Source organism: Microcebus murinus, chromosome 1 (assembly GCF_040939455.1).
Source record: "Microcebus murinus isolate Inina chromosome 1, M.murinus_Inina_mat1.0, whole genome shotgun sequence".
In the NCBI taxonomy this organism is placed as follows: domain Eukaryota; kingdom Metazoa; phylum Chordata; class Mammalia; order Primates; family Cheirogaleidae; genus Microcebus; species Microcebus murinus.
Window position 1 is genome coordinate 64,664,131 of NC_134104.1, and position 207,132 is coordinate 64,871,262.

A 207,132-nucleotide genomic window follows, 5' to 3' on the forward strand; every position below is an offset into this window, starting at 1 on the left:
CTTGTTCCTTCTAACACTTCAAAGCTTTCTTTTAAAAAGCAAAGAACAATAAAAATTTAAAATCCAGACATTAGTTGATCTTCCATTATATATGAGTTTCACATCTACCATAACATTAAATCATATTTTGCTTAAAAAGCTTTAGGGTCATTTTACCTTTCAATTATAAAATTTTAAATAGCCCTTGAACTTGGCCTGAGAGGGTAAATCTCTGTTTTAGTCAGGGTTCTCTGGAGAAACAGAAGTAACAGGATGTGTAGGTAAACAGAGAGATTTATTTTAAGGAACAGGCTTCTGTGGTTGTGGAGGTTTGGCAAGTCCAGAATCTAATGGAGTAGGTTGGCAAGCCGGAGACTCAGGGAAGACTTACAGTTCAAGTCCAAAAGGAGTCTGCTGGCAGAACTCCTTATTGCTTGGGGGAGGTCAGTTTTTGTTTTATTAAGACCTTCAACTTATTGGACAAGGCCCTCCCACATTATGGAGGGCAATCTATTTTACTCAAAGTCCACTGATTTAAATGTTAATCTCATCCAAAAAGTACCCTCTCAGAAATATCCAAACTAATGTTTGACCAAATATCTTGGCACCATGGTCCAGCCAAGCTGACAGATAAAATTAACCACCACAATAACCAAAATGTAAAAGGTAAACAAGGTATAGAAATCAAAGGAATTATATGTTTAGGTCAAAAAGCAGTAAACTCAATCTTTGATGATCACTAAATTTACAGTGCAAAGAAAATACTGAAAATGGTTTGAATTTATAAAAACAAACAACGCAAGGTGATAAAAATAGAAGAAACAACCCCAAAATGCATGAAGAAATTGAAAGAAGCACAATTATGTTTTTAAATGATCTGAATCCTTAATTCATTCAACAAATAACGTTTATTCATTTATTCAACTGTTACTGACTGTGTATATGTCTAAGATCACCTTAGGTGCTAGAGATGTAGCAAAAACATGATAGATAAAGTTCCTGCCCTCAGGGTACACGTAATCTAGCACTGGAGAGAGACAGTAAACAAATAAATTATAGAATTAAGTAATCAAAATTGCAATGAATATTAAAAGAAAGGTAGAGGATGCTATAAGATGTACTACTTAACTGAATCTGGGAGGTTAGGGTAGGCTTGCCTGAGGAATATGTCAAACAGAAATAACATTTTTGGTTTTAAAATATAAGAAGGTAGAATAACAACGTTTAATGTGAAATAAAACTGTTTCCAAATGGGATGACTCAACTAGTGACAGGCAGTGTTCCCTTCTAAAACAAGCAGAAATTGGAACAAAATAAAGAAAGCATCTCTTTTAAGGCAGAGGGGAGCACCTGAGTCAATGAGAACTGGAGGAGCTAAGACTCCAGGGAGGGAGAACTGAGTTCTGCAGCCGCTGTACCCAGGAGTCATTTGCTGAGTCTGTGAGCAGGTCAAAGGCTGAATGACCTCAGGCCTTGCACCCATGACAGACCACTGTAGGGAGACAGAGACCAGCAGGGTTCTTTTTTTTTTTTTGAGACAGAGTCTCGCTTTGTTGCCCAGGCTAGAGTGCTGTGGCGTCAGCCTAGCTCACAGTAACCTCAAACTCCTGGGCTCAAGCGATCCTTCTGCCTCAGCCTCCCAAGTAGCTGGGACTACAAGCATGTGCCACCATGTTGTAGCCCGTTTACACGACAGAGGATGAACACAGAACATAAAACACAAACGCAGAACACAAAGAAAAACGCAGACACACAGACAGACGGTTGACTCGAGTAATAATACACCGGGTCTGTTTTATTTTTATACTCTAAAAGATTAAAGTTAGTTCCTTGTACGTAACCGCCCAGGCATTGCAGCAATGGCCATAAATTCCGGAATACATAGCCTTAGGGAAGCAGATATCCCCTGGCTCAAGGTTTCCAGGTGGTTGCTCAGGCGATATGCATAGATCGTGGCCTGAGATTAGCAAGGATGGGCAAGGCAAGTCACAGGGGGCAGCTTCTCTTAGCATTTCTCATCCCCAGCTTCTCAGACCCCCTAAGATCTTCAGCTGAACCCCGGCGGCTGTGCATGGCTTAGGTTGCCCCTCCCTTAAGGGCTCTTTCCCGTCATTGACTAACCAGCCATCTTATGGGGTGTATGCAGCAATCACAGGAACAATATGTTTATCATGTGGCCTCCAGACCCCCAATGCTGTGGGGTGGGGTAGCTCTTGCTTACTTACAGCTCAGGTCCTTTGTTATGCCTCTAGGCAACATCCTTGTTTATCACAAGGACCTTGTCTGGAACAAATTACTTTCAAACACTCTGGGCAGAACATGTACATTACTCACTAACTTTAATTCTTAAACTAGGAAAATATATGTCAGTCCCTACACCACCATGCCTGGCTGATTTTTTTTCTATATATGTATATATTAGTTGGCCAATTAATTTCTTTCTATTTATAGTAGATATGGGATCTCACTCTTGCTCAGGCTGGTTTTGAACTCCTGACCTCGAGCAATCTGCCTGCCTTGGCCTCCCAGAGTGCTAGGATTACAGGCTTGAGCCACCGTGCCCGACCCAGCAGGGTTCTTAGAGGAGATTTGCAAGGTCCTTACAGAACATCGGTCAAATTCTGGGGATGCATAAGGGTGAAGTCTAAAAATAGAAGCAGAAAGTATCTGAAAGCAGAATAGAACCTTCAGAATCGTGAAAACAAAGATTAGAATTTTGGACTCACTAGGGGAAGGGGCGTGGAGAATATACCAGGATTTCTGCTGAAAATCCTGAAGAGACAGGAATGAATGAAGGCAAACTGACATTACCAGGGCTGCAACTCAGCCTCAACTCAGCACACTCCATATGGGATTCAAGTGATCAGCCGCCAATTAGAAATTAGATGTTTCATAAAATTAATATAATGTTTATTTTGTATGGAAAAATAAATTGGCAAGAACATCAAAGAGTATTCCAAATTCACAAAGAGTCACGGGAAAAATTTGTTCTAGCAGACATTAAAGGTACTTGTAACCAATTTGAGATCCTTGGTATATAGGAAAATCAATAATGAGAATATTAAAAAGATCTATTCTTTCCACCACACTACAAAATAATTCCAGGTGGATTGAGAGTTAAGTACTTTAAAAATAAAAGCAAATAAACCCATACACTTACATAAAAGACTAGCACTAGGGGAAATCACTTTTTGACTGTTGATAGAATAGAAATTTAAAAAAAATAGACAGGTTCATTACTTAGATAAGCTTTGATGGAATGAATACCAATAAAGCTAAAATTTTAAATTCAGAAGAATGGAAAAAGTGTTTGCACATAAAGACAAAAGTTCAATAACTAAAGGATATAAAGAGTGCATATAAATAGGTAAAAATACAAATTGTCCATTAAACAAATGATTCAAAGACAGTTCATACAAGAAGAAATCATGTAAATCATGATTTAAAAAAATTCAGTCAACCTTTTTGCTAAAATAACTGCAAATGGAACCTACTGTGCCATTTCATTTCGTACCTAAAAAAGAATCAGAAAACTTTTAAAAAGTTATAAAAGCCAAAGGCTACAAGGCTTCAGGAGAATAGATATGCTCATGCATTAATGATAGCAATGCAAATAGATCCAGTCTCCCTGAAGGGCAAAATGGTACTTTATTGAAAGAATCATAAATATGCCTAACCCCTGACCAAGTAACAGAATGTTTCCTGAGGAAAAAATGTTTAATAAAAAACAAAAGTATACATACATAATGTTTATTTTATGATAGTAAAACACTGGAAGAAAGCTAAGATCCCCAAAATACAGATATATAGAAGCTAACTATGGCATATCAAAATAATTTACTAAATATGATGAATATGAAGATGATATAGGAAATAGAAAATATTTGGTTAAATCACGTTCCAAAAAAGGAAGAAACAAAATTGAACGTATATACCCAGTGTAACTATAAAAAAAACCCATGAATATATATAGATAAAGGTAGGAAAAGGATAGGCATGGGAATGTTTGTAGTTGGGTTAAGACCAACAGACTTACAGTGAATTATTCTGTAAAGTTGTTAAAACATTAGAGTTTTTAAAACTTTCATATTGCCATACTGAGATTTTATTTGCAGGACATTGAATTGGCTCATGGAAAAAGTTATTTTCTGTCTTCCTAAACTGGACAGATGACGGTGTTTCCTTTTAGTAATGTGAACTTTATTGAAACTATATTTTGATAGAAAGATAAAAGGCTAGAAACAATTGATGATCAAAGTTATCCACCCCATTCCAAGGGAGCGTTCCAACCAAAAGTATTGGCAAAAAAGAACGTTTCCTAGTTAGTGAGCAGAAAGGAATTGTGAGGTTCTAGCCACACGTCAGAAAGTAATTTGAGAAGTAGGACTACAGTGGGTAGAATTGTGTCCCCCAGAAAGATATGTTGAAGTCCTAACCCCCGGGACTTGTAAATATGACTTTTCTCGGAAATAGGGTCTTTGCAGATATATTCGAGTAAAGATGAGGTTACACTGGATTAAGGTGAGCCCTCATCCAATGACTGGAGTCCTAATAAGAGGAGGAAAATTTGTACACAGGCAGACACTGGGAAAATGCCACGTGATGACAGAGGCGGAGATTGGGGTGACGCACCTGTGAGCCACAGAATACCAAGGCAACCGCCAGAAGCTAGTAGAGGCCTGGGAAAGTTCCTCCCTCGGAGCCTGCAGTAGGAACCAACCCTGCCAACACCCTGGTTTTGGACTTTCAGCCTCCAGAACTGTGAGAGAATAAATTTCTGTTGTTTTGAACCATCCAGTTTGTGGTAGTTTGTTACAGCAACCCTAAGAAATTAATAAAAGACCTCAATGTGTATAGTCTGGTAAAATATCAATTAAAATAAAAACTGGCTGCTGGCTTCCAAGCAGTGGCAAAATGCATGGTTCACTGTTTGCAAAAAGTGCTTACACGGAGCCCCTACGTCTAGGTCAGGGGTCACCAAATCAAACCCACTGCCTGTTTTTTGTACCCTCACAGGCTATTTTTAAACTCTGTAATAATAATAATAATAAAGGTCTCTTGCCTGGAATGTTTTCTCAAAAACCTGGGAACCATCTCTTTGAAAAGAAATCATCAAAAAAAGATGGCACCTTATCCCGCAGTGTCCCTGACTTCAGCTGGCATCTGGCTCCAAATCTTAACTACCTACCTGTCGCAGAGATATGAGAACATTTTATTATTTTTTCAGATAAAGACAATTAGCTAACACAGATGGCCACCCCAATTACCAGATAAATTCAAGATGAATTATGTGTGACGAATGGTGTTGTCAAGTCCTCTTACTTGAGGACTAGTTATCTCTGCTCTTAAGAACATGTGTGTAACGGGTTGCATCTGCCAGGCTGTGTAAAAGGGTGGGATTTCTTTCTGCCTTTGCAATCCCTTTAGTGGATTGCCTGTGATAAGCATCACATTGCGGCTTAATGCTTATTCAATACTAAAACTATTTTCTTCCTCTCCTGCCTTGTGGAGAGGCTTTCTGGGTTGGCAGGAGATTTGGTTTTTAATTATATTTCCCTAACAGCTGCTTCTGGTCTAGGATGGCAGAATGGAGAAGTTGCAACACAGACCATATGGTCTGCATAGCCTACCCGTTTACTGTCTGGCTCTTTCTAGTCCCCTGGGCTAGAGGACTAGATGTGTAAGCAACATACCTAGACAGGCTGCGTTATTCAGTATAATCAAGTGAGAGGAATTTCGACTTTGTGTGGGTGGCCTGGCTCCACTGACGGCTGACATGTGAGGAAGCGAAGCCGGTGCTGGCAAGCCATACGATTTTTTTCCCAAGAGAAGCTGTAAATCTGAGGTTTAATATGAAAACTCACATTTTTAAAATGTTAGCATCTAATCTGAATTTCTCAAAGCAGGTCTCAGGCAGTCTTCACTTTGGTGGCCATCAACTTTTAACTTCTGATCTAGAGAGTGGAGGAGGAACTCTCCACATTAACAGTGACTCAGGAAATGGTTTAGGCAGGAAATGGCCTGCCTAATGATACATTAATTTCTAGAGATACTTATGTGCGAACTTTGACCTGGGAGTTGATTCCTATGTTGACATGCAATTAGTCTAAACTTTCAGTAAATATGTTAGTGATGGTTTAGGGGAAAGGAAAAAGGTAGGGTTTCTAGCATAGGAGCACAGAGGTAGGAGCCAAGGAGCAGATTTCAGTTGTTGACTTTCTCTGGAAAAATGTGGCCCCCTGAAAACATGTATGGGAGAGGGCTCTGGGCCTTCCACAGTGCATTAGATGGGGATGTGAGACATTTTATTTGTATATTAAGTGAAACATAATTCAGAGAGGGAGAGAACTTACTTAGAATAATGACCGACATTTAGTAAGCCCTCAATAAATGTTGGGTCTTGTAATTAGCTGTTGTTTTGGGGAATAACATATGGAAACACAGTTCCACAAGTACCTTTGAGTAAGTAGCCTTTGCGATATCTCCAGCTTCAGCTACACTTTGACTACAAACACATGAGAGATCTTGAAGGAAGGCTTGCCTCGCTTAGCCTAAACAACTTCCAGAATCTTGAGGGATAATATTAATAAATGACTGTTGTTGATTTATGCCTTTAAATTCTGCAGAAGGTTGTTAAGCAGCAAAAGATAACTGGAGTGATCTATTCAGCTCCCACTGTTTCAAACAAATTTTTTTTAAGTTAGCTTCATTGTCCAGTATAAAAAGGGAATCTTTTATACTGAAATTTCTTCATATGGGTACCTTTAAATCACTGACAGATTATGAGATTTGGGTAAGAAGTTGATATGTAGGATGGCGATGTAATTTATTTTAACGTAGGCATATGGATGATGACTTTTGGAAACAAACGCTTTTCCAAATCTCTTCCATAGAACAAAGATTTTTAAAATGTAGAGCCTTTGAGTATCTACCTTATCATACGTAGAATAACTCACAAGATTGCGCTTTCTGACTGATGACAGATATAGCACACAAATATCCTGAATTTGAAACTGCGAAGAGAAAAGACACTATCGATGTCTTCCAGACCATGCTCATGGTCGGGCTATGGAAGACACACAGATTGCGCAGATGACACTAGTTCCCAGTCACTGACCTGCCCTCATTCAGTGGAATTAAAAGATGTGTTAAAATGTCAGACCCAAGTCCATTGCAGGTTGGCTTCTCCAAGGATCAGACTCTGAAATGAAGTGTCATGTGCAGGATGCTTATTTGGGAGGGACTTGGAGTCAACACCTAGGGAAGGGAGATGAAGGCAGTGGAATTGGGCAAAGAGCCCACGCTGCAATATGGGCCTGACAACAGCTTCAGTCTTCCTGACGAGGTGCTCCCATGCTTAAATGGCCCATCAGACACCCCGTGTGGAGCTGGGCCACTCCAGGAAGGCTGCAACCTGGGGCAAGGCAGCTCTGCGGCTGAGGCAATCCCTGAAGACACTGAGAGCTGAAGGCCATTGGGCAGTAGCACTCCTGGTGGCTGAGTCAACACGTCTCTCCCCTCCTTAAAGGGGACTCCACCGGCTGTATCACTGTGACCCAAAAGAGATGAAAACTTTTCGCTGAGTGTGGATTATCCATTTTGCTTCTAAGGATGATTTTGGAGCACAGATCTCAGGACTGCAAGCAGGGGGATGAGTTTCAAGTAGAACTGACTGAACTATGAGGAAAGGAGACTCAAAAAAATGACAGTCTTCCTGGAGCTTTAGAGATGATTGTATTTAAGCCCCTGAAATATTCTGAAATGTCTGGCTATGTGGCTGAACTCTGGACAAAGTTTTAGTCAACCCAAGTCTATGAATGAATTTTAGTTTGTGGCTATCAGCCACATTTCTTTGACTCTTTTTTTTTTTTGCTCAGTTTGGATTTGGCCACATCTCTCACTTCTCATGGGACTTGGAAAGATTCTTTTTAAGTAAAATTAAATAGTAAAGACACAGGACTTAATAAAGACAGATTTGGATGTTGCATTATTAAAAGCTACTTTTCTTATTTAATTACAGAAAGCTTGTGATCCCAGGTGACCACATTACATTTCAAGTTACTTACTTTGCAGAATATAATGTGATCCAATTGATTTGACAGGAACATGCTGTGCAGAAATGAGAGTTAATATCATGGGCCTCAGACAGTTATACTTAGAAAGGCTGCTGCAAGGTTTGCCCTTGGCTGGCATTTGAATTTAGATTTTGGAAGGGTTCCTTCAATTCACAAATTGTTAAGAAGAGTACTCACAGAGTGTCTAAACTGCACAAACAATATGGTTTGTGGGGAACACCTGCTTTCCTTCGAGGAGTCTGGAATTTTGGCACATGCTAGGCAGAAAGTACTTACATGAGCAGCCTTTTTCCTGGAATAAATCATAGCCATGAGTGTGACTATATGCTGAGTCCTGTGAGTCCTCCTAGAGAATTACTGTACCTGGGGCTGGTCTTGGGCGCTTCCCAACACAATATTATTATTGTATGTGTAATTAAATCATGTTTTCCTGTCTGAAAGTCCACACATGTGAACTGTATTCCTCAATTACGCTTTTTCCTTAATTAAAGCCAGAATTTCCTTAATTGATATTTACTCACAAAATTAAGTAAATACAGTCTTATGGTTAATATAGAAAACCAGAATAGATTGTATTAGCCATTTACACAGAACTGACGCAATCTAGGGCCAAGAACCTATAACTAAGAATTCCATTACATTTTCTGAGAAGACCCAGAAAGAAGCTTTCAGCTCATCACCTCCTCCTTGTGTTTCCCCCGACCTCAAACTGAGTTTACTCAACATGAACATAGCAAATTTGTGAGATGCAACTCAAGCAGTACTTAGTGGGAAAATTATAGCATTACATGCTTATATTTTTTAAAAGTCTCAAGTTAGTAATGTAAACTTCTATTTTAAGAAACTAGAAAAAAGAAGAGTAAGTTAAACCCAAAGCAAGCCAAAGAAAGGAAATAATAAAGATAAAAGCAAAAATCAGTGCAATAGGAAACAAAAAAAGAGAGGAGAAAAATCAATAAGTCTGAAAGCTGGTTCTTTAAACATATCAATAAATTAATATTCCTTTAGCCAGACTAATAAAATGACAGCTACCATGTATTAAAACCTATGAGTCAGGCACTATATAATGCTTTTTTATATACTTATATTTTTATCTTTCATAATCCCCAAAACAACCATGTGTGGTAAGTAATATTATATATTTCACTTAGGAGGATGGTCTCCAGTTCCATCCATATTGTTGCAAAAGGTATTAATTCACTTTTTTTTGTTTTTTGTTTTTTGAGACAGAGTCTTGCTTTGTTGCTCAGGCTAGAGTGAGTGCCGTGGCATCAGGCTAGCTCACAGCAACCTCAAACTCCTGGTCTCAAGCAATCCTACCGCCTCAGCCTTCCAAGTAGCTGGGACTATAGGCATGCACCATCATGCCCGGCTAATTTTATATATATATTAGTTGGCCAATTAATTTCTTTCTATTTATAGTAGAGACGGGGTCTCGCTCTTGCTCAGGCTGGTTTCGAACTCCTGACCTCGAGCAATCCTCTCGCCTTGGCCTCCCAGAGTGCTAGGATTACAGGCGTGAGCCACCGGCGCCTGGCCTTAATTCACTTTTTATGGCTGAGCAGTACTCCATGATGTACATATACCACAGTTTATTAATCCACTCACGAATTGATGAGCACTTGGATTGATCCCACATCTTTGTGATTGTGAATTGTGCTGCAATAAACATGCAGGTGTCTTTTTGATAAAATGACTTTTTTTTCCTTTGGGTAAATACCCAGCAGTGGGATTGCTGGATCAAATGGTAGGTCTACTTTTAGTTCTTTGAGGAATCTCCATATTATTTTCCATAGAGGTTGCACTAGTGTGCAGTCCCACCAACAGTGTATAAGTGTTCCTTCCTCTCCACATGCATGCCAACATCTATTGTTTTGGGACTTTTTGATAAAAGCCATTCTCACTGGGGTTAGGTGATATCTTATTGTGGTTTTGATTTGCATTTTTCTGATGATTAGAGATGTTGAGCATTTTTTCATATGTTTCTTGGCCATTAGTCTATCTTCTTTTGAAAAGCTGCCGTTCACATCTTTTGCCCACTTTTTAATGGGGCTGTTTGTCTTTTTCTTGCTTATTTGCTTGAGTTATTTGTAGACACTGGTTATTAGCCCTTTATTCGATGTACAGCATGCAAATATTTTCTTCCATTCTATAGGTTATTTGCTCTATTGATTGTTTCCTTAGCGGTACAGAAGCATTTTGATTTAATCAAGTCTCATTTATTTATTTTTGTTGTTGCTGTGATTGCCCTTGGGCTCTTCATAAATTCTTTGCCTACGCTGATATTTAGAAAAGTTTTTCCAACATTTTCTTCTGGAATTCTTATGGTTTCATGTCTTAGATTTAAGTTTGTTATCCATCTTGAATTAATTTTTGTGAGTGGTGAGAGATTGGATTCTGTTTCGATCTTTACATGTGGCTACACAATTTTCCCAACATCTTTATAGAATAGGGCTTCTTTCTCCCAGTGTGTATTGTTGTCTACTTTGTCAAAGATCAGATGGCAATATGTAATTAGTTTTGTATCTGTATTCTCTGTTCTATTCCATTGGCCTATGTCTCTATTTTTTATTACTTGTAAAAAATAGGTCCACTGGTCTATGTCTCCATTTTTTACTGCTTGTTTACTGCTTTACTACATGACCATGCTGTTTTGGTTACTATAGCCTTGTAGTATAGTTTAAAGTCTGGTAAAGTGATGCTGCCAGATTTTTTCCTTTTGCTTAAGGTTGCTCTTTGGCTATTTAGGCTCTTTTCTGGTTCCAAACAAAGCATAGAATTATTTTTTTTCTAGATCTACAAAAATGCATTACTTCCTAATTATTTGAATACATTCTGCTATTATCTGTGCTCTTGAGTTATTTATGTCTCTTGTATCTGCATAGCAGACATGTCATATAATAGTGTGCTACTGTTTATCTCTTCCCAACTCTGTGGTCACTGATATCACACTGAGAATGTAGTCAGCTATAGTGGGAATATTTACACCATGGAATTGGCAAACACTACAAATCAGGGCTTGATTTATTGTTTTATTGATTATCTGGACTTAAGAAAGAAATGGAGAAGATGTTAATAAGGCAGATTATTTAAAAGTGGGTCAGTCTGTAGCCAAAACATTGTAAAAAGAACAAACGATTAAGGAAATAAATTCTTCCAGTATTTGTAAACAATCACTCAATTCAGTAAAGAAGTAATCACGTCATTGAAAAAGAAGAGTTCTGATAAATGTCTTCCTTGTTTCATTTCCATCTTACTTATTAATGTAAACAAGTGTCAACCAACATTTATGTCAGAACAATACTCGCTCATCAATTGCAATCATATGTTGGCTACAGATATAAGTTTAGAAAAAAATCTTTGAAATGTTCTTTGAGAATCAACTGGATATTTAGAAACTACAATAGAGTATTGTATATTTTATTATTATTTGCAAATTTTGTGCTACATACAACCATTTATCAGTAAAATTTATAATAAATGTACACATATATGCAAACTTTTTTTCCCAGAGAGTTGGTTGTTCAATATTTAACGGCATATCACTGGTGGAGATCATGCATGTTATGGCGTGGTAATAAAACATTATATGTTTCTCTTTTTGTTTTTAATATGCTCTAGATTGTACTCTCTGAGAGTGAATGCTTGTCTTGAGACATGTGCATGTGTGTCAGATTCAATAGTTACCTAATGGAAATGGCCAGAAAGGGTCTTTACACACATTTTGGAAGTTCAAGTCTCCTCTGGGATCTTCTGGGAAGCCACCTCCACCTCCCGCCCAACTGAAATATTAGTGACCCTAAATTACTCCTATTTGGGAAAATGCACCATTATGGATTACTGTCCTGGAAGATTGAGGAATATGGGAGACTTTCCCTACAGAGGTTTAAAGAAGGTAAAACTTCTAAAAGCGACCTGAGCATAGGGAGTAAGGCCAAAACTGGATGTGTCCACTAGGTGACTCTCTTCGAGGATTGAACTTCTTGGAGTGCTTCTTCCTATGCTACATCCTATTTGGGGGGATTCGTGCCAGAAGTTCAGGAGCAAAGTGAGGTGGAGGGGTGGGCATGAGATCCTCACGACACACTGACTCAGGACAGAAGGGAAAGCAGCCCTTTCCTCAATTTATACTTCAGTGGAAGAAATGGGGCACCTGATGCTAGTTTGTAGAGAAGTTCAAAGGAGCCTGATCTAGGCTACAGAAGTTGGGAGAGAAGCCAAAATGGGGAGTTTAGATGAAGCAGGGAAAGCGAAGTTCAGCTCCAAAATATAGATATGGGCTGTTACATTAAGATCAGCCATGGCTGTGAGGTAGCAGGATGTGAACATGACTGCTTCTATGTTGTAAGGCAACCTACTCTCCTAGGATCTGAAAGGACACTTGCCTCTTAGGAAGGAAGGGAGTGTCAGAAGGCAGATGTCCCCAAGAGATGAAGAATTGAGAGAGGATAAGCATGCTGTGGGAGGGGAGGGTTCAAGCGAACAGGGTGCAAATAACTTAGGAGAGAACACAAACTAGTACAAGAACTAATAATGTTCAACAATTTGCTCTTTCCAGAACTTTCTTTCCTTGGCTTTCAAAACCTGCCATACTGATCCTCTGATAGCCCCTACCTCGTCCACCTATCAGGGTTGGCTTTATGAGAGAGAGCTGTCCTGGTCCTTTGGCTCCTGGCTTGGAAGAATCTCAAGCCAGCCCAGTGGGACAGAGTGATGACAGACACAAACAACTCACACAAGCATCTTTATTGCGGGAGACAGGAAGCTTACAAAGTGAAAGTTAAGCGAGACCACATTCCGGAAAGAGGAACTGTCTATCTCTGTGAGTGGAGAAGACTGAATGAAAGGGGCGTCCTTGTAAAAATAAGAGGAAAATACCTAATCCCAAGTTTCCCTAGTAACAGTTAAAGATCAATCCTACGAGTTCCTTCACTAACAGGTACCCTGCAGGAGTTGTATTTTGCACAATTTCTGAAAAGAGCTGAATGGATGGAAAAGAGATGTAAATCTCTCTCTTTCAGAATTGTTTTGTGAGAATCTGCTTTTACAGAGTTCCTGAGTGACCAGCAGGAGAATGAGCTGCAGCTTCAACCATATCTCAGGGACAGAGTCACATCTCCTGTGATGAGCCCTTCTTCACAGGAGGCAGGAAACCAACTCTTGGACTTTGATATTCTGCTACCGCTTTTGTTATCAACCAATAGCCATCACTATTTTTTTTTTCTCTTTGTCCCCCTTAAAATCAGGGAACCACTTGGCCTTGCTGCTGGCATTTCCCTTCTCTTTCTTTGGGATGCCATGCCATCTCCCTGTTCTCCCCCTTCTCCCTCATTCTCTCTGTCCTTCTATAGTATAAAAGAAATTTTTTTACATTTATATATCATAATCTCTGCATGAGAAATCTTTCTCCACCTGGACCTTGAGCACTTAGTAGGTTTTCTACCCTAACACCGAGTTTAACAAGATTTCCCCTTTTATGTGGGTTTCCTAATAACTATGTTAAGCAAGGCATGGAATAGTGACAATTTCTCTGAAAAAGGGGTGGCAAATTCCTAGCATTGGTACCCTCCCACTTTCTGTCCTTCTATGCCTGGCTCCAGAACTGTGATGGCACTAGGGGGTGTGATTTTTACCATGTTAAAGCGGCCTTGCCACTTGCACCCCCTTATCCCTTCCTAACACACAGGAGTGATAAGCAGAGCTCCAGTGGCAAAGGCTCATTGTCGATAATTAAGTCCTTGAAAGAAGTGCAGAAACAGTCCCAACTTTATTCTTATAAAATGATGATGTGAATTTTTTGCCCAGTTCTGGACGTCCGGCTCTGGGGAGAGTGGGAGAGGGACCTGCTGATCGTGGTTTGGGGTGAGATGGAAACGCCTTGGAGGAAAAACAGTCATCACTGTTTGGCTGAGGGGCTGGGACAGGCCCTTCTGCGTCCTCCCCACTTCAGCTGGGGCCCAGGGCAGTTTAGATCAGATGATGAGCGCCATCTGCAGGTAGAAAGCTGCAGGCAGGAGAAAATATCCAAATGTTGTTTAGAATTATTATAGACTGGGAATAAAAGCCTAGTAAACTCTTTGGCCCATCTCTAGTTTATTCTGAAATTCAGCTGCATTGTGATTGGGACAATATGCAAGGTCCAGCCCTGCAGGGGAAAGCAATTGTAAGCTTGGCAGAGTCCTCATCACCTCCTTCATAGAGAAACAAAATGCATCAGGGGAGAACTGCCGTGCTTTTCCACCGGCACTCATTCAGAATGACCTGCTTCTGTGCTCCCTCTCCGCCTTGCTGCTGGTGCCCTGGGCAGTGTCCCACTCCACAGGCTCATGCCACCGGGAATCCCACCACCTTCTCCTACTGCCAGGATCTTCAGCCTTCACTTATTTTTATCAACATTTAAACATATCTTCACCAGAAAATTGGTATTAACTGATCAACACCTAAGTGGACATATAGGAATAACATTTACTGGGTGTCGGGGCAGGTGGAAGAGGAGGGGACGAGTATATACAAACATAATGAATGTTATGTGCACCAACTGGGGGATGGACACGCTTGAAGCTCTGACTTGAGGGGGACATGGGGGGCAAGGGCAATATACGTAACCTTAACATTTGTACCCCCACAATATGCTGGAAAAAATAAAAAAATAAAAAAATAAATAAATAAAATTTTCAATTATAAATAAAAAACAAAAACAAACATATCTAAAGACTCTTTTATCTTTAAAATATTGTAAAAGCCAGGAAACAAAAACAACTCCCTCATGCTGTAACCCCACAAGCTGAAACCTAATCCTTCTTCCCTTTCGCAGTCATACTGTGGGAAATAGCTCGCTACCGGCTGCCTCCACCTCCTTCCTCCCTTTCAGTTCTCTCTCTCTCCTCCTCCTCCTCCCTGTCACCTCCCTCTCCTCCCTCCTCCCCAGGAGACAGTGCTTGCCCGGTCCCAGCAGCCCCACAGCCACTTCTCTGACGCTTGGTACTGCAGCACTGGAATGATTTGGCCACTCCCTGGGGCCATCTGTGGCTCACCATGGAGTCATCCTCCAGCTTTGCCTTATCTCATGGCTCCCTGGCATCCTTCAGCAAGTCCTGCTTTCAGTATCAGTCTCGACTCCACCCTTTCTCGGTCCTCCTCTGCCAGCACTCTGGTCGCAGCCACAGTCCTCTCCAACCTGGGACCCCAGGGTAGCCACTCGGCCGAGCTCCCTGCCTCCACTCTAGCCACCGAGCAGCAGCCAGGCTGCTCCTGAAAATGTAAACCACATCATGGAGCTGTTGCCCTTTCCAACCTTCCAAGGCCATTCCCTGATTACCCCTAGGCCCCAGGTTACATGTCACCTCCCCCTAAACCCTCCCCGACACCTGGGCCAGGAGCCCCTCCTGTCTGGTCCAGAAACACCTGCATTTCCTTCCCAGAGCACTCATTCCACTGGGTCCTAACTCCTGTGCCCCGACCGCTCCTTGAGCTCAGTGAGGACAGAGACTGTGTCTGTCTTTTGACGTAACCCAAGTGCGTGGCACCTAGTAAATATTTCACAAAAAACTGTGAGTGTGTTGTTTCTCCCACGTTTCTAGGCATGTAGTAGTAACAGATCAGGGAACAAAAAGCAAAACAAGGAAAATAAGGTAAAATTCTGGTAATTACATTGATTGTTGAAAGAAGTCCCCAAATGGGCAGCAAACATTCCAGAAGGGTCACGGTTTGCGAGCCATTTTATTCTTTTGTAAAATGTCGGCTTGTGGCAAAAGTGAAACTATCCTGAGTTTGCTCAAAGCTGCTGGTTTTAGCTGTGGTTTGGGTGAGTGACAGGCAGTGCGGGGAGCATAGGGGACCGCTGTGCGCAGGTGGAGGGATGGCCAGCCCCAGGGTTAATTCTCCTTGGCTGAGGGCTGGCGACAAAGGTGGGAATGGGGTGGCCAGCCCAGTCCTGGCAGCTGTTTACAGCTCCAGAGAGAACGAAAGGCCGGGAGGGGTTTTCCAGGAAACGAAAGCGAAAGAGGCAAAGTTAACTGCGCAGAGTTGGGGCGGCCCCGGCAGTCGGGGTGGACCAGCCGGGCTGAGGATGGCTGAGTCCCGCTCCTTCCCGCTGCTGGTCGAGGGGTCTTGGGGCCCCGACCCCCCAAGGAACTTGAGCTTCAAGTTGCAGATGTACTTTCAGAGCCCGAAGAGATCCGGGGGCGGAGAGTGTGAGGTCGTCCAGGATCCCGGGAGCCCGTCTCGCTTCCTGGTGCTCTTCCACCCGGAGGACGGTGAGGGGCGCGGGTTCGGGGTAGGGGGCGGACGCGACGAGGGGGCAACCCAGCTCTTACTCCGGGGGCTGGGGGCTGGGGGCTGGGGGCAGGGGCTCGCAGCGGAAGGATCCCCGGCTCCAGCAGCAGCCCTAGGGAAGTCGTGGCGGGTGGCGGGGTGGGGAGGGGGCAGGACCGACTGGGACTCCGAGTGCATCTGGGGCGCTGCGCTTCCAGGCTCTTTTTGGCGCAGCCTGGGTGTGGCAGCACAAGCGAGTGCCCCTTTGTTGCCGTCCTTTTCTGTCTTTCCCTGTTGTGTTGGTGGTGGTTCTTTCAGGCGGGGAAGGAAAGTGACTAAGAAACCCAAGGAGTCACAGAGATTCCTCCTGGGTCTTGGAGATTCCCGGGGTCCTGGGGTCACTTGGGAGAGGGCACAGCACGGTCTGGTGTAAGTGTAGAGCCTTCTATATCTAGGCCCACACTGGAAGAAGAGGGCAGCAAGCTGTAGATCGGCACACAGTACCCTGGTCTAGGGCCTGCGGGTGCTGCTTCCCTCCCTCTCAGGGTGGCCCTCAGATTGGGAGCAGGGATAACATTCTGAAGTGATTGTGGGGTGCCAGGTTTGACCTTTTGGGGGAGAGTTGGGAAAGTTCCTTCCTCACAGACTGTTGAGGGGCTGAGTTCTCCCCACTGCTGTACCTGTTTGAGGAGGAGGCCAAGAGCCCACCAATTAGCTGCTTGCTCAAGGTGCCCACCTGGTCTGCACCTGCAGCTCCGAGACCTCGCTCCTTTTCCGCTGTGATTTTATAGATGGACGGTGATCCGTCAGGATCTAGACAACTCACACCTGATCCTGCCTTCCTGCGGCTGGATTTGGAGAAGCACTGGGGCCAGACAAGAGGCAAGGAGGCATAGGAGGCCATGCAACTGGAATGCCCCAGCAGGGATCCAAAAAGAGAAAAATGAATCAGAAAGAGGAGATGGTGCATAGATAAGTTGGAAGGAGGGGACGGGAGACCTGCTTGGCTCAGGCCCCTGACGAAAATAAAGTGCAATGTTTTCCAAAGATTGATTTCACTGAGGAGTGCCCAGAAGGGCAGCTGTGATGTAAGTCATTTCCCTTCTGGGTTTCACTTTTCCTTGAGGGCTTTTTCCCACTTTGATTCCAAAGGTCAACATCACCATGGACCTGGCCTTCAGCAACACTTCCTTCTTCAGAATCCCATTATCCTTAGGAGTAGGTCTCAAATTGGGGGCACAGACCACCTGCATCTGAATTACCTGGAGGGCAGGTTAAGCAGAGAGGCAGGTACAGTGAGTGTGGGGTGGGTGAGAAGCTGCGTGGTTAACCAGCACCCCACGTGACCTTGATGCATTCAAGTTTCAGAATCTCTGTTGTTTGTTGACTACCGCAAAGGAACAAAAAGGGAAATAATTGTACAAAATATAAAATATTTGTAAAAATACAAACAGCACAGATATACTTTTGTAATGATAAAACAATTTGGTTCTAGTTCTCAAAGTAGACACAATTTCAGTCTCCCTGCTGGCCTTTCTTCTTTGACAGCTGCCAGCCCACTCCTCTTCTTCCACTTAGGTTGCTCCAGTGGCCCCTCTAGTCTTAACCCCCAGCACAGAAAACTAAAACTTTTTATAGTCAAAGTTCCTAGGGGGGGAAAACGCCTATGCAGTTTCAGTTTCCCACTTGAGGAACCACTTTCTCAGTGGCAGGAACTTGGCAGGAACTTGCTAACAATGAATCCTTCAAGTCCCAGGAAATGCATTCTTCTATACAGGCTGTCCTCCACCCTCCAGTCCAGGAAGTGGCCTCAACAGGTGCAGACCCACAGTAGAACATGACTTTATTCATATAAATTTGTAAAAGACAAATAAGAAAAATGAGCTCTCCAGCACTTTTCTGTAGAAATTAGTGTATAGCAAATAGGAACAAATGGGGGCTCATTTTCATTCAGTATCTCACTTTTATTTAGTTCCCTGGACTTCTGCTAAGTTGAGTGTAAATTGACTTATAATATTTTACACTCTGTTTCATATGTGCATATTTTATCATACTTTCTGGTTATAATTTGACTCCCGATCATTATCAGACTCTGTGGGGTAAGGGAACCCATCTTCTTAAATAAAAGAGAATGGAGGCCAGGCGTGGTGGCTCACGCAAATCCTAGCACTCTAGGGGGCTGAGGCAGGAGGATTGCTCAAGGTCAGGAGTTCAAGACCAGCCTGAGCAAGAGCGAGACCCCGTCTCTACTATAAATAGAAAGAAATTAATTGGCCAACTAATATATATATAAAATTAGCCGGGCATGGTGGCGCATGCCTGTAGTCCCAGCTACTCGGGAAGCTGAGGCAGAAGGATTGCTTGAGCCCAGGAGTTTGAGGTTGCTGTGAGCTAGCCTGATGCCACGGCACTCATTCTAGCCTGGGCAATGGAGCAAGACTCTGTCTCAAAAAAAAAAAGAGAATGGAGATGGTCTAAGGTTGGTGTAGGAGAGACTTTCCTCTCTCTACACCACTAAGGTGGTGTAGAGAGAGGAAAGTCTAGGGAATAATAAAAGGAATGCAACACGGAGGTCCACAATTCTAGATAACTTGGCTTAAAAAACTTAGCTTGTTCTCAGGCTTTAGGGAACCTGTCCTGTCCTCAGTCCTCACTCTGGCTTAGCAGAACTCCTCAGGGGTTCGTGTGAAAACATCTGCCCTCCTCATAAAGAATGAAATTAGAAACTGGCTCTGATCTCAATTCTTGGCCTTACCAGGCCCAGCACATAAGAATGCAACATGGTGACCCAACATTCATGTGGGAGCTACACCCAGGAGCAGCAGGGCCCTCTCAGAAGTTCCCTTTCTTCTCAACCTCTTTGCACTACCTGACTTCATGGGCCATGCCTCCTTTTTTAAACTCACTTACTCTCAGTTCTCAAAGGTCTGAGATACACTGGTTTTCTCTCTATCCCTCTGGCTGCTCCTTCTTATAATTTATGTTTTAACAGCTCTGCAGGGTGTTAGCAAGTGCATTTACAGACATCACTTCACATGAGGAAACTGAGACTCATGGCAGAGTTGGGATTTGAATCTAGGTCTTTGGACTCTTATGCCCACTGTTCAGTTGTTTCACTATAGTCCAATCTCTTCCATTTTCTTTTCTACTCCCTTTACTATCAGATGTGAGACCCTGCTCACCACAAGCTTAGGAATTGATTGAAACAGCTTTTTAATTAGGCTCTCCTGGTCATTCTGCTCGTGGCATCCTGAGTCACCTTTTTAAAACATGGCTTTCACCATGCCATGCCCCAGCACCCAGTCCTCTCAGGCTCTCCGTGGGATGCTTTAGTTCACTTCAGTGTAGAATAAATAACGCTACCTTTCTGAGTGCCTATTGAGTGGCAAGTTCTTTATGATGTTTCCTCAACTTAATATTATACATGTAACACGTGTGCAGAACAATCCCCATTAACCTTATCAATAGACAAGAAGACTGAGGCTTCGTAAGGCTTATTAAGGAATATGCTCGATATTAAAAGGGAAGTTTGAAGATGGAATTCAAATCCATGTCTGCTTGCTAAACTTCTCCTCTTTTCACTACACACAGCCTCTCTTGAGAAACTGACCAAGCTATTGATCGACGATAATGAAATCTATAGAAATCATGAAATGATTTTGTAAATAAAGACTGCTTGTCATTTGGCTTTTTCTTTTTTTGTTTTTGAACATTTCAGTTCGGCAGAGGGTTCTGGAGAAAAAGAATCACGAGTTAGTATGTCCAGGAAAAGGAACATTCACGTTAACTCTGCAGTTGCCCACAGCCCCAGATGAAGTCCATGATGTCTCAGAGGAAAAAATTCTAGCAACGGTAAATAAACTGAGGCATGCTTAAGGGGAATTATGATGTTCTTCTAAGGTGTGTGAGATGGGAAGAGGGAAATATAGTGGAACAAGAAGTATAAATCAGACTGGGGTGAGAGAAGCAGATTGTAAGTGTAGGGGGAATGAGGGAAGTGATAGGGTTGTGTGGAATAATGAAGGAGATGGTGCTTTTGTTTGATTTTAGACACATTTGCAACAGTTTAGATTTGGGGGTTATAATGGTGGCTTGGGATATAAAATTTGGGGTCTGTTTCTCCTAGGTTCTTTATAACCTGGAACTTGCTATATTTGTCTTATTTTTACATCATTTTGAGGAAACAGCAATCCATACTACTAATACATGTATTAAGTATTTCTTCAATTGTAAAATGGAATAGTAATAGTATCTACCTCATTGAATTGTTGGATTATTGTGAGAATGAAACGAGATGGCCTGAACAAAGCACATGGCACGGTGCTTGTTATAAACACTCAGTAGATGTTAAGTAGGGGAAAGTCATGAGCTAAGCTGTCTTCTGATTTAGATCTTACCCCATTCCCCAAACCCTTGGTGTTTTTGAGGTTTCTGTTATTTGTGTATTATTTTCATCAACAATTTTTGTGACCATTAAGTGGATATGCTACAACAAGTAGGCCCAGAGATATTCAAGAGTACCCATTATCCGGATTTTTTTTTTTTTTTTTTTTTTTTTTGAGGCAGAGTCTCATTCTACTGCCTGGGCTAGAGTGCCGTGGCGTCAGCCTAGCTCACAGCAACCTCAAACTCCTAGGCTCAAGTGATCCTCCTGCCTCAGCCTCCCGAGTAGCTGGGACTATAGGCATGCGCCACCATGCCCAGCTAATTTTTTCTATATACTTTTAGTTGGCCAATTAATTTCTTTCTATTTTTGGTAGAGACGGGGTCTCGCTCTTGCTCAGGCTGGTCTTGAACTCCTGACCTTGAGCGATTCTTCTGCCTCAGCCTCCCAGAGTGCTAGGATTACAGGCGTGAGCCACTGAGCCCAGGTTGTCAGAACTTTTCATTATAGTTTCTATTTACTCTACCTCTGCGGGCTGGGACATTTTCTCAATGTAAAGAAATTATTAGTAATGTATTAATGCTACTTTATTGTTTGGGTTTCAGGAATCCAAGACTAAAGAAGATGTCAAAGAACCAGGTAAAGTCTCAGTTGAGATCACTGTGACATTCACCAAGCAGTTTTGCTTTTATTAAAGAAAGCACTTGAGGGAGTCATCCTTGTCTTCTTGACTTACACGATGCAGGGTTTGCTCTGCTTGGAGCTGCCTTGGGCTGCATCATCTACATTCATCTACATTCTCTGAGCCTGCTGTGCAGAGGGCGGATACAGGGCTTTTCAGCTCTTAGGTCTCAGGTCAGAACGATGGGAACAACTCTCTGTGGAGTGGAAGATGTCTTGCAACTGAGAGAAGGGCAAAGAAGTTCCTGGGAGGTGGGGATGAACTGACTTTAAGGGCCCACTTGTGCCTAGTGGCCATTGACAAGCAAGGACGTGACATGTCCATGGGTGCCATGTGGGTAAGTCAGTCGGCACAGCTTCCCCGGCACTTCCTGAGCACAGGGTGCTGTTTTCTGGAGCCACAACAGAGAGGTGTGACTCCTTTGCAGACACACACTTCTGAGCGCTGGTGCAGGACTGGCTGCAGTCCTCCAGAAGGCAGCAGCTGCTCTTATTTCATCTGCTGTAGGAGACAGCCAGAGACCAAGTAGCTACTGTGGACTCCACTGCCTAACTAGCATCTAGGCACTGGCCTGTCGTGCCACCTGACATTTACTAAAGAAGCAACTAGTTTTCACAGCTCAGCATTCTGTTATTAAGGGGAGGACAGAGACTGCTGAATGAGTCCAGCAAGAGAGATAAAGTGATACACATACCCAAATCTTAGGGGAAAGGAATTTGAAATAATGTATAAACGTTGTCCTCCAAAATTGAAATTGTCTTAAGAACATAGAGTTTTCTGCAGCTTTCTCTTTTTGAAAACAGCACTAGAATGAGAGCTGTTTTTACTCTGGAGAGGGACGAATGGATTGTTTTTACCTAATATGCACGCACTATTAAACTGTATAATCTAGTGCGCATGGCTTTCTTAAGAAGCTCAGGATTCTTATGAGATAGGAATTTTTGTCTCTTTAGAATAATTCCTGCTTCCCACCCTGTAGATTTGGAATTGGCCCACCCAGCTCCCCAGGTTTATTGTCATCCCCTGAATCCTTAACTTTTTCTTGGAAGATGTCTAAGTTCTGTATTCTCAAGCTCAATTTTAGACCAGGAAGTGGTTTTATGTTTGTATGTTTATGCTTGTGCTGTATTTCTGGAAAGACTCTTACCATTCACTTAGTCCAATACTCTCATTTTTATAATTAAGAGATTTAACCAAGGTCACATGGCTAAATAGTGGCAGTCAGGGTTTGAACACATAGAGCTTCCTCCAGTAGTCATTTCGATTTGTCCTGCCTGTCTCATTTAATGCTAATTGATATTGTTATTTTATTTTTTTAAATTTTTTTTTATTTTTCTATTTTAAAAGTCTGACTCTAGGAGAGGTGTTGTTATTTTATCTTTAAGCTATTTTTTCTTCAGCATGAGTGTGTGTGCATGGTGTCATATCCAGCACACAACAGGGTGATCTAACCATTGTAACAAATGACTCCCAAATCAGTAGCCTGATGCAAATGCAAGTTTATTTCTCCTTCACTTCACAGTTCAATGTAGTCAGCAGTGGGGGCAGTGGGGGAAGTATGGACTGCTTGGCTGTCGTTTGGGGACCCAGGCTCCTTCCATCTTTTCACACCATTGTCTTTAATATGTGACCCCCAAGGTCACTGCAAGGGAGAAGAGGAATTCGTATCAAAGAGATTTATATTGGCCAGGCCTAGAAGTGGAATTCACCACTTCCACAATATTCCATTAGCTATATGAAGACTACTCTAGCAATGGGAATGTAGAAAAGTTGGGAAATGTTGCCCAGGAAGAAAAGAAAACAGATTTGGTGAGCACAGGTATTTTACTGCCACAGTAGATATTTACACATGTCAGTTCCATGCCTCATATACCTCCATTAGAAAATCTGTAAGTTCCTTATCTAATGTTTTTTGTATTTGCACCTCTCTGTACATCCAGTGCTTTTTTTTTTTTTTTTTGAGACAGAGTCTCACTTTGTTGTCCAGGCTAGAGTGAGTGCCGTGGCGTCAGCCTAGCTCACAGCAACCTCAAACTCCTGGGCTTGAGTGATCCTTCTGCCTCAGCCCCCCGAGTAGCTGGGACTACAGGCATGTGCCACCATGCCCGGCTAATTTTTTATATATATATCAGTTGGCCAATTAATTTCTTTCTATTTATAGTAGAGACGGGGTCTCGCTCTTGCTCAGGCTGGTTTTGAACTCCTGACCTCGAGCAATCTGCCCGCCTCGGCCTCCCAAGAGCTAGGATTACAGGCGTGAGCCACAGCGCCCGGCCCATCCAGTGCTTTGAACATGATAAGGGCCCCCATTGACTAGTTCACAGAATGTATAAAGGTCATATCATACGCCCTATGCTTCCCTGGACAAGCATAGAGTGAGGCTGACCTTGTGTGTATGTGTAAGTCACTTATGGTCAGCAGTGGAGAGGGACAGCCAGCTGAGGTGGTTGCTGCTCAGTGAGCTTGGTGTATGCAACAGCTCTCTCGGCCGTTTTACCTTCCATGTGTATTCCTTACTCCTTCATTGCAAGTGTCTTTTTTCCACTTCAGCGATGGGAACTTACTCCTTCTTGGAATATGATATATTAGAAGATGCCCACGTTTGAGTATCATCAGATATTCTTGCTTTGCTCGGGTGACCCATGCAGTAAATCTCTATCTAATTCAGCAAACATTTACTGAGCCTCAATTATATACCGTCTGGCAGTAATACCAGGATAAATAAACGTGTGCCTTGCTTTTGAGAAGCCTAGCTCAATAATTATACCATGCTGCCATGCTAGAAAGGTATGTCAAGTGCTAGGAAGTGTAAGGCAAGTTCCTCAGAGAGACAAGCCAGAAAAGGGTATAATAAAATTGAACTTCAATTGTGTATAATTTTCATATAAAATTCATATATAAAAAAGTCTTACAATGTAAATCATTTTATAAGTGACTATTTCTTTACTTAGGTGAGTAAAAGGAATATTTTTTCTTATCACTAATAATTATGGACAAATTTTGACAATTGATCTCCATAAGGGTTAATTTATATATCCACCAAGCGATAAATGAAAATCTTTTTTCTCCCATAATGGCAATGATCTTAACAATAAAGACCTACTTTGTCAACATGAAATTGAAAAAAACTGAACTTAAATAATAATAATGACGATTAAATGCTACATTTTGTTTTTAATTAAATAAAGCAAAAAGCCATCCAAGATTTGTTTTTATGTGCGTTAGCCAAGAGTTTGGGAAGGAAACAGGGCAGTGTGGTATGACAACTTACTTTGCCGAGACCATGATAGGTAACTATAATATCTTGTGCTTCCTTTGTCTCCCTAAAATCAGATGTGTCAGAAGAACTGGAAACAAAACTCTCTCTCAATGAAGGATTGGAAGAAATGGAAGCTATCCCAAAAGAAAGTGAAAATATTTCCTCTTTGGTGGCATTTGAAAATGTTAAGGAAAAGGTGACTGAAACAATGTTAATCTTGTTAGTGGAGAACATAAGTGGCCTGTCCAGCGATGACTTTGAAGTGGAACTAATACAAGATTTTGATGTCGCTGTAGTTACCTTTAAAAAACATATAGGTAAGATCAATTTGCTGGTGAGTACATGTGCTGCTTGTTTTTCCATTCTTGAGTTACTTCACTTAGTAGAATGGGTTCCCCCCCCCAAAAAAAAAACATTCAAAAGGAAAATAAAATCAGCATATAGGTAAGATCAAGTGATGCTTCACATGCCAGTATTCTTGGCACCACACCTTGGGACTTGGGACACCTCATTAATGGAACATCTCTGAAAGTGTGACTCTTTCTGTGGGAAATCTCTGAGATTAGGAAGAGCCATGACCACCTAAAACAAGGAAATTTTCTAATTCTAAGCCATCATTACTCCATGGCCATGGCAGTGGAATGGTTAATTAAGAGCACAAGTCATAGAGTCCAAACTGTAGCTCTGCCATTTAACTAGTAATAGGAGGCTGGCCAAGTTACTCTCCTTCCTGTGCCTCACTTTCCTCATCTATAGAATGGGGATGATAATACCTACCTGATATAGTTTCTGTAAAGATTAAATGAGATAATGTTTGAAAAGCACTTAGCAGAGTATTTGAGACAAGGTAAGGACTCAAGGGAGCTATTCTTATTTCAAATTTATTACTATTTCTTATAAAGAAAAAACTAAATGGATTTGCTTTTATTCACTGATCATAAATCATGAACACCTACTGTGTGCCAGGCAGTGGTCAAGTTGCTGTTGGTACAAAGGTGAATAAAATCATGGCTCCTGCTCTTGAGGAACTCGTAGTCTGGGATCAGGGAGGAACCCATATGTAAATGAATAGGGAAGGTGCAAGAGGAGAAGCTGTCTCTCTTAGCCTGAACAACAAGCTGTGGGAAATGGGAGGAAGGGGGACCCAAATGAGGGGGCTTATTCTTGCTCCTGTGAAGTTTATACTCCAACAGTACCAGTCAATCATATCCAGCCTATGTTCCCTCTGCTTTGACATGTCTCTTTTCCTTATGCATTTGGTAAACTCCTCTTCATCCTTCAAAACCCGGATCAGAGACTACTTACTCTGGAAATCCTTGTCTAATTTCCAGTATTAGGGTTCCCACCTCATTTGATCCCACAGTAGACAATTTATTTGCTCTCAAGACTTCTTCCCTCCTGCATGATGAACTGGCAAAAGCTCGTTATGTTTATTTGGTATCCCTAGATCCTAGTACAGTGCCTGGCCTATTGTGGGCACACTATCGATATTGATTTGAAAGAGACAGTTGTGCTGCATCCTGAAGGATGAATTGGGCTGCGCTAAAAATTTGGAGAAGGGCATTTTAGACACAGGGAATTGTATATACAAAGGCAAAAAAAAGGGGGGGAGGGTTTTCAAAATAATGACTAATTTTTGTGCCAGCATGGAAAAGAAAATGAATGAGGGAATAACCAAAGGTGAGGCTTGGAAATTAGTTTGGAGTCCAATAGCCAGAGGCATCGTAAGTGTGAACGAATATCTGCGGTAATGGGGAGCCATTGAAGAAAGGAGGAAGAGGAGGAGATTTCTAGAGAAAGCACTCAGAAAGGTTGGTGAGGGCTGTGACAGGAGGTGGGGACACAGCTCAGTGGCTTTAATCCAGGTAAGACATTCACATGTGCATCATTCAGAGACTGGCAATTTTAGACAAGAATTTTCATGTAGGTATTAAAATCTTGTGTCTAAAAATGGAGTGCTCAGCTTTCCCCTTTATCTCAATTACTAGCCAGACAGCTAGATACAATCATAATTTACTGATTTTCTTTTCTTTTTTCTTTTTTTTGTTTGTAGATACCATGAAATTTGTTGATGATTGCATCCGGCACCATTCAACTAAACAACTTCAGCTTTCTCCAAGACTTCTGGAAGTGACAAAAACAATCAGGGTTGAAAACCTGCCGCCTGGTGCTGATGACTACAATTTAAAACTTTTCTTTGAAAACCCTTTTAATGGAGGGGGAAGAGTTGCCAGTGTTGAATGTTTTCCTGAAGAGAGTTCAGCTCTGATTGAATTTTTTGACAGAAAAGGTAATATTTATTATCCTATCATACTCGGCATAATCCAGGCCATTTTTAGCTTGAGAGTTTGACAGCCATCAGTTTAATTCTGATATATTTTATTTATTCATATATTTCATTGGAAGTTGAATGAATACTCCTGTTCATCTGGGATATGATGGTTAATGAGGCCAGTGTTTCAAACTTTAGAGAAGCAAAATCAAATTTTTGAAAGATGTAAGGAGATTCTCTTGTGATCTTCACCTATGATGGACTGAAAACTATATCGTTCTTGGAATCTTTGAAATACTATATTTTCAAGAAATGATCTCTGTTTTAGCCACATACTTAATAGAGACTGTCAAATTAATTTCAATAAAGTTAGGTAAAGAAATACTCAGGAACACATACAGTTCCTACAAAAGTGTCACTACTTCACCTTTCACCTATCATTGTCATCATTCAGAAATTAATAGGGTTAGTTTAACATGATCGGTGGATACCTGCAGGACTATTGTTTGGAGTGACCTTGTGAAAACCACATCCAGCTAAACTTTACTGAAACACTTCTGAGGGTTTTGTAGACATAGACTGTCAGTTCTCTGAGGCATATGCAAAGTCAGCTTGGAGGGGCCGGGCGTGGTGGCTCACGCCTGTAATCCTAGCACTTTGGGAGGCCGAGGCGGGCGGATTGCTCAAGGTCAGGAGTTCGAAACCAGCCTGAGCAAGACCCCATCTCTACCAAAAATAGAAATAAATTAATTGACCAACTAAAAATATATATACAAAAAATTAGCTGGGCATGGTGGCGCATGCCTGTAGTTCCAGCTACTCAGGAGGCTGAGGCAGTAGGATCGCTAAGCCCCGGAGATTGAGGTTGCTGTGAGCCAGGCTGACGCCACGTCACTCACTCTAGCCTGGGCAACAAAGTGAGACTCTGTCTCAAAAAAAAAAAAAAAAGTCAGCTTGGAGATTCCACTCATGTGCAGAGGTCAAGACTGAGCAGTAGGAATTAAGGGGCCAGACTTCTTTGGAAGGAAGAAACACCTGGGATTAATTGGGGTAGGGCATGCAAATTGTTTCAACAGGGTACTTGGTAGGAACCTCCCTTTTCCTAACTCAGTTTTTATGAGTTAGGAAAATGAGGGTGAAGGTGGTTTGGATTAAAATGGAATGAAAGACCTAGTATTCCTTGGGCAGAGGGACAAAGAGAAGCTTCTGTCACATATTCAAATCTCCAGCAGCCTGGTCTTGTGCCCAGGGAGAGAGGTATATAAAATTGTCTGCCGTAGAAATTAACTTGCCAGCTAATGGTGGGAGTTGACAATTTCAGGGATTTCAAACATCTTGAGGGCATGGGGCTGCTGGGTGTGTCCTTGGGATACCTGTGTTGTGTGTGTACAGCTAGTAATAAGTACTACTGAATGAAGGTTTATTTTATGCCAGAGCTAGTCATGTCAACTGTACGGGGCACTCTCAAAGGGTCCCTTTCTCCCTGTCCTCTTTGCACCACCTGACTATGTGATAACACCTCCTCCTCTAATCTCACTCATTTCCTGTTCTCCACGTCTGAGATACGCTGATTTTCTTTCTCACTCTCTGGCTTCTCCTTGTTGGAATTACAACTTACGCTTGCATAGGGTGTTAGTAAGTACATTTGTGGACACTGTCTTGATTATGATAATCCCTGCTTTACAAATTCAGAGGAAATTGAAGCACAGACAGGTCAAATAACTTGTCCAAGATTACTGGTGAGTGACAGAGCCAGGATTTTAACCTGGGCAGTCTGGTCTCATAACCCTGTGGTCCCCAACCATTGTGCGGCCCAGCGGTGATTGTCAGGCAAGCAGGCAAACTTCATCCATATTTATAGCTCCTCCCCATCACTGGCATCACCGCCTGAGCTCTGTACCTGCCCCCTCCCTCCACCCCAGTCCATGGAAAAATTGTCTTCCATGAAACTGGTACCTGGTACGGAAAATGCAGGGGGCCGCTGCCAGTATCTATACCCTTAACTTCTCTCCTTTTCCCAAATCTCCTGTTCACCTATAACATTCATTTTTTTTTTTTTGTAGAATATTTCACCACTCAAAATGGATTCCCAATAATGAGGCAAACTGTACATAAAGCTTCAGTAAAAAGAGAATTTATTTAGTGATATTGTGTCTTATGTAGATTACTTGAGAGGAGTAAATTGGGCACTTCACTCTGAAATTATTTAGTTCAACTTCACAAAATCTGATTTATTTCTTAAGGAACAGCACTCTTACTGAACACCTATTGTCTGTGAGATCTTTTGCTCTGTCTTCTGCCACAGCATCTCACAATCCTCTCAATAACCTGCTCAGTTAGACATAGTTACTTTATCTTTACAGACAAAACAGGATGGGGACTTTAAGACATGTTAAGGTGATATCCGTGATGGTTCTTAGGGCAGACAAACCTGAAATAGAGTCCTGGCTTTGGTGCTTACTAGCTTTGGATCTTGGGCAAGTTACTTTAACCCACAGAAACTTCTGTTTCCTCATCTGTAAAATGGGGTTCCTATTACTACCATGTTTCCCCAAAAATAAGATAGGGTCTTATATTGATTTGTCTTCAAGAAGACACCCTAGGGGAGGGTTTTCAGGGGATTTTTTTCAAGTACAATACAACATTCTACATTTATTTAAATATAGTTAAGTCATCTTCTTCTGGAATATCATCATAACTCTCCAAACCCTGAATTCTATCCTAAATTTATTATGACTCTATTTCCTTTAGAACCATTGGCCCCAATCTCTCATGTTGAGCAATAGAGCTCTCATGGGGCAGATGAGAAGGGCTGCTCGTCTTCTTTACCACCCCACAACGAAATGCATGAGTTGTGCAGATACACTGCATAGCCACACCCATCACTAGGTCTTATTTTTGGGATAGGGCTTATATGTGCAAATGCTTCGAAATCCTGCTAGGGCTTATTTTATGGGTAGGTCTTATTCTCAGGGAAATACAGTACTTACCTTAGAGGAATGTTGCGAGGGTGAAATGAAATAGTACCTGCAAAGTGCGTGGCACATGGTGGCTCTTGGGACATGTTAGTGGTGCCTGGTACTGCCCAGGCTTGGAGCCTCCACAGAGCCCTGTGGGGAAGTTGAAGCTCTATGTTTGGTCCTCTGGCCGCCATGTTCTTCCCATTATGCCTTACACCAGCCCTAGCACCCAATCTCACACAAGGCGAAATTATTTCTTAACATCTTTCTGTGAAGGATACTCTTTTAATCCAGCTCATTATTAGAGCTTATTCTACTAATAATTCCCTTTCTGCTGATACCCCTTGTACCTGCCTAACAACTTACACAAAATGAGGGGGAGAAGAACATGCACACACACACACACACACACACACACACACACACACACACGAGAGACTGTTGTCCTGGTAAAAGTGGCAGGAGAGAGACTGTAGCAGCAGCAGGAGGAGCAGGAGGAGGTATAGGTCTTACTGAATTATAGTCTCTGGGGCTGGGCTCTCAGAGGACTGTGAGGATGATTTGGGTTTGGTAGAGGGGCAAGAGGATGGTTTTTAGGGTTAGACAGATGCTGAATTTAGCTCAGATATTTGCAGTTTGTGTAATGCTGTTCAAATTTTCTAGCTTTTCCTAGCCTCAGTTTTATCACTTATTCCTGGGGGTACAAATAATAATAATAATAGATAATAGATAGATAATAATAGTATCTATCTATTATCTATCTAATGATAATAGTATCTCTACCTCAAAGGGTTGTTGTGGAGATGAAATTAATTAAATATATGTAAAGCACTTAGAATAGTGTCTGGCACTTGGTAAGCTATAATAATTTATCATTATTCTCCTCCTCTGAGTGGTATTAGTGGAATCTCAGTCAACTTTGAAGCATAAAATTGTAGGACTTTACAAAAATGAACAAATAGCATAAACTTAGATGAGCTTTACTTTGAGCACCAAAATATTTTTTTAAACTGGGGCAAACATTATCTCCACGCTTGTGACCAAACTCATCTATTTCTTACCATGGTGGTGATATGTCAGTAACATCAGAAAAACAGAAAATAGAATTTAATTAACAGGATTTCAACATAGAGTGATTTTGCCTAGAAAGTAATTATTCCATTCAATAAGGGAGACCTGTGCACTGTTAGCACAGATCAATTTATATTTGAGCACTTTGAGAGTAGTGCTGCTTCTTAATATATTGTAACATCAACATTCTACAAACGTTAGGGTTTTTTCCCTCTGGAATAGGAGAGTTTTGTTTTGTTCTCATTTGAAACATATCACACTGTGATTACTTTACTTTCATTTCTTTCCTTTTAAGTGTTAGACAGCGTCATGGCCAAGAAACTTGACTTCAATAAAATGCCACTTTCTGTGTTCCCATACTATGCCTCGTTGGGCACAGCCTTGTATGGAAAAGAGAAGCCTCTGATCAAGCTTCCAGCACCATTTGAAGAATCATTAGATCTCCCCTTATGGAAGTTCTTACAGAAAAATAATCACCTGATTGATGAGATAAATGATGAAATGAGACATCGTCACTGTGAACTAGCATGGTCCCAACTCAGTGGTAAAGTGACCATCAGACCAGCAGCCACCTTAGTCAGTCAAGGAAGACCAAGAATCAAGACCTGGCAGGAAGACACTTCCACAGCACTTTCTGGCATCAGGTCTAAATATAAAGTTACCCCACTTAAAGCAGATCCAGTAGTGTGGGACATTATAAAAAATAACTTAGAAGATGATAGGATTTTGATTGAGTTTGATACACTTAAGGAGATAATAACCTTAGCAGGGAAATCAGAGGATGTCCAAAACATTGAGCTACAAATCAAGGAATTAATAGAAAGCACCACACAAAAAATTAAAAGGGAAGAGCAAAGTGTGAAGGAAAAAGTGGCCATGCCTCCAAGCAAGTATTCTCTTTTGCACCAGAGCGGTATACTGGACCGTCTAGGCACCGAGTGCCCAGAGGTGGAGATTAGTTATGATCCAGTCACTCAATACATGTGCTTGAAAGGACTCTGCGCAGATGTGTATAAAATAAAGTGTGAAATCCAGGAAAAGGTGTTCACCATGGCTCAGAAAAACATTCAGGTTTCTCCTGAGGTTTTCCAGTTTTTGCAACAGGTAGACTGTAAAGAATTCTCTAAACGTCTTTTTATAGCACAGAAAATTCTTGTGATTTATGAGCTAAAAGATAAAACTGTTCTGTTAACCGGCTGTTCTTCTGAAGTCTTATTAGAAGCTGAAAAGCAAATGCTCAGTGCCTTAAATTATAAGCACATTGAAATTGAGAGCAGAGAAGTTCTCAGTGACAGGAACTGGAAAAATCTCACTTGCAGTTTGCGTAAGAAACATAATTCCTCCTCAAACACTGTGGTGATCAATGAGTTAACTTCAAAACCCACAGCTGAGGTCCTCATTGCAGGCTGTGTGAGACAAGTAGATGATATCTATAAGGTGCTTTTTGAGTTTTTGGAAAAACACATGAAAGTAGAGAGATTGATTGAAATAAATTCTTCCTTAGTTATAGAGTATTTAAGGGCAGAAAGGAAGGTATTCTGGCCAAAGATAAAGAAGGCAAATGTGCAGTTAGTTTTCAATCATAAGAACAAACAAAAAGGCATTTTACTAACTGGCTCGAAGAAGGACGTCCTGGAGGTAATGAACTCCCTCCGGCAAATCCGAGATTCGATCTATGTGCAGAACGTCTGCATCGATAAGCCGGGAGCCAGGCAGTTTTTCCAGGATAAAGAGCGGTTTTATAAAAGTGAGGCTAGACGGCTGTTTGGTTGCTTCGTTGAACTGCAGGCCAGGAGAGAGGAAAAGTGCCTCTCTCAGAGGAGCTTGGCCCCTGGCGTGGTGCTGGCTGTGCAGCAGGGCGACCTGACACGGCTCCCCGTGGACGTGGTGGTGAATTCCGCCAACGAGGACCTCAGGCATTCCGGTGGCCTTGCCGCTGCGCTGTCACAAGCAGCTGGCCCTGAGCTCCAGGCCCACTGTGACCAGATAGTGAAGAAGAACGGCAGGGTCCTACCCGGCAATGCCATCATCTCGAAAGCAGGAAAGCTCCCGTATCGCTACATGATCCACGCAGTGGGGCCCCGATGGGACAGCAGCGAGGCCCCGAGGTGTGTGCACCTGTTAAGGAGAGTTGTGACACTAAGTCTGGATTTAGCTGAGAAACACAAGTGCCAATCCATAGCCATCCCAGCCATTAGTTCGGGAATCTTTGGCTTTCCCCTACACCGGTGTGTGGAGACCATTGTTTCAACTGTCAAGGAAAACTTCGAGGGTAACCAGGATGGACGCTTCTTGAAAGAGATTTACCTTGTGGATGTGTCTGAGAAGACTACCGAGGCCTTTGCTGAAGCTATGAAAAGGATATTTAAAGACACCCTGCCTGATACAGCTGCCGGGCCCAGTTCGCCAGCAGCAGCCGGGCTTGGGGAAACACCGCAAATACAGGGGACTCTGGTGTCCCCCAGAGGCCTTCGGATGCTGCTGGTGAGAGGAAGTGTGCAGGATGCTAAGGTGAGTGTCCCTCTTTATGGAGCACCACCGGGGGGCCGTGACTCCACCTGGCCTGTCACTCTCTCATGGGGGGCCCAAGGAGGAAAAGGATCCAAGGGAGAATCAGGGGAGAGAATCCCATGCCCTCTATCCCTACCTTGAAACGGGTTTCCTTAGACCACACGTCCTCAAACTACGGCCCCGCAGGCCACATGCAGCCCACCCAGGACATTTATCTATCCAGCTCGTGGGGTGTTTTTGCCCACCGCTGCCTGTCCTGCTTAGCGGCCGACTCATCCCGGGCACACAGTGCGCACTCTCCAACAGTCTGAGGGACAGTGAACTGGCCCCGTTTAAAAAGTTTGAGGACCCCTGGCATAGGGTATGCAGAGGGCAGGAATCTTATCATGGTGTGTGCTAAGCGAGAGTGAACTTGGGGGCCAGAGTCAAGGGGCCATCAGTGCCCAACTCCAGTGAGGAAATGTGGGGTGGGAAAGTGGAAAGTGGATCTGGGAAAGTTCCCGGTGTCAGGTATTATGTGGGGGCAATTCTTGTAGGCTCCAGGGCTGGCTGTGTGTGTGTGATGGGGGAAGGGATTAATATGTTTTTTAAAAGGTATTTAACAACCTTTTCAACATAGGCTCTAACTAATCACAGCAGCAGCCATCCACGGCAGGGTCTGGAAACCTCCTGCTGTGCTAGGCATTGCTTCTTTCTCTCTCTCTTTTTTTTATTTCAGGGTATTATAGGGGTACAAACATTTTGGTTACATGTCATGATCTTGCCATACAAAAACCATGATTTGAGGTGTGCCCTTACCCCCTACAATGCTCATAGTGTCCATTAGTGGTGAATTTTCCCACTCCTAAGCCCCCAACCCCCCAAAGAATATTACTACCGTGTGAGCACCTTAGCGTTGATCAGTCAGTGCCAGTTTGATGGCGAGTACATGTGGTGCCTATTCTTCCATTCTTGTGATACCTCACTTCAGAGAATGGGCTGAATGAAGCTCTATCCAGGAAAACAAAAGAGATGCTAGATCACCGTAGTTTTTTATAATTGAGTAGTATTCCACTGTATACATATACCATATTTTATTAATCCACTCATGGATTGATGGGCACTTAGGTTATTTCCACTTCCTTGCAATAGTGAATTGTGCTGCCGTAAACATTCAAGTGCAGATGTCTTTATTATAGAATGATTTTTGTTCCTTTGAGTAGATGCCTAGTAGTGCTATTGCTGGATCAAATGGTATTTCTATTTTTTAGCTCTTTGAGGTATCTCCAAATTCTTTTCCATAGAGTTTGCACTAATGTGCAGTCCCACCAGCAGTGTTAGAGCGTTCCTGTCTCTTCACATCCTCACCAGCATTTGTTGCTTTGGGATTTTTTGATAAAGGCCAATCTCACTGGGTAATTTCTCATTGTGGTTTTGATTTGCATTTCCCTAATGATTAGAGATGTTGAGCATTTTTTTATATGTTTGCTGGCCATTATTCTGTCTTCTTTTGAAAAGTTTCTGTTCATGTCCTTTGCCCATTTATTGATGGGGTTGTTTGACTTTTTTCTTGTTGATTTTTTTGAGTTCTAGATAGAGTCTTGTTATCAGCCCTTTATCAGATGTGTAGAGAGCAAATACTTTCTCCCATTCTGTGGGCTGTCTATTCGCTCTAATGACAGTTTCCTTGGCTGTGCAAAAGCTTTTTAGTTTGATCAGGTCCCACCTCTCACCTCTTACAAAAGTCAATTCATGATGGATAACAGACTTAAACCTAAGGCATGAAACCTTAAGAATCCTAGAAGAAAATGTAGGAAAGACTCCTTCAGACATTGGCCTAGGCAAAGAATTCATGAAGAAGACCCCCAAAGCAATCACAGCAGCGGCATTGCTTCTTTAATTGTAGGATTTGGGGGAGTCCTGGGAGAGAGATTCCTGGCAGGGAGTGGGGAAGGTGGTAAGAGCACTGGGGACAGAGGCAGGGCAGCACATATTTACCAACCAATAGAAACATTTTTGTGTGTTGTAATAACTGGCATGGCCATAGCTGTGTTTTCTGATGAATATTAACCACAACCTTTCTCTGCTGGCCTGGAGGGGACACACTCTGGGCTGCTGGAGGGAGGCTGGGACAGAGAGCTGTGGAACACCCTGCCTGCCCCCCAGACCACTGCTGGGCTCTCTCTTTTTTGCGCCACTTTTTGCAGGAAGATTGATTCGTACAATACACCTAAAAGAAAACAAACATCACAATACAGTGACAGTGTAATCAAGCCTGAATGTTTTATTCAAAGACCAAGACCAAAATCCTAAGTTACCAGCACCAGGTGTCATTTGTTCTCATTATCTTTAAACAAAACACAGTTGGATATGCTTTACGTAATACTAAATGAAATGAACTAGATTTAACCACTTCGGTACCAGCGTTGACTGTAGTCGATAGCCACAGATGAACGCACGCAGCCGTGGACTTTAGCCGACAGCCATGATATGAAGGCACACAGCCGAGCGTCGACTTTAGTCTATAATTTTGAATTGAATTTTCTAATTTTTCATTTGTCCAAATAAAATTGTGAACATTTAAAAATAACGTAATAAAAACATATATGTATATGTTACCTATTCTGATGTACATTACAAGTAAAGCTGCCTGTAAAATAAGACAAGCTTTCAGTGTTTTAAAGCTTTCCTCAACACACAAGAGCAAAATGGATTCATGAGTGCTGGCTGTGGGCAAGGTTTTGCGGCCAGTGAGCGCTGTACTGAAGTGGTTAATAAACCTGCCAAATGTTTTGCTCTGAATTGTTTTATAAAAAGAGTATCTCTAAACATCCCCCCATCGTCTGATGTAATGTGATAAAAGGTGATACAATCGAAACTGTTTTAAGCATATGCCCATGAATATACTGTGAATATACTTGAGTACCCTTACTGTTTTAGCATATTCCTGTGGCACAACTATCTTGAGAGAAGCTGAAAATTGTTTAACAGGCATGAGCAATCATCCCCCTTTATGTTTAAACAGCTTTATTGAAATATAATTCACATACCATATCCATTTGAAGTATACAATTCAATGGTTTTTAGTATATTCACAGAGGTGTGCAACCATCACCATGATCTAATCTTAGAACATTTTTGTCACTCCAGAAAGAAACCCTGAGCCACCCTCATTCCATCCAACCACCCCACATCCCCAGCCCTAGGTAACCACTAATCTACTTTCTGTTTCTATAGATTCATTTATTCTGAAATTTTCATATAAACAGAATCATAAAATTAGTGGTTGGCTATACCTCACTTCTTTCACTTATCAGAATGTTTTTGAGGTTCAACCATGTTGTAGCATGTTTCAGAACTTCATTCTTTTATGGCTGAATAATAATCCATTGTACAAATATACCATATTTTATTTATCCATTCATCAGTTGAACATTAGGAGTGTTTTCACTCTTTGACTTTAATGAGTAATGCTGCTATGAACACTTGTGTACAAGTCTTTGGGGAACATATATTTTCAGTCTTCTTGGGTTTATACCTAGAAGTGGAATGGCTGGGTCACATGGTAACTCTATGTTTGACCATTCGAGGAACTGCTAGACTTTTTCCCAAAGTGGCTGCACCATTTTACATTCCTGTTAGCAATATTGACAGTTGCAATGTCTTCACGTCCTTGCCAACACTTCCTATTATCTTTCTTTTTTATTATAGCCATCCAAGTGAGTATGAAGTGGCATCTACCTCACTGTGGTTTTAACTTGCATTTTCATAATTACTAATGATGTTGAACATCTTTTCATGTGCTTTTTGGCTATTTGTATATCTTCTTTGGAGAAATGTTCATTTAGATCCTTTGCCCATTTTTAAATTGGGTTATTTGTCTTGTTATTACTGAGTTTTAAGTGTTTTACCTAGTTTGGATACAGGTCCCTTAGCAGATATATGATTTGCAAATATTTTCTTCTATTCTGTGAGCTATCTTCCTTCTCTGTTCAAGTTGTTACTTTGTTTAAAATATTTAAAAAATACTGAACGAGGAGATTAAAAAATTAGATTTCTTCTTACAGTAAGCTTCAGTGATAGTTATAAGAACTGTAGTTGGTTGAGTGTTTCTGTGTGTCCGGCACTGTGCTAAGTGTTTGATATGCATTTTCCCATTCAGTGCTCTGAGGTAGATTCTAGGATTATTATTCTTCTCACTTCATAGATAAGGCAATGAGATTTAGAGGGGTTAAGTATTTTGCTTAAGTCCCACAGCTAACAAATAAGTAGAGCCAGGATTAGAATTTTTTCAGGCTCTTAACCATTGTACTATATCAAAATGTTAAAAATAATTTTGCTTCTCATTTTAAAAATTCAAATAAATAAGCAAAAAACCTCTTTTGAGCAAGAGTCAGTATTGACACTGACTATTAAGATGCTCTTTCTGGTCCTTTCACCCCCTTAGATGTGTAGCTTCCCCTGCCATGGAAACTGCTATGTGTTACTCCTCAGTAACCCAGGCAGGGCCACGTTGAAAATCAGTTGGTCACATTCCCTCTCCTTTCTTCTCTTGGCCTCTCTAATCCAGTCTGATTAATCTGCTCACATTCACGGTCTGGGGAAACAGCTTCCGTGTCTGCTCACTTTCACAGAGGCCAGGTGGCTTGGCACAGGAGGTGACCTTCTGCAGTCTACCCCCACTGTAACTTTTCTAGCCCAGCTTGTGCCATTTTGCAGCAGAAGCTCGCTATCGGATCAAATTAATCTGCTCTCAGCTCACAGCACACCGCGTTTGTGTTCATGCTGTTCCCTATCTCTCTCTGCCTGCTGCAATTATTCCCACTTCTCAGAGCCCACATTACTCATGGCATTTTCACTAGCTACGTAAGGGGCTTCCTGTGGACTCCTTCAGTGATCCTATACCACTTGTATACTGCTTTTTGACTGCTCTCTGTTGTCCTGGAGTGTCACTTCAATAAGTATTTAATAATACTTTGTCTTGGGGTGGTATTTCAATCTCTGAAACCGTAATCATTTTAGTTGTCTCCCATTGTGCCAAGCCCAGTGTCTCAAATACAGCAATCACTGATGAATGCTTTCTAGAATTTGAAACAAATTTTTGCTTTTCTCTTTAAGACCGATGTTGTTGTCAACTCCATTCCCTCGAGTCTTGCACTTAATAGAGGGCCCCTTTCCCAAGCCCTCTTGGAAAAAGCTGGGCCAGAGCTCCAGAAAGAATTGAACACAGCCGGACAAGGGGCATCTATCAGCACGGGCACAGTTCTGCAAACCAGTGGTTGCAATCTGCACTGCCAGCGGGTGCTTCACGTCGTGGCTCCGGATTGGGGAAGTAGTGACACATCTTCACACAAGGTTGGGCCAGGTTTTAAGTTCTCTAGGAAATTTGGTATCTCTTTGGACTTTCCTTGCAGTGTCATAGATTGGAGCTTTTCTGTTTCTCTTCCATAATAATGTCATATTTTTGGCAGGTTCCATCATTGAGGCCATTCTTTAAGCTATAGCTGACTTCTCCGGAGGACTAGTTAATAATATGAATTGGTTACTGTGCTCAGTAATTATTGGAGCTCAGAGAAGGGTTACTGAGGATAGTAATTCCTATGCGGAAAGCCAGATGAGGGCCTGAAGAATGGAAGAGAGCAGTAGTTGCTTTGCTTCTTTCCTTCATCGCTGAGTTTAAATCACTTTTAGAGGGTTTTTTACATTCCCTTTTCCTTTATTTTTCCTTCCTTTTCTGACTGCCCTTAATCTCTGTTGAAAGCAAACAGAAGTAGACGGAGATCACAGTCAAAGTTGCTAAATTGGTGTTCTTTTTGTTCTAGCTCCCATTTCTAGGCAAGGTACATAAGGATGTGCTTTGTGCTTTTCAGATCATGGAAGACATAATCAGAAAATGTTTGGAGATCACTGAGAGCTTGTCCTTAAAATCGATTGCATTTCCAGCTATAGGAACAGGAAACTTGGGATTTCCTAAAACCGTGTTTGCTGAATTAATCATTTCAGAGGTGCTCAAATTTAGTAGCAAGAATCAACTGACAACTTTACAAGAGGTTCAATTTCTACTGCACCCGAGTGATCAGGGAAATATTCAGGTATGGTATCATTCATTATATTGACAACTGAAACCCAATGTTCTCAAATTCCTTCTTGCTCTAAAAGGATGTTCTTTGATATATATTCCATACAGGAAAATAAGGAAGTAGTGTAGACTAGTTGTAGCATGATATAGTTCAAGAAAAATTATGGATATAGAAAAAATTTAACTTCTTATTTAGGAAAATTTCAAACATATACAAAAGTTGACAAAATAGTATAATGAAGTCCCTTGTACCCATTACTAGGTTTCAACAATTATCACCCTATTCCCAATTGGCCAATATGTTTCATCCATGTATTTCCCTTCTTCCCATATTATTTTGAAGCAACTCTGAGACCTATTTTATCCATAAACAATTCAGCATTTAAACTATAACAATTGTTTCTTAAAAAGTAACATAACCACAATATTAAATCACACCTAAAAGAAATTGGCAATAATTCCTTGATTTTATTAATTATCAAGTCAATGCTCTGATGTCCGGCTATCTCTTAAATATTTTATTTTGTTTTTACAACTTTGAGTTTGAATCAGAATCCAAATAAGGCCCACATATTGCAGTAGAGTTGACTCTATAGGATTCCCTTCCATATGGGACATAGAAATTTTAATACGTATTAAAATATTTAATACATATTGGATATGGGCATGAGTCCTGTGACATAGACCTCAACCTTCAAGTCTCACTATTTTCGTGCAACCCTAGCCTTCATTTTCTTTAGATTTAGATTCTTTAGATTTATAAAAGCATAGTTGTAGCCCAACCAGTAGGAAAATGTCAGGATGGGCTCCAAGTGAAGGGTGTAGTTAGAATGAATCAGCACATCCCCATGTGAGCAGGAGAGTTGGGACCAGAAACACCAGAGCCATCTTTAGTCACAGGGAGCCCATCAGTCAGCCCACATTTACTGAGCATCAGCTGTGGGGAGCCGCTGGACTCAGCATTATGGAAGCACAAGAGTCATTTAAACCATTAACTCTGCACTCCAAGTCTTTATTTAATCCAATAGAGTAGATGACATTAAATGTTTGAAAAGTTCCATGATATTGCAAAAATTTAACAAACAGATTAAAGTCAGCAACCCAAGAGATCTTCATGGATCATTAGACCATCTAAATTTTTAGGTCATACTTTATTTTTTCCTGGAACTAGACACTGCCTGTAAGTTCTTTGGAAGCTAGCAAATCTAACTTAAATTCTACTCAGGCTGCCAAGCCACCTGAGTGAAATATGTGATCCATTTACTATCCTCTATAATTAGTTACTTCTATTCAATGAAAACTTTTTAAATAACCTCCCAATGACTTGCATTGTGCAAAGCGATGTGGATCATGGAACAGTAGTAACACATGGAAAGTAGCATGTACTTTCCGTCTTATAAACTATAATTACTTTGGAGCTAAGATTTATACAGACAAAACAAACTAAAGGAGAGATACAAAGTGCTGAATGTTTTTGGATGAATGGCTGATTGGATATGGGCATGAGTCCTGTGACATAGACCTCAACCTTCAAGTCTCACTATTTTTGTGCAACCCTAGCCTTCATTTTCTTTAGATTTAGAGTACCCTGCAAGTATTCTGTAAAAAAAGTTAGTGTGTACAGACACATTTAATGCCATTTGAAATAACACTAATTCTCTACACATGGCTGTTATGCTTTTTCTCTTAAGATTTTAAAGACAGTTAAACTTTGGTTACATTTTCACAAAAAATCAGCAAAACTTATTGAGATGTTTATTAGTAGAGACTGTAACAGAAGTAGCTACACAGCAGCCCATGGTTTGAATATGACCTCTAAATATGCTTTATTTGGGCTATTTTAAAAACATTTTAATATGTTGCTAACATTTAAAAATAAAAAATTTTACATACAACTCCAGATGTCCACTATGACCTAAAATTTCAACACTCCTGGCTCGCTGGACATGGATTCCGGCTAGGCACAATTTGCTACGGCTGAGTAGCAGATGCTCTCTAGTTCTCCAGAGTCAGCTCAGTCCACCTTGACACCGTGCCTGGTGACCTGCCTGGCCCCTGGGGGCTCTGAGTCTGAGACCCTCGCTCTTCTCTCTGTCTGGGTCCTTCTCCCATCACTGCATCAGTCTTTAGTCACTTGCTTTTTTCCCCCCCTCAAAATTCTCTTAAAACTAGATTTTCCAATTGGCAAGTTATTTGCTTTTACTGATTATGAAGGTAATACATGTTCATTGTAAAACTTCGAATAATACAAAATGCATAAATTCTTCAGTTGTATTTTATGCCAGTCTTCTTTTCTACATGTGTACTTTTTAAAGTCAGGTTATGTATTATATAATTTAATATCCTTCTTTTTTCATTTAATAGTATAAAATGACCATTTCTCTATTTCACTAAATATTCTTTGAGAATATGATTTTTAATGGCTGCTAAATATTGCAACATATGGGTATACCAAATAGTTTATGTAACTATTTCCCTATTGAATTTTTAAGTTTTACTTTTTTCTTTATTATGGATAGCACTCTAATGAATATCCTTGTATTTCTTTGTTCACATCTTTGGTAATTTTCATAAGACACATTTGTAGAAATAGAAATAAATGTATTGTTTTTATAACTTGAAAAATCTGTAATGAAATTAATACTGTTTGAGAATTGTTCTCTCCCATGTATATATGCATGTAGAATCAAAAGCCCTTATGAATCAAATTTATTTGGGAGTATGATGGTCAAAACTATGTTTATATTTTCAGGCATTTTCAGATGAATTTGCCAGGAGGGCTAATGGAAATCTCATCAGTGATAAAACTCCCAAGGCTGAAGGTACACAAGGTTCAGTAAAGCTTTTAAATTGAGAAATGATATCTAGTTGGTAATTAACTATTCAGCGACAGGTAAAAGATGATAGTGATGATTTTTATGAAGAAAATCCAATGAGTGATAAGATACTGAATTGTGTTCCATATACCTGAGCATGCAAGGCACTGGCCATGTTTATATATTCTGGAGCAAAAGAGAAGGGGGCCAACTTACATAATCTAATTGGTTTTCCAAATGACTATTTCCTAAGGATAATGTGACATGTATTTTAAAAAATAGACAAATTTAGAGAGACAATACTAATTAATGCTTTACCTCTGTCAAATTTGTTGTTGCTACATTTGCATTTATCCTGTTTGGGGTAACTGAAGCTTCTTGAATATACAAATGTATGCCTTCCATCAAATTTGGAAATTTTGAAGTTATTATTTCTTTAAATATTTTTGTCTGCACTGGTCTCTTCCATGTTTCCTTCTGATACTCCAATAATGTGAATATTAATAAGCCTTTCGCTAGTGTCCCATAGGTCTGTGAGGAGCAGTTCTTCCCACGCCCAATCTTTTTTCTCTCTGTTCCACTATGCTATTGAGCCCATCCAGTGAATTTTTACTTTAGATACTGTGTTTTTAAGTTCTAAAATGTCCATTTGGTTCTTTGTAAAATAGTTTTTATTTCTCTGCTCCTATTTTTCCATGCATTCCACATCATTTCCATTCATTCACATGTTTACTTTGGTTTCATAGATCATAGGTCTAGTAGATACCTTTAAAGTCTTTGATAATTTCAACATCTGGATCACTTTGAGATTGGCATCTACTGATTGTCTTTATCCTTGAGAGTTGGCCATATTTTCCTGGTCCTTTGTATGACAAGCAATTTTGGAATATAGGCTAGACACTTTAAATAGCATGCTGTGAGACTTGGGTCTTGTTAAAGTGTTCTGGAAAATAGCGATTGTTTGTTTAATTGTTGAACAGCCAGGCAGTCCATTAGGTTCATTCTGCAAGTTCTGTCTCATTTCTTCAGGCAGTGGCTCCAGGGTCAGTTCATTTCTCAAAGCTTTTGCTATGCTGTTTTGGGTCTGCCCCACTCGGCTCTAGGCTGAGCTCAGTTGGTATACAGGGTTAGGGGATCCCTGTCTCTAGCTGTCACCTTTCTAGGGTTCCTCTCCCACTCCCTGGCTTGCATTTTCCAGGTCCTCTGGCCAGAAAGACAGGGTTCCCTCAGAGTTAAGTCTGCCTGTTGTCTTGCCTCATGGTTTTGCATCACCAGGGTTGCCCTTAGGCAAAGTGAAGAGACAAAAGAAAGTGAGGGAAAAAAATAACACACACACATCCACTTTTCAGACCACAGAGGTGCTTATCCCTGAATATTCTGGCCAGAAACACAGGCCGTCTCTCAGAGTTTGAGCTCCCTGTGGTGTCAGCGTAGAGTTCTGCAACTGAGAGCATCTTGGGCAAGGGCCTGGGTTAAAAAAGAAGAAAGTCCAGACTCAGTAACTCACACCTATAATCCTAGCACATTGAGAGGCCAAGGTGGGAGGATTGCTTGAGCCCAGGAGTTTGAGGTTGCAGTGAGCTATGATGACACCACTGCACCCTAGCCTGGACAACAGAAAGAGACACAATCTGGAAAAAAAAAAAAAAAAAAGGTGGCAGGGGGCGAGGGGAATGAGGATTCCCTCCCAAACTATTCAGCTCGCAGGGACATTTTTTCCAAAGCTCTGGCCACAAAGATAAGAATTCTCTGAGTGTTTTTTTGCCTGCTCCCATTGTGCAGTCCTGCAGCTAGGACCACCCTTGGGTCAAAGCTGGGAGAGAAAAGAGGAAAAATTATAAAACAGAACAAACTGAGAACTCCCCTCCCCGCACCCCAGACAGGTTGCTTCTGCAAGTGTTGGCTCCCTTCCTCAATCTGCCTGCTGCCATTGTTACTTTTCAGAGTTCTCAAGTAGTGACTTTTTGTGTCTGTCCTTTGTTTTTGTTGTAATAAATGGGGGAGAGAGTCTTTAGTGGGCTAACTTCACCTTGGCCAGCACCAGAGTCCACGTTTGACGTATATTGTATTTTCTAATTCTTTCTCAGAATCAGATCTTCACTGGGGCTCAGGGTCAGGGCCACATTAGGCTAGAGGTCACAGAGAGAGGGAAGACGTATGAGAGGGGCACAGGGGAGGAGCACCCGACCCAAATTCTTGCTGTTGCTGACTTGGTTACTGACTCCACTTGTTTTCTTTTCAGGTCTTTATGGGACTATTTCTAGCCCCAGTTTAGATGTGCATGAAATGAAGATTGGCCCCATCACCTTCCAGGTGGCTTCTGGAGATATCACCAAGGAGGATGCAGATGTGATTGTGAATTCAACATCAAAAACATTTAATCTGAAAGCAGGTACCTTACTTGTACAATTTTGATGAGTGTATTAGCTAACAGTAGATGCCATGAAAAGGAGTTTTCTATAGCCAAACTGTTTTTTATATCTTTTTTATGTTTATATGTATTATGTTTATCTTTGTATGTTTTTTATATCTTGGCTTATCACTATTAATTAAAAATGTTTTTGAGACAGGGTCTTACTCTGTCACCCTGGCTAGAGTACAGTGGTATCATCATAGCTCCCTGAAACCTCAAACTGCTGGGCTCAAGCAATTTCTTCTGCCTCAACCTCCTGAGTACCTGGGACTATAGGCACATGCCACCACGTCCATTAATTTAAAAAAAAAATATTTTTGTAGAGACAAAGTCTTGAACTCCTGGCTTCAAGCAGTTCTCCTGCTTCAACCTCCCAAAGTGTTGGCATTACAGGCATGAGCCATTACACCCAGCCAATAATTAAAAAAAAAAAAATTGTGTTTTTTTTTTTTTTGAGATAGGGTCTCACTCTGTTGTCCAGGTTAGAGTGCAGTGGCATGATCACAGTTTACTGCAACCTCAAAATCCTGAGCTCAAGAAATCCTCCTAACTCAGCCTCCCTAGTAGCTGGGAATACAGGTGTGCATCACCATGTCTGGATAAGTTTTAAAAATATTTTGTAGAGACAGGGTCTTGCTGTATTGTCCAGGCTGGCCTCAAACTGCTAGCCTCACACAGTCCTCCCACCTTAGCCTCCCAAAGTGCTGGGATTACAGGCATGAGCCATGGCACCCAGCCTTTTAAATTATTTTGGCAGGGTTTCTCATGATTAGTAACAAGTTATTTTATGAATTTTTTTTCTTTGTCATCAGCAATACCCAGGTTATAGGATTCCTTCAATGAGGGAGAATGGACTTAAATGAGGAACTCTTTCTGATCCAAATGTACCATAATGAATTTTTTATTCATGTTTGTTATCATCTTGATTTTTATCATGTAGGGGTCTCCAAAGCAATTTTAGAAAGTGCTGGACAAAGTGTAGAAGTGGAGTGTTCTCTCCAAGGTAAGGCATAGTGCTATTTTTGTCCAAAATTGTAACTGGAAGGGTGGCTGTGGAGAGGCCAAGGGAGTCTTGGGACCGGGGAGCCAACAACACATCACTTTAAAAAATCATGCATTTTACTAAAGAATCCCAATCACAGAGAATTAGATGTGAGAAGTAATCTCACAGTTTAAAAAGAGAATTTAAGCCATACACTTTCGTCAAAGATATTATGTTGGGAATTTTTTATCCATAAATTCCTTACTTGCCAAATCAGACATTTTGCTTTCTAAACACAGGGTGGGTTCAACATCTAATTTTGCATTTTTTTGGTCTGTTTTCCAGCTCAACAGAGCAAGCATGATTACATAATTACTGAAGGTGGATTACTGAGGTGCAAGAAAATCATTCATGTTGTTGGTGGAAATGATGTCAAGAGATCAGTGTCCTGTGTTTTGCAGGAGTGTGAAAAACGGAATTACTCATCCATTTGCCTCCCAGCCATTGGGACAGGTTTGTGGCCTCTGGCTGTCAAGGCTAAATCCTGAAGCATCCACTTTCCCTTAGGTTTGGTGCTGAGTGTCCACACGGTCAGTGCCGGGGTGGCGACAGTTAATCCAGGGGCCCACGGCTTCCTCTCCCCAAGGCGGCCTCCTCCCCCCGCCTCCGAGGGAAGGAGCAAAAAGCCTGTGGACCATTTAAGTAAAAGAGAAAAAAGTGAAGAAAACTGAAGAGAATGTTGGGATGTTAGAGAGACAGAAAGAAGGGAAGGGAGAGAATGAAAAGAAAGGCCATTCCTCATTCTCCACTCATGAGTTCCTTCCTCTATTTTCACTTCCCTGCACAATCTACATTATTTAGTCCCTAACTTTCTCTGCTGTCCCGTCCCCATGGAGAACTTAAGTGCATCAACTTCCACCTCACCCTCACTGACTCCCAGATGAGCATTTGCAGCCTGCAGCTCAGGAGCTGGTGTGTTGGTGGGCATAAGGGCATCTCTATGTGGAAGTTTCCCAGTCACCGGATCCTAGTGCTTCATAAACTCAACTCTCCACTTTCCTTTTTTGAGCCTACTTACCTCTTTGAGTTTCTCATTTTCTTCAAACTATGTAATGATAGAGTCATTCTTCCTGGGTTAATCTTGAGTTAGGTGATGCTCTCTGAGCTGTTTCCCCAGGAATCAGAGTCATGTGCATTGATTAGGAATTCCTGCTCAGTCTCCTTGAAGAGAGCTCTTCAGAGACTGGCATGCACTCTTAGGCCTGAAATGAATGGAGCTTCCTGGTCCCAGTGGGAAAACACTCAGCATTGGATCTGTCATTCCGTTGTTCAGGAATCTAAGTTTAAATGTCTTAGGCTGACATTCTAGGCTCACCAAACATTTAGCCTCAATAAACGTAACCATCCTGGAATGGTATAGAATTACAGAAAGCAAGATATGAATCAGAGAATCAGAAGAATGTCCCCCCAAAACAAAGAAGAATGGCCAGAAAGTGACAAGGATGGTTGAGTTTATTGAAGCTATACTCTTCCAAATACCATGGGAAAACCACAGTTTTGCAAACGAGAACTTCCCTCTTTCCCTGATCATCTAATTAAAAAACTGAACAATCCTCTTGGTTAATTTTATATGGGGTTTGTCTACATTCGTACAATTGTCGACCCTCCTTTTCTACAATTGTGGTGGTATCATCCAAGTATGCTCTTACCAGTGTGGCCATGACACTTTTACATTGCCCGTCATGTGACTTTGCCAGCTGCCATTCACATGGCATCGTTTCCATGGCTGAAAGGGAGTTTTGTGATCTCACCTAGGCAGTGGCTTTCATGGCTTAAGAAAAAGGCCATGGAATATGCTGCTCAGGGTAGCTGCCTGGAACCCTGCTGGTCAGCTAGAATCTCACAGAATGCGGGAGGAAAGACCTCCTAGAAGCTCATGGATAACTTGTGTGCAAAGAATTATACATTATAACAAATAGCTCATAGCTACAGGTATCTTACAAAATTAGCTTAGTTTAAATCAGTTTCCCAAAGAGATCTCAGAGAATAAGGATACATGCATAAAATCAAGCGATGACTCAGCCAAAAAAACATTTTTTCCTCTTTAAAGAGCATGTTGTTTCAACATATATTAGCATCTTCTGCTTTATATGGATTTTTTGAGAGCACTAGTGAGCCAAGAAGAAAAGTTACCTGTGCTCTGTAATAGGAGGGGGAAGAAGACGGTGAGCTAAAATAAGCTGAATACAGCAGGTATGGACTTCAGACACCCAGAAGTTAGGTTCTGGGACCTTTGTTCATGGCTGGGCTGTTGGCTTCCTGATCCTAGAACAAAAACTCCTCATTGCATGTAGGATCTCAAAAGTGTTTGCTGATGCATTGTGAGAAAATTTCACAGTGATGAAAGGATTGGGAAGTGGGCATTTATTCTGTGAGCACCTAATTTATTCCTCAGCCTTTCTCAGTGGGGTCTTTATTTTCTTCAGTCATTTTTATTGTTTGCTTTTCCAGGAAGTGCCAAACAAGACCCAAATAAGGTTGCTGAAGCCATAATTGACGCTATTGAAGACTTTGTCCAGAAAGGATCAGCACAGTCTGTGAAAAAAGTTAAAGTTGTTATCTTTCTGCCTCAAGTGCTGGATGTGTTTTATGCCAACATGAAGAAAAGAGAAGGGTCTCAACCTTCTCCCCAACAGTCTGTGATATCTAAACTTGCATGTGAGTTGTTTGTTTTTATGAAATACATGTTCCTAATATTGCTGTCACATGGGAAATATCTAATCTTCCTTTTCTTTTTAGCATATTTGGGCTTTTCAAGAAAATCTCCCCCCAAAAAGACTCCTTTGGTTTTGGAAAAGAAAACAGAATCAGCAATTTTTCAGGTGTGTGGTGAAAATAAAAACTGTGTGGAAAATACTATCTCCTGGATTCAAGAACTGATTAAAAAGGAACAGGCACCTTACATCAGTGAAGACGAGTATATAAAATACTTTGATGAAAAGGAATACCAGGAATTGAATGAGCTGCAGAAGAAGTTAAATATTAACATTTCCCTGGACCATAAGAGATCTTTGATTGAGGTTTTGGGAATTAGCAGAGATGTGATGCAGGCTAGAGATGAAATTGAGAAAATGATCAAGAGAGTTCGACTGGCCAAAGAACAGGAGTCCCGGGCAGATTGTGTCAGTGAATTTATAGAATGGCAATATAATGACAATAACACATTTCGTTGTTTTGACAAAATAACCAACCTGCAATTGGAGGATGCAAAGAGAGCAAAGACAAAAACAACTGTTGTCAAAATTAACAGTGACAGCTACACAGTGAACTTGGACACATACACTGCCACAGATGTCAACGGACACAGTTTACGTATTCAGCGCATCACAAAATCTGAAGGTAAGTTAAACTTCCCTGCCTGTCATCCATTATTTTACACCTTCTTTGAGCTTAACACTATTCTGTACAAACATCAAAATTTCAAATAGGAGGGGGGCATGGGCAATATATGTAACCTTAACATTCATACCCCCATAATATGCTGAAATTAAAAAAAAAATTTAAAATAGAAAAGATTCAAGTAACCCTAATGGAATAAACTAGAAAATATGGTCTCTGAGCTTAAAGAGCTTACATTATGGCTGGGAAAACACAACATGGACACACGCAAACAACCTGAAGATGACCACCTTAATGGTAACAGTGGCCAAACCTTGCATTTGTTTCCGTCTCTGCAGTTTGTCAGCGTCCCAGAGCTAGTTCTGCAGGGGAGGTCATGACCACATCTGTCAGGAGAGGGAAAACTGGAGGCTTAACAGAAAAGAGGCCCAAGGTTTCTAGAAAACAGGGGTACAGGGGAGGAAACAGAGAAGACAGCCGGGTCAGAGAGCAGGCCTTCTCTGTATCTGTGGCTGACCACCTAGGGAGGATCGGGAGTCGGTAGGAACTTCTCCCAGAAGTCATCTCTGTTCTGAGTAGAAGCTTCCTCGACACAACAGGAAGCAGCTTTGGATTCTCTTGGGATCTGCTCCCCAAAAAGGGAATGACAGTCTTGTGTAGACGGCCATGCCTACCTTCAAACCACATAAGTCCTCCACTGCACATGATTTAATTGGTACACTATATTCCTCTCTTGTGAGATCAGTGTGAACGCATTCCTCAGACCCCGAGCAACCCCGGGGGAACAACAAATTGTGCATAGCATTCCACTTAGCAGAGGAGGAGACAGAGCTGCCACCGCAACCTGTCACATAGCAAAACCTACCACCCAACCACCCACAGTGCCTCTTAAGGGCACTGTGAAGAATAACGAAAAAACAGGCCAGATGCGGTGGCTCATTCCTGTAATCCTAGCACTCTGGGAAGCCGAGGCAGGCAGATTGCTCAAGGCCAGGAGTTCAAAACCAGCCTGAGCAAGAGCGAGACCCCGTCTCTACTGAAAGATAGAAAGAAATTAACTGCCCAACTAAAAATATATAGAAAAAATTAGCCAGGCATGGTAGCACATGCCTGTAGTCCCAGCTACTCGGGAGGCTGAAGCAGGATGGCTTGAGCCCAGGAGTTTGAGGTTGCTGTGAGCTAGGCTGATGTCATGGCTCTCTAGCCCAGGCAACAGAGTGAGACTCTGTCTCAAAAAAAAAAAAAAGGAATAATGAAAAAACAGATGTAGAGTACCTTGTGGTGGTGATGGTGAGCAGTCCTGGCAAAAATCCATGCATACACGTTACAATAGCAACTAAAACAGTGTAGGGAAATAATTTATTGTGAAGTTATGACAGATTAGAGACTGAACAGAACATGCAGATGTGTCATACTGTACCAACAGATCTTGAATCTTAGCATGATCAAAACTTCAGATGCAGACATACAGGCTCCACCCTTCAGAGATGGACTCGTAGACCTGTGGCTTTTTTGTCTTTAAAACAAGCATTTCGGTTGGTTCTGATGTAGGTTGTCTGTTGTTTACACTTTGAAAAACATTCTGCTGAAAAGATAAGAAAGTTCTTTAATGCTGAGACTTATGAGACTGTGAAACAAGAACACAGATGATATTCACTTTTTCAATGCATACTGGAAATGTGTGTGGGAGTCCTCAAAACATCTCCTTTGCAGTTGACATCCCTGAACACTGGAGTGATATGAAGCAGCAGAATTTCTGTGTGGTGGAGCTGCCGCCTGGCCACCCAGAATACACCACTGTGGCAAACAGGTTCAGTCAGACCTGCTCACACTTCGTAATAGAGAAGGTAAGCCGGCTGCCAAAATGGGCCTTCTGAATGGTGGAGATAAGTGGGCATGGTCCTATGTAAATACATTTTCATCCACTTCCTTTCACATTTTTTAAAGCCCAGCATTAGAATTTTTATGATAATTAGATTTTAGATTCTAGATTCCACTCATCTGATCATAATTACTGAGACATTACGATTCTTGTGTCAATTATTAGATTGCAATAGAATACTAAAGACATACTTGCTTTGTGAAGCAAGCCAATACAAGTTCAAAGCTACAGCATCGCAGTTGGATGTGATAACTAGCAAACACCATGAAGAGCCGTACGGGCCAGGCCCATGGTCTTCCGCCTCACCATTCACAGGTCAACGGTGCTCCCTTCGTGCATTCCACAGCCTTCCTGTTTGTCTCAATTATCTTATCATTTTATTCCACTTGTAAACATTGTTGATGTTGCTTTTGGAGATTATGTTCTTTCTTAACTTCTGTGGCAATATTATTTTGATTCTTTTTTTCTCCTTCTTGAATTTTCTTTTTGTTATCACTGGTATCTGTTTCTCCTCCAAACCCCTAATTCTAGCTTTATCCACAGCTCTTATACTTTGGTCTTCTGTCTCTGCATCTCACTAGAGAATGTTTTTACCCTTCCTGGCTTCAGCTATTAGTTCAACGTTGATAGCTACCAAATCAACATTACCAACCTGGATTTTTTACTCAAGTTCTAGAATGTACTTCCCAGTGGCCTAAACAAATCTCCACTTAAATAGCTAACTACTAAACCAACTTCTGTAAAACCTAACTCATCATCTATAAGTAATTCTATTTCCCCTTCCTTCCTCATTTCTGTTGTTGGTTACCACTTTCTGAGTAAAGCTAAAGACCTTTGATCCATAATGCTAATAAGGACTGCGTTTTCTTTCTTTGTAAATTTTCTCATACTTTTAACCTTTTAATAACTGTTATGTAAGATATGTTTCTTGGTAGCAGCATACACTTGAGTATTGTTTTTCTTCATCCTGCCTAACAATATTTCTTTATTTGAGACAGAATCTCACTCTGCTGCCCAGGTTAGAGTGCCATGGCATCAGCCTAGCTCACAGCAATCTCAAACTCTTCAGCTCAAGCAGTCCTACTGCCTCAGTCTCCCGAGTAGCTGGGACTACAGGCATGCGCCACCATGCCCAGATAATTTTTTTATATATATATATATTTTTTTAGTTGTCCAGCTAATTTCTTTCTATTTTTTTAATAGAGACGGGGTCTCACTCTTGCTCAGGCAGGAAATCCTGAGCTCAAACAATCCGCCTGACTTGGCCTCCCAGAGTGCAATGATTAGATAATATTTATTTTTAAATTCAAGTATTTAATCTGTTTACTGTATTTACTGATGTGTTTGGGTCTAAATATACTGCATTCATTTTTGTTTCTTATTTATCTATTTGTTCTTTCTCTTTTTCTGCCTTCTTTTGTATTAAATATTTCTATTATTCGATTTTTACCTCTTAATAGAATGTTGGTTATACATTCTATTATAATTCTTTCATTGTTTATTGTATAAATTACAACATGCATCCTTGACTAAACTCTAATGTAAATTAGTTTATGTATCATTTCCCAGAAAATTCAATGACCTTTGAACAATTTAAGCCCCATTTATCCCTCTCCTGCCTATTGTGCTACTTTTAACATGTATTTTAATTCTATGTATACTTGAAATCCTATAAAACATTTTAATTTGTTTCTATAGTATTTATTTACATTTACCAACATCGTTACCCTTTCCTCCCACTGTTCTTTAATCCTTCCTATATTTCCATGCTTCCATCTCGGATTGTTTTTCATCTGGATTTAATATTTCTTTTAATGTAAATATGGTAGTGAAGAATTCTCTTAGTTTTTGTCTGAAAATGTCTTTGTTTAATTTTTATTCTTTGAAGGGTATTTTTGCTGGGCATAGAATTCTGGATTGGCAGTTATTTTCTTTAAGTGCTTTGAAGAAGTTATTCCATTTTCTTCTGACTTTACTTTTTCACTATATTTCCCTTCTCTCTGGAATCTTAGCTCATCGAATCCTTGTTGCCTTTAAATAGACTTTTTTTGTCTGCTAGCTCTTCTAGTAGTTGTCAGTGAGAGGTTGGTCTGATACAAGTAATCTATGCTAGCCAGAAACCTGCTGCTAATAATAAACCTAGTGAATAAAGTTCAAGATTTATTTGCAATGTTTTTAACCTTAGAACTTATCCCATGAGAAATACATTAGTAGAATCAGATTCTACTGATTCTACTGAATACAGATTACTGTATTCAGAAATTACTAGAAATAATTCTTTTGTGTAGTTATTACATTTTAAAAGGGTAAAAAGCCAGAATTTTTAAAATTTAAGAATTGAAAGACTGAGAAATTGAGGATTATCTCAAAACTCTAAGAAAAAGTTTTGAAGGCTTTAAAAATGGGTAAAATAAACAAAATTTAAGGTAACTAGAAACAATGAACATAAGCATTTTGAAGATTAGAAACTTAGCTGTAGGTAAAGAACAAAAAGGGAAAATAATTTTAAAATCAGATCAACAAAATATTTGATAATGCTGAGACTTTGAACTGGAAGGCAAATTATACCTTAGTTAAAAATAAAAAAACCCAAAACTAGAGAGAGAGAAAATAACTGGATGAATACAGGTATTAGGCCTGAGAGTTCTCTAGAATAGAAAAAGATTCTAACAACATGGAACCTTTACCTTGTACCTTTGCATAAGGGACCCTAGCCACCTTCACCCACCCATCACTCCTCCCAGGACAGCTTTATGAAACTGCCACTACTTGGAGATAAGGTGACTTTAGAAGCTGATCTGCAACCCAGGACCCAGGCATGATCCACCACAGCCTGGAGAGCACTGCCCAGAGACTGTGGTCAAAGCATGGCCACTCTGGTCTGTAGCCAGATCCTTTCCCATCAGGACTCATGCCCTACTCTTCCAACTGGACCAGAGATTGATGTTCAGTAGTTAATTTCCTTCTTGCCTAGACACTATGGTGCTTCTCCTACTTTTAGAATATGGCTAGGTCAACCAATATCTTAGAAGGACTGAGGCAGTGAAAGGCAAAGTGACAAAGGGAGGTAGCAGTTATCAGAGTGCACATAAAAAAAGCAGGAGTTGCAGAGGCTGGGTCAGCAGAATTCATACAGGTACGTAAGATCATAAACATTGTTTGCTCTCATGTGGTACATAAAATGTATTAAAAATTAAGCCAACATTGTTCCCATTGCCTATGTTCATGAGACACTGTAACTAAAAAGATTCTGAATGTAGAAAGATGCCATCTGGCATTGAATTTGCTGTTTAGTATACTTTTTATTTATGAAACATAGTGATCATGCTTCATTTGCTGTATGTATCTTGGCAAGTGCTCTTGGCACTGACAAAATATTTTTCTTTAATTTTCAGATTGAAAGGATCCAGAATCCAGATCTCTGGAATAGCTACCAGGCAAAGAAAAAAACCATGGATGCCAAGAATGGCCAGACAGCAAATGAGAAGCAACTCTTCCATGGGACAGATGTGGGCTCAGTGCCACATGTCAATAGCAACGGCTTTAACCGCAGCTATGCTGGGAAGAATGGTAAGGAAGCAAGTAATCTGGCTGCTCTGAACCAGGCATCAGCCATGAGAACTCAAGCAGGCTGGTGACCGTGTGGGTTCATTGTGTTCCCCCGTAGTTGGTGGCCACGTTGCAGCCCAAGTTTCAGGGTAGGATTCATTGTATTTCATCCCAAAGAGGACTGATTGGCCCTGTCAAGTGGGAAAATTGATGATTAAAAATGGAATGCACATACCAAACATTTAAAAAGAGGCTTTAGAGAAAATAACTGAACATTATTTTAACATTATTTGACATATTGGGCCAACATGTCAAATCATACACTAAGTTGAAATTCTTAAACATGGTTTGTTTATCTTTTCACAGCTACGGCACTTGGAAAGGGAACCTATTTTGCTGTCAATGCCAGTTATTCTGCCAATGATACATACTCCAAACCAGATGGAAATGGGAAAAAGCATATGTATTATGTGCGAGTACTTACTGGAGTCTATACATGTGGACATCAGTCACTAATTGTGCCTCCTTCAAAGGACCCCCAAAATCCAACGGACCTATTTGACACTGTCACAGATAATGTGCAAAATCCACAAATATTTGTGGTCTTTTATGACTACCAAGCATACCCAGAGTACCTCATTACTTTTAGAAAATAACATTTTGGTATCCTTCCCCCAAACCATTATCCATCTGTACATGTCTAGTTGTAGTTTTAGTTTTCTTCTTTTCCCCTTTCTTAACAACTTTTTCTAAGACTAAAGGATCCTTCTTTGTCACTGAAATCAGACTTTCTTCAGGTTCTCTTTTGTAATGGAAATGAACATATCTTGACAGCAAATAAATGTGAGATTTAAATCAGATGATGTAGTTACAATTGTTTGCCCACAACTGTGGACATGATCTCTGCGGGGAAAGAATAGGTTTATATTTTCAGAAAAGAGAGAATAGCAATCTTATAAACAGAGGGCATAGCCATGCATTGTAGCAGCCACTGGAGGACACAGCTGGTGTGACATCAGGACGCTGTGGGGAGCGCAGTATTGCTAAGTGGGTAGGGTTTCTGTCTTCCCTTCGGGACGAGGATGGTATCCTATTCACACGTTTTCCTTGGGCTGAGGTCTGTGCCTGATGTTCAATGGATGCTCCATACATTTTTGATAAACCAATTAAGAATGAAAAAGCCTGGTCAGACTCCTATCCAGAGTAGGAACCATCCTTGACTTACTGTCATTTTGCTTCAGACTGAACAGATTCCATGACAGGGAACTTCCTTCTTCACCAACCAGCCCATGATATGTGGGGCAGCTCTGGCCAGGGCTGTGGGGCTGCAGTGACTTGTGCCCTGCACACTCAGGGTGCTGTGACTTAGCTGTGGTCTGGGTTAATTATGTCCTATGGAGTTGTGCAGCACAGCGGCCCTGGCTCCAATTGCCAGAAGGTCCTTGGTAATACTGAACTACAATCTGCCTTCATATAACTTCTGCTAACTGGTGTTCATTCTGCCCAGTGAAAACAATAGGATAATGCCTGCTACATCTTCAGTGTGAAACCCTTCTACTGTGCTGAGATTAAATGAACTCTAAGATTATTAAAGAGCATATTTTCCTTGGCAGCCCAGCTTTTGATGATTTTAAAGGCTTGTATATAAACCACAGGAATTAAACAGTCATATTAATTTACTAATCCAGTATCTATTGGATGGTAAAGGAAAATTTTTTAAAAAAATTTTCTCAGGCAAATGTCATATTCACACATCATTTAATGAGCACTGATTGTAGCAGGTAGTGTAATAGGTGCTTTCACATACATTATTTATTTTGTTCCCCAAACAACCCTGTGATATAAGAATTATATCCACATTTTAAACTTGAGGAAACATGCTCAGAGTGCAACAGCTTCCTTGCCTGAGGCCACCTAGGCAGGAACCCTGGGAGCCAGCAACTGAATCTTGGTCCTTGTGATGTCAAACCCTTTGTTCTTCCCACTACAGACCACGGCCTCTGGATTAATGTCACTGACGCAGGAACATCTTGGACAATCTGTGAAATATCCCCATCTTTCCTTGTTTTTTTTTATTTTCCTTCTGGCGTTGGTTTCCACAATGGTCTCTAATTTGAAGCTCTGTAGCCCAACAGGCCAGAGCTGACACTGACGCAGAGTCCATGCAGATGGCACAGTCTGATGCTAGGGGTCGCTGGGAGGATAAAGGCACCCGCCCTAGCCACTGGGAACACCTGTGCTTAAAGTGGAGGGTGACACCCCCCCCACCCCCCCCCACCCCCCGCTTGCTGCTTCATTAACACAGAGGTCTCAGATTTTTTCCTACAGGGAAGCTTCCCGTACTCTGAGCATGTTTCCTCAAGCTTGTTTATTTAAGTGGATTTGCAAAGACTCCTCATTGCTTAGGAGTGGCTTCCTAGCTACTGGCTTCCTAACTCAGCATTGACAATGAATGTAAGAAATTGGAATTAAAAAAGAGATCTGCTTTCATTTGCTTTTGTTCTCCAGTGATTTAGTTAACTCAGGGCAAGGCTGGATGTCACGGTGGACTGCACTGAAGAATAATGATCCATTCAGTAAATGTTGTACTCATCCTCAATTTCAGTATGTCAAATATGTCATTTTCCTCCTTTTGAATAAAATACTTGAAAATCGTCATTTGGTGGCAAACATTTTTTACCCTACAGGGCAAATAAAGGGGAGCTTAATGAAAACACAGGCGATTGCTGATTACAAATAACACTACAGCTAAACATTACAGCGTGAAAGGATCCTCACAGAATTAATATTTGGTTGCAAATTATAGGGAGGGGCACAGTACAGGTATAGTTTAGTAAATCTGAAGGGCAAATTGACCCCAGCAAGTAGCCACTGCCACTTTGTATCTTTGACAGATCTTGGGTTTACTCTAGGGCCAGAGATGCTTAAACTTTTTTGGTATTTGGATCACCTGAGGCATTTGCTGAAATTGCAGGTTCTCACTCCATCCCAAAGGAGTTAGATTCTGTAGCACTGGAGTGGTGCCCAGAAATCTGTTTTCAGCAAGCACCTCAAATGATTCTGATATCCCTGACACCCAGAGCTGTATTAGGACCTTCATTGGCCTCAGGCACTTTTGCCTTGGTGGGCACCCTTGCATAAAAAATATTAAAAAGCATAATTTGCAACTGTACTGATATAAACATCAATGTAATTGAGGCTAGATTCTATATATTTTTTTTTCTGATTTTAAAAGAAACTAAAACATCTGTGTGGACCCCTAAAAGCGTACAGGCCTTTGCCATTGTGCCTACTGCACCTAATGGATAAGTCACCCTTGCTGATACCTTAATAATGTGACATTAGGCATAAGGCTGAGATTGTGCCTTTTTTTTTTTTTTAGAGGTGCTGTCTCACTATGTTTCCCAGGCTAGGCTGGCCTTTAAACCCCTGGGCTCAAATGGTTCTTCTGCCTCAGCCTCCAGAGCAGGCGTCCTCAAACTACAGCCCGAGGGGCCACATGCAACCCGCAGAGGACATTTATCAGGCTTGCCGGGTGTTGTTGCCACCACTGCCTGTCCTGCTTAGCAGCCGACTCCTCCCGGGCCCATAGTGTCCATGTGTGGAGTGTGTGCCGCACTCTCCAACGGCCCTCTAGCGGTCTGAGGGACAGAGAACTGGCCCCCTGTTTAAAAAAAGTTTGAGGACCCCTGCTCCAGAGCAGCTGGGATTACAGGCATGAGCCTCTGCATCCAGCTGGGCTTGTATTCTTTAGCTCCCTTGGCCTCTGGAGGGTCAAGGTATTGAATTAATGGTTTCATACACTCAGGCAGGCTCACCTGTGAAACGCAGGCTGAAATGGGATCCAGCTACTTTGGTGGCTGACAGCCTCCTCTTTCACTGTCTTTTTTCACTCACAAACTTTGCACATAGCCAGGATCTCTTGCTGCCTCATAAGCTCTATCACTGTAAAATCAGGAAATTATCCCCCACAATCCATTTACTCTTAGAAATCCATTCATACCAACGACTTAACTCTCTCCCCAGGTCTCTGCATGCCAACGACTATTACCTCTAACTGAATTAAATGTTTTGTTTCAGAACAGCTTTTAAACTTTTCTGACCCCAACCTACACTAAAAAATACTTTATTAAAAAAATTCTATCAAGCCCAATACATACAGATATAACTGAAAAGTTCTATGAAATGTACTTACCGTGTAATACTTTTTCTGAAAAGTTTCATAAAATAATACACTATTCCAATTCACTGAAATTACCTTTTCTATTCCATTAAAAAAAAAAAAAAGCTGGTCTCACCCATTAAATTGATTTTATGACTCACTAATGGACCACAATCTGCAGTTTGAAAAAGTGGTCAAAGGAGTATAGCAAGCCTAAAAAATATCTGAAGTAAAAGATGTCTATTTCTGAATAGGAATATACCTACTAAGAACAACAGATATCTTACCCTTGGTCACAACATTCTCTGCTCCAATGTGTTGATGAAGTATTGCCAACAATGTATCATTTATTATTTTCTCAAATATTTAATGAGCACCTGCTTTGTGCTGGACACTGACTGAGACACTCTGAATACAGCAACAATCAAAACAAAGTCCCTGCCCTCTTCAAGTTACATTCTGGCCGATAGTGACAGATGATAATGAAATACACAGGTAAATATGTAAGTGATCAGAAGGTGATAAATGCCACAGAAGGGCTCTTTTCAGACCCTACTTTCCCTGGGCATGCTCACATAACAACACTGTCCCTCTTGCCCAGAAGGCACATGCTTTCTTTGGATTTACTGACACCCTCAGCCTGAGGACAGTAGGACAGAGCCAGTAATCAATTTATCTCAAAGGTGACTTTGCTTATCTTTTCTGTTGTGTATTTGTTTCATGCATGGTTACTCAGAGATCAATATAGTTTCCTAACCTCTCAATTCTTTCTTAGACAGGAATGATAATTATCCCCAAATCTTCCTGCAAATGTAATGAGAATGGGATCAATTTCACTGAACTAAGCTTTTAGTCAGTGTTTCAGGAGCCAATATCATCCTGTCCTTCTTATTGCCAGGACTGGTGATCCCAGATGTCCCAGTTTCTTCCATAAGGAAGCTTCAGGCCGGGCGAGGTGGCTCACGCCTGTAATCCTAGCACTCTGGGAGGCCGAGGCGGGCGGATTGCTCGAGCTCAGGAGTTCAAAACCAGCCTGAGCAAGAGCGAGACCCCGTCTCTACTATAAATAGAAAGAAATTAATTGGCCAACTAATATATACATACAAAAAATTAGCCGGGCATGGTGGCGCATGCCTATAGTCCCAGCTACTTGGGAGGCTGAGGCAGCAGGATTGCTTGAGCCCAGGAGTTTGAGGTTGCTGTGAGCTAGGCTGATGCCACAGCACTCACTCTAGCCCGGGCAACAAAGAGAGACTCTGTCTCAAAAAAAAAAAAAAAAAAGGAGGCTTCAAATTGCACCCCAAACTACTTTTCTCCTAATTGGTATCTTGCTCTGGATGACAGGAGTTAACCAATTAGAATTCTGCAGGTGTTACAAGTGAGATCACCTCAGAGTGAGGCTAGAATCCACCCAATGGATTGATTAGACCAGGAGTTGGCAAAATTTTTCTGTAAAGGGACAGTTAATATTGTTGGCTTTCTGGGTGATATAGTCTCTGTCCCTAGTCAACTCTGTCATTGTATTCCTAAAACCACCACAAACAATATGTAAACTAATCATGTGGCTGTGTTCCAATAAAACTTTATAAAAATAAGCATCAGGCTGGGTACGGTGGCTCACATCTGTAATCCTAGCTCTCTGGGAGGCTGAGGCAGGTGGATTGCTTGAGGTCAGGAGTTCAAAACCACCCTGAGCAAGAGCGAGACCCCCGTCTCTACTATAAATAGAAATTAATTGGCCAACTAATATATATAGAAAAAATTAGCCGGGCATGGTGGCACATGCCTGTAGTCCCAGCTACTCAGGAGGCTGAGGCAGCAGGATTGCTTGAGTCCAGGAGTTTGAGGTTGCTGTGAGCTAGGCTGACACACTCACTCTAGCCTGGGCAACAAAGCAAGACTCTGTCTCAAAAAAAAAAAAAAAAAAGCATCAGGCTGACTCTCAGCTGAGGCTGATGGAGACATTACTTACTGCTGGGGATACCTGGACTTACATTTGAGATAGGCTGAAAGGATGAGATCAGGGAGGAAAAGCAAACACAGAGGAAAAAAGGCCTACAAATAAAAAGGAGCTAGTTTGGTCAAAGAGGAATATGCATGAAAGAAGGTGGCAATAGACTGAAAGTTAATTAGATAAGAGTAAGTACATTTATAAACATGTGCAAGTTGACCTTCTGCTGTTCCATCTTTTATTTCACAATTATACTATTTAAAAATATTATTTAAAAAGTCATCTTCTATTAGAATCACAAACTTCTTCCTTGTATCAAAAGTTGTGCCACCATCCTGGTTACCTGTGGATTCACCAAGCAGTCCAGCAAGTCATCTGTAGAAATAAATGTTTGAGGAGGGGCCACAGTACTATTTGAAGCAATTTGTTCCACAGCTGCATTCTCGCTGTGCAATTGCATTTGCTGCCTCTTGGCACAATGCGATTTTCCAAAGTGTTCTCCGTCTTTGTCAACAACGTCTTTACCATCACTTTCAAATATGCCTTCTCTTTCTGAAGGTGGTTCTTCAGACCTCTGTGTTACAGGGACCAGATCAGGGCCAAAGGTACTTGTTGCCTCCTGTTTTACTGCTCCCATGGTTAAATTCTGGCTACATATTTGGCCCATGTAGTTGTACACATTTAATTCTTCCTCTTTTGTGTGCTCTCTGTTTGTTCTCAGTGCTTGGATTTCTACTACCTTAGATGTTCTGTAATGATCAAAAAAGGCAGAAACAGCTCCATTTAAGTAGTGACAATTCACTTCATGGGATATTTCCTCAACCTAAGGAAAAAGAAAAACTCTTTAGAATGGTTATGTACATTTAGTTAAATTTGAAAACAAATGTTTCAGCCAGGGTTGGTTTACCACAGGAAACTAACTGCTATAATGAAAACCAAAAACGCCTACCTCAGTAGGATTTAGCCAAGCTCTGGTATTGTGGGGGTCCTCTGCAGTTTTCAGGGCACACACAAGCATGCGGGTGATTGCCTCTTCTACCCGGGCTAGATGATCCTCTTCCTAAGTCCAGATAGAAAAAACACATTTTTATTATCATTTGTGTCTCATGGCTTAAAAGAGAGAATAGAGTCTCATTTTCACTCACTTATTTAGAGACAGAGTCTCGTCATGTTGCCCAGGCTGGTTTCAAACTCCTGGCCTTAAGTGATCCTCCTTGACTCAGTCTCCCAAGTAGCTGGGATTATAGGGGTGTACCACCACGCCCAGCAAAATCACTTTTAATTGTGTGTTCTGTTCTCTCATTAACATAAGCTGTGTTACAGAAGGAATGAATACACTATTGGTAAAACCACAAATTTTATGTATTCACTATCATCTGTCACCTAGAAGAGTTATAAATTATTTCACCGGCCAAATTTAAGTATATATTCTGTATTTAAGACATAGGCCTTAAGTATGAAGTAACTTATGATGTTTTCTTCATTTTTTCCCCATTCTTTGACATGTTTAAAGTCTAAAAGAAAAAGTACTACATACAGAGGAATAATCCCTATAGAGTTTGAGGGATAGGAGATGAATTACAATAAACATGCTTGGCTACAAAAACGAGGTGGCTAACCAACTAAACATGGCTTTCGTAAGACAGAATAAGTGTAAATCATGGCATCAATGATAAACTGCATTAAAATCAGGATGGACACAGTGGCTCATGCCTGTAATCCCATCACTTTGGGATGCTGACGTGGGAGTATAGCTTGAGGTCACCTGGGCAACACAGCAAGACCCTGTTTCTAAAAAAATAAAAATAAAAATTAGCTGGGCATGGTGGTGTTGGCCGGTGGCATGGGCCACTTGATGAGGTGGGAAGATTGCTTGAGCCCAGGAGTTTGAGGCTACAATGAGCTATGATCATGCCACTGCACTCTAGCCTGGGTGACAGAGCAAAGAAAAAAAAAAAGCAATCATATGACTAATAAACATATGACAATATGTTTAACCTCCAGGGAAATGCAAATTGAGAAACCCATGAAACTGGCAAAAAGGGGTCTGATAATTCCAAGTGGTGGATAAATGTACATTGAGAGACAGAAATCTTATACACTAATAGGAGTGCAAACTGATAGAGATGTTTGGAAAACATGGGTGGTATTATCTTATAAACTTGAGAATTGTATACCCTACCTAGATCTATACATAGTCCCTAGAGAAACTCTTGCACATGTGTGCTGGGAAACATGCATGAGAATAGTGTGTTCATAAAAGCAAAAAATTGGAAATAACTAAATCAACAGAACAATGAATAAATTATTATAACAAATATAATAAATTAATATATCATCAATATACAACCACTAATATATCACTGATGTATTAATGTATCAATATTAATGTAATAAAATAATTAAAATAAAACATCACTAATGAATAATTATAAATAAAATATTATAAATTATGTGGTACCTTAATACAAGAGAATATTATACCACAGTGAAAAAGAATAAACAGCTACATGTGACAACACAGATGAATCTCAGAAACATAATATTGAATTAAAATAAACAAATCCCTATGATGAGACACCACTTTACACTAGGATCAAACTCAAAACAACATCTGTGTCTTAACAAGGGCTGGCAAGCCACAGAGAAGTAAGAATCTTCATATACTGCTGGTGGTAATGTAAAATGGTTCAGGTGCTTTGAAAAACAGTCTGGGAGTTTTTCAGAAGGTTAAACGTGGAGTTACCATATGCGATGGTTAATTCTGAGTCAAGTTATGTAGGCTATAGTGCCCAGTTGTTTGGTCAAATGCTAATCTAGATGTTGCTGTGAAGATACCTTGAAGAGGTTATTAGCATTTATAATCAATTGACTTTAAGTAAAGGAGATTACCCTCAGTGATGTGGGTGATTCTCATCTGGTTAGTTGAAAGGCCATAAGAGCAAAAACTGAGGTTTCTCAGAAAAGAAATTCTGCCTCAAGACTGTAACAGAAATCCTGAGTCAGTTTCCAGCCCATCAGAGTGCCCTGGAGATTTTGGACTCCAGATTACAAGTTCCACTCTTGTCTGACTTTCCAGCCTGCCAACCTATCCTACAAATTGCAGACTTGCCAGCCCCTACAACCAAGTGAGCCAATTCCTTAAAGTAAATCTCAATCTCTCTCTCTCTCTATATAAATATTTCAATATATATATACTGTATAGATATCTACATTTATGTGCATATGGATATCACATAAAGATATCTCTACCTATATATACATAAGAATGGAATTGCTGCATCATATGGTTTATCAGTTAGGGTTCCTCAGAGAAATAGAACCAATAGAAGATATAGCTAGTTAGCTATAGATACGCCATCTTCCATTAGATTCATCATACACCATAAGATTCAGCCATGTTGTAGCATGCATCAGTAGTACTTCATTCTATTTGATGGTTGAAAAATATTCCACTGTATACATATACCACATATTGTTTATCCAATCACCAAATGATTAACATTTGGGTTGTATCTACTTTTGGCTGTTATGAATAATGCTACTGTGAACATTCATGTACAAGTTTTTGTGTGGACATATATTCATTTATCTTGGGTATATGGCTAGGAATCTAACTGCTGGGTTATATGGTATATCAGTCAAGGCTCTCCAAAGAAAGAGAACCAACAGAGAAAATGTGCGTGTGTATAAACAAATAGATGGATAGATAATGTCACAAAACTTTTTTTTGTTTGTTTAAGCAAGAGAATGAGCATAATGAACAGAGAATAGACAGGATAGGATGGGGAAGAACACAAGACCATGCAAGTTGTTGATGAAATTCTAGCTTTTGGGCTAGGTGATGAGTTCACTGGTATTCATTATACTATTATCCTTTATATCTTACACATGTTACATGTATTCTCTCTCTCTCTCTGTCTCTCTCTCTATATATATATAAACATAAGAAAAGATGTAGTAAAGGAAAATTCTAAGAATGAGAAGAAAACCTTTAAAAATTAACAAAATATGTTCTAACAAAGTTTGGAAAAAATACTGTTAAATAAGTTTCAATACTCAAAGAATGAGGAGGTAAAAAGGATGAAAAGGCACCAACTGAGAATATATTTTATTCCCAGAACACATTAGAACAGAATCTGCATTTTTTTAGCAGAGAAACTGAGAAGAGATGAATGTTGCACCACCTAAACAGAACTAGAATCTTTACTCTTCCAAATCTATGTGATTCTTCCAAATCTATGTGATTCATGACAGCAATGTCAGAACCTGGAGTTATCTTGAGTTGTTTGAGTATGGTAGGCTTTAAAATCTAAGAGCTTTCTGTAGCTTAATTTGGCAACGAGAAGGAATTACGGTTCAATGTTGAAGAGACAACTAGAAAAGCAACACATGACAAAGGAAAACATGATTATTTAATCTTATTTTGCATTCCACATTTTCAATGAAGAATGAATGTTCTTCAAACTGAAGTATGCAGAAAGATGTTAAAAATAAGGAAGTGGAGTTCTAGTTTGGTGAAGAACAGAAATCACTCACTTTAAATCAAGTCCTTAAGTTACTAAACTTATAAAGTACCACCTTGGAGTCTATTTATATTCAATAATACCAGTCCTTTGGAAAATTCTAGAAGCAACAACTAAATAGACAGTATATAACAAGCTTTTAAAAAGACCATGGTAAAATCTTTCAAGCTACTGAAGCTGTGTAAATTCACAGTATCACACAGGATATTAAGAAACAGTATATCATAACCAAGTAGAATTTGCTCCAGACATTAAAGATGAATCAATACTAAGAAATCTAATGATATAATTTATTGCAATGCCAAATATTTACTAAAGAGGAATATTATCTGATCATCTACATCAACAAAATTCAACAACCTTTCTCAATTTTAAAAAACAAGAAAAGTAATGAAATAGGAACTGACGGATACTTAACATGATAAAACATAAATACAACTCAGCCTGAAATCTAGTATTTCACTTAAAGTAAAATCACTGGAGGAATTATCCCTAAAGTCAGGAACAAGACAAGTATGCCCACTATCTCCTCTATTGTTTATTATTGAATTATAAATAGATTTTAAAAAAACCAAACAAAACCCCCACAACAGTTATAGACAAACAAACTGGAAAGGAAGAAGTAAAGCTATCTTAACTTTCAGGTAATCTGAGAGATTCCTGAAAAGCCAAGAAAGTCAATAAAAATTTACTACAAAATAAAATAATTCAAATTAACACAAAAATCAATAGTTATCACGTATACTAACAATATCCAGTAAGAAGATGTAATGGAAGAGAAGACCTTATCATAGTAGGGAAAAAAGATGAAATGTAGTAGTGCCCCCTTATCCAGTTTCACTTTCTGTGGTTTCAGTTACCCATGGTCAACCTCAGTTTGAAAATATTAAATGGAAAATTCCAGAAATAAACAATTTGCAAATTTAAACTGCGTGCCATTCTGAGTAACATGATGAAATCTCTCACTGTCCTGCTCTGTCCCACCCAGGACATGAATCCTCCCTTTGTCCAGTGTATCCACACTGCACACACTACCTGACCCTGAGTCACTTAGCATCTCAGCGATCAGATCCACTGTTGCAGTGCTTGTGTTCAAGGAACACTGACATTACTTAAGATTGGCTTCCAGGTACAACAGTAGTGATGCTGGCAATTTGCATATGCCAAAGACAAGCTGTAAAGTGTTCCTTTTTAAGTGAAAAGGTAGAAATTCTTGACTTAGTAAGAAAAGAAAAAATAGTATGCTGAAGTTACTAACATCTATGATAAGAACAAGTCTCCTATCCATGAAATTGTGAGGAAAGAAAACAAAATTCATGCTAGTTTTTCTGTCACATCTTAAACTACAAAATTTGCAGCCACACTGCATGTTAAGTGCTTAGTTAAGATGGAAAAGGCATTACATTTGTGGGTGGAAGACATGAACAGAAAAGTGTTCCAATTGATCTCAATCGGGTTTAGTACTATCCTTGGTTTCAGATATCCACCAGAGGGGTCTTGGAACATATCCCCTGAAGATAAGAAGGGACTACTGTATTTAGGATTAAACTTTAAAATGTGCAAAGCTCATGTGAGAAAAACTTTAAACACTTCTGTAATAATAATAATAATAATAAAAACAAAACACTTGGACAAACTTGGACAAATGGAAAAGCACCTTGTTCTTGGATAAGACAATCCAATATCATAAATCTCATATAAAATCTAATATGGATTGAATAAAAATATCAATAAGTCCTTTCCCTAAAGCTAGATAAACTTATTTTAAAGATCACATGAAAAAATAAATGTAAGAATAGCCAGGGAAACACTGCAAAAGAAGAGCAATGACAAAAGTTAGCCCTACTGATATTAAAAACATACTATAATACCTCTCTAAATAAATAAGCAGAAAGACCAACCAACAAAATAGATTCACACGTATACAAATATCTAGTATATGATTAAGTAGACATTTCAAATCACTGGGGAAAAAACAGACTGTCAAATAAACGATGTTCCTGGCAATGCTATTACCATATGGGAAAAGATAAAATTAGATCTCAACCTTCCACCATATACTAGTAAAAATCTCCAAATGGATAAGAGATCTAAATGCAAAAAACATGAAACAATCTAAATTTCTAAAAGGACACACTGGTGAATTCCTTTATAATGTGGAAAAGGTCAAATGACCTTGGTTTTCTAATTAAGATTCAAAAACCAAAAACAATGAAGTTCAACAATACACTCACTCTTGGTGGGGCTGTGAAAGAAACAAGCGCTCTCATACTACAGATGGAAATGTAAAACAGCATGACTACAATGAAATGGAATTTGGCAAACCTAACAAAATTAAAGATGCATTTCCCCTACAACTTGGCAGACCTACTTTTAAGAATCTCCCCTAAAGACACATTTCAACAAATATAAAACAACATACGCAAAAGGTTATTCACTGGCATTATTTATAATTACAAAAGACTGGAAACAACCCCAACATCCATCCATCCATGGGGGATCTACTGAGTAAGAGTGGAGCACCCATATAATGGGATACTATATATTCGTTGAAGAAAAAATGATTTTTCTGTGCTATTATGTGGTGAAATTCATTTAACAATTTATTGTTAAATGACACAAGCATGGTGCAGAACACTATAGTTTATTACTCTCTGTGGAATAAAAGAGAGGAAATAAAATATATATATTTATTTACATATATAAATATATGTATTCATTTACTTATTTATATATTAATATATGATTACAAAAAAGATATACTAGAATGATAAACCAGAAATGAATAACACTGGATCCCTACAGAGGCTCGAAAAAATGGAGTGGATGGAACAGGGATGACAGGGAGACTTCTGTGAGCATACCTTTTAATATAGTTTTTTTTTTTTTTTTTTGAGACAGAGTCTCGCTTTGTTGCCTAGGCTAGAGTGAGTGCCATGGCGTCAGCCTAGCTCACAGCAACCTCAAACTCCTGGGCTCAAGCAATCCTTCTGTCTCAGCCTCCCAAGTAGCTGGGACTACAGGCATGCGCCACCATGCCCGGCTAATTTTTTTATATATATTAGTTGGCCAATTAGTTTCTTTCTATTTATAGTAGAGACGGGGTCTCGCTCTTGCTCAGGCTGGTTTCAAACTCCCGACCTCGAGCAATCCACCCGCCTCAGCCTCCCAGAGAGCTAGGATTACAGGCGTGAGCCACCGCGCCCGGCCTTTAATATAGTTTTGACAAGTTAAATGCCTTCAAAACAAACTGAAACAAATGAACTTAACTGAATATCAGATTAGTAACACAACCACAAATGAAAAGAATTCCTACACAAGGAATTCTGAACAAAGTACTTTGTACCCCCTTAGTGAGACATAGTCTAATAATAAAAAGAATTGCAAAGAAATCTTAAATTTTACTTGTAAGCTTTTAATGGTTAGTAGTATTAGTATTGGAATTTTGGAACTGTAAACTTGACATCTTAAAAAATGTATTGCTGGATAAGCAAATAAGTTAATATGTTACTGTCATTAAGGACCCAGATTTTCAACTTAAGAGATAAAAATACAGAAACAAATAAGAAACAAATCCTATAATGCTAACCTTGAATTAGAAATGCACTAATATTTGTTTATATCACAGTCTAGATGCATCACTCAAAGAGCTTAGAAACAAAGACACCCCAATGGCAATGAACAGCCTTAGAGCCCAGATCTCAGTTTCTAAATACCATTCCCCACTAAAAGTAGCCATGGCTACCTTGAGAAATGACTGGCTTCTAGGTTTGGAGCAGGAAAAGTATAAAGGGATCCTGGGATATCTTCTTGTGTCAGAAAGCAAGGATATACTCAAAGACTCACTAATGGGGACATATCAAAAGGGCACAGGCCCGCTCGAAGGAGTTTCACTAAAAGCACAGACAAGACTCTAATTCAAAATCATCTTGGCAAGCGGGACTGCTCAACCAAACCAACATGTTGAAAATTAATAGGGATGACTATGAAGTATTGGATTTAGACTTAAAATCAGCTTTACAGGATAGTATAGGATAGGGGACAACCTGACATGACAGCAGATCATGTGAAAAGTATCATGGGCATTTTATAGCTGAATATGAAACTAAAGTGAGATAAGATTACTAAAAAAGCTAATGCAATATTACTAGTAGCACTGAAAAACTTTAGGATCTAAGTCATGTGAGGTAGAAGTCTTATACTCTCTTACATAAATGAAGCCCACTGGTATTCAGTTTTAGGAACTAGCTATTGAGTGCTATTCTTGACATAACAGCTCTCTTCCTCCTCCTCATAGCAATTTCTACTTTTTAAACACTTCTCATATGTCAAGCACTAATATTTAACATTAATACATACTTTTATATGTGTTGCCACATTTAAGCTTCATAATACCCTACTGGGATGGATTCAATTATAATCCTCAGGCCGGACATGGTGGCTCACGCCTATAATCCTAGTACTCTGGGAGGCCCAGGAGGACTGCTTGAAGCCAGGAGTTCAAGAGCAGCCCAAGCAACATACCAACACCCTTTCTCTATAAAAATATTAATAGAAAAATTAGCTGGGCATGGTGGCTCACACCTGTAGTCCCAGCTACTCAGGAGGCTGAAGCAGGCAGATCACTGGAGCCCAGGTGTTTGAGATTGCTGTGAGCTTTGATGATACCACTGTACTCTATCCCAGGCAACTGAACGTCTCAAAAAAAATAATTTAATATAATCCTCATTTTACAAGTGAGGAAACTGAGGCTTGAAGAGGTTAAATAACCATCTAGGTTAGACAGCTAACAAAGGTAACCTGTAACTTAAAGCTGCCCGATTCCAATGTCTATGACCAGAATGTTAATGACTTCTGGGAAAAAAAAAAAAAGTCATATAAAAAAACATCATTAAAGAAAGCAGAGGTTTTGAGCTTGGAAGAAGAAAAGATTATGGAAACACCTGGAGGGTAAATTCAAATATTTTATTAATAAAAAGATGACAGCTCCACTGTTTGATAATGAATGAGCTTCTTTGGGAGGTGAAACATATGACAGCACTATTGTAGATGTGATTTTGGCATTGGGAGTGGAAGTGGACTCCACGGTCTCTACCTTGACATCTGTTTCAACTCTAGTTCAGCATGCTACCAGCACAATTTCTCACTGTGAGGGTCCTGCTCTCTTGCCATCTTTCTCACCTAAGCCTGAAGGGCTATACTTATTCGCTTCTCTAAGCCAAAGCAATACAGCTTCCTGTTACCATATTCCTTATGTTCCACTGATTCCAAAGCCCTTCCCATTACCAAAGGATAGAAAAACCAGCCTGAGGGTAGGGTGCGACTGCCAAAGAGAGTAGAGAGATGCAACCTAGGCTGGATCAGGGAGAGCAGAGATGCAGTCAGGGCTTCTAGTTAGAGAGAGCATAGATGCAATTAAGGCCTCTAGTTGAAGAAACAGACTTGAGCACAATGAGAAGCCATTGTAATTGTCAAATAGAGCAGGAACCAGGATTAAGCACAGCATATTGGAGGGAAAAGGCCTCTGGCAGAAATGAAATGATAAAAGCACTGAAAGACTCTGCTTTGAGAAAATGTAGAAGCCAAGACTGAGAATTCTGCAATTAGTAATGACTCTGAACCAAGAAGTGGATATTTCTAACTGCCCAGATGGTGTGGGATGGGACTAGCAATGTGGGCAAGACAATTTTTCTGGAAAACACTGTTCAAGGGAGAGGACCCTGCACTCCAACATCAGTGCCCGCTGTGTGTCCTTAAAAGAGAGAGAGCGGCACATCACTAAAATTCCTATTTTCAACCTAAGCATCCATCAACAGAGGAGATAGAATACATAAATTATAGCACACTGCAACAAGAAATGCTGGAGTGTTGCTTAAAAAAATTACTCACCAAGTTGTATGGACTAGCTTTTATATCTTTTAAAAGCAGGGATTACACTCATATAAAAAAAAATTAAAAAGTACCAGCTCAATCCATGAGTTTATACTGACAGTGACAGGATCAATGGATTCCACGTAATGCCACCAGTGTCTGGGAACAAACAGAACCTGAAAACCAAAGAAAAAATGGTTAGCAGAAGAACAGGACATTTCATTTTTATGTCAGAATCAGACCCTAACTGAGGTTGCTAGGAAAAAGGAATACAAACAAATTCACAATAATATTGCCGAAGGAAGGGGAAAGAGGAAAAAAAAAACACCCCACAATCCTTTTTTCTTTTTGTTCCTTTTTTTTTATTGACAAGTTTGCATGTTCTACAAAGGATACTGCCAGCTCCTCAACTCTCCTTAATTCTGGGCCTTCTCTATCCACATATAAATCTTAGTAGTTGATTCTGAGATTCTGACTTTTCCTCCTTTCCATCACAAAACAGTTGCATGTGTTCTGAGAAAGGGCATAGATATAGGATATAGTTTCTGTCCTCTCACAGTCCAAAATCTAGCCAATGAGAAGATAATGTGTAGAAAGGTGGTGGCATTATATAGGTGGTAAATTAGAGGACATCTGGTGCTTCTTTGAGAACTTCTGTGGGAGAAGCAGGCATGGACTAGGAAGGCCAAGGGCAGCTGGCATGGAGGAAGTATGGTTTGACCCAGGGCTGGGAGAGAATTTAGACAGAAAAGAATAAGGATATGCCAGGCAGGAGAAGTGGCACATGCAGAGGAGGTAGGACTATTGAGGGAGAGCAAGTAGGTCAGTCTTACTACTGCAGAGGGAGTAACAAGAGATAAAGTGGGAGAGTTAGGTTAGGGCCCATGGAGGACGACCCTGAATTCAGAATAAGAATCTGGATTTTATCTTGTAGGCATTAGGAGTTGCTGAGAAATTTTGAGTAGGGGGATGGTTAAAATAGTGATATTAAGAGAGAGTCTGGGATGGACAGGAGATTTTTGTAATGGGTCACTTACTAAATGTCAAGATCTGAACAGGAAGGTATACTAAACAAAAATAATAGCCAGAGTCAAGAAGGATACATCCAGACTTAGTATGAGATTTCCCGTAGAAAGCTGAGGAGAGCAAATGGAGCTGATCTGAAGCTTATGGGCTTTAGATTTAGGAAACTAGTGGCACTTGCTATGAACAAGGCAGGACTGGGAGATGGAAAGAGAGTTCCTTTTATGACAACTGGGAACTAACAGGCCACTGGATTTAGTCATTAGGAGGTCATGAATGTCCTATCATATAGTATAGTTGCAGTAATGTGGTGAGAAAGAGCTGGGTTATGATTAAGTAAGGAACAGATAAGATGTAAGGAAAATGGATGCAATAGACAAAACTACGTATTCAAATTTGGATATTAAAGACAATAGAAAATGAACTGGCAACCACTACACACCCACTAGAATGGCTGTAAGTATAATGACAAAAAAGGAAAATAAGTTGTTGTGGAGTATGTGAAGAAATTGGAACTCTCATACAATGCTGATGGGAATGTAAATGGTATAGGTGCTATGGAAACAGTTTGGCAGTTCCTCAAAAGGTTAAACACAGAGTTACTATATGACGCAGCAATTCCATTCCTAGGTTTATACCCAAGAAAACTGAAAACATATGTTCATATAAAACTTGTATATGAATTTCATAGCAGCGTTATTCATAATAGCCAAAAAGTGGTCACCCAAATGTCCATCAGCTGATGAATGGATAAACAAAATGCAGTATTCCATACAATGGAACATTATTCAGCCATAAAAAGATATGCGTAACATTCTATAACAAGGATGACCCTTGAAAACATTATGTTATGTGAAAGAAATCAGACATAAAAGGCGGCACACTGTAATGGGGCACTTATGTCCAGAATAGGCAAATCTATAGAGATAGAAGATGGAATAGTGGTTGTCGGGGCTTGGGGGAAAGGTAAATGCGGAATGACTGCTAATGGGTTAAGGCAACTTGGTCAAGTGAAATTATTTGAGTTGGCAGTACTTGAGTGTGAAGAAAGGAAAAGAGCCAGTGAGAAAGACAAAATGGGAGGAAGACAGGCAGAGGAGAGGGATAATCTAGGGAATAAAGTCTACTTAAGGGACCAAGAAAACCTTTCAAATTGTTAATAAATTATCAGACAGCAAGTGCTAATGTTATAAAAAGGAATTTTCCCCACTAAGTATAACACCTTTGAAAATGTTTCACAATAAGTTATTTAAGAAAGCAAAATCCATTCTTGTTTAAAAGCAATAATTCTCAGCTCCTTCTGCCTCTGTTGGCCTGAACGCATTCTGACCTACGTTTATGTATATGGGTTTGGTTCCCTCATAGTTGAACAGGTATTAACTATAAATATACATTCTAGAGATGCTCAAGTACTCATGCCTTGAACATTTTCTCAACCTGCATAAAAAATGCCTTTGTAGGCTTGTCTTCCTCCAAAGTCCATTCTCCTCTTTACCAGTAGGAGGAGCTGTGTTCCCTCCTCCCATCTCCTTTCCAGGACCTGTGAAGCACAGAAGTGTACAACTGAAGCCTATAGCTGGGGAAGCTACCTTTCAATAGCAAAGCAGAGGGGAAAAAACATTCTCATTTGTTTTGGGGGACGAGCACACAGGGGAGGGGGAGCACACAGCATAAGGACTTGACAGAGTTACAGCGGTGGTATCCACTGACAGGTTATTAATGTTTTAAAGCCCCATTACCTGTCCTGGACTCAGCGTAACCACATGTCTTTGAGCTTTCTGGAACTGAGGAAAACGCTTTAAATCAGGATTGACAACATTGATTTTACTGAACACACTGGATTCTTCATAAGGGATTCTAGTTGGATAAAGGAAAGGAGTATTTTCTGGAGGAAAGAGATGCCATCTTTTCCTAATTTAAAAAAATAAGATGTAAGTTAGTACTCTGAACTTGAGACAAAACATATAAGAAAGCAGTCACTAAAGTGTTCATTTTTACTAATTTAAATTCAACCCTAAAGGAATACAGGTACGATCTCAAGGGTCACCTGGCCTGTCACTCAAGGTTAGAATCCCCTCTGCAGACACCTAGTGGAAGGCAGAGCAGTGACTAGTGAATATCTCATGACCTCCTGTGGCAGCCCCTTTTCTTGCTAAGACATGATCTAGTTTGTAAGATCATTCTTTCTCATCACAAATCAAAGTCTGTCTCCTCATAAATCATTTCTATCCCTGATCTAGAGCCACCCAGAATAACCCCCACTTTCAAATATCTGTTTTCTTATCTTATCCAGAGCAAATACCCATAGTTCCACCCACCAAATGTTTCCAGATTTCTCTTGGTTTTGGCTTACTAATTCCTTAAGTTAAACATTTGTTAAGTTAACCCCTTAAGGAAGAAACATATACAAATAATGCTACATAACTAAAAAGTAGTATAATATAGGAATTTTCAAAAGGAGAAAACTGTAAAATGTTTCGCTTAAAACATTTTTGAAAAATGGAGGTAATAAATCTTAACTCACAAACACTAGACACACCCATACTTTATGCCAATAGAGGGAGGACATCTGAGGCAAAAAGGGGAGAAGTGTGAGAAAATTAGAAAGAGATAAAAAGACAAAAATACATAGATGGGGAAGCAGAGAGAAAAAGAAGGAAAATCTGGTTCTGAGAAAATAAGCTCTGAAGTCCTCTAGTGACCCCTTGCTATTGTTAGACTGGGGCTATGAAGACCAAACTGCTGTTTTCAAACTAAGAAGTGTATACTATAGTCTTATTTGGCTTTGGAAATTTGAAGGTTTTACAGGTATAATGAAATGCTTTACTTTTCAGAAAGTCATTTGGGAGCCATAAAGGCAGCTTATCCATTTCCATAGCCATCAGCTTAAAAACCATTGAAGTTCAAAACCTGTTTGCTTCATCTGAAAGCTTTGAGATAAAACTGCTCCATTCCACTCTATCTATGCTAAGTGTGGAAGGCGTTTTTGATATTGAATACGCTTAGAATGTTACAGCTGGAAGGGCTCTGAAGAGATCATCAATCTATTATAATTTCATTTTCAAAGTAGTTGCAGAGAGACCTGGTGCTTTGCTCTGTGTCACTCACTGGGCTAGTGGTTAGTGGCAGAACCAGAACTAGGTCGCAGATCTTCTGGATTCTCCAGATCTCAAATCCTTCCTGTGCATCATAGCAGTATTTCCCAAGGGAATCACCATAATGATAACCATCTATCCAATCTGCTTTGCTTGGCTTAAAATGTAATATATACATCCTTCTTTCAGAAAAGGTACTCAATCATCATGTCATCCCCTGCTCAGAAAACCTCTCATGGTTCCGCATGCTGAAGAAACAGAGACTAAGCAGTGCTTGCCTGGGAGGTCAGACACTCAGGCTCTAACCTGCCTTGCTAGCCCAATCACTCTGTCTCCAGTGCAAAATATACCAGACAGCTCATAGGGTCCTATCTACACTCCATACTTTCCCAGGGTTCCTCTGCCCCTCCCACCTGTGTCTTTGAACACTTAGCCATCCTTCAAAGCCCACCACAAATGGCAGCTCCTCTATGAAATCTTCCCTAATCTTTCCAACAGGAATACCATCTTCTGCTTTTTAGTTCCAGAGCTCTGTGAAACATTCATTCCTCTAGACTACAGCAAGTGCATTCTGCCTTATATCACAGCTATCTGTGGCCTTGCCTGCACTTTAGCTGTAAGATCTCTCAGGGTAGACAAAGTGTTTTACTCATTCATCCCTTTACCTATTATAACACATGGTACCTACACAGGATATTCAGTGGACAATTATTTACTGAAGTTATTTATTACTTGAGAGCTATACGAGGGCAGAAAATATGTTCTATTACAAAGTTAAAAACTATATTAACTTTATATCATAGAAAGAACTTGGGGTTGTTTTTTTTTAATGTTTTTCCAACATGAATTTCTTTGGCTTATTCCCCAATCCAGAACACATAAAAGGCAGCTACTGAAAAAGATACCTCTCTTAGCAAGGTGAAATTATCACACTATCAACTCCACAAGGGCAGAGACCAAGCACATCTGGTTCGCTGTTACATTCACAGGATGTTGCAATGTACCTGAGACATTCTAAGGCCCTTAATAAAGACTGGATGAATAAAAGAGTAGACTATCTTTTACCATTCTGTAATTTTCAGAATTCTTTACATGTGAAATGTATTCACAGACACAGTGATTGTTTCTCTTGAATCCATTCATAATCCTTTTCGTGTTTAATGGGTCTGAGAACTTGCACAATGCCATTTCTGTTTTTCCATCTGTACTGCCCTATAAATGTTCCAAACTGCCAGGAGAGAAGACTGGGACATGATGAATTAGGGAAAATAAGCCTGCACATACATCTGAGTACATCCTCCAAGTGGCACAACACTTAGACTCTCTCACATGACTCTAGAAACCAGGTATATCAAAAGCATTACCTGATTTAGCCCTTATATCTCTTATGGTCCACAGGTAGATGGACATATTAATAAAAATTAGCCTAAGGTAACAATATACTGTATTGTGTCTACAGGTAGGCATAAACTAAAATTTAGAGTTGAAAGTGTCCAGTATTTTTCAAACCAGGCTCCCTGCCATCCCTTCAGGGGATTGAGGATAATAACAAAGCCTCTTCCTTTCAACACACTGCTCTGCTCTTACTCACTTATATTTGAAGAAAGGGTGTTCCTGCTTTTGAATAAAAGTTTGGCAACTACAAATGTAAACAAACAAACAAAAAACTAAACAGAGTGCTGTCTATCTAAACTGGGAGTGGAATCCCAGAGTTCTTGGATCAGCTCTCCGAAGACAATCCTGATCATGGCTGAGAGACACACATGGAAACCACCATTTCAACTGTTCTCACTTCACAAAGGAGGAACCAGAACTAGAGGTTAAGTGGTCTGCTCTGGTCATGAGGCAGGCTGACAGAATGGGGCTGGGACCAAGTCCTGGGGTCCTACTGCCTTCCCAGCGCTCATTCCTCTTCCTATTCTCTCCACTCCCACCCCACGCATATTACCTTCCTTGTACCTGGAATACTAAGTTGCAACCATAGGAGTCCAGATGACAGGGTGTATGGGATCCCAGGGAGCCAATCCACAATGTACTTTCTTGTCCATTTCTTCCAGGAAACCCAAAGTCTGACCATTTCACATCCTGTTTTGAAATAAAGTTACAGTCCATCAAGAACCAGCCAACTCCTCTGCACAATAGTGCTGCACATTTTCACCTGTACATCTGTTTTCTGGCACTTGCAATATTCTCTTATTAAAAAATGCTACAGATGAAGAGGTTAGGTTTCCAGTGCAGTTGGAGAAATCTTTTTAGCCAATTATGTATCTGAGTAACCTCACTAATAGTACTCATTCAACAAATATTTACTGACTACAACATGCCAAGCACTGTTCTGGTAGCTTGTGATGAATCTATGAAAAAAACAGACAAAAATGCCCACCCAGATCAAGCTTACAGTTTAAAGGCTGGATAAAGATAAACAAAAGACATAATTATGCAAATACCTAGAGGAAGACTTGTTTCAGGCAGTGGTAACACTGAATACAATGGAAATAGCATTATTTCCAATATCTCTGAAACTCAACTTAGGAAGTCAGAAGGCCATATTCCCTCTGCAGTGTAGATATTTGTGGGCACAAGCAACTTACTAACTTTTTATACTTCAATGACTAAATAAAAGAAGCTTTCTCCTTGGTTAGTGGAGTTATTTAAAACTATTAGTGCTGGAGCCTTAGCTTATGCCTACTAAATCAGAGTCTCCAGGTGGGGGGTGTCACAACATATCTTTTGAAATACATATCCATAGATGAACTTTGCTATTACTTACCAAAGTCATAAATTCCTTAAATTCAATGAATTTTAGAACAGAGACAGCATAGTGCTCTGGACTTGGACTCTCCTTATGCCTGCTTCTGGCGACAGACCCTGCCTAAGTTAACTACTAGGAAAAGCCTGTATGAATAAGCCAGTAGTGTACTTGCAGCACAGAAAAACAGGGAGGGTCAGACATAAACCCAAATCCATGGGATTAAAAATATTTATAAACTAGAAAAGAAAAAGAATATACTTGTGAAACAGCCATGAAACATTTATTATTAATCATGAATTTTTCCTTTGAGTTTTAAAAAACAAAACCAAAAAATCCCACTTCTACGTGCAGACCATGGTCTTAAATGCTGACACTGCTTTTATCAGTATCTGCAATCTAAATTTTCTATTTTTAGAGGTAAACCATTAACAGCTGTATTCAAAAAGAAAGAGGACTTTAAAAAGACATTTAATGGATGGTTTTGAGGAAGACTAGAAAGCATTTTCATTTTTGTTTTGAGTGATGAAAATAGCTGAATACGTGCACATAATTAACGTCTGTCATAGAAGAGGGAGTTTTTGCAGAGTCAGCACCATTGTAAATGCATATGGCTCACACGCAGCAGTTCCAGAGGGTGGCAAAAATCACGTTTCCTCTGGACATAGCCCATAAGCTCCATGCACGGAGCTTACCTCTGTATTCTCAATACCTAACATAGTATTTGGCTCAGGGCCAGAGCTTGGAAATATTTTGTCTGCTTGGGAGGGAAGGAAGAATCTGTTCACCTATCACAGGTAATTAGTTCAGGCCATTTATGAGCATCTCCTATTTACTTGGTATGATGCTGGGTGTTAGAAATACAATTTACCACACCTTAGTCTGAAGAATTTAACTAAAGGTAACTCAAAGACATTCAGTACTCAAAGGAAAAAAGGAAGATTTGCCTTAGCTATGAAGAAAAGGGTTTAAACGATTCTTAATCTTAAAGATACATCCCTTTGGGAATCTAATAAATGCCAATGCCCCTCTCCTCAGGGAAATGCACACACACACAAAATTTCACATATACTTTCAAGGAGCTGATAGACTGACCCCAGGTGAAAAACTCCATTCTAGAGCCTGTTTCAGAAAGAATCCCAGCAGGAAGATTTTTCTACAGGGGTTGGAGGTAGAAGGGTGTTACTGTATAAGAAACTGAGAAGAGGCTTCCCTGACCTCTTGTCTGGCACAGTAATGACTTAAAAAGCAAAATGATTAATATGTTAGAGATGATGTGGTGATATAAACTACCTAAACTTCAGCTGCAAATTGGCTGGGAACCCCAAGAACAGCCTACACAGAACCTTGTATCCATGGAATGGCAACATTCCGTGACTGGGACATCATACTAATGTACTGTCAGACAGCACTTTATTTTTAAGCAACTGAATTATACGAAGGCTAATATTAGGGCTCCCTGTCTTTTTCTTACAGACTGTTGCCTAGCATGTCTCTTCAGCCTTGCTCTGTAAGCAGGTTTTAGGAAACAGCCCTGGGCCCTTACATTCATCCCTCTTCAATTTAATCTTGTTGGGTTTTGTCTGATGGTTCACAATGTTTACATGACTCCCAAGCCTTCATCTCCAGCCCTAACTTCTCTCCTATTCATGACTAAATGTGTATTTTCAACTGCTAACAAGTTATCTCTACCTAGTTATTGAATCCTTACAGTTGACCAGGCCCTGACCCTAACATTTTATATGTAGCATCTCATTTAATTCTTATGAGATTGAAGGTAGTTATGTCCATTTTACATATGCAGAAACTAAGGGATAATAATCTCCTCTCCATAGCGCTATAAAAAAATGTAGAGGCATTTTGGTTGTCATGAATAATAGGCAGATATGCTACAGGTATTACGTGGATGGAGGTCAGGGATGCAGCTCAACACAACAAAGAAAGGTCTTGAATCTTGCACAGTTTTCACAATGCTGAAAAATCTGTTCTTAGTTATCTGAGACTAGAACTCTATTTCACATATCATCAAAGGAGTTTTTGCATGGTTCTAATATATATTAAAATATCTAGAAACATAATTACTAAGTAAGTCAAGGGAGGATTGTAGTTTGTGTTTTTGCAGCTTTCCCAAGACATGTCTTGCAGCTTTACCAAAATGTCCACCATTTGGAAAAATTAAGTCACCGACCGCACTGAAACTCATGACATTTGGGTCAGCAATATACACACCAGTGTCAGCCTGGACCTATATTGGCATTAGGTGACTCTACATTAATATGTATATAAATATACTTATTTAGCCCTTATCTCCAAATGTTAAATATGTTAGAAAGATTAATGGACTTTTGTCTTAATTCTTTTAAATTGAACCTTTTCCTACAGATGCAAGCATCTGACCAGTTGTGTCTTCTCATGTAGTTGTGCTTGAATATTTACATATTAAAATACATAATTATTTAAATTCTCCCATATTTTAAAGTTTGGGCATTTTAGCAGTTAAAAACAATGAATTACCTTACCTGTGAAGGTAATTATATCACCTACAAACTGCATTTCAGAACAAGTAAAGGGGATGCAGGATCTGATATGAGAACCACTGCTATACCATTTCTGTAGCCCTGTGTGGGCCACATACCTCCTACCTTTGTTCCTGCCATTGCCTCTGTCTGGCTGGTCTTCTCATTGCCTCAATTCATATTTCTCACACCCCAATTCATATTTCTCATTTTAAATTTGAACATCACTTCTTTGAACCCTTCTATTCCCTCCAATGCAAAGTTGGACATTCTCTCTACCACATTGCCAAAGCACTCTGCATTCTTCCCCTCTAACCCATTCTCCTCCCAGCAGCAACAGTGATCTTCCTAAAAATATAACTTATGTCTTTCCCTCGCTTTGCATGTATAATTAAATCTAAACACCCTCTACCATGGCCTCCAGGGCCAGACTCTCTCACCCCTCTAACACTTCTTACTCTCTCCGTCTCACTGGGTGGGCTCCAGTCACAATGACCTTCTTTCTCTTTTTCCAAAAAAGGAAACTTTTCCCTTCTACAAGGCCTTTGGACATGCTATTCATTCTGCTTAGGAAGCTCTTAAACCCTCTCTTCACATGGCTGGCTTCTCATATTTTAGGTATTAGCTTTAATATCACCTTTCTCAGAAAAGGCTTCCCAATTCACCCTATCTAAAGTAAGCCCCTCTCCGGTTACTCTTGATTTGGGTCCATTTTTGTTTACTTCATAACAGTATGACAACTGACCTTTACTTGTCTGATTCACTTTGTCTGTCTTCTCCACTTGAATATCTGATCCCTGAAGAGAAGAGAGCATGGCTGTCTGTGACTCTCTAACCCTAGCAAAATGCCTGAAAAACAGGTGCTCAATCAATGACTGTAGAATGAATAACTACTCACACTGTACAGTTATATTTTCTGTCTTTTTGGGTTTTTTTTTTTAGAGATAGAGTCTTGCTCTGTTGCCCAGGCTGGAGTACAGTGCCGTGCTCAGGGCTCACAGCAACCTCAAACTCCTGGGCTCAAGCAATCTTCCTGCCTCAGCCTCCCGGGTAGCTGGGACTACAGGTGCACACCACTGTGCCCAGATGATTTTTCTTTTCTTTTTATTTTAGTACAGACAGGGCTCGGGCTGGGCTCAAACTCCTAATCTCAAGCGATCCTCCTGCCTCAGCCTCCCAGAGTGCTAGGATTATAGGTGTGAGCCACCACGCCTAGTCGTATTTTCTGTCTTTTGAACACTTAACCATCTTCGTTACTCTAGTGACCAACACAGTCGGTAGCATGCAGCAGAACTTGAATCTAGTTTCTGCATTTATCTATCCTCGGCTTTGGCATTTATGTTTTTTATTGGCTGGAACACTTATTACTCTGTTTTGCTTCTGGAATTTTATTCTGGGCAAATATATAATAGCTCTGGTGGGTATGATTGTAAGGTTTCTTGGCCTTGGTCATAGGAGCTAGGCCAATGCTCAAGTTTAAACAATTCTCCTAACAAACACGGACTGACAACAGCCATCTGGGCTAAAACTAGCACAGAACTTAGAAAGCCCCCTCAGGGTCTGCAACAACAGAAGAGTATTCCAGATCACAGTGTGCATCTAAATTGCTTTCTGGATTAAACTGAATGTGGTATCCATTCAAAATGATGACATATTAGTTTTTGAAGGTCAGCTTAATCATATACCTGAATTCATTATGTTTTCTAGTGTAGTCATTGAGAACTTACACATCAAAATGTTATTTTATTATAAATTACTTCATTTATTCCCCTTTAAATTACAAGAGAGAAAGTTTAATGATTTTTAAAAATTACATACGTAGGTAATTATATCGTCTACAAACTGCATTTCCCTTCATAAAGGGAGTTGAGAATCACTGCTGTACCACATCTACTTGAAACAACACATACTGACTGATTACATGTGACATGCTAATCAAGGACTGAAATTCAAGAAGTGTAAGACACAAATGCCTCTATTATTGAGAACATTACAAACTTGTTGCAGACACCAACCTGAAATAACAAATTACCAAAAAAAAAAAAAAAAAATACCTGAGGGCAGTTTCTGTCACTATTGCATGACTGCACAATAAATTGCATAACTGCACAACAAATTAAGAGGTCAAGAATGGCTGAAATTTGGTTTTGTCTTTCTCTACCTTAGTCCCTCAGCAAGGAACTAATGCATTAGTACTTAATAAAGAGATTTGAACTTTGTTTCTTTTTCTCTCTCTGCTTCAGAGAGAAGGACAGTAGACTAACCAACTTCTATCAACTTAACCACTAAATAAAATTACTCAGCCATAGGGCCTCCCCTTGAAACTGCTTGCCATGTGGGTGCCTGCGAACTGCTATTTTTCTCTGAAGTCAAACATCTCCCTCCCCTGCTGGGAAGGGTATTCTTAGTCATGCACTAAGAATGACTTGAAGACCATGAGACAGAGGGCAAGGCTCACCCTTGGAACCCTCCCTTCTATGCTACAATTCTCCCAGGCCCTATAATTGCTATATGTAGAGACTCTGGACCTGTACTGTGCTTTTACAATGTAAATCTTGCTTCAGTTTTCCACTAAAAAGTTTTCTGTAAACACTTTGGTGCAGGGGTAGGGAGAATTCTATGGTTCCCCTCCCTCCTTTTCCCATGAGCAGAGTGTGGCAGAAACTGCCCAACCTTCTTCATATTTAATCCCTAATTTCTTTCAGGAAGATAATGTGCCCAGCTCAGAGACACCCACCTTCTAGCCTCCCTTGTAGCTAAGTTGGGAGCATGAGACAGTATGCTAACCATTAAGCAGAAGTGCTGGGTGGAACTACTGGCAAACTGGCTTAAAAGGAAGACAGAGCTGAGAGTATACTTTTGCTCTTCTTCCTTCCTCCTTTCTGGTATACATTGTGATACCTTGGAACATAAGATGGCTCTGAGGATGGAAACCACGCATTAAGAAGGGTAGAGCAGAAACAGAAAGACAGGAAGAACATGAGTTCTTCAGTATGACACAGCTTCCATTCCAGCCCTGGCCAGCCTATCTCCAGACTTTGCTTACATAGGGACAAAAAAAAAATCACCCTGTGCATTTAGTTAGGCTACTTCTATTCTGGGGTTTTCTGTGATAAGCCAGGCGTCCTCAAACTACGGCCCTCGGGCCACATGCGGGTGTTTTGCCCGTTTGTTTTTTTACTTCAAAATAAGATATGTACAAGTGTGCATAGGAATTTGTTCATAGTTTTTTTAAAACTATCGTCCAGCCCTTCAATGGTCTGAGGGACAGTGAACTGGCCACCTGTTTAAAAAGTTTGAGGACCTCTGGTGATAAGCAATCAATCCTACCCTATACTAACTCAGGAGGTTAACCCATGGAACCCTGTCTTTCCCCAGTAATCCCATTCTATCATAGCTTTCACCCTGGTTTACAAATACGCTAGTCCTAAATTGTATATCAGAGAAATGTATCCCTGAAGAAATATTTCAGTAGACACTGTGGAGCAGGGATAGGGTGAGTCCTATGGTATCATTATTGCAGTATATTATCAAATCAATAAGCTCCCCAGGCTGGCCTAGAGAGCTGACCACCAAGATCAGCATTGTTTCCCAAAGGGGGGAAAATGTTCTGAGTCCAAACAATTAACATACAAACAAAATGTATAGATTACAAGCAATGGAAAGGACAAAAGACAACAAAAAAGAAACAAGAACCAGAAGGTCTGGATAACCACTCTTTAATTAAAGAGTAAGACTACATTTAATATGGAGATACTAATATGGGGCTACAGTAATTTAGTAGTCCATTAAATACTCTAGTGGACAGTGGCAGTTCTAAATGAAAATAAAATCACATATAACCTAGCACTTAAAGGAGCTAGCCAAGAATTCAGTCCTCCTTCTTCATCCTCCTCTGACTCCAATCCCAACGGTCTCCTATCAGCCCTGCTTCCTAACTTCTTCCCAAAATCTATCTGGGAAGTTTCTTTGCGGTTTAAAGATACCTAAGAGAAGTGGGATGGAAATGACACATTTGTCATTTTAGTGTTTCAGGATAAGACTGAATGTAGTTTAGCTTCTGTACAGAATAAGTATTATAAGCAAAATTCATTGTTCACTCATAGTTAATAAAAGTAGGACAAACTGAAAACAGGCTGGCCAATGAAAATGACCTTTGTTTATAACAGAAAAATAGGGCAGATACTTTATTCTCCTCTTTCTTTGGATGGCCCTGCCTTGTCATGATGTTCTGAACATAATAACAAAATGAGGACTCACAGGACGACAAAGTATTTTTGTGCCATTTTTAAAGTTAAGAGTTAGTATGGGAGATATTGCTAGAACACCAACATAATGGGATACTTGGAAAAAATATTTTTCCCACTACCTTATTTTCTTTTGGAATTAATTGTATTGAAGCAAAATTTATATACAATAAAATATACCCATTTTAGAGTACAGTTCAACAAATTTTGACAAATGCATTTACCAGTGTAACCACAACCATGATCAAGATAGAGAGCATTTCCATTATCCCAAAAAGTTCCCTCTTACTCCTGAACAATCCTGCGCATTCCCCCACCCCGCCTCTATCCTCAGCCCCAAGCAACCACTGATCCACTTTCTGTTATCACAGTATTTTCAAACTAATTCCATTAGGTATGCATAACAGCTATGAGGATCAGTATTAAAAATTCCTTAATTAAAAATGTCCCCAACATTTTAAACAACATTAAAGAGACTCTGAAACACTGGTTGTAGTAAAAAGAAGAAATTCAAGAAAATGTATATGCTTCATTATTTTTGATAATACACTATATTTTAAAATTATATTACAACCATAAGTGATAAAATGAGTCAGAAACTTTACTGAACCCTAATAAAATATTTTATATTCTTCTATCATAAGGCTTGTCAAGTTTCAATAAATTTAAAAGGATTTAAATCATACAAAGTATGTTCTCTGAGCACAACAGAATTAAATTAAAAATTAACAACAGAGAGATAGCTGGAAAATCCCCAAATACCTGAAATTAAACAGTATGTTAATACTTCTAAATAATCAATAAATCAAAGGATAAATCACAAGATAAATTACAAAATATTTTGGGCTGGACACAGTGGTTCACACCTGTACCCAGCATTTTGGGAGGCTGAGGTGGGAGGATGACATAAGGCCAGGGGTTTGAGACCAGCCTGGGCAACACAATGAGACCTCATCTCTACAAAAATCAGCCAGGTGTGGTAGTGCATACTTGTACTCCCTGCTATTTGGGAGCCAAAGGCAGGAGGATTGCTTGAGCCCAGGAGTCTGAGGTTGCAGTGAGCTACAATTGTGCTATTGCACTCCAGCCTAGGTGACAGAGTAAGACCCTGTCTCAACACCATACCCTCCCCACAACTCCCTCGCAAAATAAAAGAAAATATTTTGAACTGAATAAAAATGATTTTGGAAACTGAATCTTGAAATACATAAGCTTGAAAACTTCCTAATACTTAAAGAGCTTTCTTATGAGAAAGGTGGTGATATTAACAAACATGACTTTTAAGTAATGAAATGTATCAACTATACTGAAATGTGTCAACATTTGGAAGATCTAGATAACTCAGTAAACCAATATTTTCTAAATGGCCAACAATGACCATGACTATTTTATGACATTACATAAAATTCATTCTGTGCAAGACAGACCAATGGATTTTATTACAGGAGTACAACGAGTTCATTCATTATGGTTTCAGATTCTATACTGCAACTAATGAACCTTTAAGAAACCACCACTTGGCAAGTTTGGTGTGGTTAAATCCACAATTATCTGAAAAGGCTGTTAAAATACTCTTCCCTTTTTCAGCTGCATATGTGTGTGAGGCAAGATTTTCTTCCTATACTTCAAATAAACCAATAAGTTGCATCAGCTTAAATGGAGAAGCAGATATGAGAATCCAGTTGTCTTCTATAATAATTTAAAAAAGAATCCAGTTGTCTTCTATAGCCAGACATTAATTAAAGAGATTTGCAGAAATGTAAAACAATCCACCTTTCTAATGACATTTAAAAATTTTTTGAGTATAGTCATTCTCTCAAAAGTATGTTATTCATGTTAACATAATGAGTTTATAATATCATTTTAAATGAATAAATATGTTTTAATGTTTAACAACCCATCATTTTATCACAGATATAGGCAAGCTTGAAATAGCAAGCAGTAAGACTTGGTGACTGAATGAATTACAGTGGAAAAGCAAAACGACAACTTAGGTACTTGTGATTAAGAAGATTTGGTGCCCAGAAAACACTGAAATAAAAGATGATATAATCTTAATGGAATTGGTTATTCACAACAGAATTAATTTCCATAATATGAGCTGACAGAAAACTCACTCAACTAAAAACATCAGACTTTATAAGGGCTCAATTAGAATTCCAGCATATTACCAAAAGGCCACCTTTTATATTCACACTTAATGGACAGGTCACATGTCTGCCCAGTGCTGCCTTGCCTGGGATGGGCAGAACAATGGATGGGGTCAAATCAGAGATTCATCCAAGGCAGAGTGAGCCTAGACGCAGGATAGGGGAAGTCCTTAGTTCCATCTGCAGAGTCCCAAAAGGACCGAATGCATCCGATCCCTCTGCAGGCACAGTAGTAATTAAAGCTCTAGGGCAGTTAAAGCTCTGGAGGCAGACTATTTGGATTATCCCCTTCCTAACTGTATAATCTTGCAAAACATTTACTGAATCTCTTTGTGCCTCATTTACCTTAAAATGGGGATAATTATTAAATTATAGAGTTACTTTGAGGTTTATAAATGTAAAGCACCCAGAGAAGTGCCAAGAACAAGTAAGTACTTGATAAATACCACTATTACCCAATGTTTTACATGAAACATGGAGGAAAAAGGACTAGTCTAATCTACAGAGTAGGGAGTGGAGAGTATGAGAAATCTAATAAAATACTAAAAAAGTTAATTATGAAATCTACAAGTTCTAGGAGATTAAAGAACCATAAAGTGATCACAACTAACATTATAAGAAAAAACACCTACCTCAAAATTATCATTTAAAAATGAGTATATAGATTTGGTATGGATTTTGGAGAAGCATTTACTGAATATTTTCAAAACCAATGCATTTCTTTCATGGCTGTGAGAATAAAAATATATCCTCAACTAACAATTATGGGGCAGGGCGATATATTTTTCCTCTTTTTTTTTTTTTTAAATATAAATGCAAAATTAAGCCAGGTGTGGTGGCACGCACCTGTAGGCCCAGCTACTTGGAAGGCTAAGGCAGGAGTATTGCTTGAGCTGAGGAATTTGAGTCTAGCCTGGGCAACATAGCAAAACCCCATCTCTTTAAAACAATTAATAAAGGAAAGCCACAAAATATTGGTAGCTATATTAAACAACTATGTAAACAACAGCATTTACATCTTGACTCAAAGTAAAAAAGAAAAATATAAGCTGAATGGAAAACTACTCAGGAACCAAAGAGCTATCAGCCTCTGTGAGAGCAAAGTCCAGAGAGGGGTGGTAGTACCAGGCTGGAGAGGAGCAGGGGGTGAACAGCCTGCAGTGATGGCGAAATACTTCCCTCCACAAAGCACTGGGGGCAGGATGAAGGACTCTGAAGCCTTGGCCTGACTGGGGGCAAAGCAGAGTCATCTGAACAGCTTCCTGAGACTGCTCCCATTCCACCTCATATCTAAGACAAGTGGAAACTAGAGCAGGGAGTTTGCAAAATCATCCCACAAAATAAACTGGCAGTTTGAGGTAGAAAACATTTGAAAGAAAAGAGGTAGTCTGGAAACTGTTGTCAGTTATGTCAACACATGGCAAAGAACTTCCATAATCTTACTTCTGCAAGTCACTCCCACATTTGTGCAGGGCTTCTACCATCAAACACTAGGAGCCAGCCTCAGGTCACAAACCACCAGTGAAAATAGCTGTCCTAAACGCTCAGAGGAGATAGAGAAGGCTGCAGCAGCTTGCTCACAGCTTGAGGAATGCTCCTTCACAGACAGCTCTGTACTTCCATCTGCCTCACTGACAGGACAAGCACTTCCAGGGAGGTTAGGAAGAAATGAACTTTTATACACAATTTATGCTTCTAACATACTCCAAACTAGCTCAAGCACTGTTTACAGGCAAAGGAAGACTGGACAGGAAGTTTGGTGAGTTGTAAGACAGAGAGAAGGCTTCTCATCTATGTGAGCCAAACGTTACACTTCTCTTGAGCAAACCTTGCGACTTGAATGGGTGAAATACTCAAGACTCATAGTGACTACTTATGAGAGGAAAAGGCAGAGAAGGAAGAAGGTGCCAGGAAGATTCTAAATTGTGATCTTTTCTCAAGAACAAATTCTTACCAAGAATAAAATGAATGTATCTGGAAAATATGACTTACCTGGAAAATATCTGTCTTATCTTCAAATAGACTGACAAAATATTTATAGTCAGCATAAGCCCAGAATTTGGAATGATCATAATCTCTAAATGGTCCAGAAAGACAAGGCTGGTCACAGTTCCAGGTCAGAAACTCTTCAAGTGTAGCTTCTACATAACTACATGTAGTTTCAAACTGAGGGGCTGCAATGTAAAAAAATGCAACTTTAAATGTAGAATGAACACATTTTCCACATATTGGTTTTTTTTAAATGAAGATAATCTTTGACAAAAAATTATTACTTAACAATAACTAAAAATTAATTTTATACTTGCTACATAATTAGAACCATTTATAACACAATACTCATCATTAAATGTAAAAGTATAAAACATGGTTTTAAACTTAAGGAAACTACCCATATGATATCCTGATTTAGGAAGCCAGTAGAATACTTCAGATTATTAAGTCTCCAAGGCCTCTCCAGGAGGTCAAAACTGTTTTCATAATAATACTACAATATTATTTGCCTTTTTCACTCTCATTCTCCCACGAGTGTACTGTAGAGTTTTCCAGAAGCTACATGACATGTGTTGATGTCACTACACTGACAGCTAGTAGAATAAGTGCTTAGGTTCTTATGTTTCAAAATGTCTCCATTTTAGTTTCTAATATGATAAGTATCACTAGATATATCCACATCAGCAAAAGCACATTAGGCTAGTCAATAATTTTTAAGTGTTTAGGGATCCTGAAATCATAAAGTTTGAGAACCACTGCTTTAGGTTAAATTGAAAAAGCAACAACAAAAAACTTTTGTTCTTTCATTTATTGTTGAAATAGCCTAGCAGATATAACTTTCATCCCACTTACTATAAAATTTTCTGACATTATACTACATATTTATCACACACAGCTTCCGCAGAATAATTAAGTGGATAATAGCAATTTCAAGTCTGTTCATTTACTTATTAACTTATTTATTTCAGAATCACTTATTAAGCACATAATTTGTAATTACCATTGTGCTCAGGCTTGTAGGAACATAAAAGAAATAGATGATACTCTTGAATTTAGAATATATTTAGACAAAGATAAAGCTTTAACTAGAATAAGAGAACTTGAGGTAGTATATAATTAAATGTAAAATTCTGTGCCATAGACACTTAGGAAAAGGCAAAGGCCCACCAGAGATGATGGCTGATCAGGGAAAGCTTTGAGAAAAGGTCTATTATCTGTCCACCATGGTATGCTTTTATGGATATGACTCCAATGAGTCGAGATTGAAGTCAGGGATTGACATACGAACTGTTCTTCTAAAGCAGTGATGAAATTCTAAAGCAGTGATGAAATTATTTTTTTTTTCAAACTAGCAGAATATTTTAAGTGAACATAGGGAAGTTAATATTTAAGAAATCTGATTATGACCTCCTTTGCAAAGCACGAAATCCTTCCAACAGAGGATGTAGATGAGTTAGCACAGCCCATGACACATAGCAGATGCTCAGTAAATGTTAGGCACTATTATTAGTACTTTTTAGTCATTCATATATTGACTTGGGACCCTTTAAAAATTAGCTGAATCAGTAACAGGAAGAGAAGGGTATTCCAGATTCTTCTTTCAACAGCTCTTCTCTTTTCCCTCACTTTCTGCTCATCTTTTCCACTTCCCTTCCTTTTGCTGAATGTCAGTGAAGTAACGTGTATGTCCAAGAATAATCCTAATTCATCTACTTCATCAACTTGTCACCTGACTTTGAGAAATAGGAAAATTTTACTAGGGCACATTTATCCAAAGGATAAAAATCTACATATTCAAAAACTATTTAAATTTTGATAATTTTTGTTTAGCACTTAGTGCCTAACAGATAGTAAACCACCTATCTATAAACTCTTTTTTTTTTTTGAGATAAGGTCTCATTCTGTAGCCCAAGCTAGCAGTGCATGCAGTAGTGTCACCATAGCTCACTATAACCTCAAGCTCCTGGGCTCAACTGATCCTCCTGCCTTAGCCTCAAAACTAGCTGGGACTATAGGCACCTGCCACCACACCCAGTTAATTTTTCTATTTTTTTTTGGTAGAGACAGGGTCTCGCTCCTGTTTAGGCTGGTCTTGAACTGGCAGCCTCAAACAATCCTCCTGCCTTGGCCTCCCAAAATGCTAGGATAATAACTGAACCACCTCACCCCGCCTATGAACTCTTAATCTTATCAACATCATCAAGAATTTATCTGGCCAGGCGTGGCTCACGCCTGTAATCCTAGCACTCTAGTAGGCCAAGGCAGGAAGATCGCTCAAGATCAGGAGTTCAAGAGTGAGCAAGAGACCCGCTACCCCCGTCTCTACAAAAATAGAAAGAAATTAGCTGGACAATTATAAATATATAGAAAAAATTAGCCAGGCATGGTGGTGCATGCCTGTAGTTCAATTACTTGGGAGGCTGAGGCAGGAGGACTGCTTGAGCCCAGGAGTTTGAGGTTGCTGTGAGCTAGGCTGATGCTACAGCACTCTAGCCCAGGCAACAGAGTTAGACTCTGTCTCCAAAAAAAAAAAAAAAAAAAAGGATTTACCTTAACAGCACAGAAATGTATAAAATTTCATTTTAACCAAAAGAATGCATGTGACAAGCAAGCCTCATGATGCTGGGAAATAGGAGTCATTTCTAAATCATTTGAACTCTACTGTAAACCTAAAGGCATTATACTGTCTTGCAAGTTTCACTTCCTAGAATTGAATCCAGCTAACCCAAGTGAATACTAAAGCCTTTAGTGGAGCTACTTGTCCCTAGGGTAAACTAAGCAGGGCTCTTCATTTAAGACCAGTTAGCACAGGCAAGTTGCCTAGCAGCACCCATTGGAGGACTGACCTCATTAGAGGACTTCATTTTCTGTCACAGCAAGTTCTGCACGTTAAAAAAGGAAAATCCCAAAATGTAAAAATTATATATGAGAATTGTTACTGTCGGGAAAATTACAATGAATGGAATGAATGGAAATGACAGACCTTTTCGTTTACATACGGATTTCAAGATGGAATCTTTTCATTCTTTTCTCGTAATACCAGCACCAAAGGTACTGTGTTGATTTTGTTATAATGACAATTTCTTTCTGGGTAGTACAGTTGTTTATTTTAGTTTACCTTATGCAATGGAATTATTCCTTTTTAATTTTATCAATTTTGTTCTTTCATTTATTGTTGAAATAGCCTATAGCTATAACTTTCATCCCACTTACTATAAAGTGTCAGGTTAAGAAGCAGCTCAGCTGAGCTCAGGATTTGGCAGTAGTGTATAAATTGAGTTTGCTTTTAATTTTCATAAAAAAGAGTCCTAAAATTTTGGGGGGCATGGCGAGGTAAAAAACATTTCTTCATTTTGTTAGACTTTCATCATTTTTATAAACAAGAAATAATATGTGGAATGTGAGCTCTGAACAGAACTTTCATTCATTACTCTACCCCCTACTTACAGATGTTTAGGGTTATTTCTACAACTGCTTGCCAATTACTGCCAGCTGAGGTACAACAGTGCCACTGAGCACACATACTGGTAAATAAATTAGATTCAAAATGGCTTCAAAGAGCTATGTGATATTCAAGATCTGCTTCCTAAAATAAACTAAGGAACACATGACATTTAAAAATGCCAGTTATTAACACAATTTCAAGCATTCCAGAAAAATTTTAACCAAGACCTAAAACAGAAATAACAAATATACTCAAAAGAGAGGAAACAGAGTTATTACTTTTAAGATCATATACCTGCCTACTTAGAAAACCCACAAGAATAAAAACCTCCTAGACTAATATGTGGCTGAATACAAATAAACATTCAGAAACAAATGGCTTTTATCTATGTACCAATCACAACCAGTTAGAAAAATATAATATACAAAAATAGTTCCTTTATAACAGCTATAACAAATTTATGATATTATTGGAAACTTGTAGACCTACATGAAAACTACAAATATTTTTACTGAGAGACAAACAGGCTTGATAAATGACAATAACATATTCCTGTGTAGGAAGATACAGTATTATAATAATACAAATTTTTTACAAATTAATTTATAGAGCTTAATGAATTGTCACTTAAAATCCAAACAGGATTTCTTTAATGTGAGTACTCTATGTACCTCTAAAGTTCATTCAGAAGAATAAAATTCACTAATATCTAAGAAAGAAGAGTAATTAGAGAGGATAAATTGTGCTTTCAAATATTAAAATATATGCCAGTGCTAAAAAGTAGCATTTTAAAATTTTTTACTGGTGCCAAATTTGATAGTTAATATGTGGCCCAGAAACTAATGCTGGAATACACAAGAATATAGTATATAATAAAGGTGATTTCCAAAGCAAGTAGAGTAAAAAAAGAATGTTCAATAAAAGTCCCCAACTTAGCAATTTGTAAAAAAAATTCAGTGAACACCAAATATGAAAATGAAAATATGAAATGGATGAAGAGTAAAATGTAAAAAAGAAATCATTATTCTATTACAAGAAAATATTAGAATATTTACCTATTTTCAGAATAGACAAGAAATTTCTAATGATAACTGAGACTAAAATGTTAATAAAGTATTATTTAATTTGACTATAAAAAAAGGAAAGCAAAAATCAAAAGGCACACAATAAACTGGGAAACATATTAGTAACAACACAATATTCTTAATACATAAAGAATTTATTTAAAACAATTTTTAAATGCCAAAACCCCAATAAATAAAATCAAAGAACAATTAACCAGAAAAAAATACAAATTACTAACAAACTTGAACATATGTTCAATATCACCAGCAATCAAAGAAGTAAAATTAACATAATGAGATACTATTTTTCACCTATCAGCAAGATTTTTTTTTTTCAATAAATCTCAGTTTAGGCCAAAGAGTGGCAAAACAGGCACCCTTACTCTCATATGTTTTGAAAAGAGTGTAAATGGAAACCAACTTTCTGCGAAGTGATTGGCCATGTGTACCAAAGCCTTTCATTCTTTCACTCTACAAATATGTCCATTAGGTTCTCAGCCCATGATGAGACTTGCTCCCTGTCCTCACAGAGGCAACCTTTAGGGAAGAGATTCTAACAGGCAATTACTTATCACAACTGAACATGTGATTAAAACTGTGCTAGTGTTACTAAACACAAGGTATTCTGAAATAGTCACACCTGATTTGGGGGATGGGGGAGGATAGATGAGGTCAGGAAAAAAAATGACATTTAAGCTAAGATCTGAAGGAAGAAGAGGAATTAATTAGGTAAAGCTGGGGTGGGGGAAGGGAAATGGGGAAAGAGAGAAGACTGGATAGACACAGGAAACTACATATACAAAGGCAAATCCCTAGAAATACAGAAACTGAAAACAATGCTTATTTGGCTTGAGCTCAGGGACAGGGATTAAGCTGGGCCTTTCATACCACAACAAAAATTCTGGTCTCTAGCCTACAGGTAATGGGAAGCCATTTAAGGGTTTTAAGTAGAGAAATAAGATTAGATTTGTTTTCTAAAAAACTGTCTCTGGTTTCAGTATGAGGAAAGGCATGGGGAGGGAGGACAGGGGGTGCAGAGAGACTAGAGATGAGGCTACTACAACCATGGAGGTTAAAGAGCAGGGCGATACTGACCACGAGATGGCTATGGAGACAGAGAGGAGCAGGCAGATGCTACATCTTTAGGATATAAGTCACGGAGTCACAAGACACTATTTGAAAGAGGCATCAGAATGACTCAGAGGTTTCTGGTATAAGGAACGTCACAGATTGCTACTGATGATAATATTCATACTCTTTGACCTGGTAATTCTCCTTCTAGGAATCTATCCTAAAGAAATAATTAGAAATTTGGACAAAATTTGTTTGCAAAGATGTTCACTACTCTTATTTATAATGTAAAACTTGTAAGCAATCTAAATAATCAAAATAGGCAAATTTTAAAATAAATTACAATACTACCAAACAATGAAATATTAGGTAGCCATTTAAAAGTCACATTTAATGTCAAGAGAAGCTGCTTAACGGTAAAAAAAAAAAAAAAAAAAAAAGCAGGCTCCAAAAATTAATACAATTTTTTTTTTTTTTTTGATACAGAGTCTTGCTTTGTTGCCCAGGCTAGAGTCAGTGCCATGGTGTCAACCTAGCTCACAGCAACCTCAAACTCCTGGGCTCAAGCAATCCTGCTGCCTCAGCCTCCCAAGTAGCTGGGACTACAGGCATGTGCCACCACACCCGGCTAATTTTTTCTATATATATATACTAGTTGGCCAATTAATTTCTTTCTATTTATAGTAGAGATGGGGTCTCGCTCTTGCTCAGGCTGGTTTCGAACTCCTGACCTCAAGCAATCTGCCCGCCTCGGCCTCCCAGAGTGCTAGGATTACACACACGAGTGAGCCACCGTGCCTGGCCAATACAATTTTAATTTTAAAATACAAAAAGGCCTCTATGGACATATACCAAAGTATAACTAGTGATTATCTCTGAGTAGTAGGACAAATGTTTTTAAATCTGGAGGAGGCCTTTCTACTTTTTCAATTTTCTTTATAATGAAGAAGTCATACTTTTTATTTTTAAATTATTTCTATTTTAAAATAACATTTGTTGAGGACTTACTATGTCCTAGGCACTCTTATAAATGCTTTATGGATATGAAAGCATTTAATCCTGAAAATATTTCTAACATACAGAAAAGTTAATTGACTTGCCTACGGGTCACATACCCCAAATTTGAACCCATGCAGGCTGACTCCAGAGTCAGCTCTCTTATTCTATTATCCAGTACAGCCTATGGAAGTACTCATTTATACTCAATGAAATAACTTTAAAAAGATGAAATTAACAAGACAACCCACAGAATGGGAGAAACTTTTGCAAGTCATGTATCTGATAAGAGTCTAGCATCCAGAATACAAAAAGAACTCATAAAACTCAATAACAAAAAGACGAAAATCCCAATTAGAAAATGGGCAAAGGATTTGAACAGACATTTCACCCAAGAAGATATACAAAGGGCAATACACACATAAAAAAATGTTCAACATTATCAGTCATTAGGGAAACACAAATCAAAATGAGGTAACACTTCACATACGCTAGAATGGCTATAATTTAAAAAAATGGAACACGTTGGCAAAGAGGTGGAAAAAACTGGAACTCTCATACATTAATGGTGGGAATATAAAATGGTGCAGCTGCTTTGGAAAACAGTTTGGCAATTCCTCAAAATGTTAAACACAGAGTTACTGTATGACCCAGCAATGCTATTTCTATGGGTATACCCAATGTTCATTAGCATTATTTGTAATAGCCAAAAAAGTAGAACTCAAATGCCCATCAGCTGATGAGTAGATAAACAAAATGTACATATCCATATGAGAGAATATTATTCAGCAATAAAAAGAAATTAAGCACTGCATACTACAACATGGATGAACTTTGAAAACACGCTAAGTGAAAGAAGCCAGGCACAAAAGGCCAAATATTGTATGATTCCATTTATATGGTATGTCCTAATTCATAGAGACAGAAAGAAGATTAGTGGTTGCCAGGGCCTGTGGGTAAGGCAGAATGGAAAATTACTGCTTAAGGGGCACTGGACTTCTTTATGGGATAATAAAAATGTTCTGGAATTAGATAATGATGATGGTTGTACAACACTGTAAACATACTAACAACCAATGAATTGCATACTTATCCTCCTGCCTCAGCCTCCCTCCTGAGTAACTAGGACTACAGGTGCACGCCACCACACCTAGCTAATTTTATTTTTTGCAGCAATGGGGTCTCACTACATTGCCCAGGCTGCTCTTGCACTCCCAAGGTACTGGGATTACAGGCACGAGCCATGGAACCCTGCCTGCCAATGAATCACGTATTTTTAAATGGCTAAAATGCTAAATTTTATGTTTTGTGAATTTTATTTGAACAAAAAAAGAACAAATTATCTTTACTTAAAAACTCAAGAGTAGTTTCTCACAACTACAGAGATTTTTACTTTCTTTTTCTTTTATGCCTAAGTATTAACCTCAAAATGTCAAATTACTGTCTCATCTATAAAATGGGATAATAGCAGTACTGTGATAAGAAGATTAGGAGAGTTAATAATGTAGGTATATATAAAGCACTCAGAACAGTGCCTGAAATAATAGCTCTCAAAAAATGTTAGCTATGAGAAGTAGTATAGTATCTGGAATCTAACCAGGATATGAAAAAATTACCATTTCTATTTTTATCCAAATTACTGTCTAACAGTTCAACCAGGGGCAGATTTATTTCACTAAAATCAACAAGGAAAAAGCACACTCTGATTTTTATGTTATTACTGCTAGTCTAAGATTTATTTTTTCAAATACAATAAACAGTTTGGTCTATGATTACAGTGAGATGGTATATTTATATATATATTAATATATATTTATTTTTATTTTTAAAGGATCCACTTCTGGAAGAATTCCAGGTATATTGATCTTGCTGTCTCTGTCACAGGAGTACAGGGGGGGTTCTAGACACCAAAAACTAAATAATTCCATGAGCTATACTATTAATACAAGGTCAAAATGAGAAAAAGAAGCTTAGAACAGCCATAAAAGAAGCTGAAGAACTGTCTAGTTCCCCCAAACTATTAATAGATATTCATAAGCCACTTCACCACAATGCCTAAAACATTGAATTTCTAGACCAACAAACTTACCTATATTGAAATATAAGTTAAACACCAGACCATGGTTATGAACTTCTCTGAATTAGAAACAGCAATGCTTTTTTCCTTTATAGTAACTCAATTTTGGAGTTAATGGTAACCGCTTTATTCAACAATATGGCAAAAAAATAAAAATGTAAGGTGTCTTCAGAGACAAAGAGGAAGCAGGCAAAATCTATTTGCTTAAGAGAATAAAAAACTCAGCTTTACATATGTTTCATGTTTGTGAAACACAACACAGGTCAGACTGTCAATAAAGCAGAGGGATAAAATTACAACCATGTAATTATACAACTATAAATAGTGCCTAAAGCCACAAATAAAAGGATACACTATACATAAGCAAAAAGTGGCCAAGACTATTAGATTAGTATTGGTCTTTTTCCGGTCACATGGAAACATAAATAGTTGCACATTAACAAATAGTTATTAAGTGTCTACCACATTCAGTGAACCAGGATAATGTCTAGCGACATATACAATGATACATGAACAAATATATTTTATATGGGGTTTGTAGGCTGTTTAGTTCTTAAAAAAAAACAAAAAACAAATAAAACTTAGGCGAAACTGTTTTTCCAAACTTCCAATAAAATTTTTCTATCTGTACAGTGAATGGCCAAAAAGAGAATGAGAAAGGATTCTCTAGAAATAAGGAAACCACTGCTGAGAATGTGGTAATGCTATTAAAGAGACATTACTATGATTACTTATAGTCCTACCTGTGCCTATGTTTTTCATTCCCATCCTGAATCGTATTTGCTTGCCATGAAGGACCTCAGAAAGGTGTTTAACATTCCAGTGCCGTGACGGCCAATCAAAAACCATGTTACAGAAGACTGCAGGTTGCTGTAAAGACATTATAATTTCTTTTGCTTTCTCTGGCGTAAAAGGTTTGACATGTTCACCTAGAAAGAAAAATGAATAGAGCAATAGATAGAAAACTATAAAGCTGTTTCATACAATATGAAGAAAAAATAGCTAATATATGTTTCTATTATGGCAAATCTTTCTGTGCAATTACATTGCATTTATACTTCATTTATGACTGTTTATATAAATATTTGGCCTCAAAAGACCATAATTCTTAAATAATCTTTCTCATGTTAAATTTCAAATGTTGGTAAATGTTGATAATTTTCAACGTCAAAAATGAAGTTTTAATGTTAAAAAAGGCTTTCCAACTACTTCTTTAAGTTAAATGGATACAATTTTTTGGAAAATATTATTTCCTAAATAGAGGACTATGTAAGAAATGCCAATGGAAACTACTCTAAAACAACTACAGGTGCTGGAGTCAGCAACAATTCTACTTGCTATATCATGTGTTTATGCCAAAAATACTGGATTAATATAGCCGTCGATATGGGGGGAGAGATCATTTTTATTGCAAAGTTTAAAAGGATAAAAGGTGCGGTAAGATGGCAATCAATGTTAAACCATGGTTTCAACTGCATGTATCAACAGTACAGAGGATCTGTACAAACCAACACTGTGACTTACTAAGTACTTAAATAAATTTCACAGAATCATAGAATGTTAATCCTGGATAAGATAGTAAAATTAATATTTTTTAAATAAAAGAACAAGGAAGTTTCTCTTTAAAGACATCTTAAGATGGAGAGTTCTTAGGCCAGGCGTGGTGGCTCACGCCTGTAATCCTAGCACTCTGGGAGGCTGAGGAGGGCGGATTGCTCGAGGTCAGGAGTTAAAAACCAGCCTGAGCAAGAGTGAGACCCCATCTCTACTATAAATAGAAAGAAATTAATTGGCCAACTAATATATATAGAAAAAATTAGCCAGGCATGGTGGCACATGCCTGTAGTCCCAGCTACTTGGGAGGCTAAGGCGGCAGGATTGCTTGAGCCCAGGAGTTTGAGGTTGCTGTGAGCTAGGCTGACGCCACGGCACTCACTCTAGCCTGGGCAACAGAGTGAGACTCTGTCTCAAAAAAAAAAAAAAGGAAAAACAAAAACGATGGAAAGTTCTTGGGGAAAGTTAAAAAAATGCTTCATAGTCTGATCCCCAAAACATATATTAATATTTATGATTCTCAAGAACAATCAGCTAATCTTCTATTTTGGTTACTTAATGTATAATTATACTTAATTTAAAAAATTAATGAAAGCTTGTACAGAATCGAAATTTCTCTAATACCCAACCTTCTAAACTATCTGATAAAAGGAAGAGGGATGGGGATGGACTCATCAAAGAACTTGAGTAATTTGTACTTGTTTAAACACAAGGCTTATTTTCAAAGGAAAGGAAAACTTAAATCAATTTAGCATCCTTTTTCAGGCAAAAAAAAATTTGGAATTCTTTCCTAAACCCTCAGTGAAAGCGTGCAGGCTCTAAGCCCTCTGCAGTTGACATTTGAGAACAATCTGTTATCTTCCACACAGTCATCACTCCCAAGTGAGGAGATCAGGATGGATGCTTAGAGGGAAAATGCATGAGAGTCGGGTGACACATGGAGTGAGGGACAGAGACAGCAGCCTTAGGTCTCAACGTGAAAGAAGCCCCAAGTTTATCTTCAAGTGACCTTTACATGTTGACGAGCCCTATAAATGATATATTATGTGACCAGGAATACAATTTTCTGTATTTCTTTGGGAAGGTTTTTTTTTTTTTTCTTTTTCACTTTTGATATGTCTGTCAACTTTACATTCAATGTCTTGATCCACACTGGCCTATAAATGTTTTAAATACAAGGTTACCTAGATTGCAATGCAACAAATCTTCCTGAACTCAGTGTGCCTGCATTCCATGTGTATGAAATTGAACAAGACATATTTTTTTATTATATATTCTTTAAGTTTTGCTACGCCATTGTGGGGAAGGTAAAATTTCTCCTCTACCCTCTTAGGGTCTCTGCTGGGACCTGGGACTGACATAAGACAGGCTAGGAGGGGAAAATTAATATAAAGACCTAAAGAAGCAGTTAGAGCCTAACACTTTCATATTAGGTTGAACAAAGAGTAAAATTTTGAAAACATGACAAAGACAAAGGAATTGGGCTAGTGCAATTAATTGTGGAAAAGTGACTTGGAAGATAAGGGTTAGCTTAACAAGGTTTGTTTGCACAGATTTCTCTCAGCCTTGATTCTCTGTCTCTGGTTATAAGGATGTCTTCCTTTCTCCTGGCACAGGGAAGGCAACTTTCACATGGAAGTTTCACCTCCTGCTTTTGGGAACATCTTCCTAAAAGGAAGATCAGAGTGCTCTTCTTGCATCTGCTGTTTTTCAGTGGCTTTAACCCAAAATAATCAATACGCCAAAGCAGCAAATTTTGGGATGGCATATTTTGATCCTCTACACTATGAAAAGCTATGGTACATTCATGATATACAGTATACTGTTGTTCACAGCATATAAATTGGAAACAAGCTTTGGTAAATAACTGGGAAAAGAAAGCAGAAGTCTCAAAGAACCATCTTTTATTCTAGTAACTCATGTTATAGGAATTTACTCTAACAAAATAATAGTAAGCTATATACATATCCATATATATCATATATAGTATACACAAACACACAAAATGTCTACTGCCACATTATAACAACTAAAAATATAAATGCCCCAAGGAAGAAAGATGTTTATTAAATTACGATGTAGTAATCTCACGGTACATTACTTCCAATAAAAAATAAGAATTAAGGCTGTGTGAAAATGTGTACAGATGTGGGATGGGAAGAGAGAGCAGGGCCTGAAGTTGATTGAGAGAGCTACTGTAATAGACAAGAGAGAAGTCTGATAATGAAGCCCTGAACAACAAGGGGTAGCAGTAAAGAAGACGGAGATGGTAAAGATGAAGAAACACTAAGAGGCTAATATCAAAGACTATTACAACCAGAGATGTGGGCTGAGAGTCAGATGCAGCCAAAAGACTGAGGTTTCTAGACCTGGTGACCTGCCATTAAAAAAAGTGAGGAGCAACAGCTCATTCTGTTGGGAAGATAAAAAGTTTGATTTCTGAATATGAGTATTATAACAATACCATAACCGTATAATGCTTTATTGTTTACAATGTACTAGAATACACGTGAAGATAAAAGTGCTCATCTGATCCTAAAATAAGCCTGTAAAACACAGGCAGAGAAAGTATTTTATTTCCACTACCCAAAGGATGAAATGGAAGCTTAGATGTCAGATGAACTGGAACTGATGAGGTTCTCTCACTCCAAAGGCCAGTGCTCTTTCTACCGCACAATCTCATTTCCAAAGAATTAAAACTGGGCAAACTAAACAGGGTTGGAAACCCAGGAGACAAAATACAACCTGAAAAGATAAATATGTTCAGGAAAGCTTAAGATTAATTCATAGATAACAATCCACATGTGCTCTGGGGAGAAAGCAACGTTTGGGGCAGGGCGTGTGTATGTGAGGGTGGGTGCTACACCTGCAGTAGAGACGGCTAGTTGCCTATGACAAGGATTCTTTCTTCAGACAAACTTCAGTCAGGCTGTGAATCTTCTCCTAGGTCCATCTGTGCACTACCTTGTAAAATCCAGTTTTAGCAAAGAAGTCTGCTAAGTCACTTTATTTTATTTTATTTTATTTTTTGAGAGAGAGTCTTGGTCTGTCGCTCGGACTAGAGTGCAGTGGCGTCATCACAGCTGACTGTAACCTCAAAGTCCTGGGCTCAAGGGATTCTCTTGCTTCAGCTTCCCAAGTAGCTGGGCATGTGCCACCAGACCTGGCTAGTTTTTCTATTTCTTATAGAGATGGGGTCTCACTCTTTCTTAGGCTTTTCTGGAACTCCTGAGCTCAAGCAATCCTTCCGCCTCATTCTCCTAGAGTACTAGGATTATAAGCATGAGCCACTGTGCTCAGCCAAGAACTCTGCTAAGTCACTTTAGCAAGAACCATCCCCATCGCTGATATCTGAGCATCCCTGATATCTGACCAGGTTCCTCATCCTCCACCAACCTCCAGATGATGATGTCTGATCACCCTGGCCTGTCTTCAGCAAGAATCCCGTTAGGTTGGTTTTGCCTTAGTAGTTTTCTATCCACTAATCCCCGTATTGCTCCTTGGCTCTAAATTCCCACTTGCTGTATTTGGGGTTGAACCTAACCTCTCTCCCCAACTTGCAAGACTTTGCTGCAATAGTCCTTATATCTATCTTGATGGTCCTGAATAAAGTCTTCCTTACCATGCTTTAATAAGTATCACTAAATAATTTTTCTTTAACACCTACCTACCCAATTCCCATTCTCTTCTTCCTTAATAACAGAACTTTGGGCAAGGGGAGTGACTGAAAAGTTGTATTTCCCAGACTCCTTTGCAGTGAGTAGGAGGCAGAGATATACCTGGAAATTGCTGGGTCAACCTTTTTGCCCTTGTCCTCCTCTCTTATTTGCTGCCTGGAAAGCAGACATAATGGTTGGCCACCATGTGAGACAAAAGAAAGGTCCAGGAAATTGCAAAACTTGGCCAAAAGAATGCACAAATGTCAATCTTTGTGCTACTGAATACCACCAGTCAACTTCTCCCTCCTGAATCCTTTTACATAAAAAATAAACTCTCATAGTGAAGACTCTTATTAGTTTATAAATAGTGTAACAGCTGGCCGGGCGCAGTGGCGCAGAGGCTCACACCTGTAATCCTAGCACTCTGGGAGGCCGAGGCAGGAGGATTGCTTGAGGACAGGAGTTCAAAATCAGCCTGAGCAAGAGCGAGACCGTCTCTACTATAAATAGAAATGAATTGGCCAACTAATATATATAGAAAAAATTAGCCGGGCATGGTGGTGCATGCCTATAGTCCCAGCTACTTGGGAGGCTGAGGCAGTAGGATCGCTTGAGCCCAGGAGTTTGAGGTTGCTGTGAGCTAGGCTGACGCCATGGCACTCACTCTAGCCTGGGCAACAGAGTGAGACTCTTGTCTCAAACAAACAAACAAAAAAAATAGTGTAACAGCTTGTCTTCTGAGATTGGTCATTTTCAAGGACAACCATATTCTCCTTATAAAGTGCTCTATGGTTTAGGCTGGATGAATCATGGCTGGTCTGACTCACTGTTGTATTCTTTTGGTTCTAAGGTTGTAAAATATTCAACCTTTAAACATTTTGTTTCTAGAACTTTAAAGGGCAGAGAAGATGGAAGCACCAGTCCTTTTGGGGTAGGGATTTATTTATTCTACTTATCTTATATCAGAGCCAATAGACCATATGGCTTTGGTTTCTGGTTCTCGCATTTGGGTAGATATATCTGGTCAGCCCTCCACAAATACATACACAGGCCAACAGTAACAAATGAGTATTGTTTTGACAAAATAGCTTCAAAGAAGTAAATGTTTTTTTATCTCGCATAATGTTAAATTTTTTAAAAATTTACTTAATGATCTGATCTAAGAATCCCAGGCCTCCCAGAGATTATTTAACAGGAGGCTTTCAACACTAAAATATGCTGTGAAAACACCTGGCCTAGTGATTGGTATATATTAAATGCCAAAATATTTGCTAAATGAATGAAAGTTATAAAATGTGTATAAAACTAGGGTAGTAGGATGTTCACCATAACAGGAAATTAGCATATTTATCGAACTTCAGGCCCATCAGTGTAATAAAACAATCAGCTGGTTGTGAGATAAAACTAATTTCGCTTCTGATAGTTTAATCAACAATGAACTGGTACATTAAATTAACAAATTTAAGTGTTACCATTTCCTTTAAAGAAGAATGCAATGCTATACCGTATTAATTAAATAGCCTAGGGATGCATCCAGTCATTCCACGCCAGGAATATTTGCAAAGAGCTATAAAAATTCTGAAGCAACCTTAACAGCCTTTAAAGGATAAGTGTATTTAGGTCTAAACTTGCAGCAAGAAGCAATTTCTAACCAGATGACTCAGAAATTGCTGAAAAAAACAGATTAGTGATCTGGGTGTTGCACAATAGTCTTTTCTCCCTCCAATCATAGCATGTTATTCAGTCAATTTATTACAGCCTTAGTTACATCTAATTCTTTGGAGATAGTGAAACACCATTGAAAAGCCAATTGCCTTTTTCTCTGTATTTTTTTTATTAATGCAAAGTAGAAGATAATTTGAAACCTAATTTCTCTAAATTTGCTAGCTATTTGGCTTCAGTTAATTAACACCTGGCCTGGATTTGTGTCTGAGAATTTAGGATGAGAATTTAAGATGAGAATAAAGAACATTTACCAAGTTTCCAGAAAACTCTCCAAATACTGATAGACTATAACAAAGACAAAGATCCTGAAATTGAAATTAACTTGTCTCTCATGTCAGATATAATTTAATAGAAAAATTATAGATATTAAAAAACTTTCAGAAGGTGACACAGAGTAAGTCTCAAATTACAATACAGAGAATCACCTTAGTGATACAGCATGGATTGAAAACTGGGTCCTAGTATGGTGAGGTAATTTATATCTGAATGTATACATGTAGCGTATGATGTTTCTTCAGCTAGACAACTATTACATATACATATAACAAATTTGAAAACCTCTGGAATAGTAGATATTAGGGTAAAAAGTAATGATCATTTGGGCAATGTCAGAAAAACCTTGATGGGATCATGCAAGTACCATCTAACAAAATGACCGTATTAGTACTAAAGACCGAATGGTAACCTTACAGCAAAAACAATTTTTCATTTTGTAGCCACTATTTTAAAATGTCAATACAAACTGAGAAAATTCTCCTGAAAGGCAACATAATGCTTAAATAAAATGATGAACAGTCATAAACCCTTTGAATTTCAAGGTCTAGAAGGTGGTCCTTTGCCACTGAAGAAACCACAAACGTTAGTGTTGAGGCTACCATGACATAACCTTGTCAGTATCAATGCTTGGTGTGGTAGTGAACACCAAAGAAGGTTCAGGCTGGACACCTGAGACAGTTATATGCTGGACAGTAACCAAGGGTTCATAAGCCTTTTAGGTTCTTCCCATCCTCTTACACTTACAACTTGCCCAGTTAACCCAGAAAATTTATCTTCTCAAAAAATGGCTCATAAATAATACTTATAAATTCAAAAGTAATAGTGGTCTTAAACCTAAAGCAAGGAAAAGTAAACTCATCTATATTTTAAATGTGATTAACACTAGAAGGAGTGGTGTCTCAACCATTCCTAAAGGTTTCTGCAATACTCCCAAAGTACCTTCAAAATTTCTACTAAAATGTTTCCATCCAACTCTAGCTTTCTCTAATTTTCCATAACTCAGAATAAATTATTTCATCTTATTTTCATTAAATATATTCAACAGTAGGGTCTTGAAGAAATATTTGCACACCAATGTTCACAACAGAACTACTGTAAGAGCCAAGTGGTGGAAGCAACCCAAACATATACTGATGGATGAATGGATAAGCAAAATGTTTTTACATACATTGTAATATTATTCAGCCTTGAAAAGGAAGGAAATCTGGTTGCATGCTACAACATAGATAAATCTTGAAGACATTATGCTAAGTGAAATAAGCTAGTCACAAAAAGACAAATACTGTATGTTTCTACTTATATGAGGTATCTAACGTGGTCAAAATTGTGGAAACTGAAAATAGAACAGCAGTTACCAAGGACTGAGGGGAGGGGAAAAAGGGAAGTTATTGCTTAATGGGGATACCGAGTTTCAGATCCGCAAGTTGAAAAAGTTCTGGAGATCTCTTTCACAACAATGTGAATCTACTTAACAGTACTGAACTGTACACTTAAAGATGGTTAACATATTTTCTCACATTTACAAATTCACAATTTGTAATTTCTCACCTTTACTCATTCACAAATGAGTAAATGTTATGTGTTTTTAACACAATAAAAAATTCAATAGTATTGTTTTTCTGATATTTGTCATTATCAAGTACAAAGTATTTTAGTTACATTAAGACTTACACATGTGCTCTAGCATGGGAATACTTTTAACTTTTTGAGATTATATAGGTTTTTGCTTTTCTTTAAACTCATCAGCCCTCAACCTCTTTTTTAAATGAGAACAAAAATGACATGGAGAGTATGTGTCTCCAACTGAGTTACGTAGGAACATCAGCTCTACATGAAACTCAATCATATATAATTCTGCACTGAGATATTTCCTCAAGAAGCTGGAAGAAGAGTACTAAGAATACATTCTCATCTTCATCAAGGCATAATCCTGGCTATAACTAAAAATATGAGAGCCCAACAGAAATATAATAACCTAAGTCTGAAAGACAGAATCAGACTCAAAGAATTGCAATTTTTAATTTCACTGAATGCTTCCACCAAAGCATGATCCTGGAAGTAACATCTGACATTCAGAATTTAAATTGATTCTTTTGTTTCTAACCAAGAAATCTTAAAGGAAAAAAAATAAATGAATTGATTCTTAACAGTAAGTATCTTCATGTTTGTTTTAAATAATTTCCAAGCTGATACTTCAAGTAAAAAAATGTCACATCCTTGAAGGCAAGCCTCTTTTATATTCCTAGAGATCAGCACAGTGCTTGTGGCATAAAATGAGGTTAAATAAATGTTTTCTGGATAACTAAGAATTCACATCTCATTTTTTAGTAATGTATGAAACTTTACTGAAACTGTTTGTTTTCTCTACTTTTGCATAATGAGCTATTGAGCATAACCAGAAACAATCTCAAAACAAAGGGACCAGTTCTACAATTATATGTTCACCTCCACTCATTACCCTCTCCTGCTCCCAATCACTGACGCCCCCTAATCGCCCTCCATCCTATGGCAGCCATTCCAGACCTTCTTCACTCTCAAATCCCCAATATCCCTCTCCACTTCCTCACTGTTGTGGTACCTTGCTCTATTTTTCTGAGAAACCAATGATATTCCTCTTCTTCACTTCACCTTTTCTGTTTTCACCCTGCTCTTCTCTGGACTTAGCAGACAAAGCTTCTTCCTTTTTACCTGTGTTCTCTGTCACCACTTCCACTCTAGTCGAACCCGTCTCCTCACCTTCCTCTCTATCCTCTAACCCAACATGCTGTGGGCTTTCACTTCACTTCATGCTAGCCTCACCTCACCAAATCTTCAAGAAATTATTCTAGGAAGGACAAACCAACCCAATATGTATTAGTTTTCTTCTCTTAGCCCCCAGAGCACTTAATACATATAATATTAGGTATTATATTCCACCTAATTGCAGCCTACCTTATGGATCTATCTAACACTGCAGTTCTTTTTATTTGTGTCTTTTTTACCCCCTGAAAACGGTATTTATAAGCTATTTTAGGGCAAGGACTGTCTTCTACCTCACTGAATGAGAAAGTCCCCTGTTTACAGTGTGCATTCAAATATTTTTTTAATGATGGAACGATAATAAGTTTGCTCAAAAATGAACTTGTCTATGACTCTCGTTACATTCATCATTGTACTGAATGTACCGATGCTTTCACTTTAATTCATTTAATGTATATATTTTTTTAACCTTTGTTCATATCAGCCTTATCTAATTTAAGGCAAAGTATTCTCTCACAGAACATCTCTAATTTCTTTTTTCTGTTCCAACATCAACTAGTCACCAAGGCTGGTACTTTCTATTAATAATAAAAATGGTCACCATTCTTGAATACCTAATTCCTGCCAGACACTATGCTAGATAATCTACACATATATTATCTTTAATTTTCACAATAATCATGCATTTTAGGCACACATATAACTTTCACTCTAATAGTACAAAAGAAATTTATGTAACCAAAACGTTTGTACCCCCATAATATTCTGAAATCTAAAAAATTAAAAAATCATATAGTTTACAGAGGAGGAAAATGAGGCTCTGAGGGATTAATAAGTAGCCTGTCCTCCAGTCTTTCCCCTCCAAACTATGCCCTCTCCTTCAGCCAGAGGAGAACCAACCTGATCATGCAACCAAATCTGATCATGCCTAAAGTTTTTTAAGGTTTCCCAGTGTCTTAAAGCCTGGACTCCTTAACTGGGTATTTCTCACTACTCCTCACACCAACTTCTTTCAGTTCTTGGACCATGCCATGCTTTCTCCTCTTGCCTCTGGCCTTGGCATGGAGTTCCCTTATTCATTCCAATATGTATTAAGTGCCTGCTATGTACCTGGCATTGTACTTGCTGCTGGACACATTATGGTACCCTTGGGGCACTTAATGGAAAAAACAAATAATAAAGAAGTAATTATAGATTGTGATAAGTAAAATGACAGAAGTAGGATGCTATATTATAGAACATCTGGTAGGGACAGGGGGCAAGGGGGGTGGGGTGGGACCTTGACTGCTTTAGATAGTTTGGTCTGGTAAGGTCTCAAAAGATTAAGAACCCAGCTTTGTGAAAAGCAGGAGGTGGGTGAGTGACAAGAAAAGCTGCCAAAGACATAAGCAGAGCTCAGACCAAGGATTTTTATAGGCCATGGTTAGGAGTTCTGAGTCTTACTCTAAGTGCAACAGAATTCATTGAAGAATTTTATGTAACAGAGTGTCACTTTTTGCTGCTGAATGGAGAAGGGACTGAAGGGGAATAAGATAGGAAACATATGTAAGTCAGAAGATATAGTAGTAGTTAAGGTGAGAAATGTCGATGATTTGGACTAGGATCTGATAGTGAAGGAGGAAAAAAGTAGATTAGATGCAGAATTGAACTGACTTGCAAAGTCGTCAACTGAAAGTAAGAGATGAAGAGAGGTTATAGAGAGTTTGGGGAATTGTTATTGGAGAAACAAAGATCCGAAGGATCTCAGGCCCATACTGAGAGAATATTCAAGAGTCTGGCAATTTTCATTTTATCATCAATTTGTGCAGGATTTTTCCACCAAAGTTCAGCCACATAGATGCAGGTTCGAAGAGGGCAAAAGGTTGGGTTTGTCTGGAGTAAATGTTTGTCAGATTAAATGCAGAGAGGGACAAGAGAATAGTTATTTTCAAAGGAGAACTTACAATGTCAAACTGACATGCATTCGAAACTGGATAAAGGCATGCAGTGGATAGAAAATGGAAAAATCAAAAAAATGGAGATACAGATTAAGCTCAAGAATCATCTCTCTGGAAGAAAGGGCCGTTTAGTAGGAAGTTATAATTTGTTTCTTCTGCAAGGTATGGGTAATCTCCCCCTCTAGACAAACTATTTGATCTCCAAATACATCCATCCTGCACTTTTCTGCTCCCTGTCTTCCTGAGCCCCCAGCATCACCACCTGAGTTTGTCACTATCTCATCCAATCAGAAAGGCCCATCTCACACCTAATGGGTGAGGTGCGCAGTCTGGGGGATGCACACGCGTGTAGCTCTGACTCGGGCTGTGCAGAGGCAATATATATAATCTAAACGTTTGTACCCCCGTAATATGCTGCAATAAAAAATACATATATAAAACATCAAATAAAACAAAAAGAAAGGCCCATGGAAACTATTCCCTCCTTAAGGAATTTATGTTTTCCCCACTAGAATCCTTTCTCCTATCGACAGCCCTCACCGGGCATGTACTACGGTGGTACAGTTCACGTGATCACATATTAAGTCATTCTTTTTCCTTTCTAGGCTCCTTTACTCAATATAAGTTCCTTGGCACACGGCATTGTTATAAACATTCAAAGTCTCTGGATCCTGTGGCAGTATCCAGAACAGTGCCATGCACGGAGCAATCATTCAATAAACTCTAACAGTGTCTCAGGCTTATGGGTTTCCAAACCTCAGTTACTAGCTAAACCAGGGTCCACTGAAATTGAATCAAGGCTCGTAATGCCGGTCTGCAAAATTCGCAGATTACTTTCATTTACCTCAAGGGTGGCTCTAGTTTCACCAGTTTAACTTTAATCCACTCTGACGTTCAAACACCCCTATAAGTGAAACAGCACTCATGATATGGGGATACAAGAACCATACAATGACCAAAAATCTGAATGCCACAATTCAGAAATGCCACGTTCACTAGATAATACATATTTTTCCTCACAGCCTAACGCAAGACCAGAGAAATCTGGGATGGGGATAAGGAAAACAGCCACATGAGCAGTGCCAAGAGTCAGCTGGCACCGGGTTTGCACACAGGGTCTGACCTCAGCCTGGCACCTACCTTCCTCCCGTCCAGCTCCATTTGCAAGGGTCGGATGAGTGGTCGCCCCCGAGCCTGCAGCCATAGCTACCGGGAGGCGGGCTCCGCCGGAACCCAAAGTGGAGCGGGCCGGAATCGGGTCAGCCAAGGGGCCAGAACCCGGGCCTGAAACGGCACCACAGGAAGGAGTCCGCGCCGCTCCTACAGGGCTCCCCCGGAAGCGCCGGCTCACGTGGAAGTCACGTGACAGGTGCTGGGCGGGGCACGTAGCTTTGTTTTGATTCCCCCGTGTTGAAATGCCAGCACGTGGTCTGGGTTGTGGCGCTTTCTACCTTCCCCAGAACTTAAGGCTTTTTTCACATAGTCTTAGCTTCGTTTATGCTTCTGGCTTTCTAGTCTGGTCCTTCCCTTCTGCCTTGGCTTTTCTCCACCCAAGAAGATTGGACTTTTAGGGGGTGGCTCGCCGTTTTGTGGGGCTCCGGGCAGTGGAGTGGGTTTCTGCGTTCGTTTGCTTACGGGACAGCGGCTCTTACCAGCCCCGAACACTAGGGTAGCTCACGCTTCCCTTCCACCTCTCTTGCCCTTCTGGCAACAACGTGACCCCATCTGGTTTTCGTGGCTGCGGGGAATATGAACCTCAGGCAAAGTATCCTTTGCGTTCTCTGTGACTCATTTCCTGACCCAGGCAAGCCAGATTGCTTGACTTGGGTTTTCAGGGACACTGATCCGACAGCTGTCAGGGCTTCTGGATTTGTATATCAAAATAAACAGCTCCCTGATGAAGAGATTAACAACCTCCTTTCTCCCAGTTCATTCTTTAGTCAAAATCATAATAAGTGGAGACATTAAAATTTTAGTTTCGTTAAAAAAACAAACATAATGACTGGATAGGTCACTTTGGGACAAAAATCTTCCAACCTTAATCAACATATCTTTATTGTTCGACTACTAAGTGACAGTCAAAATGGGTAGAAAGATTATATTTTTTGTACATATGAATGAAAGTGGCTAGTTTATAATCTCGTTGGCTATGTATGGTAAGACAAAAAGACTAAACGAGGCAGTACTAACTGTACATAGAAAACAAATGATTTTCATGAGACAATCCCCTGAGACTCCACTACACTTCGATCTTACCTCAATTCCCCCTATAATAGAAGCAAGCATTAGGTTAAGTGACCAGAGGTCACCGAGTTACTGGACACAAGATTTAACTTGGCCACTTCCTCCAACGACCCCAGGGTTCGTTGCCCAGCCTCCTCTAACAGTCTTTCTAGGAGTTCCCTTTCCCCCGGCTCAGCCCGCTCTTCCCTGTGATTTCCAGTCCTCTCTACCCTCCCCTGGGACCCCGGCTCCTCTCCTCTCGCCAGCGTCTCCCGGCCACCGCGGCGGGGAGGTGGGATCCCAGCCTACTCGCTAGCTGCCCCGCCTCCCCGCCCGGCGGCTCGGGCCGCGCAGGCGCACAGGCGCGGCCGGGAGGCTGAGGGCGACCACAGCAACCTCCGCCTCCAGCTCCTGCGGCCACTTCTGCGCTGGGCTAGTCGGCGGTGACCCGGACTGCGCCGGGCGGGGGCCCAGCGGGCGGCGCGGCGCCATGGGCTCGGGCTGGAGCAGCGAGGAGGAGCGGCAGCCGCTGCTGGGGCCCGGGCTCGGGCCTGGGCCGGGGGCTGCCTGGAGAAACCGGGAGGCGGCGGCGGCGCTGCCTGCGGCGGCCCCGGGTCCCGGGCGGGTGTACGGGCGCCGCTGGCTGGTGCTGCTCCTCTTCTCGCTGCTCGCGTTCGCGCAGGGCCTGGTCTGGAACACCTGGGGCCCCATCCAGAACTCGGCGCGCCAGGCCTACGGCTTCTCCAGCTGGGACATCGCGCTGCTCGTGCTTTGGGGGCCCATCGGCTTCCTGCCCTGCTTCGCGTTCATGTGGCTCTTGGACAAGAGAGGTGAGAGGCTGGGGAGGGCCGGCCGGTGCTGTCACTCCTGGGGAGCCGCCACTTGCCTGCGCTTCAGGCCTGCCAGCCGCCTCCCTTGGCTTCGTCTTAGGGGTTGTGTGAGGTGACGGAATGTTGCTGGCATCCCATTCCTGACTTAGGAACCCTGCGTCCCCAAAGCGACAACTATGGGAAGGCTGCTTTGCCAGTATTTATGTTTTTCTCAAGGCCCTTTATGCAACATCAGGGATTTAAGCGATCTGGAAATGTTCAAGTTTTTGCGTGTTGTGGACATCAGAGCATCCCTATGCACGTGCTGTGTATGTTATTTACACCTGACAAAAATGACTAATGCTTTGACTTCAAAGGTGTTGGGGGATGTTGAGGGTGAGAGGTCAGAAAATAGATTAATGATGCCCAGGTGTAAGGAAGTTATGAATTGGCTTTGTGTAATAGGTGACTCCAGCCCAGGAAGGGCCATTGGGAAACTCAGGTCTGATGCTTTGGTTTCTGGAAGGTGGTGCACGGCAGCTTTAAAATGTGTGTAAGTCACTAGGTGGCTTTTTCAGTTGAGATTTATGACTCTCGGGTAAAGCCTGCAGATGAATGAAGACTCTCTTTCATAGAGGGGTACTCTGGACATCTCACTTTACCAGTTACCACTGTGATTCTGTGAGGAGGGGAAAAAGGTCACAGGGCTGAGAAGGCATTAAATTATACCGCATAAATATGGGCGAATGATTGGTAGTGATGGTCTACTTTCAGCAGGCTGTGGTTTTAAGATTTTAGATTTATTGGTTGGATAATGATTGGGAACTCCTTTGTATAGTTTGTTTTCAGCTTTTTATATGTTTTGTTGAAATAGTTTCTTTAGTCAGATTTGGAAAGTTGTCTTAGTCTGCTGGAGCTCCTATAACAAAATCCCATGAACTAAGTAGCTTATAAAAAAACAGATAATTCTTTCTTACAGTTGGGGAGGCTGGGAATTCCAAGATGAAGTCGCAGGCATAATCAGTATCTGGTGAGAGTCTGCTTTTTACAGAGTGGTCTTTTCATTGTACTCACATGGAGGAAGGAACGAGGAATCCTTCTGAGGTTTCTTATAAGGGCATTAACACCAGTTATGAGTGATCTACCCTCATAACCTAATCTCCTCCCAAAGACCCCACCTCCTTATTCCATCACTTTGGGGGTTAGGATTTCAAAATATGAATTTGAGACGGACACAAACATTCAAACCATAGCAAAAGTCCATTGTAGGTAGGAATAGAACTGTAATTGTTGGGCACATTGTTAGCACCCAAATGATTTGTTAAGAGAATAAAAAAGCAGGATGATGTTAACAGCTATGTTCCCTCCTCCCCTCCTGACAGTTCCTTCATAGGCATCCATATGAAAAAGACTAAGGGATTGTTGATTGTGAATTCATTAATGATCAACAGTGTAACATGGCCGCTAAAAAAGAGGATGGTTTTAGGCATAGTAGTGTCCAAAACAAGAAGACAAATGATTTGAAATGCTCTACATTATTCTTTAGTTCTGAGCATTGATCTTGAGAAGGCCATTTGACAAACTGAAGTACTTTAAAGGTTGTGTGGTGAGAATGATAAAGGTCATAAAAATCATGAGATGAGAGGAACTGGATATGTCAAGTTTCAAAAAGAAACTTGAGGCAGAATATAGAATATGTGAAGATCAAGTAAAAGAAGAATTAGACTTATGTGTAGTTCTAGAAGGAAGAACTAGATTGAGTGACGTTACAAAGGAATATAACTCAAAGCAATACAAGGAAGAACCTTTCTAACAACTAAAGGTATCCACCTCTGGAAGGGTGTGTCTTGACTGGAGTAGAACTTCCAGGTAGAATAAGAACTTATGCAGAGGATGTGGGCTAGGTGCTGAGGAAGGGCTTCTTGTACTAAATGGAGATTTTCTTTTTTGAATTTTTGTTGTTGTTGTTTACTTTTTGACTAAAATATAGACTTTATTTGGGTTTCACTAGTTTTTACAACTATGTCTTTTTTTTTTTTTTTTCTCTTCCACAATTCAGCCTGGGGTCCCCTGTTGCATTTAGCTGTCATTTCTTCTTAGTCTCTTCCACTGTGTGACAATTCCTTGATCATTCCTTAACAAGGTTGGCTAAATTTAGAGGAAAATGCTATTTTGTACTTTCTCTTTATTTTTCAATATTATTTCCAAAATTTAGTCCACATTGTTTTTATCATAGAAAAATGTTAATTTTTGCCCTTATTACAATTGGATCTAATATCCATTGCCAGATAAATTAGACACTACCTATTTATAAAATAAGTAACTTTAGTTCTTTCATAGTTTCTGTGACTATTTGGTAAATTCAATTTTATATTTTCCATTGGTTGAAGCAATAAAAAAATAAATTTAAAAAAATCTCTCTTTTAGGAGGTAGTTTTCATTTTCAGTAAAAGATAGCAAATACACTTACTGTCTTTTTAAATTTTTTGTAGAGACAGGGTCTTACCATATTGCCCAAGCTGGCCTCAGACTCCTGGCCTCAAGTGATCCTCTGGCCTTGGCCTCCCAAAGTGCTAGAATTACAGGTGTGAGCCACCACACCTGGCCTAAAGCTAACACACTTTCGTATGTTGGCTGTCATGCTGCAGTTGTCCTATCTGCAGATATAGAAAATAAGTTCTTGGCCTCCCTAGGTACTGAAATATCTTGCTCCCGAAGGAGTATTTAGTTGTCTAGCCTTCATGCTGCTGTAGGCTCCTCCCAACTTAACACAGAAGATCAATTATCTTCCTAAGATGGGTTTTGTACCTTCCCACCCCTTTTCAATTACGGGCAAGGAGACAGGACACCCAAGAGCAAGTGTGCTATGGAACCAATTGAAAAAGTTCCAAGGAGATAGCAACCAAATGCGTGCTATACACTGAGGATATAACTATCCCAGAACCCCATTCTAGTGAGGAGATCCAGGCAGGAAACAATAAAATTAAATATTTGTTATGTCAGATGGTGTTAAATGCTTTGGAGAAAAATAAAGGAGGGTAATGGAGGATGGGAATGTGATAGGGTGGTATTATACTACCGTGTCAGGGAAGGCCTCACTGTTAAAGTGTGTTTGGATAAACACCTGAAGGAGAAAGGATGCCTGACATGTCAGTTCTGGACAGGACTGTTTTAGGCAGAAGGAATGGCTAAGACAAAGGTTCTAAACTTGTTTGGCATATCCAGGAAAGAACAGTGAGGCCTGTTGGCTGGAGTAGAGCCAGTGAGAGACACTGTGGTAGTAGATAAGGTCAGAGAGGTAGTAGGAGACTGGGTCATGCAGGGCCTTGTAAGCCATTGTAAGGATGTTGGCCATTAAGGAGTGAGGAAGGCTTTGAGCAGAAGAGTAAAATGATGACTCTTCTATTACCTTGAGAACAGGGAGACCAGTTAGGCTAGTAGAATAACCCAGATGGGAGCTGATTGTGGTTTCCAACCAGGGTGATAGTAGTGGAGGATTTGAGAAGTGATTAGATTGCAGATATGTGTTGAAAATAAACTCACCAGTATTTGTTGATGGATCAGATGTAGGGTTTGAAGGAAGAAGAGGAGTCTAAGGTGTTTCTCAACTTTTTGAGATTAGTAATTGGGAGAAAGAATAGAGCTTCAGTTTACTGAGATGTGGAAGATTGTGAAAGGAGCATTTGGGGAGCAGATGGCATGGAGATCAGGGATATGAAATGCCTATTAGATATCCAAGTAGACAAATTAAACTGTCAGTTGGATATGCAAATAAGTTATTCAGGGAGAGGTCTGCACAATGAATTTGGGAGTTGTCAGCCTATGATGGTATTTAAAATCATGGGGCTGGGTAATATCACCTGTGGAGAGGGGTATAGTTTCGCAAGAGAAGAGGACTGAGCCATGGGGCATTTCAGCATTTAGAGGTTGGGGAGATAAGAAAGAATCAGCTTGTGAGGACTGAGAATAGAGCCTTGGATTTCTATGGAGATCTTTGGTGTCCTTTAAAACAGTGATCTCACTGGAGTGGTGTAGAGAGTTCAAAATTAAATGTAAGCAGAGAAATTGATGATAGGGAGTTAGACATTTCTTTCAAAAAGTTATGCCATAAAGGGCAGCAGGAGAAATGGGGCAGTAGCCAGAGGAAATGTGGCTACTGAGGTTTGTTGTTTTTTTTAAGTAAGTGATATTAAAGCATATCTTTGTAATGCAATACCCTAATGTATCCAATAACGGGAAAATGTATGATGCTAGAGAGAGAGGGAGGAACCACTGTAGCCATGTCCTTGAGTAGGCAGCATGGGATACAGTCCTCTAGAGCACTGGTAGACACGTTGGCCTTAGTTAGAAGCACTGACAGCTAATTCTTCAGTAGTAACCAGAAGAAAAGTATACAGATACAGTTGCAAATGGTGGGTAGTACGAGCTATGGATGTTATCTTTGCTTGTATTTCTCAGAAAATAGGAAACAATGATCATCTGACAAGTGAGGATAGGGGAGCAGTTAGTGGAGAGAGGATAAGTTATGAAACTATTTTCTAGGAAAATGGAAAACACGTGGACTAGGAAATTGTAGTAGGATTGTTGCGCAGCATGAAGGGCCTGCTTTAAGTGATTGATCATTAATTTGAAGTGAAACCACTCAGCATGGTTGTATGTTTTCCTCCAGCCTGCTATGCCGGGCAAGTGCAGGCATGGGCAGAGTTGAGTTGGCAGAGGAAGACATGTAACCAGAGTTGCAGTTTTGACCTGTGAGTAAGACTGACAGCGTGCAGGCCAAGAGTAGAGGGTTGTACAGAGTGATAATAACAATGATTCATGGAATCTATGCTGGGTAAAGGAGAAAAGGAAACACATGAGGTGGGTGAGAAAAAGCAGTAGGCTTCAAAATTGTCATTCCTTATTGGATCAAGAATTTGTTGTTCTTAAAGTACTAGAGGGAATGAGTGGGAAAGAGAAGAGGTGGTAACTGAGGAATGCTGAAATTGAGATTATGACATGGATGCAATTATGACAAAGATAAATTCAGAGTATAACCAAGAGAGTGGACAGCTGTGGTAGGATAGAGGACATGATCATGAAATAGAAGGGAACTGAGAGGCCAAGATATTGAAGATCATCTGGATATTGAATTAACCAGATTTACGAAAGGAGTAGTGTCATAAGTAGTAATAATAAGCCAAGACATCTTTAAGCAGTAAAGGTGAATGACCTGGAGACAGGTGTGTGATGGTCTGTAGAGCAGTGGGAATTATAGTCAGATAAAATTAGACCAAAGACTGTTTTGGCCATGATGGAGTAACAGGAACTGGATTTATCCTTTCATCTTAACTAAAAATGAAAAATAAAAATACATAAAACTAAATAAATAAATTTCAAACAAAATAAAACATATGAATAAATGGTTTTCAGACATTAGACAACAGGTAGAACAGGACAGTGTTCCCTACGATTGCCTCAGCTTACTGCCTGGAGAGAATTTCCAGGCAGTAGTGCAGAGATGGGGAGCCCACACAGACAGAGCCCGGCAGTTTTCCTGAGTTAAGGAGATGACAGTTGAGAATTTGAAGAAGCCGACATAACTAGAATTATTAAGGTAGAATACCAGAGAGGAGGAAGCTTCAGAGAAAATGTTCTGGATCTACACAGAGTTCCCCTTGAGTCTTCAAAAGGGCATGGTCAGCAAATACACGTGGGGAAATTACCCAAGACTGGAAAAAGGACCACCAAAAAGGAACAGACAGACCAGTTTCCATAATTGACATAAGTCTGGGAATAGTTCACATACCCAACAGCTGGAATGGTAAAACCTCTGTAAACATACTGCATACGTTCAAGAAGATAGAAGAAAGCATGAACATGTTAAGGGGAGACATAGAAGACATAAAAAGACCAATATTGAACTTCTAGAAATAAAAAATATAATCAATGACTGATATGAAAAAAATATCCTGACAGGATGTAATAGATTAGATATTGCAGAAGAAAGGCTCAGTGTGAACTTGAAGATATAGCAATAGAAACTGTCCACTGTGGTACACAGAGAAATAAAAACTCAAAACAGTAAAAAAAATATTAGCATTGGTGAGCTGTGGGACAATTTTAAGTGGCTTAATAAACATATAATTGGATTCTCAGATGGAGAAGAGCTCTGATGATGGGGGAGGGCATGGAATGAGATGGGATGGTACAAAAAAATACAAAAATTAAAGAAATAATGGCAGAAAAATTCCAAGCTTGATGGTTTCTATAAATCCACAAATCTAAGAAATTGAAAAATCCAGCAGAAGAAACATGAAGAAAACTACACCAAAGCGCATCATAATCACATTGCTTAAAACCAGTGATGAAGAGACAATCTTAAAAGCGTGGAGAGAAAAAAGACTTGGGAAGAGAGAGTAACAGTGATCTGGAAGTGGCAGGGGAAGCAAGGTTATTTGGTAGGAGGTTTCATTGGGAGTAAGAAGGTGGGGAAAATGTTTGGAGAAGGCTTGAGAAGGTAGGAATTCTGCTGATTATGACTGAGCACTCCAGAAGGCTCAGAGGAAAAAGGTTGCAGGAGTTTGGAGAGGTGGCAGAGAAAAGGTCAGATTAGGGGATATTGGGATAAGGATGACCTGTGAATCCTGAATCTTTTGTTTCTGATGTAAACAGGAAAAACAGGCATGATGTTATTAATCCTGATAATCTCCAAGGTGGATTGGGGTGGTAAGGCTGTGAGTGTTGTGGATATGGAGAAGGGGTCTTGCCAAGAGCAAGCAGAGCTCATCTTCACTCCAGCTGATGGAAGTGTGGAGCCTGGGAAGGGTGTTCTTACCAGACAAACTTTGTGCTCATAGCTGATTTTCCATGCTGCTACTATGGGGGTGTATGTGTGTGTGTGCATGCCACGTGCATGTATTCCAATCAACTTTATAACCTGATTCTTTGGACACCTGTTGTGGATACTTCCATTCCTATCCCCAGCAGGGCCCCAGCAAAAGAAGTTATCTCATCTCTTGAAAGGAAGCTTCCTGCAGTGTCTGGATGCCATGTTTTAATAGAAAATTATTTTATTTTTAATCATGTTTGTTTTTCTGTAATTGTTCTGATGATAACTTCATCAGATGGTTTTGGCACTCACATCCTAATGCCGTAATCACTTAGGGTCTATTTATATAACAGTACTACGTGTCTTATAGGGTTGTTCTCCTGGGGTCCTCATAAGTATCCTCCCTGGATGAGTGATATTAATATCTTTTTAATTACATGGAATTATAGAGTCATGCCTTATCCAGGCATGAGTAACATGAAGAAAGCGTTCTATTCGCGATAGAGTATCAACTGGGATAGAGTAAACCAATGGTCCCCAACCTTTTTGCCACCAGGGACTGGCTTCATGGAAGACATATTTTCTAAGACCTCACAGACCTGTGGCAAGGGGATAGGGGTAGAGCTCAGGCAGTGATGCCAGCAATGGGGAGCAGCAGTAAATACAGATGAAGCTTCGCAGGCTTACCTGCCACTCACCTCCTTCTGTGTCCTCTCCCCCACCAGGTTTCATGGAATATAGTTTTTCCACAGAAGGGTGGGGGAGGGGGAATAGAGGGGAGCTCTGTGACCCCAGGGATTGGGGACTGCAGGATTAAGCAACACTTGACAATAATTAAAAATATGAAAGAAAACCACCAAGCTGTATCCATGAGGTTGCTTTGATAAAATCAGCTTTTCAGGGCAGGCATGGTGGCACACACTTGTAATCCTAGCACTTTGGGAGGCCAAGGCAAGAGGATCGCTTGAGGCCATGAGTTCGAGAGCAGCCTGAGCAGAGCAAGACCTCATCTGTACAATAAATAGAAAAACTAGCCAGACAAGGTGGCGCACGCCTGAAGTCCCGGCTTCCTAGGGGGCCGCCTGAGACAGGAATCAGTTGAGTCTATGAGTTTGAAGTTACAGTGAGCTATGATGAGGTCACTGTACTCTAGTCCAGGTGACAGAGACCCTGTCACCAAAAAAAAAAAAAATCAGCTTTTCACAACTTCTTCACTCTTAAAAATTCACATTAGCTGTTATATTGTCGTATATTTGATCAAAAGCATAATTGAGGAGAAAAGTATGGTAGCCTTCAGCAGTAATGATAGGAAGCCTTGTTATTTGGACCATAGGCCATAAGTAATGTCCCACTCTTTGCTTGGTGTCTGCTCACCTTAATTACAAACAAACTCTTTAGGAACAAATTAACATGTAGAATGTAAGCCTGTCATCCCAAATCTATAAAATTCTATTCAGTATCTCATAGGGTACCCAGAGTAACCATATAAGGGCAACGTTTTGTGATTGTGGGATATTTATGACTGTGTATGTACCTTTCATTAATTACACTCTATTTCTTGTGGATATAATGAGGTTTTAAAATCTGTGTTCTATTAGTAGAAGCAGTAAATGTGTAGTATGTATGTATTACTTATTACCAAGGAGCACAATTCTCTATGGTATTACCTCTGCCAAACTGTATTAATCATATTCAGATTATATAAGAACATTATTAAGAAAACTCAGTTCATATCACAAATTATCCTCAGTGTAGCTTGTGTGCCTGATCTGAATCTCAAGTTTATTTTCCTTGCTATGTTTGATCTGCATAATTATGGTTTTCTTGACTTTCAATTTCCTTCAAGCAGAGAAGTGCTTTGAAAACCAAACATTTAACCATCTACCATCTGCCAAAAAAAAAGAAAGAAAAGAAAACTCTGGAAAAAAAGAAAAATTGCATTCATCAGTTTAATATCTATTCTCTGCATGTAATGGTTTCAAGGCAATGTTGGGTTAGGGAAAAATTTGAAGGACTGTGGCCACCTGTGCCATAGACTTAGTATGAGCCACCTGTGTGATTCAGCCACCAAAAACAATAAGATAATACTAGTTCAGTATTAAGAAAAATGTAGCATTCCAACAATAGGAAGATAGAGTTCTATTATATTCTGTCATAGCTATTAATAGAATATTATGTCTATTATTACCTTGTTTGTATATTTTTAGTTTTATATTCTTGTATTCTCTTTTGCCCTTTTATCTATGTGACCAACCATTGGCACACATTTTTAAAATAATTGTGCTTAGAATATAAAGGAAAAAAAACCTTGCCTGATCCATATTGTCTTTTAAAGTCCTGAGCCATGTTTATTTTTAACTGCATCATTCTTTAATGAAAACCATCTGATAAATCAAGAAAAACTAAAAGACTGTAATTATATTAATAAGCAAATAAGTCTAAAGGACCTATGACCCTTAAATAAGCATTAGCTTGTCTTGATTATAAGATAAAATATGTGGCTGGCCAGTTGTCATTTTTTGAGAAAACTTAAAGCAATAATCTGTCACCTTAAAATAGGCACAGTTTATAAAGGTTTTTGTTATTAGCTTGCATTTGAAAAAATTTAAAATTTTATGTTAGAGATAAACAACTAAAATGTCTAGTCCTTTAAAATTATTTTCTGGTGTTTTTAGTATTAAATCTGAACAAAATTATAGGCATTCATTTTGAAAAATTAAAGCTAATAGAACTTTTTCCTTTTTTCCTGATATGATCTTTTCAATTTTATTTATTTTTTGAGACAGAGTCTTGCTCTGCACCTGGGCTAGAGTGCCGTGGTGTCAACCTAGCTCACAGCAACCTCAAACTCCTGGGGTCAAGCGATCCTCTTGCCTCAGCCTCCTGAGTAGCTGGGATTACAGGCGTCTGCCATCATGCCAGGCTAATTTTTCTGTTTTTAGTATAGATGGGGCCTCGCTCTTGCTCAAGCTGGTCTTGAGCTTCTGACCTCAAGTGATCCTCCCACCTCAGCCTCCCAAAGTGCTAGGATTACAGTATGAGCCACCTTGACCAGCCTTCAATTTTCTATTAAAGTTAGAATCATTTCATTTTCAGCATGTAAGGTTGGTTGGGTTTTTTTCCCATGTTGGAAGTTATGGAGAAAAGCCATAATATTAGAATATAATATCAGTATGATTGAGTAAAAAAAAATTATTCTTAACATTGGGCTTAAGAGAAAATAGAAAATAATCTGGATGTTTTTATTTCTTTTTAGGTCTTCGGGTAACTGTGCTCCTGACATCCTTCCTTATGGTTTTAGGAACTGGTCTAAGATGTGTACCTGTATCAGACTTAACTCTTAAAAGAAGGTAAGTCCTATAACTAAAAAATGTTTTCCTGTGTTTTCTCTTTTATTATGAATATATTATATATGTTTATTTATAAGCTTTTAGTTGCATTTTTAAGAAGATCAGTAGAGGGTCATATTTATGGAAGCATTTATTTTTTTATCCTATGTGATGATTAATTCAGGGGACACTTACTAGTTGTCATATGGTAGACACTATACTAGTTGTTGTGGAAATAAGAACAAGTTAATCTTCATGTTTTCTAGGAACTATGATAACCATGGGAAAATGGTAGTATGACATACTATATATATAATAGTGTAGTTAATGCCACAGAAGAGATATAAAATTGCCCCACGAGACTAAGAGAAGTTTTAGCTAAAGGTAACAAAAAGAGTTCATGAAGGAGGTGGTAATTAGGCATTATGTGATGAGTAGAATTTTGATAACTATAGTCAGGGAAAGAATGTTCCAGAATGGGGGAATGACAGGAGGGAAGCATGGAGGCAGGTAAGCATAGGCCTCTTCTGGGATAGGTAGGGAGTTGCATTGGTATACAGCAGTGTTCCTGAAACTGGGTCCATGGATTTATTCTTAGGGGGTGCAAAGTATATGAAAATTTTAAATTTTTGTTTTGAGTTTGGTTATAATATACAAATTATTTTACCAGTAATCTACAATAAGAGGACATTTTTATTGATCAGGATGTCAGTTTCTTAAATTAGTTTTTCTCAAACGGAGATCCTTGGATGTGACCTTGAGAATCATTGAGAAATTCTTTCAAAAGGACTCATGAATTACTCACGTTTGAGAGGCAATGGTCTACAGATTAAGATGTAAAAATGGGATATAAAGGAGTGAGGTTAGAAAAGGGAATTCTGATTATGAAGGACCTTGATGGCATCCTATAGAATTGTACTTTACTCACTGGACAGTTGGAAGCTACTTATGCTCTTAATCATAGGAGCAGTAGTATGAGACCTTTGTTAGATACACTACTAATTGAGATATGTAGGATTGATTGCAGGGGGTAAAGACTGCCAGTAAGAGACCAGGAAAGATGTAGTGAGAGCCCAAGCTGGAGTCATTCTTTTGTTTGTTCATTCATTCATTCAACAAAATTCACTGAGCTCCCACTATGTGCCACGCTTTCTTTGGGGCATTGGGAATACAGCAAAGAACAAAGCAGATAAAAATCCCTACCTCATAGAATTTATGTTCCAGTCATGGGAACCAGCAATAATGGGAACTAGACTGGAAACTGGATAAATAAATAAAATATGTAGTATGTGCTATGGAGGAAAAAAAAACAAAGTAGGAAAGGAGGATTTGAACTGTCGAGAGAAGGATGGTAAGAGTTCAGAAAGAAAACCTTATTGGGGAAGATAACCTTTTCGGATAAAAACCTGAAAAAAGTAATGGACAGTGCAACATCTAGGAGAGAAGCATTCTGTGCAGAGAGAAACACAAGTGTAAGGGGTGGAAGAGGAAGAACACACCTGGCAGGGAGGCCGGTGTGGCTGGAGCTGAGTGGGTGACTTGATGGGAAGAATAGTAGGAGATGCAGTCACGGCAGTTATGGGGTGGTGGAGGTGTGCAACTGATTCTTTAAGATCATGTCAGCTCCTGTAAAGACTTCAGCTTTTTCTGAGCTAGGAAACCATTGGAGGTTTTGAGCTGAGGAGTGCCAATGTCACAGGCTCCTCTCCTAAGAATAGACTGAAGCTAGAAGTCCCAGGCATAAGTAAAACCAGTTGGGAAATCAGTGTAGTAAACCAGGTGAGAGATGATGGTGGCTTGGGCCATGGTGGTGGCAATGGTGGTGGTGAGAAGTGGTCAGATTCTGATTATTTTGAATATTATACTCAAATATAATTATATTCTGATTATATCTTGGTTCATTTGCTGATGGACCAGATGAGGGGAGTAAGAGAAGGAGGAAGTTGTGAGAATGGAAAGGATGGCACAGATGTGAATGAGAACTTGAGAAAAAGAAATTAGATGTGATATGATTGAGGTTTCACTCTAGGTACCCTGATATTATTTATTTCATTAACAGATAAGGAACACAGGAGGAGGGGGAGTGGATTTTAGGGACAGGATGATAACTTCATTTGCAACACAATTTTTCAGTTTCAAAATAAATGTTCATTTTTAAATTTTAAAAATATGCTCTCTTTCCAGAAAATGGAGGGTACAAGTATTCATATTTTAAAAGGGGGAAAAAAAATAAAAGGGAGATAGAAAAATCATCTGGGTTTTTACAGAAGACTAGTCATTATTTCCCATCCTTCTGAGATAGATTTTAACACATGAATTTCATTATTGTGTTTGAGATGCTCTTAATTTTTCAAATATCCACAGGCTTTTTTTTAAGCATTCCTGGTTTATTAAGTATAAATTTCAGTATAAGCTTAAATTCAAGAATGCACAAAATCCTGTTAATATTTTTGTTAGCTTGTCTTCTGTTTTGGGCCATTCATACTACTTTCTGGTAAAAGATATCTCTTCATATTCTTTCCAGATACAAAAATTGTAGTAATAATAAAGAGTTGACTCTTCATCTTGGTGGAGAAACTGGCATGAAAAAGAAATAGAATTCATAAAAAAATGTAAGCAAAGATAGAACAGATTAAGAAAGAGAAAGAGCTCAGAGAGATTGAATGTTTCATAAAAAGGGAGTACAATTGAATTTTCAATCTTACGTGTTCATCTATAAAGAATATAGGAGTATTAACCCCTTGAAATATCTGTAAAGAATATAGGAGTATTAACCCCTTGAAATATGACTCTATTTTGTGTCCATATAGTACTTAAAAGCACACTACGCAGCTGTTAGAATAAATATGCTGCAGTTGGAACATTTCAACTCATAGTTTCTGTGGGTCACCACTTTCAAGCTTCCGTCTCCATCTCACATGCATAGGGAAGGCTGGCATTGAAACAAGTATTTAGCAACCTGTGTTTTCGTGACCCTGTTTCACTTGGAGCTCTTTGAGCTTCTGACCCAGCCTACTGGAATGGTGCTCCTGCACCCTTGACTTTTTGTTCTTGGCTCCCTTAAATCTCAAGACATGAGAATAGCAGCTTTCTGACAAGCTCTCCCTAGTGGGGTTCTACCTCTGCATAGTATCAGTATTTCTTTTATCTGCATAGTCCAATGAAAACTCAGGAAAAAATTATTTTGCCACTTTTCTCTTATAACATCTTAGATAAATAAGAAACTTAGAATAACAAATTATAAGGCATTTCTTCCTCAATGATCTGGAAGCAAATCATACCAAAAAAATGTGAATGGCATTGCTGTATAGCAATGAATGGCATTACTCTATCGTGTGAAATATTATATTGCATGCCCAGGAAACAATTGAAGGACTTCTGAAGAGTGAACTTATAGTAAGTTATATCTATCCTTAATGATAGGTGTATCCAGTGATTCGCATAACACATGCCATATTATCCTTCAATTCATTGTAATTTTCATTAATGTTAACAATACATAACATTTGCTAAAATGTGTTAGGTAAGTAGTATGGTTCTGGTAAACATAGATTTTCTAGAAATATACTCCTTTGTGAAATACTTTGCAGCTGGCAAAATTACATTTAAAATAACCATAACAGAAAAGATGGCTTGTTTAGTAAATGGTTTTGTGACAGCTGCTTAGCTATCTGGAAAGAAAAAAAAGGAAAAATGGGGAAGAAGAACCTACATCCCTGCCTTACCATTTAAGTAATTTCCAGCTGTATCAAAGACTTAAATGTAAAAAAAAAAAAAGCACCATGAAAGTATTAGGAAACGACTGTTTTAAAGAATCTGAGAACTGAGAAAGCCCTCCAACTAAGACACAAATCCCAGAAGCTATAAAAGAAAGACTTAATACACCTGACTATGTAAGAATTTAGAATATCTTTATGATTAAATATACTATAAAACAAAGTCAAGTTAAAAACTGGAGAATATTTGCAACAATAAGACAAATGGGCAATTTCCTTAGTTGAAAAGAGTTCTTTCAAATCAGTGAGAAAAATAGCAACTCAGTAGAATAATGGATATGAGCAAGCAATTACAGAAATTGAAACACAAATGACATAACTTAAGAAAACATACTCAACTTTTCATCATAATTAAAGAAATGAAAATGAAAACAGCAGTTAGATGTCGGTTTACTTGCAAAGATGAAAACATAAGATGATGTGCTGTGTTGCCTAAGATGTGGGGAGAAACAAGTTCTGCTGATGTGTGAGCAGTTTGGGGCATCCTATTTGGAGGGCATCTGGGCTTTATCAGATTCAAATGTCTGTGTCCTTTAACCTGGCATTTGCACTTATGGAAAATTAGCCCACATATAACGCTTTATAACTTTGCAGGGATTACATGTTTGTGCAGCTTAGCTTGTAATAGCAGAAGGCTGGATGCAGCCCGAATGCTTCAACAGAAGATTGGTTATGGTGCAGTATGTTATGGACTAGTATGCAGCTCTGAAAAGGAAGAAAAGTTCTATATAAGTACTGATATGGAAATATCGCCAAAATACATTGTTGGCTTAAAAGGCAAAGTTTAGAATGTTATGTTTAATATGCTCCTACTTGGAAAAAAAGTGAAAGAATCCATTACCATTGGTTGTTTCTGGTAAATGGACCTGAGGAGTTAGAAGTCTGGGGTGGAAATGAAATTTACTTTTTATTTGATGCTCCTACTCTTGGCAGTATTTTTACCATGTGTATATATTACTTTTTTGACTTTTCTGTAGTTGAAAAGAGTTCTTTCAAATCAGTAAGAAAAATAGCAACTCAGTAGAATAATGGATATGAGCAAGCAATTACAGAAATTGAAACACAAATGACATAACTTAAGAAAACACTAGTTACGTAAATTTAGAATGACCACATCAGAGCTTTAGTAATGAGAATAAAAGAAGGAAAGACAAGGAAGGATTATAGTGTATGTAAATTTTCCTAGTATAGAAATGTAAACCTTGTGGTGTAAAAATGAACAATTGGTAGTTTTAAGAACTAAGACTCTTCTCTGTAAAATGTATAAGATTTTCCTACATCATTGTTTTTAAAACTGGAATCCACAGACTACCTGCTTATTAAAGATACAGATCCCTGGGCCCCAGCCCAGTCCTACTCAGAAAGGCTCTGGGGGTGAACCCAGAGAATGAGCAATCATTTTAACAAGTTCTTTTAGTTATCTTATACTTATTTAAATTTGAGAACTACCCCCCTAGATACATAGCATCTTCCCTTTAAATAGTAATTGATTAAGTTGATTGCATTGTGTTTGTCCATCCTACAGTATAATCGCATACTATATTTAATGTCTTATTTTAAAGCTGACTGAGATTTAGCCTCTATTTAATAATTATATTTGCCCCAATTTGACTCTTAAAATTCTAGGAGCTGAGTTTCTGACTGTATTTCTGCATGGTAGTCATATGGGCTTCAGATAAGATTGGTTGGTAAAAGAAGGTAACCACTCACAATACGCATTTAACATGGGGACAAAAGGGAGTAAAAAGTTTGTAAAATTATCTTTAGAGCTTTGGAAAATACTTTTTCCCCCCTTTTGTTGTCTTTGAAATATGGTTAGTTATTTCTCAGACTTTTTTTTCCCAAGAGCCCACAATGACATAAATTAATTTTTAATTTTTTTGTTTAATATCTTATAGATATAAAGGAGTTTATAAAACATACATGTACAGTTTATTGGAATAATCATCAAGTAGCTACTCCTGTACCCATCACCTAGGTTAGACTCAAGAAGTCACCTGCATGCCCCTTCCTGATCTTAATCCTCTCCCCCATCCTGTATATCATCACAATCATGAATGTGTATAGGATTTCCAAATAAACTGAATTGAAAGTTATTAAGAATATATTGCAAATGTTTATTCTTTTCTTTGAAATAAGGACTTGCCTTAGATTTTTTTGTCTTAATACCAAAAGGGACAATTAAAACTTTATTTTTCTGCAACAAAAATGATTATAGGAACAAAATAGACCAGAAGCAAATGTTGATAATAATTTAACATAAAATAGAAAATGTAAATCAGTAGGATTACTAAATAAATCATATTTTATTAAACGGAGGTGTGTCTGATAAGTGTTTTGTAAGTTGGTTACATATGAGAAGACAATTGAATCCTTACTGCGTGCCATCCATGAAAATGTATTCCTGATAGATTGGAAAACTGCATGTTTAAAATGAGACAGAATAAGGGAAGACATGTTCTTTTCTTTTTTAAAGACTTTTTTCTTCTCTCCTCAAACAAATGAATGATTCAAAGGGAAAATGAACCTTATCCCTAAAGAGATTGCCTTTTTCCAAGCATAAAAATAATGAAAGAGGCCGGGTGCAGTGGCTCACGCCTGTAATCCTAGCTCTCTGGGAGGCCGAGGCGGGCGGATTGCTTGAGGTCAGGAGTTCGAAACCAGCCTGAGCAAGAGCGAGACCCCGTCTCTACTATAAATAGAAAGAAATTAATTGGCCAACTAATATATACAAAAAATTAGCCGGGCATGGTGGCGAATGCCTGTAGTCCCAGCTACTTGGGAGGCTGAGGCAGGAGGATTGCTTGAGCCAGGAGTTTGAGGTTGCTGTGAGCGAGGCTGATGCCACGGCACTCACTCTAGCCTGGGCAACAAAGCGAGACTCTGTCTCAAAAAAAAAAAATAAATAATGAAAGAAATCACAAAGGGAAGGATTTGTGATTAAAGTTAGGGTTAGACTGACATTTTGACTGCATCAACATTTTGAACCTTTATGTTTCAAAACAGATCATAAAATTAAAATACAAACTGGGAGAAATATGTTTGCAAATATGACAGACAACTTGTAAATAATATATAAATATATGAGCATTTTTGAAAATTGTATAGAAAAATGGACATAGACATGACTAACAAATGTTGATTCTCAGATTTCATCATTTAAATTTATAATTCAACAGACAACATTTATTGATAGCCTATGTATGTATTAGTAAAGTACGGGCTAAGCTGTGTAGAAAGAGACCCAAAATATAGAGGCTCAATAAGATAGAAGTTTATTTTTCTCTCAGAAGATAGTGGGCTATTCAAGACAGATAGGCAGCTTTGTTCCACAAGGTCCTCCAGGGACCTAAGTGCCTTCTCTGTTGCTGCTCCAACATCCCCTAGGGTGATATCCTTGTCTACCTGGTTGAAGCTGGCTTATTATCATGCTGACATTCTAGCCCACAGGAAGGGGAAGTAGGACATCCAAGGCAAGTGACTGCATTTTTCGGTGATGACTCAGAGGTTGTATGTATCATTTCTACTCTAGTCTCATTGGTGCAGACTTATCACATAGCCACACCTACCTGCAAGAGAGGTTGGAAATGGAGCTCAGCAGCCAGGTACCCAGTTGAAACTCAAGGATGCTATAACAAAAGAAAGAGAGAATGGATGTATGGGGATAGTTAGGAGTCTCTGCCATCAGATACCTCTGTGTATTCATGCATTCCCCTCTTCCTACGCAGAGAAGATATTCATCATTACTCAAAGGAGAAAACTCAAAAAAGTCCTGTCCAGTTATTGCATCCAACTCAAAATCCAGAGTCTCTGGGTTCTATCAGGTCTTTGTAGCTCGTAGAGTAACTCCTTTGATGCTGTTTGTGGCTTTTGGCTTTGTCCTCTGGAAGGCTCTTTTTTGTCCATTATCCTCAGTGGCCACACCTGAAGTGATTATTGGACATTATGCTCCTCTTGGGGGCTACACAGTGAAGGTTTTCTCATTTCACCGCTTGGTGCTGATATTTCAAGCTGAAGGTTGCTTTAGGGATTAAGCAACCTTAAACTTTCATAAAAGTGTTTTGTAGTGTCTGTTTGGCAATATACTTCCCTCAAACACTTTGTAGTCTTCTGGTCTATTTACTTCAAGTAGGTTCCATGTAAATGTACCCACACCGAAAGATTTTTTCTTCTGGTTATAGTTCTTACACCTGTTGAATATCCTCTTTCCTTTACTGACTTTTGTGCTCAGCTCATCCCTGTTCCTCAGTTTAGTGGTGGCTACCTTGATGCCATCTGAAAAAAGTAGGCCCGGTAGGAAAATTATATCCTTAACCTAATTGTTGCTGCTAGACTGGCTGTGAAGGACATTTTATTTCCTGCCATTTGGATTCAGAAGCAACCTGAGGCTTCAAATCCCTGGATTCTCATTAAATTTAGATTGCGGGCCTTGGAGAGAGAGAAACTATCTTAGCAGAACTCTTGTCTTTCTTTCTCTGCTTGCATACCAGCTAACGCTTGTCTGACTTAGATCTCTTCTCCGTAGTGCTATCCCAAAATCAGAAAGGGGCAGGAAGCAGTAATGTTCTGATTTTTTTTTCCATCCAGTTCCAGATCATCAAAACAGTGGTATTGCTGCAGCCAAAGTCACCGGCCCACCTGCCTTTTCAGCCTACAGTGTAATCTCTAAGTCAGTGCCAAATATACTGTGCCTTTGTGAATGCAGCACCCCAATTCTTGAGCTAATTTCTTAATTAGGGCACAAGTTAAGCTGCTATAATAAGGAGACCCCAAAATACAGTGGCTCAAACAAGATAGTATTTCTTTCTTATTTAATAGTCCAGAGTCAGCAGTAGGCCAAGGCATATAGGCAGTTCTGCTCTACAAGGTAATCTAGGGACCTGCATTCCCTCTATCTTGTTCCCCTAAGAAGATGATCTTGACAGTACATCCAACAGCTAGTTCATCAGCACTGTAATCACATTGCATCCCATAGGAGGAGGGAGAGCAGTTCTTGCCTTCCTGGAGTTGACCTGAGGTTCTCCCACTCTAATTTCATTGACTTCAATTTATAAATACCGTGTTTCCACGAACATAAGACCTACAGATAAAATAAGCCCTAGCAGGATTTCTAAGCATTTGCACAATATAAGCCCTACCCCGAAAATAAGACCTAGTGATGGGTGTGGCTATGCAGCGTATCTGCATAACCCATGCATTTCGTCCCGGAGCGGAAAAGAAGACGAACAGCCCTTCTCATCTGCTCCATGAGAGCTCTGTCGCTCAACATGAGAGACTGGGGCCAATGGTTCTAAAGGAAATAGAGTTGTAAGAAATTCAGGATGGAATTCGGGGTTTGGAGAGTTATGATGATGTTCCAGAAGAAGACGACTTAACTATATTTGAATAAATGTATATTGTTGTACCGTACTTAAAAAAAAATAACACATCCCCTGAAAATAAGCCCTAGGTTGTCTTCTTGAGGAAAAATAAATATAAGACCCTGTCTTATTTTCGGAGAAACATGGTAGTAACAAGGCTTCAGCTAGCTGCAGGTAGGAAATGTAGGTTGTAGTTTGCCCTACAAAAAACTTGGGGTTTTACACTTGGGGGGCTCTGTAACTAAATGGACACTGGGGGATAGTTTGCTTCACCATAGGCAAATTGGCTACATATTTGGGAGGAAAAGATCATTTTGTATCCTCACTTCTTACCATTCATCAAAATTAATTCAGATTAACTAAATGGTTAAATATTCAGCTGAAAAACAATATATGGGGAAATTTAACTGATTGCTACATGGGAAAGGTATTTTTTTCTAAGTATGAAAACAAAGGAGAATTATAAAGAGAAAAATTGATAGATTTGACTACTTACAAATTGCTAAATGTTATGCTTCAGAATAGACAAACTGGAAAAAGTATTTGTCAAAATAAAAGCAATAACAGAGAATGTAGATAAAGAAATAAAACAATCATGCAAAATAATAAAAATTATATTAATAGTACATATTATACTAATAGAAAAAAGACTAGTAATAAAAAAGGAAATGTAAATTAAAACAAAGAGCTGCCTTTTGATCTAATAAGTGTGGTAAGCAGAATAATGCCTCCCACCATGTCCATTCTAATCTCCTGAGCCTGTGAATATGTTCGTTTCCAGGGAAAGGAGAACTATGATTGCAGATGGAATTAAGCTTGCTAATCAGTTGGTTTTAAAATAGGGAGATTATCCTAGATTATCCAGGTAGACCCCATGTAATCTCAAAAGTCCTTAAAAGGAGGCAGAAGAAGTCAGAAAAGGGCTCAAACTGCAGTTGCTGGCATTGAAGACAGAGGAAGGGAGCCATGAGCCGAGGAATGTGGGCAGCCCCTACAAGGTTTGGAAAAGGCAAAGAAACAGATTCCCTCCTAGAACCTCTAAAAAGGAGCACAGCCCTGCCAGCACCTTGATTTTACCCCTAGGGACCCATGTTGGACTCTGATTTATAGAACTGCAAGGTAATAAATTTGTGTTGTTTTAAGCACTAAGTTTGTGGTAATTTGTTATATAACAGCAATAGGAAACTAATATACCAAGTTGTGTGTTTGTGTGTGCTTGTGTGTTTTTAAACTGTGATACTCCTGCTGATGAAGCAGGCACTGTCAGCCACTACTGTTGGGAATGTAAATTGCTACGAACCCTTTTGAAAGACATTTTGGGAATATATTTCATAAGGCCTAAAGTGTTCATACATTTTAACTTATCGACCCTAAAGAAATAATCTGGAAAGTAGCTAATATTTACATACAAAGATTGTCACACCAGCATTATTAATATTAGCAAATAAGTTGTTGAAAAAAACTACCTTTGGGGGATGATCACGCTTGAGGTGCTGACTCAAGGGGGGAGGGAGGCAATATGCGTATCCTTAACGTTTGTACCCCCATAATAGGCTGAAATTAAAAAAAGCTACCCAGCATTAGGAAAATGGTTAAATGAGTTTTGATATATATATCTGTGTAATAGGATATCACAAAACCATTAATGATTGTCATTATGAAGAATCTTTAGGCTGGGCACCGTGGCTCACGCTTGTAATCCCAGCACTCTGGTAGGCCAAAGTGGAAGGATCACTTGAGACCAGGAGTTTGAGACCAGCTTGGGCAACATAGCGAGACCCTAACTCTAAAAAAAAAAAAAAAAAAAGTAGTGGTGCACACCCATAGTTCTAGCTACTCAGGAGGCTGACACAGAAGGATCACTTGAGTCCAGCAGTTCAAGGTTGCAGTGAGCTATGATCATACCACTGCCTGAGCAACAGAAAAGGAGAACTGCCTCAAAAAAAAAAAAAAATGCTTATGATGGACTATAAAGTTAAAAATGATTTATATCATATATATTAAATATGCTATCTGTGATACCTATGCTTAATATTTATTGAGAGAGTGCAATGCATTGAAGAAAAGCAACTAAAAGAAAGAAAGACTGGAAAATCAAAATATTAGTAGTGATTGTCTGAATTGGAATATGAAGTTTGTAGATTATTTCTTGTCTGTGCATTTCTTTTCAAAATTTTCTACTATGAGTATATATACTTTTAAGCTAAGAGGACAAAAGAAAAGTTATGTGATAAGAAAAAAAGTCTAAGACAAAATGGAGGGAGGTAGACATCTCTTAGAGCAGGACTAGGGCCATTTTCCCATATTTTGCCAAGAGATTATCATATTTGACCTTAATAAAAATCCTGTGAGACAAAGTATCTTTGGAGAAATAGAATCAGAAAGAGAATGTGATTCACCAAAGATTATACAGTTAATAAATTTAGCTAAACCTAGAAGCTGAGTCTTCTAATATCTAATCCAATATTATTTTCACTGTTTTTTATGTACTTTCTTCGATAGCTGATACTTGATAAGTTATTATTATAAGCTTCTTTAGGGCCAAGACTGTAATACTTATCTTTATATTTTGTGTAGTGTCTAACTGCAGATGCCTTGGCTGTAGTGGGTATTAAACAGATATTTTTATTTGAATCATAATTGGCCAAAATTATTAAAGGTTACAAAAGTAAAATAAATGTTTATACAAGAAAACTAAGGCTATAATAACAAAGTCTTTAGAAGGCTCATTACTTTTCTATGATCATCTCTATATCTGCTTTCCTAACTTCCTTTTCTCTGCAATTAATTCATAACATCTCTAATCCTTTTTATCGCCCTATCTTTTCTTGGGGTAGCTAAAGAGAAACTATTTCTAACATTTTTGCCATTTTCAATATCCAAGGAATCCTATAAATACATGAGTTTAATTTGATGTGGTATAATTAGAAATTGGGAGAGTTTCTGAACTGTTGGCATACTGAGTTTTACAAATAAGTATCTTTATGGATTCTAGATTATTTCATATTAAAAAAACAATTTAAGAATATTGGACTTTCATTGAGAAGTATCTGCTAGGTTTCTAAAAAGCCAACTCTAATGTTATCATCATTGCAAGTCATAATGTACTAGAGGTCTTAAAGTAGGCCTATGCACAGAATAAAAATATGCCAGGTGCTGCACGCCTTTAGATCTGAGAATCTTGTGTTTTCTTAACAGTCAGTGATTTTTACTATTATTATACTATTACCAGCAGAGAACCTTCAGAATGAGACCAAGTTAGAGAGTAAAGAGATTTGTGGACTGATAAGTCATAGTTATAATTTTGATTTCTAGTCCTGGCTTAGCCATTAGCTAGTTATATGACTGGAGCTCCCTTTGATACTTTTTAGAGAAAGGAATGTTATAAAATTATGAATGTAATTTTCAATGTGTTATTAACCTTTCTGGAAAGGGATGGGTTATCTAGGTAAGGTCTGAAGTCCCTTCCAGCTATACAAATTTTAATTTAATTTCTGAAAGCCAACTTCTCTCATGAGTGTTTAGGAAACATTAGGATAGTCACAAGTTGCATTTTATTTTTTAATGTACCAAGGCAGAGAGACTTTTCTGTGCGGACTGTTCATTTAAGCTGGTGTTTTTTGTTTTTGCTTCACTAAGCTTATATACCTAATTTTTGTCCCAGCATCTGTTTCTTCTAGAATGAATAGTCTAAATCCAAAATTCCATTTCCTCATGAATCTGGCTTCCATTCTCAACATTTCACTGTTTGCTTCTACTCAGATCACAAACGACCTCCTCTTTGCTGGATTCAGTGGTTACATTTCAGTTATCATAAACGATCTTTCTGTTTGATTTGATACTGTTGACTACTCACTGTTATCTTCTTGAAACTTCTCCCCAGTGTCTTTCCTCTTTTATCTTTTCCTGCTTTATAATTGCTCCTTCTCAATCATCTTTCTAGACTCTTATTCCTCTATTTTAAAAATGTCGATATTCTTCAGTGTTTGTCGCCCAACCCAGTACAACCCCAACATATATCTCTTAACTCAGATTTCTTTCCTTATCTTCTGGCCTATATCCAGCACTTACTAGACATTTTTTACAAAGTAGTGGATGCACCCCCATATGCAGTCACTCACCTAGCCATACCTATTATAATACCTTAACAGTTCTCCAGACCATCCCTTCCTCTACCTCCCCACTGTTACTGCCAGTACCACCTTAGAACTTTGCCACAGGGTCCTTGTCCTGGACTCCATGCCTGAGAGCGTCCTGTCCTGGCTTTCCTGCAGCCTTGCCATTCCCTATGGGGTAAGAAGTTCATAGGGCCAAGGGGATGTACACACGCTGCCCTCCTCCACCCTCCAATGTATGCACTGGCTACCCAAGACCCCAGAAACAGGTCTTATAGAGGCTTGCAATAAGCCTCTCTCCCAGGCCTGTCTTCCAAGGGTAGACTGGAAGCCTGGTGTGTACTTCCTAGGTCCAAGGGGTGGCTAAGAGGCAGCTGTTTGGAAGGGGCTAGATGAAGCTTAGGTGGAGTTTGACCTTCAGCTCCAGGTGCATACATGTGAAGTTCCCTGATGTTATAGGCCAGGACTAGAGGTCAGAAGAGAAGGAGGATATGCAGGGGCCTCCATTGGTATTCTTGTCACAAGCTCCACAAGCATTAGGGCCAGGCCTAATTATTGCTTTCTTTGAGACAGAGTCTCGCTTTGTTGGCCAAGCTAGAGTGAGTGCTGTTGTGTCAGCCTAGCTCACAGCAACCGCAGACTCCTGGGCCCAAGCGATCCTACTGCCTCAGCCTCCCAAGTAGCTGGGACTACAGGCATGCGCCACGGTGCCCGGCTAATCTAGATATATATTAGTTGGCCAATTAATTTCTTTTTATTTATAATAGAGACGGGGTCTCGCTCTTGCTCAGGCTGGTTTCGAACTCCTGACCTCAAGCAATCTGCCTGCCTTGGCCTCCCAGAGTGCTAGGATTACAGGCGTGAGCCACTGCGCCCAGCCTTAACCTATTCTTAACGGCAAGGGCTTTAGCGTTTTATTTTTACATTCTCATATTCCTGTCACAGTGCCTAACCAACACACAGTGAATACTCAATACATGTTTGTTAAATTTAATCATGAATGCAGCTTATATTGAACATTTTATAATTATTTCATTTCCTTTTTTGTCATTGTATTAATATAGAGTTTATAGTAATATTTGTACGATTTTATTATGTTTTAGGGCCAGTATTTTTCTTAAAAAAATCACTAATTTTGCAGTATCATTAAATAGGAAAACTAAACTTTAAAGCAGAATTTTATTTTTAACTATTTTTTACAAGTGAATTTTTATAAAATAGGGTAACTTAATGCTAGGTGGTAGAAAATAGTGTCAGGCAAATATGAAAATCATATTATAGATTAGTATAACATCACAGTCACCAGGACAACAGTGCTTATGACCAGTTATAACATATTAGTAACTGCCAAGCCCTGAGGGACTCTAGGATATAAATGTGAAAAGGAGCAAGATTACGTTCTGAAAACCTGAAAAGTGCTGGGAAGAATGAGACTGGGTTTCCTTGTAAGGTTTTCATGAATTCAGAGGCTAACCCTAGGATCCTATAGGCCGCAGTTTTCCTACTGAGCTCATTTGTGAAGAATGTGCGTGATGACTTTTAATGCAAAAAGCACATAATTATATCACTTGCTTTTTTCTCGATTCCTTTATTCTACTCGGGATTTAATTTTTTAAATACCCCTGATTTTACAAAGTGCGGCAGTAGAATAAAAAACTGGAGTTTCTTTTCATACAAACTTATTTATTTGGATTTTTTTATATTTCAAATTATTGATACATTCAAAGAGTAATTTTAATCTCTATAATTTTTGCTAACCGTGTTGCGTCACACTTGACATCTGAGTGCAAAGGGTTAATATTTACAATTGGAGTAATTTTTAAATGCCACTTCAGCTTGTTTTAATTCCTGAGATGATTTTTAATTATGATAATTTATATGCCCGAGGTTGGCCTCCCAAGTTCAATGACCTTTAAACTGAGAACCCATCTGAAATGCTCCTAGTGCTAGTGCTATTCTTTCTTTGGATACTACCTTAGCACATGTGCCTTGTTGTAGTAAAAAATACTCTAAAAACTGAGTAAACTGAACTTGGATGATCCTTAGATTATCTCAAACTCTCATACTTTCTGTGACTCTTATGTTTGCTGCTTGAATAATATTCCGTTTGTGATTCCACTGAGAGGTAACAGAGTTAAGTCGTGGTTATAATTTGAGTTTTATATCTTCACTCTAAGGAGTCATAGTGTTTTATCAGTTTCTTTTTTGTTTTTGATCGTTTCTTCCATGTTCTCCTTCTACCCTTAACATTTTTAGACATAATTTACTTATTCTAACCCTTCTCCTTCTAGTTGACATGAGTCTTTCAAACACCTCATCAATGGCATTAAATATCAAAGCATTACCTTTATGAGGGGTCACACACTGTCTCATTGTTGTGCCATCATGAGTCATGAGTAAAACCACTGCATGACGTTGTTGCAAGAACTTTTCTATGATGAAATTGCCATGGGACAGCTTGGGATCCACTGGCTTCTAGGAGAAGTATTTGGTTTCATAAATAGTTTAAATTGTTTCTATCATCCAGAAAATAGTTCCCCAAAAATATAAAAAAAGAAAGAAAAAAATAGTTCCCCTTACACAAGGAGATTTTAAAATGTCTTCCTTTTTAAAAAAGTTTAGTATTATTAATGATACATGAGCTATGTTGCTTTCAAATACTTTTTCCAATTTTTATGAAGATAGACATGGGGAGCCCTAAGTGGCATATTTCACTTCCCACTTGCTTCAGCTTCTACGTTAGGGTCCTTCCTCTCCCCATATTTCCTTTTAGAAAACTTCTTTTCTAAATGGCATAAGATAGCAATTGTTAAAAAAAAAAAAAAAAAGAATTTGAGACTCACATGGTACTTAAAAAGCAAAATAAGCAGGATAAAAAAGAGTAGTGTCATGAAAACATCACATGTACTGTCCCCTCCCTTTCCTCTCCCTCCAAGGCAGGAGAAGTGGATGCATATCCCTTTCTTGCCTGTACTTTTTTGGACTTCTAGCTGCTTTTCTCTTTCAAGGCTGCTCTTGAATATAAATGTATATGTTGCAGTGGGGGGAGCATTTGGGGTAAAGGGTTTGGTCAGCAAGGAACAGGAGTGCTTGGTAGAATATCAAGAAAAAGTGAGCAAGAAAACAACATGGAATGGAAGCAAGAAACTATTTTTCACTAAGCCTTACAATTAAAGTCAGATCAAAGTATGACAACTGGGAAGGGACCTAGTGATCCTATTATCACAGTACCTTAACCTAACAGATGCTCAATAAATGTGTATTCAACTTAAACTAATATCTTCATTTTATGGGAGAAGAAATAGAATCCCAAAAAGTTATATATTGCCCAGGGCTAGGCTCTGAGTTTGGCCAGAACCAAGGTCCTCTAATTCCTCTTCTGTTAAAAGATTAAAAGATACCATGATGATTTTGGGTTTTTTTTGTGGTGTTGTGTTTTTTGTTTGTTTGTTTTTTATTTCTAATACCTAGCAAGGAGTAGGTATGAAATGTTGAGCTCAACGATATTATTTGTAGGGCTGGTGGCACTTACTAGGTCTGTTAATGAGGGGCAGTCTAGTAGAAAAAGTATGGAATTTGGAGTCAGGCCTACATCTAAATCTCATGCCTGTCAGCACTTAGGCAAGATTCTTAATCTTTCTAAACCTAGGTTTCCATATCTCAATAATTGGGGATAATAATAGCGACCACATGGTGTTGTTATAACAATTAAAGAAGGTATAAGAAGTAGTAGTTTTGTATGTGGCACAAATTAGAGGCTTCAGTAAATATTTGTGAAATGAATAAATGGTAATTATTACTATATTTGATCTCACTCATAGAGGATCAGCATACCTTTTAGAAGGTAAGTCAACTTGCCTTTCTGGTGTGTCATATACTTTAGATAAGTATAATTACTGACATATTTAACACCTATTTGGCTAATTTCTTTTTGCCTTAGGAAATGTCTGTTTCAGATACCTTATAAGCTTTTAATTTTTTTTAATTCCAGATTAATTCATGGAGGACAGATGTTAAATGGATTGGCGGGTCCAACTGTAATGAATGCAGCACCATTTCTCTCCACGACGTGGTTTTCTGCAGATGAACGGGCCACTGCCACAGCCATTGCATCAATGCTTAGTTATCTTGGTGGAGCTTGTGCCTTTTTAGTTGGACCACTTGTTGTTCCAGCTCCCAATGGGACATCACCTCTTCTTGCTTCAGAGAGTAGCAGGGCTCATATTAAAGATCTCATAGAGACTGTATTATATGCAGGTAATTTGAAGTTTATTTTCTTCTTGTTAGTCTTTGTCTTTTATCCCAGTAATCTTCACTCTACCTTTTGTATACGAGATCATTACATAAGAAATTCTATTAGAGGACTGATACATACATATGCACATAATGTGCTTTCCTTGTCATATAATATGGAGATGCCTATTTAAAACACTTCCTAGGAAGTTAAATTTAAAATGTATTGTTGCTACATGGAAGGTGATTTCTTAATTTGACTCTTCTCATCCACTTACAATTAAGCACTGTACAACACATGTTCTATGTCTTCTGTAAATATCTTACCAGTATATAGAACTAAATATCTTGATTGACAATAACTATTTGTTATGCATCTATTGGTAGCTGTTAAGCCCATTTTCTCCCTTGCAATTTTGCCATTACTTGCCATGTTCTGTACCCTTATGAACCTTGGTCACCTACAGTTTACTCTTCTTTTCATTTCCTGCTCTCTGTATGTTTAGTATATTAATCAGGGATATTGACCTTCCCAGAACATTCTCCTGGATCTTTTCTCTTTATTTCTAGAGCGAAGCCCTAGTCTACTCTTTTTTTTTTTTTCCCCTGCTCTGTTACCTGGGCTAGAGTGCAGTGGCGTCATCATAGCTCATTGTAACCTCCAACTCCTGGGCTCAAGCAATTTCTCTCGCCTCAGCCTCCTGAGTAGCTGGGACTACAGGTGTGTGCCACCACACCTGGCAAAATTTTCTATTTTTTGTGGAGACAGGTCTCGCTCTTGCTCAAGCTGGTCTCAAACTCTTGGCCTCAAGCAATCTTCTCACCTCAGCCTCCCAAGAATGCTAGGATTACAGACGTGAGCCACTGCATCTGGCTTAGTCCACTCTTATATTACAGTCTCCTACAAATTTCTTTAAATTTATCCCCTCTCCCTATATGCCTATTTATTATTTCCTTCTGCATTCAGAAAACTTTTTATAATCGTTTACTATATACTAAGCACTGTGCTAATCACTGGAAGTTGGTAAGGTCAATAGTGAGACAGTTATAATACAAATAGAGATAGTTAGAGGTTGGGAGACATAACTTACCTGAAGTTGGAGGAGTCAGAGACGACTTCACCAAGAATGTATATATTAAAGAGGAAAAAATGTGACTGTCATAATAGATGAAGAAAAAGCATTTGACAAACCCAGCACCTTTTCAAGATAGAAACAATGAACAAACTAGGAATAGACAGGAGCTTGCACAACCCAATGAAAAGTATTTATGAAAACCCCACAGGTAACATCATATTTAATGGTTAAAGGCTGAGTGCATTCCTTCTAGGATCGTGAAAAGACAAGGAACTTTTACTATGTTTTTTTAACCTTGTGCTGGAAGTTCCAGCCAGCATCACTGGGCAAGAAAAAGAAATAAAAGGTATCCAGATTGGAACGTAAAAAGTAAAAAAAAATTGAAAATGACATTATTTTAAATATAGAAAATTCCCTGGAATCCTCTAAAAAACTGTTAGATCTTAAAAAGCAAGCTCAGCAAAGTTTTGTGATACAAGATTAATATGTAAAAAATCAATTTTATTTCTATATATTGGCAATGAACAATCCAAACATGAAATTAGGAAAACAATTGAATTTATAATAGCATCAAAAAGAATAAAGTATGTAGGAATAAATTTAATAATAAATGAAGTGCAAAATTTATAATTTGACGACTACAAAACACTGTTGAAAAGAAATTAAAGAAAACCTAAAAAAATGGAAGGACATCCCATGTTCATGGGTTGGAAGGTTTAATATTGTGAAGAGATTCCCAAATTTATCTGTAAATTCAGTGTAATTCCTATTAAAATCCCAGCTGCCTTTGTTGTGGAAATTGATAAGCTGATCCTGTAATATATATGGAAATGCAAAGGACCAGAAATAGCCAAAACAGTATTGAAAAGAAACAAAATTAGAGAACTTAACACTTCTCATTTTCAAAACTTATTACATATGAGGTATGTTCTGGTATCAAAAAAAAAAAAAAAAAAACTTATTACAAAGCTATACTAATCAAGACAGAACGGTATTAGCATAAAGATAGAGGTGTAAATCAATAGAATAGAAGTGAGATTCCAAAAAAAAGTAAACTATTACATTGATCAATTGACTTTTCACAAGGATTCCAAGATAATTCAATGAGGGGAAGTCTTCAGTACATGCTACTGGAACAAGTGGATATCCACATGCAAAAGAATGAATTTGAACTCCTTCCTTACACCGTATGGAAAAATTACACCTGAACATGAGAGCTAAAACTATAAAACTCTTAGAAAAAACTTCATGACCTTGGGTTCAGCAAAGTCTTTTTTTAAAAAGGACACCAAAAGCACAAGTGATAAAAGAAAAATAGGTAAGTTATACTTCATCAAAATTTAAAACTTTTGTGCATCAAAGGACCCCATCAAGAAAGTGCAAAGACAACCTTCAAGATAGGATAAAATAGTTGCAAATCGTAGATCTGATAAGGGACTTATATTCAGAATGTGTAAAGCAGGCGTCCTCAAACTACGGCCTGCGGGCCCCATAGAGGTGTTTTTGCCTGTTTGTTTTTTTACTTCAAAATAAGATATGTGCAGTGTGCATAGGAATTTGTTCATAGTTAATTTTAAACTATAGTCCGGCCCTCCAACAGTCTGAGGGACAGTGAACTGGCCACCTGTTTAAAAAGTTTGAGGACCCCTGGTGTAAAGAATTCTTACAACTCAACAACAAAAAGACAACCCAATTAACAGGCAAAGAACCCAGATGCATATCTGCAAAGAACATATACGGATGGTCATCAAGCGTGTGAAAACATGTTCATTGCCATCAGTCATTAGAGAAATGCAAAACAAAATTATAGTAAGGTACACTTCACACTCAGTAGGATGGCTATAATCAATAAAATTGAAAATTAGAGATAGTGGAAAAATTAGAACCCTCATATATTGAGGGAATGTAAAATGGTGTCAGATTACTATATGACCCAGAAATTTGATTTCTAGGTATATACCCAAGTGAAGTGAAAACATACATCCATGTAAAAATGTATACATGAGTTTTCATAGAATCATTATTCATAATAGCTAAAAAGTAGAAACAACCCAAATGTCTATGAACTGATAAGTGGATAAATAAAACGTGATATATCCATACAGTGGAATACTATTTTACAATAAGAAAGAATGGAGTACTGATACAAACTACAACATGGATGATCCTTGAAAACGTTATGCTAAGTGAAAGAAGCCAGTCAAAAAAGACCACATATTGTATGATTCTATTTATAACAAATGTCTGGAATACTCAAATCCATAAAGACTGAAAATAGATTAGTGATTGCCTGAGGCTAGAAGATTTAGGAGTAATGGGTTCAGAGTTTCTTTTTGGAATGATGAAAAAATTATGAAATTGTTTGTGATGGTTGCCCAACTGTGTGAATATACTAAAAACCATTTGATTGTGCACTTTACATGTGTGAATTATATCTCAGTGAAGCTATTTATAAAAATGCCTACCGAAAGATGATCAAAGAATATGAATAAGGCAATCACAGAAGAATTTACATGCCTGGCAAGGTGGCATGCACCTATAGTCCCAGCTACTCAGTAGGCTGAGGAGGATCACTTGAGCCCAGGAGTTCGAGTGAGCTATTATCATGCTACTGCACTTCAGCCTGGGTGACAAAGCAAGACCGGGTCTTGAAAGAAAAAAGAAATACAAATGGCTAATAAGCATACAGAAGATGCAAATTCAGTATTACTAATAATTAAAAGAACTATGAATTAAAACAATTCATTAACTTCTTATTGTTCCTTAGATTGACAAAGAATAAGGAGATTGAGAACACCAAAAAAAAAAAAAAGAAGAAGAAGAGGAAGAAAAAAGGAATCTGTTAACAATCTTATCTTTGAGAATTAGGAATTTTTGGATTTCTAGTTGAATTAAATAAAATTATGTATGGTTAAGTGTCTTATAGGAGTATTGTCCCTTTTGCTAAGAATATAGCTGTAGAATTAGAATTACCCAACTGTGAAAGGATCTTTAGAAATCACTAAATTCAGTCTCTTTGTTGGCCCAGACAGTAAGGGATTCACCCCCATTCAAGTTAATTTCCCACCCCATTCAAGTTAATTAATGGCATAGGCAGGTCTATACTCCAAGTTTCCTGACTTTTCTACTAGTGCTGTGCTTTTCCACTAAATTGTGCATAGTTATCAAAAGCTGGGACTTCCAAGTGCCAGAACTGTGGAAGGAAAGATCAGGATGCCGAGGAACCTTCTCTATTATAATGGGACCAAACTAAGATTTTTAGATGTTCATTTTACTTCTGATTGTTTAATATTCTGCAATAGTCTTATGTTTAAATTCTGCTCTCTGTCTCTTCATTTCTTATTTTTGGATGCTTTCTTGTCTTGTTCAAATTTCCCATACAGTCTGTAAGTTGATCTGTCCTACACTATGCATCAGAATATCCTATCATTGATCAATCAAACCTTCTATCCTGCTCTTACCAGTTTTCTGTATCATTTTTCTTTCTTTCTGAGTACCATGCTTACTAGACAATCATCCTACACCTACTTCAAAATCTCTTTTACAGTATAGTGCTGTTGGTTTTTAATGTGTTTTCTCTGTAGGATAACACTAGTTTACTCCCTCCATCTTTTTGTCTATGTAGTGAACCATAGTACCACCATACTTCCTTGTTTATATTAATAGTATGGCTTCTTTCCAATGACCTGCTGAAATTTATGTTTTTGTATCTTTCTCCTAGACTGAGCTATCTTGACTAGGTACTTTACTTATGTTCATATGATTCTGGCTTAGCTGATGCTCAATAAGTATTTGTCAGATAAATAAATACTTGTAAGTATTCAACTTTCTGTGTTGTCTGGTTAACATTTTACTTATTTTTTTTCTTTCAGAGTTTGGAGTTGTCTGCATAATATTTTCTGCAACACTAGCTTATTTCCCACCCCGGCCTCCTCTTCCTCCCAGCGTTGCTGCAGCTAGCCAGCGGCTGAGTTATCGGCGGAGCTTTTGTAGATTGTTAAGGTAACTATATTTAGAGTCATTGGATGGTTTTGACTGATACCCTCAAGATAATCTCACTTTTCTTCTTTCCTGAGACAGAGTCTTACTCTGTTGCCCTCGCTAGAGTGCAGTGGCTTCATCGTAGCTCACTGCAACCTTGAACTTCTTCTGGGCTCAAGCAATCCTCCTGCCTCAGCCTCCCGAGTAGCTCAGACTACAGGCGTGGGCACTGGGACCAGCTTATTTTTCTAGTTTTAGTAGAGACAGGGTCTTGCTCAGGCTGGTCTGAAACTCCTGACCTCAAGCAGTTTTCCAGCCATGACCTCCTAGAGTGCTAGAATTACAGGCATGAGCACCGCACCAACCTACGTCTTTGATATTAGAGAGGTCTTATATACTACAGGCCATTATTTGGAGCTTAATTAAAGATCTGAAACTTCTGTAGAATACGTTTTTTAAGTCTTTTCCTCATAAATTTTAACAAATTTCTATAGCTAAAAAATAATTTCTTTTACCATCTCTCCATCTAAAATGGTTTTTTTTGTGCATCTCTCCATCTAATATGGTTTTTTTAATAGCTGGCCAAATTTTAAGTTCGGATCTGTTAAAAATTATTTAAATGTCTGTTAGACATTTAATTCTGATTTCAGGCAACTAATTTTCTTGATTCTTTTTTGATCATTGAGAAGAAACTTTTTATAATATTCAGTATGTATTTGCTGAAAATGCCTTTTATTATTATTCACTTAATTATCTTAAAATCTTTTTCCACAGCAGACATTTCATTTTGCTCTACTGCAGCAAATTGCCATTGCCATTCATTGTGAAATTTGCAACATACCTTCTTCCAATTCAGTCTATTTATTTTCTTTCTATGTGAAATATTCAAATAAGCAAATTACAATGTCACATCAGTGTGTTAAAAAAATAATTAGAACTGAATCAGTTCATTGACACCAAGATCAGTGACGGGTTATAACACTAGAAACAACACATGCCCGAGCGTGCACACTATAATAATATCTTAGCATTGTAGCTGTTAGAGTAAACTGTAGTCCTACCAGAAAAATTAAGTTGTGTTTAATGTAAAAGTACTTTGCACTGCTTTTGTTTTTAAATTCAGGTTTAAATTAAAGTGAAGTAAAATTAAAAACTCATTTCCTCAGTTGCACCAGCCACATTTCAAGTGCTGTGTAACATTGTTTTTCCAACATTAGTTCACAGCCAACTAATTTAGTGAGTTGACCATCATCTTTTTTTTTTAAGCAAAGTAGAATGGAATAAAATAGAACAGAAAATACTATTGCATCACGGATATGTAGCAAGGATATATTTTTTTAAATGTTTGTTTCAAAATACATGTATGTATATATAGATAAGTCACAAATTAAAAATAAGTGTTTTACTCTGGGGTATAGTAAAAAGTTTTGAAAATCATTTCTCTACACTACCTAGTACATTGCCTTCCACATAATAGGTAAAGAAAAAAATATTAATTAAATTGAATTGGGATTGGTGGCACACATTTTTAAGATGACAGTTTAAAATGCTAGGTTTTTTTTGTTTTTTTTAATGCTATTTACCTAACTTTTTTTCCCCAGCTACAGATGTTAGATAGCAATACCTGGAGAGTTAGGTTGGGATCATATTATGAAATACTAATAATTTTGGACTCTTCTGTGGGAAATGAGTCATTGAAGGATTTTAAACCAAGGAATTATGTACAAGATTGTTCTGATAAGGAAAAACAATAATTTAAATTACTCTGTCCACGATATACCCTATGTTTACTTCTAATTAGCTAGAGTTAAAAATCTCCATTCTCTGTTTAAACCATAAAGTATTAGATCTTCCTTCTCTATAAAAACCCCTTTTCACATCTGCCTGACATTCCTTCGTCTCTTCCCATATTTGTTTATGCTGCATGACTGCTGGGTTCTACTTTTGGGCTCTTCAGAGGAGCTCTGTTTAGTTCTATGGCAGTTCTGCCATGCCCTGTTCCCCTCGCCTACCAATATAATTTTCTTTGGTCTCACAAAGAACTCCTGAAATCATCACTTTTTGGATTAATCTATTAGAATAACTGCCTCTCTAGATTCTGATTCCACTGTCTGGGCAAAAACTCCAATCAATGGTTATGCTGCACTGTTTCTACTACAATTATTATATTTATTTACTGTCTATATGATTCCCTCTTCTTAATATGCCTTTAACCTGTGTGATCAAATGTGAACATTTCTCTCCCTTTATATGTTGGTTTAATGTTTGATGATAGTGGTTATTGCTTTGATCTTTTCGAGTCCCAGAGTGGAGAGGTGAGTTAAACATGTCCCTTACTTCGGGGCACCTGAACACATTTATTCATTTGTTTCTTTTTCATTCTTTGGTTTGTGTTTCTTACTCATTTCTCTTTCCTCTCCCAAGTCACCTCTCAAATGACTTTAATCTCCTTGTCTCTGTGCTTTTGCAATACATGAATTGTTTTATATGCATCTCTTTAATTTATCTAAATTATGGCATATTATATATCTTTGAATTTTTTCACTAAGCCCTTTTCATTTTAGCTTTTCCTTTTGGGATATTACAAAATATACAAAGGTAGAATATAATCCCCATAACCTAATATCAACAGTTATCAATTTACAACCAGTCTTGTTTCATCTGTTTTCCTCCCACTTTCTGTTTTTCTGTATCATGAAACAAATCCCATATAACAATTCATTTTAGCCAGAAATGTTTCCATATAGGCAGCACAAGTTAAAAATATAGAGACTCTTTTTTAACATAAATATAATACCATTATCTTACCTAAAAAGGTAAGATTATTGTTATTTTTAACAATAATTTGCTAATATAAATCAGTATTTAAATCTCTAATTGTTTCAAAGTGTTTTTTTTAACAGTTGTTTGAATCAGGATTCAGATTAGGTCCATACATTGCAGTTAGTCCAAATGCTTTATAATCTACTTTGGTTCACAGCATCATAATCTATAGTTTCTTTCCCATCTCTCTCTCTCTCTCTGTCCCTCTCTCTCTCTATACTTAGTACACCAGTGTACACCTAGTTCTTTATATTTATTATATTCTCACATTCTATCTACCTACTCCTATTGCCTACCCGGATTGCCTCCAATTCATTATCACCACAAACACTACTGCAGTGACATCCTCATGCATGTCACCATAGACCTAATAATTTCTTTAGGAAATAGACCCTGCAATAGTATTGCTAGGTCGTAAGATAGTCTAAACTCAGTTTGCCAAGTATTGCCAGATTGCTCTCAAAAATGTCTGGACACATCCATAATTCCATCAGCAGTGGCCATGTCCCCACACGTCCACACGAGTTACATTATCCATCTTTCAAATTTTTGCCATTGTAATGGGTATAAACTAATAAATCATTTGTTCAATTTGCATTTTGTGATTATTAAAAATTTGAGACTCATTATGTAAGAACCTATTGTGTTAGCTTTTTAGATTTCATATACCGTATATTCCTGTTCATAGTTTCTGCCCATTTCTTAATGGTAGTTGCTATCTTTTTCTTAATGATTTATATATTCTACATGTAAATTCCTTGTTGATTTAAAAAATTTCAAATATCTCTTCCCACTTCAGTCATCTACCTATTAATTTTGTCCATGGATTCCTTAATTATTAACTTTTTGGTCTTTCACATTTAGGTTTTCATCCCACTTAGAATCCACCACTGTATGTGGTGTTAACTAGTGATACAGGGATGTTTTTCCTCTCTAAAATGAACCAGCACCATTTACTAAACAATCCCTAGCCCTTTGATCTGTAGTTTCACCTTTATTGTATATCGAGTTTCTGTGTCTTAGCTCTTTATTCTTCTCCATTGATCTGTTTGTTCTTGAGCCAGTACCACCTGCATTTATTACTCTGCCCATTGCAATTTAATATCTGATAGGACAAAAGCTTCCTGTTTTATATTTGTTTAAGGATGACTTAGATTTCTAAGGACTTTTATTCTTTATCTATTTTGGAGCATATTTCTCAAGTTTCTTGAAAAATATAAAAATGGAATTTTAATTGTGATTGCATTGAATTTATAGATTAATTTGGTGTGAATTGACAGCATGGGCTGTCTCTCCATCTATTTATTTAGTTATTTTCAATGTTTACTTCCAAAGATGTTTCTTATTTTTTTTTAGTTTGTACAAATTTATGGGGTACACATGAAAATTTGTTACATGCATACAATATATAGTGATCAAGTCCATCACCTGAGTATAATACATTTTTATTTATCTATAGTCACTGTACTGTGATATCAAACCTTGATTTATTCCTTCTGTGTAACTATATGCTTGTACCTTTTAACCTACTTTTCTTCATCCTCTCCCACCCTCCTAATCACCCTTCCTAGGCTCTGCTATCTTTCCATTCTCTACCTACATGTGATCAAATACTTTAGCTCCCAAATATAAATGAGAACATGCAATATTTGTCTTTTTGTATCATCAGGTGCAATAATCTCCATCTGTTTAGATTGTCTTCCATGCCCTTAATTAGATTAAAGGTTTTTTGTTTTGTTTTGTTTTTCCAATAGAGATCTTGGGCCTTCCTGGTTTATTCCTAGATAGTTTATAGTTTTTTAAATAGCTATCACGAATGGCACCCAATTTTCATTACATTTTTTTAAATTAAAATTAAACTTTTTATTTTGAGGTCATTATAGATTCATTCACATGCAGTTGTAAGAAATACAGAGCTGGGCACAGTGGCACCACCTGTAATCCCAGCTGCTTGGGAGACTGAGGCTGGAGGATCACTTGAGCCCAGGAGTTCAAGGCTGCAGTGTATTATGATGACACCTGTGAATAACCACTGCGCTATAGCCTGGGAAAACATAGCAAGAACACCATCTCAGAAAGAAAGAAAGAAAGAGAGAAAGAGAGAAAGGGAGGAAGGGAGGAAGGGAGGAAGGGAAGGAAGGGAAGGAAGGGAAGGAAGGGAAGGAAAGGAAGGAAAGGAAGGAAAGAAGGAAGGAAGGAAGGAAGGAAGGAAGGAAGGAAGGAAGGAAGGAAGGAAGGAAGGAAGGAAGGAAGGAAGGAAGGAAGGAAGGAAGGAGAGATGGGGGAGGGGGGCATGAAGGGAAGGAAGGGAGGAAAGAAGGAAAGGAAGAATACAGATTACATGTATTTTTTACCTAGTTTCCCCCAGTGATAATCTTGCAAAACTATAGCACAATATCACAGTAAGAAAAATGACATTGACACAGTTAAAACACAGAACATTGCCATTACTACAAAGATTTCTCCTCTTGCCCTTTTATAGTCACAACTATTATACTTCCCTCCCACTCTACCCATTGACTCCTGGCAAACACCAGTCTGTTCTCTATTAGTATAATTTTGTCATTTCAAGAAGGTTATATAAATGAACTCATGTAATATATAAAATTTTGAGATTGGTGTTTTTTTACTAAGTATAATTCTCTGGAGAGTAATTCAGGTTGTTGCATGTATCAGTAGTTTATTCCTTTTTATTGCCAAGTAATATTTCGTGGTATGGATGTACCAGGGTTTGTTTAACCATTTACCTATAAAATGATACCTGGATTGTTTCTAGTTTGGGGCTATTATACATAAAGTCACTGTAAACATTTGTATACAGGTTTCTGTGTGAAAGTAAGTTTATTTCTCTGAGATAAATGCCTGAAAGTACAATTGCTGGGTTGTATGGTATAGGTTGAATATTCCTAATCTGAAATTTGAAATGCTCCAAAATCCAAAACTTTTTAAGCTCCATGACACATAAAGGAAATGCTTATTGCAGCATTTTGGATTTGAGATTTTCAGATTAGGGATACTGAACAGGTAAGTGTAGTGCAGATATTCCAAAATCTGAAAATATCCACAATCCAAAACACTCTGAGCCCAAGCATTTCGGATAAGGGACGCTCAACCTGTAGTAGCATGTTTAGTTTAAAAAAAAAAAAATGCCAAAACGTTTTCTAGAGTGCTTGTACCATTTTTCATTACTATGAACAATGTATAAGTGATCCAGTTTCTGTGCATCCTTGCCAGACTTCAGTGTTATCATTGTTTTTATTTTAGACATTTTGATAGGTATGTAGAGGTACAATTTCTATAGAGGGCAGTTAGCAATATCTATTAAAGTTACAAATACACATACTCTTTGATGTGGTAATTGCACTTCAAGGAATCTGTCCTACAGGTGTACAAGCACACATGCAAAATAATAAAATTTTATGTATGTATCTGGTTAAGTAAATTTATGATACATTGACATACTACATAGCTGTAGGAAAGAAGGGAAAGCTATTTATTGATTATGGGAAGAACGCTAAGTCTTATTAAGTTAAAAAAAGCATGGTTCAGCAAATGGTCATAATATGCTATCATTTGTGTGAAAAAGTTGGAGAAAGAAAAAATATATGTATTTATATTGGCTTATATATTTATGCAGTATTTTGGGGCATTTACCCAGGAAACTGATTACATTGGTAATTGTGGGGGGGGGGAAATAGGGGTAAGAGGTAAGAGGGAGACTTTTCCCCATATTTTAATGACCTTTCAGTTTTGAACCATTTGAATTGTGTTGCCTATTGAAATTTTTTATTAATACAACTTTAATAAAAATGAAAGCTGCTATCTGAAAATAATACAACTAACAAATTATACTTTTCTTTTTATCTTTTCTTTTTCTTCTACCTTGTTCATAAGGTGAAATAGTAATTTATCCTTTTAATAAGAGCTTTTTTTAACTGGGCTTTTTTTACTTACTCATTCCATGAAATAATATTGATTATTTATATAATAAACATCAATAATTTTAAACAATATGGACAAAAAGATTATTCTCATAAAAATTAAAAATCTGACGATGCTTGACTTTATTGACAAACTAACAGATATTTTCTATTTCTCATTCAGGTGTTCCAGTTTCCAAATGACTTCTATTTTTCATGAGTAAAATTTAAATTCTAGATTTTTAATTTGTAATGTTTTATTTCTCTTTCACAGCAATTTGAGATTTTTGATGATTGCTTTAGCATATGCCATACCACTTGGTGTATTTGCTGGCTGGTCTGGAGTTCTGGACTTAATTTTAACACCAGTGCATGTTAGCCAAGTAAGTATTTTCTTTATATGTTGTAGGTAGTTTAATTCATTTAATTTATAAGTAGTGGTTACATGTTTTTAGTTTTTGCTTCAAAGACTGGGTAAAACATTGTCCTGTTTATTGCAAAAGCAAGATCTTTATGGGACTGTTGAAAATAATGTGATTTTTCTCCCTTGATTTTGATAACTACCATGAATTTCACTTTCCTTTGGGCATTATTGATGATGTTGATTAACAACAAAAAAAAAGGAAAAAATGTTAGTTTTGTTGACTCCATCCTTTATCCTTGCTTCATCCATTATAAAGATTAAGATCCCATCATTAAATATATAGCTATTCCTACATTTATTTTCTTTCTCTCTGGTCTCAGAATAAAGGTATCTTATTTCTTTAAAAATAACCATTTCACCTATATGCTTGAGGCCATCCATTCCTTCTCTGCTTTCAGATAGCATGGTAGAAAGGGGTAGAGAGAATTTTAGAAAGACAAATGGAAGAAATCCAGTACACTGGTATGGTATTCTATGGTATGAATAAAAAACAATTGGTCCATTCTGCTTTTCATGAACATTTGGATCATTTACCATTTTTGACATTCACAAACAGTGCTATATGAACATTCATTCTCATACATGTCTCTTGATGTACCTCTATATACATTTCTATTGGATATTTATCTAGGAATGGAATTGTTGGCTATATTGTATGCCTACTTTGGTAGATGATGCCTAACTTGTCCAAAGTGGTTATACCCATTTTCAATCCTATCAGTAGTACATGAAATTTCTCATTGTTCCACATCATTACCAGCACTTGGTTATATGGTAATGTTCATCTTTTTCATCTTATACATGCCAGTAGCTGTGCAGTTATATACCACTGTAGTGACTTCTCTGGTATCTTTTCCAGGGTGAATTGGATATTTGAATTTCTTGTTTTATGACATATCTGTTCAAGTCTCTTTCCCACTATTGGGCTGCCCTTTTCTTATTGATATATAAAGAAGAGAGATGTGTAGAAGGGGACACCCCAGAAGATTTTGTGGGGTCTCCAGTAAGTCTTGGCTAGGAAATAGCCTGCACATACAAAGGGCAGAGCACTAGAAATTGTCTTAATTATTCCAGCATTGTAAGTTTTGGTATTTAGTAAATATTCCCCTTTTTGGGATTTTCATTAGAGTCTTTTAAATCTGTCCATCATTTGAGAGTTGACATCTGTATAATACTGAGTTTTCCAATCATGATAATTATATTTCTCTTCATTTACTTAGGTCCCAATGTATCTGAATAATGCTTTATAATTTTCTTCAAAGATACCTTCTATATATTTGTTAGATTTATTCCTGGGTATCTGATACTTTTGAAGCTATTGTAATTGGTAACTATTTTAAATTTTTATTTTCCTTTTCTTATTTTTTAATCAATATGTAATAGTTGTACATATTTTGAGGGGATACATGTGATATCCCCTATGATATCTATATATATAATGATATCTATATATATAATACCCTATATGATACCTATATATATAATGTGTAATGATCAAATCAGGGTAATTAGGATACCATCACCTCAAACATTTATCTTTTCTTTGTGTTGAGAACATTACAATTCTTCTAGCTATTTTGAAATGTACAACAAATTATTATTAAGTATAATTTCTGTACTTGTACTATTGAATATTAGAACTTATTCGTTCTGTCTAACTGTATCTTTTGTTCCTCTTAACCAAATTCTCTTTATCCCCCTCTTCTGCCTTCCTTTCCCAACCCCTGGTAACTATCATTCTACTTTCTACTTCCATGAGATCCATTTTTTTAGTTCCCACATATGAGTGAGAACATGCAATATTTGTCTTTCTGTGCCTGGCTTATTTTACTTAACATAATGACCTCCAGTTCCATCCATGTTGCTGCACATGATGGGAGTCATTCTTTTTATGGCTGAATAAGATTTCAGTGTGTGTGTGTATACATACCTCACATTTTCTTTATCCATTTATCCATTGATGGACATTTAGGTTGATTTCATATCTTTGCTGTTGTGAATAGTACTGCAATAAACATGGAAATACAGATATCAATATTCTGCTTTCCTTTCTTTTGGATGAATATACAGCAATGGGATTGCTGGATCATATGGTAGTTCTAATTTTGGGTTTTTAAAGAACTTCCATACTGTTTTCTCAAATGGCTATACTACTTTACATTCCCACCAATAATGTATTAGGATTCCCCTTTGTCCGCATCCTCACCAGGATTTGTTATATTTTTGGTCTTTTTTATTGTAGCCATTCTAACTGGGGTGAGATGATATCTCATTGTGGTTTTGATTTGCATTTCTGTGATGATTAGTGATGTTGAACATTTTTTCACATATCTATTGGCCATTTATATGTTATCTTTTGAGAAATGTCCATTCAGGCCATTTGCTCATTTTTAAATCCAATTATTTGGTTTTTTGCTATTTAGTTTGAGTTCCTTATATGTTCTGGTTATTAATCCCTGGTCAGATAGATAGTTTGCAAATATTTGTATTTCTGTAAATTGTCTCTTCACTGTATTGTTTCCTTTGCTGTGCAGATGTTTGTTAGCTAGATGTAATCCCATTTATCTATTTTTGCTTTTGTTGCCTAAGCTTTTGAGGTCTTCTGCCAAAAAATCTTTGTCCAGATCAATCTCCTGTAGCATTTCTCTAATGTTTTCTTTCAGTAGTTTCACAATTTCAGGTCTTACATTTAAGTCTTTAATCTCTTTTGAGTTGATTTTTATATATGGTGAAAGATGGGAATCTAATTTGTCAAAAACTTACAGTTGGCTGCAAGTGCATGGATTTGTTTCTAGGTTCTCTGTTCCATTGGCCTATAAAATTTTATTTATATTCCAGTTGTTGGCTGGCATACAGAAATACAGGTGATTTTTACAAGTAATTTGAAATACAGATGACCTTGTATCTGACAACCTTGTTAATTCATTTACTTTTATTATATTAATTTACTAATAAGTATTTTAGCCTCTGTATATATATAGCCATATCAATTGTGACCAATGACAAATAGATGGCAAAAAGACATTCAGTAAAATTCAACATTGAGATGCTCATATTATTTTTGTGTTTTAAACTATTAGTATGGCAGATTACATTTATTGATTACTAAATGTTAAATCACCTTGCATTCCTGGACTAAAGCCAATTTGTCAGTGATTTATTATACTTTTTATGTATCACTAAATTCAGTTTGCTCCTATTTTTTGCAATAAAATTAATGAACAAGATTAGACAATAGTTTTTTTATTTCTTGTACTTTTCCTTGTCAATTTTTGTATCAATTTTAGTAACAAAGTTTTATACTGGTCTAAAAAAACAATGTAGGGAGTATTGCCTCTTTTCCTGTTATTGGAAGAGTTTGTGTAAGATTGGTGGTTTTTTTTTTTTTTTTTTTTTTTTTTTTTTGAGACAGAGTCTCGCTTTGTTGTCCAGGCTAGAGTGAGTGCCCTGGTGTCAGCCTAGCTCACAGCAACCTCAAACTCCTGGGCTCGAGTGATCCTTCTGCCTCAGCCTCCCGGGTAGCTGGGACTACAGGCATGCGCCACCATGCCCGGCTAATTTTTTATATATATATCAGTTGGCCAATTAATTTCTTTCTATTTATAGTAGAGACGGGGTCTCGCTCTTGCTCAGGCTGGTTTTGAACTCCTGACCTTGAGCAATCCGCCCGCCTCGGCCTCCCAAGAGCTAGGATTACAGGCGTGAGCCACAGCGCCCGGCCAGATTGGTGGTTTTGATGTTTTGTTTTCCCCTAAATATTTGATAGAATTCTCTGATGAAGCCATCTCATTTTCTTTGTGAAAAAATTTTTAAATATGAATTTAATTTCTTTAATAGTTATAAAATGATTCATATTTGCTGTTTATTCTTGTGTCAGTTGTACCTTTCTAGAATTTGACTATTTCATCTCAGTTTTGAAATTTTATTGGCAAGAAGTTCTTCATAGTATCTGTCATCTTATGATTTTATTATGTCTCCAGGATAAGTCATTCCAGATTCTATTCTCTGTATCATCTCTCCTATTTTTTTCCCTGAACAATTTCACTAGTGACTTTTTATTCAGTGTTTAAGTAGCATTTTCATTATTATTCAATTTAAAATATTTTCTTGTTTCCAGTGGTTTCTTGTTTGAACTGTGGATTATTTAGAAGGGCATTTCTTAATCTACAAACTGTAGAAGATTCCCTAGTTTTTTTTCTGTTGTTAATTTCTAACTAAGTTACATAAATATGATCATAGGATATACTCAATGATTTCAGTATTTTCAAACTTGTTGACCCACTTTATGGTCAATTGTATTCTATAATTCTTAGGTATGGTGTTCTATATGTGCCAATTAGGTCAATTCTGTTAATTGTATTGTTCACACCTTCTATTCATATATCTTTACTCATTTTTGTCTACTTGTTGTACCATTACTGAGAGTTAAAATCCTGCACAGTTATTATGAATTTGTCTATTTCTCCCTTTTATTTCTGTCAGTGTTTTATATATTTTTAAGACTACGTAATTAAGTGCATATAAACGTAGAATTGTCGTATCTTCCCAGTAAATTGAACCTTTCATCTGTATGAAGTATTTCTAGTAATACTCTTTGCATTAAAACCCATTAGTTTTACCAGCTTTCTTTTGGTTGTGTTTCTATGGCATATCTTTTTATATTTTTTTACTTTCAAACTTTCTTTAGCCAGGCACAGTGGCTCATGCCTTAATCTAACACTTTGGGAGGCCAAAGCGGTAGGGTACCCATTTGAGACCAGCCTGAGCAGTGGTATTTTTCATGTCTCTTTTTTTTTTTTTGAGACAGAGTCTCGCTTCGTTGCCCAGACTAGCTTGAGTGTCGTGGCTTCAGCCTAGCTCACAGCAACCTCAAACTCCTGGGCTCAGGCAACCCTACTGCCTCAGCCTCCCAAGTAGCTGGGACTACAGGCATGTGCCACCATGCCCAGCTATTTTCTGTATATTTTTAGTTGGCCAATTAATTTTTTTTCTGTTTTTAGTAGAGATGGGGTCTCACTCTTGTTCAGGCTGGTCTCAAACTCCTGAGCTCAAACGATCCTCCCGCCTTTGCCTCCCAGAGTGCTAGGATTACAGGCGTGAGCCACCACGCCCAGCCTGTTGATATTCTTATTGTTACAATTAATATTGACAATTTAATTCTAAAAACATGGATTGTGTTGCATATGACTCATACACAGAAAACAATAAAACATAACAAATTAGAAAGAATTATTTTGTTTTAATAAAATACCATGGCCCCAGAGGGGGGGAAAATTTTTTTTCTAGTGAGACAGTCAGTGTGTTAATGAGAATTTAGTCACATGTACCAAGTAAGAACAGGGATGTGTAATCTAGCTAAGTACCCAGGTAGGAGAAATTAACAAATTTGGCAGACAGCTGGCAATCCCTGTCAAAAGTGTAATGAAAAATATGACTCAAAAAATAATAAAAGGTAGAAGTTAGTTTGGTCAATTCTCAAGTACCAGGTCAAGTTTGGACTTTGTCCTACAGCCACAAGAAAAGCCAGTGACTATTTCCGAGCAGGGAAGTGGGATGATTGGGATAATTATTCTGACAACAATGGGCAAAATAGATTGTGAAGACCATTTAAGGAGCTATTACAGGAGTCCAGAAGTAAGAAATAAGATACTAAAATTAAACGTGATAGTCACAGGAGGGGGGAAGAGGAGACAAAACGTAACAGTATTGTTAGGGACACATGGAATTCCAATGATAGCAACAATTAACATGTATTGAGCACTTTACGTTTATTAACTTATTTAACCCTCAAAAAAAACTTTATTATCCCCATTCTACTAATGCAGAAACTGAGTATGAGTTGGAACAAAATCCAAGTCATAATAAGAGTTAAAGGTACACAAGTGTTGAGGAAATGTAGGCAGTATTTGTAGATTTCTCTGAAGAAGTATGGCCATGAAGGTAGAAAGAGATAAGATAGATGGAGAAGCATCAGGTAATAATAATAACAGCTCATGTTTATTGAACACTTCCTGTCTGCTGGCCATGGATCTAAGTCCTGCACACAAATTATCTCATTTAATCCATTTTATAGGTAAGAAGACATAATTTGCCCAGAGTCACAAAGCTAGTAAATTGCAGGGCTAGAAACATTTTCTCAAGAGAGAAACAAACTATGTTTGAAACCCAGCTCAGCTTCTCTTTCTGGATCCACTCTCTTGCTCACCCCCACCTCCCTCCCTCCCTCCCTCCCTCCCTCCCTCCCTCCCTCCCTCCCTCCCTCCATCTACTTAATACATTTTTAGTTGTTGCCAGATGTTATAGCACCTAATTATTTCCTGGTAGTTTTATGTATGTTGGTTATGTTTAAACTTTTTGAAGTCAGTGACTGTCTTTCATTCTTTTCTTATTTTCTTGAGTTCTTTCCACAATGTTAGGCATGTAATAACTTGAAACATTTGTTTGATGACACTGAGTATTTTGTTGATTTAAATACTTAAATAAAAAGTAAATGAAGGGCATATTTACTTAGTAAACTTGTATTGATTAGTCACGTATGAATCCATGTTTTAAATGCTGTTTCCTAGATTTGTTGCCATTTAGCTCTTAACATTGATTTAGAGGAATTTTTTTTCATTTCTTCTAAATTGCAATGTGATAATCTTATATTAAGTGTATCTGCTACTTTCTTAACAGGTAGATGCTGGCTGGATTGGATTTTGGTCCATAGTTGGAGGCTGTGTGGTTGGAATAGCTATGGCAAGGTGAGAATATTTTGTGTTTAACATGTAAGTGGACAGAAGAGAAAAAAAGCTCAGAGAAATAGGGTCCCCTAAATAAACATTAAAATTCAAATTAAAAATTAAAAATAAAACAGGCAAAGGTCAGAAAAGGGCACTTGTTCAGGCTGCAGGAAAATTCATATGCAATGGATAGAATTTGCTGCTGTAAGAAACCTTCTCAGAAGTAGTCCTTCCTAAAATTTCTTTTGGAAATTGGAAAAATATTTCCAGTGTAATTAAGCTGCTTCTCTCCATATTATTAGAGAACAACGTCTATAAATAGAACCCAAGGAAATGTGATAGAGCCAGTAAACGCCAATTAATAGTGATGGAGACTAGAAAAACATTGAAAAGAATAATTTGTAAGAACATCTCTAGAACTTTCCACGAAAAGACAGTATCCTGATTAGCAGACACTTATTTCTTTTTTTTGGCAGGTATGTCCCTATGGTTATCCCATTTTGATGAAAAATGTCTACAAAGACTTCCAGTTTCATCAAACTCTCCTTGATCTTAACCTATTATGACAACACATTTTTAGAGTGAGTCAGAAGAAAGAAAAAAGTCTCATTCATTCTAGAAAAAAGAAAAAGAATGAAAATGTCACTCTTTTACGTATCTACCTATGAAACTGCTCTTGGTATTTCCAAAGAGATAATATTCATTCACTTCCTAAATCATTATACCCTGTTTAATAAAAAAAAAAATTAGGCAATCAACTTTACCAGGAAGAAGACAATCTAATGACATATTTAAGGACATCAAATAAGATATGTAAATCACATCAGTATCTAAATACTTAAACATAATTGACACAGATAATATTATATGTAGACCTTACAGTTTGCATAGTGTTCCTGGGATAATGAAAGAATAAATTGATACTGTAATTTCTAAATCACTTTATTTTAGGTTTTTATAAGTTAAGAAAATATAAGCATAGAATATAAAGCTAAAGAAGTGGGATAGCACAATACTATTTGTAGGAAATCACTGATACTGAAATACATTGACCTGTCACATTTTGACAAGAATCATACCTAGTTTTTCTAATTAAATCTCCAAGCCAATTACAATGAGTCATCATTGATCAGATCATATTCTGAGCACCAAATAGGTCAAAGAGGGAACCATTATGTATCAAAAATGACATCTCACATGCTTTATTTTCTTTCTATACCCCTTAATTTTAACTTTATGTTGATGGAATTGGAGGGGGGCAATTAGAATGAGGATATTTCTGCTTTTAATTTTTTTAAAATGGAAGTTCTGAAAAATACTCTCCTAACTGTGGGATCTGAAATCAATTTTAGTTATCTCCTAGGCCTAAAATCAATTTTGAATTATTTTCCTAACACCATTTTTGGGATTCAATAGAACAGAATCTCCTCAAAGGTGAGTGCTTTGGGTATTTTTTTTTTTTTTTTTGGTAATTATGTTGTTAAAGGCCACTATTAAAGGTAATATTTGGTTATAATAATATACTTTGATGGTATCAGTCTATTTGAAAGGACTGGGTCTCTAAAAATTGCAGATTACAGCAGTGAGTTTATTCTTGTATCTTGCAGTTCAACTCTGATTTGTACCAGAATGCTATTTTGTTCTCTCATACTTTGTCATCTACCTATCTGAAAAATAAGTTTACATAGCATACTCAAATGTAAATCACAGAGGTGTTTGACAAGCATGGAATTAAAACAAAGTTTTTTGGATTTTCTTGAGGAATGTTTCTATCAAACTACAGAACCTTTTTCAGAGTACTTAAGAATTTTCAGCTTGTGAACTTTGTAGATAAGAAAAAACCTAAGTCACTGGGCAAAAATGCATTCATTTTTCCCACCAAAAGATGGCATCAGCTCTCATAGATCAGCTCTCATTTTAGTCTAAAAAATGCTTACAAACTTGATTAACCATGTCAAATAAGTGCAAAACAGAAGAAAGTATTGAAGGTGTTGAGAAAGGCAGTCACATAATTATAATAGAAATTAAAATCAATTTTTAAAAATTCAAAGTGGAAATAACATGCTAAATGTTATATTTGAGATGGGATCAATTTCCTTATAATAGGAATAATTCTGAAGGACAGAATAAATTGTGTGTAGGTGCAGAATAAATTGTGTGTAGGTGCAGAATAAATTGTGTGTAGAGGATTGTGCCTGTACAATCAACAATTAATCTGCAGGGGAGGAAAAGCAGTTGGCAAATGGAAAATGATTTTGACATAACTAATTGATAAGTATCTCTACCCGATACTTTTATTTCATGTTGATTCAGGAAAAAGCTGAGATTTTGAAAACTTAAAATGCTATAAAAGTCCCAAGCTTTCAGAATAATCTTCATTATTGCAGGTGCCATATTTTTGCTCCCAGGAAACTTACAATCGGGTAGGCAAGACAAAATACAAACAAATGCAAAAACAAAACAATTTCCGACAGACATAAGTGCTACAAAGAAACAAAACAGAAAGTGGAGACAGGAGAGCTTCCTCAGGGAGCTTGGAGGGCCATGCTGAACCAAGACCTGAATGATCTGAGGGATAAGCAGAGTGTGACATGTGAAGATGGGGGCTGGGGGACTGTACCAGAATTCCAGGCAGATGGGACAAGGATAGAAGCTACAGATTGCTGTGGGAAACAACCTTAGCATGTATGAGAAACAGACACATGGCCATCCAACTGGAGAACAGCAAGGAAAAGAGAGAGAGCGGTAGCAGGGACCAGATCATGTAGGTCCTCAAACGCTCCCACACCTCAAAGGTGTGAGCGTTTGTATTTGTTCTGTAGTGAGTTTGAATTGTGGGAGACCCATCTTTGCAAGTTTTTATCAACAAATTAGCCTACTTTCTAAAACTGGGATGATATGTGTTCATTATAGAATGTTTAGAAAGTATAGAAAAATATAAAGAAAATAGAAATGGCATTTAAAAACTCAGAATCCATCGTACAAGTTATAGATCCTGAGCAGAGATGACATTCTGTGTGTTTTGTAAGAGAAAAAAAAAATGTATCACAAAGTAACATCATACTAGGAAATCTGTCAAAAAATAAAACATAAAACTAACTTTTAAAAGAATGTGTGGAAAATTCTTCAAGTAATGTTTAATGAATGTGTGTCATTGAGTTAAATAGTATTTTTAAATCCAGCTAGAATTAATAATAGAACATTGTTTCTTTTCAGGTTTGCAGATTTTATCCGGGGTATGCTGAAACTAATTCTTCTCCTCCTGTTTTCTGGGGCTACACTATCATCCACATGGTTCACCCTGACCTGTCTGAACAGCATCACGCACCTGCCTTTAACTACAGGTGAACACAGGCTATTTTTGAACTTCGAATAAATGTTTTCATTTCATGGAAGTATACATACACTGACAATAGGACTTTTTCTTGCTTTCTGTAAGTAATTGTTAAATATACAAAAATATTTCCCTTGTCCAGTCATCCAGCTATCATCCATCTAACAAGAGTCCAAGAAATAACTAAAAATATTTTCATTGGTATTTTGCATATGGAAAAGAAGTATAATTGTTAGCCTAGACACAAGAGCATGGAAAAATGTATGTGTTTAAAATTTATATCAGAGCATAATATAAAGATTTTTATCTTGGTTATAGTCATTAAGTCATTGTTAAACAGTAAGGAAAATTAACAAAGGCAAAAGGCTATGATGTTTAAAGCACACTTAAGTAAAATTTTTTGAATCAGCAACTATAGGTTTATTTTATATTTAATTTTATTACATCATTAACACAAAATAAAACTTACTAGAAATACCTATTGAAAGTATATTATAGCCAGCTTACTTAGCTCTTCTAATTGCTATTGTTATTATTATTAATATCAATTCAGGGTCTGTATTAGTTTTCTGTTGCTGCTATAATAAGTTATGCAAATTTAGTGGCTTAAAACAGCACAAATTTATTATCTTACATTTCTGTGGGTTAGAAGTTCAACACAGGTCTTACTGGGCTAAAATCAAAATGTGAGCAGAATCAAGGGAAAAATCTGTTTCCTTGCCATTTTAGCTTCTGCAGGCCACCCATACTCCATCTTAAAAGCCAGCTATAGTGGGTCAAGTGCTTTTCACATTGCATTATCTGTGCCTTTCTTCCATATTTACTCTCCCTCTGAGTGCTCCCTATTTGTCTTCCTCTTCTGCCTCCTCTTCCACTTCTGCTTTTAAGGATTCTTGTGATTACATTCGGCCCACCCAGATTCTACTCTGGGATAATCTCCTAGTATTAAGATCAACTGATTATCAACCTTAATTCCATCTCAGCCTTAATCCCCTTTGCCTTGTCAAGTAACATATTCACAAACTCCAAAGATTGACATGAATATATTTGGAGGAGAGAGGGCATTATTCTGCCTACCACCAGATCTTTTTTAAATGACTATGACAGGTTATTCTGTAAACCAAGGGGATTGTGTTATTGCTTCTTCCTTTCCTGTAAAAAAAAATTATGGTACATATTTTTAATTTTATTTGTGAATAATATTCAGTTACCTTTTGCATTATGTGTTTAATTACAAGATTATTTGTTATAAAGGTAGATTGTAGGATTATTATAACAAGCATTTGTATGAGTAAAAGTAAGTAAGAATCTAAAAGTGGCTCCATGTTCCATGGGAATCCATAAGGAGGCGGATTCTTTTGTCTACATATGATTAAGGAATACTATATGACTTAATTTGGATCTCTATAATAAAAGAACCAGCAATTTATACACCAGAGGCATCAAATCATTCAGGGATAGCCATTTATTCGGGAGTTCCTACCACTTTTTTAGTGATAATAGGGCAATGGAATAAGGTTCCTCCGTACCCACAGTTACCACTGTGTACCAAGCCAGCTGTCCTGGAGCACCACAGCAAACTGACCAGGGCAACGCAGGAATACTCAATGCCTGTGACACTGCTTGAACCTCTAGTTCAAGGCAGTTCCCTGCTTCAGCATTAGATTGTGTTGTAGTCCGTGTGATGACGTCATATCTTTGCAAAGTTAGTTTTTTGGCAGTTGCTGTGATAAAAAGCAAGTACCACACAAAAATTAGTGTGGAACACGAAATGAGGGTGATGTTGTCCAGTCTGGTTCCAAGATTTGAGAGGCCATGTAGTGCCCACCAGATGCACACATTCCATCAGTAATTATGGTTATTTAAGAGTAATAAGTAGACACAGAGGAAAACACTGTGTATTATTTTATATACTAGCATTCCTACATTGAGCTTTTAAGCAATTTTGACAAGTGTTCTGGGCCAGAATTTTTATTTTATTTTATTCTGGTATAATTTCATAATTTAGCAATTATACAACATTCTGGTGGAACAGTCTTAGTTTACAACTCTTCTTATTCATGGCATTACATTCAGATTTTTTGTGATACTATATGTCACGTAAGCATCTGTGAAACTTTACAAGTACATAGTCATGAGTACATAACAGATTTCTTTCCCTTGAATTAAGTGTAGAATATTCATTATAAGAGAGTACATTCATTAAATTTTACATATTTTCTATTTAACATGATAAAATTAACAGTTTTATCTCTGGGTGGAAGGATTAGGAATGAATGTAATTTTTTAATCTGTTTTTTTCTCTGGACTTGTATAATGAGCATGTTTTACTTTTATAATTGGGGGAAAAGTATATTTGAAAATTATACATCTTTTTAAATCTTAAAAAAAATTGATATGATTGACCCTGGTCAAGACTGTTTTCTCAGTCTGTTGTTGAAAATAATTATGTTGGACAGAAAGGAAGGCAGAATTCTAAATTAAGTCAAGGCCAGAATTGAAACGTTGAGTTTGATGTAGCCATTTTAACAACCTCTGAATTTATAAGTTCCATTGTTTTCAATTGCAAGTCAGTTTTTGAATATCACTTAGATATTCCTGAAAGATACATTTTTAGATCACAGACATACTGGGTTAAGGATTAGATTTGTTCACATTCCTTCTCTGAATTGTCATAGTATTTTTTATATTTTTTTTGCTGATACCACTTACTATTAATAGTTACTTGAGTATGTATATGTCTTATCTCGCCTACCAGTCTGAAAATCTGGAGCAAGGACTTGTGCCTTATAAATTCTTTTCCCACCCTGGTACCTTGCATATGCTCTGAGGAATGAATGAATGAATAAATTGTATGTTACCTCTATTTGAGCCTCAGTACAGATGACATATTGCCAGTGACTGAGGCAAAAATCTCCATCAGTGGAGGTTTATTAAGCGAAATTGAGGACTTGGCTGGGGAAAACAAGCACCACAGGCAGACTTGTGGCTATTTTTCCCAAGGGGAAGTTGGAACCTTCAGCATTTAAAGCCATATAGATAGAGGCCGGGTGTGGTATCTCACGCCTGTAATCCTAGCACTCTGGGAGGCTGATGCCGGAGGATCACTTGAGCTCAGGAGTTTGAGGTTGTAGAGAGTTATGAGGCCACTGTACTCTAGCCCAGGTGATAGAGTGAGACACTTTCTCAAAAAAGAGAAAGAAAGAAAGAAAAGAAAAAGAAAAAAGGCATATAGCGAGAAAGGAAAAGGTAAGGGGGTTGGGAGTGGAGAACCGATGAGACAAAATGGTTACATTCTTTTGGGGCCCAGGAAATCTACATTTTATAGAAAATAAGGGGAATGTTAGAAAAAGGGAGTGAAGGAAGCATCAATTACGTAGATGTCCCTGGGTAGGTGGAAGAATGTCTGATTCTGTGTCTCCAGTTCTGTCACCTGTAAAGATAAACTTGTTTCAGGTGCTAGACATCAGTTACAATTTGCATGTCCTTATGGGAGAGCAGCAAGGAGTGTCCTTAATGAAAGGGCTGCGGGGCCACTTCTTCACAGGTGCCTGAAGCCTTTGCCTTCTCTGTTGCATAAGGAGTGCCTTGTGGGGAGTGGCCCTGAGATTTTGATTTTCCTTTTACACACCTACCCCTTTCTTCAAAATCTTTGTGAAAAAACATTGTAGAACACATGGGTTTGTGGTCACTCTTTATTATTCAGCACTTGCTGGAAGAAGGCAAAAGGAAGCATTTTAAATGGAACAATGGAAGATTTGAGTAAATCTCTCACAGGTACTCTCACTGCCTTTGTAAAAAATCTGACCTAATTCCTTTTAAGTAAAGTAGGTTTAATGAAAGGGAACTTACTACAAAAATCTAATTATAGACAAATCTAGACCTTTAGCTGGTATTTAAAGTCAGTACTGGCAAATTCATGTTCTTTTTTACTAGTCATTCCTATTTTAATCAGGAAAATATCTAGTCTTTTTCATCTTTCCTGGCAAAGTTGGTATTTTTATTAAATATTAGGGCTTTTTATATATCAAAAGAATCTAAATGAAAAGTGTTTGAAAATACACGCATTAATTATAACTGTTGACATAATAAATTAAAAACTAGTTAATTGTATTCAACCAATGTGTTATAAGTACTACTGCTATCTCATTAAACCCCTCTATTAGCTGGGCGCAGTGGCTCACGCCTGTAATCCCAAGCACTCTGGGAGGCGGAGGCAGGTGCATCCGCTCAAGGTCAGGAGTTTGAAACCAACTTGAGCAAGAGTGAGACCCTGTCTCTACTAAAAATAGAAAGAAATTAATTGGCCAACTAAAACTATATATAGAAAAAATTAGCCAGGCATAGTGGTACATGCCTGTAGTCCCAGCTACTCGGGAGGCTGAGGCAGAAGGATTGCTTAAGCCCAGGAGTTTGAGGTTGCTTTGAGCTAGGCTGGCACCCCAGCACTCTAGCCCCGGGCACTAGCTCTAGCACTCTAGACAGAGTAAGACTCTGTCTCAAAAAAATAAATAAATAAATAAAACTCTTCTATTGCCATCTTTCTGTAGTCCACTGATCTTGATACTATTATTGCCATCACAACAGAAGAAAAACTGGGTCATTCCAGTCTGTCCAAAAGCATGCTGTTTTGATATATACATGTGCATCCTCTTGGAAGCTATCAGCAATCTGCCTCTTTTTCTTTAGGGAAACTGAGTACTTAAAATTGCATTACGTCTTTATTAATTGAAGTACTTAGAATAGGGCAAATAAATAACCTCATAACTAGATAACTTGAGTTTCAAAATCTTGAAGCTTATGCTATGAACAAAATTATGAAAACACATTATTTATTCACCTTATCTGAGAACTAGATGTCTGGCAGTCCTGTTTGCCGCAACTCACCCAGCATTTTTTACTGAACAGATGAATGCTTTGAAAATGGCATTTTGAAAAATGTTAGCACTTTGGTGTTGAATTTGCTGAAACAATATAATTTGACTGTTTGACAGAAGCTGCCTTGGGAGAGATCATTCATCTAATTTTATCTAAAGTTATTATACTAGAATGCCGTGATGGTAATATCAGAAACAAATACTAGGTGGGGGTAAGGAAGGATGACTACATAGAAGCCCCTTGGGAATGATAGCTGACCACAAGGTGACTTCAAGTGGTATTTAAAGAAAGGAAACATACCCAGTTATATTGAAAGGCATGCAACATGTATAGGCTAAGTAAGAGTAATTCCCTTATTGTATTTTTATATATTTTGCCTGTATTATGATAATTATGTATCATTTTAATAGTATACAAAGAAATAAAAACATGCACATACCCAAAAATGTAGGGGAATGTTGAGAAAATTCAGAAAAGAATGATGTATATGACATCATTAAAGACATACACATTATTTTTAAAATTAGGAATTTCAATCTTTAAGGAAAGAAGGATAAGCAGTGACTTAACTACTCTTTTCAGTTTTATGGACTAAAAGTGACTGTTACTCATGTTCATGACTGACTGCTCAAGAAAGGAAAGTAGAAGCTGGGAATAGTTCACGCCTATAATCCCAGCATTTTTTGGAGACCAAGGCAGAAGAATTGCCTGAGTCTGGGAGACCAGCCTGGGCAACATAGTGAGACCCCCTTCTGTAACAATAATAATAATAATTAACCAGGCATGATGGTGTGTGCCTATAGTCCCAGCTGGCTACTCAAGAGGCTGAGGCAGGAAGATTGAGCCCAAGAGTTTGAGGCTGCAGTGAGCTGTGATTGAGCCACTGTACTTCATCCAGCCTGGGCAACAGAGCAAGGAAAAAAAAAGAAGAAGAAGAAAGGAAAAATTGAATAGGGATTAAAAGAATGGATCTGTGGAAAATATTAATGTAAGAATCATGAAATGTTCAAAGGGCCTATTGAGGAAGATCATGTAATGTTGATCTATGGGGATGTTCAAGAAGAAATATAAGTCTTCAAGCAAAACCTGTTTCTTGCAGTTGGAGAGCTTGACCAGATGATTAGTCTTGTGTTCCATGATTTAATAGGCTTCTTCAGAATCATCAATAATTCTTTGGGAACTTGAAAGCTACTGATAAACCTATACCTATGGTACTCTATCTGATTTCACAGTTAGTCTCTACTCCAGGCCCACTCTTTCAAAGGATTATTCTGTATCATTTGTCCAAGATAATAACTATGCCTTCCAGCCATAAGGAACTGTCAACCTTATACTACTAAAGTATGCCAACAAAGAGGCTAAAGAAAGGACACATGCAAATTAATAACATGCAGAAAGAAAATCATAGCCATTAATGAATATTACAGCAACATATGCCCCATCCTCTTTTGGAACTGCAGTTTCATGTGCTGAATAATTTAATTATCAGTAGATTATGAAGGACACAGTAATCACTTTTTAGAAAGAAAATGTGATGCTGAGAGGCACAGCTCAGTGATACAGAAATGTATATCTGTGTGTGTGTATTTTATATATTCACCGTGCTCAAGACCTATGAAAAAACCATGTAGTTCGCAAACATTGTGAATGTTTCTCTTTACTGCTTATTGTTTCTCTTTACACACATGTCTTTATTTCCAAAAGGAGCATTTTCACTTAAAATATCAAGTTTAATTTAGATTGTGAAATACTTTAAATAAAGGCCTAATCTAATAATTTCTAGTGAACTTTCTATCTTTATCATGAAATAAAAGTTCACTCAGTAGGCACAATAATAAAAGTTTAGCCAGTAAAGTGTATTAATGTTATAAACCTACCCTTTAGGGAAATGTCTTAATTCTACTCCTTAAGATAATTTATAATAAAAATCTGTTGTGTTATTTTATAATGCTTCTTGTTTTTTAATAAAAACTGTAAACAAATCTATTATTCTTATCTGCCTAGAAGCACCTATAAGATTTTTGTTTTTAATATCCTGGTTAAGCTCTCCTACTTACACGTATTTAAATTTATTATTGATCTTAAATGAACTTTTAGTCATCATCTAATACAATTTATCATTCTATATATGAATCTCTTCTGTAACCTCCCAGATATATGTTCATCTGACTGCACCTAGAATGTCTCCCACAATAGAAGACATTACCTATTTTGTTGTTAGTAAGCTCTGGGTCCTGGAAAATTCTTCTTCCATTGAGCTGTAGCTGATTTTGAGCAACACAGCTTGCAGAGAGCAAATCAACTCCCTCTCATTTGTTGATGGCCCTCCAAACATTTAAAGACATCTGCCATGTTTGGCCTTAGCCTTTAATCTAAACACCTCCTAATTCTTACAACCATTCCTCATTGGACATGGATTCCATGCCACTGACAAATTGATCACTTGGCTTGCCAGGGTCCTCCTTAAAATATATTACTGGAATTGAGCACACTTTTCCTGCCACACTCTTAGGACTGGGAAGTTGTTCCTTCTCATGGCTAGACATAGCTTTTTTTGAGGCAGAGTGTACAGTGTAATTATCTTCTTAGCACTGTACATATTGGCTGCTGAGCCAATAGGTGTCTATCATATTTCTTTAGGAGTGATTTGAGGATAGAGTGTATTTTATTTACTGCTCTAGCATAGCAGCTTATGTATAAAAGGCATCTGATAAATGGTTTTGAAGAAAAGCTTAAGCTAAGTTTTCCCTCATATACTTAAGCAGGAATTTTGGACCCACTTTATATTTATCATGATTAAAATTCATCTTTTTGTTTGTAACCTTTTGATACTCTCTATTTTTTATTCTGTCATCTGTTTTATGTGCAATCACTCCCAACTTTTGTGCTGAATACAGATTTGGAAAGCATGCCTTTTGTGTCAGTACTGTTGAATTAAAAAATACCAAGCCTTGTTATTTTTTTTTCAATATGAGACAGTGGATTGGTAGCAAAAATGGGAGAGTCTGTAGGCCTTGATTATATTATTATTAGCACTGCTAATTTACATTGTTTCAAAATAAGTTGCTTTTGACTTTCAAAACTTAAGTCACCTCAACTGTAACATGCTTACTTTGCCTACCTCAAAGAGTTTGTAGCATGATCAAATATGATAATATGTGTAAGCAGTTTTTAAAATTATATAAATCCAAGATTATAAAGTTACTGTTGTTATTGATATCTTGGGAATCTCAATAGATGTTGAGTGTGATAGTTCTTATTCTGATCTGAAATTTTGTGATTTCAAATTTGCCCTAAAGCTTGAGTGTTTTAGTTAATAAAAATGTATTCATTCATAATTTTGTTCCCCTATAGTTCAGTAATTTGGTTTGTCAGGAGATAAGGGTAGGGAGGAGTACTTACAGGGTGATAATCCAATTCATGTGCTTGAAATACATTCATTTTTAACTATATTTTGTGCTACACAGGACTTTGCTTTTTGCAATTTAAATTGTAGGCCTATGAAATTTTGTTAGCTTCTTTGAAAAAAATCTACATCAGCACTTCAGTTGTGTGTGTTCTGCTAAATTACCTTGACTTTTAATTGAAAGGTGGTTGCTTATAATTTTAGTATCAGTATTATAGAAATTCATGGAAATATTTAATGATCATGTAGTTTGAACCCTCTCTGACAAGCAGGAAATTATCTTGTCTGCCTGACTTTTAATAGATGACATTCACCCACTGTATGTATCAGACTCTAAACTGAAACTCAAATGGAAGTCAAATTCAACCTTGTAATAATCAGCTTCTACTTTATGCATGTCCCAGAGCACTGTGGAATATATTAAATCAGTCCTGATGACACAGCTCAAGCAATCCTCCCACCTTAGCCTCCCAGAGTGCTAGGATTACAGACATGAGCCACCATGCCCGGCCTGTTTTATAAATTTTTAACCAACTTACCCCTTATTGGTGGACATTTAGGTTGCTTTTAATTTTTTCATACTACAAACAGTTTTTCAGTGAATGTTCTTTGTATACCTGTACCCACATAGCTATAGGATAAATTCCTTGAAGTGGAATTGCTAGGTCAAAGAATAATTACCTTATTTATTTTGATAGACATTTCTGAATTACTTGACGGAAGATGAACTGTTTTCAATTCCATCAACAATGTTTAACCACAATAGAAATTTTATCTTTCCAATGATGGTTATTTATACCTGTTCTTCCAAGTTCCTCCCAGAGTTTAGATACCTAGGAAACCAAAATCCAGAAATTCTTAATGAGCATGACATGAGGGGCAAGGGAGTTGCATGTGGTCTTGAAGGGTTTTCAGACAGGGCCCTCTGCTTTACCAGACTGGGCTCTTCTGACACATCCCATGTCTCTTTGGACCATGTGTAATGCAAATCAGTCAAATCGGATCTCTCTTTTCAAGACTCCAGACTGATAGTTCCTTTTAAGTATGTCCTTACTATTATATTTCATTGTTTCTTTTCCCACTTACAGTTATTCTATTACAGATTATGATTATTTTTCAATTATTATATTTTAATTTGCCTGATTACAAATTACACGTAGGGGTATATTTACTCCAGAAATAAAAATGTAGAAAGGATTATTTCTAAACATGTTTCCTAAAAAAGAGTGAATTCCATCAATAGTTTGTGAGTCTTTACTCAGAAGTAGCACTTGCTGGTCCATAAGAGCTTGATTTTTCCTGTCATTTATTTCAACATTTTCTTGTTTTAAACTCCTAGGCTCATCTGTGTTTGGGTCAATAGTCCTCTCTGCTCTAATTACCACTGACTGATAATAAATTACTACAAAGTATTTTGGGAACACAATACCCTATAAAAGCTACAGTGGCATTCCATCCCTAGATTTCCTAACGTAACACTAATGAGTCAGGTGTAAGGAGAAAATGTTGATTGTTATGTGATCTACATCTAGCAAATATATCATGAGCACAAGGTATTAGGTTGTGTTTTGTTTTTAAGAATCTCTTGAAAATCGTGTTTTAAATGGTATTTATTGTTCCAGATGTTTCCCATGTAATTGTGTGAATAATTTGGTCATTGCATTAGCCAGCAGTATGTTCTTTATTCACTAAGTAGTTCTTCTACTGTTTATTTTCATTATCTATCTTCTATTCAAAGAAAAATCAAAGTAATTACCAGCTGTTACATTATTAGAATATACTAAATATTTTATAATCCTGAAAAGCTAGTGTAATTGGAGGGAAAAGTGGGAGTGGAGGTTAATTAGAGAAATTCTATTAGAAATCAGTGGATACTATTATTTTTTTTACCCCTTTGACAATGTCATGCACTGTTAATGATTGCAGTCAGTTATGGTAAATTCAGGTAATTTGATATGTTCTCTGAATGCATGAATAACACATAACAGATTTAGTGTAACTCTTACTTTCTGCAGTTCCTGTACAGAATTTTTTTTCTTAAATGTTTTTATTAAAAATACTTTCCTTGTAACTTTAAACTTAGAGTAAATTCTCATTATTATCAGTGGATATGATATACTTCCTAGGATGTAAGGACATGTTGTAAGTTCCTAAATAGGCTATCATTTTTTTCTCATTGGTTCTGTTTTCAGCCTCAAAATTATTGAAGTTTTGTAGGCAGACAGCAGTAGTAATGATAAAATTATTTGGAGTGAGATATATTTCCCTAAACATTCTTATAAGAATAACATCCTTATTCAGCAGATTTTGAGACAGAATGGTGTTAATAGGTTTTTTAGGGGTTAATCTGGGATCCTAACCACTATTTTATACATTTCTGGGTAAAATTTTTTCAGTGTTCCAAAAATGTTACTTTTTTTTTTAAACCATTGACACAAAACTCATTCCAAAGTTGAGGACTTATTCTCTTGTAAGTGTTTCTCCAGGAGTTACATACTGAATAGTGTTTATTTTGTGCTTGAAAGCAGTTATTAACCGATCTCTTTAAATATGTAATTTTCAGTAACATTTAATGTTTCTTACTTTTATTCTTAGATTTTAAATTCTCTTTAAAATTATAGATCTATAAGTCTAGATTTTGAATTAAGTTGCTATGTTTTGTTTATCCCTCTGTTTGCCAGGAGTGTGACCAAATAGGGGAAGAATCATTTTAATGATATTATAATGATAAATTGTTTTTATGCTTTGGAATAATCCACCAGAAAGGTAAAGCAAATAAACTGGACATCATCTAGCAATGAAATCTTTTGGTATCTGTCTCAGAAAACCTGAGCAAAGAACAGACAGATGTGTGATGCTTTGTCAAACTTTGTCAACTACTATTGAAAAGAGATGAAATTAGAGTCAATGCTTATAAAAGAGAACAGCCAGATCTCTGATATGACTCACTGCTGCTACTATGAAGCTAAATGTTTTTGTTTTTATTTTAGTGACATTGTATGCCTCCTGTATTCTCCTGGGAGTGTTCTTGAACAGCAGTGTACCTATATTTTTTGAGCTTTTTGTGGAAACTGTCTACCCAGTTCCAGAAGGAATTACTTGTGGAGTTGTCACTTTTTTAAGTAATATGTTCATGGGAGTACTTTTATTTTTTCTCACGTTTTATCATACAGGTAAGAAATTTGTTTTTTTAATTTAGTATCTAAATGTGTTATGAGAGAAGTTTGCGGCACTGACATACAGAGAATTTATATGAATTCTTACTAAGGCAAATTATGTGTGCTTTCACTGCTCATAAAGGAAAATATCCTCAGTTGTTTTTCTTAAAATGCATTCTAGCCCAAGTGTATCCTCACCCCACACCCTAGAGTTTCTGAATTAATTAACCTGGGCTGGGGCCCAGCATCTATATTTTTTAAATCTTCCCTCCCTGCCCTTCACCTCACCAGGTGATTCTACTGTGCAGATTCTCATTGAGAACCACTAGTCTATTGCTTTTTAAAAACTACTTAGAATCTACTATCTTAACACAGGGTGTAAATTAATGTCAGGTAAATATGGAGTTTAAAAGGGGACGAATGAGAAGTCACCCAGTGTAGGAAATGCTCTAAAATGTGATACTTCAAGAGGCCAGATTATTTATAGGAATCTTTCTGACAGGTTTATAATTGAAATAATAACCATGCTAATTTCCTTACCTGGAAAAAAATTTTTTGGAACTTTCAAAGCCAGTGAAACAGAATCACCCCTGGGTTTATGGACAGCTTATGGCAGGGCACTTTCACCTAACAGCAAAAAGTGTCCCAGTGATAAATGAATTTCTTAATATAATTAACAGTGAACTAGATTGTTTCTATCAATCAGCAGTGCAGGTAAAGTAGGTTTTAACTGTGCTACACCTGATCCAAGTTTGTTTTATCATATGGGAAAGAGATGTCATTGAAATCAGAAGAGCCCTCCCTACCGTCCTCCTGGAAACACGTGTTTCTATTAGGGAAAAGTGCCATCACCAGGTGTTAGAGAAAGGTCTTTGCTTCAGAATTGTTTTCTAAACAGAATTGTCTAACAATTATTACATATCAGCTTTTATTCACTTCAGTTGTGTCACAATTGAAACTAAGCAGCCTGTTGCCTCTCTTTGCCTGGTAAAACACTGAAGATGGCTGTATTGTCCTCTGGGATGAGAGGCACAGTTTTCCATTCGATGGGCATAGCTTTGCAAAGGGGTCAGTGTAGCCTTGTAGAGTGTGGTTTCTCCTTTCAACTAGAAATAGAGATTTGTCCTCCCAGTATTGAAAAACAACAGTAGATTCCAGATAATGTTATCCCTCAATAAATTTCTTACTTGTGGTCTCTAGAGTATAACAAACACGTATTTATTGATCTGTTTAAGGCAGGGAAGATACGAGTAACAGTTAACTACCCTAAACTATCTTTCTGCAGAAGAGCTCAGCCTCATTTTGCATGGCCAGTAGGCTATCTGTCATTCTCTTAGGTCTGGCTGCAGTTTTGATTTGTTCAACAGAGATTGGTGTCTGGTGTGAATTAACTGGAACTGCCCATGAGTCGGTGTGCACTCATTTTGCAAATTTATAATGACCAGATAGAAGCAGATATTTTTATTTCTTTGGCATAGGCAGCAGAAGCACTTAGCACCAGTTCTGCCAATTTTTATCTCACTGATGTAATCAAGTATTTATCTAGCTGAGGGAAAAACCGCTTCCCTCTTTTTGGTTGATTTCTGATTGTATGTTCATATACATGTCTGTATGTATGTTAAAGTTTCTACCTAAGCTCTGTGACTGTTGTGAAAAAAAAAAAGAAACTTTAGCTAATAATTAATCTTAGTCCACCAAGATGATTTTAAGAAAAAAGTCTCACTAAATTTTAGCATTTTAGACAGTTTATGAGAAGATATCTGTAGAAGAGCCTAATCCAGGGCATAGCTGGCACTCACCAAATGTTTGTTTTCTTCTAGATAATTAGCTCATCGATATTATGAATTTAAATATCTAGGATTCTATTTTTAAGGAAATGCTTTTTTATGTTGATTTGTGAGTGTATATTGCAAATACACACAAACATACACCACATCTCTCTAAGGCTAAAGTTACCAGATCTATGAAATCTGTGTTGAAATTCATTTCACATATGATTAATTGATTATGCCATAAAAGTCCTGCAGCAGAGATCCACATTCTTTATGGTCTGAGATATGATAATACATAAATTGCAAATCTGAAAATTCTGTAAAGCTGTTTCCTAAAAATAACTTTTAGGTCTGCAGCCTAGCACCCTAAATATTTTAAATGATAAATTGAATTTTCTTTCATTAAAATGTTCAAGTGTCATAATTCAGTAATTTTAAAAACCCAGCAGTTAAATGTCAAAATTCAACTATTAGTTACATGATAAGAAGGCCTGATTTTTAATCATCATAAAGATCTGTGGTTTGTTAAGTCACTTCTCAAGGAAGTACTAAATTTGCTAACTGATGTTCTCCACACTCCCCAGTGTGCTATCTGATAGGTGACTATATCAGATAATTTCCAGGGCTATACAGACTAACCCCGAAATGACCGCATTGAAATGCCTTGCCTAGCAAGATAGGTTCCCCTGGTCATTTGCTTGCGTGTTAGGGCCATTGCTGTCATTGAGGGTGCATGTCATTCAGGCTCCTATAACCAACATCACTGGTTTATTCGGAGCCCTAGGTCTCCTGGGCTCCACACCCTATTTTAATTCTGCTTTGAGTACATGGAACCATGTCAGAAGTGTCTCCAGGTTTTTCTGACTTGGATTTTTCAAGGTTACTTCCAAAAGAAAAGTTGTTACTTGTTCCTTGATATAAGCATATTTATAAATCTGAGTTGCTTCCTATGTTTGCTTTGAGAATCTCAACAAGTGAAGGTAGCACAGTGATGCTTTATGCTAATGATGTCATAAAAAATCAATTTGAGAATGCTGTTATATCCTTTATGTGCTCTGTAATGTATTTTATATTCTGAAGTTTATATTATCTGTTATTTTTTGTTCTAGAAGCTTTGCAGCAGGTTTTGTCTAAAAGCATGATTTTTACCTCAGTCTTTTCATTTCAAAGTGACTGACCGTGAATTTGACGCTGCATTGGTGCTCAAAAGATTCAGGGGGCCAGGCGTGGTGGCTCATGCCTATGATCCTAGCACTATTGGAGGCCAAGGCGAGAGGATCGCTTGAGTCCAGGAGTTCAGGACCAGCCTGTGCAACATAGTGAGACCCTCTCTCTACAAAAAAAAAATGTTTAAATAGCCAGGCATGGTGGCATGTGCCCCAGTAGTCCCAGCTACTAGAGAGGTTGAGGCAGGATCCCTTGAGCCCAGCAGTTCAAGGCTGCAGTGAGCTATGATTGTGCCACTGCACCCCAGCCGGGGCAACAGAGTGAGACCATGTCTCTTAAAAAAAAAAAAAAGGGAGGGAGGTGGCAGGGGCCTTGCTGAGGTGGGAGGTATTGACTAATAGTTACTAGGAGAACAAAGAGCAGGTTCAATGTGGACTAGTGAAGAGTAATTTTATATCTAAGAAGTAAAACAATAGAATGATGGTAAAATCTACTGGGTAATTTAATGAGGAATGAAGGCAGCAGGGCATCAACTTGGAGAATCGTGGTGTCAGCCATCTCCTCTCTTTGACTGAGAATGGAGATGATCTTGTTAAATTACCGTAAGAGAAAGTAGAAAGTTGGTTCTGGAGAGTGGTAGCCAGAACAGACAAGTACTTGTAGGTGGTAGAAACTGAAAGTGTGGTGTCATTGAAGGAACGAGGTGAAAAGTATAACAGTGCTTCTGGAGGAAAAAGATAAGAGGATAAGCAAAATCCCCATCTGTTCGATCCCAACAGAACATCACCATTTGGTGCACAGCCCACTTCACTGAGTGAAATAGAGCCCCTGTCTAAACTGTAAATTGGCCAAGAGAGTACTGCCACTGCTGCACAGTAGACAGCGGAGAGCAGCAGAAGTATGGGGTGGATTGTGGAGTCCCTGCCTTCAACTGTGGATTGATATTTCCTCCAGTGAAAGGCAAAGGGAAGGAATGTTAGAAAACTGTGTTCACTTTAAGAGAGACAAAGGATAAAAATACAAAAATTGCACTAGATCGCGATTCTTTTCATCTGTGTCATGTGACATCCAGCTCAGAAAGGACAGCTGTTGACTCTGCCACTGCTAAGTCAATTTAGATTTTTAAGCAAGCCATTTCCTGCTTATTAGAGCACCTAAGCCATGTTTCATGTGAATGGTTTCAGCTGGAAAATGTAGAGGTTTCCCTGCCTCTGAACTTTTGCTTTCTGAAGAGGCAAATAATTTCAAAGAACACTTGTGCAGTTGATTGAGCCAAGTGAATTTACTGAGCGTGGACTTGACTTTTCAGAGAGAGACACACAGTAAAAACTAATCAACAAATTGTGACACTAAAGAGCAATTATGGGGCATTTTTACAGATTCCATCAGAACCCAGGTAGAAGGAATACTTTTACAACTCTAATAATAACTCTGAAATCAAAGGTCTGTTTTGGCAATATTTCACAAATTTCTCAGTTTAAGGAGAGCAAGGACAAGTTGATTACTGCTACATAGGTGTTACTCTAGCTCCCCATAAAATAGTCTCTAAGATTTAGAAAATGTCATTGTTATAAACCATGTTGTCAAATACCATACTTTCTTTTATCTCTTACTTCAAATTTGGCCTTAAAGTCAAAGTGCTCTTTTTTAATACAAACAGTATACTATTGTCTGTATTTTACTGCTTTTTTTGTTTTCGTACTTTTTTACTGCTTCTTTTTGCCTAGTAAAATTATCATCAGAAATCCAGGGGTTATATGGCTAATATAAAAGCAGAAAATGCCTAGTGTGTCATTTCAAGGAATATCAATAAAGACAAGATCCCAGAGGTCACAGTTTCAATCCAAGTAAAGCACAGAAAACAGCTTTGCATAAAAATATCATTGAAACATTGAAATGTATGTCTTTGTTACATACTATAGAATAGCATGTCTGCCTATAAGATGTAGTAATTGAGAGGTGGAGAGGCTGCTTTTGTGACCATATTACAGAAAAAAGGTATTGCAGGACCTTTTCTTCCTAGTTGGTTTTCTGATTTCCATTTCTAAGCATAAATTGCTCTTTTAGCCATATGAATTATGGATTAAACTAAAGCAGCAATGTGGAAATCTTTAGGATGACTTTTGAAGATTAAGGCAGTATTAGCATTTTGTAGACGTACAAAGGGAAACTTATAAACCTGTAGTAGTGACAAGGAGAACAAGGCACCAGGGAACTTGTTTCCTTCTTTTGTTTGTTTGTTGTTGTTATTGAAACTGCTAAGTGGATATTAAACTAGAGAAGTTGTCCCTACCACCTCCACCAACCTCTTTATACCAAGGAGCTCTTCACTTCAAAGCCTACGGGTTGACTGGAAGACAGGATTGGGGTAGAGGGTGGTTGAACAGATGCACAGCTCGAGGGTCCCTGGAGCTTGAGGAAGTAGGTAGAGGCAGCCACAGTTGGACGGTGTGTGTTGGCAGCAATTGGCCCAGGGTTGTCCTGTTAGAGAGTCCTGAATTCATGAGAACATTTTTGAGGAAGTGTATTCTTAATACATTAAATCAAATAACAACAGAATTGCCTGTTTAGATGATTCCTATAGGCTTTCTAGTAATTGATATCATATATAATAACTATTCATGCTAGTGGAAAAAAGACTAGAAAGAAATAAGCCAAAGTATCCACAGGGGATAGAAGTATGATTGATTTTTTTAATGTTTTGTTTTATTTTTCTGTGTATCTTCTAAACTGTTTTACAGTGATTTCTACTTAATATTTTTGCTAAGAAATAGATATTTCTATCCAAAACATTTAAAAGTGTTATCTCAAAATTCAGGTGATTTTCTTATTTGTCTTTTTGATCTATTAGATATTTCTAAACAGGGATGGTGATAGAGGACACTTAAAAATAATTAGCAAACTAACATTTAAAGGTGATCAGTTTTTTTGTTGTTTGAAATAATAGATTTATTTTTCAGCCAAAGTCAAGGTGGATTAAATTAATGAAAAGTTATTAACAGTATTGATTAAAAATATTCCACATGGAAGCTCTGTAATATATTACACACATCACTTAGTTTCCAGATTGTCACTGTTTATTGAAAGCCAGTTTCTAGGCCTTGCAGGACACATTTATTGTAAGTGTTTTTGAATGCAGAGCAGATTCCTTCTGGCATACAGGTGGTGTTCTGCTGGTGCTACATGAATGTTTAAAACTGCATGTTTTTGTCTTGCAGAGTTGTCTTGGTTCAACTGGTGCCTTCCCGGGTCGTGTTTGCTCAGTCTCCTCCTCATTCTGTGCTTCAGGGAATCCTATGACAGACTCTATCTTGATGTGGTTGTCTCAGTTTAATAGCACAGACTTGAAGGAGTTTAAAAGGAGGCTGGAAATCAATACTGCACACTGCACATTTGCTTCGAGTTGCACATCTAACGGGAAAAAAAGGAGAAGAAAGAAACTTCATTCAGAGGTTTTGTTAGGTTACAGATTACCACATTAATTTAATTACTGCTAGGTAATAATAATGGGGGAGTTGAGTGGTGATAGAGGATTTGAAAACTCTACAAGTGGCATATGTGTGCCTGATTCTGGGGTTGGAAGTATGACGTCTTTCACGTAAAGCACTACCTACGTAATGTCCTCTATGTTTTGTGCCAGTGCTAAACTACTGATTACTTGTAATTATGAAAAGAAAAACAGGGTGTCTATCACAAGAAGATAACCCCTGCCCTAAGTCACATATCAGAATAGGAATAAATGCCACTAACTTCTAAAGAAGTTCAAACCCTGTATTGGATTTTAATTATAAAATAGCCAAGAGGTATATTGATGATAGAAATTAGCCACGTGTACACTACATTTTTTTCTAATAAAGCCATTTCTTATATGACTCCTTATTTTCAATCAGGTCAGAAGCCTTTGGCCATCTTTCTTATGGTGATCAAGTGCTTTCCAGTGGCTGCAGAGCACAGGCACTGTGTCTCCATCTCAACTTATCCTTGTTTCTGTGAAATACAATTTCATCTACTAGGCCCTTAAATAATTATATTAAGGGTGACTAAATGTTTAATATAGTTGCATTAAATATTGTACGAAAAGTGTAATTGCATTAGAATTTAGCACTTTGTTTAAAGTAAAATGACAAATCGCACAGAACATACAGTGTCTTCTGCCTACGTGTGGTGGCATGAGATGTAAAATCTAGAGCCAACTCTTATTTACCAGGGTTAGATTGTTTTAAATGACCTTTGTTTGTAAATGACAATTTGTAACATTGAAACCTTCAGATCTGTTGAGTGATTTCTAAATTACATCCTTATATTTCAGTTTAGGTTGTAAAATGATCAATTCTATGTGGAGTCAACACATTTGAGGGGGCAGCATTTTGCCAGTACCTGTTTTCTTTCTACAGATGATAGCTTTTTAAAAAATATTGTAACATTTACTCATTGGACAGCTCTCAGACATATATTTCACTATGACATAAGATAATGCTGCATGGGAGCATGATGTCACCACCATTCACATTTACGTAATTTCCCTCACACAGAAAAACCAAACATTTTCCCAAGAAGTCAAGAATAATACTTTACCTTTATTATTCTCAGCTTCCTCCAGCCCTCTCTCCTTTTTTCCTCACTTGAAATTGTATCTTCATCATCAGCTAAATGTGTATTTAATTTGTCTTTTTCTAGACAAAGTGCAAGCCAGCAGCAGTTGGCCCAAGGTGGTAACGTCCGGTTAAGGAAAGCTGGCCCTCACCTAATTCCAGTCATCCCACACGTGTGCACCATCACACACTGGCACACGGCTCCCAGTGCCTCGACCTCCCACTTAGTAGGTGCAAGGCTATGCATTCACTCACTTGGTCCTAGAGGAGGTTCCAGTAGAAGACTGCCTGCGTCTTCTAAGACCCTAGATTATGAAAGTAGGGAAGTAGGAAACCCCTCAAATGTAACATCTGTCTTCAGTCATCTTTAAGTCATCTCCCTTTATAACCACCCTGCTCCCTTAGCAGCAAGAACTGGAGGAACTAAGGAACTTGCTAAAGAAAACTCATGAAAGCCAGGCTGAATTCCAGTTAACTGTGTCATTCTTCTTAAACAAAAGTGAAATAGAAGGAAAGCAGAATTCTGGAAGGTGGTCAGAAACTAGCCACTAAGGATATCAGACCATGCCCCAGATGCTAAAATAATCACCACCCCTTTCTATTTAGAGAGAAGATAGAAAAGAGAGGGAAGAATTATGAAGTATTTGATTTTAGTCAGAATGTTGCGTTTGAGGATATTGCTGTATAAAATTCTATAAGACTTCTGATTAGAACATTTTAATCATGGCTAATTCAATTTTTTATTAAGACACAGGGTTTAGACATGAGGGTCTTGTGTAAAGAAAAAAAAAAAAAAAAGACACAGGGTCTTGCTCTGTTGCCCAGTCTGAACCTCCAGCTCCTGGGTTCATGCAAGCCTCTCGCCTCAACCTCCCAAGCAACTGGGACTATGGGTGCACAACACTGTGCCTGGCTTAATTCCACTTTTAACACAAAGTACGGAATAGCACTTTAAAAGTATTACCTAAATGACTAATTTGTTGAAAACATCTCAAATGGGTAACGATGAAAAATTCTTGCATTGTGCCGGGCACCAATCCTTGTTTTTAGAACACATGAGAGGAGGTGGGTTCCCTGTATTTCATTCGTATCTGCTTACCCCTCCAGCAGATAATTGTTCTAATCACAAACCGCAGCTATATTAAGTGATCAAAATTTCATATACCAAACCCAAAAGGCCTGGGGATGGGGGGAGGATTACACATTATTTACCTGAATATTGCAAATGATATTTTCTTTTGTTTTTATTTCTAGCATGCTTCCAAATAGACCAGCTGTCATCTTTGTACTTTCTAATCAAATATTACAGAATCCTAATGAAATGTTATAGCTGAAAGAAATCTTAACCCTTCACTATCCAAGCCATCATTTTGTAATTAATAGGAACAATCTTTGAGAGGTAAAGTATCTTGCCAGAGGTCACAATCCTAGTTAGTGGCAAAAGTAGAACAAAAACCCACATTTTCTGACTCTCAAACCAGTTTTTTTTTTTCCTACCTTACAGAATTGCATCTTAATTTAGACCATTCTGAGTGTTCATGAATACCCTTCATGTTCAAAAATGATGGGGCTTAAGATTAAAGCTCCCACTATTGAGTATGGGAAGGACAGGGATTAAATTGAGGTGATTGGTTTATGAGTAAAATTATTCTATTTCTTCATCACTATCCTGTAGGTGTCCTGACATCTCTTAACTCTTAGCTTGCAATGACATAATATAAAATAGATTCTGATGAATAATTCAATCCTCATAAACCAAGTCAACAGCATTATTAATTGGTAAGGACGTTGTAGTGTAAGTCCACTGTGGCTTATCAATTAATCTTTCACAGTATATGGGAAGAAGCATTTTTTAATATGATCCATGGTGGAGGTATAGGAACAAGACAATTGAACACACAAATGCATTTCACTGGAGGATGGAACTAATAACAAGAGAGAATCAAGTACAAATGTAATTTTGTATATTTAAGCATATATGGCCTAAGGGCCAAGTTTATTCATAGATCATATATTCATGTTTAATTATTGAGGATGTTTACAGCTTGTTTTTGTGGAGCCTTTCTAATAAGAGATCCAAGCTAAGGGATTTTAAATTGAAGAGATTAAATCCCCATCTACTTATCTTTTAATTAGATTTTTTTACTATTATTTTTACTAAAATCTAGGCATTCATCTTACTGTTTACATAAGTACAAGCTTCATTTTTAAGCTCAAGATTCAATTTAAAACATAGCAAATTTGCTTTAATGTTAAAAATCTCATTCAGTTTCTCATTTGTCCCTGAAATAAGTACAGGAATTAATATGATTATACCATATTATCAAGCAAGTGCAAAAGCTGTGATATGAAGAAAATGTCATATTAAAAAAGAAGCATAGAAAACTATGTGAACATTTGATGAGACCTATTTTGTAAATATAGGGAAAAAATACAATTCCACTTTAATTTGGAATTACAGTCATACAGAAGGGAAAGATAAAGTTTATTTCTGTACTGTCAAACAGTTTGCTAGTCTGTTAGGAGATACAAGCAGTACTCAGAGGGAAAGTGTTGGGCCATCGTAGAACAACTTCAGAGTGGGCTTTGGGGTGCTGTTCTAACAGCATCCATTGGGGTACTTTGTGCTTAGTAGAAGTGAGTTGTCTGCTCACTAAGCAGACACCTCCTTGGCTGTCCCAAGCACTCATTTCCTCTCAGGTGTCCTCTTGGCTCAGATGGAATCTCAGACTTAGGGGAGGATTCTAGGAGCAAATACCATAACCCTTAGGAGGCCCTTGAGGGTATCTATCACCTCTGGCTGGAGGATGAGGGTGATAGAGGCAGTTACATATCCCTAAACCTCTCTGGTTTAAGTTTGTTCTTGGTCAGGACTGAAACACCACTAGCTACTTTTTTCACTTTATGGTTTTCTGAGGCTCTGACTCATCCTTATTGCCTGGTAATAAGGATGAATGCTTGGATGAATCTGACCGCAGCTCCACACCTCAGACCCTGTTTCCTTGAACTGACTTTCTGCCACAGCCTTCGTCACCCTCCACCCTCCCCAGGTTCCCAGGCAGAAAACTCAGTCTCATTCCTGAACAGTAAATAAGACCATGTGCCTAGACTTCCCTTTCCCACGCAGGACACCAGTATGATCAGAACATAAGTGAGTTCAGGTACTGCAGAAAGATTTAACAGTTCTTCTCACGGCTAAGCCTCAGAAGTTAGAATATGTCATTGAAATGGGAATTTCAAAGATATCTAGCAGGTTTCTATAGTAGCAGTTTTAGAATATGAGCTAATTGCTTTATGTGGCCTTTCAGTTGTGCCTTAGAACCTGGTAGGCCTTGAACAGTAGCTTTTTATCTTACCCCCCTTCTCAAAGAGAGCAAAAACTTACCCCAACTCAGCTGTGCATTCAGTGAGAGAGGTTTAAAATTTTTTTAAACATAGCTAAAAAATGAAACAAAGCATAGAATTAGCATGGGATTGATTTCAGTAACTTTGTGGTAAAATGATAAAAATCACATCAAACAAATTTAGCTCTAAACATGCTTGCTGGACTTAGTACATTATAAGGCTTGAGACTCCAAAGGAAATACTGAAAAAGCAACCCAAACAACACAGTACTCTTAGGGCTCTTCTAGTTTATAAAGGAGGCTCCTGCAGTCTTAAACAAAATGGCAAGGATGACTTGGAAATACTCAGTTTATCTTAATGTTAGAAAGTAATACTTCATCTAATTCAGATTGACTTCCTCATTTACCCAGAAGAATCATAAAATCAAAGAAATTAATCCAACCACCTCATTTTACAAATCAGTAAACAGCCTTTAGGTTAAATGACACAGCTAGGTTTTAGCAGGTTGGTCACTCAATTCCTAGACCAGCATCCTTTCCATGGATGATTAATGTGTTAAACAGAAGTAAATTTTTTTTTTCATTTATATTTTAAAGTTTTGAAAATTACACAAGAAATGCATGAATATGTACCCATTAAAAAATAGTACAAGAATATAAAGTGATATCCACTTCCACACAAATGCATCTAATCCATTCTCTCCAAGGGAAATCATGAATCCTTTCAGAAACTTATCTATGCATTTACATATATATGTATAAAAACTGGGGGATTTAAAAATGAGTCATCTGGGGAACTATTTTTAGGACCAGGTTGGCATAAACTTTATGAGCAGAAGCAGGAGTTTCTGAGATCTTTATTACTCTCCCAGATGAATCTTATCAAATGTAGCATACTTGCGGTTATATAGACATTTCACAGACCTGGTTATGTACCATCAAGCTTCATCATATTCTGACATTTCAAAATGAGTTCCAGTATACACTATTCTTTAGTTTTCTTATTGGAAATACGGTTTCTGTTTTTATACCATCAGCTAAGCTCCCTGTACTGTGAGAGAAGAAAGTGAATGGCCCACCCCCAAAATCCAGATAGATTCTCTTGACAGGGCTTTCTTGGCTCCCCCATCTCTGCAGACGCACACAATATTGTAAAAAACAGAAAGTGAATCAAGAGAATAAGCTTTTGCAATTCCAATTTTTAAAAAAATAATAGCTCATGGAGATTCCTGCTCAACTTCCTTAGCTGGCCTAACTTTCAAGCTACAAATAGAACTGATGAACTGTAGCAGGACGAGAACTTAGCTTCATTTGGCCACTTCTTCCTGTCCTGTCCTCCTGCCCAGCCAGCTTTCCTCTTTCTGGTCATGTCTTCTTTTTGACCATGCCTGAAAGCAAACTGTGAAACCCAGACTCTCTGAGCCACCAGCCTGAGAGAAAAGCTGGCCAGGCAGTTTCATTGTAGGCTAGACTAGAGAGGACACAGAGAAAGAGCACTGGCACAGGAGCCCAAGGGCCTGGCTCTCATCTCAGGCCTGGCGACTTCAGCTGTTTCTCGCCTTGAGCAAGTCACATCATTTCTCATTTATCCACATCTCTAAAATGGGGGAATGTACAAAGATGTTCCCATAGGTTCCTTTCAGAAATTCTAGTCCATTCTTAAGTATTAGAAAATGACCAATGCACATGCAGTCTGTAAAACCAAAGAGCTTCCTGGCACTTTCATGTTTCCATTTGTGCAGTGGCCCTCGTGTGAGGCCTGTATATGAACACATGAAATACTGTGCTATGCACACATTCAACAAGAAGAAATGGCTTTTTCAGTGTCTGTGATAGGAGATAAGCTGCAGGTGCTGTTTATTTTCCCAAAGGACTTTATATATGAAATGCAGGGTTTATTAAATTTATCAAATGTGATAAGAGAAAATCTGTCATTTGGCAGATGACAGATAGCATTGTTGTTGTCAAGATAGCGTTCTGAGAGCCAGGTCAGGGTACTGCATTTGCTCACCAGAATCAGATCAAACCAGAGACCAGTCCTTTGGTTTGGTTTGATTCATCATGAGGCAGCATGGGTTTGCATCCATAGAAATGAAAGCCTCAGGTCAGACTGTAAAGCCAATCCTTGAACTTCTATCTCTAGTTACAGCACCAAGAACTAGAAGTTGCTTTGCAAAGATGTCATCTCTGCATGGCCACATTCTTCCAGTAGTAGACTGCAGATACTTTACAGAGTGAGAGCAGAGGTTCAGCATTTCAAGGTATCGATCTGTACACAGATGTTGGTAAACAAGGCTTCATTGTGACTATAATGCAAGCATAAAAGTGGTCAGAGGCTCAGTGCAGTGGCTCACATGTGTAATCCTGGCAATTTGGGAGACTGAGGCTGGAGGATTTATTTGAGACCAGGTGTTGGAGACCAACCTGAGCAAAAGTGAGACCCCATCTCTACAAAAAATAGAAAAATTAGCTTGGCATGATGGCACATGCCTGTAGTCCCAGCTACTCAGGAGGCTGAGGCAGGAGAAAGATCACTTGAGTCCAGAAGCTTGAGGTTGTAGTGAGCTATGACGACACCACTGCACTCTAGCCCGAGTGACAGAACGAGACTCTTCTCTCAAAAAGAAAAACCCAAAAGACCAGCCTAGGAGTCAGGAGGCCTGGATCTCTGTCTTTAGCACAGCTACTGAGCACTCTTGGGGCCTTGAGAAAGTCACCTGTTTTGTCAGTTTTGGCTTTCTCACATCTAAAATAAAGCAGATGTTTCTTTTTGCTGAAAAGTCTTACAGTTCTCTGATCTACACCAAAGTAGAAAACACAGATGCCATATTTTCCACCAGTACTTCCAGTTCATACCTTATCTTTCCACATCAGTGAGGAACTTCCACACTGCCCTGTTAATAATGTTTTATAGGTGCCAGGCAATTATGGAAACTCAGACTGTTATTATAACCTTTGTTCCTTCATTCATGTAAGCTCTTACTCATTGTGTACACAGAGTAATTACCTGTGTACAGTGTATGCCTATAAAAGAGAATCAGAAAAACAAAAGATGTTTCTACTCTTCAGGATCTTTTAACAAAGATTAAAAAACAAGCAAATACTGTCCTGAACTAACAATTACAAAGAAAGACAGTTTCCTAAATACTTAATTATGCATAGCAAGAGCCCAAATATTTTCTCATGTCATCATTAACCATAACTCATTCCAAGGGAGGGATATTCTGTTCCACTGAAATTCCCATCATGAGTGGGACCTGGGTCTGTCTGGGGGTATAGAATCAATTTGGCATGAGGAATCCCAAACCCTACCATCGTTCCATGGCTGGGGAATGGGTTATTATTCCTCTGGGAAGTTGAAAATGTTGTTACCGCTCCCAACTTTCTCTTAAGACAGAATTTGTCAAATACATGGACACTCAGATGCACATACTCGTAAGGCTTTGTGAATCTCCTCTCTATCCTTTCTAAAGGAAATCTGAATTTTAACAAAGAATAAAGACTAAATGCCAAAACGAGGTATTTCTCATGATAGAATTTGGGATGTCAGCCAGCCAGCCAGAGAAGGGCTGCTGTGGGGCTGGAGGCTGCGGAAGCCCCTCAGGTCTCCACCTGTGAGTAAACCGAAGCCACGCTCAGCGCATTGCTAGCGAGGTCACAGCCTCCTAAGCCTGTGTAGAAACCCAAAGAATGCTAAAAACGGCACGTTTTAGTTCCAGTGATTTTATTTACTACAAATGTACCCAATTCCAAAGTTACTTCCCACCAGAAATGTGTTAATTTGGAGGGATATGAAAATTAAGTGTTAGGAAAATTCTTCCTCTCTTCTATTAAATTGTATGCACAAGTCCCAACCAAATCTCTTCTTTGGCCTGCACATATAACCACTTATTTCTGGTTTAGGTCTGTGACTCAGAGAAAGTGCCTAGAAGAAGTCGTGAGAGGTGATGGATTCTACCTCACCTGCCACAGTCAGAACGGGGCCCACTCAATAGAATTCAGCATTTGCATTGGGGATGGTCTATTCCTTCCTAGTCCTTCCCTGAATTCACTAATTCACATTGCACTGGTCTTCCTGATCAATAAGTTATTGCTGAGAAAATGGTTTAGTAAGTAATGCAGCTGTCTCCAATGGAGCCGTCCCTTTTCTCCATGCCCCACTGTCCTTGGGGCTTTGCCCCAGAGTCATTGCTCCATCTCCCAAAGAACCCCCACTCCAAGCCCTCCTCTCCCCTTCTGCCAATTGCATTTGACCTTTCCAGGAAAAAAAACAATTGCTATATTAGCCTTAATGTTTCACCCTTTTCTATCTCATAAAATTAGACAAGCCCCTTCATTTATGTTCTTTTTTTGTTAAGCTTGATAGAGACCGCACAGGAACAGGAAACTCCATGCCGCGTTCTGTCACCTGCAATTGTCCCTCCATCTAATTTGGGAGGTGGTTACTCTAATGAATCAGCTCCTGATTCCCTTTCCTATTCACTCTTCTTTTATCAGTATTCCTTTCCCAGTAAATTCTTTGTTATCTAGGTCCTGAAATTTATTTTACTTTTTTTAAAAAAAAACGTTAATTTTTCTTACAAAAACTGTTTCTTTTATCTTAAAGCAGACTATGGTCTTTTTCCTTCTACTTTATAATGCAATTTGAACATAGCAGAACACTATAACAGGCATGGATTTCATCATAGCCTATATTAAATCAGAAGCACATATAAAGGTTAAAAAAAAAAAAGACCCAGAATGAAAGAATCTGTATCTAATAATTCAACCAGCATATTTTGGGCTCCTGCTTCACACTGGCCGCTGGGCTAGGCACTGAAGATGCAGAAACAAATATGAAAGCATCCTGGCTCAGATTTGCATTCCCACAAGTCTATTCCTAAAAAATAATTCAAAGCCAGCAACACCCCCAAAGAGCTGTTGGAAGATTTGTACCTCATCTCTACAGCTGTTTTGGTTCCTATATGGGATCTTACTGTCTTGGGAAAGTATGTTTTAAATCCTGTTTTCTTGGGCTGTTGAAAATCCATGCTGTCCCTAACCAATGTATAGTTCTGTGTGACCCTTGAAAAGTAAAAAATGTCCCTGGACAGCCTTTGACAACAAAGGCAGAGAAATCTGTTTTGGTGGCTTGAAAATAAGTGGAAGGTTTTTAGGGAAAGCTAATAAGCTTCCAAAGATTTCTGCCAGCGTTCATTCAGGCCTGGGATGAGGCCAAGAGAAGAGCTTTCTAGCAAGGGGAAGACAGACCGTGTAAGGAGATCTTGAGACCACAGAGGGAGAGTATTGAAATATAAGCCAGGCCTGTAGACATATTTGTTAATGTGTCTGCTGAGCCAAAGTGCAGGAGGAGGCCTGGAGGCATGGAGTGGTGGTGGAAGCAGGTTCTGGAAAGCAGAACCCTGAAACTGGCTCATTGTCACTGAGTTGTCTGGCCCAGCCTCCTGCCTCCAAGCACATTGTGCCTGCAGTGTGTCTGGCCAAGTGCTGTTTCAGCTCTGGAGGGATGGAGATTCTACAGCCTCCCTTGTCATCTGTTCCAGAGCCCCTCCCATTTGCGGCTTGCAAATTTTTGTTTTCAAAGATTGGAGGTGGGAGAGAGGGGTGGAGAAACAGAGTGACAAAGGGGAGACAAGCAGAGCAAAGCAGGACAAAGGACCCAGAACAAAGGAGTTGTGGAGCTGGAGGTGAGGAAACAGCCTCCACACTTCACACTTCCTCATTCCCTTAAATATGAGCAGCTGACTCCAAGGCTTGTGGGAACTCGAGTGGTTGGAACCAGCCATCTGGGGACCCTGTCCCCACAGATGCCCTGTCTGGCGTAGTGGAGGTTCCTGAGAAGGCAGTGTGAATCCAGATATCCACACCACCCCAGAGGAGCTGTGTTTTATTCAGAAGTTTTTAACTTTTACAATCCCCCCTCCAAAGGAATATTCTATAATCGAAGGCAGGCCTTCAGTACTGCTTTGTTGTGTTTCATGCACGCCACCAGAGTAATTCCTTTTCATGCCATTTCTTGGATACAAAAAAATCTTGGGGAGTCCGAGGGCACTTAGATACAGGTAAAGTTACCATCTCTTACTCCATCCACACTTTTCCATCCTCTCAGTCACATACCTAGCAGCAAGCCAGAGCCTGTCCAACCAGAACCACCCTTCAAAGCCCAGGCACTTCATTGTTCTCCCTCTCCGTTCTCAAGCCATGGTATATTTGGCCTAATGTATGCCATTAGTTATCTGGCGTTCATGGCTCTGGGGCTCCTAGCACACCCAGCGGACTCCTCCATCCGTTCCCAGGCCTTGGGCCTTGGGCCTTGCGTCTCATTCCAATTCATCCCCCCAATTCCCTCCTTCCAGGCCCAGGCTACACTGACACTTCTGACTTCTTTTCAGTCTGTGGGAGAACAAAGTCCTTTTCTGCTCGGGATCCGAGTCCATCTTGGAAATGGTTTTTGGCTCTAATTGCTGCAGTTGAACCCTCTGCCAGAGTGAAATAGAACTCCAGCAGGCTGCAGCAGACTCCCTGCTTGGGGGGATCGAGGTAAGAGAGGGTCAGGACTATCCCAGAGGATTGGGGATCATCTGAGATTCCTCCCAGCTCCAGGTTCTGATTTTAAAATAGCCACACCCAGATGCAGGCTCATCGAGGGCAGGTGCTGCACCTCCTGTGACACCCCGCGTGCTGGGGCAGGCATTCCTTTCCAGCACAAGAGACGGTGCAGACATGAATGGCGCAGGGTCAGGAGTGTAAACCTGCCACGCTGGGACCTGATGCTGGGGCGCGGCCGGCTCCACCACCCCGTGGGTCTATGCAGAAGTGTGTGGTGAGTTCCCCTCTGAAGCGCATCACACTTAGGAAGTGTTCTGTGCATTTTTAAATAATTCTTACCATGTAAAGATTGTATTACATGTTAATAAAAAAAATTTTTTTGCATTTTACTTTTGTAATATTTGGGATTTTATAGATTTTTATTTTATGGCCAAGTATACTTTTGTAAGGACATGTTGAAGTCTTGAGTATTTTTATTCTTTTTAAATACTATGGTTAATGTCAACCGTAAGCACTGATAAATATTATTCATGTGCAATTTTCCTTCCCTTTAATCTGGACTTTTTAAGAAACTGTGTTTTGGCATAGTGTTTTCTTTAAAATGCTGCTTCATTTTACACATTGTGAATACTGACGATTCTGAAAAATAAAGATGCATTTAAAATCTCTGTGCTGTTACGTTGTAGAAATGGTAATGTGCATTGCTTTGCCAAAGTGGTAATTAAGTGTTTAATGGTTTAGAACTCCTAGTTCAGAATGGGGCTTCTAGTCATCACTCACAGGGCAGGAGCTTCCAAGTAAGCCTCTGTTGCTTTGGAAAACGCACTTCCGCATGGCGATCTCCCGTTCAGTTAGGAAATATGGCTATGTTGACATTATGGTTACTGTGCTTGTGGTTTTGCAATAAATGTGTATTGAAAGCACTTGCGATAACGTGGTCCGCATTTTGTTTTTAATCAAACTCCAAATGGCAGTAGAAGTGGAGCCAAAGCTCCCCGAGCGTTCGGGCAGCAAGATGTGGTGGGAAAAAGCACGAGCCTGGAAGCAGAGGAGGCTGGGCCAAGTCCTGCGCCTCCACGACAGGCCCTGAGTGAGACTTGGGGATCCCTTTATCTCCTTTGGAGATCCCGGGTCTTCATCCACTTAAAAAGTATAATTAAAATCAAGGAGGGGGATAATTATATTTATGTCACCTGGGTTTTGCGATGTTGGAATAAAGGGAGGAACTTTGTAAAGCGCCAAGCACATTTGGGCTGCCAGGCAAATGTCCTCTGCCTTCCCCCTCTCCTTCCCTCACGCACCCTCCCGAGTCTGCAGCATCTGCCCAGTGGATGCTGGTTGGGTGAACATCTAGTGCATCTCTCTTATGCCATATAAGAAACAGAATTCTTGCCCTGATTTTTTGAAATAACTTTCCCATTACAAAGGAATACACAGTTATTGAAAACATTTTTTAAAATACAGAAAAATATGCCTTCTTTACTTCTTGCCATGTTTTTTTTTTAATATAGTACCAATCATACCGTATTTTTGTTTCACATCCTTAACATTACATCTTGAACATTTTCCCATGACAGGGGAAACTTCTGTCATTTAAAATATTTTATTTTATTGTTGGACATTAAAGTTCCTGAGGAGATGTATTCTGGGGAATACATCATGGTATATTTATCCTTGTCCTAGTTTCTGATGATTTTCTTAGACAAGATACCTAAAAGCAGCATTACTTGACTCAGATATGAAAATGTCTAGTTCCTGACGTGTGTCCCCAGATTACTTCTTTATGCAGCCTCATCGGGGTCCACCAGCAAGCCAGTGAGTTCCAGGGATTCTGCCAGATGGGGGCTGGAGGGGAGGTGACAGGAGGTGAGTCACACTGGCCTCTTCTTCCCCTTCCCATTCTTTTCTCTACTTATAAACCACACACATTGCCTGGGCATGGATGGGCCCTGAGTCAGCCCTTTAGTTCTTTCATACGTTAAACACTGGACCTCATGATCGTTAAGACCCTGTTCAATCCTGAATTCTAGCAAGTAAGAGGCAGAAAGGCAATGCAGGAAGAAATGGAGGGAAAGAGGGAAGGAGGGAAGTTCTCCCTTGGATAAATAGAAATAGGAAGGTCCTGTAAGGGAACCTTTTGTTTTTCACCAGTGTTGTCTTAGAGAGCTGTGCCAGGCATAATTTACTGGATGGGTATCATGCGCTCCCAAAGGAATGTTAGGGCACATTTTGGAATTCTGTCAATGAAGCAATTTTCATGAAGTTCAAGATCATATTTTCCATATTTGCTTTTACATACCCATGATTGAGATTGCAGAAACAAGCCTGAACCCCAGTGCTTAGCTCAGTAACAGTCGTGCTAATTCTGGGTGCTTGCTCTGTGCCTGATACTGTTCTAAGCACTTTCCAAGCTTCAGCCCTCAGGGCAAACCCAGAGTGGTTCTAGTATCAGCTCCATTCTGCCTAAGAGGAGTGAACTGCCCCAGGTCAAATAGCTGGTGAGCAGTGGAGCTGGCTTAGATCCCAGGCGGTGTGGCTGCGGAGTCCACTCCAACCAGGAAGCGGGTGCTGGGCAACCCTTTGTCCAGCAAACGAGGGCCGTGCCTTTGTACTGGCCAGACGACATGCTACACCCTGTCCTGTAATCAACGTGCTCTGGGCAAAGCCCCTGTGGGGTGGGCGCTGCTACTCCCTCCTCACACACAGCACCGCTCCGCGATAAATGGCAGGGCTCGGAGTCAAACGTCCAGGGTCATCCCTCTGTGTCAGGGGCCCTCAGATCAGGGCAGTGAGTGCAAGAGGCTCACAGGCATGAGCGATTTAAGGAAACCAAGAATTGCCTTTCCTAAAGCCAATCTGAGACGCTCCTGCTGACAGCAGGCCAAGTCTGTGTTCTGCTTCCCACTTGCCCTTTCATGTCCTCCCTTCTCCACCCCTCCCTTGTCCCGCTTTACAAACAAAAGGCACATCTCACACTTAGCAGCATACTGGGGAGGTCCTAGGTGTAAAAGCTTCCTGGCTGAAAAAAAGTGGGCGAGGAGGATAAGAATGTGTCCACTCTACCTCATATAACAAGTCATCATGAACCCAGGGTGGGGCTCCATATCTACCCCTTTCTTACACGCATTTCTGTCACGGGCAGTGTGGCATTACAGTGGGGTGCTCTGACTCAAGCTGGGATGTTCAGGGCTCAGATGAATCATAGACTAGAGGAGCAGGAAGAATGGCGGTTGTTTGATAAGCTCGCCTCTTCCATCCCCCAACCGTTGTGGAAGAGCTCCAGACTGCAGAGGGCGCGTTCTGAGAAAGCAAGGAGAGCATCGGTGAGGAACACTGAGGGTGGCAGGACTTTATTTCTTCCATGTGACACATGCATGTCACGGCTGCATGCCTGACCTCACTATTCCAGGCGGAGGTCAAGTATGTTGTTTTTAATCTCATCCTCTCTGCCGCCACCGTTCTCAGTGGTGAGGAGGAGCTTTGACAGTACTTCCCTTCACCGTGGCCTTGGTCTCTGTCCCCAGGGGCATACTTCACAGTGTGCCTATTAAAGATTGATCCTGGCCTGTTTGAGAAATTGTTCTCTCTCTCCTGATTTCTCGGGAAAGATAACAATTTAGTTTGCATGACTTTAGCATGGGTGACTTTAGCATGGGTGACTCCATTTTGATTTTTAGGCTGGTCTGTCGGGGCCTAGTGCAGGAGCTTCATCCAAAACAATGGCCTCCTAGGATTTTTATTCCACAGCATACACTTGCTATATGACCAGCCATTCCACTCCTCGGTGTTTACCCAAGAGAAAAGAAAGTATATGTCCTCTTTGACTTGGACACTTATTAAATCCAAAGCCTTGTACACAAATGCTTAAGGTAGTTTTATTTGTAAGAGACAAAAACTGCACAGACCCATCTACACATGATGCAATTACTCATCTACACATGAATGGATAAACAAATAGTGGTATATCCAAAAAATGGAATATAACTCAGTGATAAAAAGGAATGAACTATTGGTACTTGCAGCTTCATGAATGAATATCAAAGTAATCATGTTGAGTGAAAGAAGCCAGACAAAAATAGATTGTATATACTGCATGATGCCATTTATATACAATTCTAGAAAATGAAAACTATAGTGACAGAAAGCAAATTATGACTGCCAGGGGATGGGGTATAGAGATAAAAGGGGTAGAGGGAAGGAGGGATTTTTAAGGGGGTGATAGATATGTTCACTATCTTGATCGTGGTAATGGCTTCATGGGTGTGTACATGTGTCAGAACTTCTATTTTACACTTTACACGTGAGGCTATGTCAACTATATTTCTATAAAGTGCTTTCAAAAGTGTGACTAAATGTCTAAGAAAATGTAAAATAACTAACATAACTCTTACAATGTTCCTTCTACTTGAAGGTGTATGATTCATCTGCACAGCGGGGAATAGTGGTGATAATGAAGTTCATCTGTTCATCTGTTTTCATCTTTATAACAAAAAGTAGCCTGAAGTAACCTGCTATTAACCAATGAATTATCTTCCTATTGTTTTTCCTTCCTGTCCCCACCTCACCAGGAAAGTAACTTTGCAATGACCAACCCACTCTTCGCTCTTTGTCTCTGCTTCTTCAGCCCTGCTGTGTCTATAAAAACTTCTTCAACTCAGCTCATTGGAACACTGACTCTATTTTATGGAATGAAGTGTTGCCCGATTCTAGAATCTCAAAGGAAGCCAATTAAGGTCTTTAAAACTAAATTTGTCATAATTTTGTCTTCTGACAATGCTTAACTATTTAAGAAATTGCCGAACTGTTTTTCAGAGTGGCCGTTTCATTTTACATTCCACCAGCAGTGTAGGAGAGGTCTGGGCGTCCCACACCCTCACCATGCTTGGTAGGATCAGCCTTTTGTCATAGTGTGTTGTGGCATCTCACCATGGTTTTATGTGCTTTTTCCTAATGACTCAGTGTGTTGATCATTTTTCCATGTGTTTATTTGCCATCCATACATCTTCTCTTCCGAAGGATCTCTCTTCAGACCTTTTCCCCATTTTTTTATTGGGTTGTTTTCTTACTGGATTTTGATAGCTCTTCATATGTTCTGAATTTGCAAATATTTTCTCCTATCTTGTGGCTTATTTTTTTCATTATTTTAACAGAGTCTTTTAAAGAGCATAAGTTCTTAATTTTGATGAAGTCCAATTTATCAATATTTTCTTTTATGGGTTGTACCTTTGGAATTGTATCAAGTCCTTGCCTAGCCCAAGCTCATAAAGATTTTCCCCTATTTTTTCTTTTAAAACTTCTATCATTTTTATTAAATTCTGCCAAAAGAATTCAAATACTGTAAATGCATATTCATCTTTTACTAGAGTACAATTCTGCTCATTATAATTGCCAACTTCTTTATTGTATTTAAATTTCTGCTATACATTTCATTGCCCACACTCTAGCAGAAGAACACTATGGATTATTGTGTAAATAATTCATGCAACAATAATCATTAATACATGTTTTGCAAGTCCTAAACCTTCTAGTATTCTAAGGTACTTGCATGCTTTCATTCTCTCCCGTGCTCTTCTTCTCTCTCTCTGCTGTTAATTTTTCTAATTTTTCCTCATTTTAGTAATAATACATTTGAAACCACTACTCTCTAAAATTTTATTTTAGGTTTAATAATTGTCAATGTTAAAATATGTTTATAATTTTTGATAATAATAATCATGATATTTAAATCTCAAATAATTTTTTTGAGACAAGGTTTTGCTTTGTCACCCAAGCTAGAGTGCAGTGGCATCATCATAGCTCACTGCAATCTTGAACTCCTAGGCTCAGGCAATCCTCCTGCATCAGCCTCCCAAGTAGCTGGGACTATGGGCACATGCCACCACGCCCGGCTAATTTTTCTATTTTTTGTAGAGACAGGGTCTCATTCTTGCTCAGGCTGGTCTTGAACTCCTGACCAATCCTCCCACCTCAGCCTCCCAGAGTGCTAGGATTATAGGTGTGAGCCACCGCACCTGGCCCCAAATAAATTTTTAAGCTGAGATCTTATAGTCAGAAACTTTAAAACTTTAAAAGTGAAAATTACAATTCATATACTTATTTTAGTTGCAGAGAAGTATGATATGTTGAACAATAAAAGACTTTCAAGCTTGAAAATATATTACACTAGGATAAAATTCTATGGAGGAAATAGAATGATATACAAGTTCAAGGAATAAAGGGACCAATGCACATTTTCCCATTGTTAAAGACCTCTTCCTGTGTTTTTTTAAGTGCTCTGCTTTTTAGATTCTATTGATTACATTTAGAAGAACAGTTTTATTTTTTAAATGTCAGTCTTTACAATATACCAGAAATTACATCTTTTGCAGTTCTTTAAACTGTGATGAAAAATTCTAGATGTCAATGTAAAAATTGTGAGGGTGTAACTAAATTTTTCAAATTCCTTTCAGAAAGTACATGAAATTACTTGTATTACATGTAAAAGTACATGTAATAATAATAGCCACTGCTCTACTCCACAGTGTCTGTCATGAAAGAATGAGGGGTGCATGCATGTGCTAAGAGCTGCATGCACGCCCGTGAGGAGGGAGAAGAAACGTCAGGGAACCGGATTTACCTCAGCACATAGGCTGTTTTCTGGATGTGGCCCAGACAGGCAAACGCAAATGTGTTCAACTCCTCTTTTATCTGAAAGGGAATTTAAAGGTAAAGATCACAGACCAGGTCAATCTGACACCCTATGGGTGAAGAATCTCCGTGGCAGAGTATTTGGGTGGAGGGAGAAGTTGGAAGAGAAACATGGGCCAGGGGTGTGAGTTCTGAGCCCCGCCCAGGGATGGCTGTGGGTTAGAGAATGCTCGTTTGGATACAAAAATCACAGGGTCACTTCAGCCATTCTAAGAAGATGGTGATATGACTCTATATGTGGGCTGGAGCCAAGCGAGGAGCCAGCTATCCTTTCCCTCTGTCTATCTCTCTCTGTCTCTTTTTCTCTCTGCCTCTGTCTTTCTCTCAGCCAGCCCTGCCTCTCTCTCATGGAGTCCCGGTGTGTCTGCTCCATTCTCCACAGCTACTGGCCAATCTTATCTTCATTCCTCAGCCCAAAGCCCCAGAGAGCCAATCCGATTGGCTGAGCCGATTTCCCCCTGGGCTTCCGGCAGAGTCCTTCTTGCCAGGCCACCCTGTGGCAAGCGGCCAATCAGGTGTCATCCTTGTGCAAAGACCAGCTTAATGTTGCTAGTATGATGGAAGGAAGGTTGGGGTGGGGGAAGGAGCTGTTTCAGAAATTTGGGAATAATGGACTTGACAGGACCATGACTGAGACATCCACTTGGGTGTCATTCTCTGGGCTGGAGATGGAAGTCTGGTCTTCCCAGGATTGCTTGTCTCAAGCCCCTCCCACAAATCAAGAAGAAATATCAGCTTTTATATCACCATTTAGGGACCATGCTCCCATACATACACTAAAATGAAGATTAGGAGAACACAGGAACTTTCTAAGTCCAAAAAGATGGCCTCAGCGGCAGGAGGAACCCGCTCCTGCCCCAGATCACAAGTACGGACAGTCGGGGGAACCAGGGAGGAATTCCAGGAACCCCGGGCCTTGTCCTGAGATGAAAGGGGTGGAAGAAGGTACGGTGGGTTGTAGGATTCCAGGCAGCGTTGATGTTGAGGGTTTTGGTAATCCCTCTGCCCAAAATGCCCAGGTACAGATCCCAAAAGCCCCAGCATCACTCACTTCTTTGAGGTCAGGCCCTGAAAGCCTTTATGCACTGTCAACCGCTCACACTTAAGCTAGAATCTGCTTATCCAATTGGTATTTTTTTTTTTTTTTTTTTTTTGAGACAGAGTCTCACTTTGTTGTCCAGGCTAGAGTGAGTGCCGTGGCATCAGCCTAGCTCACAGCAACCTCAAACTCCTGGGCTTGAGTGATCCTTCTGCCTCAGCCTCCCGAGTAGCTGGGACTACAGGCATGCGCCACCATGCCCGGCTAATTTTTTATATATATATCAGTTGGCCAATTAATTTCTTTCTATTTATAGTAGAGACGGGGTCTCGCTCTTGCTCAGGCTGGTTTTGAACTCCTGACCTTGAGCAATCCGCCCGCCTCGGCCTCCCAAGAGCTAGGATTACAGGCGTGAGCCACAGCGCCCGGCCTTCCAATTGGTATTTTAAAGAACAGGGACCCAGGAGACCTAGGACATCAAAACAAATAAGTTTTGTGGGGTTTTTTGTTTTTGTTTTGAGACAGGGCCTCACTGTGTCTCCTGGGCTAGAGTGCAGTGGCACCATCATAGCTCACGGCAACCTCAAACTCCTGGGCTCGAGCAATCCCGCCTGCATTGGGCTCTCAAAGTGCTAGAATTACAGGCGTGAGCCACTGTGCCTAGCCTAGACGAGGTTTGATGGCAAAAAACAACAGGTGTGAGTGAGGTCCTCGAGGAGCATCTGACCAGGTGCCTGGGGGACCAAGGCCGTGGGGGGAAGAAGGAGCTCCTGGAGATGAGGGACTCCGAAGTCACCTTGGCGAACTTTCTTGTTCCCCCAGAACGAACTCTGCCACTAAAACTGGAGAATCACCTCTATAAGATAAAGACAGATAAAACTTCAGGGTGTATTATGATGTTACAGTAAATTGGACAAATCTATGAAAAGTTAAAATATGTATACTCTGAGTAATTCTATTTTTCAGAATTCATTCTGCTATTATAGTTGTTTACACAGAAGAATAATCTTGCAACATTGTAACAAAAGATTGAAAACATCTTATATGTACATCATTAGGGTTTGGTTAAATAAATGGTGGGGCAATTGTTAGGGAAAGACAGACACTCTCGAGGATATACTATTAAGTGGAAAAAATCCGGTGAAGAAAGTGTATACAGGTGGGCCTATATGTTGCACAGAATGCACACTGGGCAAACGTTAAAATCAATATTGGGTTAAGACTGAAGCCAAAGCCAAATATCACCATCTCAGAATGAAACTTTCAGGATGGAAGAATGAATCTGAAATTTTGTCCTAAAGGATGTACTTATTCTTATAATTTTGCGAATGATCAGATTGTAAGTTTGACATCACTGTGCAGGGATAGTCATCGATCAACCTGGTCACCTGCAAGACAGCACTGATGGTCACTTTACTGAAGTTTTGTCATAAGAAATAGATGCTCACTTTCCACTGAGAAGAGAGGCCAGATATTTTTTGGATATTACATCTTCCTGTACTACTTTTTTCTTTTCTTCATTCTCTTTATATCCCTGTTATGTCTGAATCAAAGGTGATTTATCAGGGATATTATACATGATTTGGTAATTTTTTCTGCTTATAAAATGTTGAAGTAGAAAAGCTGACATTCTTTTCTAAAAAATTCATTTTCATGAAGTGTGAATTCCCAAATAGAATTCATTCCTGACTCATAACCTAAATGGAATTAAATGCCAAAAATTAAACATAATTGTCAAAGGTTATTATATTTGCCATAATGAATGTGAGACAGACACCAAACCAGTTGACAAATATTAGAATTATGATTTAATCAAATCTATTATTCTGCCTTGTATTATTGAAAATTGTTTAACATTTACTGGCTCACAAAGATTATAATGTTCTTCTTTCAATATTCTTTTTAACTCTCAGGCTGTCTTCCAATTTATTTGCTATTTGAAAGTGCTTAATTGGTTTTGAACATAAAACTAGCAGCTTTCACAATTATCGTTAATTGTTGTAGCTTTTTAATCTTATAATACTAAATATACATAAATAGTTTAAATGATTGATAGAATTTTAACATATGAAGCATAAAAAAGACTTTCAAGTTTCATCTAGACATTTATAGTGTCATCTATTAATAACCAAATAGCATGCCTATTACTAATGTTGATTTGCTGATGAGATATAATGATAACCTTATATAACCATGACTGTAGATCAGGCACAAGCTCAGGGATATCATAAATGATGCTGATGTCAGTATTCAGCTATTGAGACTTCCAAAAGTGAAGTAGACGGCCAGTTTACAGATTTTGGACAGAATATCAAGGCCAAAGAAAAATGTGGTGCATTTTATGTACATACATACATAAACATACATCCCTGCCTGTGTCTCCTTTTCCACCTCTGACTGCCTCACGGAAGGGGATCTTGGTGCCTAGGAATCAGGAATGGGAGACTCACTTTTTACCATATATTCTTTTGTCCTGTTTGATATCTTTTAACCTCATGCATTTTCAATATTCACTCTGCCCATTTAAGAGATTAATGAAATAATACATTGTGAACAAAACTTGTGAATATCCAAGGAAGGAAATGTCCTAGCCTGCGGGTTGGTAAGCAGGAATTTGGAGCAATCTGGTCACATCTAGGGGAGCTGTGAGCACTTCTTGGAGCCTGCGCCCCTGGGAATCCCAGAAGGGAGATTCCCCCACACCCCTGGGTGGGGAAAGGGACCGTCTGTGTTTGCAAGTGCTCAGTGCTGTGCAGAGCTGCTGAGCAATGTCCCAGCTGTGGTGGGGGCCCTGTGTTCTACCAGCCCTAGAAAATGAGGTACAACCCTAGGGGGGTTATTTCCCTTTTTGGTATTTGGAAGGACCTAATGGGTAGGGATGAATTTTCCAACAAATTTCAGAGTTCTGAGGCCAGACGGTGAGTCCTGAGCCTCCTGCAGTCAACGCTGCCGGAGAATTAGAGGTCCAAGCCCCAGGGACTAAGTGAGCGTCCTGTTGGCAGCTCAGGATGTGGAAAGAAGCTTTGCCAGAGGCTCTGTCTGGGGCTGGCCTGCAGGGGTTCTCCATTGAGTCATCAGGGTGACCTAGAGGTGTAGCTGGTGGCCACAGAGTGGTCTGAGCCACAGGCCACACGGGGCCAAAAGCAGCTGGGCCCTGTGAGGAGACTCAGGGCCCCAGAGAGCACAGGTCTGGCTGACCTCCAGTTGAAAGACTCCTTCCTGGGGACTGTTCCCGGTCTTAGGAACTCACCAGGCTCTGGATCTAGGCAAGTGATCTATTGTTTGGTATTAATGGCCTGATATCTCTTCTCTTCTGGTATCTCTCTCTTTCCTGTTTTGGAAAGTTGCAACTCACAGAGACAATGCACATCCAGGTAGCTCTCTCAGAAGGCCATTTTCCCAGGTTGCTGTGTGAGGACCATGGCTTCAGGGTACCTCAGTTTCCCAGGTGACCCCGCCCTGAGGGGCACAGCTACCTCATGTGGCCAAACTTCTCTTCAGGAGATTAATAGCCATCACACTACCACCAGCAGTGTCTTCTCATTTTATTATTGCTAACCCGAATAGTTAACACTGAGGAGTACTTATTACCTACAAGCCTTCACTTCTGCAAATGGATCCTAAGGACACAGAAATATGTAGAAGGAGGTCCACAATAATATTCTTTAGTAAAGGAAATTTTGAAACCTATGAGAATGGTTTAAGTAAATTGTGATATTTACAAATTAAGTAAATTATGATAGGTTTAAGTAAATTATGATATCATTAAATATGATATTAAGTAAAATATTAGAGGTGGCTCATGCCTCTAATCCCAGCACTTTGGGGGGCTGAGGTAGGAGAATTACTTGAGATTAGGAGTTCGAGACCAGCTTAGGCAACATAGTGAGACTCTATCTCCACAAAAAATAGAAAAGTTAGCCAAATTTAGTGGCATGGGCCTGTAGTCCCATCTACTTGGGAGACTGAGGCAGGAGGATCACTTGAACCCAGGAGTTTGAGGCTACAGTGAGCTATGATGACAACACTTCAGCTTGGGCAACAGAGCAAAGCCCTGTCTCTAAAGAAATTAAAAATAAATAAATAATGGTCAATTTATGTAATAGAATGATACATTTATATAAAAGAGAATAAATGTATGTAGTATGTAGTAGAATGGATAATCCTTTTTTTTTTTTTTTTTTTGAGATGGGGTCTCACTGTGTGGCAGATGCTAGAGTGCAGGGGTGTCATCACAGCTCACTGCAAACTTGAACTCTGAACTGAAATGATCCTCCTGCATCAACATCCCAAGTAGCTGGAACTATCGGCGTGCCACCACACCCAGCTACTATTTTTGCTTGTTTTGTAGAGACAGGGTCTCACTATGTTGCCCAGGCCGGTCTTTAACTCCTGACCTCAAATGATCCTCCCAAAGTGCCGCAATTATAGGCATGAGCCACCGTGCTCAGCCAAAATTTCTTTAATGAACATGTACCATGGTTATAATCAGGGAAAAAATTATTTAAAAAAGGTTCGTAATCCTTTCTTTCTCAATATTCACCCCAACATTCGGTTGGCAACAAAAGCTCAGAGCCTTGTCCCTCTGTTGTCTCTGCCATGATAAAAAAAATTATAATACAGGTGAGAAAGTTATGATTAAGCCTATATAGAGTGTTTTAAGTACTATGAGTATATAAATATGATCATGGTTGAAACCAGTGGTAACCAATGTTTACATTTCCTTTCTTTACACTCTTTTGTTTTTCCTGGTACTAATAATGACCTCAATTTTAGGGGGAGGGGGATGTGATAGGGATAATTTAAAGAAAGGGACTCTGGCGTGGCTGTTGGAGTTCTGTTTCTTGACCTGAATGGTTGTTACAAAGTTGTTTGTCCCGTATTCACTAAGCTGCACTTCTGCTTTTTATGGTTTTTCTGTACCTGTGTTTTATTTTACAAAAAAGAAAATCATGCATCAAGAACGACCAAAGAGCCTTTTAAAAAATTTGCTTAGTTTTCTTTGAATGCAAAGTTAAGTCTTTACATTTTTGTAAAATAAATCTTCATACAACTTTTCATACAGTTTCCCACACAAACCTGCCACGTAATCTATCGGTTCCCTTGTCTCTGGGATCCCACTGGATGCTTACTATCCTACGGTTCCAGTCTGGGCTGGTTGCTCTCTAGGCCTGCTGCTGACTGTCAGCCTGCTGCCCCTCTTCACCCCCTTCCTGTGTTAGATCCCCTTTCTCCTGGATCTGCATTTTCTTTGTTTACTCCTTTGTTTTAGTGAAACCAGGGTATACGTGAGATACATTTTTTGAGGCTCTGCATGTCTAAATGTCTTTATTCTGCTCTCATGTGATGGCTTATATTATAGTTTGGCTGGGTATAGAATTCACAACAAAACATTTTTATTCCAGGATTTTTGAGGATAATTTTCATTGTATTCTAGCCTCAAATTTTGTTACTAAGAGACTCTCTGCCATTCATATTCCTAATTTTTTTTGTCTGTTGTTGGAATCTTCTCTTTAAACCTAGTGTTTTGAAAAGTCATAATTATATGACTCAAGGTAGATCATTTTCATTCATGGTGCTAGGTACTGAGAGGGCCTTTTTATCTGGAGGCCTCATCCTTGGTTCTGGTAAATTTTCCTGTATTCTTTCTTTGATAACTTCTTCCTCTGAATTTTTTCATGAGGAATTTTTTCATGTTAGACCTCCTAGATGGATCCTCTAATTTTCTTATCTTTTCTCTACTATTTTCCATCTCTTTGTCACTTTGTTCAACTTTCTGAAAAATTTCCTTTACCTTTAAACCCATTTACTAATTTCTTTCTGCTGTCACATTTTAAAATTTCTATAAGCTTAACTTTGTCCTTTTTTATTGCATCCTGTTCTTATTTCATGACTGCAGTACTTTCACTTATTTCTGAAGAGAACACTTCTCTGAAGTGTTCTCTCTCTATTGTCTGTTTTCATTGAGTTCCTCTTTGTCTATTTGTTTTGGTCTCTCTTTCATGTTGGACCTTTGTCTCTGATGTCTGTGATCCTTATCTGCCCATTCATATTTTAGAGTGATGCACTAAAAACTAACTGCAAGCTCTGCGTATAAGGTACTGCTTGTACACGAGTGCACTTTGCTATAGGACTATAGCACAGATGACCAGCTAGTTTATTTCAGAATCTGTTGGTTTGTTTGGTTTGGTTTGTTTCTTCAAAGAATCATCTTTCAGTCTCCAATCTCCTGCCAAGGAAGAAGGAGGAGGTGAATCCTGGCTGCCAGTCCTGGAGTTTGCTGGAAAAAGCAATGGCTGGATCTCACTAATAACCACAGTCTGTCCCTTTACCCCCCAGATGCCCAGACAGCCCCCACCCCACGTGCCCACCTCTGTGTCTGGTCTCCCCATGTCCAGGGCTTCTCTGATTCAATGTCCAAAAGCAATGTATTTATTGCCCTCTGTGGCAACAGAGGAGGAACCAGGCTGTAAGAGTGGAGGGTGAAGTCAGCTTAAAAGTCTAGCTGGGGCTCACACACAGATTTTTAACCAACCCCTCTCTTTTCAGTACCCACCTAATCCTACCTTCCTCATACCTGGTTCCTCCAATTTTTGATCCTTTCTGAAATCACCTGGGTGCTTAAAGTTTGACTCACATCCACTCTTACCAGATCACTGATGCTGTTCCCCCATCTGCAGCCTGTCTTCATGTATCATGATTTGGGGTTACCGATACATCCTAGTTTTATTTAAAACAGTGACAGAGCTTTTATTCTGCTTTTGGAGTGATTCTGAGACAAAGGGAAAGAAATGTCTTCATACCACATTTAAGATGCCTCAATCTCTGCTGTGGTTTTTAATATAACTGTGATTATATTTTTGGTTTTCTGTATCCTCTAAATTTTCTGCAGCGAACATGCATAACTTTAATAAGAAAAAAGTGCAAAGAAGTTATTTAAACACAAAAGGATGCAAGAAAGCCTGGAGCACCCACTCCTGCATCTTCCTCACTCTCCTGCGGAGCCAGCCCGGCCTGGGAAGAACCCCCTGCCCTTCATGCCTCAGCTCCCCAACACCTGTCAGGGAGCACCACACCTTTCTTGTCAGGGAGCACATTCCGAAGTTTCTCACCTCTGGGCCAGAGCCGGTTACTGAATAGCCTTTGCCAACTATGCCAGCTCTGTGTGGGCAGTGTGGATCCCCTCATGCCTTCAGAATGGTTACACCTCCAAAGCTACAAGTTTTTATGAAGAGAAGGCAGAGTGTGTGTGTTGCCATGGCACATAAGGGTGTCCGTCCCGCCGATGCTATTCCAGTCAACAGGCGCTAGCTAGGCCTTGCCTGGGAATTCTCCATGACCATGTCCTACAGCCCGTGTGAGCCAGGCGTCCTCAAACTATGGCCCGAGGGCCACATGCTGCCCCTGAGGACATTTATCTGGCCCACCGGGTGTTTTTGCCACTGCTGCCTGTCCTGCTTAGCAGCCGACTCGTCCTGGGCCCACAGTGCGCACTCTCCAACGGTCTGAGGGACAGTGAACTGGCCCCCTATTTAAAAAGTTTGAGGACCCCTGGGTAAGCCCTCCATTTAGACCTACCATGAGTGGCCCTTCTGAGGCAGGCATAGCAGACCCTGCAACACTCTTGAACTTCCCTGTCTCTACCAGGCTCAAGGCATTGTGAGACCCCAGGATGTAAAATGCCCTGCAGGTCCCCACAAGCTCTAGAGTCCCTGGGCTTACAGAAACCAATCAAGAATGCCCAAGCCACAAATATTTGTGTGCTCCCTGGGCTCTCTTGGATGGAACTCCCTTGGCTCCAGGACACTGCCATTCCAGTTGTCCCAGGTAAACACCGGGATTCCAGGCACGCTCCTTCCTCCCTTCCAGGCATCTTCGAGCTTCAAGCACTCCTCCCTCCACTTGCCAAGAACTCTCACCCCCTCTGCCACAGGGATAGCAGGCTTTACAGCCTGACCTACAATTAGATTCTGCGGGGAATCCTACAAGACTTGATCCAGCCAATTAAGCCAGGAAATTGCTGTCTAAATTTAACACGTCCATCAATCTCATCCAAAATGGCAGCACTGATGTGGTGGGCTGAGGCTTTGAGGTTATTTTTATTTAATGTAGCAACAACTGCAATAGGCTTCTCCCACCTCACAGATTTGCTTACTTCTCCATTTTGGTTTTATTAAACTCAGCAGTTTTAAATATCCCATAAAAGAATCCTCATCAACATTCTCCTGCTGGAC

General features: G+C 38.7%; 3 protein-coding genes across 8 annotated transcripts; 2 read left to right on the plus strand and 1 right to left on the minus strand.

Moving 5' to 3' along the window:
* The first annotated feature begins 15,865 nt into the window (after nucleotides 1–15,865).
* PARP14 (poly(ADP-ribose) polymerase family member 14) lies at nucleotides 15,866–57,203 on the plus strand. 2 transcript variants are annotated; one of them, XM_012780481.3, is made up of 17 exons: nucleotides 15,866–16,309; nucleotides 20,026–20,159; nucleotides 21,297–21,330; nucleotides 24,707–24,949; nucleotides 26,686–26,922; nucleotides 31,231–33,446; nucleotides 38,544–38,780; nucleotides 39,296–39,517; nucleotides 42,257–42,335; nucleotides 44,563–44,712; nucleotides 45,674–45,736; nucleotides 46,061–46,228; nucleotides 48,227–48,433; nucleotides 48,515–49,114; nucleotides 50,828–50,961; nucleotides 54,392–54,566; nucleotides 54,912–57,203. In XM_012780481.3, exons 1-17 carry the CDS (start codon nucleotides 15,913–15,915, stop codon nucleotides 55,199–55,201), a joined length of 5,586 nt encoding a protein of 1,861 aa, XP_012635935.2. In that variant the 5' UTR covers nucleotides 15,866–15,912; the 3' UTR covers nucleotides 55,202–57,203. The 2 variants fall into 2 exon arrangements, with proteins under 2 accessions (XP_012635935.2, XP_012635936.2); XM_012780482.3 differs by having other exon boundaries at nucleotides 42,257–42,326.
* On the minus strand, nucleotides 50,397–110,724 carry HSPBAP1 (HSPB1 associated protein 1). 5 transcript variants are annotated; one of them, XM_076002084.1, is made up of 9 exons: nucleotides 110,511–110,724; nucleotides 98,224–98,350; nucleotides 88,828–89,009; nucleotides 77,122–77,258; nucleotides 73,818–73,989; nucleotides 71,148–71,231; nucleotides 61,608–61,718; nucleotides 61,002–61,481; nucleotides 50,397–50,699 (listed from the first exon to the last, which is right to left on the minus strand). In XM_076002084.1, exons 1-9 carry the CDS (start codon nucleotides 110,529–110,531, stop codon nucleotides 50,568–50,570), a joined length of 1,446 nt encoding a protein of 481 aa, XP_075858199.1. In that variant the 5' UTR covers nucleotides 110,532–110,724; the 3' UTR covers nucleotides 50,397–50,567. The 5 variants fall into 5 exon arrangements, with proteins under 5 accessions (XP_075858199.1, XP_075858194.1, XP_075858191.1 ...); XM_076002079.1 differs by having other exon boundaries at nucleotides 50,397–50,696; nucleotides 98,224–98,409; XM_076002076.1 differs by having other exon boundaries at nucleotides 98,224–98,409.
* A 1,210-nt stretch (nucleotides 110,725–111,934) lies between these two features.
* SLC49A4 (solute carrier family 49 member 4) lies at nucleotides 111,935–180,559 on the plus strand. Its single transcript, XM_012780480.2, has 9 exons — nucleotides 111,935–112,423; nucleotides 122,470–122,563; nucleotides 139,785–140,050; nucleotides 144,975–145,104; nucleotides 152,101–152,209; nucleotides 158,926–158,993; nucleotides 162,189–162,316; nucleotides 173,581–173,763; nucleotides 179,906–180,559. Exons 1-9 carry the CDS (start codon nucleotides 112,084–112,086, stop codon nucleotides 180,019–180,021), a joined length of 1,434 nt encoding a protein of 477 aa, XP_012635934.1. The 5' UTR covers nucleotides 111,935–112,083; the 3' UTR covers nucleotides 180,022–180,559.
* The last annotated feature ends 26,573 nt before the right edge of the window (nucleotides 180,560–207,132 follow it).

Excerpts from the sequence above, each read along its gene's own strand:
- PARP14 (XM_012780481.3), top strand. The coding sequence starts at position 15,913 with ATGGCCAGCCCCAGGGTTAATTCTCCTTGGCTGAGGGCTGGCGACAAA. Across the intron at positions 42,336-44,562 it reads CAAGGCTGAAGGTACACAAG|GTCTTTATGGGACTATTTCT; the intron begins GTTCAGTAAAGC and ends TTTTCTTTTCAG. Across the intron at positions 46,229-48,226 it reads CCTCCCAGCCATTGGGACAG|GAAGTGCCAAACAAGACCCA; the intron begins GTTTGTGGCCTC and ends TTGCTTTTCCAG.
- HSPBAP1 (XM_076002076.1), bottom strand. The coding sequence starts at position 110,574 with ATGGCTGCAGGCTCGGGGGCGACCACTCATCCGACCCTTGCAAATGGA. Across the intron at positions 77,259-88,827 it reads ATAAGACAGATATTTTCCAG|GATGTGAAATGGTCAGACTT; the intron begins GTAAGTCATATT and ends ATTTCAAAACAG. Across the intron at positions 73,990-77,121 it reads GTATTCCAGGTACAAGGAAG|GAAAAGATGGCATCTCTTTC; the intron begins GTAATATGCGTG and ends TTTTTAAATTAG.
- SLC49A4 (XM_012780480.2), top strand. The coding sequence starts at position 112,084 with ATGGGCTCGGGCTGGAGCAGCGAGGAGGAGCGGCAGCCGCTGCTGGGG. Across the intron at positions 152,210-158,925 it reads CACCAGTGCATGTTAGCCAA|GTAGATGCTGGCTGGATTGG; the intron begins GTAAGTATTTTC and ends CTTTCTTAACAG. Across the intron at positions 173,764-179,905 it reads TCTCACGTTTTATCATACAG|AGTTGTCTTGGTTCAACTGG; the intron begins GTAAGAAATTTG and ends TTTGTCTTGCAG.